The sequence below is a fragment of the Dermacentor silvarum genome, chromosome 3, assembly GCF_013339745.2.
Source record: "Dermacentor silvarum isolate Dsil-2018 chromosome 3, BIME_Dsil_1.4, whole genome shotgun sequence".
Classification (NCBI taxonomy): domain Eukaryota; kingdom Metazoa; phylum Arthropoda; class Arachnida; order Ixodida; family Ixodidae; genus Dermacentor; species Dermacentor silvarum.
The window spans coordinates 97,862,969-98,151,326 of NC_051156.1; the positions used below are offsets into that span (position 1 = coordinate 97,862,969).

At 48.4% G+C, this 288,358-nt stretch overlaps 2 protein-coding genes across 4 annotated transcripts; one reads left to right on the plus strand and one right to left on the minus strand.

Moving 5' to 3' along the window:
- The first annotated feature begins 868 nt into the window (after positions 1 to 868).
- LOC119445605 (lysosomal alpha-mannosidase-like) lies at positions 869 to 63,046 on the plus strand. 2 transcript variants are annotated; one of them, XM_037709866.2, is made up of 26 exons: positions 869 to 1,014; positions 1,100 to 1,279; positions 3,602 to 3,704; positions 10,048 to 10,221; positions 14,838 to 15,031; positions 18,151 to 18,256; positions 19,345 to 19,442; positions 29,312 to 29,383; positions 31,227 to 31,343; positions 32,788 to 32,988; positions 35,036 to 35,102; positions 37,647 to 37,686; positions 38,536 to 38,605; positions 38,702 to 38,824; positions 40,537 to 40,653; positions 43,014 to 43,173; positions 45,461 to 45,531; positions 48,432 to 48,647; positions 50,832 to 50,956; positions 52,380 to 52,481; positions 53,270 to 53,357; positions 55,237 to 55,323; positions 56,426 to 56,656; positions 60,471 to 60,626; positions 61,494 to 61,620; positions 62,794 to 63,046. In XM_037709866.2, the coding sequence occupies exons 2-26, from the start codon at positions 1,175 to 1,177 to the stop codon at positions 62,925 to 62,927; spliced, it is 3,084 nt and encodes a 1,027-aa protein (XP_037565794.1). In that variant the 5' UTR covers positions 869 to 1,014; positions 1,100 to 1,174; the 3' UTR covers positions 62,928 to 63,046. The 2 variants fall into 2 exon arrangements, with proteins under 2 accessions (XP_037565794.1, XP_037565793.1); XM_037709865.2 differs by having other exon boundaries at positions 912 to 1,279.
- A 44,948-nt stretch (positions 63,047 to 107,994) lies between these two features.
- On the minus strand, positions 107,995 to 239,767 carry LOC119445606 (uncharacterized). 2 transcript variants are annotated; one of them, XM_037709867.2, is made up of 5 exons: positions 239,456 to 239,767; positions 199,963 to 200,005; positions 145,823 to 145,871; positions 111,846 to 112,241; positions 107,995 to 110,251 (listed from the first exon to the last, which is right to left on the minus strand). In XM_037709867.2, exons 4-5 carry the CDS (start codon positions 112,011 to 112,013, stop codon positions 109,109 to 109,111), a joined length of 1,311 nt encoding a protein of 436 aa, XP_037565795.1. In that variant the 5' UTR covers positions 112,014 to 112,241; positions 145,823 to 145,871; positions 199,963 to 200,005; positions 239,456 to 239,767; the 3' UTR covers positions 107,995 to 109,108. The 2 variants fall into 2 exon arrangements, with proteins under 2 accessions (XP_037565795.1, XP_049519406.1); XM_049663449.1 differs by lacking the exon at positions 199,963 to 200,005.
- Positions 239,768 to 288,358: the final 48,591 nt, after the last annotated feature.

The window sequence follows — 288,358 nt, forward strand, 5'->3', positions numbered from 1 at the left end:
AAAGGAACAAAAAAAAAAAAAAGAGAGAACAGCACAGCACGTGAAATCGCCGACCGCAGTCACGCGGTAACATCACTATCGCCTCTCCAATGTATGATAACGTACACGGCCTCTCCCCACACCCCCTTTCCCTGGCTGAAAGGGCAGCGCCGATCGACATCGCGCATATCTCTCTTACGCACGCTTTCGTTCTCAGTCTATACCGCGGGAAACAATAGAGAGGGGTCCGATATTGCCGGACACAGCGGTCATCGGCTGACTGTTGCCGGCGTTTATTCATCCTCAGAAGGGAACACCGCTAAAGACACGGGCACAGGTGAAGGCATATAGAAAAGGACCCGTTGTGCTGGAAAACGTAAAGATAAGGAAAAAAATGAAATAAAACAGAAACATAGAAAACGTAGAAAGCGCGAAAAACATAGAAAACATAAAAAAATAAGAAAAAAACTATAGAATATGAAACATAGCCCATTGGCTCGTTTTATATGTGTTTTCCATGTGCCTTCTCCTGTGTCTGTGTCTTCAGCGCTGTGCCCGCCTGGATATGAATACCCAACTATAGCCGATGCTTTCGCGTTTTTTGATCGCCGTTGCGATAACAGCTTCGCCGGTAACTTGCCGGCTTTTTCTGCCGATTGTCTGAAGGAGGCGGCAAAGTTCCCTCACCCATTCTCCTCTCTCCACACACACACACACACACGCACCCGCCATTGTGACAGGGGCAACTTGCTGTCGCCTTCTCCCGACTGTCTAAAGGAGGCGCTACATTCCCTCCTTGCCTCCCCCACTCCAACACGCACACACACACCCTGTGCGTTCTCCCTCTCCGCAATAGAGCACGTGAACTCCCCAGACATCCACCCCTTATCGGCCAGATCTGATAACGAGTTAGAAACTTGAAGCCACGGCCGCGGTCTCTTCGCGGGTCGGGTGTGAGTTCACTGTCGCCAGCGGCGCCTTCGTTCCTGCCAGCGCTGATTACGCGCGCTGCGCGTACTTTCTTGGCAACGCCTGGTGCGTCGAGGTCTCCTGCTGCTGGTCCTTGTTTGTCCCTCTTTGTTTTTCGGCAGCGACGGCTGCATGCCTGGCTTTGTTGCAGGTGACTTAAGTAAGCGAAGCGAGACAGCCCTTCTGGGTGCTCACGTGCTCCGACGCTGAGAAGAAAGGGTCAGCCATGAAGACTGCAGTGCAAACCGTCGCGCTGTCAGCGGCCTTTCTGGTAGCCATAGTATCCTCGGCGCCTTCTACGAGACCAAGGAACGAGAAATGTGGATACGAGGTGAGTACGTGCGATTCGTTGTAGGTCAGTAGCCAACCAGTTGTCAGGTCTCGGACTGTGCTTGCTGTAGAGCAACGCACAAAACGAAGCAAGATAGGATGTCGTCTTGAGCAGTGGAGTAAGGTTCGAGACGATGTCCTGGAGCATTCCTATAGTCTGTGGCGACTCGTTTCCGGGAGCGTCCCTTGCGTGTAGTTAGAAATGAAATTGCTGCGAAATAAATTGGAGCCGAGGAGGAAACACGCAGGTGAAAATGATGTGATTGAGATGGAGTGCAGGTGCGTCATGCTTGCACATATATCGCAGCCCATATCCTCGCCGACGATTGTTCAGCGTAAGTGAATAGCTGAGCGCCGCGAGAAAGCTATTCCTTTAATTACAGGAATGGTGCGCTTGTAGACAAATATTTGTTGATGCGAGGATAATTAGGTAGCGTTTGTTGGTTGATTGCGTAATGCCGTAGAGAACAGAGCCAAATAAATTTTAAAGGCGTGTTCCCGACTCATGCCCATGAATACATGACTTCTGGCGGGCCACCCTGTGTTTGTGAAGTCAGAGACTACACCACAACTTCGCCCAGAAACAATGAAGCTGGCTCCTATTTCTACGAGGCGATGACCGACAATCATCGTTTTGGCAGACGTGATAACCAGTGCTTCTCTTGGTCTTGCCGCAACACAAGGCGTTGAGCTTGCGCACGTCGTCAGCTACCTCGCGCGGTGGAGGCTGGTCAAATGCAAACGGCGATCCTTCAGCGCTCATAATGTCGTTGAAATCGCCACTGAAATCGCCGCTGTCAAGTTCGAAGGAGCTGTAATACTCCCCGCGTCGTCAGGAGACATAATCGGCTTTGCTTTTTTGGCGTTAGCGCCACGTGTGCTGTGTGTTTAGCACGCCTTCTGCGTGTTTACATTACGGTAGTGTAGGTTCTGACGCCATCGACTCGTTGTGACGTCAGAACCGGTTTCGGTATTTTGTTTATCGGTTATTTAAAGTTGTTGATGAGTTTCTAAGCAAACTGGACCACCCTACCGGTGACATGACTGTCAATGCAATTTGAAAATGAGAATATATCCTAATATGGTTAAAAAAAAACGCCGGACTTGCCCTTTAAAATGTGTTCATCCGCACGTCGTCGTGCGCTTGTGTCTGCTTGCCATCCTGTCTATCAATACATGCTCCAAAGGTGGTGTACTGACGCAACAAATGTTTTGGCGTTGTAACCACAAGCTGCGTTCACATGAACGCGACAGCGGAGCTTAGCTTTATATGCAAGCTTTCTCAGTAGTTCCTTGCAGCCTCCTTAGCCATCAGTAAGAGCGAAAGCGCTTTTAAATTTTCACTTGAGCCGCACAGTCTCCTCGACGTCTGTTTGGCGTTTTCTCGCCACCATCATCGTGTACCATACTAGAGTGGGGTAGTAAATTAATGGTGAGGTGAACAATTAAGCCTTTATAGTGTTCCGCATCGTCACCGCATCACCAGTGCTAATGCTGTCACACCATCTGCTAACTGCAAATCAAACCACTTTTATGCCTCAACGCCGTTTAGTCGCATCAAAATACACAGCTAATCTAAATAACAATGGCACAACGTACCTTGTGTTTTGCCCTCAGCATGAGACGAGACTAAGCGATGACGGATTTTTCCATTTATTTCTTGCTGTCACGGCGGAAAGCCCATAACAAGCGCGAATTCGGATCGAAGCGGGTGCTCTGGGCTTTATGGATGCTGACATGTTGTACACAATCATGGTTACGGTGGCTGTTACAGTCACCAGCGGTGACTTCCACAGTAATTCGCGGTACACGACGTACATGCACAAAAGGCCTGACATGTCACATATCGCTGTAACGTACCATGTACCAAGCAAAAATAAAACTGCCTAATACCGCCAATAATGAGACAGTTACGCCTAAACTATATTCCGCTGTGCAAAGATGTTGTCTGTGTACTCCTCGCACCTTCGGCAGAGTTGCAAGGTACTAATGCGATAGAGTATAGAAGAGTGCACGAGACTGACGTCGGTAAGGTGCCACTCATGACTTCAGAGTGTTCGTCACCTCGATGAAGGCACGTGGGGTGCCACAACAAAATGTGCTTCAACGTTTTTTTTTTTTTTTCAACTTGTTCTCCGCGTGACTATCCTTACTAACCGAGGTCATGAAACATCGCCCTGCTGAAACAGGAACTAGGACACTGTGCCGACCTACGTTCGAGTATCCTTATTTTGCACCCTTGCGAGGGATACACACCTCCTTATTTGCACCTTGCGAAATATACGAGTAGTGTCCACTGCCAATGGTATATTTTCTTACTCAGAGCTGTCCAGCGACCAGACCGGGCATGTTGAACGTCCACTTGCTGGCCCACACACACATGGATCTGGGATGGCTAAAGACGGTTGACCAGTACTTCTATGGAAGTGAGTGCAATTTTATCTGCCTTCTTGCGCTGGTTCTGCATTTTTTACGAGCAGATATATATATATATATATATATATATATATATATATATATATATATATATATATATATATCACACATTTTCGTCTTAGACACCTAACATAAACTCGATACTCCAAAAACACCATAAACAATTACTACAAAGCGACAAAATGCGACAAGTCATTCCGAAACCTACTCGGGTTGGTTATAGTCGGGCCACGGACATTACGGACGTAATGTCGTCTAAAATGAGGCGGGAGACCTTCAAAAGCTGCGCGTCCTGCAATACACCAAAATTAAGTCCATAAGTGAACACGATCTCATTCGCAAGAAGCAGCGGGTCTTCTTTCTGTTTCAAAATATGAGGGTGCCTCTGACTGCGGCAGTTGAAATGTTCTCTATCTGCTCAAGTGCACAGGTTGTAGTATGCAGTACATTCGAGAGACAGACACTCATTTCTGAATCATCATCATCATCATCATCAGCCTATATTTTATGTCCACTGCAGGACGAAGGCCTCTCCCTGCGATCTCCAATTACCCCTGTCTTGCGCTAGCGTATTCCAACTTGCGCCTGCAAATTTCCTAACTTCATCATCCCATCTGGTTTTCTGCCGACCTCAACTGCGCTTCCCTTCTCTTGGTATCCATTCTGTAACCATAATGGTCCACCGGTTATCCATCCTACACATTACATGGCCTGCCCAGCTTCATTTCTTCCGCTTAATGTCAACTAGAATATCGGCTATCCCCGTTTGTTCTCTGATCCACACCGCTCTCTTCCTGTCTCTTAACGTTAGTCCTAAGAATTTTCGTTCCATCGCTCTTTGTGCGGTCCTTAACTTGTTCTCGTGCTTCTTTGTTAACCTCCAAGTTTCTGCCCAATATGTTAGCACCGGTAAAAATGCATGATTGAACACTTTTCTTTTCAACGACACTGTTATGCTCCCATTCATGATTTGGCCATGCCTGCCGTATGCACTCCAACCCAATTTTATTCTTCTGTGAATTTCTTTCTCGTGATCAGGGTCCCCTGTGAGTAATTGACCTAGATAAACGTACTCCTTTACAGACTCTAGAGGCTAACTGGCGATCCTGAATTCTTGTTCCCTTGCCAGGCTATTGAACATTGTCTTGTCTTCTGCATAATCATCTGCAACCCAATTCTTACACTTTCTCGATTAAGGTCCTCAATCATTTGTTGTAATTCGTCTCCACTGTTTCTGAATAGGACAATGTCATCTGCAAACCGAAGGTTGCTGAGATATTCGCCGTTGATCCTCACTCCTAAGCCTTCCCAGTCTAAGAGCTTGAATATACTTCTTCTAAGCATGCAGTGAATAGCATTGGAGAGATTGTGTCTCCTTGCCTCACCCCTTTCTTGATAGGTATCTTTCTACTTTTCTTGTGGAGAACCAAGGTAGCTGTGGAATCCTTGTAGATGTTTGCTAAGATATTCACGTATGCCTCTTGTACTCCTTGATGCCGCAATGCCTCTATGACTGCTGGTATCTCTACTGAATCAAATCCCTTTTCATAATCTATGAAAGCATGTAGAGAGGTTGATTGTACTCCGCAGATTTCTCGATTACCTGATTTATGACATGGATATGATCCATCGTAGAATATCCCTTCCTGAAGCCAGCCTGTTCTCTTGGTTGGCTGAAGTCAAGTGTTGCCCTGATTCTATTAGAAATTATCTTTGGTGAATATTTTATACAATACTGAAAGCAAGCTAATGGGTCTATAATTCTTCAGTTCTTTAACGTCTCCCTTCTTATGGATTAGTATAATGTTGGCGTTCTTCCAGCGTTTTAATACGTTTTAATAATCACAAAGCGCATGTAAGCTCCATCCCGTAACTCTCGCTTTAAAGCACATAAGCACACGTGGGTACAGCCTTGAGCACTCTACGGTCTGGATTTCAAACCCACTACAACATCGAATCCTTGTGGGCCATACCTAATTCATAATTTCAACACACTTTCGAGGGGCATCCCCGAAAACAATGGCAGACTCACATTTATCTCCGAATAATTTAGTCACAGTCCCCAAAGGGCGCAATTAGGAGAGCAAAGATACTATTTTCTCCTGCCCCTCTCGGTTCACGTATTCGATACGCACACAGTATGAATTACTGGTAAACATCTATCCACACCCTACCACTGTTTACGCCCGGCTTGGCTGCAGGAAGCGTGTGGTTCGTTCACCAGCGCGACACCCACCGGTTTATAAGACGGGTGTATACGCAGGCCTCCGGCCTGGCGTCCGGCTTTACAGAGGTGTGTTACGTGGCAGAGGTTCGCACATACCGCTATGCTTGCAGTGCAAGAACCAAGACAAAGAAAACAAACAGTCTGGTGGTTCCAACACCGCCAGCTTCCAAATAGGTGGGTGTCCTTCCAAGCGTCTGGAACTCCCGCAGTCGCCGAGCACCAAGCCGGGAGCTGGTCTTGTACCTCCCAGCAGCGGCGGACGTTCGGCTATTTCACCAAAGCTGGGGTGGGGACAAAGGGTGCCAGAGACTCTCGCAAATCTTTATAGGGCCATCTTTAGAGATGAGAACCCATATAAACAATCGAGCGCCAAGTCGTGGCACATCTCTACCCCTTAGAAGAAAAGAAAAAACGGTGGGTATCTGGCTGCACGGGGATTCGAATCCAGTACCTCATGCGTTGACAGTGTTAAGAAGCATTCATTCGTATGCACAACGGTGTAAGAAAACAAGAACTATCCTGACACCACGGTACACAGCCTACTTCAGTATACGAAATTGACAATTTTTTGTCAGTCAAACCCAGGATATATCGAATCTGAAGAGGACCACAACAAAGTACGATGTACATAGGTAGTTCGATATATAAAATAAAAATATTACACAAAACTTTTCAAGGCGTTTTTACTGCTGTCCGTTATACACAATAATTCGCCATATATGGGTTCGATATATTCGGGTTCATCTGTATATTTTTTCTCCGGCTCCAGGCTACGCTCTGGGAGTCCTAGATTCGTTTTCCGACCATTGTATGTCTGCTTGCTGTAAAATTCCACGGCAGACGCCGAAAGTACGATAAAGATGAGCAGGCCCCATGGATCCGCGACGCAATTGCGTGTAGCTGCTGTCGATCCATTGTTCTGGCCACGCCGCGCTATTCTATCCGCTAAGTGGCTGCAGATTACGGCGCAACCGGAGGAAGCTCGTAACTGTCTAATCGCGGAGAGTGCGCAAAAGCTGCAGTGCACTGCAGCAAACAGATATAGGAGACAAGGACTTGTGGCGTGTAATTTGCGGCTTTTCAAGGTCATGCTCATAACCGCCGATAGAGCAATAGAGCAATAGCGTAATACAGCCAATTTACGTATTTCTCGCAAAGCACAAGAAGCTTGTCTCTTCGCCGGAGTACAATAAATCATTCCCCATGTACTCCTCTTCAACTTGCTATTAAAGCTGTAGCGAAATCTGTGGTTCTGTAGGTACACGTGGAGGACGCAAGTTGACACTGACGAACGCGTCGTTTCCCACCCCACTTCCTGGCCCATTCCGTCACTTCTTAACCTATTTCTTCAGTTCTCTCCTCTGTTAGAAATAAATATGAAGATGCGCCTTGTCGTGCTGCAAGATCACTTGCCGCGCAATTCGTAGTGGAGATACCGCAGTATTTTATTTTCCAGTAACGTAAGCTATTATTCATCTTTCGAACTGCTCTGCGCCCTGTCTCAAGCATTCTCGCGATTTCGTCAATGGATCTCTTCTTTTTCGTAAACAGCGTGACGTCATAAGCCGCGCGAAGAGCGAAGTGCGAGACGTGTGCAAAGAGCTGGTGAGCGAAATATTTCCCCTCGCGCCACTGCTTTCAAAGCATCTGTTGCGATGGATTTGTCCGAGTTCAATGCCAGAAGCTGCGCGCCAGCGGCATGTCGAGAAGCTCCTCGCCTACGGCGAGCATTACTTCAATATTTTCCTTATAGATGGCAGAAAAAAATATCAGAAGTGTCGGCCGAACGTGTTATTTGTCAACATGAACGTGTTATTTGTTGACATTGTCCTATTCAGCAATAATGGGGATGAATTACAGCAAATGATTGAGGACCTTAACCGAGAATGTGTAAGAGTGGGGTTGAAGATTAATGTGCAGAAGACAAAAATAATGTTCAATAGCCTCGCAAGGGAACAAGAATTCAGGATCGCCAGTCAGGCTCTAGAGTCTGTAAAGCAGTACGTTTATCTAGATGAATTACTCACAGGGGACCCTGATCATGAGAAAGAAATTTACAGGAGAATAAAATTGGGTTGGAGTGCATACGGCAGGCATGGCTAAATCATGAATGGGAGCTTAACAGTGTCATTAAAAAAGTTGTCGCAGTTTCACCTGAAAGGCGAAGCATCAATTGCGATAGCAAACTTGTAGAGAGCTATACGGAGTAATGATATTAGCTTTATCAGCTGTATAAACTTGGACATGCAGCAGCATCGGCAACACGCAGAACTGTTGTCAACGCCATCGGCCTTTTGCCCGCGTTCGCTCAAAATGCGTGCGGCGTTGGTGACTGTTGCCGGAGCCTCTGATATAAATAGGCACTGCGTGCCGCAGCTAAACGTCGCCTCCCTTCCCTCCCCCTCCCCCATGACCTCTCGCTCGTCGGAAGAAGGCGCGTTGGCTCTACATACATGGTGATTGTGAAGGAGAACAGAGACGCCTACTTCTGCAGCCCTTAAGCGAGCACGGCGCAGAACGCGCGTTTGTTCTCCGCCGTGCATTCACTCCCCGTGAAAGACGCGCCCCTCGCGCCCTTTCACTCGCACATACAGCGTTCGGCGCGCGGCGATAAGTGGTTCTTGAGGTAAAGGGAAAGGTTGGCGCTATCTTCTGCAGCCCTTGAGGGAGCACAGCTCAGCGCCAAACGATTTCTTCTTCAAATGACGTCATACGGAACCTCACGGCGACGGCGACGCCGACGGCAGAAATCTGCTTTTGAGTGTCCATATAATTGCGATCGCAATAAAAGAAAAAAAGTCGCAGTTTCACCTGAAAGGCGAAGCATCAATTGCGATAGCAAAATTGTAGAGAGCTATACGGAGTAATGACATTAGCTTTATCAGCTGCATAAACTTGGGCATGCAGCAGTACCGGCAACACGCCGAACTGTTGTCGACGCCGTCGGCGTTTTGCCCGCGTTCGCTAAAAATGCGTGCGGCGTTGGTGACTGTTGCCGGAGCCTCTGATATAAATAGGCACTTAGTGCCGCAGCTAAACGTCGCCTCCCTTCTCTCCCCTTCTCCCCCCTCCCCCACGGCCTCTCGTGCGTCGGAAGAAGGCGCGTTTGCTCTACATATATGGTGATTGTAAAGGAGGAAAGAGACGCCTACTTCTGCAACCCTTAAGCTAGCACGGCGCAGAACGCGCGTTTATTCTCCGCCGTGCGTTCACTTCCCATGAAATCGCGCGCCCCTCGCGCCCTTTCACTCACACATACAGCGTTCGGCGCGCGGCGACGATTTCATCTCCATTGACGTCATACGGAACCTCACGGCGACGGCGACGCCGACGGCAGAAATCTGCTTTTGAGTGTCCATATAATTGCTATCGCAATAAAATGTACAATCATAGCATTCTTCCGGTGCTAACATATGGGGCAGAAACTTGGAGGTTAACAAAGAAGCTCGAGAACAAGCTAAAGACCACACAAAGAGCGATGGAACGGAAAGTGTTAGGCCCTTCTTGCGAAGCGAAGCGGTTATAGCGAACACTCCTGGACATTCATGACCATGGTTGCTGCTGCTGTCTTGCCCAAAGAGGCACGTGCCTCACATTGCGTATAGCGTGCGCGCGAGATCACGTTCGCACGAGAGCATGCGCACTAGCACCAGTTTCTACTAGGTCATGGACGCAGGAATGAAACGTGGAAATTAAGTCAACCTTACCCTTGCGCCCTACTTCTCCCATCGTACATCTGTCCTCACCATTCTTCCCTCGACAGACATCACTATCGTCCTCGTGACGTCACTGTGACGTTGACGTCTCAGAGTGTGCATTCTCACGAACTTGCTTTTTTTTGCATCTTGGCTTAATTTGTGAACGGTGTAGCGCATAAAGATAACTGCGGCATCACATTAAAGCTGACTGGTACGGTGCACAAACGTAAACATTGCATGTAATTACACGTTACATAGATGACACTAAAGACAACTGTGAGCATTGCAGTTACGTTTATAGCATTTAATTACCCGTTTCACCAAAGCTTCCCTCCATACAGATTCCAACATGGCCATTGGATGCGCATAATGTTTTAACGCTGTTGTTATTTGTTATTTTTTTCGCAGCCAAAAATGATAACGCCAACGTTGGCGTGCGCTATATCTTCGAGAGTGTGCTGGATGAACTGGAGCAAGATCCGAGCAGGCGGTTCATCTTCGTGGAGACAGGCTTCTTCAACCTCTGGTGGAAGAGGCTCAACGAGACCAAGAAGGAGCGGTTCAACGCGCTCGTGCAGTCCGGTAACGTTTCAGTAAATGGCGTATGTCTCTCCCGTCACGTGATGGCAGAGGAGAGCGGACAACGTTCTCTTGCAATGAAGCGAAATATATACGGGGGGCGGAGCTTCTGATCACGTGTTACGGGGCCAAGTAGTCCGGCACAGTCTGACAGCGCTTTCGCTAAATTTCTTTGAATATCTTGGAAGTTTAACGCACGTCCTCTGCATTCCTTGTTTTTTTTTTTGCGCCGTAATTTTTTACTTCTTGAAAAAGACGATGAATCAGCGCAGCTTCTACGTGTTGCGGTTTCGCATTTGCACGAAAGCTGAAGGGAAAAGCTGAAATATAACTCAAACGTAACAGCTGCAGCACCCAACTAGCATAGCTCAAGCCACCAATTAGCCCGCCTCACCGCATTGATTGCAAAATTAACACTCAACTATTGCATTTTTGCGTTTTATTTTAATATACAGGGTAATCAAAGTTACGTCGACGGTTTCTTTTTTTTATTAGGTGCTGAGACGTACGTGAAGATCACCTCTACAGTAGGGCTATCTGGTGAGGGGGACACAAAGTGTGATGATAATTGTCGCTGTTAGCACTGCAATTACCAAAAATTGAATAATTAACTTTTGACTGGCTACAGTTAGCAGGCACGTTTGCATTGAAAAGTTAGAGGCAGTCGTGTTTCTACACAGTTCCACTTGGCAGAATTCTTCTAGCGTATCCGTGCTTTGAGATACCGAACTACGAAGTTTAATTGCCGTTCGCATGATTACGCATGCAAGACAGTGACGACCGGCGCAAAGCTCCTTCCTTATCTCGGTATAACAGGAGCTACCATCGTTACAGGCTGCGCGGTTCCGTCTTTTCATAGCGGTTCCGACTTCTGCGCTTCGCGATTACGCCAGCCGAGAGTGAAAGGGGGACAGTAATCACTTTTGCCGATGCCTCCTCCCCTTGTCAGATTAAACACCGTACGCAGAAGGCGCGTAACATAAGGGAGGAGCTTTGCGCCGGTCGTCACCGTCTTGCATGCGTAAGCATGCTAACGGCGGTTAAACTTCGTAGTTCGATATCTCAAAGCACGAATACGCTAGAAGAATTCTGCCAAGTGGAACTGGGTAGAAGCACGACTGCCTCTAATTTTTTCAATGCAAACGGGCCTGCTTACTGCAGCCAGACAAAAGTTAATTATTCAATTTTATTAATTGCACTGCTAACAGCGATAATTATTATCTTACTTTGTGTCCCCCTCGCCAGATAACTCTACTGTAGAGGTGGTCTTCACGTACGTTTAAGCGCATTATTAAAAATATAAAGAATCTGTCATCTTAATTTTGATCACCTTGCATAAGCGACGTAGCAAGTAAGATGCTTGTTTTCTGATCCCCAGATTAAACCAATCCAAATCGGAATCCGGGAACTTTTTTCAGGAGCGCTCTTACTCGGACGCGCTTTTCCTCCGTAGCTTAATTTGCCCTCGTTTCTGCAGATGTTGCCTGCGAATACATTTATGCAGGGGCACCACGAAGTGGTACTTGCTGAGGAGCTAGGCCCTTTCACCTCGCCCGCCCAACTTACACTAAGGTCGTAATGAAACAGTACAGTTTTCCACTTTACGAAGCCTCACGGCATGTTACCCAAATGGGGAAGCACTTCCCTTTCCCTGAGCTTATGTGCTGCTGTTGCTTCTTGTACCTTTCTTTTTAGTTGCTTTAAAGAAACGAAGAGTTGAATCTGAATTCAACTGGACTGTCCTGTGTTGATTGCCGCTTTTCATAGAGTGAAACAAGAGCGACTAACGACCACGACAAAGCTATAATAGACGGTTTTAGTTTGAAGTACGCAGAAGCTTTGCGCACGCAAACATGTAATACGCTAATGTTCGTCGAGCTCTCATGTTTGCGTGCGCAAAGCTTCTGCGTATGCCAAACTAAAACTGTCTATTTGCTAGAAAGAGAGATAGACGAAGAGGGGGGGAGAGGTTGGGAAGGGAACCAAGGTCGTACCCTGGGCCTGGTGGGCACCCTACACTTGGGGAAGGGGAAAAGATAGACGATACAAAACAGAGATAAGATAAATAATAAAGAGGTAGGTGTAAACACACTCGCTGAAAGGTTCGCTAACAGTAACAAGTGTACAGTCCAGTCGCCGCCAAGAAGCCCAATATGGCTCTGTGGCCTTGTGCATGCCAGGGTGCTTAGGCCGAGGTCCAAGGATCTTTTTCTTTGCGAGTGGTGTGTCGTCCAAGTGGCTTAGACTATGGCTCGTAAGGGCCCATCGTTCACCGCCAAAGTTGGACCATGGCACAGAAGGTGCTCTATTGTCTCGTGATACCCCACAAAAATTGGACGCGGAACGGCTGGTCAAAATTGCTAGGCAAGTTTGGTTTTATTTGTGGGCTCGTAAAATGGGGCGTCGACATATAAAAGAATGTGCCACCGCAAGACGAGTGTTCGTATCGTAAACAGATCTCGGGCTCTGTTTGCAACCATAGCCTGCTCGAAACGACTTTGTTTAATAGCCCTAATATAACCACACTTGTACAGCTGCAGCGCAATAAAATTAGCACAAGTGACCAATGACCGGAGCAGGGAAATTGCGGGACGCGGCGCTCTTGTTCCCGTGAACACTGGTATCTAAAGTGCCATATTCATGTGTCAAAGAGGGAGTGTCTGGAACTCTCGTTTTAGGCATGCAAGGGAGCAACAGCGTCGCGTACCGCAATTTATCTGCTCGAGAGATTGGTCACATGTGCTTATCTTTTTCCGCTGCAGCTGTACATGCCACAGAAAATTAAGTAGCTGATTGCAATTATAGTTAGTTCGCTCAAAATTGTAATTGATTACAGTGACCAATTACTGTCCGAGTGAAGTAATTGAGCAAGTGCTAAAAATTCATCGGTTACATTGCCTTACTCTCATCACAACCTTTATCAACATTGCAAAAATGCGGTAAATAAAACGAGTCGGACTGGCTCTCTCATTAAGTCCTCTGCAGCTCTTACACGCTGTTTCTATTCCCTAACAATTGCTTTTCAAAATTTCGCCCAGTCATCTTCTCTCGTTTCCTGTGAAAAGAGCAGCAGCTACACTTAAAGCTCGCTCGATGTGCTCGCTTGAGGCGGTGCTGTAAGGTACGGAAGCATTGCGCACAAGACTGTGGTGACGCATAGCCACGATGCTCGCGCCGGAGTCCTATATGAAGCGCAGTGCTTCGTTGTAGGTAGGGGAAGGCGCTGCTAATCGTGCCAGTGAATAATTGAAGAATTGCCCGTAGCTTATTTCCTGGCACTCAGCGTTCTAAGTGGCCATTGCTGTCGCGCCATAGAATCGGCGTTTCAATTTCTCGGCCCACACCGGAGGATTGACCTCCTCTCATCGCCCTTCACTCGTTCACCATTTAGACTTAAACGGTAATGGTTCACGTTCACGTTCCTAGAAAAGGTGGCTGCATCTGCAGTGTATATTAAAATAAACCTGCATATTCATAATCCCCCTGTCATATGTCCATTGCAGGACGAAAGCATCTACCAGCAATCTCCAATTACTTCTGTCTTGCGCTAGCTTATTCCAAGTTATGGCTGCAAACTTCCTAATTTCGTCATTACACCTAATTCTTTGTCGTCCTTGGCTGCGCTTCCCTTTCTTTGGCATCCATTTTGTAACTCTGTATGTTCTGTAGGTTCTGTTCTGTTCTGTTCTGCATATTATTCAGCCCTAAAAATGCTGTGTGTGCGTTAGAATTTAAGAACCAGGGGCCAGATTAACAAAGCTTTTCTTTTGTAAGTGCTCTTTGCCATTGGCCGGCCACCTCAGATAATAATATGCCTTGCACCCGGATTGGCTGAAATTGTTTCTTGCGAAACTTCTAGCGTAAGAAGTACTTGTGAATTCGGGGCCCAGGTGTATATATATAAGCCACGTATCAGACAGATGAAAACACATATACGTTTGATGGCCGAAAACTTCTGTCTGTATCAGAGATGTCATAGGCCACACTAAGCGAAGAATCGAGCAGCAGCTCTTACCGCCTATGAAGGCCAGTCAAATGAGCTTTCAAAACAAAGCGAGAAATTTATTACGAGAGAAAAGCTCAGATGTCGTAGGTGTGCAAATCTACAATCCTGCCGTGTTCAGGTGTTCTAGGCGCAGCAGCAGAACGCTGATGTGTGAAGGAGGTAAACCAATGTGCATGTTTTATCCCCCTTCCTGTCCCACATAAAATGCATTCGAGCCATCCCTTAATATATACATTTTTATCATCGTCATGATCACCATCATCACCCTTTCGCGAATGTCAATAGCAGGCCACGGACACTCTACTTTAGTTCCCGCCAAGTGTAAGTGCTCAAAGCCTTGCCACCTGTTAGAGCTTGTTTCATAAAAAAATATAACATGGTTACATGTAATTGGTTAGTGAAAACAAGTAATTTTATTACACTGAGCGTTACTGAGTTAAAAAAGTAATCGTTATATTATGACATTACCAACAAGTAATTGATTACAAGTAATTCATTACAACAAACGTGTTACGTCAAGTTTGCTAAAAACCTTGCATGACTGAAAAATACGTGATATAGTTTCGTGAAGGCATGCCGTCTCATAAAGCCCGCGCATCGCCGCATCCTGCAGGTCGCATGGAGTTCATCAGCGGTGGCTGGGTGATGAACGACGAGGCTGCCGTCTACTACGCCAACACAATCGATCAGATGACCTACGGCATACGCAAGCTCAAGGACACTTTCGGCAAATGCGGCGTGCCTCGAATAGGATGGCAGATTGATCCGTTCGGTCACTCCAGGGAATACGCCTCCCTCCTAGCGCAGGTAAGAAAGATGTGGTCAGTTAGTCAGGTCGAAGAGGTCATATTTGGGCGGTCGTTTCAGAGCGCTCCGGCAGCGTTGCAGAGTTCATGTAAAAGAGCAACTAATTGTGTTACTGCTAGCATAAGTAGACTCAACTGATGACAAGGAAACCGGATCATCACTTACATGACTAGTTGTTCTCGTAATACATCTGTAAGTTTGTTTTTTACCACCTATGCAGCTCAGGACCACCCGAATATGCCATTAGATTCCATCAAAAGTTTCCACCAGCAAAAAGTTTGTTGTTCTCGCAAACCTATTTGAAAACGAAGCTTTCTTTGCCAACACGTGATCGCTCCTGCGCATGGCGGACTCGGCCCAGTGTGTTTGGTTCCTGGTAGGCTTTAGTTGATGCGCACTTGGTGGGGTGCTTCACCAAACATTTTTTTAAGACGTGATATGTAGGAGATGTTGGCGCCTGTAGGCTGTACCAACCGCTCCTTTCCTCGTAGAACAAATATGTACTAAATATGAGACATAACAAGCCGACACTTCACAAAAGAAAAGTAACAACGAAATAGTCAGACAGTCAGGAGACGTAATTGCACTAAAACAGTTCACTACACAAATCACTTCGAAAACATATTTGATCATGAAGTCACTTCACATACATGTAGAAGACACAACTCGCTACACATTAGAACGGAAAGTCAGTTCACATAAAATAAATGCAAATCACGACAGATGTCGTATAAGACATCCTAGGACGAGAAATCAGCTGCCATATGCTGAATACACTTAATACAGAAAACGCGAAGTCAGGTCACAACAATTCGAATGGCTATGGGCACACGAAGGAATAGAAACTGCTATCAATAATTTCCAACAATAATTCTTTCTCCCAAAAATCTTTGGTGGGCTACTAGCGCTCGACTTTGTAGTGTATACGTCGGCCATGGGCCTAGAATCTTTGTAATGGTTATGAGCCTGGTGGTATATTGCTATTAAGGTGCTTATCAGATGGATTCTTTCAGTGTCATATCGTGGACATTCCAGCAATAGATGTTCTTTGCCTTCATCCACTTGGCCACAAATCCACTGTGGACTATCAGTGCGCCAAATTTTATGTAGAAAATGTTTTGTAAACGCGGTAAGAAATCTTAAGCGGTTAACTAGTATTTCAAAAGATCTGCTAGTATTTCATCTGCGTGGTATATGAAAATGAACGAAAGGGTCAATGGTAAATAATACCGAAGATCGCGTTGTCGGAATACAGCGTTGTCGGGTGCGTTTTTTTTTTTTTGTGCTCGCGTCTGTAATTGCTGGAACAGATACGGTCGTATCAATCTCTTCCCTGCTTTTTTTTTGCCACCAAAACTCACAATGTGTCTTGCTTATCGCGACTGCTGTCCGTTTGATGCTTCTGTCCACGTTGAATCGACCGCATAAACTTTACAAGGCACCGCCAGATTGGACTGCTACATTGGTACATGCCAATTATTCTCCCCCCCCCTCCCCCCCGGGGGGGGGGGGGGGGGGCGCTGAACCTACATAGTCCATATAGGTATGTGTAATACTGAACATGCGAGTTTGGCTCCCAGCGGCGGCAATTTGTACTTTCGTCCACTGTAATTTTGGATGCTGCCCTGCCTAGACTTACGAAATGCACCAACTGGTCTAAATATATTTTTTGCCCTTTTCCTATTCCCCAATGTGGAAAAGCATTCCATTTAAATACAACAGTAGATTTCACCTGCGCTTTTCTTGACTTCATTTATGTTCCTTTCGTGGGGCTATAATTAACAAGAATCGAAGGCCTCAGTTCCCGTTTTTTTTTTCCTTTTCCTTTTACTGCACTATCTGACTTCATCAAGCGACTTTTTCAACTTTACTTAGTTGAGACTACAGAACTGGTAAAATGATTCTTTTACGTTTTTTGCGGCCATTGATATGCAAAGACGAACAATGTTTATTCCTTTCTCAGTGACGTTTTTTGTCATCGTTTAACGCTATATAGCTTCGTTATTGACTGCTGTTCTGCTGTTCCGAACACAATTGCACCCTGTTGTTATAGGGCGCACCACGCAAGTTTTACTCGCGTGCTTTGCTGTTATCCGCGCGTCATGAACATGATTGCTTTGCATCTGCAATTCAGCGAGTAAAAGAATTCTTTGTAAGCACAACCTTCTAAACTCTAGCTATCCTTCACGCTGCGAATATTTTTTTACGGTAAAGACTCAGTGATTTAAATAAGTTATCACAATTGCGAAAACAATTAAGTGAATGTTTACTCCTACGGATACTGCTCGAAAGTGTTTGTCAGTACTGCGCGTAACAATACGCTTCTGTCAATGCTACAACAGAAAAAGTAATGCAACTCGAGGGTTATATATATATATATATATATATATATATATATATATATATGACTGGCCAACGCCACACTCTGCAACTGATCTATGAACCTCCAGCGATCTGAAAGAATTCAAAATGAAGCCAGGGGTTAGACGCGACAGATGACTGGCATTACAGAGTTCTACTGGACTTCCCGGACGATGTAGGGTTGCAGACATTTCTATCCGTTTTTTTTTGTTTGTTTTTGCTATGCTCTAAAGAAGCCCTCCTCGAAATAATAATAATAACAAGTGAAAAGCAGGACAGCAGGGAATCATCACCGGGTATAGCACCACCAACACAAGCGATCACAGTTCGTACTAAATACAGGTGTCATTGACTAAAGCTTTATTCCATCTGCAAAGGACGATCGGCTGGCGCGCTGCTGCAAATGTTTACTCTAACCGGTATAGCGCAAAACAGTGCAAAACTTACTCCGCATAATGTGGCGTTAGCTATCGCGTGACTGCTGCGCATTCCGGGCGATACCGTGAATTTCGTGATGACTCCATTGTAGCGCAGCTGAAACAGACACAAAACGAACCGTACACCACGGCGGTCTTGTGTTTTTTTTGTGTGTGTCTTTTTTATTAGCGCTGCAATGCCTTCACCTATTGTCAACCAACTTGCCCGAGAACAAATTATTTTGCAAAACTCTCTCCTTGTGTGAGCTGCGTTATGGGTCTTACTCGAAAAACTTAGACCCGCCGAGCCGTGAGCTGCAGGTTCCTCTTTTTTTTTTTCAGATGGGAATGGATGGATACTTCTTCGGGCGGATCGACTACCAAGATTTCAGGGCACGCAAGAAAGATCACCGGCTGGAGTTCATTTGGAGCGCCAGTGATAACCTCGGTAAGTATTCCGGTGTGCGTACGGCAGCGCCTGGGAAATGAAACAAAATAAGAAAGTGACAGCGCATATGAAGTTGTAGAACATCTACATTTATAATGCCACAAACACTACGAATAAAACTTCAACAAATCGTTCAGGCTTTATCGCGAACCCGTGAGTCTATGGAACCTGTACGTCCAACAGCTACTCTTCGGAAACACGCGCTTGCCACTCTCACAAAGCTTTTGAAGGTCACACATATTATGGATAAAAACTAGATACTAGGAACACTACGCAGAAGTGAATGGACTATTTTTCCTGGTGAAAATGACATTCTCTTCATCTGCACTGTATAAAAACGTAGCACGCTTGTTGCCAATGGCATTGTATGTATAAGAAAAGTATAGATGTATGTGTGGTAAAACTGCAGCACGCACTAAATACGAAAGACGCAGGTAGTCTACATACAAGTGCTAATAATTACGAACTCGCATAGCTTTTAATTCTTTTGCTATATCATTATGGCATCGCATGCACATTTAAGTGTGATGAAACCTCGTGCTTTGAGGATTTCCCGTAATGTAATTTTATAATGTCTCTTTTCGTACTTTTGCGGCGTTGTGCGAGATGTGGTGCATTGGCATGTTTCTCATCTGCAAGGAGTAGGCGGCACAATTTTTTAGTGCCAATACCTCCTTTTTGATTCTTATCAATTAAAAAAAATAAAAATAAACTAGGGATAGTCACGATTTATGCTTTGCAAACACGACTTCACTAATGCTCACCTTCAGTATCGCAATTGCAACGTCTGCCCTAAAGTTAATACTTAAAAGTTTAATTTGTCTATCTTTTTAACTAGCTACCTGAACACTTAAGAATTATCACGCAGGTAATTTCTGCCTCTTCGATAAGTGCACTCGAAAAGCTGCAACAACGCTGTCGCAAGCACTTTAAAGGAATATGCTCGAACATGTTGTACATGGTATAATATGACTGTAATTTACCGCTAATAATTTTACTGGACTACATTTTAACTGTTTCGTGCCCTGTACTCCGAATTTACATACTTAAAGAGAAGTTCCGTGGTGCTTGTTCTGTACTTTGCACAGGAAAGGCAGCCAACATCTTTACGGGTGTCCTCCCGAATGTGTACAGCCCCCCGAAGGGATTTTGCTTCGATATCTACTGTTCCGACGATGCCGTAGTGGTAGGTATCATTTTCTTTCGCCTGTGTGTGTGTTAACATTTACGAGCTTAGATTCTTCGGACAAACTATGTATAGCTTGACCTTCAATTATTATACTACGATTGATTATGCACTTAATTAAGCTTGTGAAGCGTACGGGCTCCCATATGTTAAAGCTGGTGCATAATTTTGAAACTTGCATGCATCACTACATGCAATCATGTATGGCCTTGGGAAAACTTCCGTGAATTAAATGAAACAACTGTAAAAATGTTTTATGGTGCCAGCAGTAAGGAATTATCTATGGGGAAAATGTGTGATAGCAGAACTATCTTCCATGCTGTGTTTGTCATTTCGAGAGGCGAGACTTATTGGTCAAGTTTCCCATTAACAATCACTGCTTTTAATACGCTTATTTTCGAATTGGGCGAATCTGAAGTGTAGGCAGGGAAACACAAAAGGATAGTTTTTCTGTAACTTCGCCTGCACTAAGGTATCGATTTGAATTGCACGGTCCATTTCAAACAACCTTTTAATGAAAAACACTGACGTCTTCGTTCCTTTCGCTTCTTTTTGTTACATGCATAATCTACACTAGTTACCGATTTATTCATTACGCTAATCGAAGAAACATGTCGAACAATCATGTTACAACACTTACATGGACGCCCACCTTTAGTGTTCATGCCACCTTGCGTGATCAGCAACAATGCTCGATGAAGTCTGTTAGGTTAAAATAAACCCCTTTTATATATCGGCATCGTCGGGGTAGGCCTAACAGCGTCAAAACAAAGAGCTCATCTCAATAAGAACGCCAAAACATACCTAATGTCATGCCCTCAGCATGAGGTGAGACTAAGCGATGGCTCATTTCATCTTGAATTTCTTGCCGTCGGAGTGGAGAGTAAGTAACGAACGTGAACTTGGATCGAAGCGTGCGCAATACGAGGGAACATGCGAGACGCCATGACTAGTGGTGTAAAATACAACTTGCACAGTGTTGACAAGTTATACTGCACATATTATGCTTCCTTATATAATATACTTTCTACTGGAAACTAAATGAAAGCTTGCTCTGTGTGTGAAATAATGCTTGTATGAAAGAAGTAGTTATAGTTGATTAGAAAGTAAATAACAAGTGTTCCTATTTTTCAGTATGGCTTGATTAGATTTGAACTTTCTTGGGGATGCTTCCGTACAGTGATGGAGAGGAGGTTAGAGCAGGAAAAGAGAAGTGGGGCTTCTTTGGAAACTTGTTTGATCTAGGGACCTTAACGATTACAGCACCAGAGTTCCTTAATGTAATTGTTGTAGGGAACCCTATGGCCTGCAAAGCGGGAGCAATAAAGCCTACCGCGCACTCTTATGTGACGATCACGTGCTCGACCGACACGATCGACGTCAATCGTGTCGCGCCATGTTCCCTCCAATTCCTTACCTTCCTCCATGTCCGGGACACTGTAACGGTGCTAATCCATCGCTATTCCTTTTCACGCTTCGTCAATGGTCCGAGAGGCACTGCGCCCGCGTTCTCACCGGCATCGGCAGGCCCTGAACGGTTACTTGCTAGAAAGGAATGGAATCGAGCGATAGGAGCCCTTGCACAACACTGACTCACTTCACTCGGTCAGCTCGTGTCCACAAAAGCAATTATATCACGCCATTAATAGTGGCGATCAATACATCACGTTCGGCGGCCGTAGGATAGAGTGACACTGCCCCAGTGCGTCTACATTTGTTACAAGCGATAACTTTCTTTCGCTCTATCGCGGGATTTCGTGGTCGCTCGCCTTCTAACCGCCCACGCAAGATTCTCCTTGGATGAAGGATGGGGAGAGGGCGACGCAATGTGAAGACGGTGTTACGGAGCGGCTGGAGTTAAAGGAGGAAAGTGTTTAAAACGAAGCTTTAAACAATGAATTCTGGGAATTTACATGCAAAACCCATGGTCTGGTTATGAGGAGTGCCGTACGCGGGCACTCGCGAATAGTTTTGATCACATGACTTCTTTTAACGTGCACCTAAATCTAAGTACACGAGGGCTCTACCATTTCACCCGCACTGGAATGCAGCCGCCACGTCCTGTACCGAACCCTCGACCTCGAGTTTAGCAGCGCAACGACAAAGCCACGGGGCTATACCGCAGCGGGTCCAAAGACGAATATTTCTTAGCCAAACGACACGTAACTTCTGCGATGAAAGAAGAACGTAAACAGTTCCTTCCATTCACTTTAGCATAAGTTCACACGCGCCATGTATCTTTTTGCATAGCATTTATTTGAGATATTTCTTTACCTGGTTAACCTATCTGCCTTTCACCTCGTATTTTCCTTCCTTCCTTCCTTCAAGAAAGCGTCTCATAACTTTGATACCAACAAGTGCGCTATATGTGCCGTAATATTTTTATGTACGCGTTGTCGTGCAATTGAGAGCGTTAGGTGGTGCTCGGTTAGAATGGTAAATTAAATGCAGTTGCAATCCAAGCGCGCGTACAGAGCTTGGGTTTGATAACAGGTACGCGTGCCCAGGTACGCATGCTATTCACTGCATGCTTAGAAGAAGTATTGAAGCTCTTAGACTGGGAAGGCTTAGGAGTGAGGATCAACGGCGAATATCTCAGCAACCCTCGGTTTGCAGATGACATTGTCCTATTCAGCAACAATGGAGACGAATTACAACAAATGATTGAGGACCTTAATCGAGAAAGTGTAAGACTTGGGTTGAAGATGAATATGCAGAAGACAAAGATAATGTTCAATAGCCTGGCAAGGGAACAAGAATTCAGGATCGCCAGTCAGCCTCTAGAGTCTGTAAAGGAGTACGTTTATCTAGGTCAATTACTCACAAGGGACCCTGATCACGAGAAAGAAATTTACAGAAGAATAAAATTGGGTTGGAGTGCATACGGCAGGCATTAACCAAATCCTGACTGGTAGCTTACCACTGTTGTTGAAAAGAAAAGTGTACAGTCATTCCATTCTACCGGTGCTAACACATGGGGCAGAAACTTGGAGGTTAACAAAGAAGCTCGAGAACAAGTTAAGGACCGCACAAAGAGTGATGGAACGAAAAATGTTAGGCCTAACGTTGGGAGACAGGCAGAGAGTGGTGTGGATCAGACAACAAATGGGGATAGCCGATATTCTAGTTGACATTAAGTGGAAGAAATGGAGCTTGGCAGGCCATGTAATGCGTATGATGGATAACCCGTGGACCATTAGGGTTACAGAATGGATACCAAGAGAAGGGAAGCGCAGTCGAGGTCGGCAGAAAACCAGATGGGATGATGAAGTTAGGAAATTTGCAGGCGCAAGTTGGAATACGCTAGCGCAAGACAGGGGTAATTGGAGATCGCAGGGACAGGCCTTCGTCCTGCAGTGGACATAAAATATAGGCTGCTGCTGATGGTGATGGTGATGGCGCGTGCCCGAATCATAACTGAAGGTATGCACAGTGCACGCCGCCGGCCACTCATCATCAGAGACAGGCGAGCACATTCAGTTTCGTACTGTGCGAGGATGCTCGCTCTACTGCCAAGGTTTTGCTTCGGTTTTCTTCGATCTTATTTTATTTGACAGTGATAAAACGACAACAATAGAAAACACGAGCAAAACTATCGCACTACAGTGCAAACATCCTCGCACATTGCGGCCAAACCGGAGTTGCACGCCTGTTTCTGGTGATGACTGGTCGACGGTGTGCACTGTACAGCGGGGACCACTGTTAATGGGAACACTTGAGTGCAAGAGCATGTCCATGTTTTTCTCTCGCAAAAGAGTGCAATCGCCTAGATTTGCAGCAGATAACTTGTGGTTGGTAACACTGACTTCATTCGACATACCTGTGCAGTGCACACTGGCACTGCTTCCACAGCCACTTGCAGCTATGACGCCAGCGAAGTGACAGCCGCACATTTGAGTGTTCCCTTTAACAGTGGACGGTACTGTACCTTCAGTTATGCTTCGTGCACGCGTTCGCGCTTTTCTGTTACCACATTTGAGGTATGTACAATGAGAGACATGCCTGTCTAGCTGTCAAAGCGGCAACAACGTTCACGGAATTTCGGATATGAATGAATTGTTGGGTTTCACGTATCAAAACCACAATTTCATTATGAGGCACGCCGGTTTTGAATACAGTAAGTAGACATGACAAAGAGACGCGCGGCTGTGCGAGAGCTTCGTCAACTTCATCACAAACGTGCATCGAGCTTTTGTCGTGTATAGCATAGTGTTGCGCAACGCGCAACATGGGTCAATTTTGAAGCTATAATGCACTGGGAAAGCGGGGCCATGCGCGGTGACACGCAGCAGGCAGCTGCGCCTCGCTAATCTTCAAGGAACGAATGTGGAGGGACGACGACGAAGTGTCTTCTTGATACAACACTTGTCTCTGTGCTCTCTGAATTTTTGGGGAAATCTTCGCCTTTCGAGGTGCCTCGCCTCCCCGTCTTGCGGCCATGGACGCGGAGCACTCCAGAGCCCCCCTGGCCAGCAGTCATCACGGCCGTCAACCGCAAGGAAGCGAGTTGGCTCCCCCAGCGACACCGAAGACACCGAGCTGTACTCTATGTCGGAAGACGACTCATCCGACGACAGCTTCATACCCGTCCGGAGCAAGAGGGCGAAGAGAAAGATCGTCAACACATCGCCGTCAACTCCTGCGAGTACAACGACTATGAAGTCAAGGCCTGCGCGCTGGCCACACGTCATCATCTTTATGCCGGAAGAACCCTCAAGCAACCTACGACTACTGAACAGGCAAGCCCTATCCATTTTTCTGGAATGTGCGGTGCCAGATCAAATTAAGGACATCAGAATAAATCCACGGAAGAATATACTCGCCATAGACGTGTACAACGTGAGTGCGCTTGGAAAACTTCAAGCAATCACGGAGCTAGGCGGCATCAAAATGCGCCCCTTTATCCCGACCGACGATACATCCATAGCCGGTGTAATTTATGACATCGACATTGCCATTCCCAATGATGACTTGCCTAGCCTCATCAAGCCGGCAAACGAGGGCACTATCATTACGCAAGTGCGCCGCCTTGGGAATACGCGCTGCGTAAAAGTAATCTTCAAGGGGGATTGTACACCATCCCACGTTAAAGTTGGACATTTCCGTCATCCGGTTCGACCATTCATCCAGAAGCCGCTTCAATGTCATCAGTGTTTCCGGCTAGGACACGTCAAGGGCGTGTGTCCCAACCCGCTACTGTGCCCCCGTTGTGCTGAACCTCACGCAGAAGAGACCTGCGGTGCCACGGTTCTGAAGTGCGCCAACTGTAATGGCCCTCACGCTGCCTCTTCGAAAGACTGCCCCCGCATCAAGACGGAGCGCGCGGTCCTCAAGCAAATGTCCAGAGACAATTCGACACACAGGGAGGCAGCCGAAGTAGTCCGGCGTCGGCGTCGACGTCGGCACCGTCGTACGTCTTCAAAGAAGGCGCATGCTCGAAGTGATAGCGCCCACTCCACTGCGGCACCACTTAGTCGCGCCGCGAAAAGGCCCACCACTTCCACGAAGGAAGCGGATAAAACTCTTTCTTTAGAGGAATGGCCTGCGCTACCGAGCCGCTCCCTTGCCAAGGAACCTCAGAAGGTCGTCGTCCAACCGGAGCCTTCTCCAGTCATGGATGATGCACCTAAAACAGATCGTCAAGTCATTTCGGTTCTGCGTTCCCTCATGGACGCCATCCGAGCACTTTTAGTCGACATGGGGACAACATCTGCTCGAAGCGCACTTAAAGTGCTGGACGCCTTAAGCCCAGTGCTTGAATCCCTCAACTAGAAAGATGGCTACCCATACCCCATCCTTCCGAAAAGAAGTCAAGGCAGCGTCCGTCATCCAGTGGAACGCCAGAAAGCTAAAATCACGCCTTTCAGATTTTCGTCAGTTTGTGTACACCAATGCGTTTCCACTCATCGTCATTTGTGAGCCCAACCTGTCGAAACCAATGAGACTGTCAGGGTACGAATTTATTAGGTCTTCAACAAATGGTGCATGCAGCAAAATCATCGTTTTTGTTCGTCGTGAACTTACCTATGTTTTGCAACCAATTCCGCCTCACGACGACAATCAATATATATGCATCACAGTTAAAAAGAACAAACTATTGCTTACTCTCATAGGCGTGTATATATCGCCTTCAAGCAATTTTGAAACGAAAAGATTAGCAGATATCTTGAGTGTGTGTACTGCCCCATGGGTCATCATAGGAGATTTCAATGCACACCATCCGGCATGGGGAAGTACAAGAACCAATGCAAAAGGACGAAGATTAGCAAGCATCGCCTACAACTATGACCTTACTCTCCTGAACGATGGTAGCCCCACCTTTCTTCGAGGCGTCACATACGGCAGCTGCCTCGACCTTGCTTTCGTCTCCAACTCTCTCGCCAAATGTGTGAAGTGGTTTCCAGACATTGAGACGCATGGGAGTGATCACATTCCCACTTATCTTAACATCAAAGGCTTGTCGTCTAGATCTGGTCCACGGAAGACCATTCGGACCATTCAATGGGCCACCTTCAAATCTGATATGGAAGATGCTTGCCGCGAGGGCCTACCATCCGGATTAGAGCAAACAATTAAAAGTACGATGCAAAACGCCACCCACATGATGACGATCTCTTCCAAGCGAAACGACTTCGACATAGAATTAGAGCGCCTACGAGCACTTCGTCGCCGGGCGGAACGTCGATATCGGCGTACGAAATCAATCCATGACCTTAGGGCGGCCAGGAGGATGCAAAAGAAGATCCAACGTCGCATGGATAGATTAGCATCGGAACGTTGGGCAACGTTTTGCCATATACTAGACCCCCGCAAGCCACTGTCTCACATTTGGAAAACGGTGCAAGGTCTGCGTTGCCTTCCGGAACAGCGTTTTCCATTCAAGGCGCTTGCGCTCTTCCAAGGGCGGCAAGACATCGATGTCGCAGAGGACTTTTGTGCTATGATCGCCGACCAAGCGACTCGTCCAGATCCTCCAGCCCGAGGTGACGTCCCCCATTCCCGGGATTGCCGCATGGACCTTCCATTTACAATGGAGGAGATCGAGGCGGCACTAGCTCTCTGCAGGCGCTCTTCATCTCCGGGTCCAGATGGTATATCATACCGAGCCTTGTGCTATCTTGGAGAATCTGCACGGAGAGAATTGTTGAGCCTTTACAACTCCTCATGGCAGGAGGGAAACGTTCCTGACGAATGGAAAGTAAGCCGCCTGGTGCCACTCTTGAAGCAGGGCAAATCCCAACTCGAGCTCACCTCTTACCGCCCAATAGCGCTGGCCAGCTGTGTAGGCAAGGTAATGGAACGGATGCTCCTTGGCCGTCTAGAATGGTACCTTGAACACTACACGATTTATCCGAATTCTATGGCTGGTTTCCGACGTGACCGCTCTTCCATCGACAATGTAGTTGATCTCGTTTCGTATGTTCAGCACGAAAGGTCCCGTAAGCGTTTATCTGCAGCTTTATCTTAGATGTGAAAGGCGCATACGATAACGTATTACATGAGTCCATTCTCGATGCTCTTGCGACGGTTGGCCTAGGTGGTCGAGTCTTCTTGTGGATTGCAAGTTACCTATCTGCAAGATCATTCTTTGTGTTAACTGACGATGGCCCGACTACGCGACGCTATACGAGCAGAGGCGTTCCTCAAGGCGGTGCTCTCAGCCCGATGCTATTCAACCTCGCTCTTCTTGGACTTGCTGAATACTTACCAACTACCATCAAGATTTCAATATACGCAGACGACATCTGTGTCTGGACTAAGGCAGTCACACGTCCTCAGATACGTGCGCGGCTTCAAAGAGCAGCAACTTTGACAGCGAGCTACTTGTGTAAACAAGGTCTCAGCATATCACCAGTAAAATGCGCACTAGAGGCATTTACTCACAAACCAATGACGCCTTATGTCATCTCAATCAGTGGGCGGACCATTTCCTATGTCAGAACCCACAGGTTTCTTGGCGTAATCATTGACCGAGACCTCTGTTGGAGCCCATACGTGGCCTACATGAAACGGCGCCTGACAGCAACTTCCCAGTTGTTTAAATACTTGACAAGAAAGACATGGGGGATGTCAGTAGACGCAATGCTGAAACTCTACAGAGCTCTCTTTCTCGGGTTTTTAAGATATAGTCTACCTGTACTGAACAACACTTGCAAGACAAATATTCGTGTTCTGCAGGCAGAACAAGCTCAAGCACTCAGAGTTTGCCTTGGTTTACCCCGATGCACGTCAACAGAGGCAACTATTGCGATTTCTCGGGACCATCCGATGCAAACTCACATTACGGTGGAAGCCCTGAGAATGCACATCAGACATTTTGCACGTGCCCCCTTTCACCACCTTGCAACACTACCTTCGGACCGGCGCCAAGCATCGTTCTCTAAAACTACCATCAAGTACAACGACAAACTTCCCTCGGGCTTCACCGCTGCATCTAAACCATCGATACCCCCTTGGTGTCTTATTAGCCCCACAGTACATCTCAGTGTACCAGGAATCAAGAAGAAATCTGAGCTGTCGTCACCTGTGCTGAAACAACTGTCTCTGCTTCTTCTACACGTATGCGGACAGTGTACATATTTATACTGATGGTTCCACAAACCTCCAGTGTTCGTCCGGTGCTGTGGTTGTCCCAGCAAGAGCTATTACCATTAGCTTCAGGACTGACCACCCAACGGCATCGACATCTGCGGAACTAGCTGCTCTTCGTGCGGCACTTCGTTTCGTCAATCGGGAGTCACCTCGACAATGGTCAATCTTCAGTGACTCAAAGGCAGCCCTACAATATGTGCTATCAGCTCTGCGTCGCGGGCCATACGAACAGCTCGTATTCGATATTAGATACTTACTCCATACATCACAGGAGAAAGGACACCACGTGACGTTTCAGTGGCTTCCAAGTCACTGCGGCGTCATAGGGAATGAAAACGCCGATAATGCCGCTCGGGCAGCTCTTGACGACTCACAGGAAGAGGCCATACCGCTCTCATGGTCCGACGCAGCCAGCAGACTTCGAGTGCTTGCACAGGAGATCACGCTCTCTCTATGGTGCACACCAAGCAGCCAGACCAACCGGAGCAATCTTCACTACCACCTGCCCTCTTTGATGCATCTCTGTATGCCAACTGGACTCCGCCGAAAAGAGGCCACTATGCTTTATCGCTTATGGCTAGGGGTGGCATTCACGAAATCTTATTCATTCCTCATTGGAATGGCCGACAACCCTTTTTGCAATGCCTGTCTTTGCGAGGAGACGCTAGAACATATTCTATGCGACTGTCCTGAATATAATGTTCCGAGACAGTCCCTGGCGTCCGTTCTAGCACACCTGGACAATCGACCACTGTCAATTGAAACCATTCTCGCGTGTCGTCGACAGAAGACATCGCAGCTGAAAGCAACGAAGGGACTGCTTAGGTTTTTAAAGGAAACGGGCTTGGACAAGCGGCTATGACAGTGATGTCACGCATCACGCAAGAGTGACGGACTGTGACTGACGATGTGTGTGCTGTGTACGTTATGTGCTCTCTCTCTCTCCTCCCCATCTTTCATTCCCCCTCACCCCGCTCCCATGTGTAGGGTAGCAAACCGGTTGTCCTGAACTGGTTAACCTCCCTGCCTTTCCTTCTCCACTCTTTCCTTCCTTCCTTTCCTTCAAGGAACACTTAACGACAGCATCCACGCGAATCACGGGATAGCGAGCACAGAAAGCGTGGCGCGTCAAATGTAAAACACCGTGAGTGTGCGTGGCAGTATGCTTTGCGAGTTGCGGCCTGCAATTCCGATGTGGCGTTTATCGAGCAAACAGTTGGCAGCATGTGTAGGCGAATGGAAATTGCTCAATATGCTTGCTGTCTTCTCTCTTGCAGGACGACCCTGACAGTGATGAGTACAATGTCCAAGATAGGGTGGACGACTTCCTCAACTACACGAGGGAAACCGTATGTATACCACGCTATGAAAGCTCCAATGTTCGTGATGGGCACTAGTGTAGTGTGTGCTGTCACCTATGTTCGTGTGGCGGTATAGGCACCTCGCACTGAGGGGGGGGGGATTGCGACGCTTTCATTTATCACGACAGCGTCGCCGAGAGTGGTTCTAAGCATGAGATGAAAATGGGACAGCAGCCTGAGATTCATCACCCGTCTGAGTGTTATGCACCGAGCTTTACCGGGTTCAACTTCACGAACGTTCGCGCTTCTGTTCTTGATCACAAGCATATCCAATGAAGTGCAGGACAAGGCACTTCAATATTACTTTCATATCTCGGAAAGTCTTTGCTCGTGGTAATAGCGGTAAGTGATGTCACAGTGACTGTTTATCACGTACATACCGTTTTGCTTCCACTGCTCGCTAGGCTGCTTGTTACGGCTCGGCTGTCAGCTGTCGAAAGTTTCAACGCAAGCTGCCTATACCATAGCTCAGTGCTTCTCCAACTTCGCGGGCCTGCACAACTCATCGAGAAATGTCATGCGATTCCGCATTGCCTCTCCAGAGTTAAACTTTCTGCGAGCATTATTCGTCTTACGAAGAAGTAATTTTCGCCGGTCTGTTTGTCTGCTAATTCATTGACGTACAGTCACCCACAATATTTTACGGAGCACGAGATCTGAGTTAAAGCTGAATATCTGCGCAGCCTCAAAACGCAGTCTCGTATTCGCATTCACCGCCTGTACCAGTACATGTGAACAACATTGTGACGTTCGATTTTACTGACTAGTGTTACAGGCTGCTCGGAAATTGAACTTCTTCTGACGTCCCGTGGTCCGTAAACTTTTGTGGTTCACTCTACAAACGCAACACAAGGGCTATGAGAAAAGCCATAGTGCGGGATTCCGGATCAGTTTCGAGCACCTGTGGTTTCTTGAATCGGCCCCCAATTCAAGATAGGCCAGCGTTTTTCGCATTCTCGCCCGATTGAATTGCGAGCGCCGAGGCCGGGAACCGAACCTGCGACCTCGTGCTCAGCTGCGCGGCACCGTAGCCACTGAGCGACCGCAGTGAGTCTGTGTCGCCCAGAGCTGTACGTGTTGCGCAGCTTCATCGATGCTGAACAAGATCGGGTGGATGTGAGCGCTTTTTTCGGCGGCTGTGCCCTATAACTAGACTGTGAACAGCTGCGCCATTATCACTTAATGTATTTAAGCTCGTTTGCGGTGTGTGCTGAACGGAGCATTTCCACCTTCATTGGAGAAGGCATGAAGGGCGAGGGGCGCGTAAAGAAAGAGGACATGGTCACCGCCGAGTTCAGCAAAGATAACTGTGCAATAAGAAACAGAGTTGACGTTGGAATTGTCTGGCGCCTTCGCCCCATTTTTCCGCATTGACGGCACGCTATGAGGGGCGCGAGAAGAGCAGAAATACAATGCCCAGAGTTGCAAATATCTGACTTTATGATCATTCTGACCACTATACGTGTCTTTTCTTGTGTATACGTTTTCACTGTAAAAAAAAAGACAGTGCACGCATGAGGCTCTAGCTAAGTGACGCGCGATCTGTTCAAGGGGTCATTGGCGGCTAAAAGTTTGAGGACTGCTGCTCCGTCTTCTTGCTGTGTTACACTTACTGAAGCATACATACCCCTGAAGGAGGGGGAGCAGAACAGTGTGCTAGAGCAGATCACGCATAAATCCTTTCATTATTTAACCAAGCTGTTTTAATATAGCTGCTTAAAGCTGACACACAACTTTGAAATAATGTTGGCCGCACTGCGCCGTGTGGGTATCTGTTGCATTTTTATTCACTGAAATTCTTTCTCGTCTATTTTAAAACCTGATATCGCAGGCAAACTTCTACAAGACGAACAACATCCCAGTTACTATGGGCAATGACTTCAACTACCAGAGCGCCGGTCATTGGTTTACCAACTTGGACAAGCTCATTCATCATGCTAACCTCAGGGTAAGAAGCGTGCTAACCTCAGGGTGTATGCGAAAAACATGTACAACACGCATTGGTTGTATTCGCATTGCTATCTTAAACGAATAAAAAGAAAAGTGCACGCAGGCAGGTCTCTGGCCACATGGTAATTTCTTGTTCTTGTGTTTAATGCAAAAGACGACAGGACAACCGGTATCATGAGCGATAGAATCTTGAGAAGGCGTACTTCTCCCTGTACTTTGTTCACACTGCAGCCATGTACAATCTTACAGTAGTCTCCTCTCCTAGCTATCAGCCTGCATCGCCGAGCTATTAGCGATGCCGCCAAATTGCCACGCCGGCGTTCACAGTGGCACAATGCGCTATGTATATAGATCAAGATGATATGGAGAGCAAGTGACAAAGGACAGGCATAGTTGAAGGGTTATCGGAGTCTGCTTAAGACACAAGACTAGCACCGCTTTAGACATATCCATCCTGAAAATGTGCTACGAGATACATTGGCATTCCACTTAGGAGTTTTCCAAAAGCGACCCTATATAGCGGTTCGGGATAATCTTAACCTGAAAGTCAATGCACCTGCGAGCAAATTTTGAAAACGGATATTTCGAAAGATGTAACGCCCGGAACAGGCCTAATAGTGTTTTAGCTCTCACTAAATTTTCAAGAAGTATGTTCGAATTTAAAAACGAAAGAAAGAAAGAAAGAAAAGAAATTCACAAAGAAGATGTTAAAAAAAAACTAAACACCCTGTATATTATTATAGGGCTATAGGGCGGGCGGCAAGCGCACATCGTGGAACATGCATACGCGTGTCCGCGCCTTGTGGTAAAGGGAGAAAGCAACGCAAGCGTCTCGCACTATACTCGTATAACTGCTTAGAGGCAGTTGCGCGTTGCGCACCGTCACTCGCGTGGAACTCACGCTTGAAGATTGCAACGCAATCCTTGGGACCCTTGTCGACTTCATATTTAGCGAGAGCATAGATGAGCACATCCAAAGCACCAGCCTCCCTTTCAAATCAACTTTCCCTACCCCGTTTCCTCTGCCTCCAGATTGCTATAGGGACAAGAGTACGACACCTTATCCCATCCCGAAATGTTCAACTCTGTATTGCCCAACGTGTCAGTTACGCTATATCAAGTTTCATACCTCAACGTTCTGACTCAAGCACGGGAAACTTAACTCAGAGTTTCAGAATAGGCATTTTTGATACACTGGCGCGAAATTTTAGTTACCGGTAGTTTATAAAAAAAAGACACGCAATTGCTTATAATTCCCTTACTAATAAGCTTTTACTCAAACAAAATTTTACAGCTGCTTTTCCTGCACAAATGCACTCTCCGTCACCAGCAATGGAGGTCAACAGGCCGTTTTGACTTTCATTGATGCGGAACTTTGCTAGGGCATTAGAGTGCTAATAAAAGCATGTTTCCTATCTCTTTCTCTCCCTCTCTCGTTTCAGTCGGAAGACACCAAGGTGCACCTGCTGTACTCGACGCCTTCTTGCTACCTGAAGGCCCTGCACGAATCGGGCGTCGGCTGGCCCACCGAGACGCAAGACTTCTTCCCGTACGCCAGCGACCCCCACGCCTACTGGACCGGATACTTCACCAGCCGGCCGGCCTTCAAGTTCCTCGACCGATACGCCAACAACCAGCTACAGGTGCGCGCAAACTTCACCGAGTCAGACCATGGCCTCCGAAATCACAACGGCGCGCCGCAGGGGTCTCAGAGGCCACGGTCCGACCATCGAGTTTCTGACAAAAATCATTAGAGGAAACTCCGGCACTAATGTTTACCAGAGTTGCAAACTAGACGGTTCAATCAACATGGGATTGAATGATGGCTAGCACATGGATTTGCCTAAACTTAGTCTTTCTGGCTTCAAAGGATTTTGACACTTTGCAAATTCATAAAGATACAGTCGAACTCGGATATATCGAATCTGATGGGGTTTACACAAAAGATCAATATATAGGCAATTCGATATATAAAATAAATTTTTTATACAAAGCTTTCGAGGGGATTTTACAGCTGCTCGTTATACACAATAATTTCTTATATATAGGTTCGATATATGCAGGTTTGACTGTATTGCGTTGTAAATGCGAACATTTGCAATGATTACACATGTGGGCAGAGACTAAATGGCTTGCTGTGTTTAGGAAACAAAAAAAATTGTGGTACATTTCAGAGAAGTGTATAACGCAACATATTTGCTTGGATGTCTCAGTAAGTGTGGTTTACAAAATTGATATCACTCTTGCCATTCTCGGCTTACAGAATAGTAAGAATCATGTTTAGGTTTTCTTAGGTGTTGCAATTTTCATGATTTTTTTAGATTTCATAGCCCAAATAAACATATCTGCTGACTACAGTTGGCAGATGTTCGCGTTTTCCATTTAATGCCAGAAAACCAATCAAAATAGGCGCAGTAGCTTTCCGTTTCTCCATTGCTCTGTAAATGAACAAGACCTGATGAGACAAAGAAGCTTTAGCAGGGTAGCTCCTTTCCAAATATGTGGAAACAGAGAAATCGCTTTTCTTTGCAACTACTGAGTCGATTTTGATGGGATTATTTAATTTAAAAGAAAGAGTTAAGAGCCAGCGACTGCAGGAAGCCGATTTTTTTATTCACAAGGTCTTGTTTTTGAAAACTGCAACATTTGAGAAATCTCAAATATCAAGTTTACCAATTTTCAAGTCTACTTGAAAAAGGATACAGCAAATTAGTAAATTGCCCGTAGTAATACATGTCTGGTGCACAAAACTGAAGTATTATACACCGATCTGAATTATACCAACAATTTGTTCATAGCATTTTTGCAAAACACTTGTAAACATTGCAACACTCTCACGTAAGCTTACAGAATTGCTATATTTGTATTTGGTGCAGAGTTACGAATATGTAAACTTTTTGCTTCTATTTATTTAAAACTTACTAATTTTTGGGAATTTTCGTGAAATGCTCTGAGCTGTAAAGTCATTGCTTGATATAGTTAATAGATTTTAAATTTCTCTCTCAAATGCATCAAACTTCATTTAAATCGGTCCAGCGGTTGTCTGACAAATCCATTTCTGCGTCGTACGCGTACGTGAATGTGCAAATCGGAGTTGAGCCCGAGATAAAGCTTGAAGTTGAAATGGCACGAAATATGTGAATGAGGAAATGGTCAAACAGTTCCAATTGAACGTCTTTCAAGTAAAAGAGAGATGGAGCTAAAGTAAAACGGTTGACAATAGGCGAGAATTTTGCACCCGCATCATGGGGAAATGCGTGTATAGTGAACGCAGTCGACCGAGAGGGGGCGCATAACACTGAGCGTAACTAAAAACGCTGCATCTGTAACTGTCTGAGTTCGAAACCGTTGTTTTTTTTATTTCTTATGATCTTGTGGCCTGCGAAATGCCATGACAACAAAGGGGATATACATATATATATAACCGACGCAAATTACAACAACCATAACTTGTTTCATCCTCCTCCTCCTCTTTAATAAGGTAATTGTTTTCTCTTCTCTAGGAAACAAAACATTGGATCTGTCCAGTCCTCACTTGAATCCAGCCTCAAAAATTGGCATGCGCCTTAAAAAATCAATTAGATATATAAAAAAGAAGTGATATGATCATTGCAGTCATTGCTGTTCAATCCTGCCCTAATTATAATTTTTTGTAAAGAAGCGAATTACACTAACGAACAAATATTTCAGGCAGCCAAGCAACTGGGTGTTCTCGCTGGCCCCAGGGAAGTCACGGAGGCATCTCTTGACGTATTACGTAAGTACTTTTTTAGCGTGCTTACTAGTGTACTTGGGGATACTTTCACTCATCCTGCTGACCCTAAGCTGTTTGTAATCAGAAAGAGGTGAATGTATATATTGTGTAACGTTATGTACTTGTGTAAAAATAACAGTAACTGATAAAGAGATTCTCAGGTTTGAGATAGCACTTTTGTGTTCACGTCAATCCCTTCACTACGTAATGACCAATCTGAGTAATCATTCCTTGGGTAATGAAATAAATGAAAAAAAATATCACCAGCCCTTCCCCTATCGAGAAAATGGGGCTAAGCGAAGCTTATGGCAAAACGACGCTGTCGCAGACGTTCTGCTTCGTTTGCCCTAAACTCAGTGTCAGCGGCTCTTCGCTGACGTTTGGCCTCAACATCGCGCTCTCCCAACTCGGGGTCCGCGGCCCTTCGCTGATGTTTCGCCTGGCCTTTGGACGCCCTCACGCCAGAATCGGCACATCGACGACGAGCCCTTTACCGAGCAAGTTCGTGGCGCCGTTGCTCAAACGCAGCCTGCACCTCGGCGGAACGCACCACGCGAAGCCTTCCCATCCGGACGCCGAAACTGATCTGAGACGACGGAAGCCCGGCGGAGCGCGCGCCAACCCCCTTTTCTTCCCTTTCCCTCCCCGCGACACACCAAATGACCCTGATTGGTCGCGCGCGTCACGTGATCCGGCGCCCGGCGCATCCCATGCACCCCGTACAGATGGTAAACCAGCGGAGCTGAAATGTGCAACCCCGGTATGAGCCACACGTGATTTTTTGTTTCCTTCTCTCTTTCGTTCCTTTCTTCCTTCCTTGTTTTCTTTCTTTCCTTCCTTCTTTCTTTATTTCTTGTCCCTGGCTCATACCCGCATATCTGATGCGGGTATGCGCCACACATGATTTTATTATTGTTGATCGTGACGTAACTGACGAGCATGTGATGTTATTGATGTCATGACCTAACAGTCATATTAGTCACACATTAATCGTACCCTTCCATGCCAATTTTGGTATATACCAAGTGAACTAGAGGCGAGTTTTCGACAGGTTTTCGATAGAGTTTTAGCATGACACCACCCCCACCACCGCCGACACTTCTGAGGCAATACAAGCTTCACTTGAAAAGTCGCAGTTTCGCCCGGAAGGCGAAGCATCGATTGCGATAGCAAATTGTAGTGGACAGCTATACGAAGTAAGGATAGTAGTTTTATCGGCCGTTAAACTTGTAAACTCAGGCATGCTAACCAAATTAACAAGCATGATGTCGCACAGGCACAAGCAAACATGAACACATCTCACTCGATGAACGCGGAAACTCGCTGTCAAAACGCTGGAGTGATGAAACGCGGCGGGAGTAGCGAGCAAATTGACCTCGCGCTGCGTCTCGCATCAACGCGAACTAAGCCGTGGAAACTCAGCGCACGGCGGACTTAGTCCCTGTCGCAGATAGCTTTCAAGATGCAGCGGCCCGGGTGGGCGCGCGCCGGAGTAACGCAGCCCCCTCCCTCAGTACCGTCCCCTCGTAGCGTTGCACGCGACGGAAGACGGCGCGCTTCCTTTCCACTTTCCTCCCTTGCGTGCGCGAGATTGAGCCGCGATCGCCAGCTCACCGTGCCTCGCACAGTTTCACCCGCACTTACGGCATACGGCGCGCGGCACCAATTTTATCTTCCTTGGACTTCATAAGGAACTAATTAGTGAGTAGAAATTTTGCAAATCCCTCAAGCGTTGCAACAACTTCATGTAAGCTGTTAACTCATATATCAAATTTGTTCGCTCTAGATGCTCAAAGAGATGCAGTTTACAGAACTGCGATATCTATTTTCGGGCCACAGTTACAAATTTGTAAAATTCGAGTGTAAACTTTCCTGAAACTCACCCATCCTTGGCAAAATTTGTAAAGATCTACAAGGCCCTAATCCAAAATTCCTGCTTCCTACAGCTGCTGGAATTTAACTTTCTCTCTCAAGTGCAAATAATTTCATTCGATTTGATCCGGTTGTTGTCACACGCAAGAATTTATGCATCTTACTTGTATTCTAATGTATTCAAAAGTGTAGCCGTTGCCCCTCCCCACCCCCCACCCATTCTCGCTCGCCTTCCGCCAAGAACTTCGATGACCTCTCAGATGTATCCTTTGAGGTTGCTCACTGAGGCGGTAGGTGTGCTTCATGAAAACCTTTGAAAGTGCTCTTGCGATTGCTCGAGTCTGTCGCGGCGACATAGACGAGGTCACCGCGGACAGTCGCCAGAGGGGCTTTAGCGCAGTTCTGATTGCGCCTGTTGGCCCGCTTCAAGTATACATTTATTTTGCTGTGGCAGGTGCAGTCGGTCTGCGTGAGCATAAATGTATTTTATCTAAATCGTAGTGTTCTGCCAAGTCTATCGTAAATAAAGTAAACGTTGACTGTTAGCTAAAAAGGAAATTGAGCCTGTTCGTGATGTCCTCACACCGTACACAAACACCCATTTCATCCTCCTCAAGTACTACCATGCTTGTTCCGAAAAAGACAAGTCAAAAGCATGCTTCTGCTTTGTTGCAGGCGAAACGTTGGCTGTCGGTCAGCACCATGACGCAATAACGTAAGTACGAACTTTCATTTCAGTGGGTCTCTACAAGCTGCCAAAATTTCGTGTTCACGAACCAAATCGTGCGGTTGAGCGATTCGGCCTCACTTGCACCTGCAGTGGATGAGCTGGACTTGAAACGTGCCGGCGTCTCATCCCGCCCGATCCCATAGTTACCGTGTTTCACGAGTCCACTGCGCATGCTCCGTGTCATTATAGCCCCGCAGCGTCGCTGTAGAGCTAGCATGGAGGAAGGAAAAAGTTAGGAGAGAGCATTACGCCACGCAGCCAGCCTTGGCAAGCGAACCCTCCGTGATGTCAGGCCTTTGCGTAGTGTCGGTCCAACACGCGACCTCTTAGGTCGACATCACGGATGAAGAATCGAGATTTGCCGAGACTTTTGGTGCCAGGTGGTTTTTTTAATCAATGCGCACTTGGGGTTCGGGGGTCCTGCCGCAGCGCTGCATGCAGAGTGGGAGACCTAAAGATTACCGTGCGTTAAACGTGACTATCACGTGTTGGGCCGACACGCTTGGCTTCAATCGGGTTGCGCGATGCTCCCTCCTAACTTTTTCCTTCCTCTATGAGAGCTCGCATCTCAACTAATCAACGGCCGCATTGCACCGGCGCCCATAGGTGCCTTTGGCATTGATTCGTCGATGCTAGTCCATGCCAGCATGACATCGCACCAGTATTTAGTTAAACAGCTTTTGATAACATAAAGCTTGTACTCCTGCTTATGCGCTTCAAGTGTACATTGGGCGTCGTTTGTGCCAGTGTTAACTTCCTCTCTTGCTCGTTCCGTTCATTTAACCCACTTTGCGTGGTGTTGCTGTTTCTTTCAATTTGTAAAATTTATTTTAGGGGTACCGCCAAGCAGGCCGTAGCCAATGACTACGTAAAGCACATTTCGATCGGTCTCGAGGCGAGTGACGTAAGTTAGCATTTTTTGCACGTGTTTACAATTTAGCTGGGAAATGGATGTGAATTAGGTGTCGGTACCCGTTCTCGTTTTCTTTTTCTCTTTCAGAAATACACGAACTACGCTTTCGAGAAACTCTTGGGCCTGCACCCACAGTCGGAGGTCCCGGAGCTCGTTCGCTGCCACACTTTGAATATTAGCGCCTGTGAAGTCACTGAAACGTCTGGGCAGGTCAGTACATGTGTGTGACGCGACTTCGTCGCACTTGTACTTCACAGTTGTCTGACACCTGCGCAGACGTAGGCGCACGTGAAGGCATTCAAGAAGTTTCGTTGGCACACAGCACTTGCTTGGTGTTCTTACTGTGAACAGAATAAACTAATCAGCTTTGCCGGGCGGCCCATTTTTGACTCTCCCGGTGGCTTACTTGAAGGGTTGGTCATTGCTATCTCAGCAGATCGTGATGTTCGAGAAGATAATAAATAGGCTTCCACTATAATCGCCATTTTCTAATTGATTGCATTTATGCACGTGTTGGAAAGTCGAAGCCCGATAGCGATGAGCTCGCTGTCATTTGACGTTATTTTTTAAGACTAAGCCGGACTTTCAAGTTATCTGCACCCTGAATGTGCAACGAAATACATAAATGTCTTACGTATCGTTTCCCCTAAAAAGCCTTGATCACGCATTGCCGATAAAAACCAATAGAAAAGAAATCGTGTACTTCGTAGCAAGTCTTGGGGATGGAGATCTCCAAGTCGGTGCTATATGACATTTTAGTTTCGTGGATATGACTCCGTCGCAGCCAATCCTAAATTCTGCGACATATGCTGTTTTTTTAACTTATTTAAATGCAACTTTGCGATTGGTGGTTTGAATATTGACCGCCTCATCAAATACTCTTCCTGCAGAGGAGGAATTTAAAACAACGGAATTCATAACAACTCTTCGCCAAATGAACGCCGCAGGCTGCAGCATGACTGGAGATGAACAGGGAATAATCCGCAGACTGCTGCAGTTATTTGCTTTCGAGAGGTGGTAAATTTAGCAACCAGGTTCACAAAGTCATCCTCGCCTAATAATAGTTCGTTTGTAAATTTGAGCATCAGGGCTCGTGCGCCGAAAGCCATTCGTACGTGCTAAAGATTCGTTTTAAACAATGTCACCGGTCAGTCCTAACAGTGGTTTCTTTTACTGTGGACGCGTTGGATGCCTAAAAACAGCTTCTACGAAGCAAACGATTTCTGACGCATGTGTTTAGGGCTCCCGGCTCCAAACTAACGCAGTGTTTTTTGGGGCGCATTTTAGAAACTGCCCTCATTTTAACGCTTACTTCACGCTTACTCACGGTGCAACATTTATTGCGGTAACAGTTATAAAGACAGCACTCACGCGTTTTAACCGTCGCCGTCGGCGCTGCCGTGCTGTTCCGGGCGCGAGGCGCATGCGCGGCTCAGCCCTTCACCCCCGCCCGTCACGTGACCTGCGGTGGTGCGAGGGCAAGCATGCTAGGCCGATCAGCGACAACTGTTAGCTTCGTGTTGATGCTGTCTTCCCGCGTGCCCAGCGTTACACGTCACGTGATCGGCTGCTCTTGGCGACGCGGCGCAGTTGGAATGGTAAAGGGAGCGGTAGCGTGGAACGTTCGCTTTGAGACGCGCGCTCCCCTCTGCCATCGCCCACCACATCAGCGTTGTGACATTGAATGTTCGTGGTCATCGAGTGAACTCTCTTCGTTTGCGTCTTCGGGCGCGAGGCACCACCCTTGTTTAGTTAGTAAGCGAAAGTTCACTACAATCTACAATGTCCATAGAACTACTAGCCTTACTTCGCGTTAGCCTAATACGTTGCTATCGTTATCAATGCGAGTAAAAATTCAAGTAAAACTGCAACTTCTTCTCTGCCCACTCTAACATTTGTAGTTTTCTTTTCTTGTTTGCCAGCTTTCCGTCGTAGCGTACAACCAGCAAGCGATGCCCTTCCACGGCCATCTCAGAATACCAGTAAGCGGCAATCGTTGGCGTGTCCTCGACGGCAATGGCTCGGAGGTGCCTGCGGAGGTACGTTGAGCACGCCTTGAGCGCACTTCGGCGTAACTTTTTGTGTGCCCTTTCGTAGCATTTGCGGACTGTTTGTGATCAAACTGTGATCTGGCGCAATGGGGCATCTTCATCTCAGGTGCCCCTTGTAGAAGAAATAGTACACTAACATGTAATGATTGTGTTACTTGCTGTTTGTGCGTGAACGCGACGGCGATGCAGTCGCGTCTTGCACCGCGACGAATACGAGGTTGACAAGCAAGTGCTGCGTGAGGTGCCGGTCGGCCATAATTTTTTTTTTTGGACAGCCCTGTATATCGATTGCAAATACACTCTTTTATGCCACGCGTTATCTCCGTCACAAGATTATCAGGTGCTGCGCAAAATACTCATGGGGGAGAAGTTTATCGACAGGGATGCTGCCCGTCGTCATGGCTGAAAGCAGCAATGCGACGAGAAGCTCACTATATCAACGGTGTCGCACGCGGTAGTGCGCTGAATTGTCATTCTCAGCAGGTCCAGCACCAGCGAAAGAAGTGAGTTGGTGATCACCTGCCGTAATTGTTTGAAGACCCGAATGTCACGAAATAGCGTGGGATGGTAGGGAGGTCGCTTAACGCTATTTAGGAACACTATAGAGAGTATCATCGGCACGGTTCTGCCATCATTAAGTGAAAGTCGTTGCTCGTTGGGATGAAGAATACGACGGAAAGATTTGAGGACAGACTGTCCGCCATCTTGACTATTTTCTAGAGTAACTCTGTAAATAGTTCGTAAAACATTTTCATTTATTTCTCTACCCGTAACAATATTACCGTGAGCGGGGGTGCACATTTGCAATTCGACAACGTCGGTCTTGTGATCAATGGAGTGTTTGTATGCCAGAAAAGAGGCAAGAAAGAAAGACGGGCGTTGACGCTGCCTTGAAGCTTCCGGACGAGTGTCCCCGTGACGACTTGAACTTTGGTAGCGTCTGGTTTGGTTTAGCTGCTGGTCGATAAAGGAGCATTACATTGCATTTTTATGAGGCTAAAGACAGCTACCCGGTTTTCAGAACTGTTTCTCAACACCAACTGGCCAAGGTACGCGATGTATGATTCAGTGCCGCAGTTAGGGCTCAGAATATCAAAATGAGTAGTTTGGCCTGTTATATATCTGCTTATAGTAATCAACCCATTTCTACAAATGAGTGAGGAGTCCTAAAATTATTTAGAGTTACTTTCTAATGTGCCTTTAAACTAATACACCAAATCGAGGAGGCTCGTTTTGCATTACTATGTGAGGCTAATTCTGTCAGGCTCGTTATACGTGATGCCAACATTCGCAGCTGGCCGAGGGAGATTACTGTAGTGGTGAAATCCGCATTACTTTGAGAAATCCTGGCGTTCTTCAACGTCCATCCTCCACTCTGTACACGAACGTTTCTGCATTCTGCCTCGAATGGAATGCGGCTCCACTGCGAACGGGAATCGAACCCGAGTCCTTGTGTTCAGGAGTAGCCCGTCTGACGCACCGCGGCGAGGACCCGCCGCTCATCCACCGCGGCCTGCCAAATTAATCTATGTGAAAGATTGTAAAAGCAAACAACTACTGTTCACTGTTATTATTCAATGATGCGCGAAAGGCCATTTGGCTACGGCAAGCACAACATCAAGGCCTTCGTGACTCGGATTGCGTCGCCACTTCTGTTCCAGTGCCCAGGGAAATCACCAGTCTGTATCGATAATCGCATCGAAGTAAACTTTTTGCTGCTAACCACGTATGAGGCGTAGCGGCGGCAGCGATACTGCAGGTATTTGATGTCACCAGGTAGCTTGCGCTCGGAGCACAGCGGCAAACTGTGTTGCCCAATCTTTTTTTTTTTTAAAAAAAGCACTGCTGGTGGAAGCCGCCCAACGTCTCAAGCGATGCTATGCTTCACGTTCGTCAGAACTTATAGACATTCTTTGACCTATTCGTCAGTCATCTAGGCTTGATTAGTTTGTTTATTCCTAGTTTTTTTTTTTATTCTCCTCATCTGAAGTAGCAAGTCCTACGTATAGCAGAGCTAAAATCTTCAGCTCTGAATAAACACCTTCCCCTCTCTCTTTTCTTTTTGGCTGTGGTGCCTCGAATGCTACAGAAGAGAGAAAACGACATTGGCGCGGAAACATCGAAACAATTATTGTCAAGATCTTGCTTAAAGAACGAACATAAGACGCAGGACGAGAAAATTTCATGCTTGTTTGTATTGTTTTGCTCCTCGATTCTGGATTCTCACAGTGTGGGCTATAAGCATGAGGACTTCGTCGCCTTTTAGAATACAACTTGCTTTGGAAGAGCCATGCACGATAACTCGAAGTGCCTTCTAAACTACAACTTATTTTTACCTCTGTTTATAGATCACAAAAATACCAACGGGCGTGACAACCCTGCCGGAAAGATTCAGCAGGGCCGACCACGAAGTCGTCTTTGCGGCCGATCTCGCGGCTCTGGGCTTCACGACCTACTTCATCGAATCCGACACCGTCTCCGAAGAGCCACCCAGGGATCAGAACGAAGGTAACCATATGGACCAATATGCGCTTTTTTTCCCCTGTCTTATTTTGTCGGGACGGTACACTAAACAGTTGACAACCTTTGTGGCGTATCTTAGTTCCCGAACATTAATCGCCATCGGTCTTGCTTCCATTAATCTTCCTTATTTGAAAACCGCGCTCGCCCCTTTCCAGTTAACGCGCATGAAGTTGGTGAACTGGAAGTACCGGGCGCGCAGCGTTAAATAAAGGAGACACAAGATGGCGATGATTATTGGGGCGGGACACAGACAGGCCACAAAGCATTAAGCTGTTTTTAGCGTGTAGGTTTGTTTATAATGCTTACTATAATCAAAGAACAAAAAAAAGAAAGAAACGATGGTTCTTGAATCAATGTGCGGTTCTTAAGATCTCTCTCTGTTTTTTTTTTTCTTTCGAGCACTGAGTGGTTATTAGGGTTGGTAACATCGATGAACAATTAATCGATTAATCATTTAAAGGTATCCCGCAGAACGATTATTCTTCATCGACGTCTACCTTTCAATTAATCGACTTAATCGATTAGACACGATCGAATAGTCGTTTTATAGAGTTAGACAGGAGTGGCGCGAAAATTTTGGAATCGTACTAAAATGGCGGCGCACGAGCGGTGACTGTGCTGCTGTGCGTAGAGCGACTGTCGACTGTTTTTGTGAGCCCTTGAGTGATGTCGAGCCGAGCGCTTCCCCTCTCTTCGCCCACGACGCATATGCCTACCAAGGCCGAACGCTTGAAATGCCCTCGTAATTCAAGGCACACACACCAGTCGTTGATCGTCGTGTCCCTCCCAGTTCACTAAAGGCGTGGCACAGCATGCGCGCCGCTTTGGAGCATGTATTTCACATAGCGATGGAGTTCATGCCGATTCCAGCAAATATATAGCGTCCGAGCGTCTATTCTCGCATGCCGGTTGCGTGGCCATTCAAAGAAGGTGTCAGTTTCACCCGAACATCCCAGCCAATTGACATTCCTTCGCTCTGTAGAAAAGAGCATGTGGTTTAAAATCCTAAACCAGTAATTTTCTTTTTCCCTGTGCATATTGCAATTTCTTGCATATTTGAGTTGGACAATATTTCTCACTTTTCCATATTTCTTATTTCTTGTTTAACTGTACTGCACAAGTATTCAGTAGTGCTGTGTGCCTTCTTTAATTCCACTCTAAGGACCATTTTTTAAAATATGTAGTTTATCTTTTCAAAGGCCACTAGTGCCAATTGTACTTAGTATTAAAGATTATTCTTTATCTAACTTTATAAACTTGTATTTCTAACTTGCTTTCACCTCTGAAACATTAAAATGGGACCCTGCAAAAGCACGTAACTGTGTTTCAGCCTTTTTAGTGTGCCCGACAAAAATTACGGTTAAACAATTAATCGATGAAAAGCTGGCATCGAAAGCGAATAGTCGATTAAAGGCTAAAACGATGAATGATTAATCGTTATTCGAACAAAAAAAATTTATCGACCATCACTAGTGGTTACGTGCATGGTATGACCCTTTGAATGCAGAGAATGTCGAACACTGTAGATGAGACCAGAACGCTAGCGGAGTGTCCCGTGGGGCATCTTCATGGCTCTGGATGGATCCAGACAAAGCATGACAAGAAGTCATGTCTTCTTCTTCGCGGACTGCTCCACCTCGTCTTACTCATCCTCGCTTCCATCGCCCTCTGCGAGGTCGCGGGATCGAATCCCGGCCACGGCGGCCGCATTTCGATGGGTGCGAAATGCGAAAATACCCGTGTACTTAGATTTAAGTGCACGTTAAAGAACCCCAGGTGATGGAAATTTCCGGAGTCCCCCACTACGGCGTGCCTCATAATCAGATCGTGGTTTTGGCACGTAAAACCCCATAATTAATTATCGCCCTCTACGTAACTAAGAGCATTCTTTCACGGCAGATGTCTCGTAGGAAGAGACGCTCGCACGCTAACCTTCCGGCTGACAATAATCGCTTGTCACTTTGCACCTTAAGTATAAATAGGACCGGTCTTAATTAAAAAGAAGATGGGGATTCCTTTTTTTACTTAATTACCTTTTACACTTTGAAGGGAAGAACAGTGAGATGTGTCCGCCCTGCACAAAAAAATAAACATATGTGCTAATGTGGCCAGTCAATTTCTGCAAAATATACAAAGATAGAAGCTTTAAGCATTCCGTATTATTCTTGCGAGTCCGCTTAGCCAACCCACCTCGGCTACCGCGCCTGTGCGCGATCAGTTCTTAATGCTTTGGAAATTTCATTTACTTGCTGCCCTCTACTTCGCCCTCCAGAGCTTCCGAGGGGCGACACTACGGCGACGTGCTACGATCCCGCCACCAAGGAAATGGTCCTGGAAGGAAAGGTACGACTTGAAACCGGACATAGTTGTCCTGGTCTATTGAAATTATGGGTTGATCGCGGCCGCGATTGTGCACCAATTCTGTGCCCTCTGTATTTCTTTATGCATCTGCATTATTAATGTAATCGGCCTGTTATGAGCTATGGCACGTACTGAGCTGCCTAATAGTATCAAGATAAATGAATTCACTGTAAAAAATCCCCAGGTGTCCTTAGCTGTCGCCTATGAGACGCGAAGGCGAAAGCCGTGTAAAGTCTGCTGAAATTCACCTTAATGACCTTAGTCCTCCCTAATCCACCCTAGTCCCCCTTAATACTCCTTCATCTATCTCAATCGACCTTAATACACCCTAATCCACTTTAAGCGACCTTAATCTACCTTACTCCACCTTATAGTCCATAGTAATCCTCCTCAATTCATTTTAATCCACTCTAATGCACCTTAATCCTCCTTCATCTTTAATCGACCTCAATCCACCTTAATTCAATCACTAATCAATCATTAATTAACTTTGCTAATCATTCATCTCTTATACACGGCCGGACATGCTTTGGTTCGTTTCTGACCTTCCTTTGGTCAGGTGACTTTCTTTACCTCGCAACACGACATTCAAACATAGGGATCTAAGGCTTTCTCCTTAAAAATCAGACGCACTTTGCGGCTCTCTTTCCGAACGTCTCACCGCCACGCCGAAATGTAGGCGCTAGCATCACATACGCTGTTGCGTCATGGCTGGCCAGGTACACGCGATAGCATTCAAAGATCCCTGACTTCTCACGCTTCCCGGCAACTGCAGCTTGTGTAACCGCAACGTTTACCAGGAAACGCTGGCGGCGAACGCTATGCACGAAGGCGAGCTTTCTAGTAGAAACACGGCCTCTTGCGTGGGCCGATCCCGGAGGTAGTGCACAGCCGCGTCAATAAAATTACATAATTTTCAGGTTTCCCTTATCGTTTAGCACTTTTAATTTTTTCGTCTGCGAGCACTTAACATAAAAGGCGTGCGCTGTCGGTGTTTTGTTTGATGACGTTTGTGGGCTGACATTCTGAAAATTCCGAGGAATAACTTTGTCAAGAATGTAAAACTAGGCATCAGCAACCTTAGTGGCATAATGGTGCGGCAATATAACCCGCATATACCGCATGCCACATAGCAATGCGTGGCATATACTCGTACATATACCTAAATATATAGGGAAATTTTCGCTCACGGACAACTCTACCGACGCCGACACCGACACGGGGCCCTTAACGCTATCGCGCTTAAATTGGAAAGATGTGTATCCACACAGAAGTACGACATATACCTTAATATATTTAAGCCTACTATCCTGCGTGTCAAAGTTGCACTTACCCATTCTCGGGGATTCGTAAGGAATGAACGCAAAGCCAGTGGCTCAAGTTGTTTACTCGGCAAGACAGGAGCCAGCAGTACCCGCAAAGTGGAGGGAAAAACCGAAGGAAGGATCGCTTTTGGAAAGTGCACTTAAACAGTTACAAGCCATGGCCGCTGGATAAAAAAAAGAAAAAAAAAAAGGGTGTCCAGCGGCCGTGTACAAGCTATCTCACGTGGTTTAAGGTTGGCTTTCTCCCATACCTATGGTGCCATGCAGTCGAGCAAGGCGCTCAGGGGAATATATCAAGTTCGCAGCGTCTAGTTTATCCATAGTACGGAGTTTAGTTAGTTAGTTAGTTAGTTAGTTAGTTAGTTAGTTCGTTACTTAGTTACTTAGTTAGTTAGTTTGTTCGCTTGTTTGCCTGTTTCTTGTTCTGTCATTTCCTTTTTACAAGTAGCACTGCGTCTGGCGAACTCGCCCATCTGAATACTTCAGTTTGTTTTAGTGTGATAGTCACGGCATATGTCGTGGCCTGTAAGGCGACGCCTAGCGCATGGTAAAACGAGCAACGGTTAAAATTTAACGCGAACTGCTGAGATGACTAGGGAAGCAAGCCACGCAGGAAACAAATAAAAAAAAAGCTAGTAGCGAGTGCTGCGGGACAAATTGTAGTCATAAAGTTTAAAAGGAGGAATCATGGACAAATCCCCCAAGTGCGTGATTGCGAGAGTTCGTTTCTAGTGACCCGGCGCGGCTGCGGTTGGACTCGTCGTCTGCTTAATTGTCTGTTGCGTCACTCGGAAGTTCTAACTCGCGGCTAATCGTACGAACGCTGCGGAGCTACTGTCGCAGTTGCCACTGCAACAGTGTTTCTAGGAATGGAGGCCTTGATCTAAAGGCATCAAATGCTGCGACCAGAGAGCGAGCGGCACGGGCCGGAGAAAGCAAAAGACATCACCGGCGGCCATGGCAGCACATGAGTCTATTACAAACCAAGCCGCGTACGGCGTGGCTGTTCGAAGGATCAGCACGCGATGGGCGCATTTTCAATTATTCCCTAAGTGAAATGAAAGAGAGAATGACCAATTGCCCGGCGACATGTTCCCTCTACATAGTTTCTTTCTTTTTTCTACGGAGGAAGCACTTATGTTGTCGTGGCCAGGGAGCGCTCTGCGACTGGCGAGGCGCAGTTGCCAGTTTTGAAAATGGAGTGTCAGGGCAGTCCCGACTCCTTGAAGCATTTAAAGAAATGCACGGAAGCAATTATCAAGCGAAAGTGAAACAGCAGAGTGCGCTATGAGTGTTTGCTCCTCCAAATCTGGGCCCGCGTTCGCAAAGCAGTTCAGGCGGTTTAGCGGATCCTGCTAGCCAATCTACCATTAGCAAAGACCGATCGGCCAATGTCAAACCGTTCGTACGAATGAAAACATTTGTGAATTTGGCGCTTGAATCAGTGCCAGTTGCTACGAAAATCTGGGTTTCCGAGTGTTTTGCTGGGCGGGAGAGTGGGGGGAGCTGGACCTTCGAATAACCGTGACCACGCAAGAACACATTTCTTCCGTCCAGGTTACAAGAGCGTACATCGACTGCGAGAGTGGCCTCCTCAGCGCCATCTGGTGGAAGGGGACGACCATACGTGTGAATCAGTCCTTCTACTGGTACCATGGCCATCCGGGTAACAACACACGGTTCCAGTACCGTGCTTCCGGTGCCTACATCTTCCGGCCCGAGGAAGAGGAACCTTTACCGGTGGCGGATAAAGCCGAGCTGGTCCGCATTGAGGTAAGTTTCTTCGGTCCATAAAAAACAGAGAATGAAGATATATATGTGTGAAGATCTGACTTTGGTAGCGTGTGGCTCTTAGGTAAAACAAAAAATTATCTCTAATTGATAACATTGATAACATTGATAAAACAGAGGATGACATTTTCTGCCATATTTGTGACCAATTGTACAAGCCTTGCTCAATGTGTTCACGTTGTAGCGACTGTGAAGGTGGAGACGGTGGGCCTCTTCGATTATCCGTTCCTGACAGTCCCGGACTGCCCGAGACAGTGCTTTCAGCCAATGAGCGTTGCGTATGCAGTTTTTCGGACAGTCCGGGACTGTCAGAGACGGATAATCGAAGAGGCCCAGTGTGAAACTGTAAGTTACGAGCCTAACTCTTTATTGGGCAAGCATGTACCCAGAAAAACAAGTAGCTGTCGAAGCACGACGACAGCGGTCAGCACCACGGAGTAAAAAAGCTGTGCTACAGTTGGTGCAGCGGCGAGTACAGTGGTCGGTCGTCCAAATCTGATCTGTGGGTCAGGTGCGTCGGCTGTTTATATATGACGTATCGCACATTCCAGCGTAATTGCAGGTGCTCGCATGCACGTTCCAGAATGTACACCACTAGTTGCTTCGCGCGGTCAATCTGATTAGACAAGATATTAGACACGATTGTTTCGCTACAGAATCGACGACTACATTCGAGAAAGTTGCGATACACGAAGGCGCGTCTTTCGCTGAGTGATAACATTGTAACAGTGTTTAGCCGGTGAAAAACGTTCTCACGGAAAATAGAAACGATCTAGGCGATGCTAATCAATTTAAGCGCTGTTAATCGGACATAGTGGGGACGTAAGATGAAACAAATTTATCTTGAAAATGGCGAAAGTTCCATCTCACATAGGCCTGATTGCCGCATCTCCTGAGGTTAAAAAAATGACATATCTAACGCTCGTCCATCCGAAACTAGAATTTGCGTCTTCCAGTTGTAGCCCATCACAGGATTAGTTAATCGCACACCTAGAATCTATCCAAAATCGAGCCCCTTGCTTGATCATTTCTCAATACTCGACTTATGCAAGTATTGCATCACTCACTGTCCCTGTATTTTTCTGTTTCTAGTCTTGTTTATTAGATTTTATGTAACCACTCCTGCTTGGGCCCGAATAGGACCTGCAGTATTTGTAAGTAAATAAATAAATAAATAAATAAATAAATAAATAAATAAATAAATAAATAAATAAATAAATAAATAAATAAATAAATAAATAAATAAATAAATAACAATTACTCGGCCTGCTTTCACTAGAGTCGCGATGCCTCCGCCTGCTTCATTCTTTTTCCGTCAGCCTGAATCACGCCATGTGCTGTTAAATCCATAATATCGAGTATTTCTTTGCATTAACCATAACCCAAAAATAGCTCGTGTAAGCAGTCGCACGTCATCTATGAGCACTTTGTTTTTCCCCAGCACAATAGTGCTGTGGAATGCCCCCCCGATCACATAGTTTCATGCACCGACCGAAAAAAAAATTCCCGATAAGTTATCTATTCACTTCGCATAACTTCCAACGCCTTACTCGTGAACAGATGCATCACACACACCTTGAAAACATGTCTAATGCTGCATTCTTGAATATTTTGATTATTTCGTTGTACTATAATTATTTGTTTTTTATAATGCGACGTGTGTGCTTTAACTTTCGTCACCAATTGTTGTTTACTCTGCATCTATCTTGAATTTAGATTTACGTTAGTTTAAAACTTTCTTTGTTTGGTTTGGTTTTCTGTTGTAATCCCATATTTGTGTCAAATTTTCTACTCTGTAATTATCTAATGTTTACATTCCTCTGTGTCACCCCCTTATTGAACGCCGTTAGGCGATTAAGAAGGGAATAAATGAAATGAAAGGGATGACAAATAAATGCAACTGACACAAAAGTCCGCGCGTTTTCAATTTTCGTTAACTTTAGAATGTGCTTTCGTTGAGATTTGAGCTCGGCTGTTTTCTTGAGAATATATTTTGTTATCCTGCAAACATCCTCATAAGGGATACGTACTGAAAGGTTACTGCTGTTGCTGCCGAGGAACTGCACAGTATCACTGGTTAACTTAGAACGTATGAATAGATGGCTTCCGGTGCTTGTAAGGAAACTAAGTATCTCAGAGTCATCTGCGACTTCATTTTCTTCCCAGAAAAACGGCACAATCGTCCAGGAAGTTCACCAGAAGTTCTCCGACTGGCTGACGCAAGTGATACGAGTCTACGAAGACGCAGATTTTGTCGAATTTATCTGGGTGGTCGGCTCCATTCCTGTGGCGTAAGTATAACCGCGCAGTGCATAAACGCAGCTTGTTATGTACATTGTGTTCCAGCTAAATTTAGCCAATTGAGGAGAGGGTTGTCGCTGAGGCTGATACGGCGGACAGAAAGTAGGTTACGAAAGGGAACGGCGCCGCTGTCTCCGCCCCTCGCTCCTTGGTTGGTCGGAGAGGCACAGACGTCATGCCAAACGTTGGTGAATATTGAGGGTCGGCAAAGGGGGGCGGAGTTCCAGTGTGGTGCTGCGATGACTGTGGCAGGAAAGGAACTCAGGTTGGAATTTAGCGACACGAGGCTCGACGTCAACGGGAGGCCGCCGCCTTGACCACAGAGGAACGAGAATAAACGTGGCACTCACGACTTTCACATATAATTTAGCAGATTCAGAAAGCTATTCGCTTACTTTGGCAGATATCTTCGAACGTTCCTGCATGACTTTTTGTTGGATCAATGGTCTCTTATTCGAGACTTTCTTTCAACATCATGCGCCGTCACTTTAGTTAATTTGAATCAGTGAAAGAAAATTTAGCTTTGTGCACGTCGGTTGCCGGGAAGACTCCCCCACTCGTCTCGCTCGTTCTTTCAACAGACCTACAACGGTAGATGCTCGTCAGTAGCGATTCTTTAGAACGGAGCCCACGGGCTTCGTAAAAATCTCTCGGGGAATCATAGGGTACCGCTGACCGCCGTTCGAGAAACAAAGTTGGTTGTGGAACGAGGGCTGTCATTCTTACTTCGATCGCAGCTATAAAAGTTGCCGAGCAGGAAGGTTGCCTGAAAACATCTCATCGATTCTGTAGATTCTGCCGCGATTAAAATTTTAGACATAATTTTTTTTCTCGGCAGTATAGAAAGCTGCAGTAGTCTAAAATCAGTTAAATCGTGCCGTCCTCATCCACTGGAGATAGGGAATGCCTCGCAGAAAACTGTAGTTTACTACTCATTAAATATTACGAGCAGTTGAGGGCCCGCCACTATATATGCACGTACGCCTTCTGGTTAAGTAAAATCATCATTAGCAAGACTTATCCCGACAGAATATACGTTTCGGAATGTCGGCAATTTATAATGGATAGAACAACGCACACAGAATGATGAGGATAGATGAGACAGCATGAAGCCCTGTACACAAGATACACAACATAAGCGCTTAGTCCTGCCTATACCCGTCATTATGTTGGCGCTGTTCTGTTCATATAATCACTTTGATAATGATTCAGGGCCTATATAATCAACACGCACACTGACGTTTTAGCTTATATGTCCCGATCCCGATAGGTCATTGTGTGTTCGTGACATTGGTTAGTGACTTGGTTTACTAAAGATTAAACGTAGAGCGGTTTTATCTTTCTTGCTACACCATTTGTTGTTCCCTGCTTTTCTAGCTTGTGACCGTATCCTTGTTCTCTCTTTCTCTGCAGCGATCACAAAGGAAAAGAAATCATCACGCGGTTCGACACTGAGCTTAAGAATGACGGCGTTTTTTACACCGATTCAAATGGAAGGGAAATTCTTCAGCGACGGTGAGAATCCGCAACACGTATCTTTCTTCCCTCCATTCCCTCTTTTGTTCTTGCTTTTTAACCTTCACCTTCAAGTAAGGCGTGGAGACAAGTAATATTTAAGTGTGACCTGTCTCTCTGCTTGCTGGAGAAAACCATGAGGTATGGTTTGCGGAGTTTAATAAATTACTGCATGCTACTTTCGTACAATCCATCTTTCCCCGGAAAATTCGATCAATCGCCACCCATGAGACTTCATCTGCTGTTTAATGTAATTTAAAGGATGTAACGAGTTAAAGATGCAGCCCCGCTCCGCATTCATAATAACGAATAAATAAATAAATAAATAAATAAATAAATAAATAAATAAATAAATAAATAAATAAATAATCGATTGATTAATTAATTAATTAATTAATTAAGAGAGGAGACCGACAGAGTTCAACAAGAAGAAGCCATGTTCGAGGGCTTATAACTATTAAAATATGCTGCGTCCCTACCTTAATGATGCCGTCGATTTCGGCGTTGATTTTAAGTATACAAGCATTACAACTAGTCCAGCTTTCCACCTTACCAGTAGGTTACGCGCTAATATCACCGCATCGTCAATGTTCGGGAAGCTTACTATGTCTCATCTTTTTTTATACGCACTCGACAACCAGCGGGTCTTTTGAAAGTGCAATCTGTACATCATCATATTTAATGCAGTCGCATTTCTACGAAAGCACGTTCTTCTTTTTTCGACAGCACAGTCTTGTTTTGCATCCTCACTGATGAGCTGTACCCATCCCCCTCTTTCACACTTCCAGCCTAAATTACAGGCCGACGTGGCAGGTTGAGATAAAGGAGCCAGTGGCTGGAAACTATTACCCCGTCAACAGCAGGATCTTCATCAAGGTAAGATCGTTGTTCTAACTATCAGCAGCGCGATTAAACAGATTTACGCTCATGTCGCTATGAACACGGCTTCGCGTAAAGAGGCAAAAAAAAAAAAAGGATGAGAGTTGTTAGAACATTTTTTTTTGAAGGCAACCTCAAATATAGGCACTCGGCCCGTCCTTTATGTCAGTGTATATTGTGTCGTGCCACTCTTAAGTTTGAGCAAACATTTTCCTGTACTTCTTGTTTGCAGGCATATGACACGCAGATTACCGCAGATTCGATCAAATTGAATCTTCACTTCTTCTTGAGTACAGTTCAAGAAGTGTGCAGAAGATAAAAGCCTCACAAATACTTCTGACCTCGCGGCATGCCGTATACTTGGTATGCATCCTTTTGAATAATGACAGATTGTTGGCAGCTAGCCAATAAGGCGTTAAGTATTACGACACACTTTATGTGCCTTAGACAAAAATAATAGTGGGCTCTTTTGCTTGGAATATCCAGTAGTGTTGGGTTGCGCATGCGTAATATTTTTGTTTTGTTTTAATGCGCGATACGCCTGAAATTAAATTTTCAATTGTCAGTCAGCGCTGGCGTAATGTCCCCTCCCTTCGTGTACCGACTGATTTAATTGTTCGCGCTTTAGGTAAACATGTCGCTAGCGAGAGCCCTTTCACCAGGATTCAGGCTGGGTACCGACAGAGTAACATCACCGGGAAATTCGGCAACTCGAAGTACATTAGCGAGCGAAGATTCACCTCGTTAAATACCGTTGTCAAGATTTTACAATAACTTTTTGATCAGAAAACATCAATCAGGGCTACCTCTTAGGACCACCTTCGAAGCCGTCCTAACTTGGTTCGGAAAAAAAATGGTGGAAGACGCCCGCTAGGCGCTAAGCGCGTCCTGCAGAACCTAAATAATGTTTTTCCAGTCCAGCCCAGTCCAGTCAGGGTCCAGATTACTCCGAACTGAAACCCGACCCCGAACGGAAACCCAAGGGGACCCCAAATTTTTATCAGCAATACGAAAGCTGGTGGTGCTGTCAAGGAAGGCATCCCGAAATAGTGGCTGCACAAAAAGAAGAAGAAAAAAAGCGCAACTTGACCACAACGAAGGAACGGCTCAGCCGCAGCCAGTGAGCTAGCTGCCGTTCCCGATATACATATATATATATACTGGCCAAGCCGGACATCAATCATGTCCTGCGGTGTTGTCCGGGTCTTGAAGGACAACGCCGAAGACATAAGCCGGGGCAGTTCCAGTCAGCTAAATGACTGAGTTTGCTCGCCAGCACGCCTGAACTCTGAAGCCGTTGCCGGCTTCCTCTGAGAGTTCATTAAGGCTGCGATCCTTTAGGACAGATACTAATCTCTTTACCCATGTAGGTTCATGCGCCAGCCCTTAATGATGATGATTTTAGCTCAGTAAGCAGCGGCGGCTGTTTTTAACGTGCACTGTGTGCTTCACTTTTCGAGAATACGATGCCGGAAGTGCGCGGGTGCCGTTAAATATTTTCTGTCTGGCCCGGTTTACTTAGTGCACTCTAGTACAGGGAACACTGGGGAATCACGGTCGTGCATCTCCTAAGCTGCTGCGCGCTCTCGTGCGGCTTAAGTAACCTTCGTGGGGCCTGCAACACGTTTCAAATCGAAGCAGCCTTACGTACTCAGCCAGTCAAAAAACTCGTGGCTCTTCTTTTTTTCTCGACGATGCGACTCTGAACATATTCTAACGTTGTCGCTACGGCCAGCGGCTATGGCAATTTTGTGCGAGATACAACTTCTCGTGGCGCTTTATATATGCTTTGTATTGCAACTGTTTTTATTTCTGCTTGTTTCTTGACCCCGAACGTTTTCTTCGTGTATGTGTCTCGTTTTCGTTTCTTTCCCAGGACGACGCAAAGAAAGTTCAATTCACCGTGCTCACCGATCGCTCTCAGGGAGGCAGCAGTCTGCGAGAAGGCTCCGTGGAACTGATGGTAAGCGTAGACTCATTTGCAAACGCTTCTCAATCTAGAACTGCCCACAACTGCACGATGACACACAAGGCCAACGACAACGAAAAAGACAAACTCAGCAGCCACGAGCCAATGAGTGCGCTAAGCAGCTCCACTGTAATGCACCCCTTGACACGACCTAGCAATCCAAGTCATACAACCAAGCGAATGTTTGCGTAAGAAATTCGAAAGATTGGACTTCACTTTAACGTCACTGTTCACTACTTATTAACCATTGCCTCATTCTGTCCCTGTAAGGGGGTTAATCCACCCTAGCGCCATAAAAGATCTCATATGACACATGTGTCACAAATGCAATATTGTCATAGAATCGTATGAGAACACACACGAAACATGTGTTCATATGAGATTATTGAACAAGTGGGATACGTGTCCTGTGAGGTTTCTTTAAGGGAAGTGGCGATACGAGTTATCGGTGACATGGTCAAGTTTGTAGTCATCCGGTCCGTCGGATACACGAGTAAGCAAACAACTTTACCAGTGACGTACATCTAGACATGGGAACATACAGCAGGGATTATGACGATCGCGGTTTTTTGTGCACGGAGTGCTGAGCGTAGGCATATGGCATGCGTAGGCTTCAGGTACGTGAGAGAGAGAGAGAGAAATCACTTTATTCTGCTATTAAAAAATGCATCGACGCCCTCAGTCCAGGGCGTCGCTTGCGGCGTGCTTCAGCGCTAGGCCGATGAAGTCCGCAAGGAATCGTTGGTCGTGAAGGGTGGTTGCGGCGGTCAGCCACTCGGAGGAAGGGATAGGTGGGAGGGATGAAGGTTTTCGTTGGGGGCGGGTAGTTTTGGATGGCACGAGCTTCAGGTACGTGAGAAGTCGGATCACAGCATCGAAGCCAACCTATATGACGACATCGGGAAACTCGAAAGCCATGGGAAGCCTTACGCTTTTCTCCACTTCTCACTTGATGATGCAGCACGTTCGCTCATTTCTCAAAACTTTCACTTTGAACTAATGGACACTGACCTAATCTACATGGTAACGTAAACAAGCCACTACGCGTTTGCGTGAAGTTCTTGCCTCAAAGGTGGCGCGGCATGGATGCGTGCAGGTTCACCGGCGGCTACTGTACGACGATGCGTTTGGCGTCGACGAGGCTCTCAACGAGACGTACTACAAAGGCCGTGGTCTCGTTGTGCGTGGAATGCACCGGGTCACCGTGACGCCTTTCGCCCACGCCGCGGAAGTCCACCGACCGCTGGCAGTAGCGACGTACTCGGCCCCAGCCCTCTACTTTGCGCCCGTCGGCAGCAAAGAATACACGGCTGAGTGCAAAACCAACGTAAGTGCATGTTCGTCGATCGCTCTCGGAGGGCTGCTGAACAACCGCAGGGTATACCGCAGTACATCCCCAGTTATGGTGAAGGCACGTGATTCTGATGTGGTGCATCCTCCTGTATTGTAGAATAGTATGTTGCTGGGCCTGTTGTTACATAATTGTAGAAACGATGGAACCCAGCCTTCAAGACGCAAACACCAGGAGAGAAGTAGCCGGACACAAGCTGGGACTAGCAACAAGTTTAATGAAAACAACTACACAGAAGTTCGCATGCGCGCTCTGGCTTCCCTGCGAACTTCTGTGTGGTTGTTTTCATTAAACTTGTTGCTAGTCCCAGCGTGTGTCCGGCTACTTCTCTCCTGGTGTTTGCGTCTTGAAGGCTGGGTTCCATCGTTTCTACTCCTCTATTGATTATAATTGGTCTGAGCCACCTCTCATTGGTTTCTTTTTCTCGGTTTCATTGTTTTGGTTCAGTTCACTTATTTTTTTAATGGCTCCAGAGAAGCCCATTTGGGGTGGTGACGCTGAGGCGAGCAAAACTTGCCACACCACGTATTTCAGCAGCAACAGTTAACCTGGTCGACCATCCAAAGCACGGCGTATGACTTAGAGCAGCAGCAAATCGCCTTCGCCTCACCGAAGTGCTTCACGACGGGATGCGGGAGTTTGGATGCCTAGGTGGAGCGCCTTTGAGGCGTGTGCCTTGCTCTTTCTGACATGGGACTTCTTTCTGAGTTAACCCCATTAGCATCCTTTTATCTATGTCGCAAATGAAGTCTGATTTCATCTGCGAACAAAAAGAAGAAAACTCAGGTGAAGCATACTGACACAATTAAAGGACTTATTTCTTGGAACTTGCTTTGCCACCAATGTGTTAGCTGTGTTGCATGTTCATGTCCTAAGGCGTGCACCTTGTAGTTAATTGATGTAATTTTTGGTTCTACCCACCGTGGTATCATAACTGCTATAGCGTTCCGCTGCCAAGCACCAGGTCGGGAGATCAAGATCCGGTGGTGGCGGTCGTATTTTACATAGGGCCCAAATGCAATAACGCCCGTGTAACGTGCACTGGGTGCCCGTTCAAGAAACCCAAGTGGTCGAAATTAATCCGGAATCCTCGACTACGGCGTGCCTCATAATCAGATTGTGATTTAAGCGAGTGAAACGCTAAAATGTAAGAAAATAATAATTTTAGGTTCTTTTCTAGTGTCCGCTGAAGCGAATAAAAGATAGATGACATTCCTTTAGAGGCAAGTTTTTCTTCAAGTCCTTTTTATTAGGGGGGGAAATTACATGGGAAGTTTGGTTGCAGAAAGTGCCGGGCTATGCTAAAATCTAAGCTAGAAAAGTACAAAAAATGCGATGAAATTACAGAACACTGTTAAAACTGCATAACAAATTAACAAAACACTAACATAGTAACTCCACGGATCATATATAAAATGGAGAATAGAAAAAACAAAACAGAAAAAAAAACTTCGCATATGAACCCAACCTGCGCAACTGATTAGGGGTATGCGAATAGTGATTTTTGAGACCGAATCCAATACCAATCGAATAGTGCTAGCAACGAATTGAATCGAATATCGTGTACTTTTCTAATAGTTTTCGAATAATGAACTGCGGCTATCACAAATGATATAAAACGATGTTCACACCCCAGTATTCTTAAAGTTGGCAAGTTTCTGTCATTACGTAGTGCGTTATGAAGCGTTGTTAATTAAAAGCGCGAATGGAGCCTTAGAAGCAAGACAAGTAGATTCTTCGCATGCATAGGGTTTTTCAGAGAGTGCGAATTATCGCTGTATAGTCTGTAAAGTGTAGGATCTAAGTGACGTAGCCTGATTCACTACACAAGTTCTCATGTTTTATATTGATGGTATGCCCGCGGGGTGATAATTTACCATGCTTTTGCTCCAGATTTATGTTCATTTGGGTGCCGTTCACGTTGTGAAATATTCGAAAAATATTCGAAAAAAAATCGAATTTAGAATACTGACTATTCCAATTCGAAGACCAAATTGAATGGGACATTGATTCATTATTCGAAAGTTCTGAATCTTCCCACACCACTACACCTGATACATCATCGACAACGAAGCGGTATATGCCGTTTTACTCTTTTTTTAATTTTTTCCTTTTGTTTTCCTCGTGGTCGCCGCCATGTGTGTACGCAGTGGTTCCATATATTGGAAGTCGACATGCTGGCTATAGGGCGAGCGCTCCGCATTGTGAGCCTACTATCAGCCTCGGTGATCAGGTTTGTGTGCCTGAAAAATTCGTTTTAACAATATGACCGTACTTCAGCATTCTCACTGTAGTGCTAAGCTGTGGAGCAGCAGCAATCAGTAGTTCTGAATCATAAGACGATCACAACAGCGTGGGTACTGTTCGGCTACGGAATAAGTTGGGCTGTTTGACAAAGTTTGAAATTATTATCTGTAGATACATGTCGCGACTACCTCGTTTGTTGGACGAGGTTTCCGCCCGCGATTAAAATGGCTTTGGTCACTAATAGAAGCATACCGTAAAGTGTGAATCACACTTGATGAGTGATCTAGCGTCCAGCTGCGTTCTGCGCGAGCGTCTGAAGCAGTGGTAGATCATCATCATCATCATCATCATCATCATTATCATCATCATCATCAGCCTATATCTCTGTCCACTGCAGGACGAAGGCCTCTCCCTGCGATCTCCAGCTACCCCTGTCTTGCGCTAGCTGATTCCAACTTGCGCCTGCAAATTTCCTAAATTCATCACTCCACCTAGTTTTCTGCCGTCCTCGACTACGCTTCCCGTCTCTTGGTATCCATTCTGCAACTCTAATGGTCCACCGTTTATCCATCCTACGCATTACATGGCCTGCCCAGCTCCACTTTTTTCTCTTAATGTCAATTAGAATATCGGCTATCCCCGTTTGCTCTCTGATTCATACCGCTCTCTTCATATCCCTTATTGATGCGAACAGCGCAAAAAATAGACACGAAATACGAAAAGAGGCGATCTTTCAACGTTATGCCTACATTTTTTGTTCCATCGCTCTTTGTGCGGTCCTTAACTTGTTCTCGAGCTTTTTTGTTAACCTCCAAGTTTATGCCCCATATGTTAGCACTGGTAGAATGCAATGATTGTGCACTTTTCTTTTCAACGACTGTGGTACGTTCCCAGTCAGGATTTGGCGATGCCTGCCGCATGCACTCCAACCCAATTTTATTCTTCTGAAAATTTTCTTCTCGTGATCAGGGTCCCCTGTGAGTAATTGAACTAGATAAACGTACTTCTTTACAGACTCTAGAGGCTTACTGGCGATCGTGATGCGGTAGATGCTGAGTGCTTTTTGTGCTTCATAGTGCATGGTCCTAGTATGCGGCATGACCCTTTGAGGTCTCATTCCAGCGTTAGCCAGTGTGGAGTTCCGTATTTTTTCGTGTTTTTTTTTTCGGAAGAAGAGAGTTAAAACCAATTTCACTGTTGTTTATTGCGTCGTCCCGTCGTCTGCGACACACTCACCCCTTTTGCGGAAATTGTGCCGTAGCTCACAAATAGCCGTCGGATGCGTTTGATGCGGTCCGCTTTAGATATTGCTGCTTTACAGGGCCAAAAGGCAATGCCGAAGCACCAAACAGTATATGTATCATGCTGGTTTACTGACCGCAGTGATCGCTGTGTTGGGCAACGCCATCACCATGAAGGGCTCCTATCTAAGGTTGTCGCTCTTAGATTGCAGCACAAAGTAATTCTTGAATGTGGTCATATATTGACGCCGCTTCTCGAACTTCATCGTTTAGTGTCTCACCAACGAGCGATCTGCATGCAGTGCTCGGCTCTTGCGAGGTCACTGCCCCGAAACGTGCAACTGCTGACCCTCGAGCACTGGAACAAGGAGGACCAGGTGCTCCTGCGGCTGGAGCACTTCTTCGAGGAGAAAGACGAAGCGGGAGAACTCTCGAAGCCGGCCAACTTTAGCTTACAGGTGAGAGATCACGCTGGCCACATCTTCGGTTGTAAGCGATCTTTACGTAATACTTCTTTACCGGCCGGACTAACAGGCGCATTTGCTGGGAGATGGTTTACATTGGCTATTTTAACAGCAATAGTGTTTTGCTGTTGCATCATAGTGCTTATATTCATTGCTATCTATATCATCATCATTGATTTTCACTCTTCGATGTTCAGTACACTGAACACTGTATGCCACCTAAAAGAAACAGGAAGTATGAATGTTTTTTTTTTCTTTCTCCGGGGAAGGAAGCAATTGCGTGCTTTTTTTTTTATCGCTCTTCAGTTGTCGTCTGGATGTAAAGCCTTCTTTTCTTCTTCTTCTTCTTCTTCTCTTTAGTCTAGACAGCATGTGCGCCTTGTAAATCGCGGCACTGCACAGGTCCAACTGCAAGAAAATAAAATAACAATGATAACATAAATAAATGAACAAATAAATAAATAAAAGAAATTCTAATATTCGACATACAGTAGTATTCGCACACATTTTTGTATAGTGACAACCCAGCTTCTCTGCCGAAATAATAAAAAAAGAACATCCAATTCAGCAATGTCGAAAATTCCGCCTCATCAACCTTGTTGTGTTTTGCCACTTCCCCTACAAGACCGCGTTTTCCGAAAGCAAAATCCTCCAACCCACCCTCCATGTCTTTTTTCCGGTCTCTCTTCCACTGTTACCGATGTGCAACTGGGTGCGATAATTGGCAAAGTCCGAGTCACAAGTATTATTTTGAGAAGGATTTAAAAACGATTAATTTCAAAGTCACGACTACACCGCGAGGGTTCCCGAGAGGACGTAGCAATTACGAGCTTGCTTTTTTTTTCCCCGTCTACATTGCAGGCTGCTTTTGTGCGCACGATAACGCACATGACGGAGGTGAACCTCGCTGCCACGGAAACAAAAGCCAGGACCACGCGTCTCCAATTCGAGGCCGGGGAGAACCACGAAATTCAACGCAGCATGTCAGGTATGACACATGTTCATTGTCCACTGCGTTTACCGTTTTCACATAAATGTCCTCGCTGAGCGCCGCTTACATTCGCAATCAATCAATGATTGATTGATTGATTGATTGATTGATTGATTGATTGATTGATTGATTGCGAAAGAAACGCTTCGGCGCACCACGCGAGCTCTCATATCTCCGTGCGGTTCTGACCTTCCGGGTCGCTTCACGCTCCAAGAGGAGGCTTCGCGCCGAAGAGTTCGCGTGAGTGCGGCTGCCATTGACCCCTACTCGTCGAGCTGCCCGTTGTGTGTGCGTCAGTACAGTATACGCAGACCCGCATCACCTTCTGTGGACATTTCGCGGGCTGCAAACCAGCCGTCTACGTCGCCTGCACCGTGTGGTCTATATAGACCGGAGGGTATTCATCGCAACCGGCCGATGTAGACTCGCCCAACTTGATTTGTGGACCATATTTCCGCTGATATACGAACAAGTTGCAGAACCTGACGTCACGATGACGGTCGTGGCACTGCCGTCGGTTCATGGGGCCAGTCAAGAGAGAGAGATGTGGCCGTCAGAGTGACGCGCATACGTGAGTGATCTAGTCGGCTTAATACTGGCGCCGTTAATTTTGAAGAAAACTCTCCCCTGGCGTGATTTCTCCCGATAGAGAGACCACGCTAACCGTGTAATGCCCAGCGTATTGTTTATGCTATTTTGATTGTGCTACTCCAACGTTCTGATTTAAGCACGGCAAACGCAATTCATAGCCTACAGTGGCGAATTTAGGACGATAGACACAGTTTTCAGTGGTGAATAGATCAGCAAACTGTACTAATTAGGTTTTTTAATCAAATAAGAATTGCCTGGTCTTTTTTCACTAATGTACTCTCCTTGACTAGAAGTAAAGATTTCTTTAGTTTTTCGTGATGTGAAACAGTGTTCGGGCATTGCAGAATTAATACTCTAGAATTTTTTTAATGTTTGTCAAGATATTTGGCTGAAACGTCTAGTCACTGTGTTTTCCTGAACTCTGGAACTTACTGGTTTAATATATTTATGCCAAGTAAGTATAACTACACCGTGCCTTCCGAAATAAGCTTGTACAGGCTTGATAAACTTGACTCGACACGAGTCTCCAGTGCGGAATAAATTAGCAAATAATGTTAAAAAAAGGACATTTGCTCGCAGGCGAAGACGACGACGGATCGCTGCTTGTGTATGGTCCAGAATACTACGTGTACCTGACGCCGATGCAGATCAGGACCTTCTTGGTGACTTTCTCTTCGGAAGACGAGAAACGCATGGTGTGTTCTACCGACTAAAAGCGGGAAGAGCGGGCAACACGCTGACGCATACGATGCTCCCATTGCGCGTCGTGTCTTCATGCCGACGCTTGACTCGCCTGTATTCGAGCACAAATAAAGTTTCTACAAATGCTGAACGCTTTCCAGGCCTCTGTTGAGAACTGCTTTTATATGAGAAGTCCAACTTTTTCTATAATCTCGAAACACATTATTAACAACTTAATAAGAGAAAGATGTTTTTATCCTGCGAAACGCGTGAAGGGGAATTGCGCTATAAGAATTAATGGCTTTTATGTGTTGCCTAAAGAGTAAGTTAACATTAGTCGTCAGTTTTCGTCGGCGCGGTCATTCCCACAGATAGTGCCAGTGTCCCAGAAGCCCTTCAATAAGTTTGTTATGTCCATTGTCATGGCAGTGGTGATAACTTTGTCGAGTATACGAGCGAATTCATTCATTTGATTCCGCACGCGTTGCGTTTTGCCTGCTTTGGATGGCTTCCTTGCAGTCGCAGAGTACTGTCCATCGTATAGGGGTGGTTCCCGACCAACGAATGCAAGTGCAGCAAGTTCTGTACCCGGCGATGTAGTCACACGAGATCTCTTCAACTTGATTTCTATGGGCAGGGTTGACAAGTGCTGCCGCAAAACTGCGTATCTTCATTGAAGCATCGGGGTGTAAGTACATTTTGCCGGGTTTCCAAGTGTATCCGGTGTATACATGTGTATAAAAAACATTATGGGGTTTTACGTGCCAAAACCACGATCTAATTACGAGGCACGCCGTAGTGGGGGACTCTGGAATAATTTGGACCAACTGGGGATCTTTAACATGCACCTAAATCTAAGTGCACGGGTGTTTTCGAATTTCGCCCCCATCGAAATGCGGCCGACGCGCGGCTCATATACAACACATGGGCTGATAGTCGTGCAGCAGACGCGAATTACGCGGGAAATGAGGTTGGATGTTTCCTCTTGTTTCGCCTGATCGGCACACGAGAGCGGTCGCTGCGATGTGATTCCGCTTTCGCGAAATAATGCCGCAGCTGGACTACGCTCGATGTACAGGAATTGTGCGTATAGGCTCGAACGTATTCACCGTGGCCCGTTTACGTTCGCTATTCTTGCATCGTCAACTACGTCTACCGCCTGTTCAAACCACGACGTAAACAGACCATGTTGTACCTTGTTGTAGCGTCGCATTTACCAACGCCTATGCCTTCCTCACTTTCCGGGTATGACTAATGCCCTCTGCGACGAGACATCCGCAGACTTTCTTAGCGTCTGCTCGCGCTATTTAGAGCCGTGAGGCGAGTGATGGGCGCAGTTATGATGCCTCGATGCGTGCGCCCCCGCTAGGGCGCGTGCATCGAGGCACCATATATATACCGCAGTGCTTGATAGACTGAACAATCATCCACTACGACAACAGAAGGTTCAAGGCCAGTGCTCCTAAACTGTGCTGCTCATGTTCTTGAGGTCTACATTGAGAGAGCTGCTGATTGTGTGCGCGCCTTAAGTACTTTGTTCCTGCTCCTTTCTCTCTTTCGATCTCCTTACCATTCGCCTATCCGCGCAAAGTAGGCAAGCTGAACTGCATACGTACGGTTAAACTCTCTGCCTTCATATACATCCTTTCTCTTTAGACATCATGCTAGGGTATCTTTTAATACTTTGCCATCAATATAAACACAAGACTGCTGCGCTTGAGAACAATACTGGGGGAAACACATGCGAACACATACATACATCATCGTCGCTTTGTTTTCCAGTGTTATTTGTTTTCATTTATCGGATATTCGAGTCCTGCAGTTTCGTTACCATGACAGAATCCTGCGTAAGAGTAGCCAGGAGTGACAAAGATCAAATAATGTTTTTATAAGACTTCATTTGACCCAAGAATGTATTGATCCTGGACCTCCACGCCCGTCTGCGTTTTAGCTGACAGCGCTACAACGGTAGGCATTGTTTTTTTTTCTTTCTTTTTACTTTTTTGGCAGTTTCACAGTAGATCTCAAGTTCTCTGTAACTAATGAGTGCTCCTTAAATCAAACAACCCAATTCACTCGTTTTGAGTAGGTTATGTTCTGCGTAATTATTTTCTCAGCGCCTTAATTTTAGCGCACAAAGTTAAAAAAAATACCGTGTGATTGCGTGACCGCGTGCCGCGACACCAGCTGTCCTAGACGTGATATGAAGGAACTAACTCCGTCCATTAATTGCCTGACTCGGCAAGCACCTGGATGTGGAAAGCTGTCGATGTTGGCCTTGGCTTAAGCTGATAGTGCGCTGCCTTTCCCACATGATGAGCCGCGCCTACACCCAATGACCAACCGGTGTTGTTTGGAGATGCTAAACTTACTCTCACTCACTTACTCGCTCACTGACTCAATCGTTCTCTCAGTCAGTTGCTCACTCATTCACTCGCACGCACGCACGCACGCACGCACGCACGCACGCACGCACGCATCGCTCGCTCGCTCGCTCGCTCGCTCACTCGCTCACTCACTCACTCACTCACTCACTCACTCACTCACTCACTCACTCACTCGCTCATTCACTCACTCACTCACCCCCTCGCTCACACACTCACTCACTCACTCGCTCGCTATCTCAATCACTCAATCAATCCCTCGTCTCATAAAATGTGGCTCCACGCGGTCACGAAGTAGTAATCATTTTCGATTTCCGGTTTTCTGTAGCGAGAAAAAGGCGACGCGGACGAAAGAGTAAATTAATCATTTTATTCCACCCTGCGTTTTTGTCGCTTCTTCAACGTAGTGCCTCGGGCGCCAATGAATTCCTCCTTGCTGCAGTGACGGCAAAACTCGGCAAGCAGGTCACCGCAGTATTCCCTCTTAGCGAAGAAGCGACCGAACCAGTTTCGTCTTATCCGCAAATACGCGTCGCCGATTAAGGCCGGAATGCGCTCCACGACGCATAAGCGAGCGTCGGCTCTTACCTTCCCCGAACATCCACGGCCACGTCGTGCACGCCAATTAAATCGCTCCGCTATGCGGTCGCTGCGGGGCGTGCGACACCAGACGCATGGCCGCTGTCACAATAGATGGCTGATTGCCACTAAATGTAAACGGTTTCTGTAAACGGCTATAGAAGGCTCCGAGTATCTGTTCTTTATTTATGAACACTAAAAGGGTCACGCTTTTGCTTGAGGTCGACTGTGATTCTGTCGTGCGCTACTGCTACGCGTTAATCCATGGGCCAAAGGGCCACTGTAACTGTGGTATTCAAATTAAGAATCGCTGCATATCACTGCGCCAGTCATCTGTACATGTTCTATCATGAGCTGACTGTGTGTCTTCAAGCTGTCACTACTACGGGTTAACATTACTTTCGCACGTTTGCATATGTCACAGAAACGCAGCGCAGATCGTTCATATACGTGAAAAAAACTATGTGTGTGTGTGTGTACGTGTGTTTGTGTGCGTGTGCGTGTGTGTGTGTGTGTGTGTGTGTGTGTGTGTGTGTGCGTGCGTGCGTGCGTGCGTGCGTGCGTGCGTGTGTGTGTGTGTGTGTGTGTGTGTGTGTGTGTGTGTGTGTGTGTGTGTGTGTGTGTGTGTGTGTGTGTGTGTGTGTGTGTGTGTGTTTGTAATGAACAAAATTTCAATACTTAAGTTTTTAACTAATGATATTACGTCACTTATTTACAATTTCTGATATGTAGCCGGTGAGTTCGTTCGCAAGGCGCATCCTGTTGGTACGAATTCTCAGGATGACATCGGCTTCAAGACATTCATAGCCAAAGTATGCGGCGAAACACGACGGCGTTCTCGTTACTTTTTGCTTCTTTGAATAAACAGGCGCTTGGTTAAAAAAGTAAGTGAAACAACAATGTGTTTTCACCGATCGTTTGATGACGCATATCTCGAAACCGGTGTCTTCCATCAAATTTGTTCCAAGTGGATGTGCGTGTCTTGCAAACTCACCGGCTTGCAATATGTGCTGTAATGTAAATAGTTAAAAATTTATTTAACAGACGAGAACGCCTACTGCTGTGAAGCTTACCGAGAATGCGTCCTTAGCAGTTTTAGAGACTGACTATCTTTGAGTATGCGCAGCATTTACTGAGTCCACAAATTCGGTCATTCTGTGAGTGTGATGTTCAGTAGTTTCTACTAAGCTTAAGCAAGATCGATTACGTTGGTTCCCGAGTACCCATGGATAAATGAAATAGAGAATTCACTCATGCACGAGCAACGCTCGTTGCACTGTGATCTTCGTTTTGCAGAATTCGGCTTGTGTTGCTACGTCTAAATATAGCAGAAATTTTCTCCAACTCTCACGATTGGGCAAAGTCCTTGTCCATACTATGTATACATATAATCATTCGACCCCATTAGGGAAATCGAGTAGTGGCATTGCAAGAACTCTGAACTGAGGTGAAGGAACGTGACTGCTATGATTTTATATACTCGTAATTGTTTGCGAAGCAAACTTCGGAATCACCGGTGCAATTTATCTCCTGCGGTCCTCACGAGAAGTTGAAAGCTCTGGGCGCTAAGCACGAGGTGTTCCTCTCACATGTCCCAGTTACTTAAGAACTGTGACCAACACACGGGACTCGGCCACTCACTATATATAGCCTAGCTCGGAGAGATCACTTGCTCAAACACCGGGAAGACTCTCTGCTTCCGGCGAAGGCTTCACAAATAGCTGACGTCGCCAGTTGGCCCCATATCTTTTCACACTCTACTCAATTCCTTCCCAGCAGAGCCAAGCCTAATTAATAGACTTCCCTCGTTACCCCGAAGGTCGCGATTCGAGCCAAACATTTTTGAAATGCTCATTGCATTTCAACGCTCTACTTCAACCTTACGATAGTCCGCATCACACCTGGCGCAGATATTATTAACGGACCACGAGCATCCGCGAAACCAACTTCCGCCGGCGCCGCGCCTCCTCCGTTTGGAGGGTGCGAGATTGATCACGGCGCAGTACGGCACGTCTTGCTCATAGAGATCAAGTTCGCCGGCTCAATTGTGTACCCCGGCGGTGGCGCCAGCCACGGACCGTATTGCAGCCAGCAAGCAGCTGCAGCAACAACTCGCATTCGCGTCACGGACAACAATGCCCGTACCGCCAGACTGGACTCACAATACCGCATAAGCGCTAAAGCTGCCGGGGACGCCGGACTCGGCAATAGCGCGTATACTGTATACATACGGCGCGGCTATCTAGCCGTCTCATCTCGAGAAAAGCTCTTAGCGCGGCTCGCGGAGGGCTTATTCGTCGCTCGGCAAAAAGCCTATACCGCTCGCGGTGGGCCTTCGAGTATAATGAGCGAGCGAGCGCGCCCCTGTGGATTCTCCGGGTCTCGCTGCGTTGATGGCGCCAGGCTTTGCGGCATATGGTGCATTACCGCGCCGCTACCGGGAGGCCTTGCGCATATTGGGCTATGGCGGGGCGGAAGTGGTCGCTCTTGTTGCTCCGTGCTAGGAAGGAGAGGAGGAAAGGAGAGAAAGAGGCGAAATAAATGACACCCAGCCTAGTGGTTGGTTTCTCGGTGTGTGGTATAGTTTCGAGGATAAGGAAAGAGAATGTAGTCAGTCCAGTCAGGCGAAGTGCTGGTTGGGTAAGGTTATGGACAGGGTTCCCGGCATGCAGAGAGGTTGGTCGTCGAGTCCTCAAAAAAAATCAACAACGGAGGTTCGAAGAAATGCTCTGCTTAACTCGCGGGCCGCGGGAGGAAGCCGGAACGTGACTCTTCTTCGAGGAAAGTGAGAACTACAAGGGCGCCTTTGATGTATGAAAGCAAGAAATAAGAAAAGACCGAATAGAAAGAAAAATGAAACCTGAGGGAAGATATGCGCTAGTGGAAATGAGAAGGCCACCAGAAAAGGGTACTGAAAACGGGGGCTATAGACCGTTATATGTGGACGCGCATCCGTCAGCATACTGTGAAGCATGAAGAACTGAATCCGCGTGTTTTAACGTGCTTGACTGCAACTGGACATTGATTCGAAGGCCAGCACCCACCTATCTTCTGTCACAAGGTTTTCTTTATTACGAACGTTATTATCACTTACGCTGATGTAGGATTGCAACGTTAAAAAAGAAAAAGCTGGAGGTGGCCCTAATCCTTGACTTAGGTGTCTGGTAGTGGCACTCGCACATCGGCGCTGGTGTGCCCTGGTGTGCCTTTGGTTAACTTTGTGTTATTAAAGTTACGCACGACAGAGACACAGCAATAGCGAACGCGACGAGCGAACCGCATTGGAAGGAGCGAGCGAACGAACAGTCTTTCCCCTACGAAGCACAGCGCGCGCCTTTACATGCGGGCAAGGGAGCGAAGGAGGGCGAGGAGGCAGCGGCGCGTAGCCCCTTCGAGCTAAGCGCAAACGCGCGGAGCGCCCGCAAGAGCTGCGCGCGAGCGAGCGCATGCGAAGGGAATAGTGGAGAGAGGGTAGAGGAAGAGGAGTATGGTACGTCAGCCCTCCGCTCCGCAAGACACGTGTTCACTCAATATCAGACAGACGTTGCCCCCCCCCCCCCTCTTACCAGTAATTAGCCCCTTACCTGCCCTGTCTGTGCCCTGTCTGTGTGTGACGTCACTGACGTCACTTCCGGTTGCGCATGACACAGCAAATTTGGGCTAACTTGTACTAGAATAACTGGTATCTAAACCGTAAGATTATGACATTTTGTGTGCGGCAATTAGTGATTTATAATTATTTTATGATCATTCCTGTCAGTTAACTAATTCACTTTGTAACAAAACTTATGCTGTGATGTCATATATATCAGCAACATTAAGTAGAACTATCGATTTCGTACAGTTTTTATTTTGAATGATTTATTTTTAATTTAGAAATTGGTTTCTAAATTTCGCGGGAACTTTTTTTTTTTTTGCTAGATGGTGTCAACTTTGAGGGCGAATACAGCAGGCAACCGCCGGGCCGAATGCGGTCACGTACGTACTCACGTGATGAAAACAGCCACGACACGCAGGCAGTTCTCTACTTGGCACATGGTATTAGATTATTGTGAACTATGCGAACAGCAGTTGCTTACTGTAGCGAACAGGTATTTAAACCTCCTGTCGCATCGATTGTTGCCCCTTTCACACGGGTACTTTCGGCCGCGGTTTAGCCAGATGCGGGAAGAGTTTAGCCAGATGCGTGTAGCTGTATACGGCTACACAGGCATTTCGTATCACCATTTTGCTCAATCCGTATCCATTCAATCGGGATCGAACTTCTTGATGGCGATCGCAGATGTCGATCGCCTGCACTCTCAATGCTCAGTGAGGTCAACGAAATGTCCGCACATTTCCCTCCATGGCAACGCTGTACGTCTTGAGCAAGGATTCACACGACGGACCAAATTCCGCGGACGATCATGACGTCGCTGATACGCAGCCAATTGCGCCGCCCGCAGGATATTTGTTTGGTACTTGTGTGCGGCGTGATAGGGTGGCATCGAACCACGTAATGCTCCTCTACGGAGTTCGGTCAATAGTGGGAACGCAGCGTAAGTGAGCGCTACCATTTCACTGCTACTGTACAGTATGTAAATTCGCGCGGTAAACGTATATGTCACCAAATCGCACGTTCGGCCAACACTTCACATTGCTTTTTCAGACATCTATGAGGAAAATATCAGGGTACTGCTCCGCTGCAGGCGAAAAGCTTCTCGACGTATTACCACTGACGGGCAGCTTCTGGAAGCGAGTTCGCGTACTCGGACAAGTCCATCGCAGCAGATAACGTGGTAGCCATGGCGCGAAGGAAATGTTCTGCCCACCAGCTCTTTGCAGACGTCTCGCACTTCTCTTTGCGCATGGTCCGTGACGTCACACTGTTTGCGAAAACAATAGGCCCATTTAAACACCATCTTTTACACTTGGAAACATCGTCGTACCATGTAGATTAGACAATCACTTAACCTTCACACGCATACACGGTAATGCTGACGCATTTAATTCATCAGCGCTTCCACGGGCCATACGTCTGTGGAATAACCTACCCGAAAGCATAGTCGCAGAAACTAACCAAGAAATGTTTCAGCAGTCACTTGATGTCATCAGTTAACCCTCGCTATCATTTCTTTAATTGTTTATTTTGTTTTCCTGGTTTCGCAATGTTTCATGCGTTAAAGTACTTCGTGAAATGAGGTTTATTGATGCAAGCGTAGATGTAGATCCTTCGGATATACTGACACAGAACCACAGAACGGGTGGCTAAACAGTTACGTCGGGCAGCGCTCTTAGCGGTCACTTCGGCGTCGTCTTTTGCGGAGCGATCACGATGCTGCTACTGCTGGTGGGGTGCATCATCTGCAGAGCATGTTGCACGTCTTCTTCATCACAATCACCCCCGGGAGAAAAAGCAGCCATCCTGGCGGCTCAAACAGTAGTGATCACGAGCGGCTCATGGTAAAGCTTAAGGCGATCGACGTGAACAATGTCACGTCCGCGACAACGGAGGTCAGAGGGGGGTGTCAGTGGTTCAATTAGGTAATTCACCGCAGACGTGCGCTCAACAATGCGATAAGGTCCATCGAAGCGGGGAAGAAATTTTGAAGAGAGGCCAGGAGCATGCGCAGGTACTGACAGCCAGACGAGGTCGCCGGGAGAGAAGACAGGTTGCTCACAGTGAGCGTCATGGAGCCTTTTCTGGCGCTGTTGCTCAGCGGTGGTGAAGTGGCGCGCTAACTTGCGACACTCCTCGGCATGACGTGCTGCAGTCGAAACGGGCACACACTCAGAAGCATCGGGCTGGTAGGGTAGCAGGTTGTCCATGGTGTGGGATGGATGACGGCCGTAGAGCAAAAAGTAGGGAGAAAATCCAGTGGTAGTCTGGGTTGCAGTGTTGTAGGCGAACGTAACAAATTGTAGGATAAGGTCCCAATTTGTGTGGTCAGATGCGACGTACATGGCCAGCATGTCACCCAGGGTGCGGTTGAAACGTTCCGCGAGTCCATTCGTCTGGGGGTGGTAGGCGGTGGTTGTCCTATGAATAACGTGGCACTGAGCCAGAAGAGCTTCGACAACCTCAGACAAAAAGAGGTTGAAATGAGGTTTATTCATGCAAGCGTAGATGTAGATCCTTCGGATATACTGACACAGAACCACAGAACGGGTGGCTAAACAGTTACGTCGGGCAGCGCTCGATAATGATGATGATAATGATATCCTCAGCACATGGCTCGTACCCACTCCGGGGGATTGGCCAAGAATTGGGCACCTGAACTTTTAGGTACGGTTTTTGAAACTACTGTTACAGTGCAATTTAGTAATCAGAACAGACAGAATAATTTTCCTATACTGCACTTTTTATAATATAAATGTCATGCTATATCTCTAGGTGTGAAAGTATGTATTTAAAATTTTATTCGTTTAGTAGATTGAATGAAATTACAAACGGCATCAAACACGTCCCTGTGGCTAAAGCCGAATACCGAGGCACCGAAAGAGAGTACTATTTCTGATGTTAAATTTACCCCTAATTTAGCGAGCGGAATTTCAAGAAGTCTTTTTCTTTGTAATTTATACCGGCGACATATTAAAAAGTAGTGTTCTATGGTTTCTATTTCTAGACAGAATGGACACAGTGGCGATATCGCCAGACCAGCCCTGTGTAAATATAGGTTTAATGGTGGGACACGGCAGCGTAATTTTGTGATTATTACTTCCGATTGTCTTGATGGACACCAATGTATTTTCCACGGAAATTTTAGGTGTTGAAATTCAGTCCATGATGTTATTGTTTCAATTATGTCTCTACGAATTGAAAAATTCCGATATCTGATCGCGGTTATTTGTGCCACCACTGGAAGGACCGATATTATTGGTCCATTCAGGGATGCTCGCGCTAATGAATCGGCCATTTCATTTAAATGTAATCCGCAGTGTCCTGGTACCCATAATAATTTTACAAGATTCAGCTGGGGGGGAACTAATGTTAGAAACGTCTTTAGAGCCGGCGAATTTGTTGAAGCTGTAAGCGCAGAGCAGACAGAAAGGGAATCTGTTATAATTACCGCGCTGGATTCATGTAAAGGGAGTTTACGCAGTGCAAGAATCATTGCTAAGAGCTCAGCTTCAAATAAAACGACTAATAAATAAAACGACGAAATAAATAAAATAAAGTGACGCTCTTAGCGGTCACTTCGGCGTCGTCTTTTGCGGAGCGATCACGATGCTGCTACTGCTGGTGGGGTGCATCATCTGCAGAGCATGTTGCACGTCTTCTTCATCACATTCGTATTTTCTCCACCTTATCATACGTATATGCTTATTGAATTGTGGTTTCTATGTTACTTTTGCATTTCTTTGGTTGCCTGGCAAGTGACTAGCGCTTTGAGTCAGATTAGTAATTCTCTTCAAATGCGAAAACAGAAACTATAGGTGCTATAACCTTGATTTCAAAGCGAGAGGTCACGTCGTGCTCAGTCATGGCAGAAAACCGGTTTTCTATTGCCTGTTCTTAGCACACTAAAGATATCCGGCAGTCTCACAATGCACGAAATAGATTGACCGAACTGCACTATCGTTAATTCAGATGAGCCGGGTGTAGAATAAAGTCCCTAGACGAAACTTCTTGTTTATTTTTTATTTTATTTTTTGGCAGACAGCGTTGGTTATTTAGGCTTGTTCTGTGTGGGCTACCAGCTTAATGGCCAGAATGAACCTGTTATGTGGATGTATAAAGGAATCACCTGCCGCGTACGTGACATCCAACACATGTACTAATGTGCATGCTTGCAAACTCGTGCATGTCTTGCCCGTTTACTGCGACCTGCGATCATGGGTGCCTTCTCAATTATGGATCAGAAGGTGAGCGTATTTACGAGTACACTTTGCCGCGAACGAAAGCCCAAATGAGAAATTCAGCTGAGAATCGAAATATCACAAGTATCGGGCCCGCGTTACGTGCCCCCCCCCCCCCCCCGCCCCCATATTAGTACGGCTCATTTAAAATTCAGCCTGTGATAGGCTATCATTCCCTGGGATCATTGGCTGTAACAAACTTGGCGCATTGGTCAACGTCTTCCATAAACGATACGTATTCTCTGCCTCTCCGTGTGTGTGTTTGTGTGAACTTGTGCGAGTCAGCCGGTGAGAGAAATCGAGCCAGATGGATAGATAGTACGTATGTGCGTGTGTGTGTGCGTGCGTGCGTGCGAGCCCGTGCGTGCGTGCAGGTTACACAAGCCGCAGGCTTCATAGGCCCCCCGCGGCCGGCGCTGCGATATGTCGGGCCCCCCGCCTGTCCGCATGGCGGAGCACGCCTGCTGCTCGGCGGCCGAATCGAGGCATCTTCGGCTTCTTCCTCGTCGTCGGTGTGGCGCCACGGCAGTCGAATACCGCACGCACGCGCCCCGATGCCATCCCGTCTCCAGGATTGCAGAATCGTCCCAGTTTGTATAGCGTGTGTCATGGCGTTGGCAACGCAGTTTGTATCTATAGCCTCGAATCCCGCTGTGACATCTCTCCGTTGTCCGTTTATTTGCCACACTAAAATAGGAAAGAAAGAACGAACGAACGACCGAACGAACGAACTAACGAAAGAAAGAAAGAGAGAGAGAAAGAAAGGAAGAAAAAGAAATACATCTTAGGAAATGAACTGTGCCGTGGCGCCCGACTGGTGTTCGGTGACGCTCGCGTAAGTGCTGATGTCCTCACCGCAGTTATCATAAACGTGACGCGACACTCTATAGATTGAGGGGAGTGCTTTACGCGAGAGCAAGTGCGGGGCGTAACCGCGCACCAATACCAGTGGTAAGTGAGATTAGAGTGACCTAGAACAGTTGCGAACATTTCTGCATCTCCGCAGTTCTAGATCACCTCTGGGTTACCGCTATAGAGCATATGTCTTCTTTCTTTTCCTGTTAGCTTAGGCACGTCGCTGATGGCGCTTGTAAGTAGCTTCGGTCCTTCCACTTTGCAAGTAAAGCGAGAGAAAGAAATAAAAAATGCAGATAGCCCAAAGCACCAGTTGAAAACGAGTCGAGATCAACTTCATGGGTAGAGCAGTACGGCTGGCTGGACGCCGCAAAGCTCGATCGTGTGTAAGTGGAGGTCAGTCGGTCGCTTGCGAATCTCACGGGTAGTCAGAGATAATTTACTTTTCCTTTAAATCGCAGCGCATGCTCTGATTGAAGATTCATTGGGGAACAATAGCCTCTTTTGCTGATTTGTGCTCCTTGATCATTCGCAGAGTAGACATTTCATCTACGGTGTTCAAAATATTCCTCAGACATTTTATTTCAATACAACTCTGATTGGTTCATCCGAACTAACTCTAACAGAACTGCCAGCATAAGTAGCATACAATCTAGGGCGCTATAACGTAAAGCTATTCCAAACTGTTTTTATTCCTATCTACTGACGTCAAATTTACGTAACCACCGACGCAAGCATCGGGTGGTGACCCGCATCGTTGTCTGAACAACCTAATCAAACACTCTCCTCGTCACCTGTGTTCGGTTTCAAAGCGAATAATATTGCCTACACTGGGTAGTTTTTCTTATCTAATTGGCTGACAACAGGCGAGGAGCATGCTATAGTGGAGAGGGTTTCGATGTGGCCGAGCCAGCACAGTGAAAATAGATAACCGCATGAAGAGGGTGGTGCCAGCTTCTCCGATTGGTCCACTTCGCCTTACTTAGCTTGCGGTGGCTGATCGAAAATTGCGGCGGCGTGCAACGGAAGGATAAGAATGCCGCAAAAACGGATCCTCAGCAAAGAAGAGTTGGCAGAACGATATATGCATGCCGAAAGGGCTCCATAACGTTTTACGGCCACGCAAAAAGGTTTATCATGCGCAAATAAATACATGCTCACCGGCAGGTGCGAGTAGCGAGGGCCTGAGCGATCGGCGGGCAGCCATCTTCTATTCCTTTCGGAACGGGGCAGTCTCTGGCTATTCATAAAAATGTTCAGTTTTGTTTGGCATATTAATGACTTTTTTTCGCGTACACGTCACTTTGACGCGGTGAGTTCTCGCGGTTTTGTGAGGTCGCGTGACAGGCAGGCGAAGTGGGCGCAGCCCGAAAACATTGGACCAATAGCAGTGGGTTAATGGTGAAAAGGCGTCGAATCAGGAATAATTATTTTTCTTTTGTGCGGTTTAATCATGCATAATAAGTGCGTACACGTTATATCAGATGGGGAGCTGTCGCGGTTTTCGTGACGTCGCGTGACAGACAGGCGAAGTTGGGAGCGGCCCGAAAATGTTTTGACCAATCGTGGTGGGCTGATTGCACAATTGGAATAGAAAAGTTTGGAATAGCTTTAAGTTATAGCGCCCCTAGTCCTGTACTGCCGTTATTACAACACCGACCTAAAGTCGCCCTTATGTCTATTCTTCAAAACGAGTTTTGTTAGCGCAAGAACCACAAGGACACAAGGAGGACACACATGCATAGGAATGCGGTTGCCATCCACACTTCAAAATTAAATTACGGAGTAATACGTGCCAAAACCTCGATCTAATTATGAGGCACGCCGTAGTGAGGGACTCCGGAATAATTTGGTCCGCCTGGGGTTCTTTAACGGGCACCTATATCTAAGTACACGGGTGCTTTCGCATTTCGCCCCCATCGAAATGCGGCCGCTGTGGCCGGGATTCGATCCCGCGACCTCCTGCTTAGCAGCCCAACACCATAGCCACTAAGCAACCACGGCGGGTGCCATCCACAATTTAATAGCAATGTTGTTTTGGGCGGGAACAGGTGTGAGTAGACTTGTGTAATCATGGAGGCCGAACATATCGTGACTTTTAGGGAAGCATGCATTAAGAAGCGTTCCGTAAGACTGTTTAATGAAGGATTACAGTTCCTGCATATGCAGTGACGTTTCCGATACAACTAAGCTAGGTGTTTCAGTTTCATTTGTTATGTGTTTTTAATGTGTTTTTTGTGTTTTTTATGTCTGTGTGTTCTCTTTTGTTTAACTACGTGTGCAACGTTTGTGACGTAGATGGCGAATGCTATTTTGGTTCGAATGCAACTACAGCGGGTGCAACGAATGGAACTACAGCGTCGAAGAGCTGGATCTGCAGTCATACGGCCATGTTTTCGCGTCCAGAAAAATATTGGAAAGCACACACACACACACACACACACACACACACACACACACACACACACACACACACACACACACACACACACACACACACACACACACACACACACACACACACACACACAAACACACACACACACACACACACACACACACACACACACACACACACACACACACACACACACACACACACACACACACACACACACACACACACACACACACACACACACGCGCGCGCGCGCGCGCGCGCGCGCGCATGCACACAAATGAAATGATGAGCTCGACGCGACAAATTATCCACCGAAATAAGGCAGGGATAGTTCATCTGTAAAAATATGTTCGCCGAAGAAAACCAAGTTTTTGGTGTAAATAAAACCAAAATAAGCCCGGTGTCATCGGAAAGCAAAAACAAAAACGCTGAACGCTACCGAAAGGTTTAAAAAAGCACGAATTATGAAAAATAATCTACGAAAGGAAATCATGTGAAATTACGCGGTGAAGTAACCTGATTACTAGGTGAAATTCTGCTACTAGGAATATCTCGAACACAGGGGTTCCACAAGGTTCGGTCCTCACTCCCCTTCTTTTCAATTGGATTTTATTCCCCTGGAATGGAGTCTATACAAGTCACCCCATAGATCAAATTTAAATATATGCTGACGACGTTGACCATATGGTCTTGCAAAAGACGTCAACGTGCAGCAACGCAGCCTACAGCAAGCCTTGCACGTCCTCGACGCTGTTGTGAAGTTGGGGGTCCGAGCGGCCACGAAGGTTCCATGGCTGGTGCTGTGCCAGGTGCCGGGATGATGAGAGGCCCCGAGAGACTTCTAAGATATGAGAAAAAGGATTCCATATACAAATTTACATGATAGTTTAGAAGAGCTGCATGATTTTTGGAGCCAAATAAATGCTAAAACGTCTTTGCATGTCCGAGCCTCCTCACAACAATCATGCTCAGCTTTTTAGCAGTTCATTTCCCTCTGACACTCGTCGAGGGAATTCACTTTGGTTCTGCTCGGCCAATCAAAATCGTTGAACCGTTGAAAAAATATCGCCCATGACGTTGCAACTGTAAAAAGAAACCCATGCCTAAAGAACCTCTGCACATTGATGTTCCATTGGACTAATACATGTATATTTTGTACACAGAAACTTCTATTACACGTGGCGGTGGAGGCGCAGCATGGATCAGTCCTAGTCATAGCCCTCTGGAAAGAAAAAAAGGAATCTACGATCAATGTCTGTGTCTTTACTCTGCTTGTACTCCAGGCCACCCATTACGCCATTGAGGCAGCCTTATTATTATCAGGCATCACCAAAGCACACATACACACCGATTCCTTCATCGTCATTAAGCCACTGAAGCGAGTCACTAAAGCTACATTACTTTGGCAGAAGGAATATAAGCTTCCCAACAACTCGCCCTTCAATGTTCACCTACACTGGATATAAGGACACAGATCTGACCCTTTCAATGCCATGGAAGTAACAAAACACACGATAGCACGAAAAACATGCATCCACTGGCGACACTTCTTGAGCAATACTCAGCAAAAAAAAAAAGAAAGGTTCCGTACAATGCTGACACACTCGCCTTTGCGAAACACTCCGTGGTTGGTCCACTGTTTTTAGAGGTCGACGCAATTCATCGATGGATTTTAGAGGTGCAAGGCAAGTTGAGTCCAGCTACGCTTAATCCTAAGTATCTGTGAAACACTTTTTACAATAAAACGAGCGGAACAACAATGCATATCCCTCCAAGTATGGCTGCGCTTGTCTCAAAATTGGTGCAGGTTTCAAGATTACTTTCAAGTGAACGTGCCTGGCGCACCTCACCTGCTTCATATTATCAATGACAACATGTGCCAATTAGTATAAGAGATTATAGAAGAAATAGCTTCCGTTTCATAAAGTAGTCGCTCCTTCCTTCTCCTTTCTGGGGTTTTACGTGCCAAAACCAGTTCTGATTATGAGGCACGCCGTAGTGGAGGGCTCCGGAGTAATTTTGACCACCTGGGGTTCTTTAACGTGCACTACAACGCAATCACACGAGCGTTTTTGCATTCCGCCTCCATCGAAATGCGGCCGCCGCGGCCGGGATTCGATCCCGCAACCTCGCGCTCAGCAGCGCAACGCCTTAGCTAACTGAGCAACCACGGCGGGTATAAAGTAGTCGATCTAGAAGCAGAATTTGGCGATCTGCCACAGGCGATTGTTATACAAATTTATCTTAAGATTATAAAACAAAGCACCTGGGATATTTATTCTACAAGGAATACCTCTTAAAAACGAGTACAGATCTGGTACATGCATTCTTTCAATCAAATAGTCAGTAAGCCTTTTAAACACTTTCGACCAAGTTGTGGCCTTTATTTGCTCTTCCGGAAGGTTTTCCGCTGCTTCGCTTAAATTCGCCTATGCTCACTGCCACGCGAATGTGCAACTGAGCACGTGGCTTTTGCTCCTCGATCGATCCTGTTGCGTCGCAAATATTTACTTATACTTTCTTGGTAACATGTGCAATCCCTTGTATAATCACGTAAATTATAGAGCTAATGGTGTTGTTTGTAGGTATTGTCTTTGCGCTATTTGTAATGAATTGTGATGTTTTTTGTGACCCACCTGCCGTCTAAAGTGTTCCCCAGCCCAGTCAAGCTATTTATATTAATTACTACTGTTTAGGTGAATTACTCCTAAGTATTTTTTTCATTAAAATAAAATTAAATTATCGATCGGCGTGTTTTTCCCGTGCATAAAATAGTAGCGGAGAAAAAAACGTATTATCGGCCATGCAAATGGTATGGACCCCGATGAATGCAATATACATGTGACTTCAAAACACGTGATGCACGTCTACCCGCGGTCTGTTGTTGAAAGACAATCGCCGGCAGAGCCCTTTTGTCGAAGTTAATCAGTCAACCTTTGACGAAAAGGTTCTCTCGGGAACTCGGTCGGATTCTTCTCGTTGGCCTGATGTTCTAAAGGTTCGCACCAAATTCCTGCAAGAGAGTGCCCTGGAGTTTAGACTTTTAAGAGTCTTCGCTGTTGACGTGCATTCTCGGTCATTTTCGTCGACATCGTGTTGTTCCTGTCCCCCTTCCCCAATGCTGAAGAGCAGGTCAGAATTTTGATTCAGGCAAACCTCTCAGCTGTTCTGCGATTTTAAACGCACCTCTCTCACTCTCTCTACACACACACACACTTGCATGCAAATGAGCGCAGAGAGAAGCCGGCTCTTCGCTGCCGCGACGCCGTTTGTGCAGGGCTGCACGAAGGATTGTGCTCGGGACCACCGGTTTGTTACGGCCGGTACTAAAGGAGTTCCGTTCGGTCACCTGGCCACTTTGCTGCAGTGGTCCAGATTTCTTACTTTCTTGGCCTTGCGTTGTGCTTCCTCGGTCAACTTAGATAACATTTTAGCGCTGGCGAACAAGGTAATCGCCCTAGTTCTACAGCACTAAAATGCCATCCAAGTTCGAATACCGACATGCGCAACATGCAGCATTCTTTTGGGAGTATGGGTGAAAACACAGATACGTATCTAATTCTGTCTGTCGATGATTGCTACTTTTAACGACGAACCACGCCGGTGTCTTGTGCTCTTTCTCTATACAAGTTCTTCACCGCTGCCGTTTGCTCTTCAGCACCAGCTGCGTCCACATCACCTCCCCCCCCCCCCCTCCCTCAGCAGTGAATGGAAAGCAATCCCGCAGGCCATAATCTGCCTTACAACAGACCTCGGAATCGACCAGGTAATCATAGTTGCCTAGTTTTAGACCTCAGTCACTGCCAAGGGCCCAAACAAAGGCCACTTCGTATGCTTTTTTGACAAACCAGTTATAAATGCCAAGCATTATATTGAACGTGCTGGACTACAGAATGCGATGTTGTCATGAAATTTGAGTAATATCAAAGCAGCGGTAAGCGTAAAATCTTGCTGTGTTTAGTTTTTAAGGGAAAAACGCAGGTCACTGCACAAGTCCCAGCCCTTTACTGTAATGACAATGAACGAAGCAACCACTCGATACCGCACTGCGAGACTCGGCGGACCCTTTCGAGGTCAATTGAACGTCACGGCTCGTCATGGACGTAGCGTCAGATTAGGGCTAGCTGGTCAGTGTGAGTGTTATTTGCTCTTGCCCTTCACTTCAATAAAACTCAGTCGAAACAAGCAAACAAACAAGTAAGCCCACTGTAGTCCACGTGCAGCACCGTGACGTTGTACGGTAGAAGGCGTTTTCTTTGTGCGCCGGTGCGAACACCTACCGACGCCCGCTCGACCGGTCTCATCGTCTCTAAACGAGGGCGCGCGCGCGCTCGAGACGAGAAAGAAACGGCCCTGCTTCTCGAGACAACGCGTACAACAGTTGCCTGACAGGGTCGTCGGCGCCTATATCCTCCTCAAAGCGGCGTCTTCGTCGATAGGTATACAACGACCGCGAGCGGGTGCCAATTAGGGTTACGCGACGACCTTTAGAAGCTGTCGGTGGCCTCTGCCGTTCTGCGAAGACAGTTCGTTAGTACTACTGGTCTCGCAGTCTTGCACTGACGAAGACCAGGGGCCACATCTTGACGCCTCACTCGCGCTCCATCCTGCCGTGACGCCGCAGGTGCCAAAGGTCACCATTATAAATAGCATGTGTGCGACAAAGGGCTCGGTACCCCGCACGGACGCACAATGTGAAAGGTCGCACGAGTTCGGCGCTTGTTCGGTTAGAACGTGACCTTGCTGGCACCGTGATGCCCGTGTCGAGCCAGGCATTTGCGGATATTCCGCCGCCACACATACTATAGGAAGGTATAGATCGTGAGATCACGCGATACAGCTCCGCAGCAAAGCCCTTTGACACCTGTAGAACGTACACGGCGGATGAGCAAGAAAGAAAAGAATGAGTTCGTGGGTCTGCCATATGATTTGTGTCAGGAATGCATGCTGAACCGTCAGTCGTCTCATCCCTGGAAGAACGGCTCAGAAGCTGCGGCTTTCAGCACAGGCCTTGCAAGATAAATGTGGTCATTTCAGTCATGCAATTGAGTCCACTGTAAACCAGCAGAGAATTTGTTCCGAGGTTCCTTTGACAAAAGTTTTGGAGGCTTTTGCGCGGCTGTGTGAATCCCTGACCAGCACGTTCTTAACGGACTCCACGAAGGAAAGGTAGCCCTCTGACACCTATTTGGAGGAGCACAGTCAAGCTGGCTTGACGTGCGGACACATTGTTTTAGATAAACCCACAGCGGCCTGACAGCCGCTTCATCTGCCGCAGAACGGCTAAGAAATGCCAGCTTTTAAAAGTAAGACCAAGCAAAGATACCGCAAGGACTCAAAGGAACCGTTTCATCCACCGCACAACGGCTCAGAAATTACGGCTTTTAGAAGCGAAACCCAAGACAAAGCTACCACATGGGCTCAAACGACGGGCATATCGCAGACCATATCTGTGTCTCGCTCGAGGCATCGCTCATCTCGCGCTGCACTCGGCCATTCTCGCCGACGTGCCCCGTATACTTTCCGATTGTTCTGCGCGCCGCGAAGAAAGGTCGCAAAACGAGCGGGCTCTCAAAAGTGGTCTCACCCTATCATAGGTTCCCGCGCTTCACCTCTTCACGGACCCCTGTGTGGTCTCTCATTACGCGGAGGAACCCGTCGCTTCTACTGCGCACTTTGGAGTCGGACACCTCCCCCAGTGTCCCTTTCTAGCGTCGTATTTTCTCTCACGAGACGAAAAATGCAAGAACGAGAGAAAGACCTTTGACCCCTGAAACAATCCCACCCTGCCCTCACCCTCCGAGAGTCATTCCGGAGCCGTTTAAGGTAGCGCCTCGCAGATGGTCTCGGAGCCGCTTCCGCTGCGCATGCGTACAACATGCCTTGAGCGCGAAGCAGGGACGGAGGCAGAAGAGGTGCCCTCCGAAGCTTGATCGCCTCTGTAATCGCCGCCGCTGGCGTATGCCGTTTGCGCTCATGCAACGCGCTGGCTGCGCACCGTTGTGTCCGCACATGCGTGGGGAGGGGCGAATGAATCGCATGGCTGCACAAGATGATGGGATACTCTTTTTATTCGTTCTTAAATATACCTTTTCTTCGTCTTCTTCTTCTTTTTCTTGTTTTTTGAATGCCAGCCTACCTGGTATGACCGATGGTGTCAGCTATTACGAACGCATATCTGTCTGTATTGTGCAACCCCCCCCCCCCCCCTCTATCTCTCTCCCTAAACTTGTGTGCTTTCTTTATATCCTTCTCGGGCTGGCAATTTCTCACGTTTTGCTATGTGGCATGATATGTATAGAAGAAAGGACCTTCTTCGGGTCTGCCTCTGCAAAAGCGAGCAATCTTGTTTCTTTTTCAAGGTATCAGTCTGATATGGAAACGAGCAGGAAAGCAGTGAAGAGAAGCGATACCTTCCCGGTCGCCCAGACGCAACGGTTTTTATCGACGCTTCTGCTTTTCTTTTTTTTTTTTTCCTTACGCCACTATTCTGCTCACTCGGAGGATGGAATCCCGAGTGGTCTCACCGCATGCCAGGATCTGTCGAGCGGAACAACCGCCGGCCATTATGTACACTTGCGAGTCCCCATATACCGGCAGCGGTTTCTATTCTTGCTTTAGCTCCCTTCTCGACATTAGCTCCGCCTGCCGTCTCTTGACCAACTCCCTTCCCACGACTTCGAGTTCCTTTCGTTTCGTAGCCACGCTACACAGACGGAGGCAGTGCATTCCAGCTGCCTGTTTTCTTTCGCCCGTTTTCTGCATGCCTACACTGCCGTTCCTCCGCTTTCCGTGCGCCGGTATCGTTGCCCTTTCTTCACGCTTCGTGCCACACGAACACAAGGAGCGGCCGCGCGCGTGTGACGGTCGTTGCGTCATCGGAGACAACGGTAACAAAGACGACGGGCGCCGGCCATTTTCGAAACTTCGGTATGTGATGCTTCGCCATCGCGTGCGTTCGGACGTCCTTGGGGCGTCGTTCGCGGTGAGTGCGTCTTCCTGGCTAAAGCTGCTCGAAGAACGCTGGAATGGACCGTGGAAAGAAACGGACGGACATTACGGTGTACCCGAGACTTACAAGAGGTCACAAGGGGTACGCGGCGCACTGATCGTGCCCGGCAGACGGCGCGCTTCTTGCAGCCGTCTGTTGTTGTTGCGCCACGTAGTACGTAGTGTGCCGCATAAACGCGTCGTCTGGCTCCGCGCACTATCCTGCCCTGATTGTCTTCTGGCCTTTCGACAGCGCTTAGCCTGACTTAGCGGCGCACCACGCACGCGGAAGCGGGCAATATCGCAAGACTCGCGCGCAACTTCAGCCGGTCGAGTGGTATAATGGCTCATTGTGAACGTATTAGGCCCGCTGTGGGCTTAGCTTCGCTTAGAGACAATCCTCTTAATTAAACCTGACAAGATCGGGGACACAAAGATCGTGGAGCCATTTCCAAAGCGTTCTCTGTCCTTCGCACTCGTGCGTGCGCACTTCCTTCTTACCGTGTCTTCTGCTCGTCATTCCTTTTGTGCATATGGACTATGGCATGGCATAGTAAGTCCCCTAACTCCCAAGGCGGCAAAGGGGTGGTTGGCCGGAGCCACTATGCGACATGTAAAGTTTACCAGAAAAAAATGCATGTACAATACATATGTAAAATATACGCATTCAGGAAGAGGCCGAAAAGTAAAAGCTGTCAGAAGACCTCCTATCACAACATTAGAATGTTCAACCAAACTGGTGGAGCTTCAACCACCTTCGTCAATGAGCAAGATAGCCGAAGTGAGCACAAGCGGCATGTTCGGAAGTGCGCATGGCATCGCTAAGGCCCGGGGTAAGGAGCGCCAAAGCGAGCACCGGAGTCTCAGGCAGTGACGTGCAGAGTTCAGAGAAGCAGGACGAGCTGCGGAGGAGGCAATGAATTTTATTTTCCTAAAAGAAAAGAACGCAAGCCGGCTTCTGGCTTCTGCTTGCGCCACGGGGCAGAGATCCTCAGTCCAGGACTCCTGCGGCATGGGCTGCCTCCCGGGCCCGGCACACCAGCTGTCACCAGCTGACACACAGCCCGCTTCTCTTTCCGGTGTGGAGTGTAGTACTGAAGTGGCCCCTGTCACAAGCGAACACATTTTGAAGGCGAGTCGTAACAACGCTTTTGTGAAACGGGGAATCAACCGCTGCTCGTGTGTCTCACATTTTATTGATTTGGGTAACTTAGCCAATCAGTGCCTTACCCTATACGGCAAGGGAGCCTTCAATATCGGCAGGCAGCAGCAAAATGAAGGCGGTCTCCTATCAACGCGCGTCAAGAATCATTCATCGCCCTTACTGTCGTTGTTGGAGGCGATAAATGCAAGTGTCCTTGGACTACCCATCCTGCTAGGAAACACAAAGCCACTATCGAACCAGTGGTGCCTCCGATAGAAGGATCAAACTTGCACATGAACCCACCGCGTCCATAAAGTAACATATACAAGGATAAGAGAGGACACTTCCATAGGCACCTGTGGCTGAATCGGGTTCGCAACGCACCTACCGGTTGTGTGGAATGTACACAGACTCAGTGATTGGGACCGCAGGGAAATTAATCTCAGAGGCTATTTCCCGGCGATCAGAAAAATGACACGGCCTCCAAGATCGCTTCCGTGTGAGTGCTCGTCCCGGACGCTATATTTTGATTTTTTTTTTTCTTTTAACGCGTTGCTTGCATGCTTCGAATAGCTTCGTGTAAGCCACAGCAGCAAGCACACGATGCCACTGTGTGTTTATGCAGACATTTTAAATAATTATGACCAGTGTTAGAAGAGACGAAACTTTATTTTCAAGTCATATTCTCAGTAAGCACATGCACACTTTTTTTTCGAAACGTTCGATGAACGCAAGCACAAAAAGATGGGTGCACTGCACAATGCAAGACATGCCAATACAGCTGCCATATGTCGAGAATAAATTTCACAAAAGGAATAAACAGGCGATATTATGAAGAACACCACAAACCAGCAAAACTGCAGAAGACGGCATTAGCATTAAAGAGGAAAACAACGCTCGTCTTTTGAAGCCTAACCTGTCTTACTTATTAAGTAGCAGTTTCGGGCTGCGTAGCAAACAAGGAATGAAGGCTACAGTTGTCAGCGAAGCACGCACAGCTATGCATGCAATGCATGACGCAAGTGTGGTAAGGGTTCGGAGGATCGAGTGGTGCCTCTCTGCAGCCCCCTACTATGTGCCTGAGGGATCCGGGCTCTGCGCAGAAGCGGCATTGCGGAGAGATTGTGTAGGGGCTATGAGGTGATTTCTGGTTGGGTGGGGGAATGTGTTAACCTGTAGAGCTCGGAGGAATCGCTCCTGCTCTCTAGGTAGTGACTTGTGTGGGGATGCATATGTTCCGCGGGTTAGCTTGTAGTGTTGTGTGATGTCTTGGTATGAGACTAGAGGGTGCTTGCGCTCGGGTTCAGATTCCTCGGCGTCGGCTCGGTGGGTCAAATCTCGAGCCATGTGGTTGGCGACCTCGTTGCCAGGAATGCCGTGATGAGCTGGCGCCCAGATGATTATGACTGATCTGGTTGGCGGCTTTTGGTTTATTATCTTGAGCGTAGTGGCATGAATTCTGCCGCTAGCGAAGTTGCGGCACGCCTGTTGGGAGTCGGTCACTATGACTTCAACCTGTGTTTAAGCATACTTTGATAGTTAGCTGATGACAACTACAACTTCGAAATTACATCTTGGAAAGCTCTAAAGGGCTACCGGTCGTCTCGCGGAAAACTGAAGAACGTATAGTACCACGCTCTCTCCATGTCCCGCCGTTGTTACTGCACCACGCAACACAACAGTAATTCCCGTAGTACTTGACTCCGGACGTCATGATCTGAAAAAAAAAAGTGTTGGTTATGTCTACTCTCCCGCCTTCGCACAAATTTTCACCTACGCACTTCACATCGCCCTTTCGCGAAAAGCGTCACGTGCAATTGCCGCAGCTAAAAAAATCAACCTTCGGTGCCATGGATGCGCTACTGAGGCAGGAGTGTTTATTCAGAATACGTCGTAGCCACAGCTTATAAAGATTCTTCGCAATTCGCAAGTTCTCTCTAATTGCGCTCGTAACAAAGGCTTCAAGCAATCTGCGAACGCCACGAACCCTAAGCATAACTGCATTCTTTCACACAATTGCACACACATGCATTGAATTCAGACTACGTATACCGGCGCTTGCCGACTCGGTTTCTCGCGCCAAGAAACGATTTTCTCGCAAACGCGCTGCGCAGCATTCCAAATTACTGTTTCTTACTTAATGCGAAGCAATCCACGAACATCATGCGCGAAGTGAAGAACACAAAAAAAAGCTCTCTGCGCCGAACAGCACAATGCGACAAATGTCAACTTACGGCTGAAGTGACAAATACATAAGCAATTTGCAAAGTAATGAAGGGAATAAAGAACGTAATGAAGGCGTTCTTACCAAGCAGTAGCCAAGCAGACAGACGTTCAGGCAGACGAACCCAGCAAAGACAACGGAGACGTTATGGCACATCTTTTATAGCGTCGCCTTGCCTGATCACACCATGTTCATGATCCCGCCATCCCGCCATCGACGCCATGCTGACCTTATATGGTCATGGCAGCCCTACTGATCGAAGATTTCGAACTGCCCAATCGCAGACGATAAAGACGGATTTAGAGCCGCACTGCGAGCCAATGAAAGCCACGTCTACAGCCACATAGACAAGTAGACGTATAGTGCACTAGAAAAGTTACTACAGTAGATAACTAGTACGCGCGTTCCCTTGGAGACAGGGAGTGTTGTATTGCCCTCTAGCGGGCGGAATGAAGCAGCTTAGCTCCGCCGCTTTTAGGCTGGAATGTCCACTCCTGTAATTCGTATGTTACTATATGCCGCGTCTACCAGTGCACTTAGACGCCGGTGACGGGGGCCATGCACTACCAAAAGTGTACACAAGCTCTCGAAAGTGAAGCATTGTCGTTGGAAGCGTACCGTACGCTTATAATAGGCGATAACCTTAACGCGCTGCCCTTCTCTGCTGTAGGCAGCACGAAGTGGTGCCTGCAGCAGAATTCCTCTTTTCATTATGAATGTATATTTCATCGCTTTCTGTAAATATATATCCCTTCCTCACGTGTCGTCTGCGTGAAAGTCATATATTGATTGCTGAGGGTAATCTATCGATGCGGATAGGACGTCCCAAGAAAACCAACAGGCTTTTACAGGTTCCTTAGGGAAATCTGGAGGCTTTTACAGGTTCCTTAGCGGAATCTCCAGATAACATTCTACCACCTCGCGATTTGTGAAGTTTAAGTGCTTATTCTCAGCGTATTGGAACGGCCGACCGTTCGACGTGTGGCGACTCCTGTAGGCGCAGGCAAACCACGCATCCAGCGCTTGTTGTGCACCTGTTCTTCGTGCGACGTTCAACGCCTCTCTCTCTCAAGACAACTTTGATTTTCCGAGTCATAGATACTGGGACCGTGTTCCCATCCGTCGCTGGCGCAAAAAACCCATTCGAGCACTAGTGCAGTCACTGAACTACACCGACCTTTGCGTCCGTTTATAGAGGGTATGCAGCATCGAGGTCATGAAGGCCACCATATTGATGTACAGCCAGTACGGTGACAAGCTGTACTTGATCTCTATCCGCTTATCTCCAACAGCACAGTGGAAGCTGTGAATAGGATATCCGTACTCCGTACGTGAAGCCACGTGAATACTCGCTGTATAGTCTTTGCCTGCACCTTCCGTTGAACGCGCAGTGCTCACTCTCTCCCTATTTTCCTATTTCCGTTCCTCATTTCTCTTACCCCCAGTGTAGGGTAGAAAACGGTACGCTCATGTACTGGCCCTCCCTACCTTTCCTATTCTCATTTACGTTCTCTCCCAGTGCAAGAGCCTTGTTGCTCGTGCATCGTCAAAGACAGATAATGTAAAGATATTATAAGGTAAGGAGGTTAACTAGAAAAACGTCCAATTGGCTAACTCGGCGCAGCGGATACGTACGGGAAATAAAGAAGAAAGAACAAAATGATGATAGAGAAAACGCTTGACTTACTATAGGAAGGATACCACTCTATCGGAAAAGGAAAATGGGCGCGAATTGTGCGCAGAAGCCCCACGCTTGCGGCGGCGGCCCAGCAGCGCCCAGTTACGGCGGCATAAACTTCTCGGCGCTTTAACGAATCGCTCAGCCGGAGCAGTGTTCCGTTACGCACGATCGGTCCAGTGGTCAACGATGGCGACAGAGTCGTTAAAGGATAAGCATGGTCAAGTGGAACTTCGCGATAGCGGAGAAACACAGTGGAAAAACACTGAAACAGAAAAGAACAAGCAGAAACAGACAGATTGGAGAGAGAGAGAGAAGAGCGTGGACCGCGCAACAACGGGAAAGGACCAGCGCCACCGTTTTTTTAGGCGCGGCCCTAATCCTTGCAGCGGAGCCGAACAATGGGATGTGAGTTGTAAGAAGTGGAGAAAAAGCGAAGTACATATCGGGGTGACTGATCGATTCGCCGCGGCTGATGACTTCCTTTCCCATCGAGGCCACAGGCCGCCGTCTCGAACGGTGACGACGCGAGCTCGTACACGCTGGCATGGGCGCGGAGATAGGCTGCACCACTCACCCGGGGTGGAGCAGTTGAGAGTGGGAAGGCATTATAGAATAAAAAAAGAAGGTGGCGCATAGCGCATTTACCTCCGTGTAAGTCGACCTGGAAGGCTAGTTGAGCGACATGCCCCCTGCGTTTCCGACTTAGATGAGAAGTAAATGAGTGCAATTGCATTCGTTGCATGCATTGATAATCGCCCCTTTGCAACATGCATGCGTGATATAGGCATCGTAAATCTTGGAGTGGGTCATATGTAACGGCGCTAAAAGGATTCACACTTTACTGGCTGTTCCACGCTTAACAGATGTCTTAGATAGAGTCTTGGAGAAGAAGGAATCGCTTTTAAGACGAATAGCTCTCCCTTCATTCGCCGGTGATAGCAGCTCGCCGTACAGTTTCTCAAATCTGCGTTGCATTCGAGGCAAAAATACGCACGTAATTTCTACTCAAGTGACCCAAGCCGCCTGCATAGTGATTATGATTTCGTTGGTGATGATCTTTTTCTCGATCAAGATTCTTCTTCAGCTTCTTTTTAACCCCCATGCGAAGAAGACTGGATGCTTGTCAGCCGAAGTTACGGCTGGAATCGTAAAATTCCGATTTCAGAGCCAAGTACGCGGACAGGCCGATCGAGTTGTGCGCGAGCAAATGCGTTATACAGCAGCGCATTGCGTGTGGACAGGCAGACGGATAGATGGAGAGGAAACCACTTCCTGCTTTTTCTCTGCCACTGCTGGGCTCGATAGCTTTTAGCCCGTTTTACGAGAGCGCCACCGCCCTTCTGCAGTAGTGCCTCCGCGAGTACAGCCAGCCAGTGCATGTCCGTGCACTGCGAACGAGACTACTCGGCGTCCGAGTGATTTCGTTTCCGATGGAGGTTGTTACGTGCGCCTCGCGCTCGTCACGTAAGGGGCCGCGTAGAACGCGTATATCTGCTCGTTGAGCCGAACGAGGTTAAGGGATTGTCTGTTGGTTTCGATATCCACCCCCCGCCCCTCTCCCATCTTATCGTTTCCTCGCTCTTGTTCTAGGTAGGGTTAACATGGGGTGTCAGGTGGAGAGGATGCAAGCCCACGCTTCCGGCTACTTCGTTGCGCTTCTATTACAGGCTGTCGTACTATTAGTGATAAAAATTATATCAAATAAAATTTTAAAAATTGGCGGGCGCTTAAGCTACGCCTTTAAGAGTGGAACGCGATAGCATTCAACGATCCCTGACTGCTTCTCACGCTTCCCGGCAACTGCAGCTTTATATAACCGCAATGTTTACCGGGAAACGCTGACGGCGAACGCTATGCACGAAGGTGAGCTTTCTGGTAGAAACGCGGCCTCTTGCGTGAGCCGGTCCCGGAGGTAGTGCACAGCCGCGACAATAAATATTGCATCATTTTCAGGTTTCTGTGATTGTTTCGAACCTTTAATATTTCAATCTAAGAAGATTTACCATAAAAGGCATGCACTGCCGGTGTTTTGTTTCATGACATTTGTTTAGGTGCTGTCATTCTCAAACTACCCAGGAATAAATTTGTCAAGAATGTAAGAGAAAGTGTGAGCAACCTTAGTAATATAATGATGTGCGTATAACCCGCATATACCGCATGCCATATAGCAAGGCGTGGCATATACATATCCCTAAATATATGCGCCAATTTTCGCTCACAAGACGCCAACGCCGGCGCCGACACTGATACCGGATTTCCTGCGACACGCGGCACTTAATAAAATTAAGTGTAAAATAAACTTAAAGAATAACACGAAAAAAGGATGACAATACAGTGGAGGACGTATAGTCACCCAATAGGCCGAAATGCCGAGAAATATGCAGAGACAGCGAGAAAGCTTAGCTCAAACGCATGCAAGTTGTCAGAACTTTGAAGCTATAGGTAGCACGCTAATAAAGAAGTCCGCGCAATGCGTGATACTGTTATTTGGAATGTCTACAGCACCGTATACGAGAATAGCTTTTTTTTTATTTACTCATACTGTTGGCCTGTCGGCCCTTACAGGGTGGGGTCAAAAGCAGCACTTCAACAATTAGTACAATACATGAAAATTCCAACATTACATAGAGCAAAAAAAAAAAAAACAGGTCAATAGCAGCATTTCGGCAATTAGTACAGTACACGAATAAGGCAGTGCATGAATAAGCGAACATAAGTGAACAAAAAAGGTAAAGAAGAAAAAACATAAGCGTACATAAGCAAAATATTCTGCACATGCTCCAATCAATAATACAAGACTATAAATGCAGTGTTGACAAACGAGCGCATGTACACAAACACACACACGCACACACACACACAAAAAAAAGCGGTAAGTACATATACATGCGTACATCGTTCAATGTAGCTTTAAGTTTTTCTCAAATTGTTCTGCACTGGTACTTTCTCGCGTTAACACCGGTAATTCATTCCATTCTTTAATGGATCTTGGAAAGAAAGAAAATGCGTAAGCGTTAATGTGCATCTGAGGTATTTGAAAAGTGTTATCTTTGCTTTTCCGCAGTGTTCTACCTTGTCGTGCTATCAGATACTGTTTACTATTGATGTTAAAAGTGTTTTTAATGAGAAGAAGAAAGAACTTTAATCTAGCTATGTGCCTGCGTTCAGCGAGCGTAGGCAAGTTCAGCAAACTGAGCATTTCGGAGACAGAATCTGTGCGAGAATAACGTGATAAGATAAACCTTGCTGCCCGACGTTGAACTCTTTCCAGTCTCTGAATTAACCATGACTGATAAGGGTCCCAGATTATGCTGGCATATTCTAGCGTGGGCCGAACGTACGGTAAATAAGCTGTTAGTTTTACTGACTGTGAGGCTAACTGCAATTTCCGTCGCAAGAACCAAAGCTTCTTTTCCGCGGTTTCGCATATTTTTATAACATGACTTGCTCAGCTTAAATTCGCGGATATATGTGTGCCTAAGTATTTCAGCAAGTCAACCGTGGAAAGCACCGAAGAATTCACAGTGTAATTAAAATCGAAAATATGATTTATTTTATTCGTTATGCGCAATACTACCGTTTTACTCTCATTTATTTTCATTTTACATTTGTCACACCATTTTTCTATAGCCCTAAGAGCATCACTGAGTAATTGCTGATCTTCCGTGCTATTAATTTCTTTGTATAATAAGCAATCATCGGCGAAAAGTCGCGCAGGACGAAAAATAGTACAGGACCTAACACAGACCCCTGCGGTACACCTGACGTCACCTCCAAGGGATTTGATTTAATGTGTTCCACTTCTACGTATTGGGTTCTGCCCCGGAACTACGTGGTTATCCATTTTACTACTTTCCCGTTTATTCTCATATATATATCAGTCAGTTTTACGATCAATTTTGCATGTATACCACTCTGTCGAATGCTTTCGACAGATCAAGACAGATGGCATATATCTGTTTCTTATTCTTTAATGTGCTGGCAAAGTCATGGATTGTTTTAAGAAGCTGTGTTGTTCTGGAAATGCGTTGTCGGAATCCGTGTTGGTTGGGAAAAAATGAGTTTGCATTTTCGATATACGTGTAAATTGAGTTGGATACAACATGCTCTAGGAGCTTGCAGCAAACGCAGGTCAGCGATATTGGGCAATGATTTTCAATTATCTGTCTATCTCCAGACGTGTGCACAGGTATAACATTTGCCGTAAGCCAGTCATCAGGGACTCGGCCTTCTGCTAGTAACGCGTCAAATATAATTTTTAAGTAATGCGCAACCCATTCCGCATACCTGCGCAGAAATGCGTTCGGTATGTCATTAGAACCAACCGATTTTTTGACGTCAATGTTCAGTAGAAGAACTACAATTCCTTCATACGAGACTTCAACGTCCGGCATCTCTTCCGAGCGAACCAATGGAGGGATTATGGATTCAGTACTGGACTGTGACGGAACAGAAAACACCGACTCAAAGAACTCGTTGTAAGAAGAAGCAATCACTGCAGGATCAGTGACTACAATGTTATTTACTACAATGCTATGCGACTCGTTGTCCTTTTTCGACATGTGACGCCAAAATTTATCGGGAGACGACCTCATGACATCTGTCAATGTTTCTTGGTAATATCTATTTTTGGCTTCAGTAATCTAAGAAAGCATACAATTTTGCAGCCCTTTAAGGCTTGATGCGTAGTTCTCGCTTCGGCTGGACAAAAAGCGGAAAATTTAGGAGCATACATCGCGAGATGCGCTCAACGCAAGCACGCGACGATCTTGGTCTTGTTTTCCGGGTGCCGGCGAAACTTGCCCCAGGGAACTCTGAAAATGACGCGCCAGTTATAACGTGAATCCATCGCTGATGCCCTGCACTCCGTGAAGCCACGTGCAAGAACGCCCACGGGCTGCTCTAGAGATGATTACATTTGCTTCAAGAATTCGCTATCTTGAACAATCATGCAGCCTTGCATTGTGAGCTTCTTTTAAATTCTAATTTAGTGTGTCTGAGTAAGCGCCGAGAAATAAAGGAGTATTTATTTGTAGATATGGAGGTCAACGGTTGCAATGCTAGCTGATGGCTACTCAGAAACCGTTACGCCTTGAGTGCAAAAAACATTTTGCGCAGAAAAAGACTGATCAGTGATTGATGTATTGCAGGAATAAGAACCCTTATTCATTTTTCTCAGGCACGTCATTTCCAGAGCGCTTATGTGTCGGGAAATTCAGGTTCCAAAAAGCGTAAGCACTAAATGTTTCCCGATATACTCAATCCCGTCAATCGACGAGCCTTTATTCATTATCAGGAAAAAATTCCCAACAAAGAAGACAACATTCCTGAGACAATATTTATAAATTCGCACGACTTTTCTCGCTACTTCAGACACCTTTGCCGAACAACAAAAGGTAGCTCTCTTTTTACTTTTCTACTTTATTCCGATTTCATTTTCTGCGAGAAAGAGAGAGAGAGAACAAAGGGGGAGAGACAGAGAGTTTACCCAGAAGAAAATCCCGGTTTACTACCCTACACTGGGGAAAGTGGAGTGGGAGTTAGACAGATGAGAAATGTAAGAATGTAGAGAGAGACCGTGACTACGGACATAGGATCACAGCCGGTCACTATCCCCGCAGACTATCACTGAACATGATCACCTGTATAGCACAAGGCTACAACAGACTGTGCAGGTCTGTTGCGCGAGGTAGCTGTCGGAATTCCTGGGTAGTTATTAAAGACGATAGTCTTTCTTGGGAACTTAAACGCTGAAAAGTTGTTCTGTCTGTCTGTCTGTCTGTCTGTCTGTCTGTCTGTCTGTCTGTCTGTTCTGTCTGTCTGTCTGTCTGTCTGTCTGTCTGTCTGTCTGTCTGTCTGTCTGTCTGTCTGTCTGTCTGTCTGTCTGTCTGTCTGTCTGTCTGTCTGTCTGTCTGTCTGTCTGTCTGTCTGTCTGTCTGTCTGTCTGTCTGTCTGTCTGTCTGTCTGTCTGTCTGTCTGTCTGTCTGTCTGTCTGTCTGTCTGTCTGTCTGTCTGTCTGTCTGTCTGTCTGTCTGTCTGTCTGTCTGTCTGTCTGTCTGTCTGTCTGTCTGTCTGTCTGTCTGTCTGTCTGTCTGTCTGTCTGTCTGTCTGTCTGTCTGTCTGTCTGTCTGTCTGTCTGTCTGTCTGTCTGTCTGTCTGTCTGTCTGTCTGTCTGTCTGTCTGTCTGTCTGTCTGTCTGTCTGTCTGTCTGTCTGTCTGTCTGTCTGTCTGTCTGTCTGTCTGTCTGTCTGTCTGTCTGTCTGTCTGTCTGTCTGTCTGTCTGTCTGTCTGTCTGTCTGTCTGTCTGTCTGCTGTCTGTCTGTTTGTCTGTCTGTCACTCGATTCAGCCACCCGGCCAAAGTTGGACCACTTGCTTACCGCCCACACTACTTAAACTGGTACGGCTGTTCATATTTGTGAACGTTATCGATCACAAAGTAAATATTACGCATATCTGGGGCGCAACATCACTAGGTAAGTGTTAGGAGGTGTGTTCCTTTAATAGAAAATACATAGATACGTAACTCTAAATACCCTAGTTTCTTAAGCTGCGCTGAAAATGCCATGCTATGCGCGCCGACGAACGACGTTCCCCGAATGCGCGCCGACGAGCGCCCTCTGCCATGGAGGAAGGAAACCCTCTGCACAAGCTCATGTTTCCCGATGTATTGCCAGCTTGCGTCCATGTCTCACGCAGCGCCTCCTCAATTTTATCAATGCCAGCCAGATGCGGCCGATTCAACATAAAGGAAGCGCTGTCTGAGGCAGGGCAAAACATAAATGGCCGCTTGATGAAATAATGCGGTAAAATGAAATCTGTTCAAACAAACCTCCATTGCATTTATCATGCCAGGACGGAAATGGTACGAGAACAGCATCACGGGTGGCCGCGGATCAGACCAGCACTCATGTAGTACGGCCGGCAGAAGACTATCGTCTTTCGACGACATTTGCAGCGAAGCACGCAGATACGCGGCAATTTTTAGGGGCGAAGCTCCTTATAGCGGCACCCGTTCGTCCCCGTCGTCGTAGTAGTAGTGTGTAACCAGTCTGAGAAAAATGAGAAAAAAATTCCGGAGTTGTGTCCGTAGCGCGGAATCGAACCAGGGACCCCTCGCTTCCGAGCGCGCGGCGTTAGCCCACTACGCCACGAAGCTGACATGGACACACGCACCACGATGGCAATAAATACCCAACATTAACGAAAGGCCGCGTTTCTAGCGCGTTTCTAACGCGTTTGTGCTAGCGCGTTACGACCCGTGTAAGAAGCTGGTGTAAGACGCTGTGGCCTCTCCGCCTTACCTTCAACGCGTTTCGAACGCGCTGCCCAAAGCGGTGGCAAGTCAAGTTCAAGTCGAGGAGCGTTTATGAATACGGGGGGTATACTCTCTCAGCAGTCATGTGATGGCGTCGGCAAACGCGGTGCACGTTCCGGCATGTGTAAATGGCTGCGTAAGACGCTGTGGCCGCTCCCCCTTACTAGAGAGTACTGCACGTTTCTAACGCGTTTGTGCTAGGTCCCCTTAAGCGGGAGATCCGATGATTCCCTCCGGAGCTTCGCCCACTCATCATCATTCACCCCGTGGATATGCTGTGATTTTTTTTCCGTTATGTGTCGCATCGCTCCGCTCTGTGAACCATTTCCACAGTGGCTACAGAGTAACGCAGATAAGTCAGCAAGTAGTAAAGCGGCACTTCATTGTTCTCATGTATATTCGTATCGTTTACGCGCTTACACGTGCGAGCGGTCTGCGCCTCCTGAATTTCAAGAGGTACGTAAGGGGTTGGTGAACCTAAGTGGGGCAGTATTACATTTGCTTTTGGGCTGCGAATAGTCAGATCGACTTCAACTGGGTGGAACGTGAATTTTCATTCGCGAGGCAAGTATTATGGTGACGGTGTTGCATGTTTTTCATAACATTACTATTAACAACGGAGCTGTTTAAGCCGGCCGTAATGTGTGCCGCCGGCCACTGCGTTTCCTAACAACCACCTCGCGAAGCGTCGCGCGCTATGCTCGGTAGAATGAATGAATGAATGAACCTTTATTTGAAGCAGTGATTGGCAATCGAGGTGGGAGTATATAAAAAAATGAGAGTGAGAGAGAGTGCGCGCGTCACGCGCTATGCTCGGGAGAGAGAAAGAGAAAATGAGAGCGAGAGAGAAAAAAGTTGCAGTGGCTTAGCTCGGCTATGCCAGGATATACGTAGCGTTAGCAAAGGTTCAGCTGATTATTCTTAGCTTTCCCGGTTGTCTCCTACGCTCAACCGCTAATTGCCAGGCAACTACTTCGGGATCCGATGAGTCAAGCTTCTCCGTTCTTCTGCGCTGTTGAGCAGCATTTGCGCTCTCCTTCTACATGGCTATACCACACTGGCAAACGCCAGTCAGAAGCGCAGCGGCTCCAGCGCAGTGTCAGACGGCGACTGCACAGCGAGCGCGCGCCGGCGCCAGTGCGTCTACCACGGCTACGACGTCACTCCTCTGGAATGCGCAGACCGGCGGCGGTGAGTCGCGCGCGGCGGCGGCGGCGGAGTGCGCGAGAGGTGCCGGCTCCGGTGGCTCCGGTGCGCAAGCCGTGTGACATCACTGATCCTTGCGCATGCGCAGCACGGCTCTTGATGTGCCGCGCGAAACGGGCTTGGCTAGGCCAGTGTAGCTAACGCTACAAAAAAGTTGTCGCAGTTTCACCTGAAAGGCGAAGCATCACTTGCGATAGCAAATTTGTAGAGAGCTATACGGAGTAATGATAGTAGCTTTATCAGGTGTATACCCTTGGACCTGCAGCAGCACCGGCAACACGCAGAACTGTTGTCGACGCCGTCGGCGTTTTCCCGCGTTCGCACAAAATGCGTACGGCGTTGGTGACTGTTGCCGGAGCCTCTGATATAAATAGGCACTTGATGCCGCAGCTAAACATCGCCTCCCTTCCCTCCCCCTCCCCCCCCCTCCCCGCCACGGCCTTTCGCGCGTCGGAAGAAGGCGCGTTTGTTCTACATATATGGTGATTGTAAAGGAGGAAAGAGACGCCTACTTCTGCAGCCCTTCAGGGAGCACGGCGCAGAACGCGCGTTTTTTCTTCGCCGTGCGTTCACTCCCCGTGAAAGCGCGCGTCCCTCGCGCCCTTTCACTCGCACATACAGCGTTCGGCGCGCGGCGACGATTTCATCTCCACTGACGTCATACGGAACCTCACGGCAACGGCGACGGTGACGGCGATGGCGACGACAACGGCGACGCCGACGGCAGAAATCTGCTTTGGAGTGTCCATATAATTGCTATCGCAATAAAAACAAAATGCGTAGCAGCCCCAACGAGGCAACGCGCTAAGGCATGCTGTCGACACCATCTGGGCGTCTCCGTTTCCCCGCATTAGCGCCGAACGCTCGCGGTGTCCGTGACTGCAGCAGGAGCGTCTGGCGGCGGCTTGGCCGAGCTCCCACAAGGTGAGCGCTACTAGCGCTACTACGCATACGCCGTGACGTCTGCTGCGCGCCGCCCGTACACTGCATAGCTTTCGCCATAGCTTTCGCTTTCGCCACTTGCAGTCCGACGTGTGGTCGGACTGCAAGTGCTAGCTTCGCGAGGCGTTCCCCGATGTTACCGACCACGAGGAAATGCTTATACACTTCGTATAACTTAGCATCACTATGGAATTATTTCGTATAACTTAGCATCACTTCGTATAGCCAGGACCAGCTAGGAACCGATCAGCTCCGCTGTGTCTTTAGCCTTGCGCCACTAGTGCAAGCTACCTTGGTTATTATTGCGATAGCAATTATATGGACACTCAAAAGCAGATTTCTGCCGTCGGCGTCGCCGTCGCCGTGAGGTTCCGTATGACGTCATTTGGAGAAGAAATCGTCGCCGCACGCCGAACGCTGTATGTGCGAGTGAAAGGGCGCGAGGGGCGCATCTTTCACGGGGAGTGAACGCACGGCGGAGAACAAACGCGCGTTCTGCGCCGTGCTCGCTTAAGGGCTGCAGAAGTAGGCGTCTCTGTTCTCCTTCACAATCACCACATATGTAGAGCAAACGCGCCTTCTTCCGACGCGCGAGAGGCCGTGGGGGAGGGGGAGGGAAGGGAGGCGACGTTTAGCTGTGGCACCAAGTGCCTATTTATATCAGAGGCTCCGGCCAAAATTATTAATGCGACGCTTAATTTGTCTATTTTCCCGGGTTTCGCGTAACTGTCTGGCTGGTGGTTGCTGTTTTGGTAGGTCGGTCGCCTTGTCGGCAGATATATTTGTGCAGATACGAAGGCTCTATGAAACTACCAGTGAAGTGGCTTATAGAATCCTTGCAGATATATTTGTGCAGATACGAAGGCTCTATGAAACTACCAGTGAAGTGGCTTATAGAATCCTTGCATGCCATCCAAGTATTCAGATAATAATAATATGAATTATTGTATTCACTTTCCACATATAACCCGAACATATAATGTTGACTCACAGGCATCTGTAAAGCACACCGATTTATATATGGAATGGTGAATTACATTTAACGAATTAATTTATTTACTTTATTTCTTTTAGTTTTTTTAGCTATTCAATATGTGTCACTCGAATTCACAGATGCCCGCTGCAGACTGAAGCCCTGCTGGTCTCAGAACTTGTTCTCTCGGGCTGTTGAACTACAAGTTCACATTGACTGCGCTGACCCGACTTGTATACGTTACATAAAAAAAAAGTTGCCAATTGCAATTGCAATTACTTCATCCAAAAATGTATTTGGCTACCATAACCAATTATTGTCTCACGAAAGTAACTGCGGCATTACTAAAAAGTAATAGATTACTTCTACGTTATTTTCCTCCCAACCTTCTTTTACCATAGCACAAAAACAGTACAGTCGAACGTCCCTACAGTGAACGCCTCTTCAACGAAATGACCTGTGCAGCGAACGAATAATTCTGTCCCGGTTCTATTGTGAGCTGCGGACTGCGCGACCTTTACAACGAAGTGGCCTCTAGAAGAAGAACGATAACTTTATTTATAATCCGGCGAGTTATTCGGGGATTTGGGCGAATACCCCGGCCTAGGTGTCGGCCACGAGCCCTTGAGCTCTGGCGGCTTCCTCGGCCCGCTGGACGTCCCAGAGTTGGTCTTCGAGGGCGGAGCTGAGCAGCGTAGTGGCCTCTATAACGAATAATTTTGGAGGCCCCAAGCACTTCGTTATAAAGGCGTTAGACTGTACATGGAACAAGCTCACCAGGCGCTTTCAGTGCGTTCTCTGCAGTCCTTCACGCATGCGTGCTGTTTATCATGACTAAGAACTGATTTAGAAAGTGTTCTTCGGTTTTCTACCCCGAGTGTCTTGGGAAGAGATCAGCAGGGACCCTGAAAACTCTCTCGTTGTGCACGCTGCAGGGAACGGTGCTGTTGTAACATGCGAACACCTTGCGAGCGAGATTCTGCTTCTGGATTGCATGTCTGTGGAGCGCAACTCTTCAGTTGTTGCTGGGATTCGCAGAAGGCGCTCACGGTTAAGTTAATGATAAATGCGAAAAAAAACTTGTTCGTAGGTGATTTCTTGGCATCAACGCTGTGACCATCGCTGTGGAGCCATAGCAGCGAAGGTTCAATTGGTCGGCCAAAGTCTGGTGCAGCATTAGGATGAGGAAACGAATACTGAGCGCCTAGGTCTGTGTGTCTGAACATGCGCGTCTGCATGACTGCTGCGTGGCATGGACGCGGATGTTCTACTCTAGTCACTGGAAATTTCAAGTGCTCAAAGCTGCGTCGCCTGTTACAGCCCGTGTCGTCAATAAAGTAGCTGGTTAAACGCAATTTTCTACTGAATAATGTAATTGAATTACAGTGAGCGTTACCGAGTAAAAACATAATCGATCAATCACAAAACTGCCAAATTATGTAATTGATTACGAGTAAATAATTACTTTTAATTCATTACGTGATAATTTGGCGCTCATGGGGCGACAAGAGGAGCTTGTGGATACCTCTCTTTCAAAAAGAAATATTGTGTCGCGATGAGCTTACGTTGTACCATTAGAGCCGCTTAATTTTGGAGCAGTGGCAAAAGCACATTCACAATTTTGCTTCCTTATGCGAATTCCGCGTACCACGTGATATTGATGCGTAAGACGCGTACCACGTGGATACGCGTCTTCCCCCTGTTCACCGTACTGCCAAGCTAGCGCAAAGTTGTTCGGAAGAAAGAATCAGGCCTGTACCTTCTACTAATCTTTTCTCCTCCTCCCATACAAAAAGACAGTAGCAAAGATCGACATTGCACTCTCCGGTGCTGCGTGTCATCTACGGGAAGTGCTTCATACCACATGGCTGGAGATTCGTCAAGCTGCGGTACTATCGACCCAAAAAGTTTACGGACCACGGGACCTCAGAAAACGCTAAATATACGAGCAGCCTTTAAAAGTAGCCAGTCAAACCGTACATCACAATTCCGTAAGCATATACCAGTAGAGGCTGGAAATGGGAATACCGGGCTGCGTTTTGAGGCTGCAGAGATACGTATTCAGCTCTCTCTCAGATCCCTTGGTCCGTAAACTTTCTTGGTCGATAGTACCACCTATTTTCGCTGTATGCTGTACGCATGAAGCGAAAATGAAGAAAAATGATTGATTGATTGATTGATTGATTGATTGATTGATTGATTGAAATACAGCAGTTTATACCGAACGGCCAAGCATCGAAAGCGATAGCAAGGTGTATCGTTGCGCCGAAGCTCCTCAGACGGCATTCTAAGAATACGAAGGGCGGCATCTTAGCTCATCACAGCACGGAAGGTAACTGCTGGTACGCTGCAGAAACAGCGCCCTGGAACTTGCCAGGCGTCTCAAAACGCTGGTGGGATGAGGAGTGCCGGCGTAATTACAGGCCTCGCACCTCAATTGTGCACTAAATGAGGCCAACAAAGAGTGTCAGCACTTGTAGTTTAATGCGTACTCTGCGATCTCATCAGAGCAATGTGCGCACCTCTGTGCGGTATGCACGACGCTCCACAGCAGGAACACAAATCTATTGCATAAAACAAGGATGAGGAAATATAAGTCAGTAAGGCAACTTGCAACTACAAAGGCAAGACTAGTTACGGCTAGTATATAAGTGCAAACTGGTAGAGTTCGTATATGTTGTACAAGGTTGTACAGACTGGGCGAGTATAGGCATGTTTCTTACATGTTAAAAACAGCGCCAACAACACAAGACAGTGACACAGACAGGCTCTCTCTGTTTTCACTGCCGGTGCATTCGGTTGCTCGCGGTGTTTTTTGCCATGTAAAATGGTTACGAGCACAAATAAAACTGTGAATAACAGGTTACCAAATACCAAAAGAATACCGCAGACTCCCTTCCGGTCTAGTTCTAACGGTCCCGCTTCGCAATGGCATAGCATCTTGTCCACTTCCGACTTGATCGCTGACACTCAAGAAAAAAAAATGTAGCAATACTAGTGGAATGAGTCGGTCGTAACCCTGTCGAAGCGATAAAGTCACTATCACACGTCGAGAGACACACGCAGGAGATTCGCGTGCGAATCAATAACCGCTCGACTTACCCCCCAAGTTCGCGAGGTCGTGGCCCCCGCCGCGAACCGCTTTGCATGACGGCGCGCCCGTTGCGCGGCAGTTACACCGAAGAATGCGCGCGACCTCCAGTTTTAAACTTGGGCCTCGAGACGGAAGTTGCAGGCGTCCGCGCGAGACTGTACACCGTCCAAGCGTGACCGTGGGTATCGCATGCAGTACGCGAGATGCGAATCACTTCGTCTTCGAAGCGCGCGCGCTCGAGCACTCGGTCTCGCTCGAGCGGCTCTCGCATCGGCGCCCCGAGATAGCCATGTTTACAGCCGCCGATAGTTTCGATGTTCCGTCGGCCGTGGCGAGGCCGTCCTCATCCGACCACGCCAGCTTGGCTGAAGGTTCCCGAGATCGTGAAGCTGTGCCGCAGATGGAGAGGGAGGATTGCGCCTGTGCTTTCGCATTAAAGGGGAGAGGAAGGGGGCGGGGGAGCGGTTTCAGCGCGGGCAGCGACCCGAGCTAGCGATTAAACTCCTCGAGTAGGGTCGTTCGGTTCGAATCACGCAACAATTCATCCGGCGCTATATAACCGCTCGGCCGCTGTAGGCGTTCGACTCTGATCGACAGTGCTTTACATCGGGCTGCCGCGCGGGAACGGCAGAATGTCACGCAATTCTTGCCGCGTTTTCGTTTAACACGCTCTGGGGTGAAGCCAGGTGTGGCTCTGCGTACAGTGCATGGTAGTATGAATACTTGCGTGTGCGCAGATGCGGTCGCGTACCTTCCTGGGTTATCTGAAAGCCTGTTCGGGAACGGCGTCGATGATTCACGTCCATTGTTGGAGGAAGTATATGCGCTAGCGACCTTCGATGAATGCCGCGGGCCCGTATTCAACAAAAGCTTCTTACGTTAGAGTTGTTCGTCAGAGAAAGGTTTAGCCTATTTTGATGCTGGACGTATTATTAGCAAAGGTGGCTGCCCAAAGGCAAAGAGCGCATACGAACGAGAAGCTTTGTGAATTTGGCCAAGCGTTCTGCGTTGCGTACAGGATGGGCGCTTTTGACTTTCGTTCACGAAAATGACCCTGGGTTTTAGGATTCATGCTAAGCAGACTTGACTTCACTACTATTCAGCCTCAATTTCTTAATTGGGAGACGTGCCCTAAAGTCAACAATGAAAAGGTGATTAGTGGATATTTTCAATTAGCCGCCGTGGAATTGCGATTTGTGGCGTAATTAACGCCCGTTGTTCAGTAATCCACTACCACAGGGCATATTGCGCTATGTATTTTTTTATTGTCGTTCCAACTAACACACACACACACACGCGCGATGTTCTAGGTTACAAACATACTCCTAGCAGGAGCACGAGCGAACACGTATACATACAGCTCATCAGGTATGCGAGTGTTCCGCATATTACAGAAGCGACTTTTTGTCGTTGTTGTTTGAACTGAACTTCAATGTTGGCATGTACTGTATATGCTTACGTGCGTCGAAGCCTAATACTTAATCTAGCCTAGAGTTGAGCACTGCAGTCCGAACGTGACCGCACGAACACTGCACTGCAGTTTTTGCTTTCTTTGTATGGCCAAGGTACGGATCAGATTCTTTTCTCACGGGGAACCTAAGATCTCCTATACTTTTGCTATCGCGTATATGTTTCAGTCGGGTTGCCTACGTCAATGTCTGCGCGCGACGTCTCTATAATAGCTCCATGCAGATACACTATTTCCATTGTTTTTTGGGGTTTTTCTCCTCGTCTTCCGCAATCAATAATGCGTCACCTTGGACGGAGGCGCCTCACTCTTCCATGGGCACCTGCTTACCTTTGCATCAATCATCCTGATAAATATGATTTTGTTGTTGGGTGATTGCAAACCTTTAAATTCTCTCACCCGTCACTCCTGAAGCCGTCGATTATATCACCGAAGAAGCGCGCAGACAGCCAACGACATGGCAGTGGACAATAGTTACGCCAAGTACTATTGCTTCAATAATGTGAACTTTAGGATGTGCTACGTTTTTCACTGCCTGTCACGTCTAACTACATTATCGCTCCAGTTTTGCTACGTTTGCTTGCCTTGCGTGTCTGCCTCGCGATATGCTATTGTGTTTTCGTTTCAGTTATTTTATGCTGTGAAGCACATTTTGCACATAAAGACGGCATTGCAGTTCTGAAGTACTTCCTTTCAATCTGTTTCGTACGAAAAAATAAAAGGGAAGACCACTGTAATTAAACTGCGGATAAATCCACATCTCCGCAATTGAGCTCGCCAGCCTTATTGCGACGAACGTGCAAGGTTGCAGGGTATTACCTAACAGTTGAAAAAAGAAAAAAAAATCATCGACGTGCTTTCTGGTGTTGCGACCTCGTTACCTCCACGGGCCTGTCTCAGGGTAATTCCCGAAGGTGTCCTGCGCAGCCCGACGTGACTGCGTTGTTTCGTCGACAGTGTGCGAGAGCGTCACAACTGAAGCAACCCTATAAGCAACCGAGGTCTCGTTGGGCGCCACGCGTTGTAGTGCTATCGGGCCGTTGTTGCAGTTGTTGTCCGCAGTTGCTACATCGAGGATTTTCTCTGGAGAAGTGCACACAATGTTCTGTATGCCTTTTAAAGAGCTTCGCAGTCTGGTGTTTACTATAAAGCTTCAATGGCTGCCCTTGCATTCATGTAGGCGTTGCGATCAACGAGGTGGCTGATCATACATTTCGTCATGTTTGTTAAATATTTTCTCAAAGATTAATGAATATCTAACCCACGTGAGCCGCCGTGGTTGCTCAGTGGCTATGGTGTTGGGCTGCTGAGCACGAGGTCGCTGGATCAAATCCCGGCCACGGCGGCCGCATTTCAATGGGGGCGAAATGCGAAAACACCCGTGTGCTTAGATTTAGGTGCACGTTAAAGAACCCCAGGTGGTCGATGTTTCCGGAGAACCCCACTACGGCGTGCCTCGTAATCAGATCGTGGTTTTGGCACGTTAAACCCCATAATTTTTTTATCTAACCCACGTGCATGTAACTCTATCCACATTACCGCGGGTGATATAGAGCTTGCACATTTCTAGTTTATAGTTTAGTTATGACTAGAATTTGTATAAATGATTTGCTGATCAGTGCATTGTTCTTTAATGGTGGTTGTATTCGCGGCTGTTCCATCGGTGTAGTTATGCTTTTCTTAGCTCTGCGCTTCCAGCGTTTCTTCTATGTTGACGACATGTTACTACAATATTTACCGTTTTTATGTACGTACGGCAAAATGCTCAAGTTTTCGCAAGGTGGCCGACCGTTGGTCAAGCCCTCGTAGACGTTCTTTGTCTGCGCCACGAACATCGCGGTTATGTCAAATAATTTTCACTTATTTCACAGACTTGCCCGCGTAGCCAACAACGAAGGTTCCTAGAGACACTCAACGTCCTCGAAACCAAGCTATCGCCACTCATTTTCAGTATATTTATGGTGGCAACCTTGCCAGTCCTGTGTGACCAAACAGATTGTGTAGGAGACAGGTGTGCTCAGTTGCAGAAGGCGGGCCGGCGTGGCATCATGCACTGCATGGTTCACAATGCGCCGGGTACAACATCGCTGTTTGCCGGGTCTTGATAGCCCATCAAAGATGCACCTTGATTGAATGATGGCGTACAGAACGGCACACCTACCGTATAGCTTTCGGGATTCTCAATCTCGGCTGAAGCAATTAAGCTTGGTGGAGCAATTCCCTGCAATCTCAGCGAGGGGTGTTATTCTTTACGTCGTCAAATTCCGCCATACTGTCTAATTTTGCCCTGGCGACTGTTTGAGCCAATCAGAGAGGCCGTAGCAACCCATTGACGAATCGGACCTGACAACATTTGGCAATTCAGTGGAATTTGACGATGTCGAAGATAGCACCAGAGGATAGATGTGCCGGTGGCCAATAAGATCCTCCTGATGTCCTTTGGGTAACTTCTTACCCCGTTAGCTGACCTCAGGTATTGTTAAACGCCCACTTGTTCTGCAGTATGTGGTATGGTCCAGATTTTTCGCTTAACATCGCTAGACGCCACTGCAGTACAACATTCTCAAGCTTTAGAAACGAACGCATTCTAATTACAGTAAACCATTAGGACAGCTGCCAATTGCAAATGTACCGACCACCATGCGAATCATAGTCTCAGACCAGTTCCCTCCCCAAGGCCCGTATTCCCAAAAACGTATCGCGCTAGAATGATTCATGAGAGTATATTTCAGCCAATCATGAGTCTGGACTGGGCTTGACAAACAGCACTTACGAACAAAGAGCTTTGTGAATTCCTCCCCAGTGTCATTAGGAAGCGCGTCGGCTCAGAAAAAAACACACGATAATTTATTTTTTTAATGCGATTAGCATTCTTAGCCTACTACCCCACACTTTGCGGTTTGTATCGTGTGTCTAGCCTCTTTGCTCCGGCAATCGTTCTAATCAAAACAATGACTAGAAAAACTTCGGTACTAGTCAGCATCGAACCTGGGTCGCCGATGAACAGCAGCCCGGTGCTGTAACCGCTAGGACACGCTCGGGCCTTGGAGAACACGGATTAATTCTCAAAGTTAGCAATATCAGAGGCCACGCAAAAGCAGAGCAACTTCGGGCGCGCGCTGCTAGATGGCGCCGCGTGTCCAGAGGAAAGCGTGAGAGAGGAGCCCGTTTCCAGTACACGGCTCATACATGACGCCGTGTTTCGGCGGCGGCTCTTTCCGTTCTCTCTTTTGACCTTAAAACCAGATCACACGGCGAGAAAACAATGGCGGTAGCTTGTGAAGTGACATTTCTGAACACGAACATTTCTCAAAAGAATCCTTCTTTCACCTCTAGTTACGTGTGTCCTCATCACCTGCACATATGTAATGAATATTGCGCCTCTCACCATTCTTACAACATAACGAGTTTCATAATTGCTGAACATTAAACGAATCTTTACCAATCCTCTCAGTATAATGAATCACCCGCCACCAAATTACGTGTGCACCATCACTTGAATGCGAATCGCATTAACGACGATAAATGACCCCAAAGGATGAGTTCTGCCTCAATTTTTCTTTTACAAATTCAAGAGTTCTGACGTGGATGTCGTGAAAACCTACATGTACAGCTGCAGCGGAAAATATAAGCACCAGTGGCCGATGACCGGAGCAGGGAAATTGCGGTACGCGGTGCTCTTGTTTCCGTGCACAATGCTACTTAAAGTGCCACACGATTCATGTTTCAAAGACGGGGTGCCTGGCACTCTCGTTTTCGGCGTGCTAGGGAAAGACAGCGTCGCGTTCCACAATTTATCTGATCGAGGGATCAGTCACTTGGGCTAATCTTTTTCCGCTGCAGCTGTACATGCTTTCTTTCTTTCCCCTGTATATCAACTTCCTTCGCTGCCCTGAAACACAAATGGTCACCGTCGTAATACAAAGAACCAACGTTTCCCCCCTCCAAGCTTCTATTCTGCAGTCGCATTTCAAGGCAATCTAACACACATTGAGTCAATGAAAAGTCTCTCGCCTTAGTTTTATTTTATTACTAGCGTCATTTGAAGAAGTTGAAAAACAAGTCCACAAGCGCGCCGCCGCAGCAAAGTGCAGCTTCTTTTAGTCAAAATATTTTTTTTTTAAGAAACAGCATCGTCATCGCGAACGATGCTCCTGGAGACGCGGTTCAAGCTTGTGTAGTTGCTTCCAGTGGTCGTTAGCTGTTGGCAGTGGCGGCGTTGGAAGGTCCGGTCTACCGTATTCACCCGGTGTTACACGATTTGCTATCCCACGCCTTATCGGAGGCCTGTTAATCAGTTGTGTGTATTCAATGAATCAGGGCGCTGCTGGGGACTTGACGCACACTACAAAGTTCAGCTCGCTGGCTGAGCCACAAATCGTATACAGCAGCGTAGAGTGGCACTCGTTCGAAACAATCCCTCGTCCAAAAAAACACCGGTCTTGCGAGATCTTGAGCATGCCCAAGACGCGTAGCCTCGGCCACGGCAGACGTACGCGCACTGCGGTGAAGTGCCCGTTTTCAAAAAAAGAAACTCACATTAGCGACACACACTTCGTTGATCGTTGCAAAGTCGCACGCTTTGCAAGTCGTCACCGGCTTTCTTGAAGTCTCAGGGTGCGGTTCTGTTTCACCTTCCACGCTCAGTTCCTTAACTATAAACCCTACGCGGATCTTCCCTGGAGTCACCAGAAATATTTCGGGAGCGCCTGGATCGAATCCACACTGGCGCTCAAGGACTGCCGGCGTAAAAGCTGGCGCACTCGCGCACTCTTGAAGAGGAAGCCTCAGTACTTCACAAGTCCTCTGTCCACTGTGAAGATGAACCTCGGCGCCCTGAAAGTCATTTCCGGCAACCTGACTCCACATATCCTTGGATGCCACGTCACGCAGGGTTCGTCCGGAGGCACGCCGCTCTGCACGACTCGTACAAATGTGAAGTTGTACAGCTGAGAGCGGCGTATAGGACTGCGCGGCGACGCCAAGCTGGCCTCGTCCGTGTAAACGTCGTCTCTTGAGCGGTTGGCATCCGTGTATAGACTGGCTTCGCTTTACGCCTCGAACAGACGAGGGTTGCGAATCGTCGCCTCGTAATATATATATATATTTTTCCTTTCTTACAGAGGCAAGGGCCTACGCGTCGACGGCTCCACGAAGCTGTGCCTGTAGTCCCTGCTTCTCTTCTGGTTGTGCTGCCTTAAAGGCTCTGGCTGTGGCTGCTGCTGTTGCTGATGATGCTGCGGGTACGCCCTGGACTCGGGCACAACCATCTGCCTGGACGACGCCGACTGTCGGTGGCTCGGCGGGTGTTGTTGCTGCTGCGAGAACGGTCTCTGCTGCTGTGGCACTTGTCCGTTGCGGTATGGCTGCGGCGTCTGGATCTGGCGGTGCGGCGGATGCGGCTGGCGCTGCTTCTGCTGCGGTGCGCCGAAGACCGTGGCAGCGGCGGCGGCGGCCGCCGGAAAGGAGACCGGTCGGCGGTTCCTGCGCTGCTCCCGCTTCTGATGCTGGTGGTGGGCGGGCCACTCTTCGTCGGAAGACGAGTCCAGCTCGCGGGGCAGGAGCTCGTCGGAGCCGATGCCGCTGCTCGACTTGGAGCCTCCCTCGGGCCTCGCCGATGACCTCTTGCACACGGTTCCGTAGTCCTTGGGAGGCAGCAGGAGAGGGCCGCGCTCCGGGTTGCTCAGCTTCTCGCGTAGCTCGGCAGCCAGGGACGCGTACAGGCTGGCCATGCGGTCGCTAGACGTGGCCGAGCCGACCGAGGCCGCGCCGCGGACCGGAGCAGGAAGAACCGCGGCGGGCCTTCGGGGCGGAGACGTGGCCAGACCCTCTTCCTCTTCCTCGGAGACGTCGCTGCGGTCTTCGGAGCCGTCCTCGGTCCTGCCGTCGGAGGGCATCCGCGGCGGACCCGGGTGGTGGTGATGGTGGTGGTTGTGGAAGGAGTGCTCGCGCAGCAGGCCCTTGGCTGCCAGCCGGTGTTCGATCTCGCGGAACTTGGTCTGGTTGTCGGGCCGCTCGACGAGCTGCTGCAGTTGCTGGCGCAGCATGGTGGCCGTCTCGGACGAGTCGCAGCGGTAGACGTGCACGTGCACGGGGCACCTGGTGACCGGGTTGTAGAGCAGCAGGATGCAGCACACCAGGTCGCCGTCCTGGTGCACGCACGTGACCGCGTGCTGGGGGATCAGGTGCTTCACCTGCTCCATCTTGCCCCGAACGCCGCGGGCGATGTTCTGAACCATCTTGATGCCCTTGCCGCTGACCTGCAGTGAAACAAAAAATAAAGGACACACACGTATAAGTAACACTGGTCATGTTACGGTATGCGATCATCGCAAGGAATGGCGGTTTACGTCTTGCACTACACATCGAGAAGTATAGCAAGTTTAAAAATATAACATGCGACAGGTTTACCTGAACGAAATTCAGCAGTATATATTTCATCAACTGTGTACTATATTTCAATATATTGCACGGCGGGGGGGGGGGGGGGGGGCTTGGGTTCCCTGTCTTCACTCGTATTTATGTTTGCAGGACTACAAGTATGCGCCCCCATGTTAACAGCTTAAAAGAAAGCTCTTTCAACTAACCACTGCTTTTTCGTAACAGAGATAACACAAAATAAGGCCGCATTCTGCGGCTCACATGGTTAAATAATGCACATGGAATTTTTGTTTGCCAGCTTTATTCAGACAATTGATTAGAAGGAAAAATTGTTGCGGGCATTTGTCGACCTCGAAGGGACGAGCACTCAATGCTATACGGCACACAAAAGGCCGGACAAAACAGGCAAACAGTGACTGCAGGTGCTTTTTTTTTTTTTGAACAAGCAGAAAAAAATACAATATTGTCTTGAAATTTGAGTAAGGAGAGCAGCTGAGAGCGCTATCTTGTTTCAAGTTGTTACAACAAAAACGCGGGTCACTGCATTACCACACAAGTGCAGAAGGTATAAGGACAAGCTTGCCGCATTCTGCAAATTTTTGGAGCTTATACTGGCAGCGAAAACTTCCGACAGAGTGCAAGACGTCAGAGTCCGAGTGCTCACCGCCATGCCTGCTTTGACGCTCGTTCGCTATTCCTGACACGTAAACAAAACAGCATCGTTCCTCTTAAAGATCGCAGACGCCCCTATTTGAACCAAAGTTCATGACTGCCCATGACATTCCTCATCGAGCACTTTTTCTCTGCTTTTTCTCTTCCCCCTTTTCCCATCTCCCCGCGTGGACGCTCTTCCAGCTAGCATCCCTGTTTTCTCCCTTTCTTTCCTCCTCCTCCTCCTTGATCGAGGAGAATTGATCGGTGAAGTCTATTAAGGTCTTTCGAACTGCGACTAACCGCTACGCAGGGCATCCGCCGAGTGTTACAGTAAATTTGGATAGTAGGACGGTATTTTTTGTCGATGGGGCTATTTGTATGTAGGATCTCTGGCGTTATCGCTGATCAACAAACAAGGCGCCCACATGCGTTTCAGTCATGTCATAAACGAGAAGGGGAATCGAGGGGCCCGATTTTTGTTAGTAACAACTTTATGAAGCCAACAGTTAATGAAGCCCGGGAATTAAAGCATAGGGGAAAGTATTTGTTGTTTTAATTGAAGCGTAGAAATGTTCAGGTATAAAGGGAAATGAAAGAGGATGGGAACACACCTTACCGCCCTATAGGGAGTCGTAGCCAGACCTTCGGCTACACGTAACTCGCTATACACGTAAGTTAACAATGATAATTTGCCGGCATCAAATAGGCATTTTTTTTGCGTGCCTACAATTGCAAATGAACTCAATGCAGGCAGAGCACTCCTACACTTAGTTTTCAAGCACGCTTGGCTTGAGCTCGGACGAAGAAACGTGGCCTCACCTGGAGGGTGACCTTGGGCGGCTCAACTTCCCGCTCCCGTTCCAGCAGGAACCGCAGCACGGGCCCGATGTACTCGAGGCCCCGGAGACCGCGGGACTCCTTGGCGCCCAGGAACCACACGTAGTACGACTGCTTCTTCATCTCCTTGGCGCCCCGTCGGAACGCCATGGCACCGACCGGCCGTGGACCGCTGTGTATATACGTAGCCTTCGCGCGCAGAGACGAGCCACCTCACAGAGAGAAGCCCGTCAGGGCTTCATGTTCGTATCCACACCGATGCCGCGATGCGAAGCCACGGTACCAGGCAGTCAAGTCACTGGCGTGAGCTTTCCGGATGGTCGTTCGCTCACGCCTGGACGAGTGTCCGGAGGCGCGATTCGATCGCCGCGGCTCAACCTGCAATCAGAGGAGAAGAGAGGAATCCTATTGTAGGCCAGCGGGTTGATGCCAGCGTGCTAAGAAAGAAAAACAAGTGGCTAAACGCCCTTAAGAAGACGCTGCCAGCCCCTTTTCGCCACGCTTCACGAACTGGAGATACAAATTATAGACACACGTATCTGGGATGGCGTCAAGGGTCGAAAGGCTGCGACATAGAGGAAGGGGTCAATCCGAATAGTTCACCCATTTTATTTTTTCTGGGGCCGGCCGAAGTGCGACGCCTTGGTGTGAATCGGGCACTCTGTATAGGGTTCGACGTCAGCGACGTGTCTGACAGCCGCGGGGTTCGGGCGTGCGCGAACATTGAAAGACAGAATGTGATACATTGACGCGTCGGACGGACCCCACGATGATAAGGCGCGCGGACAGAGAGGGCACGCATCACGAGAATGTGGGACAAGTCTCACGAGCGCCGAACCTAGTCATTCGGTGGTCACACCTCCCAGACGGAAACCGTCACGTGTCTCTCGCAAGACGGAACATTGCCGGAAAAAAAGTATGCCGTCTGCGAGGAACGCTCGCCTGGAGAGACACGCTGAGTGAGAAGCTGCGGGGCCGTCTGATCGGCTAGCATGCAACTCAAGGCGAGAGAGAGAGAAAGCTAGAAACAAAGGAAAGAAGGGTGGTTCACCAGACGCACGTCTGGTTTACTATCCTGCACTGGGAGAGGGGGGTGTAGTGACGAATGAAGAAGGAAGAAGGCGAGAGAAAGAGCACCAGTTGCGAGCACACTTGGAGTTGCGAACAAGACTTTCGACTAGAGGTGCTCGACAGATTGTGATCACAGCACCTAAATTATGCAAATTTGCGATCAGACAAACACACAAGCGGCGCATACACTGCACCGACGCGCAAATATACTTGTTACAAATTCTGATTAAGACCTGGAAGTATATATATATATATATATATATACAGGGTGTTTCAGCGAACACTTTCAAAATTTATTTAAGGTTGCCTGTGGCAGATAGCCCAATTCTAGTTAATGAGCTGGTCTACTCGAAGAGGCGGATATTACTTGCACAAAAAATTGATATGCATAATCGACTAATCAACAAAAATTCACTAAGTTTTTAACTAATTACATGATTATCCATATTGCAATTTAGAAATTGTATCCGTGCAGTTCGCAAGGCGGATCCACTTGAAACGAATTCTCGAGATCACACCAGTTTCGAGATATTAATTCCCGAACTTTGCCGAGAAATGCATTGGTGTTCCAGTTCACTTTGTGCACCAATGCATAAAGCGACGTTTTTTAAGAAACTAACTGGAACGTCAATGCATTTCTCCGCAAAGCTCGGGAATTAATATCTCGAAACTGGTGTGATCTCGAGAATTCGTTTCAAGTGGATCCGCCTTGCGAACTCCACGGCTACAATTTGTAAATTGCAATATGGGCCATCAGGTAATTAGTTAAAACTTAATTAGTAAATTTATGTTAATTATTCGATTATGCATTTTAATTTCTTGTGCTAATAATGTCCGCCTCTTCGAGTAGACCAGCTCATGAACGAGAATTGTGCTATCTGCCACAGGCAGCCTTTAAGAATTTTTGAAAGTGTTTGCTGAAACACCCTGTATATATAAAGCTTTACTCGGTGATTACCTAAGAACGAAGTGCTTGTGAAATGCACTGTTGTCCAACTCAAAGCAAATTTATACAGATTTGCGCCAGTCAGTTACGTTCACTCATTTCCGTGACGTCATCGCGGGGGCGAATCAACTTTTTTTCATCACCGGCCGTTGTCGGGAACTACGTTTTGGAGCGGTGGAAACGCAGTGAGCGGGTGTACTGCGGTTTTGCGGGCGGAGCTTGTACAACACTCTTAGTTTCTCACCGAGTGTATAGAAGCGCGTAGGTTACGGGTAACTCCCAGGTGCTGTTTTTAAGCACGCGCCACAAAGTGGACCAACGTATACATCGACGGTCAGCCCACTAAAGATGGTGCTCCAGGAGATGAACCGCTGCATCCCTAGATTTTACACACTACGAGGGAGGCGCATTTAGGAAGAACAATAAGAAGAAAAAGAGGCGTTATCAGTGGCCGACCCGTTCACCGAATCTCGTTCGACTCCGCGGCATTGAGGCACGCAGGCGTGTCCGCGTACGCACCGGCCCGCGCAGACTATATACCGTAGAATCAGCGCCGTGCCAGACGGGGTATCGTTCCAGTGAGCTGCCGCGCGCTCACCGCGCCGGACCCAAAAGCATCCGGCCACGCAAGCTGGCGGCAGCATCTGGAATCCGGCTCACCGTTATCGGAGCGAAGGCCGCCGTGTCTCCTTTTTTTTTTCTTGCTCGATTCTTTCTCTCTCTCTCTTTTGTTTGCCTTTTGTGCCGTCTCGGTATGCCGGCAGTCCAGCAGGAAAATGGGGCCTTCCGATCCAGCCCCCTCTGTGCTACACGGCTTGTGGGCATGCCTGCATTGCGAGGTCCGCTTCGTTACGCTAGTAGCGCCACGGCGCCCTGCCCCGTCGCAAAAAGTCGAGCAAGACGGCTGCGATAGGGCGTGCATCATTGCTCTTCGGTGGTCACGCCCGGATGCACCCACTTCTGGTGTCCTCCGGACGACGCGATGTGGACCCGTCCTCGAAACGTCCCATACGCGTATACGATACAGCCACGCAAGTCGATAACACCGTTCTCGTGACTCGGATACCGGAGGGGGCAGGCGCGAAATGAGCTTAGAGAAGAATTGGTGCGATATATAAGTGGCACGCAGAAGAATGGCACCCCTATAGGATAGACCTGTTTCGAGGGGGGGAACTCCTTGGTGACATAGTGGAGCAAATCTGTCATTACGCAAGTCGACTGGTGTCTAGCTGCGAGCTCTCTTAGACTTAGTTAGTGCCTTCAAGTGTGCGCTAAAGCGGTGTTCTCTCTAGCTATTCCCTTCTTTGGCTGCGTTCCAATACTGAACGTAGACGGCTAAATAGACAGCAAAGCGGGCAGCAGCCATGTCCAATTCTGACGAAGCCGGCAAAAGAGACTTCACGAAGGCAGCATCCATGTAAGAAACGATGCAGGGTACCTTGCTGTCCAAACAAAATGGCGGCTGAGCAGAATGCTTGGAAACTCGAAGGGAAGATCGTCTGCTCACAGGAAAACGTATCTGCACTTTCTTGCACGCTTAGCGTAAGCACATTGTATGTGTGTTTTTTTTTTCATAGGTTCGCACACACAAAGTGTTAAAATACAGTACTAATATGTGCTTTTCTCAGCCTTTACTTGTCAAGGCAAGGTCACCTGCCATCGCAAAGACGTCTTCCAGACCTGTTCCAGGTGGCTTCCGTTACTTGGGGCCCAAAGATGTCCTCTTAGCTGCCAACGTAGACCGTCTCCCATCTTGACCAGAATTGGAACACACCCTTTCTCTCTTTTCACTGGATTATCCCCTTTCCCCAGTACAGGGTAGCGAACCGGAGGAACGTCTGGTTCCTGATTTCTTCGTTTTCTCTCTCTCTCTCTCTCTCTCTCTATATATATATATATATATATATATATATATATATATATCATTACGCTATGTTGTTCTGAAATGTGCTACGAGTAAGCGCAAGCGAATGTTTTCGACGCATCCGTCTGCCTAATGGAGCGCAAAGCTGCACTAGGTATATATGCTAATCAAGTGAAGTCTGTTTGTCTGGGAAGAAAATAGGGCTCGCGTCTTTTATTTCTTAACTTCTAACTCATAGGTCGCGGAGATGGCAACCACCGGCACGGCGAAGAGAAGTTCATGTTTAGTACAGGAGAACATAAGCATTCTGAGGAACGAATGAAAATCAGCGGCGCCGCATCTTCTTCTTCGTTTCCTACTGATACAAATGTAAGCCGAAAGAGAGAGGGATTTGATTGCAGAAAGGCAGAAAGATCGGCATGAGCTATGGATTACTATAACCCGCTGCTCTGTACTGAAACTGGGTGATGAATGAATACGACAAGGACCACCATATTGCAGTATATTGAAGTCCAATAAAAATATGTATTTACCGCTCATCGAAAACAGCCTAATCGCTATAACAAAGCATAAAAATAAAGATTAACAGAAAAAGAAGCATCTGGTTCTACGTTTATAAAGGAGCATCCGTCTAGTGGAAGGAGAGGGGCTGCGGATTCATTCAGACCACCTGGGTTTAAAACTGCTCCCCTATAAGAACGCGGCCGTGGGGATGGAGAGAGAATCCGCGACCACTGATAAGCGGGACATCTGCATCAATTAAGTCACAAAGTGAGGTATTTACATCATGGTGTATACACCTATATACAATACACAAATACCTATATATCGGGAAGGGTTTATGTGGCGAAGCATATAGGTCCGTGATGATTCGTGCCGTGCAAATTGTGTCCAGCTGTGATTTGTACGTAAGAGGGAGCGCGGCTTTGATGACACTGTTGTTCTGACAGTTCTTTTTTATATTGTGTAGAATGTTTTTTTTTAATTGTGCTTTTTTGCATGTAGAAAAATCACTTGTTATACATATACAGTATATAGTATGTATGCAATATATCATGTAATATAGCATGTACACCATGTTATATGTGGTACGTTACGTAATATGCACGGTATGGTACATGAATACGTTACATTCGCAATAGTATCAGATACATGTATAACGGTGTGTGTAACAGCCCCTGTTTAAATCAACTTCTTCGCAATAGAAGGAGTTGCAGACGCTCCATTCGTGCGCCAACCTCTCCTTTTTATCGCGTAACAAAATGTATTCGTCATTTTTTTTTATGTATCACGGCTGCCTGCCATCTTTCCTCACATTTCCATGCATACAGGAGCACTTGTCGTTCCTGTACGCTGGCTTTGTCGCGCAAGCGATTCACCACCGTAATCGGCTTTCCGTCCTTGCGCATCCACTCTGTGGCAAAGCTGCAGCTGAGGTAACGCAGCTTTACAGCGCTCGGCAATCGCGCGGCAGGAGCATCCGGATCGCGCGGCCGGCGCTTTCTCCAGGGTCAACCAGCGCGGAGGCGGCTTTGTCGCCTAAAGAAAAGCGCACCGCACTCTATACAGCGATCGACTCTGGTGAAGGCTTACTTAAGGCACGAAAAAAAAATTAGGAAAACCAAGTCCGGCGATGTCGGCAGGCAGCGGAATCGACGTGCGCGCATAGAGAAAACGGGTCGCAAGGCCTTCTTACATATACGCAATAGTTGGAGCAAGGATACGACCAACGCTAGCTTAGCGAGCGCGCGGCCGGAGAATCGTGATGTTTTACGTCCTTTCTCATCCTTTCTTTTGATATATGCGGGGCTTCTTGTTCATTACCACTCGGGGAGAGCCGCTCTTTCCTGCGGAGGTCGTGAAAGAATTCTCGCATCGGATTAACAGAACCGTCGCGAGCTTGCCGAGCGCTGGTGGAGTTGAGAGAATCTTTTACCGAGGCCGGGGAACGAAGCTTTTTTTTTTTCCATCTGTAATATTTATTTCCTTTTCCTCCACGAACGTGCGTTTTCTTTTTTTATCTCCGACGGTCGCCCGCATCTTAAGAAGGTTTATATACGAACATGCACAGAACGCGTGGAGTTCGCAGGATCTGTGTGTGAAACGCCTTTTTTTCTGGGTACACACACACACATAGTATGTACTACGTGAGCGATAGTCGTCAATTTAGGAACACACACTCGCGCACTCACGTAAGCACTCAACACGGGCACGCTTGCAGACACGCACACACTCGAATGCGGGTCTCGTAAATCCCAGCGAATACGCTTTCGTCTCCTGATCACCCAGTCACGCCGAAACATTCGCCAGCCTACAGACACGTCAAGCATAAAAATGAGCGGCTCCCCGACCTTTCATTCCTCTCTCGCTATTCCGTGGGTCCCGTTGAATTGACTCGATCGCTTATGTTGCGTGCCCTATCTCGCACGCGCACACACATAAACACATACAACACACACGCACACACTCCGAGTTCCCACGTTCGTATTACGCTGTCTTTCTCCGACTTGTTTACGGCCGCGATGACAACCTTTCTCGGACTTTCGTCACCAGCTTTTCCCGCCACTTGCTTGTTGTTTTTTTGTGCGACATCGCGGCTTTCCGTGTTTCTTGTGCTATCGAAGATTCCACTCGTGCCCATCGAAGAATGCCAATATATTGAACAATCATTTCTAGACGACGTGGGTGAAATTTCACTCGAGCGACGAACACAACACGACGTGAAAAGACGCGTGTGACTGTGTGCTTTCTCTAGTTGCGCGTGTCTCGAATTCAAAAACGAAAAAAAAATGAAGAAGGTCATCCACAAAGCAGGTGAAGCGTAAGCACAAAATAATTCAACGCGTTTTAACATTCGGGCGGGTTGGTACGAATCCGTCGTAGAATGCGGGTGGCACGACAAACGAGAAACCGCCTGTGATGCATTCGTTTCTTCGTTCTTTTCCGACATTTGTTGCCTTCACGAAGGCTTACAGTGCACTAATTGGAATGACTGACAGTGCTGCGTGCGATGTCTGCAGCCCCAAAAGAAGAACACCGAGCATTTATTGCAGCCCTGTCCTCGATTTGAATCCCAAAGGCGAACGCTATCCAACACATTGCGACGAATGGATGATGAGTTCGGCATTGCTTCAACATCACCCGCACCGCTCTTCGGCCCACGATGCTGTGAAGGCACTTTCGTACATTTTGAGGTTGACTGACTGGCCAATGTGAATGCCTTTGACTGCGTTGACTGCGTTGACTGCTGTTGCAAAGCGAGCCCGTCGTTCTGTCCTTCACTCGTCGTGCTATTGTTGCTATCGTTATACGGTTGCACTGAGTAATAAATTATATCGGATGCATTCTACGCCCATCTACTACGTTCATCCTATACTCCCGCAACTTCAAGCGCCCGTTCAAATCCCAACGCTTGCTAAAACACGCGGATGGCTTTAGGTGAAAGATATTTTTCTAAAACAAAAAAGAACTTTGACCTTTCATTTCTCCGATATAGTAACCAAATTTTTTTTCCTCCGAAGAAATGATAGTCCAGGTTTAACAGTGCTTCGGCAATCTGAATCTGAATTAGACCTCCTCATCGGGGCGCCCCTTCAAAGCGAATTATCGGGCATACCCTCCTTCCTTGATTATACTTAACGGCATTTGGTGGCGCCACCTACTCCTCTCCTCCTACACGACGATTGTGTTCAAAGCGGCGGTCGTAACAAAAGCGACGATTACAAGAAATGACAAAATAAAAAAAAAAGATACAGTGACATATCATTGCTAAAGTTCACGCGCACACAATAAAAATCTTCTTAGGATAACGTTAATGAAGGTCCTCTTGAAGCAAGTTAATTGCGCGATTTCAGACGGACGAGAGTAACAAGATCAAGAATATTTAAAAGACAAAAGGCAAACATTATCAGATCTAGTGAACTTCCTCGTGTTCCCGATTCCTCCCAAAACTGTACTATACTGCGCCGGAGGCAAAGTATTACTTTTTTTTCTAGTCACCATAGGCACTCCTTCCCTCGTCTTAGAAGATACAGGGCTCACACCAATCTGCATACACAGACCGACTTCCCCGGCGAACGCTTACATTGAAATCGGTTCGTTCGGCTTTGTCGTCGTTCACGCAACGGGGCCGAAAAACTCGGAAAAGAAAAAAGAAATCAAGAAACAAGAAAAAAAAAAAGAAACTGGGTCGCGCCTCTGCTGCGGCAACGCGCCAAGTGCTGCTTGCTGCTGGTTCGGCAATTAAGCGATGGGGGACGCGCATGCAAATGTGAGATTAGCAGCCTCCGCTTTCCCGCGCATAATCTGGGGAAATGCGCGCGTCCCGAAGCACGCGACGACAGGAAGGAAGGCGAACAGTTGGGATCAGCTTGGCGATAGCGCAGCTGGGTATACGCGCCGCGTTTGACGTGGACGAAAAAGAAGAGTTCGAGGAAGGAAAAAAAGTGGTCTCAGGGCCGCGGCTTTTTTTAAGGGCTTTCTATGCCGAACCCGGGGGATTTAGTGTATAACTATATATACGAAGTTGCGTTGGTTGCCGAATGTACGACCTATATATATATATATATATATATATATATATATATATATATATATATAGCGCTGAATGTTGGTCATCTGTAGGCATCCCTAACCACCTAGTGGCGTATAGGGCGTGATGTTTAATAGTTTCTTTGATATTTCTAGTTTTTTTGTGGGTGTTTCGTCTCTCACTATCTTGGCCAACAAGATACGTGTCACTGGAGGCTGGGGCTTACATAGTGCTAAATTTTGACCGAGCAAAGCAGGACGCCAAATTCGTGGGGGCCCTTCATTACTTCGGGAGCTTTGGGCGGTACGTTTAAGAAAGGATATATATATATATATATATATATATATATATATATATATATACAGGGTCCGCCAGCTATCATGCACCAATATTTAAAACACATGCAAATGCCACGTAGCTGGTCAACTAGAACCAAGGTAATGTTGTTTGCCGGCGCTTGCAGATAGTCAGATAATGTTTTGCATTCCGCCTAATTACATAATTAGTCTTAATTAATGAACTTCTCGAATATTATACTTAGATTACAAGAGTCAATGAGAAAATTGTGCAGCAACATGACAACTTCCCGATACAGCTACTGTTGCTCAATACCTGCTACATAAAGGTGTTTTTCCGAGCGTGAACGAAGCCCGCGAATACACGCAAAATGGCCGCGCGACCGGCCGCTCGAGCCACTTTGCGTGTATTCGCGGGCTTCTTGCACGCTCACAAAAAAAAGAAAACAATATTAGCGGTTCAACGAGCATTCCAATACTGAATCAAGAAATAGTCGCGTACTATCGCGTAAACCTTCATAAACCGGCGCGCCATCACCGGATGCTGGTACGAACACCCAGCCCGCTAAAAGCCGCTAATATTTGTACCACAGCGAGCCCATGCACTGTATATAGTATACCCTGGCCGGAACATCAATCAAGTCCGTTATATGTTGCCGATGTGCTTCTATTCTTTGAACTATTTTTGTGCTGGCTCGTGTGATGCTTTGCTTCGCTGTATATTAGGCCCTATATATAATTTGTCCGCGGCACTGCCTTCAACCAGCACGAACATGATCCCTGCTCCGCGCGTGCTTCTATTCACATCTTCCATAACCACGGGTACGCTCATTCATGGACACAGCTTTAAAAGAGTTAATTGGGCCACTTCGCCTATGTCTTTAGCAGCAGGTGGCGCTTAAACACTGATCGCCCAGGAAGGAAAGAAGGTTGCCCAATGTACCGTTGACTGTATGCCAAGCTTCTGACGACGCGACCCCTTTAAAAAACGGGGCGGCCTAATAGGACGCCGAGTATATATGGGAGCTCCGGAGGGCTCCATGCAAATCCGTGGGGGTTTGCGCATGCGTATACATGCAAATGAAGTCGTTACACGAGGCTCCCGCGGTGACGGCGCCACCGCCGCCGACGAAGCCGGCCAAATTAGTTGGACAACGGAAGCATTAATTAGGAAAACCAGTCCGCGCGTTTTGACTCCGGTGAACAAGCAATTACTGGGCTTCGTTCAACTCGCAGCGGATCTCGTCATTGCGGTGTGTGTGTGCGTGCGCGCGAGGCCCGTTTCGAACGGCTTGATGGCGGCCGCCGGCTGGGATAGCGGGGACGTGTTGCGGACACGCTCGAACGGCGATCGTGTCCGGCTGTCCGGCTCGGTTATCGCCGAGTGTGTACACCGGCCACCCGTCGGCTGGGCCTCACGTTTCCTGCACCTTTCTTTATTGTTTCGGCGCCGCTGACTTTAGCATTTGAAACGCGGCGATTTTCCCTCTTTCTTTTATTGCTTTTTGTAATTATTCAAGCCTTCTTCCGTTGCGGAGTCCTGGCGCTATACAAATTGGGCTAATTGCTCAACTCCTTCGTTTCTCGCCAATTTGTATTCCTTTTTCCTATACCACGCGCTCGCCTGGCGTACGCTTACGCTTATTATTTTACTGTTTATGCCCTGATTGTGGTTGCAAAGGAGTGTTATTAAAGAGTTCTCGCGTACGCCAACCGTTTTTTTTTTTCTTAATCACGTTACCAGCGCGAAATCGACTGGTACACAAAGGAGAGATACAATCACAACCCGTTTAGAGTGAAATGAACACCCTACATACAAAGTGGATTGACATAGATTTGCGAGTAAATGCATATCGTGAGTAATGCAGAATCAACGCATGAGCTGTGACAAGCCACTCCTGATGAAACGGTTCACTCCGTAGCAAAACGCATGAGAAGTAACCTAACGCGGAAAAGTTTTCAAGACACTACACTGAGACGAAAGAAAAGAAGATCACAACAAAGCATACGCGTATAAAGTGTCGACGGCACAGGAACGTCATAACATTACCGCGTGATAAAAATTACATTGCACAAATAGAAGGATTCACAGGGAACTGATGACTGCGTCCCTGCGCTCCGATGACACTCCACAGTGATTCCTGAGTCAATTTTATTTCGTAGTTGGGCGCTCACCGCGATCATATAGATCGTGCCTCGTCATATACAAATAACCGAGGAGCATTTCTGGAGCGCAATGGTTTTTCAGCCGAGTTATGACGTTTTACTCAGTGCATTCGAGGTAGAGTGTAGACTAGTTTGAGAATACGGGAAGACGACAGCCTCGTTCTTTAGCAAACGCTACAAATCACGGTATTGCCGTCACAACCCTGTCAAAAAAAATCAATTGACTCCAAGTGGGAATTTTCCTAATGGTACCAATTGGAAAATTTTCAATCGTAAATTAGTACATAACTGGACCAACTGAACCAACTGGAACGTGATCAATTGGTTTTTGTTGGAGTGACCAATTATACCCGATGGGTGACAATTGGTTTGAAACCAATTGGTTGGAATGACAAATTGCACCAATGGGCAATACCTATACACATATATATACCCCACGAAGAAAACCTAAATTGGATTCCAGCTGTCAGAAAGAGGTTTGCTATAGCCTTAGTACTGCATGCATATATATATATATATATATATATATATATATATATACAACTCATTCCAGTTTCCTTGAATGGGTTACGTTCTAGCTAGTTTATTCCTATTGGTAGTCCAATAAGACTCAGTTGGGAATGTAAGGTGGGCCTAGCTGGTTAAACTGGCAAGTTCAATTGGACTCAATTGATTGCATCCCTGACTCAATCGTAACCAATTGGAGGTAAGGATTTCCCAAATGGGCCCAGTTGATTCCAATTGGCAAGTCCAATCGGACTCAATTGGTTTCACTTTGACTCAATCGTAACCAGTTGGAACTAGGGATTTTCCGATCGCTTCCAATTGCGTACAGTTCAGTTTTAATTGGCAACTCCGATTGGTTTCGCCTCTGACCCAATCGTAACTGGTTGGAAGTAAAGATTTTTCAATTGGTTCCTATTGGTCCCAGTTGATTCCTATGGGAAAAGATAATTGGAGTCAATAGTTTTCTTTCTTTTTTTGACTGGGTAGAGGAGCACGTCGCATGCCTTTGATAGTAACGTCACTTCCAATCACCGGCATACTGGTGATGCCAGCTAGCGCCATCTGACGTCTCTTTTACACGATGCTATTTCCGCAAATGCGAACTATGCATTGCCGTTTCACAAGTATACCGATCACGGTGGCTGCCATGTTCGCATCTTGGAACACCTATAGCTGAATAGTTCATTATTCGTGGCACAGGATTATTCGGCGGGCATCGATGAAAACAAAGCAAAGTGCAGGGACGTGTCTAGCTATATCCGTGATGTTACTGGTTCCACGTCCATGACGCTTGTGAGAATTTTCAGGGAAGTTCAGAAGCTCCGAACATCAAAAACATCGCACGCACACAGGGGCCGACAGCACATTCGCCACACCTGCAAAATCGCGAACAAAATCGCACTATATGTGAACCAGCTCTTAAGGCGTGACCGATAAACGAAATCTAACGTTTCCGGGGCTATACTTCCGCGCAATAAGGCCCACGATGAAGATCTTGCAGTTCGAAAAAGCGTTTCCGTATAGTTGGTGATACAGTTGGCCAGCGGGTCAAACGGAAGTCTCTGTTGCCGGTATAGTGCTTTATCTTCCTGTATGTTTTCGCACGCCCTTAAGAAGGGACACATGCTGTTTCCACTTATCTGCGCGCGCATTACCCGCGAACAGCGCGAACACCGAGAGGTCACGTGAGTATTTGTAGCACGCACAGGTGGACCCACGACAGACGCTGCCGATTCTGCTCGAGATTAAGCGTAAAGAACGGCTGGGGCGGAAACGAGGCCATCGGGCGGAGAGATGAGCACATGCGGCTCAAGAAAGGGCGGCGGAAGTGGCAGTCTGTCGCTTCATTTCGTCTTTCAATTTTTTTTTAAGAATGAACAACAAAAAGAGAGAAGTCCAGGAACTATAGGAGCGACACCAAAAAGAAGCGACGCAGTATTTAGCGAATCGCTACTAGAAAACACACCGACCGACTATATAGAACCGAATCTGTGCGCTACACACGCCGGCTCAGAGCGCGAATCTTTGGCATGGTCTTCCAGGTTCCAACAAGCGGCCAACTAACGCGGCATGCAGCGCACTCGCGGGATGGCGTCGTTTATATACGTATATATGTATATATAAACTATATATATAAATATATATACAACGCGCGTATCTGCGGAAGCAACCGGAAAAGGGGCGCAATCGACCCGCATTTTAACTATATACACGACAAGGAGGGCACATATAGAAGCAGGTCGCAGTGTAGGTGCGAAAGAACAGCTCGGCGAGACATGGGGCGCTCGGTAGCGCCACTTTCCCAGAGCATCGCTTATAACGTACGGGAGCGAGCGGCCCGGTGAACCCGGATGTGTTACGTAGCGGCAAGCAATGCGGAGGGTCTCGTTTATTATTATTATACGCGGCACGGGTGGCAGACGGGGCATGGCACGAAGAAGGCGCGCGCTGGCGGAGCACGCATATAGGCCTCCGGTATATCGCGTGCGAACCGTATCAAAGTGAACGCGCTCCGCTTTTTTCTTTATCGTCTTCTTTTTTTTCTTAATGCAGGTTACGCTTCCAGCTACTTGACGGCTAAGCCATTGCGTTTGTTACCGGCTATCTGTTGTTCATTGCGTTGTTTGCCGGTATACGCGATGACGGCCTAACCATTCAGTACAAACTCTGCACGCCAAACCGTAATGCACCTGCCTTATGTGCCTTGGCGCTCCGAAGCGTAGTTCCCGAAGACGGAGGGAAAGGGGGAGAGACCAGTGTTGAAAAAAAAAAGTACCTCCCCGTCCACCGTGATGCTATGGAAACAAGACTACGTCAATTGCTGGCGCCATTTATACAAAGTCAGTGAGTTATAGACAGCGATATACAGTGCACTCGCAGGGGCGATATATAATGTAAAGCTATTCCAATGTGTTTGTATTCTATTTTACCATTAAGCCCCTACGATTGATCAACACATTTCGGACCATGTCCACTTGCGAAAACTCCCCATGTATGCCATACGAAAATTACCCTTCTGATGTGACCAGTGCATACTGATTATGCATGATTATACCGAACAAAAGGACAAGAAGTCGTTTCCGATTCTACTCCTTTTTAACCATTAGCGCAACGCTGTTGCTCAAAATGTTTTCGGGATATACGACTACTTCGCTATCGTAGCACGCGATGGCACAAAACAGCAATACCTCGCGTTGTCAAAGTGGCGTGTACGCACTAAAGATGTATTATTATGCAGAACAAAACTGAAAACATTTTTTTTTCTAATAGCCGCAGAGTGACCCCATTTCGAACGCAATAGAAGACGTCTGTCCGCCGATGGCTCTTGCACTGGGTATACTATTGGGCGCTGGGGGCGAGACTGGATTTTGTTGCCTATAATCAAAATTTTTGCGCGGCGGTATAACGTTGTCGTGCTCTTTCGGCACGTCTACGACATCGCTCTGCCACCACTTCTTCGCTGAGGACTCGTATTAGCGACATTTGTAAGTTTCCGTTGCACGCCGCAGCGATTTTCGACCAGCCACCGCAAGCTATACGCAAGGGGAAGCGGACCAATCGCAGAAGCTGGCAGATCTCTCCTCACCGGTTTTCTACTTTCACTGCGCTAGCCAACGCCTCCTAGATAACACAGGGCCTATGCACTTCGATCCATAACGTCATGCTATACCTTGCCCAATTGCCATAGAATCTAATGGGGATGCTCCCGAGTAAGCCGCGGTCATACTGACGTCGCCGCTTTCATCCCGCCATGCTTGCCAGTGGAAATTTCGGTCCATGCAAGTAGCATGACGTCATAAAGCAGAGGACACAGACCTGCTATTTAGGGGGCGTTGTTGCGCTAGCTCGGCCCCAGCGAATCCCCATCTCCACTTCCGAGTGCGCCACTCCTCTTGTCAGCCAATTAGATAGGAAAGACGTCTCAAGGGATAGACAATGTTATTCGCTTTGACAGCAAACAAAAGTGATCTCCCATAAACTAGGAGGGCATTTAATTGCGCTGTTCAAACAACGTCGGCGGTTGCGTAAGCTTGACGTCAGGAAATCAGAATAAAATCAGAATGGAATAGCTTTACGTTTCGAATAGCCCCAGGTTTTCACCTATTATAGTGAAGAACGGTTACGCTCTATAGTTACGGTCAAACACATATGAACTTAATTTACAGCACCCCTGCTTGTTGACGAACGGGCGGCCACGGATAGAGTCCAAAGATGGTAACATAACGAAGGTGCACATTTTAATGTTTGCCTATATAGGTAAACGGAACCCCGAAAGAGCAAATAACGACAATAGACACGTAGGATTGAATGATCGCGTTATTTCTCGCTGGGTTTGAGGATTGCAGCAATGTTAATCGAAGCCTGCAGAAGCAATACGCACCAGACTTCAGCGTCAATGTTCATGCAGAACCGGTTCTGTAAGTTCCTGTAAATTTTACTTCGATTAGCGCAACCGCTAGGCCACACATTAATTTAGGCTTAACATTAGCTTTATTTGGGGCAATTAAATCAACATTATTTAGTGCGTATTACAATTATTGGGGCAAAGTGTAGCCGGTATTCTTGTAAAATTTGAAAATAAGCTACATTACATCAGTTACCATATTCACAGTGCATACATACTTCTATAACGGTCACATTTAGTGTGACACATATTTTATACACTTCCATGAGGGTTCGTTTTGTGCGTACTGTCCATGTTCTTTGTTTTTTTTTTGTTTTTTTTCTAGATAGCAGTGTCTTGTGCATACTGTTCAGGGGCGAGACCAAAAATTTACGAACGGACAAGACAACAGACTCCTGTCTAGTGGGTTACCCGCCTTCACGCTGAAAAAAACAAAACATGTAAGTGTCACACGACCTAACCTAATTAACAGCATCTATTTCAGTGACAACTTATCTGCTTTTCCCCTGCTCTATCCTATAGTTGAAATCGAATCCCGGCCGCGGCAGCCGGATTTCAATGGAGGCGAAATGCAAAAACGCCCGTGTGCTTGCGTTGTAGTGCACGTTAAAGAACCCCAGGTGGTCAAAATTAATCCGGAGCCCCTCCACTACGGCATGCCTCATAATCAGAACTGGTTTTGGCTTGATCGCCAGGCTAAACCCGCCTGTTGCTACAATCCACCACCACCACCACCACCTGGTTTTGGCACGTAAAACCCCAGAAAGAAGAAGAAGAACACTACATCAAAATGTCGAACCAACTAGTCCAGTAATGTATACCATTCTGATCTCCAACTTCTTATTCAAGCCAGCGCATCTCTCGCGTATTTCGGTGAAAATCGCGGTCCGCGTACCCGGATGTGGCCCCAGTTTGTCCAGAAAACGGTCGCCGCACAGCTCGCTGGCCTGCACGCTCGGCATGATGTATTCGCGACCGTGGCGCGTACACGATTCGTGGTCGGTTATACACTCGCATAACCAGTCGAGCTAGATCACGCTGCTCTCGTATGAGCACGGACAGCGAATACGTATCTCGGTCTCTCCCGAAAGGAGACGAACGGCACAAGGCAACGCCGGTGGGCCGCGATGCCGGCAGGTTTTTGTCGAGAGCAGCGCACAGAGGAAGCGCGAGACCCCCACGTGACCCGGCAAAATATAGCATCGTCCATTTTCGCGCCGAGTTAGTTACGCCACGGCCCGAGATAGCCGTCGCGAGCGCTTCCTGTCCATAATGTTGGGGACTTTATTGCTGGCCCGCGAGATGGAGGATCGCGTAAGAACGTCCGCCGCGGCCGTTGTATGGTCTATAAGTCGTCTCCGTCCGGCTTTCGCGATGCCGGCTTTGAAACGACGCTCTCGTGTTTCCTTATAAGCGGCTTGCGAAACGCAACGTTCGTGAAAAAAACACCTGCGGCCGCTACCACCGCAGCCACCGAAGAGAAACGTCTTCCTCTTCTTCTTGGCGGCAAGTTCCGCATGTATACGCAGAAATATGCTGGGAATAAAGTGCATTATGCCGCCTTTTCATCCGTATACGGGTCTGCGATATATATCTCCCACGCACTCGCGTGAGTACACACGTGACGACAGATGAAGGACGGCTCTCGGATGCGCATACATATGCATGGTCGCTTTATTTAGGTACATACGTCACCAAGGAAATGCAAACGTTAGCAAAACACACACACACATACACCAGATACACGCACCAGCATTCGCGCGGCTGATTCCATGCGCTGTTGATGCGAAAATACGCGGCTTTCCGACCAGGCTTGTTGTGCGCCTCACATTTTGACGAGTCTTGTAGCATCAATTCCTTCAGCAATGTTTAGGGAACCACTTATAATTGTGTTGTCTCCTTATTATTTTTCTAGACGGATGCGTCGAATCTGTCAATTCTTCCGCGGCACGCAACGTGCCAAACTGTATAGGGAAACGGTTACCAACAATATGTATATTTCAACGGCAAAACACTTGGCAGGGCAACGATAGAGCACCCCAAATCTGGACCGCCAGATCGCCATCACGGTTACACCCGTGGTACCTGACTTGAAGCATAAGCAACCTGCATTATGTCGAGCGGGTAAGCACGCTTTTTGCGCAGAGTTTTACCCCGTATATACACAGCTAGGCGTCCACCAGTGTCAAGCCCTTTTATATAAAACAGCGCTGTCTTTGGGGACGGGAATGATCTGCGTTTCACGCGTTTAGGAAGAACTAGTCTTTCAGCGCCCAGTAAACGGAATTATTAGTCATGCGAGGTCACGCTGCATATAGCGCGAACTGGAGACACGGGGTGCGCGCGAAGGATTGTCATATCTATATAAAGAAAATAAAAAGGACGTCATTCAACGCCAAGAGACGCAGGAGGTGGGAGGACGGGCTGTCCTCTTTTTTCTCGCGCCTCGTGTCCACCTCTTGACACCGTGCAGCTGCGTGTCCCCAATGGACCGCATGCTCAAAGCGGCAACGAAACATGCGTGGGCCCGTCCTTTCCGCGACGGACCATCAGCGGCGGCTTGCACGCACCGTGAAGATGAATGAATACACGCCGGGTGAAGTAGTTGTATATACATGTACACACTTCTTCTTTTGCGACCTTCCTCCCTTTTGTCACTCTAGCATCTTTTATCACTTCTCTGCCCTTCTCTAGCTGCCCGCTTCTTCGCGTCAGTATTTCACGCGACACAAAGAACAAGAAAGACAGTATGGAAAGAAAAAATGAGAGAAAGAAGGGAAAGAAGGAAGGAAGGAAGGAAGGAAGGAAGGAAGGAAGGAAGGAAGAAGAAGAACGAACGAACGAACGAACGAACGAAGAAGGAGGTAAGGCGAGAGAGAGAGAGAAGAGGAGGGACAAGATGCTGACGGTGGCTGGCTGTTCTAAATACGACAAAGACATAAAAATGGGGCCGACTTTCTTTCATTCTTTTTTTTTTCCTTTTATCTCTCCTTCCTTCCTTCTTTCTTTCTTTGCTCCCTTGCACCGGCACCCAGCCATTGTTTGGACTCCTTGCTTCCTTCCGGATGCCGTGGTCGTGAGGGGGGGAGGCAGGTGCGTGTGTGAAAGCTGCACTATATGCGGATCGCACGAGGTGTACACACACCCAACCGGCGCTGACCAACACCAAACCTCGCCGCCGCAAACTTACGCAAGCCGCCGCCGCCGCCGCCGCCGCGTATGCGTTACACTACGGCTCACGCACCTCACACAGGCTATTCGCGGAGCGTTGTTGCGCTCGTGCGGGCGTGTGTGTGCGTTTCGCGCTCGGGGTGGCCGCTCGCAGCCCTTTTTTTTCCCGGCCATTGTGTCGGAAACCGCTCGCCCGATTCGAGACGCTGTGAGAAGGCTGGGGGCGGAATGGGTTGAGAAGGAGGAGGGCGAAAGGCTGTGCAGTGCGCGAGAGACGTGGTGCGAGTGTAGCGCGGTAGTGTGTAATGACGCGTCTGGAATGCGAAATGCACATTTGTACCGGCACTGTCCCCAGGATGCGGAAAGAGACCTGGGGCCGCATTCCGAAACGATCCACTTCGGCGATACTATCGCCTCGGCGACAATATCGCCGTGAGGCGCGCGCTGATTGGCTGGCTGAGCAAAATTGGATGACGTCGTGCTCAACCAGCCAATCGGCTCATCAAATTTAGCTAAAACAGCTAATCAGCGCGCGCCGTTGGCCAAGGCGACAGTATGGCCGAAGTGGATCGTTTCAGAATACGGCCCCTGGGTATACTGACCGACGGCGGTGGAACAAGAGACTGTCCCTGGGGCCAGTGTTTCGACGAGCGGATCTTGCATATCGGCAGGGCAGCAAGACGTTTTACTGTGAAGCAGGAGTTTCGCCTGACGAAGACAGGCCTTCCTGTTTAAACGCTGACTCCAAGAGATGCCTCTCGCTCCACCACTTTCGGCCATTTCAAGTCTACCTTTCCTTCTATGAATACCTGCCTTGTTTGGATACGTACGCTGATATTCGGTGCTACTTAAGACCGAAATTCCGTGGTCACATATACTTCCGCATGTGGGATAGATCGACGATTCTCGTCAGCGCGTAGTGCTTACGTAGCGCGGAAGTACCGACGTCCGCAGTATACATAGTTTGCACGTGCGTCACTTCCGCACCGGTCCGCGAGCCTGTCCGCCATCTTTAGGCACCTGCGGGCCTGCGGAAGCGTGCTGGGGCAGGCTGCGCGCGCTGACGCGTTGTTGATCCGAAGTTCTTTCTCGCGTCGTGATCATGCCAATCTGCGCGATTTTCGGTTGCCGCACAAGAGGTACCACTGCCGCGAAGCCGAGCTACGCAGAACCGGGCGTAGGTCCACACCAAACGTAATAACATGGCAGTGCGAACGCACAAGAATGCTGTCGGAGAAACGTCGGTGCCTGTGGCTTTCCCGGATAAATCGGAAGGACCTGAACAACGTGCGTGTCGTCACTTTGTTTCGGGCGAGTATATAACACGCCAAAACACTGCACATCACGCATGATCGTAAAAGGGCGGCAGCGAAAGCCCCGTACTGGTTGGTGACCGCCCGCTCCCACACGCATAGTCGCCTTTACCGCTCTGAAAAACGCCCGTGTACTTGTGTTGTAGTGCACGTTAAAGAACTCTGGGCGGTCAAAATTATCTCGGAACCCTCCACTGCCGCGTGTTTCACAATTAGATCGTGGTTTTAGCACGGAAAACCCCAATTTTTTTAACGGCCTACAAACTGCTTCGCATCGTCATTTCTTGGTATGTGTGCTTCACTTAGCGATATGCTAAGCAATATTTGAATGTCTGCATGCTTTCAATATAGTGGGCTACTTCTATTTAACGCAACAAAATTCACATGCACGGACATGCACCGAACTCTAAACGAAAACTCGCAGAAAGAAACGAACACACGTTTTGAAGCTTGGGGAAAAAGTGCATATAGGTGAACCATTGTGGCAAGAAAGCTTTCCCTGAACGAAGCAGCACAAAAAATACTGAGCCAGTTTTCTCTGCCGCGCGCCAAGGAACAGATGCTTTCATTGACTCACCTCGCCGAGGACGATGGTAAGACCCGACGACAGGCGCTTCGCTGCAACCTTCCTCATCCAACCGCTCGTGAAGTAATTGTGCGCCTTCAGCGATTTGTAAGCCTTTATTTCGTTCAGCGTGACGTAGCTCGTGGACGGGACAAGATAATTAATAATATCCACGTACGTCGTGGCCGGGTGTGTTATCCACGCCAACGTGCAGCTAGTATGGGTCCACGCCGTCGCACATTCCGACCGTTTCTTTGTAGCGAGCCCGCGTCGGTCCTACAAGCTCGTCCATGTAGAAAGGGCAAAATTCAGGGCTCCTGACTTTTGCCATCGCAAAGCTTTCACGAAAGCAAACACGCGGCGCTAACACGTAGAAACGAACGCCGAACACAAACGCAGCGGGCCAGCGGCTAGTACCGAGGTGCCTAGCGATGGCGGACGGTCGGGGCAGGCGGCGGATATGACGTCACGTGCAAACTATGTATACTGTCAATACAGCGCTAGCGGTTCGCCTCATCTTGGACAGTCCCACTCGTGCTTAGTCCGCGAGAGTTACCTTGTGGGCTACGCACCCGACCTGTATAGTATACCAGCTCCGGGCCTGTGACCGGGCAGGGGATTACGCCAACGAATGGAACACAGTGAACTCCATAGATTGACGATGACGATGGCTAAGCAGAACACAGAGATACTCAGCTCTGAAATATCGTGAACGGTGCGAGTGAGACGGAATCCGGTAAAAGAAACACATTGTTTCATAACATGTGCGTCCAAACGCGCGAAGATTGTGTCGTGGCACTGTCAGTTTTTGCGGTGCGGCTTAGGTTGCAAGTGGTAAATACCGCATATATAGTCCTGTAAGAGCCGAACGTCTTTCTTTTCGCAATATTGACGAGGTGCGACCCTTAAACGGGGATCCACTCTTGCGGTCTAAGTTTCTGGCCATGTGCAATATTGTTGATTTGATTGTGCAAAAAAAAAGAAGCAATAACGCAGTTGTTTTCATAACGCATGCGCGCCACGCAGCCGGTGCCCGTCTGTAATGCTCAGTACGGTCACCGTCACCGCTATTCAGATTCGGTTCGGTAACACATTCATGGACACAGTCATCCTCAGTGCCCTCCATATAGCGTTAGATATGACTCTGAAGTGAAAGCTTCTCACAACCATGTCCGAAGACCGCGCGTGCCAGTCGCTCAGAATCCTGAGAGCATGCACACGAGCTGCGACGCTCTCTTCAGTGTTCGAATTCTTTTTTTTTATGGAAGTTTGGGCTGCCAAGTTCGGCGCACGGCTCTTCCACGAGTGAGGCCCTTAGTCGAGTATGTACGGTAGTTATTAAGTTAGTTTCACTTCTAAGGATCAATAAATTGCAATGGCTGGCGGAAGAATCAAAATTATGTGGAAGAGGTCGATGTAAATCGCGCATTTCCAAAAAAGTCAAATCAAGACATTGAGTACATGACTCTAAATGCAACAAGAACGCACATCGCACATCTCAAGGTGCTCCTGATAAAGTGCTTCAAAAATGAACGAGTCAAGGTGTTACCTTCATAGCTCAGGCAAACTTATTACTTCGGTTGTGTGAGGCTTGCAAAATCGAGATTCGCAATAGAGCGCCACCTTCTATAGACATCTTTAACGAGAGCTCCCTGGGCGTCACCATAATGCCTCCTGGACTGCCGTGAACCCACGGGAGCACTTGTTCAGAGGAGCTATGGGAACAACAGCATCCACGCGCAACGATCCAGCGAGCCGGAGCTTCTTGGTCATATTTGGCCCTTGCACCAATAAACGCCACACATCATCATCAGAGAGGAAGCGTTCTCGCTGCCCCGTGGCGAAATCTATCGAACCAAGTGCGATGCATCAATTTTGTGGCATTTTCTTGGAGCTCCACGTATACTCCTATATACTGTTATACTAAAACCGCTATTGGGCGCCAGTTAGAGCTACCGCTATCAAAAGACTATATATATGATTCCATCATCAGGTTTCCTCGCGCGTCTAACTTGCCGCAACCAAAATGGCCGCCCTCCTACTGCTATACTAGCGCTGTTGAAACTTCGATGGTGCGAAGAACGGAGGACGTTAGAAAAGATGGCGCCTTGTTTACATTGTAGCCCAAAGAAGTCCGCCATCTTGCTTAGGTCGGACGAGTTGTGTGGAGAAGCGCACGGTAGCGAAATTTTGCATATCGCTAACTCCTGCCTTGCTGTGCGTGTCTCCGTGCAACGCCGTCGTCGAGATGTGATTCATGCGGCGTTGTTTTTCCATTTTGGGGTGCTGCGCTCACGAGTACCCGTCCGTCCGTCCGTCCGTCCGTCCGTCCGTCCGTCCGTCCGTCCGTCCGTCCGTCCGTCCGTCCGTCCGTCCGTCCGTCCGTCCGTCCGTCCGTCCGTCCGTCTGTCCGTCTGTCCGTCTGTCCGTCTGTCTGTCTGTCTGTCTGTCTGTCTGTCTGTCTGTCTGTCTGTCTGTCTGTCTGTCTGTCTGTCTGTCTGTCTGTCTGTCTGTCTGTCTACTTGGTACATCCGCCTCTTTAGGTATTATTTCTCTATCCATCCATCTATGCACTTGTCTATTGGGTCCGTCTACCCATAGAACCTCCGTCTGTGTATATGGGTATGCATCAAATTATTCTGCTATTTATCAATGTCTGTCTGTACCCAACTGCAAGCTATATATGTCCCTATAATCTATCTATAATCTAACCCTCCCAACTAGCGGCATTCTCTCTTTTCCCCCACACTCTCACTCCGGGCACGAATTCCCCCCACAACGGAAGGAACACAGAAAGAAAACTGCCTCCCTCCTGCGCTCCACGCTCGATGCCGCAGCGAGAAGAGAAAACCGTCTCGGTGGTGGGTACCCGTTGGCTCACGCTCGTCGTGCCCCAACTCGGCACGCGCGCGGGTGGTTGGTATTAAGCGCCGCAACAGCCGCCGCTTGGGGGTGCGCAAAAAGCAACACTGCGCAGACGCCGTATATACGCCACGGCTTGGAAAAGGGGTTTCCGCATTTCTTCCGCATCCCACGCCCCCCCCCCCCCCCCCCCCTTCGTTGCAAACGTCTTCATCGGCTGCGGCTGCCCCCTACGCTTCTGCCTACGCAAGGTGTAGCGGCAGGGACGGAGAGGAGGGGGTCCGTTACAGTGACACCCAGGGAGCTGTCGTTAAGAATGTCTATAGAAGGTATACCGCTCTCTTGCAAATCTCGATTTTGAAAACCTCACGTAACGGATGTAACGGTTCTGCCTATGCCTTAAGACAAGACACTGTCGCACAAGTCCGAGAGCACAGTCCCGGTCGCAAGTCGTGTAGTAGTCGCGGCTGTTCCGCGTGCTTACTGCTACTACGATACGGTAACTCCAAGGGACCCGCGGTTACAGCTTCGCCGTCGCCTAGAGTTAAACTGAGCCAGCTGCGCAGTCCCTCTCTTTCGGCCCTCCCCATCTCGCCTGGAGTAGCAGGCCAACCTTGCCGCTATAGCTAACCTCTCCCAGATGCCATTACACTTTCGCTCTCGGCACTGCGTTGCAAATAGGTCGAAAATGGGTCCCGTGCGGCTGAACGCGTGAAGAAAATGTTGCCGAGTTGCCGAGTGCTCCGAGCAATGAGATACAGTTACTCTGAAACTACGCCTTTGTGAAACAAGCCGTTCAATATCTCGGCACCTCTGAGGCCTTGAGGTAACATACGCGAGGGCCTATTGGCCGGTTTCCTGCTCCTAAATTCACGCGCGAAGAGAGACAATGTTCACGCAATGTTGACGCAGTGTTTCACATCCACGTGGGTTGGGATAGGCGGGAGTGGAACGGACAACGCTGTGACGTCTAGGTTTATACTATACTGTAAACGTACGCATAGTACAGACACTATCTATAATAAATAAACCGCCGCCACAGTTTAATTCGTAGTGCACCACCCCTTTAATGCACCGGGTTGTGGGTTCGGCTACCACAGGCAACAAAGTTGTCTCCTGGTTCATTTTCCTTTTCGTTGTAATTTTTACGTATCAGTTGAAAAAAAGAAGAAAATGTAGCTGCCTCCTTAACTTTTCTTGGCATCATTGTCTGTGTGACCTTCGTTTCACTGTTACAACAAATTGAGTCTCTCGGTACCACCCATGATTCTTCGAGCCTCACATTATACTGCGACGTCCAGTCAGGCAGGGAATGCAACTGAAATGGCGAGTGGGAATGCCGTGCCATTATAATTAGTGAAACGGCAGCAGCAGCCAAATGAGTTTTCGGGCACTATCACGATAAGCCACTTCCACGCGGCTATTCTACAGATAATTGCCATTTTGCCTAGCGGACGTTTTTCTTTGAAGTAAGCCGCAGTGTAGGCCTCTATTTCTATCTTTTAATTATATCTGCTGATATTTAATGTTGTCCCCTATGCACTCCTCGTGAAATGACCTGACGCAAGACAGTTGTGACTTCGACACGCCGCGTCGAGAGCTCCTTTCTACTTTCTAAACGGACATGGCTTGGCTCACTGGTTCATTTTGGCGAGTTTTCAGGAACTGACTTTTGTTGTTCCAATGGAACTCGCAAGTTGGAAGTTTAAATGAACATATCTTGAGTGTGTGTGCACGCGTGTGCGTGCCGTGCTTTTCATACGCATCATTCTTCCTTTAGTTGCTCTTGTTTCCTTTGAGTTGTTCCGTGAATATAGCAATGCCTTCGCCAGCATGTATCGTGCGTACTCCATTACACTTCTGTACTCTTTCCGTCAAGCAGTTCATACAGCCTTCATTGCCGACTTCATTTTCGCGAAAACAAACAAACAAGAAATAATATTTCATTCTTGAAATACCCCAGTCTCGTAATGTGTGTCCATGCTGCTAAAATAATGCATGTGGTGAGTTCATTTGAGTCAACTAGGCAGTGGACCGCCCGCATGTTACGAATTCGCTGATCTTCCGTCCACGGGCCACGTCCCAATACTAGCCCTATGTGTGAGAATTTTCGAGCGCTGTCGTATACAATTCAGTGTAGTCCTTTATCTACTTTAGCTCGGCATACGCATGTAAAGTAAATGTCACGTCAGTGGTGAATGGGTCAACTATCTATAAGTAATTTGGGTATGTGACCAGTAGCCTTTCCTTCTTCTTTTTCTTTTTTTTTTAGTATGGACAACTTGCCCTGCGGCATACATGTGCACTTAAACGAAAGTGTGGAGGCCCTCCTTATGTAGAAATTGTAGCAACAATCTTAGACAACTTGTCGTTCGTGAGCCAGCGCCTATATAAACTGTTTGTCCGTAGGAATAGGTAACTCTTAAAGATTCTTTCTCGCGTAGCTATCATACCTACGTAGAGCCGCAACACGCGGTGAATGCGCGCTGTATAGATGCTGGAGCGGAACGTTTAGTCCCTCTTTATTTCGTCATATATCGCGTCCAACACGAAGCTACGAGACTCGAAATTAAGAAACGCCATAAGAAGAAACTTATCTCACAACCAACTAGCCTAAACATTCGCGTATGCTCGCGGTTAGTTCCGCAAATGGAGGCCGTCACCAATTTATCTCTGTTAGATTACAGAGCCAAAATTCACATCTACCCAACGTCCACGGCGTTGCCACGTCCGCGGTGCTGCGCCTCTGCAGGTTTCACGTTTCCAAGAAGCACACATCCCGAGAGGAACGCGTTGAGGAAAACGCCGTACTCGCGCCGGCCAAGTGAACGCGCGCTGTCCCCGATGGAGAAGACGCGACCGCCGTATATATAGAGAGCAAGAAGAGAAGCACGAATTAAGGGGGAGGCGGGTATGTCTCGTTTTTGCTGTCCTCTCTTCTTCGGAGCGCGCGACCAGGCAGGAGAAGCGAGCCTGGGACAAGCGCGGGTGTGCCTGTACAAGAAACGGCACTCTTCTTCTTCTTCTAAGCCCCCTTATCGCGTTTCTCCGCCTGCACAGTTGGCGCCGCTGCTATAGGCGTGCGTTATTTTGCGGACAAAAACAATAAGCGGGTCGTCGACGGTCGCCTACGGGGGTGGGTTGGTGTAGACAGTGGGCTTGCTGCATGGCCTGGGCGCGCTCGCGCGCGTGCGTCGACTGCCAAAATTCGATAGGAACGAACACGGCCGATGGAGTGTTGCGCACGCGCGATTGCGCGGGATGCGGTTTAGGAGTGTCGGGTGGGAGGCGCGGGGGGGGGGGGGGATGAGAGAGATAGTAGGGAACGTCGTTTTGTGGTCGCTGTCTCTCGGAAGACAACGACGGCTTCTTTTTTTGAAGGGATCGTGTTTGCCTTGCGGAGAATGTATGCTAGCAAATAAGGAAAAAAAAGACAAAGAATGAAAGGCAGAGACGCACCACGTGGGTAGGCGGTATCGCGCTCACGCCCCGAACTCGGCAGCGGTAAGATGCTACGCGCTTAGAGACTATATATAAGTGGCGTATGCTGTTTTTATTCTTTATATATATATATATATATATATATATATATATATATACGTCTATGTTTATCTCACTGTGTATATGTTCTGTCTCATGTGTATTTTCTCTCTCTCTCTCACTTTTTGCCAGCGAAGCAAGACTCATAATTGTCGGCCCCTTCTTTACAGCGAAGCTGTATACCTCTTATAGGTCGGACAATTTCGTGGCGTAAACACAAAACGCCAGGTTAACAATTGAAGGCAAACGGCCTATCTTACTTTGCAATATATATATATATATATATATATATATATATATATATATAGTGACGCGTCACCACGCTTTCGGAAATAAAAGGGAGACCCGTCTAGCAACTCATTCAGTTCGTTCTGCCATGGGTAGACCACGGAAATTAAGGACACCAAAAGAACAGCGTGAATACAAAGCTCGACCATGTGTGGTGTTTGATACAGCTTCGCTAGACATTCACGATCGCAGGGCGAGATGGCTGCCAATTTTTTTCTTGCATCTATACAGCGCGCACGTATTCGGGACTGCTAAGACCCAACCGTCTTATTTTATTTTTATCTCTTGTGTTTGTGACCTGCGAAGTGTCGAGTTTAGCCTGCTCACGTGCGTGTGCATTTTGCAATATTCTCGATTCTCAAACGCTAACTAGTTTTGAAAATAGCCTGCAGCACGTAGAAATCCAAACATACATCAGAGGTTGGAGGCTTTCCACATTAAGAAAAGGGGCAGGAATCGCATAAGCGATACGTATATATACGTTCATCTCTTCGAAACGATGTCCAACTGTTTGATACAATGCTGTGTCTTCTCTAACGTGAATGCTGCACGCACGCGCAGCAGGTGTTTCATGCTGTGACTTCGTACTATACGAATAAACAGTTGAAGTTCAGCGCTGACTGTGCTCTTTCCTACTAAGTCTTTGTTTCCACGTCGTGCTAATATTTACCCCCATGGCAGAGGTACATAAGACGGTGGAGACTTGGCGCGATGAACATTGGTTTGGCGTGAGGCGTCCTGCCTCACGCCAAAGCTAACGTGGCGACAATTGGACTTGTGTTCGTCAGGCTCTGACGAAGACAAGTCCAACTGTCGCAACGTTGGCTTCACCGTGAGGCATCGCTTGTTCAGCCACTGTTCATCACGGTAGCATGTAGGAAACTTGTTGACCGGTGAAAATTCAATAGTCGCAGGGGTCGTCAAAACTATGTGCTTGAGTTGTGACATTGAAATGTTACCTGCTTGACATAGTAGTCGACTGGTCGAGTACTGTGTCATAAGTCTCTCAGAAATCGTACTGTTGCCATAAGTCTGTCGTCCTTATTTTTTTTATTACATACTCATGGTGCTCTCAAGGCATTACAGTGGGGAGGGCTGACACAAATATACAGCAATAACGTTCTTTTCAGGTATGCAGACTACTTACATCGAAGCGACCGGCGTCGCTAACGCTTGTAGGAAGATTAAAACAGGCGCAACGCCGTCTCGCACGTATAGCGCAGCTCGCGCAGCGATACGAACACGCATTACTGCGCGCCCGTGCACGAGAAAACACACGTGCGTTGCTTGTCCGCTTAAGTCGAGACGAATAAGGAATAGTCGCCACTACATAGCAATACGAAGGCGGTCAGTCGAGTGCAATAAGCTCCGGCCAGTCGTGCAAGAAATCCCTCCCCGAAGCGCGCAACGGTCACTTGTTTTCTCCACGAAACTGACGGCGCATAAGGCCACCAGTCGAGACAAATGTGCTTTCGGTTCTTTATTTGTCGTTCCCATTTTTTTTTGCCCCCAGAAGGCAACCGAAGCTACAAAGGAAAGATCGCGAGCTCTGGCGGAGAACAACTGTCCGTGATGTGACCGGCTAGGGTATAATGATCGCCTCCCGATCGCAACGCCGGCCTGCCCGCCCGTAGAGAATGCACGCGCTGTCGCGTACACATAGTGTACGTACGTGTCTTTCACTTGTTTCGGGAGCCACGGAGCGAACGGACAAGCGCTGCGCCTCTTGTATTAGCAAGAAGCTTGCGTGCATGCAGAGCGGCACGCGCTGGCCTCGATAGTCCGCGGACGACGTCCTCTGGCGGTCCGTCCTTCTTAAGTATAGCTATTGCGCGTCTACGAGGAAATGAACCCCTACAATAAGGAGAGCGGCTAAAAAAAAAAAGAAAACTTGCGGGAAAGGAGTCGCTATAAAGAAATGAGGGCCACGCAGAGATTTGACCAAGAGCTGCGATTCGGGGATGTTTCTTTTCGCGAGCACTTTTAGCGAGTCATTTTTTTTTTCTAACGCTTCGATACGAAACTATACGCCCGCCGCTGTACTGCACGCAAAACAATGTGCGTGTACGCCAATCTAAAGGCTTCTGCGTTCTCTTATTCTGTTTCCTTTATAAATGCTTGGTTGACAGTGTATCGCCGCTCCTTTCGTAATTTGCCTTAAAACGCGTAGGAACTACACCTCTCTCTCTAAATTGCGCGGAGGTACAGCGGACAAAAAAAAAGAGCGTGATTATAGAAGATCGCTGTAGGCACTCCGTTAAACCTGCGCACAACAAAAGATAGATCGAAGCCGCCGCAGACTCTCCATACTCGAACGTAACGGATCTTGTTCGGTTCATTACCTTCAACGTGGATGCCGCGGTAGTTTCGACCTACTCGATTACTCGCAGAGCCCCGGGACATGCATGCACTGTTGCACTTTAATGACGCACTATAAAGGTATATTTAAAGACGAATAAGATCAATAGCAGCAACAATACGCAGAGCATGGAGCCGGTTATGCACCATTGCGTTTTTATGACGCCATATAAAGACTGTACAAAGAAGATGTACAAGATGATCACTCCGTCCCCCGCTGAGCGTAAGTGGAAACCTTTGAAGGATCATCATCCTCCTCATCGTCATCATCACTATAAGAACAATAATGGCAGCCGTGGTCGCGAGCTTATTCAGCTTCGGCGGCCAACGGGGCCGCTATTAAAGTCTTTCCAACTGGTCTCTTTAAACGCAATTACCAAAAACGCCGGATGCGTCGGCCACGCATTTCCGCTGCGAACACGACTCAAGAAAATTGCGTAAGGAAGGAGGAGGTTGAGCGGAAAGAAAAAAAAAAAAGAAGGCGCGCATTTCATGTGCTCCACATCGTCATCGTGGCATGCCGTTTTCCTGGACGCCGCGTTTCCGGGCGCCGCACCACCGAGTGCGCCCGTGTCAGCCTGCCGCTGGCATCTGAGTGAAGGATTGCGGCCGATCCCGAAGAGTGACTGCACCGCCGCGTGCCCGCCGAAAAAAAAAAAAAACACGGAAATTGCCTCCTGGTCGCGTGTGACGGCATACACGCTTACTATACGCGTCTCCACCTAATTGTCCTTTTCGATATTTCTTATCGATTCGAGAAGCCCCCTCCGTGACGAACTGGCGATGTATTCTGACGAGGTGTAACTCAGAATCACTGTCATCCACTGTCGTTAAGCGGGAGGTATTTCGCCGCAGACGCTCACGGGGCGAAAGCGTGAGGTGAAATTTTGATTTCGGACGCGAGAGTCAGGGGGCCACTTAGATTGAAACGAATGTTTTTTTTTGTTTTTTTTCGTTGACTTCGCAAACAATGTTGCGTGTCCGCTAAGGCGGAACTGAATATTCGACGAGTGACGACTCAACTGCTCTCTCCGTTCCCGTCTTCGTGCATGGTCCAACGCAAGTTGAACGAAAGCTGCGACGTTGTGGTTGTGCAGCTGTGCGTAGTTGCCATCTGAACCTGAACTACGCGCACACACAGCAGAAAAGTTCTGGCATCAAATAAAAAAAATGCATGGTCGCGCTTTTACTCATCGCGGTGCGGCTGGCCCTATACCATGTACGCTTTGACAAGTACGCTGTGTCACTGTACTGCATAACGATCCTCGGAGGCTTCTCAGCTATAGTTTCGTTATCAAGCGCACTGTCTAAATCTTCCTGAATGTACTGGAAGAGAGAAGCGTTTTTCGACCGACTCCGCGTGGATGAGGAGCGTCACCGAAACGCGCTCCGCGACTTCTCCTACTCGGAGAGTTGACGCGCATTTTTTGAGGAGATGCTTTAGACATTACACGCTCGGAAAGTCAACATAGTCGCATTGTTGTATTCCTGAGGAGAACATAGTAAATTGTGCAAGTTGGTGATGGTTCGCAATTATCAACGGCGCTATATAAACAGAGAAACAGAAATTAGGTATTATTGAGTCAGACGCTCAGAAATTGTCTACGGCCACGTATTGCTACCAGCCATGGAGGCTCAGTGGCAATGGCGTTCTGTTGTTTACAGCGATGTCGTGGGTTCATTCTCCGACCGCGGCGACCGAATTTCAATGGGGGCAAAATACAAGAACGCTCCTGTAACTTAGGCGCACGTCAGGTGTTCAAAATTATTCCGGAGTCCCCACTACGGCGTTTTTCACAGCCACAGTCTTGCTTTGCTACGTCGAATGTCAGCACTCAACGAATTTCTTGCCTACCGCGCAATCGAGAGCGAATAGCAGCAACACGGGGGCCAATGGGGCCACATGACGTTTTCGACGCCTATACTTGCCTTGTCAATGTGTTCCCAAAGTGCAACTTTAAAATCATGATTAGCGGCAGTGTCGTCTTTCGACAAAAGAAACGCGACGTTTGACAACAGCGAGAATTGGGCCGCCTGTGAATGAAACGACGTCCGGAAACGTGTAGCCTCAAGCGTATTAGTCGTGCCATTTATTTCCTCGGCGAAGCGTACAGACCCTTATCGCATCCTTACCTCTTTATCGATAAGAGTTTTGATATAAGAGTTGCGCGTGAAACGCTTGGTTCTGCGATTATTGCCACGCAAGGACGCAGTGAGCCGTGAAGGGAGAGAAATCGGGAATTGATGGGTTCCACGCCTGCCGAGATCCGATTGCTTAGGTATATTCGCGATCCCGCGATATTCCGGTGGTGCGCGGGCATTTCTGATTATCAAGAGAGATTTGCTTCAGATGGGCGCAGATCGTAAGTCTCTTCAAAGGCCGCCAAAACCAAAAAGCGAGACACCGCGTTAACGACCGACACGGGTGGCTGGCTACAGAGGAGGAGGGGGAACAGGACGTGGCAATTTAGCAACGATCACGATTTAAAAAAAAAGAAGAAAAACAGAAAAGGGGGATGGTGACTGCGTGCTGCTGAAGGAGCAGACTCTAAGCCGTATAGGCGAAGCTGTTCTTATTTTTTTTTTTAAACAAGGCGGGCGCTAGCTACACAGGCGTTGCGGCCCATTTCGCCGATTGTGACAGCAGAGACCTTGCTCGCGGCAGTGATCGCGATATGCACAACGCACAGTTTTGGAAACGATCACCGTGTCTCGGTCTAAAGCGTGCGTGCTTTTTTTTTTTCCTCTCATTTTTCGGCCGCGCAATTCAGCGATGTTTCTGCCAGATCGCATGATCGCATAGAGGCCGTGGGCGCCTCGAAGTATACCGAGCGAGCCGAACGCCCAACGGCGGTGTATAAGTATCCCGTGCGACGGTGCAGATTTGGTGCGGAGAAAGTTGCGCGATACATCGCCAACTTGTAAACGGCTCGCTGATATCGCGACGCATAAGTACCTTCGTGGGCCGCGCAGGGCCGTGTCGTTCTTCGATATGGCAGGTATACGGTATAGCAGCAGCACGCACACACACGCACGTTTCGTTGCATTCCAATATAAAAGCGAACGCAGGCGGGCAAAGAGCTTTAGCGCCGTAGGCGCCTTTAGCCACACAATCTAAGCGGATAGGTGAGCTTCGCTTTACGCGCGGATTAAAAACAAATTGAGACCTTCTGAAGTTTTCTGTTCCCCAACGTTCGAAATTTTGCGCGAACCGTGTCGGAATCGCGAGGTCGTGGGAATCTCCAGGAAGCCCCCGCGGTCGTGAAATGGTGCTGCCCGTGGCTGCGTTCTTTCGCACGGATAAATCTCTAATAAACGTCGTACCCAGAGCAAGTACAGTTCGGCGCAATCCCGCCATTTACGCTTGCCTGCAGTTCTTCGAGCCTATCGCTTTCCATCGTCGTTCGGCGCTCCCCATACGTTTCCATTCCCCACTCATTTTCAGATGATCGTAGTATAGTGGTCGTGTCACAATTGCGCCGTTTATAACTATACCGCCTGGCTATTTTTGCGAAGAAAAACTCCAATTAAGCTATAACCGCTATAATGCTTCCGCTAGAGAAGGTTATATATACACGTTGCATTAAAACAGAGAGAGGTAAAATATTTACATATTCCGATACTGAGACCGCATCACGGCTGAAACGCTTAAGCTTCACTTGAGAAAGAAAAAGCGCGGAAGACAGTAAGGAAAGACCAGTAGAGAGAGAGGGGGGGGAGGGGGCTCTTCGGTAGAAAATGGAGGAAACGTCGTCGATAGCCTGCGACTCCTAGTCGTGGTGCAAGGGCAAATGGGTGACGAAGCAGTAGTACAATGTACTGTGCTACGTTGCCCGATACGCGCTATGGGCACTGTACACCCAATACACGTAAAAGTAATAAGTCCACAGAAAACGCGCTCGTGCAAACACATTTCGCGCATTCACATTCACGTCACACCTGTGGTAGAGCCGAGCGTTCAAGCTTCTCTCATTCCGGTGAAACTCCCAAGAGAGGTATTAGGACGCATGATCAACGAAACCAAAGAAAATCTGGGCAGCCTAGACCGTTCGAACTGGAGCAGCTGAGTGCTTAGGAATCAACAAAACTTGCCGGTAGGCTGAAGCTTTAAGCCATGTGTATACTGCCTGCACATCCGACTGGTTCCTACAGCGCTCAAACTCAGTTTTCAGCGATGTCGAGCCCTTTCGCGATAACAGCCAAAGAAAGAATGCCCCATTTGAACGTTCGGCTGCTCCCAGGGCAATCGAAGGAGCCACGTGATCGGGGTTCTGTCGGACCTCTGACGTGAGGCTTTTTTCTGAAAGCGCCTCCGCGCACTCTGAGATGAACCGCGGTGCTTTGAATGAACCAAGCGAATGTAATCTGAATGATAGGTTTCGGCCAGCCGAAACCGAGCCTTCGAAATGGAAACCGCTACGCGAGAGCGCTCTGTCGCGCTAGAGAGCGACCAGTCGAATGTACCATTAAATGTGGCATATGTGGTTACTTATTGCGCATATATATATATATATATATATATATATATATATATATATATATATATACGCATAAAAATGCATCAAAGGCAATCTTACCACCTACACCAGCACTCCGCCTAGTCCATGAGGGCAACCCGGATGTCACCTGTAAAGAACAATCTGTATTAGTGTTTGTGTAAATATTGAAGTGTTATAGTATATGCGCCCATGCACAATGGTTGAACGCGGGTACCAAGCACACTTATGATCATAATTGGATCAAACAAAATGGCATTGAACAGCTCCGCACCACACTTCCAACATACCTACGCTTTATTTTTTTTTTTCAATTCATTGCACTATGAAAACACCTCCCAATAATGTACATTTCTCAAAGCCAACTGTTTGTTCATTCGACATATCCCTTACTAAGGAGCAGAGCTGCCCTCTGAGGAGATAAAATTCATCGTAAGGCCTCAAATGGTTGCACGCGCACACGCACACAATTACGAGGCCGAAATCGCCGAAAAAAAACATGTTAATTGGCTATTGGTGTTTGTCTATAGACTACCAACTCTAGCGCACGCAAAAAGGACACCGACGATCGTGAAGGTAGGCAGGCACTCACACATATTCGCATGAGCTGCGAAAGAAAGTACTGACGACAGCGCAATTGGTCACGTGCACATATATTTGCCAACAGAACGGGTGCCAAGAGAAAGGAAGCGCAATCTAGGATGGCAGATAATTATGTTGCACGATGATATTAGGAAACTTGCGAGCATAGGATAAGAGACACTTAACACAAGAAATTGGTCATCGGAGATCGCCCGCAAACGCCTTCGTTGTGCGAGTGGACACAAATTCAGCTGCTGCTGATGAATAATATCGCATTCAAGCATGTCGCAACTGCTTGCATGAAACTGCATCCCTGCGCATATTGCGTCGCTTTGTATCACGTGCTCATCTCTTGGTCACAGTTGGTCAACACCGGTGGCAGTGCATCGAGTTACTCCACGTGCGAAATACTGTTTTCAGCTACCGGTGAATATGTTGCTGTGAAGCTTCGAGCAATATAAAACAGCATTAAGCGAGAAGAACAAATGGATCCGAGGGGTTCCGTTTCTTTGTTAGTGAAAACCATACGAGGTATAACAGACAGCGAAACAAGAGAAAGCATGGGAAAATTAATTATTATGCTTAATCGAAATCTTGAAATAATAAGGTAAATGCAAATGAAAGTGAACGAAAAGGCAACTTGCAGCAGGTACGTGAGAGGCAAGCCCACTCTCTCCGCACTGCGCCTGCTTTGATTAACCGATTAAGCTATAGGTTGGCGGCCATCGAAGCTCCCACCAACTTTATTTGGTACTTGTGCGTGCGTACGCAAGATTATAACCTCGGGAGTGTTAGCCAGAGCCGCTCCCGGCTAAGGTGCTGGATATGAAACAGCCTCTTAAGCGCCGGCACCTAAAATAGTATCAGCTCAACCACCGCAAGCACCGCATTCAAGAGTATTCGCGGGCCACAGCCCCCTCGAAAGACAACGCGCATAGTTCGACTCTGACTTCAGCGGTTCAAATAACGTTTACTATCTCTCTCTCTCTCTCTCACACACACAAGCACCTGAACACATGGCTGGCATACAGAGCCGTTATGGCCGAGCATGCAGCCAACAAATTCGACGTCCTTGGTTCTAAAAGCTCGCGCTGTTTATTGAGCCTTCGCAGGTCCATGGCTATAATATAGACGACAGCAAAGACGGGTGCTGCGTGCACGGCTGCCACTGCCTCGGGTCAGGTGTTTAATCGGAGGTTGTATCACCGGCCATTTTCTCTGTTTCGCGCCGACAAGCTCGCAATCGAGTGTGCCTCCATTCTTGGACATGCATGCGCGCGTGCGTGCTCGCGCCAGGCCGCGACTTGGCAACGCACCCCATCGCTCGTTTTGCACAACGGGAATGGCGAACGGCACGCGTGCTCGCTCGCTCGCATAAATTTACGAACCCGTACCACTTATACTTCTTGGCTTTCGATCCACGGGACGCGCGTGCATATGTCATCGATGCTTTAGGCTGTGCCGATCCTTCGTTCGAGTTCGTACAATCGGGTATAAATGTACGAGCAGGTGCGCGCGAGGACGGGTGATTAGGTGAGACTCGATTATGCGCTGCGTTCTGTCACTGGGGGCGTGTTGGTGCGAGTACGCCATTAATGACTGGAGGCAAGCAATGTGATCCGTCGCTGCATACTTCCCCTAGCAACATAGGTGTCAACGGGCAGGTTTCAACGTATCAGTCGTGAACAAAAGTACGAAGACCACAAACATTCGTGGCTTTCAAAAACATTTGCAAGTAGAAATCAACCGGTACAAGCTAATTGCGCCTCTCCGACAAATCTAATGCACTGAGACAATTCCACGTTGCACATCGGTTGCTAGAAAAAAAAATTAAACGTCTTGAAGCGATGGCCTGTAGACTTTACCTTGCTAACGTATACGCATACGAGACGCGACTTCATAAGCGTTGCTTTAGCGGTCGTCTGCCAAGCTAGTATATAACAGAGTTGATGCACGGATGCGAGCAAGGAAGGCTGCCAACATCGACGCCTTCCTTTGGCATCGTCGCTTGGTACTTGGCGGGAATCGAATGAGTGCCTGCCACTGACGTCACGGTTATGTCAGCCTGTCAAGTTGCCTCGTGTTTATGTCATTCGAATAGACAGCAACTTATTTTGCGCGGCTTTTGTCTAATCAGTATTACGTAATTTCTTTGTTTCTTTGTTTCTCACGCCTCGTTATACATGGCTCCGTGTTGCAAATCAGCTATAGTAGTTGATACGGCCGCGGCGGTGAACGTCGATGCCGTGGAATGCGCGGTGCATGCAGCCAGCCTTTAACGCCGCCTGCATGCGGCTTTCCACATCCTCGAAGACGCCGAGCTGTATCCCTATATACAAGTTGTCGAGCATGTGCAAAAAGTGCAGTTTTGGTATAATAATGCCATTTCCCTCGTCCTTACTCAAACTAAACCGTTCCATACCTATTTATGATACGCGACATTCTGTACAATGGTGTCAACCATTTTTTTTTATTTGTCGCGCCAGATATCGCAAGCAGTCGCCATCATGCGTTTCACCGAGGTACCTTCATTTTCTAAAGAAAATAATATTTCTGCTAAACATATCTCAAAAGAGACACTGGTTAACCAGCTTCAATTATTTGAAAATGTTTAATAATTATATTGTGGCCTCTTTCACTAGGTAATGTTATGTATATGAATGCTTGTATAATTAGCTTACCGAAGCCAGTGCGTTTCTGTAGAAGTGTCTAAGATACATAATTGTTTTATATGTTGTTTACTCTGCTTGCGTTTTGAGCGATGAAAGCAAATTGAATTCACCGAACTTCAATCACTGTCTTCAAACAATCGTAAGTGTTGCTACTATGCATTTTGCTCATAGAATGCGTCTGTCCGAATGACGTGTGACCGACGGGCGCCGGGCGGTTTTCAAGCTGCAGAAAGCAGCTTTTAGCCCCAGCGCCCGCTTTTCGTGATTTGCAACTCTGCATCACAAAGACAAATATATCTGTATCGTAGTTGTATGTGACTTTGATGGTACATGTGTGAACTAAAAAAAAAACTGTCAGCCCTTCCACTGGGGTGGAGATGGAAGACCAGCGAAGCTGTACTATGGTGGGAATTATGCATTTACAATTATGACTGTAAGATGTGCTCGTGTAAAAGGTTATTTGAACTATTAAAGAATGAAAAATATATATGATCCAGTGGTTTTCATTTATTTAGTGACCACAGGGACCATGGCCGCTATGGTTATGGTCGCTACGGTACACCGCCATAGGATGCACGTCAAAGGTTGGCACGTTCTTCATAAAGTCGTCACCAACGCCGCGCGCATTGGTGCGAACGCGGGCAAAACGCCGCCGCCGTCGCGACAACAGTTCTGCGCGTTGTTTGTGTGACCGCACACAACCGCTGTCAAAACGCTGGCGTGAGCAAGCGTGCCAGCAGCAGCGAGCGAAGGTTCATGCGGTCTATCGCTTCAACGGAAACTGAGGGGCGAAAGCACAGCCCATACAAAGGTAGGAGCCGCGTTGCAGATCGCTTTCAAGATACGGTGCGCGCGACCGCCCGGCGCCGCACAAAGTACAAGTTGCTCGCAGAGCAGAAGCCGCAACGCCTCCCTCACGCATTGCCTTCCGGCTGTCCTCCTTTCGCGTGGGAGATTGAGCCGCCAGTTCCCCTTGCGCCAGGTCGCAAGATACGCATTTGGTGCCGCAGCTAAACGTCGCCTCCCCTCCCTCCCTCCCTCCCTCCCGTCCCCCCACGGCCTTTCGCGCGGCGGCAGAGGTGGCGTTTGCTCTCCGCCGTGCGTTCGCTCCCTGTGAAAGCGCGCGTCCTGCGCGCGCTTTCACTTGCACCTACAGCATACGGCCAAGGAGAGTTTTTTTCTACATCCTGACGCGACCATCGAAGAATGAGCCCTTAACAGCTTCGCTGTAAAGAATTTTTTTGTTGCGACAGAGAGAGAGGCGGGGGGTATTTGAAGGAAGGTTGGCCTGAGCTAGCGTGCTATACAGCCTGCTATACTCTGCACAGGGGGAAGGGGAAGTAAAGGTGGGACAAGGGATGATGATGACGACATAAAGAGGGATGCACTACGGTGAATACAAGTTCATCATTCTGTTTATTATCGAGAAAGTCCAAAAATCACCAACCGTTCAGTGCCTGTCGAGAAAATGGGGGTAAGCGAAGCTTGTAGTGTGTGTATCTGACCTTCGTGATGATTTTCTTTATTTTTCTCTCTCGCTTTCTCTCTTTCTTTCTTTCTCACTCTTTCTTTCTTTCTCTGACCTTCGTGTTGACTTTCTTTCTCTTTTTCTTTCTCTTTCCCTCTATCTTTCCTTCTTTCTATTTTTTTCTTTCTCTCTCTCACGAGCACCGGCAGACCAACATGATAGTGTCCCGAAAAGATACGCCGATATCCTGAGTCATTACAGACTGGGCAGGAGGATCAACCCACCCCCGCATCCCAAGCTAACAAGAGAAGAGGCAGTGATCTTCCGCAAACTACAGACCGGCACATTCCCACACGGCACCCTGCTACACGCCATGTATCCTACGAGCTATACTCACAAATGCGCCTTCTGCTCTGCGCCCCATACGCTCTACCACATGATATGGGAATGTCAACAAAACCCATCGACACCACCCATCACCGGACCAACCGTCGAGCAGTGAGGGGGCCCAGCTGACAAGCCCGAGCCCTGAAGACCAGCATCGCCTGGTGAGCAGGGCCAAGCTATCGGCTCAGGCCCACGGCATCCTGGACTAGGGACGCCGCCCACCTCGGACGATTTTAGCGTCTGCTCATTTTATAAAGAAAGTTTATTCCTCCTCCTCCTCTCTCTCTTTCTCTCTTTCTTTCTCTGACCTCCATAGTGACTTTCTTTCTCTCTATCCTTCATTCTCTCTCTCTCTATACTTCTCTCTCTAATTATATCTTTCCCTCTCTCCTTATTTCTTTCTCTCTCTTCCCTCGTTCTTTCTTTCTTTCTCTCTCTCTGTTTCTTTTTTTGTCCCTGCATGGTATGTGCCATTGAGCTTGGACCTTTCCTGCACAATCACCAGTATCGGTCCACTTTTCAGCGTGACACCACCGCCGACACGTGTGACCCTATAAAGCTTCGCTTTAAAAACGTCCTCCAGAAATGTCATCCAAGAAGCCATTGCAGATTGCACATGACTATACACAACTCCCCCTAAAAATTGAAAGTAAATAAGGGGAAATTCTTTAATAAACCATGCTCGTGGGTTGCTATACTGCCGGTCATTAAACCAAGCCGACAAGGAAATTTATTTATTCGTAGGCACGCAAGCTGACAAGGAAATTTATTTACCCGTAGGCACGCTTACAACTGTTGTATGAACGTATACAATGCAATATAACGTACCACACATGCAATACATCGTACTTCATATAAACAGAACAGATGAGCAAACAAAACAGTCAATTGCGTCTGCTTGACATTAACTTTGCCACACATCACAAACACTACGACAGTGTACATGCAAAATCATAAATGTCAGCCTCGGATTCATGAATGACACCCGAAGCACAGACAGGTACAGTTTCTACTCAAGCAAACAAAGTTTGGGCATTATTCTGGCTGTAGCAAAACTTTGCCTCGAGACACGGTTAGCTAGCCATGCAACAAATCGAGAAGGGGCGTAAAGAATTCGCCAGCGTGCGGGCTTCTTGTGAACTTCTCATCGTGCATGACCTTGGCAATGGCTATGAGTAGGCGCGTGACTTGTTGACGAATACTTCTTTGATAATTTGTCCTAATTTTCAGGGAATTAAAAGAAGTCGATATTTTCTTCGCTCACGGAATGTGTCTTTTAGCTTTAAGCCAAGAAACTGCGGACCTGAAAGATGGGATTCGTTACAATTGTTAGTCGCAGGAGCCGTGCAAATGATGTGCCCCCCCCCCAAAAAAAAATCTCGCGTGCGAGCTTCTCCACACTTGCTCTTCGACGCGCTTGAAATGGCCACTCTTTCGCTTCATACTCTTCCTCTTCACAACCACAATCTCTCTCTCTCTCGCTTCAGACGACGAAAGAAGCAAACGCCTGTTCAGGCGCAGTGAGTTCTGCTACTGCTGCGTACGAGGTCGTGGGTTCGCCTTCTTGCAGCGGTAGCCACGTACCAAGAGGGGCGACGCACATAAGAACGTTCTTTGGCGATTCAGTGGTGGTGATCACAATGATGATGAAACTGGCTTCGGTGGTGGTGTTGCTCTACTATGTCACGCGTCTACAAAGAGAAAGAAACGTGGGCATCTTGCACTAGTGCTGCAAGGCTGGAGTAAACATTGGAGCTGGTGATCTACATAGCCTCTTCCAGGTTTTACTAGGCTTGGCTAAGTTTTGCTAGTAAATGCTAAGTGCTGATAGGCACCGTATTCCGAATCTGCTCGCCGGTGACGCTCGCATTCTCGCTTGGCCGCGCGACGCGCTTCAAGATGAGCGGCTTCTTCTTCGGGTGTCCGGATCTTCTTTGGTCGTCCCATGTCAAGGCAACATGTACTCGCCACAGAGCCAACGAGAGCTCGGCCGCCGTCGCGGCGGAGGAGGAGGAATAAACTTTATTTTTGTACAGCAGATTTGTAGGACCTAGGCCTCTCTACCTAGATGACGGCCTCGACTACAAGCTTTATCTCCCCGGTGACGCCACGGCCAAGCTGCGCCACCACACTTGCCTAGCCGCGGCTGGTCGAAACCTGCCGAGCCGCCGCCAGAGGCGCCGGCTGCAGTCACGGACACCGCGCGCTTTCGGCGCGTACGTGCGGAAACGCGGACGGCGTCGGCAGCAGCTCTGCCCGTTTCCCCGCAAGTGCTGCTACAATTTATTTCTCTCTCACTCATTCGCTCTCATTTTCTCTTTCTCTCTTTATTTCCTTTAGGGGTTTTGGGCGGTGGTTGGGTCCAGGGCTCCACTGGTCGCTGCAGTTCGCTGGGGTTGCTCGAAAAGAGCTCTCTGGCTCTCTAGATCTTCGCTAGCAAGCCAAACCGCCCATTGCTTGTTACTCGGCATTTGTACCATAAGGGGCGAATCGGAACTTGGAGGCCGTACTTTAGACGTCCATCTTACGTGGGCAAGGGTTGGCCGCTTCCCGCATCATTGACAGGCATCCCCACAGAGTGCAGGGTGTATCTTGTTAAGTATTTGGAGGTGTGTCTGGAGTGTCTGAAGAGAAACGCAACAATAAAAAAGAAAAAGACTAGAATAGTGCCCGCGTGGTTGGCCGGTCGAACTAAGTGAAACAAAATTATGACGTACAGCTGTATTCAAGAACAAGAGATAAAAGACGACAATCAATAATAATGTAATGAATAAATTCATTTCATTCAAATGATCATTAAACAGAGAAGCAAGAGAGAAGGTGGAGAAGGAGAGAGAAAAAAGGAGAACTAGGGAAAATATAAATTAACCCGGTAGTAGTTTTGATCGGCCCAAAACATATACCACGGCAAAAAAAAGAAAAAAAAACATTAGTATGGTTAAAGCTTATAGTGTTGAGGCCCCAGCTAATGGTATGACAGGTATACATGATCCCGCAGTCAAACCTGACAGAGTGATATCGTCTATCTAGGAAATGAGGTCTTCTACCTCTTCGTCTTCTGTTTCTCCTGCTGACAAAGTGATAACGTCCATCTCAGAAAAGAAGTCTTCTAACTCTTCGTCTTCTGTTTCTTTTTCTGACAAAGTGATATCGCCTATCTATGAACAGAAGTATTCTACCTCTTTGTGTTCTGTTTCTCCTTCTGACGAAGTGATATCGTCTATCTCGTAAACAGAAGTCCTCTACCTCTTCGTCTTCTGTTTCTCCTTCTGACAGAGTGGTATAATCTATCTAGGAACAGAAGACCTCTACCTCTTCGTGTTCTGTTTCTCCTTCTGACAAAGTGATATCATCTATCTAGTAAACAGAAGTCTTCTACCTGTTCTTTTTCTTATTATTCTCCTACTTCTTCTTCGTCTTCTCCTTCCTTGACCCACTTTAATGGCCACATTTCCGCCACTTGCACGTCTGCGCTCCTTCGGCTGCTTCGGAGCCTGACCGCCCGCCGTCCCGTTCACCTTGCCCCCATGCGGCGCGCTTGACAGCGCTCGACTGTACAGTGCTCAGGCACGCGCCACCTCTTGCGAAACTCTGCTCGTGGCTGCAGCGCAGTTGTAATAAGAAACGTGCCACGTGGTGTCGTCTCGGGTGGCCTCCTTTCTTTTAGAAACAGGTAAAGTCTTCGAAGCGATAACGTTTCGGGCTGCAGCGACGTCTACTGGCGCGCATCTGAGGCTTTCTTTATAGTATACACACCAACCGCTGATCTCCAAATGTTTAAGAAATACCAACCTCGAAGCTGCACTGAAACGGGGGCGGAAACACCGCACGAAAGTGCGCGTGCTTTCGAGCCGTCGACGCCTCCTTCTGTATTTCCAAAAATACTCGCGGGGTTAAAGACCAACGGCAAGAAAATTTCGCTTTGACTGAATTGGTTGTAAACGAGTAGCGATCTTGGTGAAGCTGCAAAGCTGGCACTTGCCTAATTTTCTAATTAGCAGCCATTGAATAGCGCCTAAGCGGACGACGCGTACACTTGGGCCCGTATTCAACGACCTGATTACGAGGCGCACCGTAGTGGGGGACTCGGGATTAATTTCGACTACATACAGTTCTTACAGGTTCACCTTAATCTAAATGTACACGAGTGTTTATTTTCTTCATTTTGTTTTCTATCATTACTCTTCTTAAATGTTATTAGCATTTTTAGGGTAAATCACACACGTTTCGTGGGCGGACCATCTATCTATGTCTCTAACCGTTTTCCCGTCAACCTCGGTCAGGGGTAGACCATGATCGAATGGGTAGCGCATCGGGCTCCTGTGTGGAGGGAACGGGGTTCGAACCCAACCATGGGACCAACTTGGGTCACTGAGTAAGTGGCAATGTGAACACACGTACCGCACTTCAACGAACCTCTTTGACGCCGGCACGGTTCCCTGGTGATGCGACGCTCAAATTCATACGGGGTGATCTTTTGTAGCGAGAGCTACATTGGCCGCATTCTCGCCGTTTCGCTGTGGCCGGTGGCCGCACCGCGAGCTGAGCCGTTGCCTAGCAACCGCCGCAGCTGGCAGAGCCGCTCGCCGCGCCATCTGGCGTCGTCTGCTCGAGTTACCACGGCGCGGCAACGCGCCGCCGTCGCCGCAGTTGTGTTGCAAGCGTTCGCCGCTTGCATCTGGAATGACGTCAGAGGAGGAGCCGGTGAAACCGCGTTGCAACAGAGGAGGAGCCCGCGTTGCATCGTATATATAGAAGGGGCGGCTCGGTGGGATTCGTCGGCAGATATGGAAAGTGAGTCGGAGAGACTGAAAGAAGCCAGGCTTCGTCGCCGGAACGAAACCAAGAGGAGGCAGCGAGCCAAGGAGACGGAGGAAGAACGAGCCGCACGCCTTGAGAAGCGTCGTAAGTACGAAGCGGCCAGGCGAGTGGATGCAGATGAGGATAGCACCCGAAACGTGTTGAAGTCACTGGACGACAACCCCTTATCCTCCCGCCAGCACCGACTATCGGGCCGTCTTTGTGGCAATTGAGAAACAACAAGAAGAAGACTTTCAAAATAAATGCGTTACACTTTAAAAATGTCTAGTCTTTAATGTAACCATAACTTAACGAGAGGCAACAACCAAACCTAAACACTCAGACGTACGAAGCTAAACAATAAAGATGTAACCGTAGAGAGAACCAAGCTAAACAATAAGATTAACCGTACCTCTCGCTACGCACACCCAGGCATAACTGAGTTAGTCCACAGCCAATTTTTTAAGTTTTCCGGAATTTTTGAAAATCACCTGTGGCAGATAGCAGAATTGCTGTCCTGGAGCTGGATTATTCGAAGAGGCGGACATTACTAGCACGAGAAATCAAAACACATATTCAACCAATTCACAAAAATCACTAATTAACTCTTAATTTAATTATTTTACGGCCCACATTGCAATTTACAAATTGTAGCCGGTAAGTTTGCAAGATGTATGCACTTAAAATGAATCCTTAGGATGACGCCAGTTTGGAGTCCGACCAGTCTTCTTTCGTCGGGACAGATCGGATGGCTATTTATTTTCCGAAGTGTGGGATGAATTACGTATATAGGCGATCTAGATTCAATGCTTAAAGGAGCGTTTTGCTAAAAAGCAAGTGGAACATCACTGCATTTTTACGGCGATAGCGCGTATCTCCAAATTGGCATCGTTCTGGAAATTCATTCCAAATGGACGCGCCTTCCAAACTCACGTTGCACGAGTTTGTGGCACGGAGTATCTATCACTCTTCAATGAACCTTTTCGACGCCGACTATAGGAGCAATCGGCATGTGAGCAATTGGTAATGAACCTTTTCAATACCACCTTAATTGGGTCACAGGGTATGTGCCAGTATAGTAGGTGTAAGCCGGTCTTCGATGAACGTATTTGACGCCAAATTGGGTAGCCGGTTGGGTGGCATTGAGCAAGTGCCGCTCTATAACGACAAAAATTACCCTTTAAGTGTATCTAATGCTCCGCGGAATCGACGCCGGGCCACGCGCGGTAATTACGGGGACGCCGCTGGGTGGCGCCGCGTGTGCAGTAAATGTACGCGCAAGAGAGGGGATCCGGGCTGCATACAGGTTTCGGCGTTGGCAATGCGGTGCGTGACTGCATTGTTTCAATGCGAATCGCATTAACGGCGTCATTCTACGTCAGATGGTTTCTGCGGGAACGTATTCCTTTTTTTTTTGTATTTGTCCCTCATTGAAACGCAGCAGCGCCGAACGGTGTTAGAACCAGCGACGTCGTGTTTAGCAGAACAACGCCATAACCAGAGAGTAAATCACGGCGCGCGTAGCATCCAACGAATGTCGTCACGTTTACGACAGGTCCGGACAGTCCGACCAGTCTTCTTTCGTCGGGACAGATCGGATGGCTCAGACGCACATGAGTCGAGCAATTTTGAAGGTACACTAGAAAGAAATGTTTAATCAGGTTCGCCTGATTGAGAGTTCTGCCAAACTCTATCTTCGTTAATTTCGCGGTCGTAGGTTGATTATTAAAAGAAGGAAAATGAAGGTCAAAGTTAAATTTTGTTCCAATTTCGCGCCGAAACCCCAGCGCTGGTACGTCAGTGTGACGTCATGTATTTCAACGTATTTTGACGTTGCGGCTCAGTAAAAGTTCTCGAAACTTGCTAAGTTCATTTATTGGCTTTTTCTTAAGAATACAGTGCAGTCCATGCTTCCCGATGAGAAATTAGCTAGGCTCGAGCACAGGCGTCAAAATCTGTGACGTCACGGAGATATAGTGAGACTGGGCGTCGACAGCCATCTTTCGCTTTTGCGTCTTTTCTCGCTTACCAAATAATTTATCACGGCAGGAGGGGATTTTATGTTGTTGTACAAAGGTAAGTACTCATTTTTCAATACAGCTCGATTTATTTTTATCTCTTAAGGGCTCCGTTCGTATTCCGTTCTTGACAGACCACCGCACAGGAGGACAGCGAATGGGTCGCTCCGCGAACCAGTGGACAACCGTTGCGCTGTTCCGGCCTTGGTCACGTGCCCTCGTGGACGCCGCATATGGCGACAAACATCCGAAAAAAGTACGAATTTCATTAAGGACTCCGAACCGTCACACGTACGTTATGACGTACTCCCGCAGTTTACGTGCAACTCGCTCAATCCTACACGCCCTGCAAGGGAGCTTCACCGCAGCTCGCGGCTGTCGTACGTCCTGCATCCTTACAGGAAACACTCACCCGCTTGTGTTTGTCAACCTGTCAGGTCCGTTACGTATGCACTTCGATTCCGTCACAGTCAACGGCGAGGAGCGTATATGTGGCTCTGTATAGTCGTGCGTCCGCGCCGAAGCCACGGTGCTGATGGCGAAACAATGCACTAACAAGTGAAAATTTAAATAACCACGCACCCCATTCCGCGTACATAGTTAACGGAAGGTTCGCGACAGTATGCATGTACTGCAAGCTTCACAATCCTTAGCCAGGTACTCCTGGCAGCAAAAGTTCTCCATGCCCAGAAGCGAAAAAAAAAAAAACTACATTTTGCCGCACATTTGCCACTAAACCTGAAATTTGAAGTGCTGTTCGAATGGTGATGGTCCAACTAAACATTTCGGCTTCCCGGGAGGCGACGTTACCAGCAACAAATAATTTTTTTCTCGAATACCAAGATTTAAAAAAAATCTTTTGCGATTGAAGGCACGTTTTTGTTGAGCTGGGGCTGTTAAGCTAAACGCAAGTATAAACGAGCGCGTCGCGCCACCCAGCGGGACATCCCTGCACCCACGCTGACCGATTCATGGTTTCGCTGGTTTCGCTAATTCGCTTAGCGCGCACGCTTACATGTGGAGAACCCAAACACTCCTCAATTATTTGAAATGAACTGTTCTTCCTATTGAGCTGTTCGTACCTTCTCCTCGGCAGAGTAAGTGCATATTCACTCTCTACTCATTGACGAATATTTTAATAGGGTATGTACTGAATCAAACGCATGTGCACACACTCGGAACTCACTCACGTTACTACTGACGCCAACTCATACTCACACTCACGCGCGTTCATAGTCACTCGCGTTCAAAGCGGCACACGCACTCATACTCGCGTGTCCTCCCACTCACCGGCACTCACTCACGTGTATATTTACGTCCACATCACCGTTACTAATTTGTGTTCGTACTCACATCAACCGGCATTACCATTTGTTCATAACTCCCATATCCATTCACACCCTTTCTCACTTACTAAAGCTCTATCTCGCTACTATTAGCCTATGCACTCGTGAGCGACTATGCTGACCTATGCCTGGCGCAGGGTAGCTAACCGGACAGCTATTCTGGTTAACTGCCCTTTCTTTCATGTCCCGTTCCTATCTACCTCTCTCTTTAGGTGCTTCTGCGAGCGCCGTCTGGTCCTCGGCTTCTACAAAACTCCTTAATGAAAGAAAGGCTGTAAAGTGCCGGAGGGAGTTCGGGAACAGTTATCATTGGTACTCCTCAAGGCAAGCCTTATATAATGCTCCAACGACCCACAACATTACCGATTCGTCGTGTCGCAACCGTGACGATCGCGGACGCGATCACTCCGATCTTTTGTTTTTCTTCAACCGAATTGGTCAGCTCGACAGTGCCGCCCGGTGCCTTCGCCCGAAAGTGCCACCGAATCACGATCGTCTTGACGGCGGGCCAGTTCGCGCGCGAGCCGTAAATTACACCGCGGGGTCCCCGAGAATAACGGGTCCTCGCGAGCCTCTCTCTCTTCGCTACAAGAAACGGCGGCGCGAATTTCGACGAGGAGGCGGCCGTGTGCGCAAACAGCAACTGCGGGGCAGCAGCTAGCAACACACGTTGTTGGAATGGCGGCGGTGGCCCACTTCCGCGGGAAACCGGTCCGCACGCCGGAGACGAGACAAGACAAGACCGGACAGATTGGGCCGCCCCTAGGATGCCAAGTATACACACATATACACACACACTAAACTACGCTCCGCACGGTGTCTCGTCTTGAGCGGCCTTCCCTCTCTCTCTCTCTTCTTTCTCTCTCACTCTCTCGAACGACCTGCTCTGTAGCCGTATATCCTTTCTTTGCCGCAGCCTCTGTTATTCTCTCTTTTCTTCTCCGAGTGTCAAGCCGGTGTCAGACGGTGACAGCCGCGCGTAGATACCGCTCTCGGCTTTGCGGGCCTTGCAAGCAGGTCGTCGAAGAACAAAGGAAAGCGCGGCTACCGCATCGGGCTGGCTCAGTGATCTCGGAGGTGCGACTATACAAAGACAACAAACGTCGAGACAGATTGCGTCTGCTCGACTTGGCTATGGCGGATCAATTGCACTCATTTTGTGTATACACACTCGTGGCAACGAGAGACGTGGAGAACGGAAACGAGCGGGACACGGATTTCTGAGAATGACGCGCTCCGGATTCGCTCGTTGTATGCGCATACCGTATACCATATGCCGCCGCAGTGGGGTCATTGTGAACCGCACACGTCGTCCTGAGAGGACGCCATTCCGGTGGTGATATCTCTATATCAAAACGTGTCCCGTATAGAAGGCTATTTGGGACAACGCACGGCATTCCTGTTTCGCAGAGAAAAAGGAAAAGCCGAACTGTATAGCTGTATCTTTTCTTCTCCCCCCCCCCCCCCCCCTGCGTGTGTGAAATTGGCGGCTGTCCATCACGACGGTAGCGTTCCCGTTGCAGCACGGTGCCGGCTGGGGCGTCCAGAAGCGTCCTCTACTTCCTCCCCTCCCACCCCCCAACCGCTACCTCCATCATTATCATGTTTGTTATTGTCATTACAGGGCCCGAAAGCTAGGGCTTATTCAATCTTGTTGCCGCAATTCGGAAGCGCCGAAGATTGCGCTTGCTGACGGGAAAAGATAGCGACGAAAAAAGAAAAGACGGCCATAGCTGAGACGGAACCGACTGCAGAGATGCGCTGAACGACGTTGCCACCGATAAAGGCGTTCCGGTGACGAGTTCCGCGCCTTGAATACCACGCCTAAAAGCAGTTTGATGAGTGATGTTGCACGATAGTCCGGCGTCGACCAAACGGGACCTGACAGGTGCAGCGAACTTGTACGATGTACGTGTCTCTCTTTTAAAGGTTTGCGAAACGCTGGCGCCAAGCTGACGCGTACCTGCAGCCGGCCTATAGGATTGAGGTGCCTTTATGGAGCCAAGGACGACGAAGCGATTGGCCTTTGCTCTTCACGCTTCCGCAGGGAAGGCCTATTTTCGATGCCTCCTCGGAAGAGATTCTATATAAGTAGAATTGTGGGTGCGCGAAATCGGCGTGCCTCTTCGCATTCGACTTGCCGGAAAGCGAGTTACGGTTGAAAGCCGTTGAAGAAGCGCGCGACGACTACGTAAACTTAGGAACAGTCATTGAATAAGTCGTATATCGGCAGCGTCCATATATACCGGCGCGGACGGAACGTTCGAAAGAGACGAAGACCGGAACGTAAAAACGGGTACGAAGCTCCGGTTCATGTCATACTCGTCCTCTGTGTTGTCATCTTTTTTTTTTTTTTTTCGCGCTGCTTCTCTGCTCCATCAAAATGAACCTACTCGCTTAAGTCTAACTGTCGCTGCGTATACAGAAACTTCGTTCCCATGGCAACGATGTACCGCAGCTGCCTTTCATGCAGCGACCATGGCAGTACAGCCTGCTGCAAATTCCGATGGCTTGCACGCGTATGTACGAGCTTCTATAGAGCGAGTTGTCTTCATTTACAAAGACGGCCAAAGCTTAGCCATGTAGTTTTACAATGGCGTGCGTTTTATTCTAACCGAACGAAAACAAATAGCGCTTACCGCTGCTTTGTTTCACGCCGTGATGGCTCTGCGGCTATGGTATTAAGCTGCTATGCACGAGGTCGGTGGTTCAATCTCCCCTGCGGCGGCCGCATTTCGATGAGGGCAAAATGCGAGATCGTTCGTGTACTTGTATACGTGTGCGCCTTAGAAGAACCCCAGGTGGTCAATATTAATCTGGCGCCCTTCGCTATATACGGCGGCCGTCATAAAACCACTGCGCAGTTTAGGGATGTTGAAACCCCCTAGTTTCAACCCTCAAATTGTACCCCAAGATCAGATATCTTGGTCCCCATCTTTGACCAAAACCTTTCAACAAAACACCAACTTTCTGTACTCGGCTTCTGCACGCCGCGAAAACTAATAAAAAGTTTAAATGTGATAAAAAATATTGAGATCCCACAATAAGGTATAGGCAGCGGCGCCTGTTGTACATGTACGCTCATGGACGCGTGTACGATCGTCTCTTGGAATCGTGCGCATCACTGCACATGCCTTGCATCGAACTCCGCCCAGAAGCACAGAACGGGTCTTCATCTCCACCGCGATATGCGTCAGCGAAGCGAGGCGTTATTCGGTGTTGTAACGTTTAAAAAACACTGTATCGAGTTCACGCAGCACGTCTGTATACGCGTGTAATGAACCATGGCCGCGTATGCTATCGGGCGGCGATCGCCGATTCGTTGCATGGAGAAGCCACCGCGCGCGCCAAATTCTCGTAAACCGGCTCCCTTTGACGAGACTCGCTTTTGGTGTACCGGCTGGTCCCACGAAAGAATGGGCGACGTCGATATCGCGAGTCTTACAGAAGCCTCGAATTACGGTATACGTGAAAGGCAAGCTAGCAATCGCAGGCATTATCGACAGGCACAACATTCGATGAGGCATCGGTTCTGCCCTTCGCTTCCTTGGGGGGGGGGGGGGGGGGGCGTGTGCATCTACAGTCCTGTATGCAGCTACGGACGAAACTGTAATCGAAACACTGGCACCTCTCCTACATGCATGTGACCGCAGAGGCGCGTGCCGTTTGCGCAACTTAGTAGGCCTATATATACTACGTGCCGAGTCTGCAGGTCGTCAGCGAGGTGCCAGAGTGGTGCCAAAGTCCACCGTCTCCGACACGGCGGCAAGCGACCACGGAACTATGCTGTTATGATGGCGATAATGATGACGAATTCCTCTTTAAAATGGGGCTGAGACGCATGTGCCGCCACCACTACTTCAGCGTATATACCATTTAAGTTCGTACGCAACTTTGGTATCATTAGATGAGGTCTAACTCCTACTCCTTTTTTGCTTCGAGTCTGCGGCCTCCAAGTCCTTATCTTTGAGTATATAGTCGAAACAGTCGGGTTATGCAGCGTTCGTGCACGTCCCACTTCTCATCGAAGTGTATAACCAAGATGCCGGCCGCCGTGTCTCTTTCTCCTTCCCTTTCACCTATATACCCCGACTTTTTTTTTTTTCTCGCTTACGTATACACGAGTGTTTATACCGCGGCGTATATAGGTCTGTTCGATGAAACAGAAAGAAGAAAAGAGAGAGAGAGAGAGAAATAGCGGATAACAGCTCCGCCCGCGTTCCGTTATTCCTGGCCTCAATGCTTCGCGCGCGCTCGCTTCGAAGGTCGCCGGCACTGCATATTCCGGAGGGAAGCTGCAGCTCTCGGCTCCGGACGTTAGACAATCGGGGCCAACCTACTTTCTTTATCTTTGGCTTTCTTTTTTGTTATTTTTTTTCCTACCTGGTGCGGGTGCAGGCTGGCGGCAGCGGCGCGTCCGAAAACCGCTCACCCACTTGCGTCCACGAGCGCATACTAGTATACTGCATAGACAAGAGGCTCAACCATTGTGTGGAGAGTATAAACGGAGCTATACAGCCTATACGCGTACACGGAGGGAAGTGGGCGGCATACCTACTTGTGCGCGCGCGCTTCGGAAACGAAAGACGTGGGCGTCCCAATATCCTTGGCCCCCTGTATGCTTGGTGGCCGCGCCGGACAAGTTTGCAAACACGACCTCGTGCCGGACGTCCCGCAGGGCGAGGTATTATAGACGCCCCTTCGAACTCGCCTCCTCCCGAGCACCTTCCAGCCCCGTTTTAGAACGTGTCTCGGGTATGCGGAGTCCAGCTATATATTTAGTTGGCAAGTTGATGGTCTTCGTTGACGGTCTGCACGGTGGTGGGGGAGGAGGTAAATGTGTTGACCTTTCTTTGTTGTATGTTATTGGAGTGGACGTCTGATAGTAAGAACGTGAGACGGGCTCTAATACTGACGTCACAGCTAAAGAAATAAAGAAAGACCAAGTGAAACATGGCATAACGCTGGCGCGATCAGTATGAAACCCATTTTTTTGCTAACTTGTGAACCTGCCTCGTCTGCAATCGTACGGTCGCCCGAGGTGTGGCTGGTCTTAAATTGATTATTGCTGTGAAACTCCCTCCTCATGAACACCTTCGTGCACTCCTGCCCATCGTGTCTAACGCGCAAGATCAAGAACAATGCACACGCTCGTATAATAATATAAATAACACCGTTTTTTCCACCGTATACGAGGCGGAGAATGCTTCGCAATAAATATTATGCGTATCCTACGCACTACGAAAAATCGGTGAGCGCGAAGCTCCTATGCGGCTTAGGCTACACTCTCAATACCGAAACGCGCTGTTGGTCTGAGGGTGCAGGTGAAAGCGCAGTTACAAGGACTTGCACTGAGGAGTACGAAACGTGACGCTTGACGGTAAACGCGTCTATACGCCCCTCGCAAAGACGCGATCGATTCCACCTTGCAATCTTGACTTCGGCCAACGCCCTTTGGAGTTGGATCGAACCACAAACACCATATGTGACGTACAAACCAGCGACACTACCATAGTGCTTCCTCTCCGAACTCCTCCAAGCTAACGTCACAGCTCTTCTTTGTACTCACCCTCTTCGGGCCTCTGCTGTGTGAGAGAAGGACTACCCTGCGTCTTCTCAGGACCTAAATAAAGTTATTTCACTCACTCACCCTACTCTACCCTACCCCTACTCCCCATTACGCGTACTACCGCTACTTCCCAACCCCCCTACTACCCCTACTAAGACAACCCCTACTCTCCACTTCTCTGATCGCACTGCCTCCAATATCGGCACACGTTACAAACCGCATTGAAACCCTCGCTGGAACACGTATTATGTACAGTACTGTCGGGATGAGGTCACCAAGTCGTAACCTGTGATTACATCGTCTCCGGAACATCAGTGTACGCGGCGAGGCAGCTGACACGCCAAATTCTGTGGAGCTAGGTGGGGAAATGCTTTGTCCCGCTCTGGCGTACAAGCTCTCTGTCCCCGTAGGTGACATCAAGTCACACGACGCAGATGCGCGGAAGCTGTTTAGAAGGTCTTGAGCAAACCCTCTTGGCCTGGCAATGGTGCACTATTGAGCCACTCCGCAAATTGGAAAGTAATTATATTCTAGTATAAATCGGATACCTTCGTAACTGCGCTGGCGATATATTTTGGCCCTATACCGCAGGCAACGATGGGCGATCGCGAACATTGGGCCTGGTTCCGAACTTCCGTACAGTGTACAGTGCAGTGTACAATGTACAAAGTCTGGACAAGCTCCGGCAGCAACATTGCAAGCTTAACAACGCTGGTTGAAAGCATCGTCGTCACCAGTGCGAATTTTGTCGTCGTTGGTCGGTCGGTCAGTTGGTTGGTTGGTTATGTCCGTCGGTCGGCTCGCTTGCTTGCTTGCTTGCTTGCTGAACGGGGCAGTGTCTGCCTATTCCGAAAAAAAATTCGGTTTTGTTCAGCATATTAATGCATCTTTAACGCGTACACGTCAGTTTGACGCGGTGCATTTTGGCGGTTTTATGGCGTCGCATGACCAACAGGCGAAGTGGGCGCAGCCCGAAAACTTTTGACCAATAGCAGATGGCTAATGGCAAAAAGGCGTCGAATCCGGAATAATAATTTTTATTTCCTTCGATTTAATCATACATAATCAGTGTGTAGACGTCATATCACATGGGTAGCTATCGCGGTTTTCGTGACGTCGCGTGACCAACAGGCAAAGTTTGGGGTGGCCCGAAATGTTTTTGAGCAATCGTGGAGGGCTGCTTGCAGAATTGTAATAGAAAAGTTTGGTATAGCTTTACGTTATAGTGCCCCAGGAGCGCCCAGTGATCGAAAGCGGTGCATGAGTAAGATAGAGAGAGAGGGCCCGCTACACCGACACTGTTAATCATCTTCGCGAGCAGCCAACCGGGTCAGAGCGGGGCCTCCTCACGCCTTCGCCTGTAAGCGCGCCGCAATGCCGGCCGCTTTGTTTCACTTGCGCAAAGCTTCGGCGCTCTGCAGGTCTGCCGAGGGCACGAAGCCGTCGGTGCAGCGAACGCAGCCCGGCTGCAACCCATAACGGTTGCCGATCTTTCTTTTCTTTCTGTGTGTGCGCGTGCGCGCGCTCGCGCGTATGGTCACCCACCTCAAGCAGAGAATGCGCGACTCCACGCGTTGTCTCACAGAGCGATCAGCGCAGGGCGACATCTTGCGCAAGCTGCTGCAGCTTATACTCGCTATAGCGAAGCAGCTACAGGTATACATAGGCTCTGCTGGGAGCCTCGCTCGCTCGGAGCCCGTCGTGCGCGAGAGGCGTTAAAGAGTTTTTCGGTCGTTGTAATTAGCGCCGCGGCACTGGATGCCCAGCGCCACGTGATCTTCGTCATGCATGTCTTGTATGCTTGTCGTTTCTTTCTCTGCGACGTTTAGTGAAACCGAGGCGCTTCCACCCACCGCCTGCTAAATGTGCAACGATACCGCAGACCTTGCCTTTATTTCCTTAAATAGCGTATATATACGGGATATGTTTGTTCCGAAAATCTGTTTGGTCAGGCCTACTGACTTTTTTTTTTCTGTATCGCCTTTTCCCGCCTGTATTTATCAGTGCGAATGAATGAAGTAAATTATATTTCGGGGTTTTACGTGCAAACAAAAAACTATCCGATTATGAGGCACGTTGTACCATGGGACTGCCGAATAAATTTAACTCCTCGGTTCCTTAAGAAGTTTTCCACCTAAAGTAAGCACATGAGCATGTTTTTCATTTCGCCTGCCATCGGAATGCGACCGCCGCGGCCGGGACCGGAACCACGGCCTCGAGCTAAGCAGCTCAACACCATAGCCAGCAACCATGACGGGTTTCTTTCTTCCTGCTTCTTTTTTTTTCCTTTTTCTTTATAAGCTACTCGTTTTCTTTGACTGTGTCCTCCGTTTTCATGGCTGGTCGGTGGTCGTACTCGGCAAGGAAAACGTCGTTCGTTCGTTCGTTCGTTCGTTCATTCGTTCGTTCGTTCGTTCGTTCATTTCGTTCGTTCGTTCGTTCGTTCGTTCGTTCGTTCGTTCGTTCGTTCGTTCGTTCGTTCGTTCGTTCGTTCGTTCGTTCGTTCGCTCGCTCGCTCGTTCGTTCGTTAGTTCGTTCGTTCGCTCATTCGTTCGTTCGTTCGTTCGTTCTATTCGCTTAATTAGCAATCATTGTCGATGGTTTCAGCGCAATTTTCTTTTTTTCTGTATGAAAGAATGTGCTTTGAGTACACGCTTTACTATTAGATGCGCGCAATGCCTATCGCATGCTCGCTTCCGGTGCACACAGCTCATTCGACGCGTTATACCGTGTCCGTGACTCCGTTACCCCGCGTGCGATCGTTGTCTTCACGGAACACGGGTTGCAACAACAACTCGAGCGCGAAACACATCGCCGCGTACATCGCTCGGGCTTGCGCACCGCGCCGTCCTTGGACTCGTCTTCCTCGGCGCCCACGCGATCGACGCCTGCGCTTTCGCGCTCCTCGAGTGCGCTGCGCTTTCTCGCATGCAAATCGAAAGCGAGAGTTGCGAAAGTGGTACGTGCGAAGGCATGCATATATCTATAGCGTGAGCGCTCGCGACGATGTGCCATAAAAATTAGGCAAATTGCGGAGCTATACGCCCAAGTAGACGGCCTCTCTTGTGAGTTGTCCTTACTGCGCAACCATGTGGCCTAACTAGTATATACGTTCCAATGTGTTCTATAGGTCATCTCGTTTGTGAGCCGCGTTTATTGCATTTATATTTCCTGACTTTTTCCTCCTTGCTACCTTCTTTTTTTGGTGCAGTGCCGGGTCATCATTTCATATTTAGTATATAAAAGCGCGTTCTATTATGCGAAAAAGTGTAGCCGACCTCGCTTAAAGACGCCAACATATCCCAAATATCACATAATAAAGAAAAGGCAATAAATAATTCTTTTTAAATCGCAGGCGGGCCAGAGAGAAAATCATATCGAACATTCACAAACTTTACTGACGTCAATTTTCTCAGAATGCCGGATTAACAAACGCGACCATATCCATTAAAACAAAAACGGAAAGAAAAATCGAAATGTTCAAAGCGGTGAAAGTTGAAGAAGAACGCGAGCTAGTGCCAAAGTATATAGCCGTCCACTCTATTCGCATCCACCATGCGCGGTTGCTTAGAACCATGCCAGTCCTCTGGGCAGCGCTGTAGTTAATCTAAACTTACTTCTATACTGTAGGAGAGGGCTGCACGTTTCCGTTTCCCGGCCGCGTAAGGAGAAACGATTCCATAAACGTCCTTCTTCACTGCCGATGGGACACAAGGGCTTTTGCGATAACAGGCATCTAACCGGTACTCGTATGGCTATGAAATTGTACACGTCGGGTATGCACGCGCTCCGTTATGAGCTCCCTGGACGACGGTACTTAGCGGTCCACGCAGCAGCGTTAATCTCCACCGCGACTTCGCGGCAGCGCCTCCCGCTCCTCCTCCTCCCCCTCTGGCGGTCGGTTAATGACCTTCCCCTTCTCATTCATCCACTCGCGGGACGCTGGAGGCTATATGAGACCACACACAGAAAGGCGCCGTCCGAACCTGTTCACGGCGTGTGCTGAGGAAAAGGCCGCGACGCGACGCAGCGCGCGACCGACTTCGTTTGCGTGTATAGCCGAGCCGCCATCTCGGTGTGCATGTAGTCCTCCCGCGATATCGAGTCAGGTCTCGACCTATAGGAGACTGCTGGAAGTTCCCTCGCAGTAAATGTCAGGGAGAGTCCACACTCGCGCGTCGTTTCAGCTGTCAGAGTGAGGCAGAAGGGTTCAGACTGACTGCAAGTTTATGAACTGGTTGGTGTGCAGAGGGGGGAGTAAGGATGAAGGGAGGAGTGATTTAGAAGGTAATAGCGCAAGAAAGATACGTATTTACAATGGGAAAGCAAAAGCGGAAACACTATCGCATAGTGGTTCTCCTAAGCAATTTGTAAATAAAGTTGATCTATTTATCTACGTTGCGAAAGCTCACTTTGGTAGAGTTTTCGCCATAAATATGTGTCTGCAGGTTCATGACGTCACGGCTCTGGAGCCTGAGCCTTTCTATATATGCAGGCTGGCCAGTTATAACATTTCTCTTGATTCTTATCCTCAATGGAGCCAAGAAGCGGGGTATAAAGGCTGTGTTCCAATAATCGCCGTATAGCCGGCAAAGCATAGACGGCTAAGCGGACAGTGGCCATCTTAAGTCTGGTTCCGACTCTCACGAAGACGTCAAAGTAGACAGCTTCGCGAAGACAGCATCGAGGTCAAAAACGATGCAGGCTACTTTCCTGTCCAAACAAGATGGTGGATGAGCAGGACGCTTGGAAATTCGACGGGAAGGTCGTCTGCGCACAAGAAAACGTAGACACGCTTTCCTACGCACTTAATGTAAGTCACATCGTGTCTTTCATAGGTCGGCAGGCGCAAGGACTTAACATACAGAAGCGCTGCGTGATTTCCTCAACATTTGGTTTTCGCCGCGAGGTGACGTCACGTCGCAGAGGCGTCTTCCAGACGACTCGAAACGCAACGCGTTCCATCACTTGGGCTCGAAGCTGTCTCGGCTGTCTCCTCAGCTGTCTACGTAGACTGTCTCTGATGCTGGCCAGAATTGGAACACACCCAGAGGCCACTTATCGACCTCATATATGCGGCACGTGACAGAAGCCAAACAGCGCTCCTTCGGCGAAGACGTGGTGCAGCGTAAAATCAGACGTTCTCCTCGCTCTGATTCTCAACGACACTCGAGCGCGATTCTCGGAGCCGTTTCAGTTTCGATAGCTTTCCTATTAGGCACGCTGCTTCGTGCACTTCAAGAGCAGCGACACGTGACCAATGGATACGCGTACGTGTACGATCCACTGTATCGCTCTCTGACCCCCGTATTCTCACGCCATCCTCGACTCGGAGCTCTTCCACCACTCCCCCCCCCCCCCCCCCCCCCGAGTTGAGCAAAGCGCCGCCCCCTCGACTGTAGAAGGTAATACGCCTCTTAAAGGGACTGCCAAACGATTTTTAAAGGACCGATTTTTAAAGGCGCAACGAAAAGCTTACCCTCGGTAGTGTTTACACCTGCAGAGGTTACTTCCAAAAGCGCGTGGATATTTTGTAAGGAGAATATTTTGTATCTGAGCAGCCTCTAAAAAAGAGTCTAAAAGATCAACTTCGAGAAGTGAGAGTGATGCCGATAGCCCGCCTCGTAAAGTGTGAAAGCCGCCCATCGTCATGCTTTCACAGGAGTGAGTGCAACTGCGATTAACCGTCTGTATTTTGACCTTTTCAACCACTTTTGAAAAAAAGAAAAAAAAACTGGTATAATAAGTTTGCGTTGTCGTACAGACCTATCTTATATTTGTACCGCGTTTTTCCCCAAGTACACGCCTACGCCGTGGCTGGCTGGCCCTAGTCGTCACTATTCTGTCGATAGACGAGCCAAGCCAAGTCATCGAAAACGAAGGCGAAGGCAGCGCCACTTTTCTACTAGCTACAAAGGAAGGCCCATCTGCACATTGTAAGTTAGAAAAAGCTTATAACCACGAAAAGTGTACTGATTTTCAATACAAATAAAAAGACCAGGAACCACGTACACTAATAGAAGGTCACGTGGTACACTTCTTATGCGCCTTCATGTTTTTTTTTCTTGGGGGGGGGGGGGGGGGGGTTGCTGCGTGGGGCGCCAAAGGTCATTTTTGGCGACATTTAGTGAAGAATTAAAACTATAAATTCATGTTAATGAGTAAAGATGCCGGCTGAGCAGGCAATCTTTCCATCAACGGGGTTATCTCGCTTCATCTTGGGAGCGGTTGTCTGTCCCTTTAAGAATCACCGTGAAGTGCCAGTGAAGCGCAGCGACCATTTCTACCGACGGTCGGCACCGCCAGCTACTTTCTTTAACCGAGGTTGAGATTGAATGGAGGGACGTTCTAAAAAACGGGAATCAAACTTACTCGACAGCAAGTAAACGAACGTAGTACAGGAGCACGTATTAAAGTGGCGGCTCCGTCGACCTCAGAAGCTCGGGGGAAAACGTTAATAAATAAACAAGCACACGATAATAAAAAATAAAAAAGGGGGTGTGCTTGCACGAGGCACTTGCCGCCTTCGGCACTGGCTAAAGGCAGCCGTGCGCTAAAAAGCCAGCTGCATGTCGCTGATTGTTTCTTTCCGGCATCGCGAGATCTGCATGGTAAGAAATGGAAGAAGGGCGCTGCACTTATCGCCAGCAACAGGGCGCGATATTTTGCTGGGGCATCGCGGAGCCCGCGTTGATTGCTGGGGTTGAGCCTGAACCGTGACGCCCGGTCTGCGCACGTGTAAGGTCGGCCCAGGACATGACCTCGGAGACTACGCGCTTCGCGGCCAGCAATCTCGAAGGTCATGCTCTCTCGGGCATAGACCTTCCTTCAAGAATTACAATAGGGAAAATGTAGCGCTAGTGTCTACGGGAGCTGAAAGTATGGCGGTTCAGGCAGCATTGGATTGATTGATTGATTGATATTGATTGATTGATTATTGATTGATTGATTGTGTTTAACGTACCAAAACGGCTCTGGGGCTATGAGACAGGCGGTAGTGGAGGGCTCCGGATTAATGTTGACCACCTATGGCTATTTAATGTGCACCTCAATCTGATACACTAATGTATTTCGGCTTTCGCCACCATCGAAATGCTGCCGCAGCTGCCGGGAAACGAACTCGCGACATCGTGTTAAGCAGCAAACCGCCATATATGCAACGAAGGATATATACCGCGGTGGTCGGTAGTACATAAGTAAGGCTAAACTTCGCCCTGGCTTCAAGCTACGGTGTGGCTTCGCAAATTGGTAATTTTTTGCAACAAGATATTGCTCTATAAATTGCGCAACAGTTCGCCATGATTACGCCTGTGCGCGGAGACTTCGAAAAACAAACCGTAATGCAAAACGCCACAGGTAGGCCTGAAACCACAATAACGAAGATGATACGAGCCACGTACTATGTGCCCATCAGTTCTATGATATAGATAAAACGATTGCAGCACCAGGATTCCCTGCGGCACTTTTTTTGCGGGAAGCTCTACGTGCCAGGGCGCAAGTACACGATTTGCGACCGACGGCGTCGCGGAGAAACATCGGCAGCGACCGTGAAGCGAAGAGGCCACGGAGTCAGCCGATAAAGAAGGCTGCCCAAGCGCATCGATCTCTCGCGTCCTAGTGAAATTGGGCGCGCAGTTTCCCGGTGTATATGAGGTCGCCTGTACGAACAAGCGCCCGTTGCGTCCGTGCCTTCTTCTTCTCGAGGTCCTGCGATTAGCGCTTTCCGTCCTCAATGCGGTTCAGCGACTGACCCGAAAGAGAGCCCTCCTAATGAGATCCGGCGTTAGTGTGGCATTATAGTTGACATATATGCGGCCTGAACGTGCAGTTATACGTGTTCCGAATGAACGAGAAGTGCGTATGCAAATGACATGGAGGAAAGAAAAAGCAATCTTGAATCGTAGTTGTAAAAAAAGCATCAAAAGGATGAATCACGGGAAAAGCACTCAAGCACGTGATGTCAAGCGGTAATTTGTACCATGGAGTTTGCTACAAAAGTTACTTAACCAGGTTTAACCCTGCGCTGCGATCGCTTAGCTAGCATGGGATTAATGCTTAGTACATGAATTTGTCTGATATATGTCTTTAGAGGTTATTGTGGCTTTGTCTATTTCGCTTTATGTGCCTTTGTTGGCCTAAATTTTGAGACAATCCTCATTTTATAAACGCAGCCGGCAGTATAGCACTCTGCGCCACATGCAGAATTTTGACGTATTGTTGCACCTATTACGATACATTGATGTTGAAAAATATGGGTATGCAATGTCACAAAGCCGTTTGAAGCCAGAAGGATAGAAATGCTTATAAGCAAACCCATGTATACTAAACATCATTCCGATGGTGCAGGTTAAACCTCCGTGACAAGGAGGTTTAACTAAAGAAAGACAAGGAGGCTATAGCCAGTGCAAGTACCGGCTGGCTACCCTGTGCTGGGGAAAAATGTAAAGGGAATAAGAGGGGATGTGATCGTCTGGCAAAGTGCACGTGTGGGCAGATGTGTGCCTCGCCTTTCATATGTATGTATATGTATATATATATATACATTTTGTCATAGAATGAGAATGCGCGTCAAGTCCAGAAGTCCAGAGCGACCCAGTGTGTCTCGATTGCTTCCATGAGACTAGACTGTCGCACTGCGGTCAGCATGTAATTGTCTTACTTTTCTTCTATTCACGTCATGCAAAAAAAAAAAAGAAAAAGAAGGCAACAAGAAGTGAGACACCAATAACTACGGCTACTAGAGGCCGCTCGTAAGACTGTTGTACCGGAAAGTGCAAGTGAGGGTGCGATTTACGTTTTGCTACAATATTTTACATTTCATGTCCGCGCATTATAGGGTCGCACCATAAGAAACTAAGCTTCCGTCTATTAACTTCTACGCCTTTAATGCATTACATGAGTTCCTCTGATGACGCACTCGACATTTAATCAAAAAATTACGTCGCATAACGCACACCGGAAACAAGCCCATAAATGGCGGTAAGCGCGCGGGTATACAGCTGCCAATAGCTGAAAAAAAATCATTGCATAAAACTGAACGCGCACAGCTCATACCGTCGTTATATCAGTTCGAGCGTGCAACTAAAATACACTGCAGCCGTCCGATGCGGAGGCTACGAAAATGTCACAATTAACATTTGTACAGCATAACAGACGCACGCCTGTATCGACGTCTTCTTCAGCCCGATAGGTCCGGCCAAGCTCGGTCCGTGGCAATGCTCGTTGCTAGGAGCGCATGCGCTCCTACGCTATAGCACGCCCCCGGTACCCATGTATAGAGTTTCCTATAAAACATTACTAGACATAACTCTGGCGCCGCGATCACTCGGCCAGCATTAGAATGACGGTTATGGTACATGCATCTCTCATCTTGGCGATTGCGGCTTCGGACGTTCTTGTAGCTTCGTTGCTATCTGGTTAATCCACCTTCCTTGACCTAAATTTAGAAGCAATGCGGACGTGCACACACAGCGTTCACTCTCCCGCCTTTTTCTTCTGTCTATTCCCCCTTTCCCTTACCCCCAGTGTAGGGTAGCAAACCGGACGCTCGTCCGGTTGACCTGCCTGCCTTTCTTCTCCTTGCTTTCTCTTTCTCTCTCTCTCTCTCTAGAATCAATCCTACCTTTCTAAACAACGAAGGCAATAGGGCTTCCACCTATGCATAATCGCTGCGAATAGTGGCGTTTATAACGCACCATTCTGCTATGAAAGTTGCGCGGTTGCAAAGTCACAATGTCGTTTGAATCCACGAGGACGAAGTTCATGGGCAAATCCATGCACTAAACATCATTCACTTGCCGACTGTATTACCGCTACATGCAGCTCTAGTGCACTATAGCTCTGGTGTCTACGTGATTATTATTATTATTATTATTATTATTATTATTATTATTATTATTATTATTATTATTATTATTATTATTATTATTATTATTATTATTATTATTATTATTATTATCGCTGTTGTTGTAATCTCGTAGACACCAGGGCTATAGTGTACCAGCACCAGAGCAGTAATTTTTGTAGAAAACTCTTGCTTACGGCGCCGCTGTTCGCACGCGAAGTTCGTGCAGCGCTTGTTGCCCCGCACCGCCGCCGCATATACAGCGCAGAGAGTAATGAACTTCATACAGCGGAAGCCGGCAGCCGAGATGGACGTCGAGCATCGTGAACGGTCGTGGTGCCGCCATATACCCAACGGCGCCGGTCGTGGGATCGACTCACGGCGCCGGTCACGTATACGCGTCGGCCTTGACGGCCGCCGTCCGAGTGCAATCGCGTCAGGAAGGCATATAGAGTGCAATCGGCGGCAGCGTGCGTGTCAGACCCCCTCATCACTACGAGTTGGCCGACTGGCATATATATATATATATATATATATATATATATATATATATATATATATATATACGCAAAAAGTGTGCAAACCCACTCTCGGACGTACACACCAAGAATCGGGTAGTAGTATACAGAAAAAACGCAAAACATCAATGAAATCCGAAATACCGTCCTCAAATAATTTGTAAAAGATGATCGAACAAATGTGAATGTCCCTCAGCGGCTCAGTGCATGGCTACGGCACTCTGATGCTGATCACGAGGTCGCGGATTCGAGACCCGCCCACGACAGCAGCATTTCGAGGGCATGGCCTTTTCTCTGACTGCAGGTGAATAAGATACAAACGCACGTTAAGTGGACTGTGCGTTCTCGTACGCTGTGCTCAGGACGCCGTGGCTGTGTCCAATAGAGCACCCTTCTAGTATACCGCCTTCTATGGCGTTATAGGGAGGCGTGATGTGACGGCTGGAGACACGTACAGCCTAGATCAGTGATGGGGGCCAGAAATCAAGTTGTATATACGTTGCATAAGCGCTGTCACGCGGCTGTCTCTCTGGCGCAGTCGTTAGCACGGCAATGTTCCATTCCGTCATCTGCAATCATCACAGCGGCGCGCCGGCCTGCCCATTCAGCCGCTCGCGGCGTCGCGGTTAGTCGCGGTGGGTTCACAACGCCCCCCCCCCCCCCCCCCCCCCCTGCGACGAGTGAGGCAGCTTCGAATCAAAGACGAAAAAAAAAAAAAGATGGCGGAACCCCCTCCCACTGCTGGCGGGAGGAAGGAATGCGGACGACGGCATCTGGTGGCGGACGAGATCGGCCGGCGTCGTCCTTAGCCTCTTTGTAGCTTCCCGCCCTAAAGCCTCTGCCTGACACGTCTTATACCGCGGCGCACTGAAGGGAGTGCGCGGTGACCGTGCAAGAATGGAGTCAGCGGGAGACGACGAACATATCGCGGGATGATCGGCGTAGGCCGGATAGCGCACCGGGGAGCCTACGGGACGGAGACCGCGACGTGGCTTGCCACGTCTCCGGCCGGTTTGTAACTGGAGTTGTGTGCGGCGAGGTCGAGACGGCGTCGGTTCCGCGTGTGATTCGCGTAGGTGCGCTTCTGGTTCGTCGCCGTATCGCTTTTGAACGTCGTTATATATATATACCTTGGGTACGTTGTTGTGCTTGCGTATACTTTATACTTTCTTGCGGTGACTATTAACGCCGTTAATCTGGTCTCTACCAGTTGTAAACGCGAGAGCCGGCAAATGTTCCAGGAGCCTTGTCTCACAGCTCACTAGCCCAGAAAGCCACACGCGCGATCAGTATAGCCAAAGGCGATACGGTATAGGCTATAGGCGACTGGCTCAAGTGAGACACGTGGCGCCTTGTATGGTGCACGTTATTAGATTCAACTCTTGCTGTATCTCTCTCTCTCTCTGACTCTCTCTCTGACTCTCTCTCTCTTTCACTCTTCCCTACCCGTTTCCACGTGTAGGGTAGCAAACAGGACAAAAGCTACTCAACTTTCCTACCACCCCTTCTTTCTGAACATAATCTCTCTTTAGCCGCACTTACATGAATGCGACCGCGTAGCGCATGGCATTTATTAGCGCATCGCGCGAACTCTTACATGCTACAGCGATTAAATGTAGCGCGACCACTTTCGTCCGAACAAAACCAGGGGCGCAATCTTGTACGCGTTCCAAAATGGAACGGAGGCGGTCCGTTCCATCGAGCCGCACACGATTGGTCACTTTGATCGTCACGGTTCAAATTGACCAATCGTGTGCGGCTCACGGTTCAAATTGACCAATCGTGTGCGGCTCGATGGAACGGACCGCCTCCGTTCCATTTTGGAACGCGTACAAGATTGCGCCCCAGAACTCGGGAGCGGAATTCCACAATGCTTTGCAATTGTTAGTGCTTTGCAACTGGCCGGCCGTCTTCGGTAATATGATGTCCGACATCCCGATTGGTGCACACTTGCTCTTTGAAACAGTTTTAGCATAATAACGTTTTTGTGAAAGCGGATCCTGTTTAATTCCGTCAATTTGAGTTCCGCCAGTGAGTGGAGGAAAGTACAGCCCGGAAGCAGTCTCACTTCTCTCCCTCGACTCGACACGCCAGCGTTTGCATGCACTGCACCACGTGTGGCGACTTAACCCCGCCGCGAACTATACCGTCTCCTGTCGCGTCAATGCGATTCGCTTTCCCAACCTCTTTCCTGTCGTTTACATTAATGCGATGCGATGCGTCGCTTGCAGCATTCGTGTGAACTTCGCTTCCCATATTATATAGTCTGCTTCTTGACCCGCCGCGGTAGCTTAGCGGCAATGGCGTTGCGCTGCTCAGCTCGAGGTCGATGGTTCGATTCCGGCCGTGTTGGACCCGCATTTCGATGGGGACGCGACATGCCAAAAGCGCTCGTGTACCTATAGCTGCACGTTAATGAACGCCAGGTTGCGAAAATTAATCCGGAGTTCACTGCTACGGCGTGCCTCATAATCAAATAGTGGTTATGGCACGAAAAACCCAGGAATATTTAGAACGCAGCTGTTAGGCGCCCGTTCCTGTTGCAAGCGTCGGCGTCGTCCCTGGGCGTGCCTCGTAACCGAGCGAACGAGCACAGCCAAGGATGAAAGAGCGATCGCGGAGCGCGGATGAAAGACGGCGATAGCGAAGAGAGCGCGAGTAAGAAAGTGGAGGAGGAGGGTATGGCGAAAGCACGAGAAAAGCGTAATGCCGCGAAAGACGGGCTCTGCGGCGGTGATGGCTGCGAGATGGCGCCAGAGTAGCCGTGTGTGTGGAAACAAAGCGCTGCATGAGCGGAGGTCTGTCAGCGGCTGCTGCTGCGAATCGCAATTACGCGTCACCCACGCGCTGCCTCTCTCGATATCCCGATTAGCGAGGCAGTCGCGCCGCACTTCGCTCCGTTTGCGACGTGCCGCACGAAACAGATGGTCCGCGCCAGCCAATATATATCGCGAAATCATAACACAGCTGCGCTCAAATTTCGCATTAGGGAGAATCATAATCGTCGCTGAATTCCTTCCTTCTCTTCCTTCTGCTACAGTACGCTTTAGCTGTACACCGCTCTAACTATAGCCGCTTTCTTACTACATGCTTCGCCCTCTTTGTTTAGAAACACGCAGACCGTTTTTCGCGAGGCATAGTCACTGCACCCAACTCACGACGCATACTCCGCAGCGAGGCGTAGGCGACTGGAATCCCGCGTGCGATTTCGCTTTCAGAGGATCGTGACGGGCGCCGGCGGCGGCGGGGCTAGGCGCCGTCGTGCGCGCGCCCAACAGCCGACCAACCACGTAGGCTTGGCTGGCGGCACGAAGGCGTTGTTATTTGTTGCCGCTTCTGCCGTTTGTCGAGGTGACGTTGTTGTAAAAAGAGCGCGCGCACGCGCCCACCGGACCGCCGCCCGCGCGTTGCATGCATATATACTATACGCGTACACCACGCGCAACGCCCGCCGCTGCATGCCGAGCCTCCGTTTTATTAAACAAACAAAACCTCGTTCGTTGCGCGCACTCGCCGCGGCGTGATCGGCGTGCATCACGCGCCCGCATACCGACTCCGCGGGATCCGTTGCACGTTACAAGACGCGCACGCCTCGCACGTACAGTACGTGTTCGACCACAGTTCAGTTTAGCGACGCGGTTGGGTTCCCCTTTATTTCTCTCGGCATTGCGTTCCGTTGCAAATGTAGGTTACGCCTCATGGAGTATTGAGTTGCGCGGTTTCAGGTGCTTTATACCGCTAAATTATATGCGATTGAGCACAACGTTTCGGGTCACCCGTGGTTAGCGCATGGCATGGTGCGATTACGATATCTTGCTTTTGGCTGCAGGCGCCACAGGTTGAGTTGAAAGAAACGCGGCGATAATGGGTATGACCTGTTATAACTACAGCGGTAAGGCGTTCCGTAGCTGTTACTTTGGGATGCGTACGTTCTCAGTTTAACTGCAACTGTAGCGCTGTCGAGTTCCCGCACATATCTAAACCGTTAGTATTATGTTATTTTTCGTGCGGCCTTGTACACGTGTCCAATCGCAAGCACTGCTCTCCAGGAAGGGACGGCCTTGGCTTGAAGCGGCTTCTGCCAAGCCCCCTCGAATACATTGCAAGGCCCGTGCGGGCATCGGTAGACCATAATTTTGCTTGTACTAGTACTGTTGCAGCAGCCGTCATGTCACTGCGATCGCTGGAAGTGTGCTTTGAACATAGTAAACGAGGACACCGTATGTGGAGGACATCGATTACGTAGCCGACCGCTAGCAAGTGCCCCCGGGTCACACAATTTTGACAAGCGCAATTACTGGGCGTCAGGGTTTGAAAACAGAGATCCTAACTGTACAACCCTCACATAAAGTATTTTGACGCATCTGCGACCAGCAGCATCTTTGGATACTGTCTATTCCTAAACGACGTGCATGCAACACCTCGACTTAGACATCATCTGTCGGATTACGCATCTCTCACGGACGCAAGCATCTCCTATACAGAGCCTAAACGTGTGAATTTGAACGCGTAATTACGGAAGTAATTCGCAGCAATAACGGAAGTTACACATGACGTCGACGCAGCGACTCGGCCAACGTTTTGTCACAAAATACGGCGGCGTCACTCGACGGAACACACCTTCGTTTCACCGTAGCATAGACTCGAGTACCTAGGCCCGCCACCGAGGTAACGGGGCTTTTCAGGCCTTGACGACGACGAAGGGCCGAGATGTCACGGACACGCCTTGCGCATACGACGGTGTAATGATGACCGACTGCTCGGTCAGGGCGAGTCGACGCATGACCTGCGAATTCATCATGCGCAGTTCCTTCCGCGACTCAAGGTCGCGTGTCCGCCATTTGCGAGGTAACCAGAATGAAGAAAAAAAAAAGAAAACAAGCATGGGTAGACGAAGAGGGAGGGAAGTAAATGGGCGTGGAAGCGAACTGTAATGGCTAGACGGGCGACAGCATATGCGATTCCCGCCCATTTTGAAACAACGGAAACCCGCGAAGCAACCAGCCTCCACTCCTTCCGTTTGATGGCTGGGGGAGAAGACGAGAAGGAGCAAATAAGAAGACACTCAAGAGGAGGGGGGGGGGGGGGGGAACTGAGCGAATCCAAAGCGCAGCGTTGCCGACGACGCGATGGCTTTCGCAGACGACGGTCGTTTCGGAATACGGCGTATACACACGCGAAGACGACTTCGCAGACAGTGCTTCGCAGACGACGTAATATCGTGAGCAGACGTTAGCAGCAGCAGACGACAACGAAGTCGACGACGATCCAGGGGCACGGTCGTCAAGCAAGCAAGCGATCTGACCAGGAAGAGAGTTTAAAACGGGGGGTACGGGGATGGCGGCGAACTATGCGACCTCGACGTTCTTTATACGCTCGGCCGTGTTGTACTTGCGGGCCCACGCCCTCTCTCGGTCGTGCACTGACTGCCGTGCCAGGAAGTGAAACGGCACGGTGCGCGCTAGGAAGGGAAAGGGCAAAAGGTATCTGCCTAGTGGCGGAGATGGAGGGGAGGGTAGAGGATGGGTGACCAGAAAGAAAGCAAAGAGAGAAGAAACATCGACGCAACCCTAAACAGAGAAGAGCTGTGATGACGATGATGATGTTGGCGGCCGCTCGGCAACGATGAGAGATGGCGTGCGGCGAGAAAGGAGGTGGTTACGCGCGACCCGCCGCGATGGCGTCACGCTCGCCGTGACCCAAGAGCCCCCTCGGCGAAGAAGAAGGCGCACTAGACACGCCAGACGGAAGAGGTCGCCGTGCACGAACACGAGGCTCTTTACACAGGTGTCCTCCGCTGTACGGCTATAGGGTGGGCGCCAACTCCTGTCTTTCGCGCCCGTTTAGAGACCGCTATACACACGAAGTCGTCTGCAAGGCAAGGCCGACGACGGTGAAGATGTAGCTCGTGCAATGTTCTGCGCCGACGGCAATTGAGATTCGGATCCGACTCATTCCGCACCTCCGGAGACACGGGGAGCTCGGCCGAAAAGCAAGCGCGAACGTTGGCTTGAAGAGGACCACGCCCATGTCACTTAGCGCCCATATACTTGCATGCGGTTGTTGATAGTAATAGCTTACTGGTGCGAAGGTGCGCGTAAAAAAGCGAGGTGTGACCAGACTGTACGCCGTGGATACCAGCCCGTCTGCTGCTTAAAAGGAGTAACTGTAATAATTCGAACAGTTATTCATGGAGACTAGAACGACGGCTATTGGGGATAGCGATGACCACGATGGGGGCTCTCCTTAAATATACACTAACTTCTCCTTTTTTCCAGTATGTCATATTAATTTATTTTATCGTTGCCATGACGATATAACGATGAAAGTTTGTTGGACCTTTTCGTTTTTCTTCCCCCTCTGTTCGCACAGCGCATTGACGGACACAAGAGCCGAAAGCAAGGATTAATGGCAACTCTGCAAAAGAAGTAACACCAATATATTACTTGAAATAATACGGCAATACTAATAGTTTTAATATAATAAAACATTAAGAAAACAAACACAAAATTAATCCCGTCAGCGCATAAAGTAACGATATCGACGGCTCACTGCAGACTGCATTTAGACTGATCAGACTGCAACAACGCATTATTAGATGCGTGACATACTGCTTTGCTTCGGCACATATATCATTCGCAGGCGCAAGGGAATCAGCTAGCGCAAGACAGGGCTGATTGGAGATCGCAGGGAGAGGCCTTCGTCCTGCAGTGGACATAAATATAGGCTGACGATGATGATATATCATTCGCTGGAAGAAAAAAAGTATACAGCCTTTAAAATTAAGGCATGCATCGATATCGAGAGAACTGCTGCATCAAGGTCGTAACAACTACTATGTTACTGAGAACTACTACCTCTCTCTCAGTCTCTCCCCGCTCGACCTTTCTTCGTCTACAGCAACGTTTCCTAAGCGTCTTATTGTCCGATATTCTTTCTTTTTTATTTCTTAGGCAACAAACTGAATCGAATAATCGCCAGAGAAAGAAGCGAGAAACCTGTCCCTGTGGCGAAATGTACACGCCGTGGGCGACGGTGCCAAGTGTGGAGGTAAGGGGCGTACTTTATAATATACTAAAGAAGAAAGCATGCAATGGCGAGCCTGCGTTTAATCTCTGCGCTCATATATATATATATATATATATATATATATATATATATATATAACCGGTGTCGCTTTCCGTATTCAGCGCCCGCGAAACGACCCTGAATAATGCTACGAGAGAGATCTGAATCCAGCGCTGAGTACAATAATAATTAAGTAGAGGACCGCCGACCGTCGCCGCTTTCATTTCTGAAACACAAGAAAACGCAGGCACATGGACCGCGTCGCTGCAAGCGACACGGTCTCACGACGAGTGCAGGCAGAATTTAAACGCGCCCTCGCGCTGCACATTAAACAACAAGATAGAAAGCAGGAAAGAAAGAAAGAAAGAAAGAAAGAAAGAAAGAAAGAAAGAAAGAAAGAAAGAAAGAAAGAAAGAAAGAAAGGGGAGAAATCGTTCCTGGCTTCGGGGACTGCACTCCGCGTGCAACAATGCGCGCACGATGCCGCTTTCGCATGAAAGCTGCAACCGGACGTCGTGAGAAAGGAAATCTCTGGCGGTGCGCTTGCTTGGCCGTCGTCTCTGCGAGATAAGGTCTCATGCCGTGCGACTCGATTCTGCGCGTGTATGCGTTTCCGTAGTATAGACGCGCAGCATTCAGTGTAAACGGGCAGTCACTGTGCTGGCTATAAGAACGAGGCCGTCGGCTGATCTGCTTGTGGAGTTAGCGACGGTTTTAGAACGGGAGCCAGCACGTGAACCGGAACCAGACACATGAGTATGACTTGTCCCAGCCAGGTGGCACGTAACGAGTCCTAGTCCTTTGCACACGATTGTTCCCCTGTTTTCTCGACTGAAGCATTTAGCTTTAGGTCACTGAGCACTACAATTAAACATCTGGTTGCAATATACCGGATGGGGACTGGACAATCAAAAGCGCCAACAGGCCACGCCATTCGCACCGTCACAAGTTGCACCAACATTACAAGATGAACAATGAACATCCTGACGTTAGCGCGCTTATACTGTTACTGCTACTGCCTCGATCAGGAGCCGCAATGTACGCACTAAAGCAGCTATTGACCCTTTTAGCGGAGCAGTTTGTTTTAGACAAACGAGATGGCGCTTACGGCGGCGCGCCATACGTCGCCTCAGCGACCGCGCACGAATACGAAACCATTGCCGCTTCTACCTTGCTTCTGTGCGATCAGCTGTCGGAAATGCAACTGAGTTTTCGCTAACACAATGTGCTCCAATCATGCTAGATTGAATCATGTGCATTGAAGACGTGTGCAGTAGTTGGCTGCAAAAATAGTGACTGGAATGTTAAGGAATGGAATGAATATGTGTGGCCAAGTTCGCGGACCGCTGCTGCAACCATAGTGTCGGAACGGAACGAAAAACGGAAACGAAAAACGAAAAAAAAAACGATATTTTTGACCCGAACGAGAACGTAACCGGAACGTTATTTATTATTTTGTTCCGGAGCAAAAACTAAATATTTCTTATCGTTTTTCGGTTCACGGGAAAACTTTGCGATCAGGAACAACCGAGGTCATGCAACGTGAGCAATAATGCATAACTCAGGGTTCAGCGTCAGCTCGCATCTCGGGCAGGTATTTCAAAGGAAAGATCAGCACCGAAAACTTGTAGAAGTGTATTCCTGCGAGTATTTGGTCCTTTTCGAGCAGCCAACTACGCAGCAGTTGTTTCTCGACGCCGCTGAAGGCTTACACAATCGTAAAACTGCGATAGAAAAACGCAACTATCACAGAAACTACAGTAATCAAAATATCGAGCGAGAATGCATCTGTGCAAAACCTGGAAGCGTATTACAGGCCTTCAGCAGAACCAGTGTAGCAGCTGCATTCCAGAGAGCACCGCTGCGCCAACTTCAGAGGAACCAGAAGATGCCCTTGAGGCGTTTCTGAAAACGAAGGAAGCTGAGGCTGGCGCCCAATCGCATTTGACAAGTGAGCCAGGATCAACGGACATCGCCCTCTTACTGGAAATGCTGGACAAGGAGCCACGCCTTCCAAGAAGCACGAATGTGTTGAAATTTTGGGACGAGCGCAGAGAGCGGCAACCGGAGCTGTACATGTTAGCACAAGTGACCCTTGGTGTGCGAGCCACACAAGTCAGCGTTGAGATGGCATTTTCGGCACTCAAGTTCGTTTTGTCAGAGCAGCGGTCTCGCTTATCGGCGAGTACACTTGATGACCTGCTGCTTCTGAAATCGTGTGCCCCCCCCCCCCCCCTTGACGAAAATTCGGGATTCAAACTTAAGGAAAAATAAATACCAAGTTTTTGTTGTGTCCTTGCTTCGAAACTTTTTGCGACTTCCCTCATAGTCACATCGTGGCTTTGGGACGTAAAACCCCAACAATTATTATTGCATTATTATGCATTAGTTCAGTATTTTTGCTGTTTTTAAAAGATACTTTTAATATTAAGTATTGTGTTCGTTTTTCTTATTGAAAATGAAAACGTTATGAACCGTTACGCAACATTATTTTTTGTTCCGGAACGAAAACGGAACGGAACTTTTTTCTGTGGAACGAAACGAAAACCGGAACGAAAAACATTTCGTTCCGACACCCTGGCTGCAACTGTCCGAACGTGTTTACCGGCACTTCGAGATGTACGGCTTTCCTCGAGGATGCAGAAATTTGCTCATCCGCCAGCATTGTAACGCTAACCTTCAAAGAAAGCGCTTCATCCCCAGAACGTCGGCAAGAGTGAGTACCACTCGTTAAACATTTACAAAGGGAGTAGCGCCGCTTCCTATTATAATAAGTTTCGCGCACGTTATCTATACACATCTATCCCAAATGGCAGCAAAACTTACGGCCACTCTATCGCCGACGTATCAAGAACAAGTGAATGGGCGCACACTTGAATATATGTGCACTATATACGCACAATATACATGACGGACTACACCGATGACGCACGAATGGTCGAAGCTGACTGTTTCGTGACGGCTCACAAGAGTAAGCGAGTTACTAGCGGTAATATATATTTGCTACAAGGTATTACAATGTACAAAACAGCTAAGTTCCAAGCCTTGCGTGCAGCAAGAACAATTCTATCAGAACTGAGCACACCCGGGAGCGATTAGGCAGAAAATAATCAGATAGTAGCCACACCGAGGAACTTAACTGAGTCAGAAATTGACAAGCCGCTGCTTCAAAATGTTTTGCCAAATAAAGAACAAAGAGCAAAACACACTAATCCTGATTCAATTCATGAGCGGAATGTCCGGATAGCTTGGCATACATATTTAGCCCCGCTTTTAGAAAGCACCATATACGCTGCTTGCGCCGTTTGGCTATAGCTTAATCAGCTCCGAAAGCGCTTTTGCATGTTCTCTGAAGCTGTGATTAAAAAGCTTCGTGTCGTCCACCCAGTCACCGTCTACGATATGTCCCTAAACAGACGTTTTCTAAGTCGTGCCGGCGTCATACACTTCCATTGTAAACAAGGAGGCAACGGAGGCAGTTGAGGCAAGCAATGGACGCGTCACCACGTGATCAAACATGGCAGCGCCCACGGGATCGCCGCGAAAAGGGTCAATAGCCGCGCCACGACGTTCCGCGCATGCGCAGGTGTGCCCTAGCCGCCGTAGCAACGGCAATGGTATAGCGGTAAAGCTAGTCCAAAACGCACCGCATTAGCTCGGTGCATTCCTGCACCGAAATCCAACTAGCCGGGTGCGGGTAAATCTTTCAGACTATAGTAAGGCAGCAGGTCACGAGGTATCGGATTATCGTATTATCCGTATATACGAATGAAGCGATACCCCGGCGTCGCAGGCGCTAAAACAGGCCCAATCGTGGCAAACCAACGCCGTCGCGGGCAGCTCGATCTGCCGATTCCATGCGGGACGCGCGATAACGCCAGGGTTCGCCGCGACAGTACGCCACAAAAGAAGTCTATACCGCCACGTACGGAAAGAAGTACGGGAGAAAGGCGGGGTAACGGTGGCATGGTGGAACCCGCACCCACGTCTTTTGTCGCAGTATATGCGTTGGCCCTCGTCGGTGTCCGTTGTTGTCTCGCGGCGTATTTATAGCAGCTGACCGCGGGGCGAGGTTTCACGCTGGGTCCGCAGATCGCCGTTCGCTGCTCCACATTCGCGATTTCCGCGAGACCTCCACCCCCCCCCCCCACCCCCCCTATTCGAGCGGCTACGGAGCGAAGTACGTGCGCCGCATGCGTACACCGACGAGTCCCGAACCGCTAGTGCTACCGGCCCGAGCACACGAAGGTTTCTGCCGCGCCTAGGGAACTGCGAAATAAGCTTCTCGCGTTATGATTCGTACTGATTACAGCGCGTACTTAACGTTTTCGGTTTCTTTCGTACCCCTAGAAGGAGTGACATCGATCTTCCGGCGAAATTAGACTTTGCTCTGCCTGTGCACGAGTTAAGATGTGCCAAGGGTCAATGTGCCCGATCAATCGAAGCATCGGTAGTTTTGCGGTAAACTCGGCCGGGCGGACAGCCCGAATTGTGAGGAATGTGGTATTCCTGAGACGATACAACACCGCTTGTGCATCTGCCCGCGATTTGATGTACCGAGAAAATCGCTGACAGACATCTTGTCCGAGTTTTTCGTTGCACCACTGACTGAAAAGGTTCTATTGGGACCTTCGCCTGATCCTCGTCATCTGCCCGATAGTCTGAAGGCTCTCAACAAATTTTTGCATGAGAGGGGCACTGGGCAGGAGACTTTGAAAAGTCTTGGACCGTGCAAGTTTTTCACCGCCATCTTCATCCTCATAATCAACGTCTTCTCTATTCTTTCTTTCTACGCCAATTCCCCTTCCCCCAACGCCGAGTAGCAGGTCGGAACATTGATTGAGGCCGACCTCTCAGCTTTTCTCTCATAATATATATATATATATATATATATATATATATATATATATATATGGGTACGAATCCTAACCAACTCACCCAGCGTTCCAGCTTGCTGTAGCTCGCATGGCAGCTACCCTGCACGCATCCTTTTTATTAGTCATCATCATCATCATCATCATTATCATCAGCCTATTTTATGTCCACTGCAGGACGAAGGCCTCTCCCTGCGATCTCCAATTGCCCTGTCTTGCGCTAGCGTATTCCAACTTGCGCCTGCAAATTTCCTAACTTCATCATCCCATCTGGTTTTCTGCCGACCTCGACTGCGCTTCCCTTCTCTTGGTATCCATTCTGTAACCCTAATGGTCCACCGGTTATCCATTCTACGCATTACATGGCCTGCCCAGCTCCATTTCTTCCGCTTAATGTCAACTATATAGAATATCGGCTATGTCCGTTTCTTCTCTCATCCACACCGCTCTCTTCCTGTTTCTTAACGTTAGTCCTAAGATTTTTCGTTCCATCGCTCTTTGTGCGGTTCTTAACTTGTTCTCGAGCTTCTTTGTTAACCTCCAAGTTTCTGCCCCATATGTTGGCACCGGTATAATTTTTGATCGTAATAATAATTTATTGCGCGCGTTCAAAGAGAGAAAGGAAGGAAGAAGGAAACAAACAAACAAGCTAACTATCTAACCCACTAATCATCTAATTAACTAACCGGCTATATAACTAACCCGCAGCGGTAGCTTAGTGGCTTTCGCGTCGCTCTGCTTTAAGCTCGAGTTCACGGGTTCAGATTCCGGCCCCGGAGGCTACACGTCTGTGGGGGCGAAATGCAATAACACCCGTGTACTCTGCCATGGATTCACGATACAGAACCCTAGGTAACCCAAATTAATGCGGTGTCCTACACTACGACGTGCGTCATAATCAGATCGTGGTTGTGACACTTAAAGTCCCATGGATGTAACTAAGTAAAAAAGAAAAAGAAAGTGTCCATGACTAAGAAACTACCGAGTACTGACACCTACTTTAAATATTATAGAAACTTCACCACTCGCTTCTGGCAACTCAAAACTCACACTTATCAAATAAGAAAGTTAGGGAGCACGTATAAAATGTTGTAATTTGATACTAAAAAGTTGGCCTCGAGATGCCGGAACTGGACGTCATCGCAATATTACCGTAACATATAATTTCGCAAAGTAAAAATTTGCTGACGTCCAGCAGATACAGACACAGTTTTGAATGAATGCCAATTCGCGGTCTTCGAACAGATTCTGCTGTTTCTTCGTAGTGTACCTTCCGTTTCAATAAACGACGCAGCGTTAGGCTGTCCGAATCTTACACAAGTGCTCAGGCTTACGGCGCGATTTTCGGGCGTTATACGCGCTGCGAGTTGCATGTGTCGCACGAACAACTCGCTGCCAACGGGGTGACGCATATTTTGAATTTGCACATGCACTTAATTTAGAGTCAGCGACAGTATCGCCCTGCCATCGACGAAGACACACACATCGTCCTGACACCCGAACACAACTATGGGATAGAATCGTTCTTCAAGGTGGTTTTATTGTCTAGTGTTATGCTATCAACTTGAAAAACTATTTTTTTATTTACATACAACGGTTACATGCTAAAAAACTGCGTCTCCGTTTAAGTGAAAAAACAATTATCTCCATCATCTCCTCATGTTTGCTACGGTAAAAGCTGCACTTCATTGCTTAAACCGCAGAGATGAAGATGGAAGTACGTGTAGTACATTGCCATGTTGCTACCGCGCCCGGTATGTTCACGCAATCTCGGTGATTTCGAAGCACACCTCAAGGTTACTTTTAGCCATCTGGGACGACGCAGAGGTCTAGATCAATTTAGTGTCACATTACTCGAAATCGGATGACATGAGTAAACCAATTTTTTACGGTTACACATGCACCGTACTTCATACCCATAGCGTGAATATACTGCGTAATCACTTCCCGCTGAATTTAGAAAGTCTTGAAGAAAATGTGCAATTTATTGTAAACAAAGGGTCTAAGGGGAATATAACAGGCTCTATATAAGCGCTGTCACGTATACCCATGGGAACACCGGTGCTCGTGGAAATAGCATAGCGTGCCGGGGCTGCGTTATTGTCGCTGCCAGTGAAATGCCGTTATACGTGAACCATACGCTGATCTATAACCACGCGTTGATTTAGAACTGGAAAGTGTGCGCTTGACTACGGAATCCCGTTTAGGCTCTATAGGTCACGCCGTTTCCGGTCACGCCTCGCTAACACGCGCATGCCCACGCGAAGACTACGAGGTTACGAACTTCCGCTATCGCTTTTCCCCGCAGAACACCTACACATTATAAGTGGCAAGTGAGGATGCAAGTCGGGTCTCGCTGCATTGGTCAATTTTGTCCGTAGGGTGACAAACACCTTCGTTAAGCGCCGGAGTTGCGAGATTGGCTAAAGAACCGAACTTTCCGCGGACGACAGTATATAGGTGCGCTCGTCTGCTTGCTCTTCGTTTCGTTTTCTCTCTCTCTCTCTCTCTCTTTGGTGTTCGCTAGAGGGTGGTCCGCAGTAATATAAATTAGGGAGCCTACATGCAACGCTGTTAGGGTTGCATGTAGGCTCCCTAATATAAATGGTGTACGGAGGGTCACGGAATGTGCAAGTCAGTCGTTGGGCCACTGAGGCCAAGGCCGGTGGCCTTGCGGCAGCCCGTTGCCGATGCGGAGGGCAGGCAGCCAGCGATGACCATCGAAGCTGCACCGAGTCCTGCTGCATGAAACTCGATATTGCGAAACGGGGACGGGTCGGCCAGGGAGCCACGCGCCATAAATTTCGGTCGCGACTGGCCGGCTCCGAACTTGGTTTCTATCATTTTCTTTATAGCTCGCCACCACAGAGTCTTTCAAAGTACTGAATGAGTCTGGCCACCAACCGGACAATCGCTTAAACAAAGTTCGCGGGCATTGAGAAGCCGCCAGATACGTGGCCGACGGTCGACAGTTGCACTGCGTTGGTCTACATGGGGATCAAGGTCTCGCAGAAGTAGTTCTTCAGGTCGTTAACATATGGAGGGTCGCGAAGAAGAGATGCAAATGAAGAATAAAATGTTGGAACAGATGCGCTATCCCGTGACGCAACAAAAACCGCGTGTTGTTCTGTGTCACAGTGCAGGGCGCGCCAGACATGGCGGCGGCACTGCGCATTCCAGTTAAGCCGTCTGGAGAACATACCGAAGCCGTCTGGCAAAAAAAAAAAAAAATGAAGTATTTATACACACTGCTCATGGTAGGCTGCATATGTATACGCATCACTTGTCGAGGGACATTCCCGAGTGCTACAGTTCTGCTCTCAATGGCGGAAACTTGGCTCTCGAACCATTAAACGCCCAGATATCATCGTCTACCAGAGCTCCATATACCTGCGTACAGAATGGTCTATCTGCTTCTTACTTTTGGCTCCGTGGACCGCAAGAATGCAGTCGCTCGCGACTTCCATACATAACGACGACTCCGCAATCTTGCACCGTACGCAGGTCTATACGCAAACGTGCATCGCTTCGTATAGCTTCCGTGTGCGATCGTGCTTGCAGGTATAACGCGAGGACTGAAGACCACTGCCACCGTTGCTGCCACCCCCCTTCTCCTGCCTACCCTGCGAACTGCCCTCCGCGCGTAGCCTCCACAGCCATCATTATTTTCTGAGCCGTGCACTCCGTAGCAGACGGCATTCAGCGAGCACCTCCCTCCGCAGACGTACACACACACGCAAGCGCGCAAAGCAAACAAACGCACAAACAAGCAAAAACACAAATAGTACTTCTAGAAGCACGCGTGCGGGGGCGTTGGTGAAAGCTGCCGCCATATACTGCGCGGAGGATGGACGCCATTTCCTCCTCCAGGCGTCACGAGCGGCGCCGGAGCAGACGACAGAGAAGAGCCGAGAAATAAGAAAAAAACTGTGAAGACGGCCATCACGATCTGCCGACCGCCTACCGCCATTCTTTCAAGCTGCAGTCAGGCTGGGTACACAAACGGGCGATGCAGCACGCAGAATGGGTCCCTCTGATGCGAGAATGTTTCGCGCGCCATAGAGTATATGCCGACGCTTCTCCGTTCGACCTCGTTCATGCGCAAGGCCGCTGAGAATGAAAAAGGTAATACGCTTCGGAGTCCGTATATAGGGCGATTATCCCGCGCTATTTGGTTTACAGCGAGCTATCTCGGTCGTCTCCGTTTTTCCTCGCCTATATGCTGGCTCAAGTATATGAGACTGCCCCGTCAGTTTCTCCGAGCCAGTGCATCTTCCATGGCGCTTGGAGATTGCGGTGACTCTGAACAGACCACGTTATGCAAATCACGAGTGATGTTCAACGGCGAGGTCACTTAAGCGAGACATTTAATCAGACAGGCAGACCCGATTCTACCTATGCGCGTGTGTGTGTGTGTGTGTGTGTGTGTGTGTGTGTGTGTGTGTGTGTGTGTGTGTGTGTGTGTGTGTGTGTGCGTGCGTGCGTGCGTGCGTGCGTGCGTGCGTGCGTGCGTGCGTGCGTGCGCGAGTGTAATTGTGTTTTGGGAAAATCGGTTAACCAGACCCGTAAGACAGACAGGATCTATATACAGTAACACACCAAGCTTGGCTTGCGATGGTTTCTTTTTATTATGGGACGCCGCGAACGACGCACTGTGGTAGGGGCAAGTCAAGTACATGTAGTACAAGAGAAAGGGTTTATTTTCGTTTAAAATAATCAATTTAAAAATCCACACAGCCGTTAGAATCCTTAAGGTCGATGTTTAGGAAGATCCGTGAGCTCTCCATTCCGGACGCGGTCGAATTCCGCCATGTTTTCGAACTCTCTAATGTCGACATTCTGAGCCAATTACGGAAGCCGTAGCATCCCTACGGGCCAATCATAGCTGAAAAGATGAGCGCAATCGACAATATGGCGGAACCTCGCAATTTATGAGCCGCCACACCTGCAGCGCCCACAGACGATGGTTATGACGACGACGACGATGATGACGATGATGATGATGATGATGATGATGATGAATTGTGGCTGATCCCTTTGTAATGGGCGGACTGGTTTAAAGCACCCTGGCCGGAGAAAAAACACAGCAAGTAGCGCAAGAGTGCCCTCTAGTCATTTTTGGGCAGGAAAACTGAATGGTCCAGGCTCGGCATGCCCCGCGCACCTATATGAACTGCAGCTGTCCTTACTGCCAAGTCGGCTGACTGGTTCAGCGATCAGAGCACAGCGGTCGCACGCGCCCGCCCCACCGTTTTGAAATAGAAACCCCGCTGCGCGTGCTATGGAACGAGAAGGGGTCACTGGCGCCCCGGCCAACGAGGGAAAAAAAAAAAAAAAAAGCCGGAGCTGTCACTCGGGCCAGCTGGCGGGCACCGACCGAGTCAACGTATAGTGCGCGTCGTCGACGGTTTACCGCCCCCGGATTGTGTACGGAGCGCGTCAAACTTGTCCAAAGTGCTCGAGCGCGCTGCAGCAGATCGAGAAAGAGAAATCTGACAACGTGCAAAACGTCTGCCGCGGGTACACGGGGCTTCAGTTCTACGAGGCTGACATTTCTGTACTACCTGAGCCACACGTCTGTACGTGGCTGCTCTATGCTAAAAGTCGTTTTCTCCTAAACGCGGCATCTACACGGTGTCATTTGATAACTTCTTTTTTTTTTATCTAAGCGCTCTTTCTTCTGTTTTAACGCGATTATCATTCTTAGGATGCTTGATGCACTTTCGGGTGTCAATCTATCTATCTGCCGATCTATCAGACTGTGTCTCTAACTTTTTCCTCAACTTGGGTCCCCGGGTAGTCCATGGTCTAATAAGGTAAGAGGCTGCTGGGTCGTGGAAACCGGCTATATATATATATATATATATATATATATATATATATATATATCTTCAGGTACTTCCTGAATATTTATTCAGACAGGCGCTACGCGAGGACTTCGCGGCGCCGTCGCCAGATGGCGCTGCTTGCCTAGAGGCAAGAGTGAGAGAGAAGCCCGGCTGCGTACCCGCCTCATAAACAGGACGCGCCTCTTTACTGGCGATCGAATATGCACATTGCTTCAATGCTAATCGTATTAGCGTTGACATTCATAGTGAGATGGGGTCTGCCGATTAATTTCTTCCATTGCCAACTCAGCATAAACATCCTGTGGTTACACTGCCGAATTCCGCCATGTTGTCAGCTGCAGATGGCTCGCATGGTGGCTGCAGCCTCTGACTGGCTGAAATAACTTGTGCGCTAGGGAATTTCGCGCGCGTGCGCATGTTTGCGTGCGTCTCGTAATCTCACCTGGAGTAACATAGCAGGCCTGTCGCTAAACAAACCTCTGGAAATACGATTAAAGCAACCCCCCCCCCTCCCTTCTTCTTTTCTCTGATTGGCTGAAAGAGCGAACATGACGGAAAATAGCAAATAAGTCGGGGCCGAACTAAGAAGGCTTCTCTTTTGTAAGCAATCTCTGCCAATGGCCGATCCGCTTCGCAAATTACGTGCCAAGCATGGCGATTGGCTGGAATTCACTCTTAAGTACCATTGCGGCGTAAGAGCTTCTTGCGAATACGGGCCTAGACTGTAACGCAATACAAAGGGCCACAATAGGAATACCCACGTAGAAAGGACATGCGCTGTCTTGTACGTTGTCGTCTGTTTGTCCTTTGCAGATCGTCTCTTCCTCCAATAATCTACTGATTTACTGTCACCCACCTACAGACCCAGCAACATGGCGAAATTCGGCAATACAGCGAAGCGCTCATGTCGCGCTTTCATGTTAACACTGTAGCAGCGATGGTCTCTTTAGGGGCGAAGCTCCTTAGGGTGTGGGTCTGTCCCTCCTCTGTAGTATGTAGTAGTAGTAGTAGTAGTCGTCGTCGTAGTAGGTAGCCACGTCTACTTTTATGATAAAAAAAATTCCGAAAGTTGTGTCCGTAGCGCGGAATCGAACCAGGGAACCCTCGCTTCCGAACGCGCGGCGCTAACCACTACGCCACAAAGCGCACATGGACACACGCACCACGATGACAATAAATACCCAACATTAACGAAAGACTGCGCGTTTCTAACGCGTTTGTGATAGCGCGTTACGGCCCGTGTAAGAAGCTGGTGTAAGACGCTGTGGCCTCTCCGCCTTACCCCCGTATTCATAAACGCTGATGGCGTCGGCAAACGCGGTGCACGTTCCGGCATGTGTAAACGGCTGCGTAAGACGCTGTGGCCTCTTCCCCTTAGAGTACTGCACGTTTCTAACGCGTTTGTGCTAGCGTCCCCTTAAGCGGGAGATGGTGCAATTATAATGAAGGGCGCTGTTATAAAATAGAAATGACGTCACATGCGGCGCGTGTCATTGGTGGAAGTCAATCGTTCGATTTAGTCGGTGAGACTGGGCGAATTACACGGAAGATTCACGGTTTACCGATGATTCCCTCCGGAGCTTCGCCCACTCATCATCATTCACTCCGTGAATATGCGGTGTTTTTAGGGGCGAAACTGCTTAGGGTGTGGGTCTGTCCCTCCTCTGTAGTAGTAGTAGTAGTAGTAGTAGGTAGCCACGTCTACTTTTATGAGAAAAAATTCCGAAAGTTGTGTCCGTAGCGCGGAATCGAACCAGGGACCCCTCGCTTCTGAACGCGTGGCGCTAACCACTACGCCACGAAGCGCACATGGACAGACGCACCACGATGGCAATAAATACCCAACATTAACGAAAGACTGCGCGTTTCTAACGCGTTTGTGCTAGCTAGCGCGTTACGGCCCGTGTAAGAAGCTGGTGTAAGACGCTGTGGCCTCTCCGCCTTACCCCCGTATTCATAAACGCTGATGGCGTCGGCAAACGCGGTGCACGTTCCGGCATGTGTAAACGGCTGCGTAAGACGCTGTGGCCTCTTCCCCTTAGAGTACTGCACGTTTCTAACGCGTTTGTGCTAGCGTCCCCTTAAGCGGGAGATGGTGCAATTATAATGAAGGGCGCTGTTATAAAATAGGAATGACGTCACATATGGCGCGTGTCATTGGTGGAAGTCAATCGTTCGATTTAGTGCGGCGAGACTGGGCGAATTACACGGAAGATTCACGGCTTACCGATGATTCCCTCCGGAGCTTCGCCCACTCATCATCATCATTCACCCCGTGGATATGCGGTGTTTTTTTTTTATAGTAGGTAACGTCCTTGCGCGTAAAAGTTTGTTTTGAAGCTATGAATTCGTAACAGTGCAGGAAAAATAAAGGGTGCACGCTAAAGGCCAAGCGCTAAAGGGGACGTCCTTAATTAATATTCAGATATACATTGCGCCTCTCGCAGTTCTGATGAAATATTCGCGTGAAAGCTGCAACGAGAACTTGACCAACAACGACGAGTGATTGTGTTCAGTTGAGTAAGACGCCAATTCGGCGGCAGCTTGCGGTATAATGTTGGTATGTCTGACGTGACTCAACAAAAGTTATCTCACTCCATAAATCTGATAGAATTGACTCCGTTTCATGCATCATGTGCAACGCCGTGGAAGCTACGCAAGAAAAGTATAAGTCTCCAAAATTTATCACTCCGCGCGTTCCGCCTATGCTACGCCGCGCGCCAATGGCGTTTGCTCGCGCGAGCTTGCACGTGAGGCTGCTGCGTCGGGCTGCAAATAATAAAAAAAGCAAATTGATCTAAAACAACGTGTTAGCAGCCGTATGAGTACATGGTTGGTTTGTTTCTTTCTAAGGGTAAATTTATTTTTCTTTTTTCATTCAGAACTGCGCTTATATTAAGAGCATTTTCACAAAGCTCGATCAAAAACAGCGAACTATTTATAAGTGGGAACGCAGTCACTGCAAAAAAATTGTCGCAGTTTCACCTCAAAGGCGAAGCATCAGTTGCGATAGCAAATTTGTAGAGAGCTATACGGAGTAATGATATTAGCTTTATCAGCTGTATAAACTTGGACATGCAGCAGCACCGGCAACACGCAGAACTGTTGTCGACGGCGTCGGCGTTTTGCCCGCGTTCGCTCAAAATGCGTGCGGAGTTGGTGACTGTTGCCGGAGCCTCTGATATAAATAGGCACTTGGTGCCGCAGCTAAACGTCGCCTCCCTTCCCTCCCCCTCCCCCCCTCCCCTCCCCACGGCCTCTCGCGCGTCGGAAGAAGGCGCGTTTGCTCTACATATACATGTACGTGCGAGTGAGTCCTCGCTGTTTGACGTCATACGGAACCTCACGGCGACGGCGACGCCGACGGCAGAAATCCGCTTTGAGTGTCCATATAATTGCTATCGCAATAAAATATCTCTACCCTCCACAGCGTTGCACCTGACGTATGAAACGGAGTATATTAGTCTTCATGGGTTGAGATGCATTCGGAAAACGTCCATGCATGTGTGACTACTCGTTTAGTGTCAATGTGTTCGTTGGTCTAACGCCAACTCTCAATAGATATAGTGCCTAGTTGCCTGTATGGTATCGTCCTGGTTGTATCGTGTTGCCGTCGTGCCTTGTATAAATGCAGCAAATTATTGAAATAAAGTTTGTCCGGTGGCATCGTGTCGTCATCGTGACTTGCAAAGTTGGTGTAGCCATTTGATGAGAATGATTTTTTTTCTTCTAAATAGTGAACAACCGCGGCGCTGCTTAGCATTTCTGGCGTTTAATTCGCGTGACAAGGTTAACGTACTATGCATGCCGCAGAGAAAGCGTCATGATCGCTTCGTATTTGGCAAAGAGAGTGATGATTCCGATGTGCATAGTGCACGGTACGTTTCAGGAGACTGTAATGTATGATGTTCCCTACCGCAGAAAAATGCGCAGAGCAAGTCAATTTTAACAAAAGTAGAACTTTCTGCCGGTTCAGTTCGTTCGTTGTCACAATATTATAAGTTGATGCAGAAGCATAATCGGTAACTGCTTTTTCTTTCTGTAAATCAACCAGTACTTATTTCCCCAAACGTCCTCATCATTGTGGAAAAGTAGGACGGCGAAAAGCTGCAAATAATCCCGCTTGACAAAACGTCATCCACCTAGAATGAGCATTGACATCGTAAACATTACTAAATAAGTAAACACAAGTAAAAACTGTTAATCACTGACACATATTAAAGCCACAAAAGGTAACTTGCATTGTATTTCCACGCAAACTGAAAAGAAGTGTACAAAGCATAGAACACCATAGACAGCATTCGAGATTACAAAAACATTCTGTTACACTGGGAGTGTTTAGTGTTTCGATTTGGGTGCCTTGTTGCAGCATATGTATTAAGCGTGCTTGGTAATGTGTGGTTTTTTTTTTTTTTGTTGTTCCTTAATTCTTCCCAGACGCCAGCGCTTATTTATTAAACTACAGCTTTAAATTACTTCCTGCGGTGTGCGAGTCGGCGGCCGGAACGAGAAGAGGGAGAACAACTCCCGAATTTCTAAAACGTCATCAGAGCTCGAGATTATGTTTTGCCCAAATAAGTGGCTTTGATGCAGCCAGATGGCTCTCACTTACGAACTATTCGATGCGTCTTTAGAAATAGAGAGCAATAGAGGCCAATAATATCCCCCTTTTGGATAAAACGGACGCTATAGGCATTGAACTTAGCCAAAGTCCATTGAGGGATTTTACCCCGGCAATTTACAGGCTACTTACTTCAATAAAACGTCATAAAGAAAATTAACTCGCAAAGACTCCAACAAAAACAAAGTTTTTGTTAAAGGGTTTCACTAAACAGAAGAAAAATTCTGAATAACCAAACCCCGTTGCTATCCAAGAATACTTTTGGCGTGCTTTTATTATTTGCGGCACTACGTTGCACTGTGTGTTACGGGTGTCTCTCCCCCCTAACCACCGTGCCCTCACCAGCACACAGTAGCCAAATGGTGGGAACCCCGCGCCCCGTCTGCGACCACAGGCGGAGAGTCTCCAAACGGTAGCTCCTGTCGTTCGATATTCGATTGGAAAATTCGATATTCGATTCGACATTCAATTCAATTCGGAGCTAGTTTTTTCTAGAATATTAGTATGCCATTTGATTCAATGGAACTTGCCATTATAACAGCCCTAGCTTTTCGATTTTTCTCGATTTAATTAAGAAACAAGTCAGGATTCCTCACCAAATTGATTCAGAGGCAGGTATACCTTTCCTCTATACAGAAAGAAGCTCCGCTCGTTTTCCCCGAACTATACGTTTTTTTTTTTTGTTTTTTTTTACACTAAAGGGAATTGCATACGCATCAAACATCAATGAATACGTGGATTGCCTCAATGCGAGCCTGTGAGCACGCATCGCAGATAACGAAAGAGACCAGATAACGAAAGATATGCAGAGGAGCTTATTCGCATTGCATTGATGGGCCGTGCTGGAATTTCGACGCGAGTGCGCATGCGTAAGCCCACGTGTCAATGTGAGAGGAATTTGTAGGAAAGTACTTTTAAGAGGAAGTTGTACTGCGGGGGCTCTTATTTAAATACGTGGGAAAGGAGGAATCCTTCTCTTCGGCGTCCGCTACACTGAGTTACATGAACTTTATTTCAGTAAAAAGGGAACGTTAAAATCGAACGCGTCGAGACAGCGGATTAATTTTAGTCCATCAACTTTTCTTTAACTAAAATTGTTGGAAAAACGGAATATTAAGACAGGAACTATAAAGCGTCAAGCTTAAAGCTTGTTTTTAACCTTTTAAGATATCACAATTTTCTAAACTGCATCCATTGGTACATCTGAAGCGGGCGAACCAGCTATATTTACACCGCTACGAATTATCACACAAATTACTTATAAGTTCGCGTAAGCTGTAAATTAATACATCATATTCGCGCACTTCAGACAATCTAGCAGACATATATAGTTCGATATATAGGTACTTCGATATATCAAATAAAATTGTATACAAAGCTTTTCAAGGGGATTTTACTGCTGTTCGTTATACGCAATAATTCTTTATATGTGGGTTCGTTATATCCGGATCCGACTGTACTATAGTATAACACGATGCAACCAACATGCGCTCATGCGCACATGCGGCTTTTCGAGGCGTTGGTGCGGCTCGCGCCTGGCCGCCAGCGAGAAGACAACATTGAGCATATTGACGTCAACATGAGCGATGGAGAGCGAGAGAAGTCATAAGAAAAGAAGAGAGGTTAACCAGGTTGAGCCCGGTAGGCAAGACTGCACTGGGGAAAGAGGATTTGAAAGACGAGAAGGAAGAGATAAGTTCTCACTTTGCACACGTACACACACTATCAAGCGTTCATCGCTGAGTCAATCACAAGCGGTCATTTATAGGCTGGTGCACTTCAAGAAACGCAGGAGCACTTTTTGTGGCTTTGCACGTAGTCGACGATCGAGGCCATGGTGCCAGGATCTTCTCTTCTGTGAAGCATTCCTCCGAGGGCATTGGCATCTATCAGAACCCCTTTAGGCGCTTAGTGGAATTCAGAACCCCGTGCAAACACGCAGCTGGCAAAATTCTTGCCAAAGTAATAAAACACCTTGGCGAGAGCAACCAGTCCATCTTGAATATAAGATGAAAGTAGCGCGATTGATACGAGGCTATATATGCAAGGAGATGCGTGCGCAGCAAAAGCAAGCGCTGAATGCCGAACTAAATTTTTATCCAAAGAACGCCAACCTTTTTCTCGTTCGCATGCTTGTTCTCGGCAGGCTATAAAAGGCTGGCGTTCCTTGAATGAAAAATTCACTCGACAGGTCAGCGTTTGCACCGTAGTGCGTGTTTTATCTAATTGTGCTTTGGGGTGGTCTATACTAGCTGGTAACCGAGCTTTCCGCGTTCTCCCGTATGTAACGCAGCAGTAGCTGTTGGTACAGCCTCATTTTCGTCGCAATACGAGAGTGCATTCGAACATCCCCACTCGTTTGATCAGTTCTAAAATCACAGGCCGGAAAAGATGCTCCGGTGCGGCCGTTCTTTTTTTGGTCCTTCCTTCGCCAGTATAGTCACGGGTGCACTGCAAACCTTCAAAGCCAAGTGTAGTAAAATGTGCCCCTTAAGATTTATCCAGCTCGAAGCGCGGGGGCATTGCGAGTAATGCGTTCAATTATCTCGACGCAGTGCTCTTCAACACGACTGAAGTACAAGGGACTTCCGTAACAGCGACTCACCTCACAAGCGGGGGCAGGCGCAGAGGACAATTCGCCGAGTTATCTGCGGAAGAAACGAAGGAAAGTTGATTTAGCGCATGCAGAACGCAACTATATAAAGTCAAATAATTCAATTCAGACACAAAAGGAACAACAATACGCGTCGTCTCTTCGCGGTCAAAATAACGGAGGCCGGCAGCGCGAAACCCTCCTTCACTGCTACTATTTTGGGACATTTCGACTGATGCCATGTAGGTTGCAGACAACGCGCGCTTTACATAAGTGTGGCATCTGTGACGGAAAGTTGCCTATAGAACGTATCGTTGTTTACGTGCGGCGGTTAGGACGTGGCCTTGTCGCGAAAGTGCACCAGATGGCATTAGCCTTCGCCGAAAAGCAGAGCGATACAGGCAGACTATACTGTTCGACACCCAGCGTGGGAAAATGCCTGTACACTTCAGGCTTTTTTGCATTCAGGCATCATCATCGTCATTATGCAGGACGAAAACATCCGCTTGTCCTGCGTCACCAGACTCCATTATAATGCCTGCCGCTTTCCTAATATCATCACCGAACCATCAGCCACCCAAGACTGCGTTTCGCTCTCCTTAGCACCAAATGTATTAATTACCCTAATAGACTAGGAGTTACCTGCATTGCGAATCACCTGACGTGGCCGGTCCCAAAGCCACATCATTTTTGTATTTCCAGTTTCCTTTATATATATATATATATATATATATATATTTAATTCGCTTGGGTTGCCAAGCGGCATAACTTCAGTGCGAAATTAAGAGTAAAGATGCAGGCCCGTTTCATGCAAATACTGCAACAGTGATTTATAGAAAGTGTTGTCTTTAATACGTCGTTCGTAGGCATCAGGTTGGTCACTGTTCAATTTCACACATCTAAGTGCACTTCCGCGAATAGGCTTTGTCCCAGGGCACGTCCAAAGTAAATTATTGGCATCCTCTGCAGACTCAGGAGCTGGCGTAATTGACTAATGGCTGGCGTAAGGGTCGCCCTGGTCCGAAGTCTCCGGGGGCAGAACTTCCTCCGCCCGAGAAGCATTGTGGGGAAGGGAGCAGACAGGCAGGTGGACGAGGGCACGCGTGTCACCCCGGAGGACAGTATACGTCATCGTATGCGTACGCGCCAATGTATGACATTACGCCATGAGGGTGTCCTTCAAGCGTGTTTCTTAAGACGCGAACGACAGGCGTGACTGAAAAATAGAAACTGATAGGTGTAACGTTGAGAAACAGCTAGAAAAACAGCGGTGTGCATTCGAGAACAAAGGGGCGTTGACGTTAATTACGAGGCAGAAATGAAGTTGGGCAGGCCGTGCAATGCGTAGGGCAAACAACCGGTGGTCTATTAGAGTTGCAGAATTCGTTCCAAGGGAAGGAAAGTGCAGTCGAGGACGGCAATAAATTAGGTGGCCCGACGAAATGAGAAAATATACGGACATCATATGAGGTGCGCTGGCGCAAGACGAGGGTAATTGGTGACCATTGGGAGAGCTGCCTTCCTCCTGGAGTGATTATTACAATGCTGCCGAACATACGCTACAAAAACTAAGGACAAGCAGCGAGTCTCGGAAGCAATCTTAATCACGCAGCTCGATAAAAAAAAATTTTACGCCGCCAAAGGCCACTAGATTATGTCGTAGACGGGAAGTGAAAGTGACTGACGAGAAGAACAAGGCGAGAACGGTAAACACAAACGCCTTTCGCACTACATGTCAAGCCTTCTAAACACTTCGGTGCATCGAGACATGTCCAGACATGCGATATACAGCGACCGAAGCTTGTCACCGCCTCGTAACAGAAGTCCATAACAACGCTTCCGCCGTAGCTCCTCCAACTGCTTCCTCTCGAACGACACGGAAAAAAGGACACGCACTCCCAGTTGAACGGTAAATCGCGTGAGCCACCGACTTCTCGACATGAAAAGACAGAGCGCGCGCGCCACTTGAGCTGATGAACAGCCTCGGCGTCGGACCTTCTCGAAGAGGAAAGAGGAGTAAAGAAGAAGAAGAAAGAAGTTGGCGCAACAGGAAGATAAAGACGTCGATCTAAACGTCTGCACGGCGTTCCGCCGCGTGGAACACGCCTGGCTGTTCGGGCCGCTCGCCTCGCGCGGTGGTCACGACGCCGTGCTTCGCGCCTGTTTCGCGAATTTCCGCGTGTATATGCAGCCAGAAGGAGAGAGATCGAGCAGCTCTTTTAACTAAAGATCAACACGAAGAGCAAACGCCGCTCAGCCAGCTGCAGAAGCAAAAACATGCCTACGCATGGAAGCACGCGCGCACAGATGCAACCCGCCCTACTACACCACACGAAGAGTCTCCTGGTGAGAAGGAAAGAAGACGGCTTCTTCCTCCCCCAACATCACTTCGCTCGTACGCAGGCACACACGTACACACTCCAATTATGGTTATAGGTGGGGCTCATAGCTACACGCCGAAGAAGGCACGCGGTAGTGGCTCGACCACGAGCGTGTAGCTTGACCATGAGCGTATATATGCAAGTGCGTGGAGTGGAATCGAATGTTGCGTGCGCGCGAAGGCACGCGAGGCGAGAGATTCAGAAGGCGGCAGTGAGGGCGTCTCAGTGTTCGTCCAAGCGCGGCCGTCGCAAAGAAAGCGACATCATAAAGGGGGAAAAAATAAAGAAAGAAAGGCGTGACAGAGCAAGAATGCGCGCGCTCCTCTAGCATCGACGACAGCCCAGCGAGCTGCACGCAAAGAGGCGACGAACTCGGAGCTGCATGCGTACGGCGCTCCTTTCTGCTTTCGCCTGCTGTCCGTTGTTACGTTCTTGCTTTTTTTATTTTGCGCTCGGAGAAGCGAAAGGAACGTAATCGCAACAAGAAGAGACGGAAAAGGGTGAAGAAGGGGCGTCGAACGGCGACTGCGACGACACGCTTGGCGTACGCGCACACACGGCGCGTATGTATGCATGTGCTCGGCACCTCGCTCGCCGGCTACCTCCTCGGTCCGCTGGTTCGCAATCAAAGTGGCCGGAGATCAAAGCCGAGCGCGGACTCACTTGTAGCTCGGCCGCGCACTGCGCCACCGCCCTTCACCCTCTCCCTCTCTCCTTTCACCTTGATCAAAGCTCGGACGGGGGCCGACGAACCCGTTCGCATCACGTGCCGCGGACTTACGCACAACAAAGTGCACCGCTGCGAAGAAAGTTGTCTGGGAAGGTCCGGGGGGACAGGCACTGAACAAATGGGTGTACACGCTTCATGCAAGAAGGGACGTGTTGGGGCAGGGGCATGCTCGCACGTATACAGTCACGCTTCCTTAATGCGAGCGCCTAGATCTGCACCGTGCGGGAGTCCGAATAAAACCAACCCCGTCACAGATTCGAAGAGAGTCACAGATTTATGCTGCAGACTGAGACGGCGACGTCCACCCTCCCAGTTGGCTCGCCTCACCACCAGGGCAGTGTATATAAACCAGAGGCTCAGAAAACGCAAAACACAAGGTAGCCTCACGGCGAGGATGGTCCTTTAGCCCACCATTCCAGGCGCTGCGGTTGTATTCACGTATTTAGCTCTGTAACAAGTCTCGGCCGCACCACACCGCGAATTGCCGTAGAAATTCTTGAAGACTTCCAGATTAAGAAGCAAAATGACATAATGAAGCATTTGTACTGTCACTCGCCTTAACTGAAAAGGGCCGTTTTTACATAGAACCATGAATGTCATCGTAAGCTTGAGTGATGATATATATACGTGCAACATGTAGTGGTTGTAGTGTTACTCTGTGCTGGCGCACGGCACTTGGTGAGACCCTGCGGGTTTATGTCAACAACAAAATTCAATTCACACCTCCAGCATTCGACCTGTGTGATCCGAATTTTTTTGCGTATGCGTTGCTTTAACAGGTTTTCATTTTGCTCACCTGCGGCGCATCGTGTATATATATCGCTGATAAATTTCGTCGCCGATATCTCAATGGCGGATAACTTTGGAACTTATGTTACCCTCTCCTTCTCACGGCAAACCTGAACCCGGCTTTCTCTGAAACCATTATTTTCACTAAACAATGCGGGGACAAAAACAGTTATGATTCATGTACTGCGTGCGTGCAACAGACGTCAACTAATGTTACAGAGAAACTGGCACATCACATTTGATGTCCCATTTCGTGCACTGCCTTGCATCGCAAAATAAATAAATAAATAAATAAATAAATAAATAAATAAATAAATAAATAAATAAATAAATAAATAATGGGAGCGAAACACTTGACATGCCGGACTCTTCCTGCGTCATCGAACCGACCGGGAGATGTCTTAATAACAATTAAGCTGAGCGAGGGCATCAATCATGCGCAAGTTCAGACGATATATCAGGGTCTGGACATCTTGCAAACCATTGCAAGAGATGCCGATGCGCGCCACAGTTTGACAGCAGACGTGTATTGGGCAGATTTAAGGCTACAAATAAAAGTGCAGATGGACAGGCGAGGCACCTTTTGCATACGAGAAGCCGATAACTGCGTTGGCGCACCTTAATTCTTGCGGGATCTCGATTAAAGGAAATTGATTACTCGGGCGTGATGGGTGATTAGGAAGATACGACATGTAAACTCTCAAATTATGCCGCGAGTGTGCCTCTATTGCACGTTAGCATCGGTGCAGCAAAGCTAATTCCTGTGCAGCTCGTGGAGCTCCTTTCCTGTGTAACTCGTGGCAAGAGGCATGTAAACACGTTCTATTCGTTCTGGGTCAGCTCGACTTCTGACTCAACCTGCCCGCTTCCAGTTCCCATGAACGAAGCTATATAGTGTAAGAGCACAAACACAAGCGAATTTGTGCGCTTGAGTCAAGGAAAGACTACAAACATGCACAGTTCCCTGAACAATCAAATGCATACTAAAGAGGGTCCGAGAACAGGCACAGAAGTTCACAGTTTTTGTAGACGAGTGGAAAGTAATTTTCCGGGAAATATGGAGAGAGTGAAGATACGGCACGAGGAAATGGGCAAGTTTTGCTGTAGCTGCAAGCAAACGTGGTTATGATATAGACTTCATTACGATACCTGCTGCAGACGGCGCGGAACCTGGACGAAGTTCCCTCAACAGCTTTCTCATTAATACTGCAGCCTGTTGTACCTGGACAGCTTTCCGGAACACAACTATAGTGAACCGCTGTCAATGCAAAGGACAGCTGGCCGAGAAGGAAGCGCCAGAAAATGCCGAGTTTGATGCCGAAAATGCCGAGTTTGTGCATGCCAGAACGACCGGTGCAGAGCGACCACTCTAACGTTTATGGCAGGCGCTGAACGCCCTTACCTTTTTTTCAGGGCATTCGCCGCAGTGACTCTAAAGATCACTGCACGGAGAAATATTTCAGTTGGCACGTGAACGAATTCTCTCTCGTGTTTCCCTTCACCTCGTATAGGCATTCCGCAGCGTATTCTCTCCTGACATTCAATACAGATTCCTGCGAAGGGTTTCAATAGAACCTTTGTAGGGTCACCAAAGCTTTCCCAAACTATACCATCTACCATCTTCGGCTTCCCAATTTAACTGAGCCTTAAATATTAAAGAACGCAATCACTTTTTTGCCGGTTGTGCTCCTGCTGTTCTTGTCGTCGAGCGCAGTTACTGTACGCCACATCAGGTGTACAATATCAAACGCTCTGGCTGATTCAACGTGGGAATTTATCGTACCACGTTAGATGTACAACTTAAAGAACGTGTCACAGCCCCGCGGCGTGCAGTCGCATGTTTCGCAGGACGAAATTCAAAGACGTTCGTGTGTAATAAGATTTAGGTGCACGGTAAACAATCCCATTACGGCGTCTATCATTGCCTCAGTGTTGCATCGGGACGTTCAACTAAATCAGTCAATCAATCCTCCTCCCCTTCAAGCTCACAAGAAAGCCACGTACTGCGGTCCGCGAAGAGGCATATATACGCCAGTATTGCCAGAGTGTTGAGTCCCGTGGTCTATGCAGTACACAGGCAGATACTTAAAAAAATAAAAAAAAAGGAAATGCACAACACACCGAGATGGGGTTTTGGTCAGCGCTTGTGTCGTGTGGCCTGCTCGTGTGCGTTTTGCACTCAAGTTTGAGCGTGAATGCCAACTTGTTTAGTTTACCCTTATTCTATAAGCTCGAATAAGAAACCGCCGTCGGCTTTGGTGTCTTCTTTAACGGGTTATAAATACCAGATAATACCATATAGGGCAGGAAATATTACAAGAACAAATTCGTGCATTACGGATTTCGGAAACGCTAGCTCGATCAGGCATTCAGGACTTAGCAGTTGTATTCGGAACGCACGTAGCACCCGGGCGACCTTGCAGACGACGATGTACCAGGAAGCATGTAGTGCAGAAGTGCGCTTCCTGGTACACCGCCGTCTGCAAGGAGCACCGCGTATTACGACGCGGTCGTCTGCTCCGCGGCCAAGTCGGCGTCATCCATCCGAAGCGAGGCCATTAACGACGCTGTCACGATAGAAACCACGATAAAACACCCCGCCACATCTGTGTATACATCAACAAAAGCAACAAAACGCGCGTTCGCGCAGACTGGCGCAACGTGTCTCGTCTCCACCGGCCACCGAGGGGGGGGGGTCGCTTTCATGACTCTGAGCGGTTGTTTGTGGGTGTATGCATATGCTACACCTGCCGCTAGCAGTGCGGTGTGTAGCGCGCCCTTGCGCAAAGGTGCCACATGCGTTGCGCGTGTGTGTGCGTACTCGACAGGTACACACGTGTGTTTCGTGAGAATGGAAGGCGTGAACGAGTCGCTCGCCCCCGGGCAAGCTGGTACACGCCCTGTACACGCCGCTCTCCAGGAACGAAACGTGCGAAGCTGCGCCGCCGGCAAAGCTGGCATCATCTGGCGCCATTAGGGAATCTCAGCTGCTTAGACGCGAGCGCGCTTCGCCACGACTCCATTCGGACTTCTTTCCTTTTCTTTCTTTCTTCCCTTCTTTCTTTCTTTCTTTCTCTTTTCCTTTCCTTCTTTCTTCCTTCCTTCGCTTTCTATCCTGCATTCGATTCGCCATTCTTTCTTTATTTCGATGGCTTTCATCGTTGGCGTTTCTGCGCTTTCCCTGTTCTTTCTGTTTTGTTTTGATTCACCCGTTCTTCCTCGCCGCCGTGTGTTTTTGTTTTTTCTTTGTATATATACTTTCCCCGTTTCTTCCTCTTGGCCCACAGCGGGTGTTGAGAAGACGCGTGCGCGCCCCCTCGCGAGATGTCGTGACTTCTCGTGGCCGGGTGGGCGTGGGCGCGAGGCGTTGCAGTGCCGCTAGCCGCTTCGATGTAAGCGCCGTATATACCGACCGAAAACCGGCCGCACCACAGGGATTAACGAACTTGATTGGTGCCACGCATACGCGGTTGCGAGCGAGCGCAGCACGGAGCCGTTTGCGCGCGTGTCGGCATCGTTTACGTCGGGAGGGTTTAAATATAATTAGAAAACCTCCTTGGTTCTGCGCGAACCGTGTTCCGCGAGCACGCACACGCGCGCTTTGCGAAAAACGCGGATGAGGTCTTCCTGGAATGCACTGCTGAAAGTCTCTATAGCAATGCATTTGGGCCTAGATTGCCCGGTCTTGCTATCTTTGCGCAAATGTGACTGCATTAGAGACGTCGTAGTGACCAAACGTTTCACAGCCTTCCTGCTTGCTAGTGAAGTTAGCACACCAACTTGATCGTCAAGTCAAGATTAGCAACAACTGCAGAGCTACGACACACATTAGCCGAGGGCTTCGAATGAACTCTAAGCACCCGAAATCCTTTAACGTGTAATGAAACATGTCTACGGGCGCTTTAGTATCCAGCCTCCATCGGAATGCGGCCTCCACGTGCGGGAATCGCACCCGCAACCTTGTGTTCAGTTCCACGGTCCGCCATTTTTTGCGAGTACTTGGCCAACATTCGAAGTATACGATTGCCTCCGAGAAGATCGCGCAGCGTGAGGAGTGCGGGATCTCGGGGGCTATTATATGCTTCAGCCTAGTCCCGTACTGAGGAAACATTGCTTGTGGGACGCCCAATGTGAAGTTATTCCCAAGTTAAGTTTAGGATTTTCTCGCGAGCTAGTATGTATACTGTGTGTTCCGGTGTCAGAAATGAGCAGGGGTCCTTCGTGTATCACCGCTGCAGCCACGACATTCATTAAGCACTCAAAGAACGAGGTGGCGCAACTCGCGACGGAGTCCGTATGTCTGCGTAGGAGGCACTGGGCGTAATCAGACTAAAAATCTCAAGCAGAACGCGGACGCGGGACACACTTTGGCGAACGCTGACAAACAGCGGTGTGATCATTTGCGTTGCCGACACGCCTTCTTCCTTCTTTTTTTCGTTCTTTTTTTTACGTTTCTTTCTCTTATTTTCTTATGGGCGGACGCAGCAGAGCGCTACAATTTCGCCGCGCTCGGCTGAAGTCCCCACAGGGTATAGACCAAATGTACAGGGTGTACACACTACAACTCCGAACGATAACGTGCACGCGTGCACGCTCAAATTTCCCAACAATCAAAGCGCAGCAGTAATTAGACAATACGCGTAGGTCGTCGGGCGGCAGCGCGAACTAACTTGTAAGAAAGCCTTCTCGGCTGACTCACAGTGCTCGCGCAACTCGGGGACACGCCTCATGGGTCCACCCACGTATACATAGGCTGACGCTGGGTGGCGCTGCAGACAAAGCGTTGTCGCGCGGATCCCGGCCGGCCCTCTTGAAACTCGGAGATGCGCACAAAGTGCTGCCGTCAAATGAGACGTGTACAAGGTGTGTACACGGAGGCGTGTGCTACGCGTACGTGTATACGCCACGGCCCGCTCGTGCCGCCTTCTCTTTTCTCAAACGCCAACGACACTGTGGGATGCCCGAGAATTAGGCCTAATGGGGGCGTGCGGCAACCACGCGTGCGCATGGGAGCGGCAATGGTGGCGTTTTTTTTTTTTTTTTTTTGCATGCGGGTGCGTGCTATTTGGACGCCCACAACTGGGCGCGCTATTTAGTGAATCATCTATATCCTATATCAGTATCTATATACGTATAGTGGAGCATATAACTTGAATGTAGTGTAGTGCAGGACATCCTACACCTGCTTCGTCTATAGTGTCGGAGAGTTTGTAGAGAAGGATGACGCCCGTTTAACGTAGCGGCGTGTTTATCCCCATACACGTTATAGAAGGATTCACTCGGGCCGAGCAGAATTTGCTGGAATGCCTTGGCGAGGCCGCATCCGCGTGCAGCTAAAACCGCCCTCTTGCTGCCTTATATAATTTGCGCCGTACAAATTATTGTTCGCTATCTTTGAGATGCTTTATATCGCACCGCTCTCTATCTCTCACTCACTGCGCCCTCCACGGCACACTTTCCTTACGCAGCTCACCCGACTAAGTTCTCCTCAGACTCCACCTTATGCAGTCGACGAAACTTTACGAACCCCTGACGTTGTTCGGCATGCTTCACGAAAGGATCAGCAGCCTGAGCCCGCCGAGAAGATGTCGCCAGTTGGTTCAAAGCCGCCGTCCACTTACACTTAGTCGAATACACTGAGGATAATGACTACAGCCAGACATGTTTCCTTCCTGGAATAGAATAGCCAAAAGTCACGCCAACGTCACGGCAGGCCCACCAAAACCTTCTGCTTCCGTTTCGTGTAAAGGCGACGCACTTTCGTCATAGGTCACGTTGAACAAGAAGAGACAGAGGCACCCATCTGCATCGCCGTTCCCACGTATAACCGAGCGGTATACTCAGGACCACCAATGGGATGGCGACTTTGACGGCGGAAGCATTCGTGTAAGAAAAACGCGGATACCGGGCTAGCCACGGAACGGCCATCACGCAACGTCTCGTCCCATGGAACGGCGACCGGTCCAGGGGTGCCCGCCGTAGTCAGGGGCGGCGTATAGCAGCGCGAGCGCGACCGTTATACTACGATGCGGCGGACAGATGGTGCCCGTATAGCGGCCCGCCATGCGCGGACTGCTCCGCCGTTTCCTGCTCGCGCGGCATCGCCACCGTCATTAGCGGCCAAGACAAAAGGAGACCCGATGACCTCCCCCCCACGCAACGCCGCCCCACCGCCGGAGTGCGTGCGTGCATTGCTAAGGCGCCCACTGCGTTTCGCTCGAAGCCGGCAAGCATGTGGCTCCCGCGAAGCGTGCCGGCGATGCCTGCAGGCCGCACTCCTCCTGTCCGTGGTTCCGCATCGCCGCCGAGGATGCGAGCGCTGCTGCGCTGGTGCCCCGCGAGAACCAGCAGCGCGTCGGCGGCGCCGGAGCATTTCTTCCGCATGCTGAGGAACGCGCCGGTGGTATCGCTGCGCGGTACGCGAAGAGGGGGAGAGATATATAGGTATACGCGTATATAGGATCCCCCCCAGAGCTCTCTCGGTACGGATTCGATTACTCGCCACGATGCGCCCGGTGCATATCGACGACGCCCGCTTTGGACGGCCATCCGTGTTCGCTTACACCGCACGGGGTGAGGCTGATATCAAGTGGGCCGTGAAACAGCGCCAGCGGAGCTCTCGAAGTGAAACGCGCTCAGTGAAACACGAGGGGTGGCCTGGCTCGCTCGCGTGCATGGCGGGTGTGACGAAAAAGAAAGAGCAGCCCCGCGATGAAAGTGGGCGGTCCGCAGTCGTGGCTACGCTGTTGGGTTAAAGAACGGCTGCTCCGTCACGACGCCACTGCCGGGTTCTGTGTTCTAAGTGTTGGTCTGCGATAAGGAGAAGCAGGGTGCCGAACCGAACCGGTACTGATGCGAAAGCCGGAGCTGAGCCGTTACTTTCTGCTGAACCGGCACCGAACCGAACCGATATTTTTTCCGCCATCTTGGAACTGCTTGAACCGGTTCGACCGCAGGTTCTGTCCAAGGTTGTGTTGTAATTCCACGACAGGAGGCAATATTTCTTGCGCCTGTACGGCACAGCGGGAGGTGTACTGCATGCCTATAGGACCCACTCTCCTATTACACTCTATAGTGCTGACCGGAAACAGTCATGTGGCTCTTCACAGTGATCGTATATTACTGTACTCATCGATTGTCTAAACAGTTGACTGTGCGCAGAGTCAGCGACGGAATGCCTACACAAAGCGTCGCCGACGCGTCGTCGTCGTCGTGGAGGACACTGCTTGTTTTGCTGTTTATCCGCCTACTCCCTCCCCCGTGCAGGGTAGCCAACCGAAACTACCTCTGGTTAACCTCCCATGCTTTTCTATGCACCCTTTCTCTCTCTCTCCTCCTTTTCCTTCTCTCACCTCACAGTGTGGTATCCGTGGTGGTGCAATGTCTACACAACACGCGAGTTCGCGTTTATCCCTATTGGTACTGCACGGTACTCCGATATCGCATAGTGTCGGAAAGTACTCTTTTTTTTTTTTCAAGAGTACCACGGTACAGTTTGCTTTATATGTGTAATATATGTTAATCTATACTGTCGATAGAGCTAGCACAAGCTCATTCCCATTTTGCGAAGATTCGGGCATTCGGCTGCGTGTGCATGCACTCAGAAGGCGTCGGAGCCGGCAGCGCCATCTATTTGGCGCTCCGCAAGCTGCCCGCTGCAACCGGTCTATATGTCGCCGCATCCAAAATACAACAGTGCGACTTGAAAGAAGTATAAAAACCGAAGAGCAGACAAAGAAGACACGCAGCTCTGTTGCAGCCCAATGAGTCTTCGTAAACGGGAGCACCACCATACGCGTCGTCAGACTGATCGTGGGGGAAAAGATTTCGCTCTGAAAGCTCGACCCGATTATAGTCAGCACACACTGCGGACGGAATAGTGCTACTTCTCACGGCTACCCAATCTACGCGAACCACTTATGCAAAATAGTGAAGTGTGCGAATTGGCTACAGCGGAAGCATAAAAATCAAAAAGGGCTGCGTGGATGGGAAGGGCACTATCTGTTGCTGAAACGCCGTGAGTGCGCACTTATAGTCTTCCAAGCACAAGCCGAATCTTCGGGGTGTGTGTGCACCGGCTGGTCACATTGGCGCCACTAACGAATGTCTATAGACGGGACACTTCCTCCTATGCCTATTCCATCTTCAGTCATACACCCTGTCGACCAGTTTCTTTCTCAGCGCTGCCGGCGTAATACGCATCTACATTCCAAGGGCAACTGGGCAACTGTGCAACGGCCAGATATCAAGACTCGAGGTGCCGCAAGGAACACGGTTTGTGGCGACGAATACAGGTAGGTAGGTAGGTAGTCGCTCGACACGCAAGGCGAGGCTATAATTTACCCGTTTGCTTTCTATTGCGGCTCGCGTCAAACGCGCAACCACCGTTACGTTTCCCACGCCACGAGTGGGACAGGCAGGGGGACTTATACGGCGGTCTCCAGCAGTCGACGGAGCGCGAATTATTATAGGCACCACGGAGTAGCGCCTATCGAGGTGCCATTAATTGTTACCGTGTGCCCGAACGACCGGCGCACGCAACTCAAAACTAAAAATAAAGCCTGTTTTGCCTCTTCGAGGTCGTGCGTGGCGGCTTTCTGTTGTGCTTTTTACGCGGCGACCATCCAAAAGACGACCCCCTCCCCCTCCCTTTAAGGCGACAAGGCCTAGTCGTACGAACTACGTGCGTGCCAATGTGCGTATGTATAAAAGCATGTGGTACAGTCGGGTCACATACACCGCACTGAGTGAAACACAAGGCGAGCGATACGTTTTCTTTTTTTTTTCCCCTCGCTCTTACGCAGAGAGGTCAGACGCGACGAGGCGGAAAGCGAATAGCGTGTTAATTAAGGATAGCGGTGTTAACATGTAGATCAGCCGATACGGTAATAGCGGGGCGTGGTCTAATTGCTAAGAGGGGGGGGGGGGGGCGAAATACTTGAAAGCTACTGCCGAAGCAGTAGTCACCATGCCAGTATCTGCTCACTCGCGAAACGTGTGAAGCGGAAGGCACGGTAATCTGCAGGCTCACGTTGAAAAAAAAAAAAAGAAAAGAAAGCAAAAAGAAAAAAAAAAGGCACAGTCGAGCATGCGCAAGGTGTCGCTTAATAGTCGCTGACCTTAAGTAAGCGCACGCCTATATATCCGTTACACTACATTGTCTCACTGGCCGTTGTGGCTCATGACTAGTGGCGTAGTGCTGCAGCACACGAGGTCGTGGGTTTGACTACCAACCACGGCAGCCGCATTCTGATTAGGGCTGTTCGCAAATAAGCCTCTGTGATGAGCTTTTGAGTGAACGTAGATAGATAGATAGATAGATAGATAGATAGATAGATAGATAGATAGATAGATAGATAGATAGATAGATAGATAGATAGATAGATAGATAGATAGATAGATAGATAGATCCAAGGAGGTCATAATGTGACAGCAAAGCACGACGCTGATACGCTGTCCATGGAGCTGTGCCTCCTCTCCCTTATCCTCTGAGAAATCGGGGAAAGGGGAAGTGGTCGGGGAGGGTCAGGGGCACGTTCGGTCCCCCTGAAAACGTTCTCCGGGACCTCACTGCTGGTAAAAGTCAAAGCCTTTTAAAAATAAGTCTGCACCCCTATTCGTATACAAAGAGAGTCCGCGCTGTTTCTTTCTTTTTTTTTTGCTTTTTTTTTCTATTTCCTTTAGTCACTTCTATACTTTGCGGCAGTTGGTGTCGCGGTTAGAACAGCGCGCGCTACGCGGTCGCCGCCACTGTTCGGTCCACATACACAGGACTCCCGCGCGCGTGCGTATTCGACGCCGTCTATTGTCTTGCCGAACGAGGCGAGCAGCCTCTCGGTCGCGTGCAGCCACTGCAAAAATGGTTTCGGAGACGAAGAGAGAATGCTTCGGCCCCGTTCTGCCGGAGGCAAAGCTTTATCTGAGAACCGTGCCACAGCCGGCCCCTGCGGCCTGCCGACGCGAAGAAACAAGGAACCCGCATTTGGCAGCGTCAGACGTTTAACGAGTTCCTTGTGCAGACAGTGATGACGACGCCATTTAGCCCACTGTCGACCGCCTTTTAAATTCCTCCGAACCGAATTAGCTCTTATCTATCTTGCTATATGTACTGTTCCTGAGGAGACAGCTTTGCAAGGAACGGGGAAAAAGTGTCAGCAGTCTTTAGCGATTCCTGAGGCAGCAGCAGCCTGCCGCAGCAGACACTGCCATCTTGCTCCTTGTTTTCCAAGAATGACTGATACCCACTCTTGGGGATTGGCCAGGAAGCGGTCGGTTCTTTAACAAATATTTTATGGCGCTAGCACCTATTGCGACATTATGTTTCTCAAGGAGCACACGGGAAGTCGGCCTCAGGCAAACGGAAGTTGAGGTGTTTCCGAAACCGTGAGGATAATAAAAACCCATCTAAAAGGAAGTAATGGTTCAAGTTAAGAGTTGTATAGGATATATATGATACGGGAGCATACGTTTAGTTAAGAAAAGGGCCAATTAACCGTCAGGTCTTTCTCATCACCATCATCATCATGATTAACTATCATCATCAGCAATGGCTCGAACGTCGTCGTATTCTTCCACAGCTGACTGCGTCACCGCTCATCATTCCGTGGAATTTCACTTCTCTTCTGTCGTCGTAATGGGGAGGCCGCGTTTACGGGGTATGAGCCATTGCTTAAGGGGGTATGAGCCATGCATTGTTCGTGCCCTAACGCGCTCCATGCCGGCGCGTTAGGACACTTCGTCAGTTGCTCCTCTGGGTGAGGTAGAAGAAGAACGCGCGTTAACCTAAGGTCTAGGAGCTAGCGCCATTTAGGACACTTAAGGGGAACATTAAAGTAACCTAAAGTTTTTTTTTTCATTGCTCTCACTGACGGACGACAGATTGAGATGAAGGGAAGGGGTCGAAACGCCACAATCTAAGTGTGCTGTCGCATGCTGTACTCAATTCTCGCCTAAAGTTTTCCCAAGTAAATTGCATGCCGACCTCGGTATCACAAACGTTATTTCGGCATTCATCAGTAGCAAACATTTCAGCAGCAACGCTAGCTTAAAGGATCTGAAAGAAGCTTAAAGAATCTTTTCGTTAGGTCTTTAAGTTTCGGTCACTCATAATGCTAATTGGATATGAGAACGAAATGTTCGGGCTAACCAGAGCTAGCTTGGAGGCCTTTCAATATAGGAAATATTAGAAACTACATAATGAATTTGGCTCCAATGACAATATGCAAGCGGAGACCGTTGGGATATATATAAATGTTTTCACGTTTTTGTTTTTAAAGCAACTAAATCATTCATGACGTTTATATTTTGAGAATATGTTGAATATGGTAGGATTATATGAAATCAAGTTAACGCTGCGCATATTATTTAGGGGCTAAATTAAAATTGCTAAACACTCGTTTCGAGCCTATCCATATATAACATTTATATAATTTCCACGCTTACCTTTGAGGACCAAGCACGGCAGCAATTTGATGCCAAAAGGAAATGTGGGCCACGATATAGGGGATGTGTGCGGAAAGTTAGAAGTGTGTAGGTGAATTATGTGCTAATAACAAGTCTGCGGGTCATCCCATTTCTGCACTAGCAGAATTGATAAGTGACAGCCCCATTTTATGGCGCTAGCACCTGGCGACATTATATTTCTCAAGGAGCACACTGGAAGTCGGCCTCAGGCAACCGGAAGTTAGGTGTCTCCGAAACCACGGGAATAATAAAAACCCATCTAAAAGGAGGTAATGGTTCAAGTTAAGAGTTGTATGGGATAGATATGATTCCGGAGCATACGTTTAGTTAAGAAAAAGGCAAATTAAGCGTCAGGTCTTTCTCATCACCATCATCATCATGATTAACTATCATCATCAGCAATGGCTCGAACGTCGTCGTATTCTTCCTCAGCTGGCTGCGTCACCGCTCATCATTCCGTAGAATTTCACTTCTCTTCTGTCGTCGTAATGGGGAGGCCGCGTTTACGGGGTATTATGATGATGATAAATGGATTTTATTGGCGCAAGGGCCAGATATGGCCAAAGAGCGCCAAGGTTTACGGGGTATGAGCCATTGCTTAAGGGGGTATGAGCCATTCATTGTTCGTGTCCTAACACGCACTCCGCCGGCGCGTTAGGACACTTCGTCAGTTGCTCCTCTGGGTGAGGTAGAAGAAGAACTTCGCGTTAACCTAAGGTCTTGGAGCTAGAGCCATTTAAGACATTTAAAGGGAACATTAAAGTCAGCTAAAGTTTTTTTTTTCATTGCTCTTATTACAAACGCACTCGTATCCCAGCCACGATATATAGTCGTTTCGCGGAGGTCTCCCCTTCGTGTCCCGACTTCGGCGGATACAGCGATTTTAACCATATGCTCTGGGAGTGCCCCTCTTTACAGCACCACACGGACCAAGGGATCTCGCAAGACACATTTTATTCACTGATCAGGAGTCATGACTGGTACCATCAACTCAAGGCAGTCCAGAAGGCCCACGATGTGGCGGTGAGGCTTGGCCTTTCCGTCCCGATGTGGGAGCGGCCCGCGGTCCTCCCTCCATGAAAACGGGGGGTGACTACTTCAGGACCTCAATAAAGTTTACTACCTACCTACCTACCTCTCACTGACGGACGACAGATTGAGATGAAGGGGGGGGGGGGGGGGGTAAGGGTTCAAAACGCCACAATCTAAGTGTGCTGTCACATGCTGTACTCAATGCTCGCCTAAAGTTTTCCCAAGTAAATTGCGTGCCGACCTCGATATCACAAACGTTATTTCGGCATTCATCAGTAGCAAACATTTCAGCAGCAACGTTTCACGTATATAGTTACCTTGCTATCAGATACGCTAGCTTAAAGGATGTGAAAGAAGCTTAAAGAATCTTTTCGTTAGGTCTTTAAGTTTCGGTCACTCATAATGCTAATTGGATATGAGAACGAAATGTTCAGGCTAACCAGAGCTAGCTTGGAGGCTTTTCAATATAGGAAATGTTAGAAGTGACATAATGAATTTGGCTCCAATGACGATAAGTAAAACGGGACCGTTAGTATATGAATGTTTTCACTTTTATTGCGATAGCAATTATATGGACACTCAAAAGCAGATTTCTGCCGTCGGCGTCGCCGTCGCCGTGAGGTTCCGTATGACGTCATTTGGAGAAGAAATCGTCGCCGCGCGCCGAACGCTGTATGTGCGAGTGAAAGGGCGCGAGGGGCGCGTCTTTCACGGGGAGTGAACGCACGGCGGAGAACAAACGCGCGTTCTGCACCGTGCTCGCTTAAGGGCTGCAGAAGTAGGCGTCTCTTTTCTCCTTTACAATCACCATATATGTAGAGCAAACGCGCCTTCTTCCGATGCGCGAGAGGCCGTGGGGGAGGGGGAGGGAAGGGAGGCGACGTTTAGCTGCGGCACGAAGTGCCTATTTATATCAGAGGCTCCGGCAACAGTCACCAACGCCGCACGCATTTTGAGCGAACGCGGGCAAAACGCCGATGGCGTCGACAACAGTTCTGCGTGTTGCCGATGCTGCTGCATGTACAAGTTTATACAGCTGATAAAGCTAATATCATTACTCCGTATAGCTCTCTACAAGTTTGCTATCGCAATTGATGCTTCGCCTTTCAGGTGAAACTGCGACAACTTTTTTTTCCTTTTGAAAGCAACTAAATCATTCATGACGTTTATATTTTGAGAAATGGTAGGATTATATGCAATCAAGTAAACGTTTTTGCTGCGCAGATTGTTTGGGGGCTAAATTAAAATTGGTAAACACTCGTTTCGAGCCTATTTAGAGGCTCCATATATAACATTTATATAGTTTCCACGCTTACCTTTGAGGACCAATTTGATGCCAAAAGAAAATGTGAGCCATGATATAGGGGATGTGTACGGAAAGTTAGAAGTGTGTAGGTGAATTATGTGCTAATCACAAGGTTGCGGCCTATCCCATTTCTGCACTAGCAGAATTGATAAGTTACAGCCCCATTTTATGGCGCTAGCACCTAGCGACATTTAGGGAGCCTACATGCAACACCGTTTTAGGGTGGTGACAACACCAACATGTTGACCGCTATTTACCGCCAAATTTGGTGGGTAGCCATTTTTGTCCCCAGTCATTCTGCCTTTTTTTTTGTCACACACTGATGTACTCATGTTGGCACGCCATCTATTAAATTTTTTCAGTTTAGTTTTGCGCCAATGCGCACAAGAAACCTGCATACATCTTTAATATACTAGTTGCCTTTTCCTCTTATTTTAACACGTCAAACTTACTTTTCTATTGCACGTCATGCGACACATATAAAGCAACAAGTTATAAGGCACGATGGCGTGCTCGTGGTAGGATTATTTCACCCCAAGAATGTGAACTGCATTAAGCATTGTCGTTGCCTTCCAGTTGTACATAATATATAAAGGGTGCTTTTCGAAGTGTGCTGTAATAAAGACTGTCCTTACTAGTCTGTTTAACTAAAACGTAGACGTTCCGTGTACGGCGCTTAGACGCGCCATTTGTCTCTGACTGCTGAGGCCAAAGTTTATTAAAAGAAGTTAATTGATTTCACGTCACCAACGGTTGCGGGAAAGGTGGTCTGTCGGCTGGTCTTTCGCCATTTTGTGCCCCGGATTTAACCCGCCAATTTAGCCGGCGGCGGCAAGTACCCTTACAAAGGCTGTCACCATTCTAAAACGGCGTTGCATGTAGGCTCCCTAGCGACATTATGTTTCTCAAGGAGCACACCGGAAGTCGGCCTCAGGCAACCGGAAGTTGAGGTGTCTCCGAAACCGTGAGAATAATAAAAACCCATCTAAAAGGAGGTAATCATTCAAGTCAAGAGTTTATAGGATAGATATGATACAGGAGCATAAGTTTAGTTAAGGAAAGGGCCAATTCACCGTCAGGTCTTTCTCATCATTATGATGATTGACTATCATCATTATCAATTGCTCGAGCGTCGTAGTCCTCTTCCAAAGCTGGCTCGTTGGCGCCCCTCGATGGAACCGCGCGAACGCTCTCGTGCCACTGCTCCCGCGTTCGTCGTCGTCTTCTTCCACAGCTGGCTCCGTTGCCGCTCAACATTCCAGCGTAGAATTTCACTTCTCTTCTGTTGTCGTAATGGGGAGGCCGCGTTTACGGGGGTATGAGCCATTGCTTAAGGGGGTATGAGCCATTCATTATTTCAGGTGAAGGACAGATTTAGTTTTGAAGCAACTTAATTTCGATGTATCGCAAGCGGCAGTGGCGGTCGAATGCTGCTAACCACGCCGCCGAGCAAACTTGAGACATCGAACGCAAGCGACAACAGCGACGAGCAGAGAATCGTACAACGCAACGGAAGGGAAAGTTGCATGAAAGGGAACGAAAAGTAGAAGGAAAAGGAAGGACAAGTAGTACGAAATGGAAGGACAAGTAGTTGGAAAGGGAAGGATAAGTAGTAGGAAAGGGAAGGGTCAGGTGCACACACGACAGGCTTCGCTTACCCCTATTTTCTCGACAGGGGAAGGGCGGGTAATTGTTCTAATAGGATGGTGAGCTAAATAAAACTTAGAATATTAGAACGTGGGTGAGAGAGAAAGGGAGAGAGGGAGAGGAAAAATTGCAACTCAGAAGAAAGTTTTTCTAGATTGGTTGGTCAATCCTAATTGATATCGCTCAACCCAGTACGGGGGATAGGCCAAAAAACAAACAAACCAAAAAGGTATTTCGTAAATAAATGGAGCATCCCGAATGGGTATTGACAGCATATATTGATGAATGATCATAGTGAAGCTGCCTAGTTCTCTATTATGAATTTTAAGGAATGTATTGCAGAATGTCTGCTATTAATATTCTTCGTCATTTTGGGTCGAAAGGCCAATTTCTTCCTTGGGATACAACACGACGTCGTCTTTGTACGCTATAGAAGTATTGCGTGCTTATATAATGACCAGCAGCACCTCAATCTAGATTTATCGATATATTCGTGCCGTTTAACGCGCCGAAGCGACAATCAGGCTATTTAGAGACACCCTAGTGGAGGGCTCGAGATTTATCGTGACCAACTGGGGTTCTTTAACGTCAGCCTAAATATAGGTACACTAGAGTTATTTTGCGTGTCGCCACCATTGAAACGCGGCCGTGCGCGGGTGGGATTCGAACCCGAGACGTCGTGCTCAGCGGCGCCGCACCCCAGCCACTGGTCAACCACGCCGGGTCCTCGATAAGAGTAACAGAATGGGTGCCAAGGGTCATTGCACTCAAGGTCGGCAGGAAATTAGGTAATGTGATGAAATTAGGAAATGTGCACGCATATCATGGAGTCAACGGTGTTTTTTCTAGCTCGCTGGGAGGGGCTCCCGCCGTGTACGGTGTACATAAAATGATAATGATAACGACGACGATGATGATGATGATTACATTTGTACAACCGAAGTTCAGGCAATCAAATCTATCCTGCAGAATAATTGAAAAGCTGGCGAGCGTGTTGGCCGAGCTGTATTCTTTCTCGTGTTTCGTTTTTACGTGCGCTGCCCCGAGAATGAATCAAATGTAATTGTTAGTTTTCACGAGAACAAATGCGTACCAGATAGATAATTGAAGTCCTACTCGAAATGTGTGCCTCAGAGCAATTGAAAGAAGCATGCGCACTTTGATCAAGTTACAAAAGCCACGCCACGCCTTCGCATTCACCGCGCGTTCGCATGCTGTCTATAAAATGTCACAAATTACCTGCCTATTACGAAACTATATTGCGCATATATTGCGGTACCTGCCAAGCATGAGTCTTTATTTATCATAGTGTTTGGAGGCATTTGTTATATTTCTTTCTGCATCGGCTATGGAGAAAAAAAATTTAATAAATGGAAATTAGGCACGTGGAATAACTTGAAGGGAAACCCGTTCTCCAGTCGCAATCAAGGACCGCCAAATGAAAGTCAATGAAAAACCGTTACAGCGAGTGATACGCCTCCGCGTCTATATAGTTAATGCTATACTAAGAAAGCAAAGACACCGCACGTCGCTATAAAGGCAAATCGAGCTCGTATAAACACTGCGACCCAACAACCACAAAAAGAAAATGAATAAAAAAGAAAGGAATACAAAACTCGCGCAGGCGTAGCTAAGCGACTCTGTCTCGGCCTAATTACCGCTCGTATGGTCGGCGGGCAAATGACCTTCGGACGCCGAATCGCGATTAGTCCCTTCTCCGCAGGACGAGGCCAAGGACGACAGTTTCTTTACTTCTTTTTCCCGCTCATTTGCCACAGCCCCCCCCCCCCCCCCCCCTCCTGCGTTTAGCTTAATCCGCCAAGCCGACCCGACCGACCGGTCCCGTTGCGTAATTATTTCCAACGACGCCAAACGCCACCACGGAGGAACGAGGTTACACGGCTGGCACTGCTCTGCGGAGAACCAAAAAATGGCGCCTGCATGCGAGGAATGTCGCGTAGGCACTTAAACGGAAGCGGCAGCTCGGGCGTGATGAATCACTGCTGGAGCACTAAAGCAGTGATTCTCAAATTGCCGTTCGCGGGTGCGGGTACCCAGGGCGCCATGCACTGCACACATGTTATATACCCACGAGGATACCCAGGAATGGTACACATTGTGCTCCATGAACACAGGGCGCACACATAGGTGCGCAAGGGACGCCGGTGGTGCAATCTGTGCACCTATAGAGCATCCACAGAACCCAAGGAGTGCACCATTGGTACACCTGTAACAATCTAAAAGTGCACATAGGACACGTCAACAGCGGTTTCGTCGGAGCTAGTTGGTTCGTGATTACCGTATAGAGTACAGCTTAAATTTAGAGACAAAACACAAAGGAGGCAACTCGGCACACGGTCGATCCGTGTGTTGCGTTGCATTTTTCGTGTCCTGCTTGTAAATTTAGGCTGTTTTATGAGCAGGAATGCTCATAGGACACGGCGTAAGTGAAATGGAAGTGCAGGTCATTGCACCCAGGATATCCCTTATCATAGGGGCCGATGGTATAGTCACGGCGCTGAGCGCACAGAGAGCACGCAATAAGCACAGGGTGTGCAACATAGTGCAGCCCAGGCTACCCGGGGCGCTGTAATAAGGCGAGTGTGCCCTAAGAACCTATGGCACTCACTGCACACAGGGTATACCCGTAAGCCTACCAAAGTACAGGGAACAATGTGCGCCCAGGGCACCTAAGCGCTCATCGCACTTGGGGTATCCAGCAGCAACTGCACCCAAGGCACGCTGGCTACTACTCGAAAGAAGTCGATAAGGTGCGTTAAGATGCACAGTGTGCGATAAGGGGCACACTACTGAACAGCATCGTCTACTACTTCTATCAATAAATGGGAAGAGATCTCTGGTAAAGCATCCTCGGCCATGTTCTCCTTGTTACGCTCGTACTCCATAATCACAGTGAAAACGCGAAACGCGTTGCTGTTGAGCCACATTTTGGCGACTTCGAAATCTTTGCTTGTAATGTATGCACAGTGGCCTTTTGTCTTTCATCTCATGAAAGTTTGGTTGTCCCTTTTTCTCCTGCCGCGTGTAGTTCCCCGCAAACACGTCCCCGAACAAAGCCACTTCGTAGAAACCAACTCCCGAATGCAGCAAAAGATATCGACGGGAAACAGCTGGAAGCGATAAACTATGATCACTGGATTCGAAAGAAGATAACGATATCGGACGCGCAGGCGCAATGATATCGGTACACAATGGCGCAGTGCAGCGCGCCGTTCGCAGACTGCGCTTCAATTCCTAAACGATATAGTTAGGCACCTCTTTTAGAGAACAAGCATGGGCGTACATTGAACGTGTTTCAGCGATCGATGCACAGTCACCCGACCATCATCCGTTCGACAAGTTGCTAGCCCTGCAGTCCCGCGCACGAACAATGATGGCAATGCGTGAATGATTGATTGATTGATTGATTGATTGATTGATTGATTGATTGATTGTAGGGGGTTCATTTCCCAATGCTGAAGACTCAGGCTCGGACCAGAGACTCAGGAACACGCCGTACTACATGCCGCGATCAATTTCGAGACATCGTTACACGTTCCCAGTTCCCGCTGCCGGGAATCCTAGCCAGCGACGTCTCAGCATCCGCTAAGGTGCATCTTTTAGGGTCCTCAGCACATTAACGGCTATAACAACAGCGCAGCCACCGGGGAGATGCGAAAGCAGGAATGGCAGTACATTAGGGGCCACGCTCGCTGACACTCGTGGCACGTACGGAAGCTCATTCGCACCGCGATGGAGACCGGCGTCCCGTGCACGGTGAGTCGGTGACCCGACGGATGCGATACCGCGCCACGCTGGGCTGTTACGGTACTCTTCTTCTTCTCGTTCTTCCCCTCCCTCCTCCTCCGTGCCGGGCCACGCTCGCTCGGTGCCCTTTGCCATTTTCTTTCCGTGGGAAGCGCTCCGTCACGAACGAGACAGCGCCGTTCCTCCTACTTTCTTCACGCAACTGTTTCTCTCTCTCTCTTCCTGTGGACGCAGCAATGCCGAACGATGCGCGTTGCTGCAATACGGAAGCTCTGCCGCCAGCGCAGCGGGCGCCCGTTTACGGCCAATTTCTCGCGGCGAAGAAAAAAAAAAAAAAAAAAAAAGGTCAGGTGGCCGAACGGAAAGGTCGCTCGGCAGCTCAAACGACCGCGGAGCCTCGCCGCAATCAACGATGGTTCCAGGCTCCCGTGCATAATTCAATTAAAACAACGAAGAAGATGCTGCAGAGAGTTTAATGAAAGCTGAAGCCGTCAGACCTGCTACGTGCAATACTTGCACATAATATGAACGACTCCTTGACAGCCGATGCCTACGAGCATCCCGGTACTCTCGACACGTGCAGGGTACTGCTGATGAGAAGGCGCCAGTTGCGCATTGGCAAGTTATATCCCTACTGGACTCGATAATCATGTATGTTATCCGCGTGCTTTTAAACAACCAGCACAGTACATCGGCTCAAAGCGCAATAAATGCACTCGAACACAAGAGCGGAGTGCCGGAAAACCTCGAGTATGCTCCACAAGGCTAACATCGTTTCGTGTGCAGAATATTGGAGCAGCGGCCGTGATTGGAGCCACGAAAGCGGCTAAATAACGAATATTTGACGAGCTGCTTTTTGAACAGCTGACCTGTACGAATCACTGCAACATGTGTTTTGCCATTTTTTTTCCTTCTGTTCATTTGTGTTGTGTTCGCGCCGATGGGGTACTTTATCTCTTCTTTTATATTTTATCGAAAAATTTTCCCCCTTCGGTAGTGTAAGGTAGCAAATCACATATGCACATCACATATGCATCTCGTAGCAATCACATATGCATCTGGTCCAAGCAGGTTCTGCTTGGAATCCTGATCGCGCCAGTCGTGCCAGTTCAAGAACACTTTTCCGACCATTTCATTTTTCTAAATGTCGAAACCCCCATTCATTGTAGATGCGGCGATCAGAGAAATGTCCTGTCACCTGTGCGTTGCGATGGAGTCCCCTTCAGTTGTTAGCGTCAGAGCAATACCATGTATACACTTGGGTGCACGTGCCTAGCATATGTAAATTTCTGAGGAGGCGGACGGCCTTTGACTGTGTTATGCATTTATTTAGATTTTGTTTCTTCTTCAAAAAGCATGTCCTGTGCAGAAAAATTCCGCAATGAACAAGTAGGTCTTGCTACATGGCAGTCTGAGCAATGGGCCTTGATTCGTCCATTGTGTTTTTCTTCGTTTTTTTTTTTCTTTATTTTTTTTGTTCAAAGAGTGGGAAAGATACCTGTAAGAACTGACCCAAATTGCAATGCACATGAGAAGGTATAGCTCCAGGCAAAACATTTACATGGACTGCTTACGCATACCGTTTCATTTTCATACAACCCTTTCTCACGCCGCGAAAGAGCATGTACGCACGCATCGATAATGCGATGCACCCCACAGACGACAGTAAATGCGTCCACCTTATCAGACGTCTCCCCTCTCCATCATTTTCGTTCAAATGGTCAGCATCCCTTCAATCTGTACAGTATGATCCACTATTAAATAAAACAAGCACTATACTAACTGTACCATCGATTATCACCGCTAAATATTGCATTAACGCCCCGAAGAGGCTAATGTTCCGCGTATAAACCTACAAGTTAAATATATCAGCCGCTTTTTGATAAAGGCGAGAAACACTCCTTGACGCCTCCATTTCAGTTATATGAACTTTATTAGTGGTTAGGTAGTACCTTTAACAGCGAACCATAGTATATACAACGTCACAATTAACCTCCTGGTAACTGCTAAACTGTATATAGTCCCTCCCCCCAATCTCCCGTGCGCGACGTCACAATGAAGACGGCGAGAAACCAAGCAGCGGACCAACTACACGCTCACCAGCAGAGTGCCACGTATAAACTAAACGGCCAACTGCAGCGCGTTGGCGTTTGCAGATTACACGCGAGCTCGTAGCCCACATTTAGCACCAACGCCTTCTCTCCATATAACGCCACTTCACGCCCGCAGCTGCAACGTATAGCTGAATGGCGCAGTGGGACAGAGTTGACGAGCAGCGAAGAGGCCCTGCCGATCTCGTACGGAGACGGGCACTGTGGAGAGGGGGGAAAGGGTAGGACTGCCGGCCTAGCCCTCCGGGTTGACTTGTTACACGGCGAGTACCGCGTTCCGATAACCTGTCCCGTGACCCTCAACCGCTCGTCTCTCGCGTACTTCTTCGCTCTAGACAAGAAGCGCGGGCCGCCACGGCGTCGTCTTCCCGTTTGTTGGCCGGCCCAAGTCGTAACTTGCCGCCGGACCGACTGCCCTCCTTCTTCGCCTTTAATTTTTCTCCCTTCTCTCTGCCATAACTCCCTGGACGCAGGTCAGCCAGAGACTCTGCGCGGCGAGGCTCTGGGGATTTATATTTGATGCTTAGTGTCAGGACAGCTGGGGTTGGCGGGTACAAACAGCGGCGCTTACATATTCGTCATCTTGTATGAATGTCTTGATGGCCCGCGCAGTGTACTATATAGACCTGCTCCAGGCCATTGATGTCATACAGGGAGCTGCCTACCATTGCCTACTGCTGGTTCTGGCTGGAGGCGTCATTCTAATGGTCCTGCTCCTTTTAGCGTTGTACCGGAAAACAAGCTAAGCCGTCCACTTCTGCAGCCACGGATTGAAGTGGCTCCACAAGAAGTAGTAAAACGGGTTTCTTCCTTAGTGCACCCGTTCGTGTGCGCGCTAGCGAAGTCATATATATGTTTATTGTTTACAAACATGAAGCTTGTCTAACAGTCGCACGATAGACGCCGAGCCTCAACAGCGTCGCGCAGGATGTCCCGCGCAGACTGAACGTTAAATACATTCATAGTGCGACACGCGCTCAGCCCTTGCAGTTCAGGTGGGAGGTATCCGGCACACATACATGTGACCCGCTCGCATTGCCACTAGAGCGAGAGCGTCCGGCTCCCTCTATAGTTTCAGCCTCTTCCTCGGAGCCGTGAGTATGCGGCTATTACAGAGAGCATACAGTATCACCATGCACCCCATCGCCAACGGCATCAGCCGCAGGTTAATGCAGCGGTTGTATCTCGATGTTGCTGAAGTGGCTTTGAACACCAGGCTTTCGAAAAAAGCTTGCCAATCTTCGATCTGAGCCCACCAACTGAGCGCTATACATTATAATGGAGGCGTCAAGGAGTGTTTCTCATCAGTCGTCACCTGTAGGACACGTCTGCCAAGTTGATATCATGCATTGTCATACGGACAAACCACAAAGACATTGACAGCGCCTTAGTATTGAAGTAGCACGCGTATAGTCCATCACGTCAGTAAAACCTCCTCGAGTGTTCAAACCGTGTCCGGCGCCACACCTTTCCGACAGAGCCCCACCGGTAACAAACTTTCCTTCGCAATTCTTTGGAGCTGCCTTTGTCCTGCGGTCCCAATCCTTGTCGACAATATACAATGGAACGTCAGCTTCGACGACCCCGGTCAAACGGCTTCGTTCGGTTTCCGTACGCTGACCCGTACGGTCCCGGTCGATGCTCGACCCTGGGAACGGCGTCGAAGGGCTTGCTCCGGGCGCAATGGAAGCAGCAGCAAACGCCAGACAGCGCGAACAAGAACAGAAAGCCTCGGCAGCAACCTGCAGCAACAGCGATACCACGACGACTAGCAAGAGTGCTCGAAGACTTCGCACACACTCATTACACGCACTGCGTCGGGCAACGCCACGCGGCAGCAACGAAGCCTCGTGTCGCAACGCGTGGTGCTCGCTGAGTGCGCGCACGTACAGAAGTGCGCACGCGCGATTGAAACGGTTAAAGCCGCGCACGTTAGCCACCGCCTAAAGCTTGGCTCGGCCCACGACACGCGGGGTGCGTAGCACAAAAGAATTCGCGACAAACAGAACACGCGGCTATTCGACTTGCGCGCGCACACACACGCACACGGAGATACTACGGCGGTGGGCGGACGGGCCTGCGGGCATCGCAGACACGTTGCAGCACAACGGCAATGCCGCAGTGCACGCATGCAGCGCAACAAAGCGACGTCCTCGACCGCATGGAACGCACGCTCGCGGACATGCGTATACGCGTACTACAAGCGCAGCAAAACACAAAAAGAGGGGAGCGCGCTGGAAAACCGATTTCGTCGTGGGCAGTGACTTTCGCAAGGGAACCGCGCTGAGCGAGGGGAAGCCGGAGGCGTTGTTGTTATTGCTGCTGCGCCGCTGTCGTCGTCGTCTCTTCGTTGTTGTTGTTGTTGTTGCAGGCCGACTCACGTGACGAGAATGCCGGAGAACGAAAGAAAGGCCTAGCTGGGACTCTTCGACAACTGAAGAAAGGCACCTGCAGCGCGCGATCGCCACATGTCCACCGCAGACTGACGTAGAAACGCATAGGGTCGCCGCTCGCAGTGGTTCGTATTTCGTCAGGGTCCGCCTCTCTGTGGCGGAGATCGTTTTCGAGCACGCGTGTTATACCTCTGGAGGATGTACTGAGCGGAAGCACTGAGAATGCTTATTCTTCATCAATCCTTCAGAGTGGGTATGTGCCACATAATTCTATGTGCCGCACACCTCTCAGCAACATTCTTCCCTCGAGAAACATCATACTTCGTTTTCGTTCAATAGTGACGTCGCTGCGTGCGTCGACGTCTTAGTGTCTCTCCACCATATTTCATTTATTGCACCTTAACGGCCCACAAGGCGGGCGTACATCGAGTTTCCAAATACAATACAATAAAAAGCAACTGGTATCAAAATTAACAAAAGAAATAGAGCAAAAGAAGTAGCATACGAAAGCAAGCTACCAACACACTATGGTGGGTGTGCTTCGTCTGAGAGCAGGATCGGGACCTTTACGGCATCTTGTATTTCATCCGGGACTTAAAAGCCGCTCCAGAATTTTCAGTTAGCCCTGACGCAACTACGAAAAGCCCGAACATGGCAAAACATGAGGTCCGAGGTCCCTTGTAGTCTTTTGGTATACAATAAGGCCACCAGTCAACTAGTGCATAAACTCCGTGTCATGGCATGTACCATCCGCGCTTTACCTATACCAACCCCCGACATATGGGACCAAAGGAATACTTACAGACGCAATACTAAAGATTCGACTTCGCTTTAACGCCAGTGTGCACTGCTTAGTGAGTGTTATCAATTTGTGCCTCTGCAAACAGGCAAATTCATCCACCAAGTGGTGATTCGGGTTATCAGCGGCATGGTGAAATACGAAGTTCTTCGGTGCGTTAGACGCATGAATCAGAAGCAGCCACTCCAAAGACGTAAGCCTCGGCAACGCCACATACATGAAGGATTGCGACGGCCCCAGCTCTTCGACCGAGCACCCCTGCTTGAACGAAGACATTCTGTATACTACATGCACAGTGCAGGTATACGCGGGATGTCGCCGCGCCGAAGCACCGATACACTATAAAGCGCGGCGTCGTCAGAGGCCATGAAATTGGGTTATACTCTTCGGCACGCTCCGCTTGATGCCACTAATCTAGGATGTCACGGAACACGCCCGCGTTCGCCTGGTGATGCCTAAACCACAACCGTATCATGCTCCGTTCATTTAACAGTACTTTTCGGGGATAACTCAAGTAACAAAGGAAAGGGTTTCATACCTTCTGATGCTACCTTTATTGGGCCACGTTAAAACGTTTGATGAACTATTAGGTGAGTGAGAAACGAGTAGAAGTGGAACCGAGGGGGACCGATTTCTGTTATTCGCAACCATACGAAGCTAACAGATAACGAAGCCAAGGAAAGCACCGAGAAAATTATTTCTAGTTTAAATTGAAGTGTACGAAAGATTGCTTAAAGGGAAATTAAAGTGGACAAGAAAAAAAGACAAGAAAACTTACCGCCGGTGAAAGCTGAACCCACAGGAGAGTAAGGTCACTTATGATGCAACTTTCCTGACGGCCAATGCAGTTCGGTTTCGAAGTAGGGGCGAACTGCTTGTATCACAGGCGTGGGGTTCGAACCCAACTAATGACGTTATTTTGTTTTCCTTATTTTATATGCTTTGCCGAGGCGCTCGAGCCTGATGTTACAGAGATAGCCGCGGGTTCCGAGGTCATGACATGCTCAGAGCACTAAAATCCGCTGAGCGGAGCATGCGCCGACTGTGCTCCCCTACAAGAAAAGGACCACTCGAAGCCAACAACTTGGTACGGAGAACGCATCCGCGTTTTCCAGCCTTCTCCTTCAAAAGCTGCGGAGGAAATGTCGCAAGGCTGCACCTTTACAAAAACGTCACTTGCGGTTGTCATTACATGCGCCAGCGAGAAGATGAGACGCAAGGGACAGCCTTTCTACCCTGAGCGTAAAGCTATAGCACAGAATATACGCAATAATCGTGCGACTCCGCGCAGATATTACAAAATCCAAGCGCAAATCTCGTGACCCTGCCAGGGGTGTGCTATTTTCTGTTGAACTTTCCTTCCCGCTGGATTTCCAGACTCGGCTTCGAATTAGTAGGTTCGTGTCAGAAGGTTCCTGGAAAATATGGCCCGCATACACGATATATACCAGTAGCGTTACGGGGCAACAATTGCGCGCATTGTACAACGACAATGTGAACCTTTGCGCAATGCGAAGGCACATGATGCGGACAGTGGGACATTTTCCTCCTCTTACCCTTTTCTTTTCTTTCCCTCTTTCGTTCTTTTCTTCGTCTAAACGCCATTTCAAACTCACCGTCAAAAACCCGAGCGGTTTTTCTGGCGGTAAATAGCGTGTCCCGCGCTGGGCTAGATAGCTAACCACACCCCTATAATATACCGTCGCTCAAATGGGAACCCGCGCTTCCGTCTTCGAAACCGCGGCGAAAATTGCACAGCCCCCACCGCCGTCAACGATGAATGGCTGTCAAGCTTCTTTCTTTTCTTTCTTTCTCTTCCGTCTCGTGAAGGTATTTATCCTATCCGGGAAAAAAAAAAAAGAATAAAACGGGGAAAGCAGACTACAGCGACGGCGAAGTCTACATTTGGTTACGAAACGCACTTATCCTGTACACTGCATACGCGGACGTTGCCTTATTGCTGAGTCCCGAAATAGGAGCGAGTTTAGAATGGCAGCCGGCTTCTCCAAGACCGGCCGTCCAGTCAAGCCTAGTCAAGCCGTCTGCGTGCCGCTTCAGTCCCTGTCGTCTGCTACGCTTTTATGCGCGCCAGGCGGACGCGCGTTTAAACTGCGCTGCGCGCCGTACGCATGCAGACCGGTCCTGCAGGGCTGTTTAAAGAATGGAAAAAGCAGACGGCTGGTGGCTGCAGCATGCAGACGGGTCTGGGAAATTACGCGCGAAAGCACGCGAGATTGTTGTCTCTTATATCCTCGCGCGGACGACGCTGATGATGGCGGTGCCGCGGCTTCGTATCTCTTTATTTTTTTTTTTTCCTGTTCTCGAGAGGAGACGCACGTGGACACGTGAAAACGCGCGCGCGCGGTGGACTAAATTTGTATATGCCGTATACGCAGAGCCACTGACGAGGACGACGTTCCAACTCGTACGCGCTGGCAATCGTGTTATCTCGTTTGTCTTTTTCTTGGTTTCTTCTTTTCTCAGCGTATGGACACTACGTGGCCAAGTGGGGCATTGAAATTAGCCGGGATTTTTCACGTTCTATGGGGATCGCATATGAGAGTCCGTATCAAGGCCGAAGAAAAAGCGAAGAGACTGAAATGGAGGTCGATGAAGGGCGCAGAAACTTGCGTTCGTTCACTATATATATATATAGACCGTCTCAATGGCCTTGCGACGTCATTGCTGCCATAGACCTGCATGTCCACCCGGGAAGGATTGAGGGGAAAGAAGAAGACACACGAGGACTATTGACGAGTGTTCGCTTCCGACAGTTTTCGTCGTTAAAGGGCTCACTGATCGCTCGCCCTATATTCGGTCGGTTTCCAGCATTTAAGTGACAATTAATTGACACGCGGAAAAATGCCTTTCTTGTCAGTGTGAGGTGGAGTTGACCAGCTTCCAGTGTAGAATCCCATCCATTTTTTTTTCTTTTTTACATTTACTGGTCCGGATTTCCCATCTTTGCCTTTGTTTTTCTTTTGCGTTTCATATTTGGTGGGTGAATGGAAACAAACGACCACATTTTTTTTCTGCCGCTGCCGCTTCACCTCCTTGCGTAAAATGTTTCTCAGGCTCCCTCTATGCCGTCTTGCATTTTCCATGCGTGTTCACAATTTACTTTTCGTTTCGAGCTGTTCAGTTTGGCAGCCGCCAGAGGGCAGTTTGCGCTGCATTCCACACTCAGAATTACTCAAACAACCACCAAGATAATCTGAAAATAAAGGGGAAGCGGAATGCAGCGATAATGAAACACGGAGCACTGTGGGGCCACAATAAGTATGAGGTGGTGCGTGGAATCTGGAAAGGAGTAATGGGCCAGCGCTAACATTCGCAAATGCCATTATATGACTTAAAATCGGATATATTGGCGGGTTTGGAAGTTAACCAAAGATCAGTAGGCCGGTTGGCTTTGGGAGCACACGGTAATACGACAAATGAGGCAGTGCAGGGTGACATGGGTTGGGCCTCTTTTGAAGTCAGAGAAGCACAGAGCAAAATTAGTTTTGAAGAAAGGCTCAGGAACATGGATGAAAATAAATGGGCGGCTAAAGTGCACAAGTATCTCTACATGAAAAGCGTAGACACAGAATGGAGGAAGAGGTCAAGGAAGTTGGCAACCAAGTACAGGATAATCGAAACTGCAAATAGACAACCAGGAGTCATCAGAAAGAAAGTGAGAGAAATAGAGACCGTGAATTGGATGCAAAGAATGGAAACAAAAAGGACAATGGAGATTTACAAGAATGAGAAGAAAGAAAATAGAAGGTAAAATCTGTACGATAACACAAAGGGCAGTGCCTTGCTATTTGAGGCTCGAGCCGGTTGCCTAAGGACGAAAACATATCGGAACAAATATTCGGAACTAGATGAGACATGTGCATGCTGCAGTAAAGATCCAGGAACCACTCAGCACATCCTGATGGAATGCGACGGGATCCACCCAGCGAGAACCGTAGGTAAAGTGCAACTCCCAGAAGCGCTTGGTTTCAAAGTGGAAGGAAACATAAACAGATCAGCCGTAGAGATCAGCAAGAGACGATTGGAGTACTGGTGGAAAAAAGCAGGGAAAAGATGGATACGACCTGATCTCTTAAAATCATAGGCAGCGGCACAAGGTAGATTTTTGAAAAAGAATATTAATGAGAGGTATACAAAAATGCTAGATAAAGAACATGTATAGTATACCTGATTAAATCAAGCAGGCTAGGTGACTATTTGTCGCCGCCCCGTTTCAAAGGGGATGCCAATAAATCATCATCATCATCATCACACACTAATCTAAGATTATACTGTTGTTTCTGCTATGCGAAACGGAGCAGCCCTCACCATTATATAGGATGCCTACATCTATTTCATTTATTTTCATTTCAATAAAAATACGCATAAATAAGGTTCCATGGCATAGTTACGCTGCTTACGGTGCGGTCTCGGCTGTAATATTTTTTTAATGTGTAGGCATTCTTCGGCGAGCACCCCAGCAAAATCTGTCCGTCACGCGAAAAGTGCAATGCCTTGTATCTGCACAAAAGTCCGTTTTTCGCGAAGTTAAGAAATTTCATCGTTATAGTAGTCTAAGTGTAGATGATTGGTAGCTTTATAATTAATAAAGAAGAGTTGAAACCAAAACAAAGATTGATCAGAGAGAATACCCATAGGGATACACATGGCTCCATAGAAAATGCACGACGAAGTCTGTAGTAGCGGTGAGCCAACTGGAAATTTGGGGGTACACGCTTACGCATACATCGACAACCGCAGCGGCGTTCCAGCATACTTTTTATGTATCTTTCTTTTTTTTGCCACGCGTTCTTTAGTGAACTATAATTTCCTCAGCTTTTCTTCAGGTTTCATCTCCTTCCTCTTCAGCCTTTGTCCCGTTCGGTTGCGGCGTCGGCTCTTCTGGCTCTTGAGTCACCATTTTTTTGTTCAGTCGCGAGCCTTATCTGTGTGAAGTCTCGAGGCATCGAGACCGGCGTGGAGCGTGTCTGTCCAGCGCTGTTGCGCCCAACGCTTTCCGGACACTTCGATACTGTAGCCGATGTGCGCGTACCAGCCGGCCTCTAAGCCGAGTACGTGGCCCTAAAATCGGAGACAGACTTCGCGCATTTTCTCAGTAATCGAGACGACGACGCAGCGCCGACGTTTTGTGTCGTTTGGTATACATGGTCGAAATGAGTGACGCCACTGATCCAGCCCAACATTTATCACCTCCATGACGGCAATGCGGTGCCCGATCTCCCTGCAGGGTGGCGCACGTCAGAATTCTGGTCTTTCCGTTGTTTTCTTTCTCCTGTTTTATTTCCGTACATTGCGTCGTTAGTGTCTAGTTAATTTAATTTCTGGTCGTGTGGCCAATCCTCTTCGTGCGCATCTGCCATATACCGCCTAGGAGTTTTTTTTTTTTTTTTGTACGCCTTTCTTTTATTTTTTGTAACTTGTTTTTATTATATGATTATGTATGACATCAGTGTACCTATTGCGTATTTCTTCTGACCATTAAAATTTTTCACCTATGTATTGGGAGGCTTGCTTTATTTCTTGATTTACAATTCATCCGGCAGTTGTTTTTTTTTTTTTTTTTTTTTTGCTTCGGGATCCTTTATACAACTGTTTCTGTACTAATTTACTTATCAATAAAATCGAATGGAATTCATTGATTGACTCCACATCAACTACCAATGAAGCACGCATGCGTACCAGGCGCCTTTTCAAGCGATGGGAGAGCTAGCTCGCGACTTTGATTAATAACCATGATCGGCGAATTCCGAGTGAGTTCGCCCTCCACACGCCTTCACTGTGATCGCGTTTCATCCTCAGCCGGCGCCAAGCCCCTTTCCACGCCAAAGCGGCTAAACGGAGACCGCGCAGTAGGCACACGTGATGATGCCTGCGTCCCATTAATCTCGTTCGACTCTTTGCCGAAGCGCCTACATATATACGGCACCTGAGCCATAAACCACCAACGCGGCCACACATTCTCGGGCCTCGATGCGTGTCCTCCAGTGGTTGTGGGTGTCGACAGTCGCGTCACATTTATAACAAACGACGCGCCACCAGCGAAGGCTGCCGCGGGAAGGCGGGGAGGGTGTGACAGAGGAGGGAGAGAATGAAAGAGAGATAGCTTTTCCAAATCGTGCGCATTCTCCGAAGGGCACAGCCGTGCAACGCACTCCCGTTATTTATGGCACACGCCGATGACCGCGCTTATTAAGGTGGCGGTCCCACTCCGGCGGCACGAGCCCGCCCGTTTTCAGTACTTTTGGAGCAACCGTGGCGGCTCTTCTACTTAGGATATAAAGGTGTCGTAAATACCATAGAAAGCTAAATCCTTGTAGCTATCCAACTATATATAATATAAAGAAATTGATTCATGTGATTTAGAAATAAATGTTCGAGAACAAGCATGAGATACATGATTTTTGCGAACTGTATCTCAATTGTGACCATATTTAGAAGAAACTACCGCATTTACTGCATTGCGGCTTGCTCTGTAGCTTTAGGACATAGTTATCTAATTCCTAGACGCAGCAAAATAATTTTAAGGTTTTACTTTTTGGATAATTTGCTTTTAAAGATTGCCAAATATCGCAATCTTCTGTTGTAAACATCCCGGCAACTACACGCTCAAGGAAGCTAAATTTTGGATAAGTTAGAGCTCAAGGAATTTCCATCTAGGATACAAATTTCATTCACGTACCTTTATTAGTTTTAAACCGCAGCTTCGTAGCTTTAGTACCTTCCCGCTAAAATGGGCAAAAGTAAAACCAGAATTCTAAATATTGCTTAATTTCGGCCGCATTATTAGGAAAACCAATAAAGGTACATGAATTAAATTTTGCGCGCTAGATGGAAATTCCTTGAACTCTAACTTATCCAAAATTTAGCTTCCTTGAGCGTGTAGTTGCCGGGCTGTTTACCACAGAAGTTTGCGATGTTTGGCAATCTTCAAAAGCAAATTATCCAAAAAGTAAAAACTCAAAATTATTTTGCCGCGTCTAGGAAATAGATAAATGTGTCCTAAAGCTACAGTGCAAGCCTCAAAGCAGTAAATGCGGTAGTTTCTTCTAAATATGGTCACAACTGAGACACAGTTCGCAAAAATCATGTATCTCATGCTTGTTCTCGAACATTTATTTCTAAATCACAATAATCAATTTCTTTATAATATATATAGTTGGAATCTTCAAGGTTTAAGCTTTTTTATGGTATATACCACCACTTCATATCTTAACTAGAAAAGACGCCATGGTTGCTCAAAAGGACTGAAAACGGGGGGCGCGTGCCCCGCCGGAGTGGGACCGCCACCTTAATTGTCCCGTTCCTGATGCATCGCGGGTGTCCACCGTGCGGTCATTCACGCTGCTTTCGAGTGAGCGAAAAAGCCGCACTCTTCTGAGAGATGCCTCGAGAAGCGTTTTCGCGATCTTGTCCTGTCGCCGTTAACGTCATGCGTGGCTTACATTGATATGCCCTACACCTTCACAAGCTATGCCAATATTGCGAGCAGGAGCTCATGCGAATGCACTGCGTGCATTGTCGCGAGTACGAAGGCGATGTTCACTGTTTAATTCGCCTTATTCCTGCGTCTTCTCGTTGGGAGCTCTGCCCGCAACGCCGCCTCCTCGGCTCGCCATTGTCGCATGCGTTCGATATCTCGACTTAGCTCGACGTCGTGGTTAGCAGCATCCGCCCGCCATTGGCGCTTGCGTTCCACTAGAAACACAAACATGTAACCAATAATTGAGAATCGCTTCAATACAGCGTCGGGACTAACCCACTGCTAAACACCGGGGCCGCATGTTTCAGCTTCACTGGTTAACCATCTGTACGGAGATGCTTGGGCGGTGTTTTCTTTTTTTTGCTTAGACCGACACGAAACTTGCCTTGACTGGTGGAGGTATACAGCTTCACTGTAAAAAATACGGCCAGTTCCACGAAGTGAATTCTGTCGAAACAGCGGATCTGCGGACGTTCTGTTTCTGCGATTGTGGCGGAGGTTTCTTTTTCGTCGCTTAGCCAACATTCCTTAACTAATTCCAACCAGCAAGGCCGAATGACGAAAGTCTTATTGTTATTCCACAACAATGCGTAGCGTGAACAGTACTTAACTGTACTGAAAGCTCTCAAACGCGACAACGCACTTCGGACACGTTATCCAGCCGAGCCATCGTTGTTGCTGAACTTTCCTGCTGGCAATTTTTGTCAGAATAAATTTATTCTAACGAGCAACGATAACTGTGATGCACGTAGCATTTCCTCTAGGCGCGGGCGTCTTTTTATCCAATTTTTGATAATCAGTTAATTGGGTACCGCAGAACATGCACGCTTTCGTGCGCAGAACTGACAATGCTATTCGAGGTTTGTCTCGAATGGTGCGGTGCTAATGCCAACTGCGCCAGCGCGGCCTCGATAGTTACGTCGTTGCTACAGGAAATCAACCCACCCCTTCCCTCTCTCTATCCCTCCCCCCTTCCCTTCATTGTAGACCTGTTAAGCTGCGCTGCTCAACTCGCACCTAGACTGCCTAGACGAGCGGAATCGGAGCAGCCCAAGGCAGCATCGGCCAGCTACCGTATAGGCCAGCACTGCAGCCTTAGACTAGGGGTTTGTGTTTGCGTTTCCTCGTAACAGAATTATGTTTTCTCGTACATTCAAATTACAATCCGACGCTATGATCTCTGTAGGTTGGAGTGAAGTCGTACTTCACAATTTTTCTGACAGATTTTACTTTGAGAAATTCAATTTTCTTCCCTAACGCCTCTGCGCCACGTGGAGGCCCTGCGTGGTCGGGGAGGCTTGGGATGATTTTCTCCACCACTGACGCCGGCGCTTACGCCGACACCGACGCCGGATTTTCTGCGACACGGGGCCCTTAACGCTATCGCGTTAGTCTACAAAGCTGCAGTTGCCGGGAAGCCTGACAAGCATTCAAGGATCTTTGAATGTTATCGCGTTCCACTCTTAAAGGCGAAGCTTAAGCGTCCTCTAATTTTTATTTTCTCCACCCTCCCTTCCCGTTTGTAATAAAAATGTAAAAATGTATGTCACTATCATCAGTCACCACTGCGGCCGTTGCCCGGCACGCGCGTTTGCATGGCGGCGTTCGCAGAACAGGACTGAAATCGAGCCGGCGACGTCGCCGATTGTTCCAGACGTATACGGTCACACTGTACGCATGCGCAATGCACTGGCCGCTCCCTGTATACTTTCTGGGATGCCTGGGTCGACGGCCTGCGACATTGTGTTCGCTTGGCTGTCTCTGGGCCCAGGTTCTCTCCTTCGGCAACGCGTTTAGGCTTCACCGACTTCCATCACACGGCGACAGTATGACAGCGGCCGAAAGGAAAACTAAAATTGTAGCCCTGTTCATCAGCGTGACAGGAGGATTCCACGTCCGTAAGCAGCAAAGTGCCAGGTCTGCTATGTTTTTCGGCAGCGGAGTGGGTCGAAAGGAGGGTGGAAACCTGCCGATTCTAGGTGTAAAACCCCACCAGAAATGTTAAATCTGCCGTGAGAATGGATGTACCATGGGCATAAATTAAAACGCGAGCCGGAAAAAGAAAAGAAAAACTAATCGAAATAGTCGTATTGTAATCACAATCGAGTTGTAGTCTGTCTTTAAGAATGCAGGCGAAGCTGGAAACGAAACGACACAGCAAAATCGCTTTTGAATTGTTCGGGTTTGAATTTCCGCTGATAGTACATTGAGTGACTGCCCTTAAGAACATTAAGATAATATTTTGCACTTACCGAAGCTTTGTTCTCAGACAAATTCAGCGTGCACAAGGTTGATCCCGCTTTAATATTAGTAGTAATTTTTTGCCAGAGTCGCTCCGTTAAAACTTGGCATCATTGCCTGTTTAATGCGGACATTGGACTGCTGGCAAATAAGAAGTGCACGTGATTTATAATTGGACTATGCGCACCGCAATATGCGCAATGTCATTGAAAAGTTGACAGACGAATTCAGCTGCAAGCGCATTTCTACAAAGTTGTTAGAAAAAACGCAGACCATCGTAGGCACTGGATGTCGGGAAAGGGTTATATAAAACTGCTTTCGTGAGAAAATGGTGGCTAGGCCACTGAAAGTATAGGCCTCTAAAAGCGGCGCCCAAGATCTAGATTTTCGTAAAGCCCACGCTCTTGCCGGTGGCCTTCTTTTTCAACTTTTGAGGGAAACGCCAGCAGCACCACCGACGCTCAATAGAACCATTGCTGTGTGCCACTACAGACTGTAGCAGTCTCCGCAAACCATCATCTCACGTGACAGCAGGAAACAAGAGACGTCTATGCACTGGGTTCTTACTACTCGTCAAGAACAGTCACAACACCTGTAAGAACGAATATTGTCCACGGGCCGAATAAACCCCCTCACATACGGCTACGAAGGTCAAAGCAAACTTAAATTTGAAGCAAAGAAATGACTCCTCAGAGTCGAAGAAAGAAATACTTTTTTTTTTTCTACAGAGCAAGTCAGTATAATTAAACCGTCCAAATTCGCCCGGAACGTAAGATAATAATAGCGTCGTCAATGATCCTTACAGCCTTCCCCATAATAAGTTATAAAACGGTAACTCACTGGCACTTCCGCCTGACAGTGTGCGGATACTCGACATTGGTGCTACTGGATAACATACCGTAATACCGTCAGATCTGCTTACTCGATACTGCATTTTTTTAATGATTTCGACAGCACATGGGCTGGAAGGTCGGCTATTCAATGTTCGAACACTAGGAGGACGATTCCATTCGTGTACTTTTCTCTATCTCTCTTTCTTGTTTTAAGAGGGTGGGGTGGAATGGTCCTAGAATTCGAAAGACTACAGATGTAAACTTCTTGCACGAGGCGGTGCCTCCATTCAAAGAAACCGCTCGACTTGCGAGAGTACAGCTGAGGTCCGATGAACAGGACATAAAAGAGGCAGCGTTTCATTATTTCTATTTCATTAATATGAAGATAATGTACTGCACACTTGTTTGACGACACAACTACGTTTCTCACTGGCTGTCAATACCCTCCGAGTAGACGAATCAACGTTGTACACAGCGCGGACCGGCACTGCCGCAATACTTCTTCACTCACCCGTAATCCGAGCGCTGGCGGTTAAAAATCCGAGGAGCAGCCGCTGGCCGTTGGGCTAAGGAAAAATCCAGGCTCGATGGTAAATCACGCACAGACAACAACCAATAGCGACAAACAAACACAGTCGTTAATCCCCACTTCGAGAAGTCAACAGAGGCACCAGCGATTACGTCGACGACTGCGTAATCCGGAGAGCGACGGATGGTGTGTCGCACTGACAGCAGTTCGTCTCGTCGTAGGAACTGCAACAGGCGAGGCGGCAGCACTACCCGCGCTGCTTTGAAGCCACACACCGAATGCCGGGCAACACTCTCCGGTTCGAGCAGAGCGAGCAGCAAGTGTGTGCGTTCTCTCTTTCTCATCCTTACTCTTCTCTTTCCCAGCCACCAGTAACACACACCTGTTCGCCGAGAGAGTCTACGAGGTGAGGAGGCCCTACGCGTGGTGAAGCAGCGGAACTTGCGTAGACTCGATTCGCATGCCTTAGTGCAGCCACTCGGGAAGGAGAGTCGAGCGGCACATAGCGGGAGACGCCGTGGAGGGGCGCTGCGGTCGGACGTCCAGGTGATCAGACTCTCAGAGGAGCGGGGATTTCCGGTGAACGCTACCACGTAGAGGTAATATAACCAACTCTACGAATGCAACGGCCGCGATGCAACTGTGGACGCTCTAGTTGTAGCTTCAATTAAGAAGTAAGTATATTTATTAATGTGGTGGACGGCGGCACAGTAGACGCGCTCCTTATCGCTCACAGAACCTTTTCGATTCGTATTTTTAATTGTTTTCCCCTTCCCTCTGTAATGTGTAAACCCTGAGAGTATGGTAAATAAATAAATAAATAAATAAATAAATAAATAAATAAATAAATAAATAAATAAATAAATAAATAAATAAATAAATAAATAAATAAAACTGTACAGACTGTAATAGTGCCTTTTTGTTTCTCTACATTTACGGTCAGAGGTCGGGACACTGTTCGTTGCTCACTCGAATAAAAGGGGAAGGCCCACAATCATTGTCATCACCATCATAATCGTCATTATTCTCACCAGTTTCTCCGCCACATCAAAGGCGTCGATCAAAGCCGGAAATGAAATTTACACACAGCAACACACAACGGAAGAGATGTCGGAAGTTTTGGTGGCACGCGATATAATGTCCCTACCCTAGGATGTCCACAGTAGTGTACAAACGTTTTCTCGGAAAACATTACGGGCCTCAAAACTAATATTGCGAACTTCGGCATTTCAACTTGAAGCGCTGTTGAGGAAAAGTAATTTCAAACCCTTTTGAACGACAAGTGTGTGCTATCTTTCTTCTTCTTCTTTTTTTTTTCGTGCGTGCCAGAAAGGCATACATACGGTACAAGGTTACGCGAGTTTTGCAAAGGAATAGTTGGAAGACGATTCAACCTATAGTTGAAGTCGATCAAAGACAAACACTTCCTTAACGAGTTGGTTAGTGAGAATGAGGTGTGGTCATAGTGCATTGAACTCTATTACTCCTCGCGTGACGGAGCGTCGAGCACGTTAACTTTTTTTTTTTTACTGCACTACCTTCGGGATCGGCCCCCATATTTAGAGTGCACTACCTACGGGAGCGGCACAAATCTTTAGACTACGCATACCCATGAGAATGGCGAATATTTTTAGACTACACTACCGTCGGATCTGCCCACATTTTTAGACTGCTATCTCCGGGATCGGCCCACTTAGAAGGCTACAAACACAAACCCGTAACGGAAAAATTTGGGGTAACCCGCCAAAAAATACGTCCTTAGTAAAGGCACAGTTTCGACCTCTTGCGAATCAGTTATGCATATATCGGGAGCAATCACTTTACTACGCGCAACAGTAAGGTGCACTGTCACGGTCTGTATCAGCTTCAGAAAAATAAACAGTGTCGAGCATTATGCTAACGAAAAGGACAGCTTTTGCGTCCTTTTATGATGCATTTCTGATGTTTAAATTTCTGTTGCAGTCTTAGTGGTCGTGTAAACGCCTTTACTAAAACACTTGCTTCAGGGCTTGACTTCAGCCTTATCTCCTACGTCATTGCATACAAACCAGACTTCTTGATGTAAGAGAGGAAGGCGTTATCAGCTATATCTGGGCCTATTAGACAGCCTGGATCGCGGAAAACGGCACCAGAGTACACAAGGGACAAGCAAGAAGACCGGGACGATCACAAGGCGATCATCTAGGTCTCCTAGCTTTTCTCTCGCGTTGGTTCATTAGGGGCCATTTGTTGCCTTTAAAGCACGTTTTTACCAGCCTAGATCAGTCGACGCGTGTCGTCTCCTGACAGTAATCACTACATGTTGCACAAAACATCAACGCCTCTGTTAGAAACTTTTAGAAATAGGCCTGCCCGGTTTATTTTTTATTTTTAGTCACTACCACTAAGGAAATCCTCTTTAACATCTATAACTACAGCTGATTTTCTGTTCTGCTTATGCATTTTGAGCCCGAAATACAGTGCCTGCGTATGCTCACATACACGGACACTACCCGAACGAACGAACGAACGAACGAACGAACGAACGAACGAACGAACGAACGAACGAACGAACGAACGAACGAACGAACGAACGAACGAACGAACGAACGAACGGATCGATAGACGGTTGGGTGGACGGATGGATATGATGAATGTCCCATTTAATACGGAGTAGTTGCTAATGCTATCGAGCTCGTTATTTTTACTTCCCATCCGCCCTTATTATCACGCCTTAAGACCCGTCGATCGTAGCAAAAACACAATCGAACCTGATAGAACTTGATCTGCATTATAGCAGGTTACGTTTTTTCATCGTAGCAAAAAAAAAAAAAACAATGAAACCAGATGGAACTTCACCTCCATTATAGCAGGTTACCGTTTTTTTTTTTTTTTTTTTTTCATCTGAAAGTTCCCTGCATTTACGCCACCGGATATGCGACTGGACCGCCGCCTGGTGAGCGCGCTGAGGGAAAGAGCGGCGCAGCCGCCGGAGTCCGCCGGCACTTCGCCAGTGGCAGTGCTTAGCCCGTTTCATGGACACAGAGCCTCGCGCCGTTGGGCCGAGAAGGGAGAACAGCTGAACGGTCCGGACGGACCCGTCCGGCCTGAGCGGGTCCGGTGGCAGCGGCGGCAGGAAGTGGGCCTTGGCCGCAAAGCTCGGTGGCGGAGGAGCGAAAAAAAAATGATATTAATAAAAGAAATAAGGAAATGAAGAAACAGACGGTGGCGTGCGCGCAGAGAGACCGAACGAGATTCCACTGGTGCACTACGCGCTGCCTCGCCGACCAGGCGGAGTCGTGCTGTGAGCGGTGAGGTCGTTGTTATTTCGGTGTCGGTGCCGCAGGCTGCGGCTTTGTTTTCACGGTGGGCGGGCGCAACACTCCGGACATACAACACCGGTCGCCTGTGCACGTTCGACCGAGCAACTCCCCCCTTATTGCCGGCGGTCCTATTAAGCTATGCCACTATATGGTCACGCGGAATAACTCACTCCTTAAGCGCTGTCCGATACATATGCACTGACACGCTGTGCCAATATGCATAGCCAGTACGGCAGTGCGCTCTTGCGCCTGTTGAAGCGGACAGGCGGTGTTAGGCGAGAGTGAATTCAGCGGGGGTGATAGGGGCGTTGCGGTTTCTCTTTTACTATCGTCATCATTACGTGTTCTTCTTGTAGGTAGAATGACCGGGGGAAAATGATATATCGACGACATTGCGAAGAAACATCGCAATTTATTTATTTACACACACTGCTGTCTTGATATCGCAAGAGATTACACGGTGGGTATATTGTACAAATTTGTACAAGCATCCATATCTATATTTCCCAGTATGTATATCAAACATCGGTAAACTAAAGAAAGTTAAATACAGGGTGGAGGTTTCTTTTTTTCAGATAATACAAGAGTTTTTAGCCGCATAATTGCGTTGCGGATTAAGACGGAGTCTCACGATATAGTGCAATGACTTTGTCGTTGGCTGACCACAAATTAGGCACTAACACTGAGGTGTAATATGAGCATTAAGAAGTTCTCTTCAGCTCCTACTTTCTGACTAATGAGCCGACTGTGTTTGCATATAGGGCCGGATCCAGTTCCACGGGGTCACCACTGAATCTCAATTTTTTTTACAACAGCATGGACACCTGCATAAATAAAGTTTCATATTTTTCACGCACTGCACGCAGGTGCCCAGGACTTTTTATCAAGCTTTTAAATCATGAACACAGGCGTATGTTATCATTCAATAAAGAGGGGTGAAGACCGACGAAATGCTCTTGAACACGTATGTGATTTCTATCGCGCTGCATAATGCCGGTTTCCTACAGTCAACTTCGCCGCAATGCAATAACGCTACGCGGTCAAGCACGCGCAATATATTGTGGTGAAGCATACGAAGAGTGGAAAGGGCCACTGTCACAGGGTATAGTGTGACACAGACGCGCACCTGCCGTCACGTCTGCTGTCACAGTAAATGTACAGAGACGCCTAATAAATGTGCTGGCAGGCCTCCAGAGCTTTTTCGGGCGTGGCCTGTGGCGATTTGAGCCCTTGTTTAGCAGCCAGCGCACCCCGTGTCCGAGATCATCACGGAGATTAAGTACGCGTTTTATCACTACGAATCTGTACCACGTAGTCGATCAGTGTTTGTGTACAGCTTTCACGAGGGTCTATGGCTATGGAATTGCATGACAAAGTTCACTTTTCTTAATTTACATACAGCTTTCGAAGTGTGTTTCAATTGATCGAAGCGTTTTCGCAGACATCGGCACTGCGCAATGCTTTGCCTGTGTTGCTGTACAGCTCTCACAACGACCTGCAGCTATGAAATTGCATGGCGGCGTTCAGTTTCCTTACATTTAAGTTACAAATGCAGACAGTTCGATCTACAAACTGTTTCCGTTCCCGCGGATCTCCTGAAGGGTTCGGTATGCTCAACTGCACTAAAAAGCAAAGCATCGGCATGGCGATTAATGTGCCAATGTGCCAGGAAGACACATCAGTTACAATAGTATGCCCCTGCGTGTATCAGAGATCCTAATGTGCAACTGTCGAAATAAGATACAACTCACCTCGGGCGTGACTTCTTCGCCGCGCCAGTCGCGCATTCTAGCTGTACTGCCAGCTCGGCAAGGGACGAACTGGCAGTTCTCCTCCGTAGGTGGCTAGTCGATACCCACATTTTCTTGCCATTATATAAGGTCCGCGGAGTAGGTGCCCTTGCACATTTTATTATTGAATGCATCTCAAGGGGCGCAACTCGCATTAACAATTATGCTTTTCAATGCGCTGCAAAAAAGATTTCGGTTTACCACAACTGAAAAAAAGACGGCAGATCCCACGCCCTGCATGTGGGAATCGATGTTATGCGAAGCAGTGTGTGGGGAGCCTAACAAGTTAATGTAACGTTAAAGACGTAGGCGGCTCTTTCATGACCTACATGACACGCATGTCATGACATTCATGTCATGAGTCCTCCGGAGGCCCTTTAGCTATACCTAGAGACCTTAAGGCGAAAGTCATGACTATGACTTCGACCATCAACCTTTAGCCTTTTCCTTCATCATCATCATCATCAGCCTATATTTAAGTCCACTGCAGGACGAAGGCCTCTCCCTGCGATCTCCAATTACTCATGTCTTGTGCTAGCGTATTCCAAGTTGCGCCTGCAAATTTCCTAACTTCATCATCCCATCTGGTTTTCTGCCGTCCTCGACTGCACTTCCCTTCTCTTGGTATCCATTCTGTAACCCTAATGGTCCGCCGGTTATCCATCCTACACATTACATGGTCTGCCCAGCTCCATTTCTTCCGCTTATTGTCAACTAGAATATCGGCTATCCCCGTTTGTTCTCTGATCCACACTGCTCTCTTCCTGTCTCTGCTTAGAAGAAGTATTCAAACTCTTAGTCTGGGAAGGCTTAGGAGTGAGGATCAACGGCGAATATCTAAGAAACCTTCGGTTTGCAGATGACATTGTCCTATTCAGCAACAATGGAGACGAATTACAACAAATGATTGAGGACCTTAATCGAGAAAGTGTAAGAATTGGGTTGAAGATGAGCATGCAGAAGACAAAGATAATGTTCAATAGCCTGGCAAGGGAACAAGAGTTCAGGATCGCCAGTCAGCCTCTAGAGTCTGTAAAGGAGTACGTTTATCTAGGTCAATTACTCACAGGGGACCCTGATCATGAGGAAGAAATTTGCAGAAGAATAAAATTGGGTTGGAGTGCATACGGCAGGCATTGCCAAATCCTAACTGGGAGCTTACCAATGTCGTTTAAAAGAAAAGTGTACAATCATTGCATTCTACCGGTGCTAACATATGGCCGGGGCAGAAACTTAGAGGTTAACAAAGAAGCTCGAGAACAAGTTAAGAACTGCACAAAGAGCGATGGAACGAAAAATCTTAGGAGTAACGTTAAGAGACATGAAGAGAGCCTTTTCCTTCACTTAGTACGATAATCCGAGCCCATTTCAGTGGCTTTTGAGTGTTAATCTTTTTCCCCTGAGTCATTGACGTTTTTACTGAGACATGCTTATGACTAAGACTTCTACCAACATCCTTTAGTGTTTCATTCATTCAGTGCCCACGTCCGAACCCATTCCAGTGGTTTTTGAGTGTTAATCTTCTTTCGTGGAGTGATTGTCATTTTAAATGCGAAGCTTTCCTGGCGAACATTTGCTACTTTGACAGTATCTATCTATCTATCTATCTATCTATCTATCTATCTATCTATCTATCTATCTATCTATCTATCTATCTATCTATCTATCTATCTATCTAGCCGCCTACGATTTTGCGCTCTCATGGTCGTTTCGTTAACTTGGTATGTACCAAAATTGACATACTATTATAACAGTATGTGACGAACATAAATGATACGTTCATATCATTCATGTTTTGATGCATGTCATAAAATGAATGTCATGACATGCGTGTCATGCAGGTCATGAAACGGCTGCCTACATATTGGTGCTCTCATGGTCGTTTCGTTAACTTGGTAGGTACCAAATTTGACATATTATGACAGGAGTGTATGACTAACATAAGTGATAGGTCATGACATAAATATCATGATATGCGTGTCATGTAGGTCATGAGAATGGCCCAGCGAAAAATATTAACACTCAAAAACCACTGAACTGATTTTGGACATAGGTACTAAGTGAGGAAACACTAAAGGATTATAATAGAAGTCATAGTCATGAGCATGACTCGGCAAAAATGAAATAACTCATCGAAAAAAGAGTACCACTGAAAAACCGATGAGATGGGCTTTGACGTGGGTACTAAGTGAAGGAAACACTACAGGATGATGGTAAAAATCATAGTCATGACCATGACTCAACAAAAATGACAATGACTCCGCGAAAAAAGATTAACACTCAAAAACCACTCAAATGGGTTCTGACGTAGGTACTAAGTGGAAGAAACAATAAAGCATGATTGTAGAAGTCATAGTCATGAGCATGACTCAGCAAAAACGTCAATGACCCAGCGAAAAAAAATTAACACTCAAAAACCACTGAAATGGGTTTGGACGTGGGTACTTAGTGAAGGAAACACTAAAGGATGGTGGTAGAAGTCATAGTCAGAAGTATGACTAAGGCGTTCAACCTAAGGTCTAACGTATAGTTGGTTACTGAGAACTAAGCGCAACAATTTGCTTGCTGCTAATAGAAAAAGTTCTAAATTGTAATTAAATGCAAAAAGAAGAAAATCTAAATTATTTCTCTTATCATAAAATGGTATATTTTATTTTCATATTTATAACAGCTTTTGTTTGACGCCGTAGTGACGCTGCAAGGGCAACACGCTATCCGCAAACGCAAAACGCCTATTCTAAAACTCTTCACTCCTGCATGCCCCAACGCTAACACCCGCAAAGCTCTGTGGGGCCCCACTAAAGCTTTATAAGCACATCAACATGGTTTGCTTTTTGGCAGTAACCGGTTTTCACAGCATAACCACTGTTATCAATTTGTTGTTTACCTTTGCTCTTCGTGCGCCGTCGCGGCTTTTACCATTTCGAGCGAGTTAGTTCGGGACGTGCTCTTCGCCGAATACGACTGCGCGCTTCTTACACTGGTGTGCCGCTTTGCTCAGTAATCTTTTAAAACTTCGTTTACACCAATTCCGACAGCGAGTGGCATCTGTTGTCTGTCACTTTATTTTAACGAATGTTCTTGCCGTGCTAGACACCTAAGATGGCGGCCAGGCTGATGTAAATGGACAGTATATAGAACATGTACCAGCTAACCCGGGACAAGCTAACTAAAAAAAATGAGAAAACAAGATAGGATGATGACACAAATAACAAAAGGCATCATAGCGCGAAAAACTTGTTTTAGCTCATAAAAAAAGAAGCCGTGAGCACGTCGCAGATCGCTGGACAACTGAACTTCTACGCCGTAGGCAGAGATGACGTGAGAGATCGATGATGCTAAACATTATTTTGCCTTCACGACAGCTAAAAAGCAGCGTTTGTAGTTAATATTACTGTAAAAACTAAAAATAATAACTTAGTACTATCTGTCATAAAATAAAAGCACTGATTTCACCCTCTGCAGCGATTCGCTGGAACTTAAGAACTTCGGGCCCAACCAAAAAGTGTTCTGTGCAAGCATGATGTCGCTGTTTTTGATGTCAAGGGCCGGCCGTCACGGCCGCACGGACATTTTGTTATGACGGGTTGTGCAAAAAAGGATTGCCGTAGTCGAATATGAAAACGTATACACAAATAAAAGTGCAAATGAAAATGGCAATATTCGGCTACGAAATTTTTTTTACTTTTTTGTGTTTGGCTACATTTGGGCTACAACTACTCTAAATTTTCGCTACGCCGCCTCGTCGGACCTGGCAACACTGGCTCGCGCGCGAGCAGCACGCTTCTTCAGGGTTCAACAGACGAGAGCAACGCCCAGGATCCAAGCTCTCCAGACCCAAACCCAACAAGCCACCCGTCTCATTCGGCGCGTCGCACACAGGCGCACGGGTTTACGAGAGCGGAATACTCTCCGCCTCACCCAAGCCTACATCACGAGCCGCACGGCGCACGCACTTCCATACCTCCCCCTAAAGCAGAAGGAGCGGGAGCGCATCAACGTGCTCCTCGGGAGCTGCACGAAAGTACGTCGCCCTCCACCTACCCACCAGCACCTCTACTGCCCGGCTCCTCAACCTCGGCACCCACAATACGTTTGAGGAGCTGGCAGAAGCAACCTTAACAGCACAGCTTACTCGCTTGTTGGGTTCAGCGGCAGGCCTCACTCTACTCTGTCATATAGGCATTGCCCCAATCACACATCCTACCGAGGCGGTCCCCCTATATCTCCAGATCTATATTCCCATCTTGTCATTCCTCCCATCCCGAAGAATATGCACCCCGAGCACGACGGTAAGCGCAGGGCAGCCCGCGCCAAAGCCCTACACAAGCAGTACGGCGACAGTTCTGAGGTAGCCTACGTAGACGTGGCAACGTATTCGTCGGGCTCCCCCATGGTCCTCGCCGTCGCTAACAATCAGGCCCGATTGCTTGCATCAGGCTCCATCATCACAGACTCATCCGAAACAGCAGAGGAGGCAGCCATTGCGCTCACTCTCCATCTCCACCTCCGCTACTAAAATTCTTTCCGACTCAAAATCCGCCCTATCGAATTTCACCAAAGGCCTGGTATCCTGCACCACGGCCCGGTTTCTACGCTTCTGGCACCCCACCCGCCCCGTAACTCTTATATGGAGCCCCGCACACGCAGGCCTCCCGGGTAACGAGGAGGTCCACTCCCTCGCCCAGGGTCTTACTTTCCGGGCCGGAGTCGCACCCCCTCCGCCAACCCTGGAGCGCCTGCTTACTTTCAGATACATTCTTACCCATTACCGAGATACCCGGCGTGTTTACGCACCGCCGGCTCCCTCTCTAACCTTAACCCAAGCCTCCCACGGACGCCGACTGCAGACCCGTACTGCTCCCTACCCTATTCTCCTTCACGCCCGATACCCTGATCAGTTCTTGTCCTCCTGTAAGCTCTGCGGGAAACCAGGTGACTTTCTTCATGTCCTCCTCAAATGCCCTACCTTTTCGCACCCTCCATCCCAAACCACGGCGGAATCATACTGGGAGACTCTCCTGGCCAGCTCCACTGCTACAGACCAGCGGCTGATTATCGCCGCAGCCCTGAAGCGGATAGCCCTCCAAGGGCTCTCCTTTGCTCTGTAAAGGCGACCCGCTAAGGTCTGCCTCGTGCCATATGTAAGGGTTTTTTTCCCCTTTATTCAATCATTTGGCAATAAATGTTTTCACCACCACTACCAGGCGCCGCGCGTCCCGTTGTGGTAGCCAGGGCCACATCTAGCTGTCAAACCCAACCAGGATGGCGTTCCGAGAACCCCCGCCCAAGGCGCACTGCTTCACTTTCAGCGTGCCTACGGGCAGCAGCACCGATGAAATCATCGACGCAATCGAAGAAACCATAGGGCCGGGAGGCCTTGAGACCCTCCAACACCAGGCAGGAGTAAAGTTCAACGCAGCTATCGCGTCCGCAGCAGCCGCCGTAAAACTATCGTCCCGGGGCTCCTTCGCTCTGCACGGTGCCTCGGTCCTAGTCGCTCAAGTAGGACCACAAGTCCTCTACATTTCTGCCTTCCGTGTTCCCCCGTACGGGGAAGACGCCACACTCGCAGCTGCCCTGTCTCCGTATGGAAAAGTTCTCGCATTTCAAAGGAAGACCCACAATCGGTACCGGCGTACGGGCCATTCGCATGGAAGTGGCGAAGCCCGTGCCAAACTTCATGCCCATCATGTTTGACTACCGAGCAATTCGGAAGGTGTGCTCAATGTGTGGAGCGGAGGGCCACCTTGGGAAGACATGCGAAACGCCCCGTTGCGAAAGGTGCGAAGTCTACGGTCACGAAACAGCCAAGTGCACGTCCCCTTGTCGCCGCTGTGCCGGTAACTATGTCACAGCGGACTGTTTTCTGCCAGGTCGTACGCCGCTGCAGCCGCAGGCACCCGCCAGCAGCGAAAACAACGATTGTCAGCTAGACCAAGACGAGCTCTCCAAAGATTTTCTTAACGCTGACCGGGCCCCCGAAGTACAAACGTCGCCAGAAGGCCCACGCAACAGCGATCTCTCCGAAACCTTGTCTCGGTCGGAATCTTCAGACAGCTCTGAAGACGAAGATTTCACACCGTTCCCTTCTTCTGAGAAGAGCACCACTGAAGTCAGTGCATCAGAGGCAAACTCAAGCAAGACGACCTCTCCTCCAGAGCACGGATCGAACCAGGCAGCCGATTACGCAGCGCGCGAAGGCGTCGACGCCAACGAGCCCACTGACAAGCCACGTATTCCGGTTGGACGAGAGCACCGCCCCCAGCCCGAGCAGACGCCGACACCTGGTACCATGCGTGGAACGGGACTCCTCCAAGCCAGCGGATACCATGTGCCTCGAAGAACGGACGCGTCGTTAAAGAACCCAGTAAGTCAAGTAATGGACCCGCTTGCTAAGGCAGAAGCAATGGACACTGATAAGCCCGACATAAAGGGAACACGCGAAACAGAAACGGACTCGAGCGGTTCGCAGAAAGATGGCAAATCCAAGGTCCCGAAAAAACTGCATGCAACGCGTTCCGCCCTGCGCGGAACCCTTTAACTAGGCCTGCAACATGGCGACGCTTTTCGCTTGCATCATGGCGTTGATGCATTTCCTCTCTCTGAATGTTCAGGGGTTTCGGTCCATCGACAAACAGAGAGAGGTGTTGTATTTCGCGCGCGCACGGGGCGTCGACGTGCTTTTCTTGCAAGAGTGTAATTTCCGGACACTCTTCGACGTGTCAAACTTTACGGCCCGGTTTTCTGTCAATGCTTTCTTTTATTTAACAAATGTTGTGTCTTGCGGTGTAGGAGCGGTGTTCTTAAACCCCTATTTTAGAAAGGGAGCCCACTGCACGTACGGTATCGACGGCCGCACGTTAGCAGTCGATTTTTGGCTGCACAGGAGACGGTTCAGGGCACTAGCGATATATGCACCCGCACGCCAATGTGTGTGTGTGTGTGTGTGTGTGTGTGTGTGTGTGTGTGTGTGTGTGTGTGTGTGTGTGTGTGTGTGTGTGTGTGTGTGTGTGTGTGTGTGTGTGTGTGTGTGTGTGTGTGTGTGAGTGTGTGTGTGTGTGTGTGTGTGTGTGTGTGTGTGTGGTGTGTGCGTGCGTGCGTGCGTGCGTGCGTGCGTGCGTGCGTGCGTGTGTGTGTGTGTGTGTGTGTGTGTGTGTGTGTGTGTGTGTGTGTGTGTGTGTGTGTGTGTGTGTGTGTGTGTGTGTGTGCGTGCGTGCGTGCGTGCGTGTGTGTGTGTGTGTGTGTGTGTATGTGTGTGTGTGTGTGTGTGTGTGTGTGTGTGTGTGTGTGTGTGTGTGCGTGTGTGCGTGTGTGCGTGTGTGCGTGTGTGTGTGTGTGTGTGTGTGTGTGTGTGTGTGTGTGTGTGTGTGTGTGTGTGTGTGTGTGTGTGTGTGTGTGTGTGTGTGTGTGTGTGTGTGTTTGCGCTATATCTGAAAGTAACTCATAGCGACTGTTCGTCCGACATAAGTACTGTCTTTACCCAGCACGTAGCCGAGGTACTCACTGCCGAGCAAGGCAGGTGGGACAGGAACGATTGCAGCGATAGACTTAGACAATTCTGTCGAGACCTGCACCCAGGTATCAGAGGACGTCTTACAGTATCTACATAGAGAAAGAATTCAACAAGAGGGGATACTCGGCAAAAACTGGCAACGGGAAACACGTCATCATACTCCGTCACGCTGCATGTAGTATTGATGCCGAACGTTAGCTGCCGCGAACATCGAAAATAAGAAAGTGACATTAAGATAACAGACATTGATTTATTTTTTCAATTCTTTGACGCGAAAGCTAAAACGTTTTGCGTATAAATGAACTTAAACTTTGCGACTTATTTTTCTTGCCTTACCTAGCGACAGGCCAATGACGCGCCAGGTGCCATGCGTCATCCGCCAGACACTCCCCCGAGGCGAGCGAGGGCAGCTGCGGGCGCGTTTGGGCGCTCGCCCGCGGCGACCCGTCTGTCTCTCTTTTTTATTGCGATAGCAATTATATGGACACTCAAAAGCAGATTTCTGCCGTCGGCGTTGCCGTCGCCGTGAGGTTCCGTATGACGTCAATGGAGATGAAATCGTCGCCGCGCGCCGAACGCTGTATGTGCAAGTGAAAGGGCGCGAGGGGCGCGCGCTTTCACGGGGAGTGAACGCACGGCGGACAACAAACGCGCGTTCTGCGCCGTGCTCGCTTAAGGGCTGCAGAAGTAAGCGTCTCTTTCCTCCTTTAAAATCACCATATATGTAGAGCAAACGCGCCTTCTTCCGACGCGCGAGAGGCCGTGGGGGAGGGGGAGGGCGGAGGGGGAGGGAAGGGAGGCGACGTTTAGCTGCGGTACCAAGTGCCTATTTATATCAGAGGCTCCGGCAACAGTCGCCAACGCCCACGCATTTTGAGCGAACGCGGGCAAAACGCCGACGGCGTCGACAATAGTTCTGCGTGTTGCCGGTGATGCTGCATGTCCAAGTTTATACAGCTGATAAAGCTAATATCATTACTCCGTATAGCTCTCTACAAATTTGCTGTCGCAATTGATGCTTCGCGTTTCAGGTGAAACTGCGACAACTTTTTTAAATGTAGCCTGGTTTCTTGGGCTCCCGGTGTATTCTTGCGTTCCGTCTGCACTGGGACAAGACAACACAGTACTATTGGACAACGGCAAGGTGAGAAATGTTGTTTCACAGTCTACGACGCAGTTCGGCTTACGGCATGGGACCGAGACTTAAATTGCAGTTAGCGAAAAACAGCTAGGCCGTCCTGGCGCAGTTAATTTCAGTTAATGAATCGTGCTGGGACATGTTTTCCGACGCTTCCGAGGGGATTATTGTAACTTATTTCGGTTCTGTTGAGGCACACTGGCCGCGCAGCGCGTTGTGACGCAGTTAGCGATAAGCAGCTCGGCCGTGGTGACAAAGTTAGTTTGGCGTGTAATGAATCTTAGAGGGACAAGTTTGTGACGTTTTATTGCGATAGCAATTATATGGACACTTCAAAGCAGATTTCTGCCGTCGGCGTCGCCGTCGCCGTGAGGTTCCGTATGACGTCAATGGAGATGAAATCGTCGCCACGCGCCGAACGCTGTATATGCGAGTGAAAGGGCGCGAGGGACGCGCCCTTTCAAGGGCGCGTCCCTGGGAAGGGAGGCGACGTTTAGCTGCGGCACCAAGTGCCTATTTATATTGTCACAGAGCGACGAAGAAGACGTTTGGTCATGACTTGAAGAAGACGACGCTCTGGACTTCGCGAGCTATGATCTTGTCAGCCGCTGCCATACTTGTAAATACAGTGTAAATATATTTCTTGCTTCTTTTCCCCGTAACATTTTTGGTGGAGGTGCGGGCTCAAGGACAAGACGGATTTACGCAGTGGGCGCTCCTTGGCTGCATCTACCATGCCAGCTCAAGGCGAGGATGCTTCGGGCTCGTCGGCCCCCACGCCCACCGTCATTCTGGCACAACCGCGTGACCCCGGCTCCTTTTCCGGCACTGACAACACGGATGTTGAAGATTGGCTTCAACTTTATGAGCGGGTGAGCAAGAGCAACCACTGGAACCAGACCGCCATGCTGGCTAATTTGATATTTTATCTCGCGGGGACGGCACGCGTCTGGTTTCAGACCCATGAGGAAGAACTTACCACCTGGGACATTTGTAAACAGAAGCTCACGGATTTGTTTGGCAGGCCTGTTGGACGCCAGCGCGCCGCTCAAAAAGACCTCGCTTCGCGTGTCCAGACGTGCACCGAGTCCTACCTCACATACATTCAAGACGTGCTCACTCTGTGCCGCAAAGTGGACCCGATGATGTCCGAAGCTGATAAAGTCGCACATGTCATTAAGGGCATAGCAGATGATGCGTTTCACCTCCTTGTGTTTAAGGATTGTTCTACTGTACAAGCCATCATTACCGAATGCCGGCGATTTGAAGAGGCCAAGAGCCGTCGCATTGCCCACCCATTTCCCCGCCTCCCCAACACGGCTGCTACGTCCACCTGCGAAGACCTCCGCAGTCTGCCTACGCCCAATCGCTCTGATGACATCGTCCACATCATCCGGCGTGAAATCGAAGCCGCATCTCCTATGCCAACCCCAACCCTTGGCTCCGACAATTGCCAGGCCACCGTTTTCCTGATCCAGACCGTCGTACGCCAGGAATTGGCCAACGTTGGCTTGACCAACGTCTGCTCCATTAATCGGCCTGACTACGTTTCGTCCACCTCTGCCATGCGCCCTCGAAACGTGAATGCCTCTCCGCGGTTTCGCAACCCGGCTGACTGGCGCACTCCAGACGACAGGCCAATATGCTTCACTTGTGGCCGTATCGATCATATTTCACGTCACTGCCGCTCTTCATGGAATTCGACCCCTTGGTCCTATCTCCCATCCGACCGTCCTCCTCGTGCTACTTCTCGCTTCCCACCGCACACGCAACCAGTAACTCCTGGCGACACTTCTCGGCCCACCCGTTCTAGCCGCTCTCCTTCGCCACATCGCCGCTTCTCCCGCTCGCCCCCATCGCGTCGGTCACCATCCCCAAGCTCCTTCCGGCGCACGCTTTCGGAAAACTAACGGGTGCAGCACCTAGAGGTGATGCTGCTATACCGACCCGACGCCAAAATCCTCTTCTGACCCTGCCCACACATCGGAACCTCATCAAAGTGAACGTGGATGGTGTACCTGTTACGGCTCTGATTGACACTGGCGCGCATGTATCTGTGATGAGTGCTCAGCTTCGCCATCGTCTCAAGAAAGTCCTCACTCCTGCCCCGTCGCCTGTGCTCCGAGTCGCCGACGGGGGAACGCCGGCCGTTATTGGCATGTGTCCAGCTCGTGTGAGTGTCGCCGATCATCATACCTCTGTTTTATTCTATGTCCTCGAACACTGCCCTCACGACCTAATCCTGGGACTTGACTTTCTCTCAGCCCATTCCGCCTTGATAGACTGTTCTGCTGGTGTTGTGCAACTCGCTCTACCTGTTGCTATTGATCCCCTCGATAGTGCTCCGATCCGGCTATGTTCCACAGAGCATATTCGCCTCCCTCACCTTGCCGTTTCCTACATAGGTGTTTCACCCGTTTCGCCCGTTCCAGACGGTGACTACATCGTAACCCCTAATCCGGATGTCCTGCTCTCGCATAACGTCGCATTTCCTCACACCGTCATTACCATTACGGAGAACACGTCCTGTCTTCCGCTAGTGAACTTTGGACTTTGTGCACAAGTTCTCCCGCGCGGCATATCACTTGCGCAAATCACGCCGGCCCGCGACTACCACATTTCGAGTTTAACTGCTGACGGCTCCTCGTGTGCAAATCTTGCTGTGCCTCCTGCCCCTTCAGACTTGAATGCCCTAACGAAAATGATTGCGCCCGACCTTCCGCCCCAGTGTGCCAATGAACTACGTTGCCTCCTTGCCTCGTACTGGGACTTATTCGACCTTGGAGACCGTCCTCTCGGGCAAACATCTGTTGTCAAACATCGCATTAACACCGGGGATCCATCGGCGACCCTACCGCGTCTCTCCTACTGAGCGAGACATCATCCAACACGAAGTTGATAAGATGCTTTCTCGTAACATCATTGAACCTTTTTGCAGCCCATGGGCATCCCCTGTTGTACTAGTTAAGAAAAAGGACAACAGTTGGCGATTTTGCGTAGATTATCGGCACCTAAATAAGGTAACCAAGAAGGACGTCTATCCGCTACCACGCATTGACGATGCCCTGGATTGCCTCCATGGAGCACAATATTTTTCGTCCATAGACCTTCGCTCCGGGTACTGGCAAATTGCCGTCGATGACATGGACCGTGAGAAAACGGCTTTTATTACTGCCGACGGCCTTTATCAGTTCAAAGTGATGCCTTTCGGTTTATGTAATGCCCCGGCCACATTTGAACGAATGATGGACGCCCTCCTACACGGCTTCAAGTGGTCCATCTGCCTCTGTTACTTGGACGATGTGATCGTTTTTTCCCCGACTTTTGCGACGCACCTCGAACGCCTATCGACGGTCCTATCTGTTTTTCGTCGGGCGGGGCTCCAACTCAATTCGTCCAAATGCCACTTCGGTCGTCGTGAAATTTCTGTGCTCGGACATCTCGTCGATTCCTCTGGTGTACGTCCTGATCAAGATAAAATCCGGGCAGTGAAAGACTTTCCCGTGCCAACGTGCTCCAAGGACGTTCGCAGCTTCTTGGGCCTCTGCTCCTACTTTCGTCGGTTTGTCCGCAATTTTGCGGACGTTGCACGCCCTCTTACTGAGCTCCTCAAGAAAGACGCTGCCTTCATTTGGGGCCGTGAGCAAGCTGCTGCTTTCACTGAGCTGATCCGGCTGCTTACTTCCTCTCCCATTCTCGCTCACTTTGATGCATCAGCTCCAACAGAAGTCCGTACTGGTGCCAGCGGCCACGGTATTGGAGCTATCCTGGCCCAGAAACAACAAGGACAAGAACGTGTTATTGCTTACGCCAGCCGTCTTCTTTCCCCTGCTGAGCGCAAATATTCTATCACTGAGCGCGAGTGTCTGGCTCTCGTTTGGGCAGTGGGAAAATTCCGCCCCTATTTGTACGGCCGGCAATTCACAGTCATCACTGACCACCACGCTCTGTGTTGGCTTTCTTCCCTGAAAGATCCTTCTGGGCGCCTTGGCCGCTGGGCTCTGCGCCTTCAAGAATACAACTTCTCAGTTGAATACAAGACCGGCCGGTTACACCAAGATGCGGACTGCTTGTCGCGCCATCCTGTCGACCCACCTGACGTTTCTATGGCCGAAATTCCTGTCACCGTTCTCTCTTTGAGTGCTTTTGACAATATCGGAGCGGAACAACGGCGGGACGACTTCTTAAAAGACCTTATTCACCGGCTGACTTCAACGACGCCCGATCCTTCCCTTCGAATGTTTGAACTCCACGATGGCATATTGTACCACTGTAACATGCACCCTGACGGCCCTGACCGACTCTTAGTTGTCCCTTCGCATCTGCGCCGGACTGTTCTCGCCCAGCTTCATGATGTGCCGACTTCCGGTCACCTTGGCGTGTCACGGACTTACGACCGCGTTCGTCGGCGCTTTTTTTGGCCTGGTCTTTACCGTGACGTCTGCCGTTACATCGCTGCGTGTGACCTTTGTCAACGACAGAAAAAGCCGACCACACTCCCTGCTGGCCGCCTTCAACCACTTGACGTGCCATCAGAACCATTCTTTCGTGTAGGCATTGATCTTTTAGGCCCCTTTCCTACGTCTGTTTCGGGAAATAAGTGGATTGCTGTCGCAACAGACTACGCCACCCGATACGCAATCACACGGGCTCTTCCGCCAAGCTGTGCAACCGATGTCGCCGATTTCCTGCTAGAAAACGTCATTCTACACCACGGTGCCCCTCGACAGCTCCTTACCGACCGAGGCCGCTGCTTTCTTTCTAAAGTCGTTAATGACATTCTACACTCGTGCGCCACTAAACACAAACTTGCTACTGCTTACCATCCACAAACGAATGGTCTCACCGAGCGTCTCAACCGGACCCTTACTGACATGCTGTCCATGTATGTCTCCGCTGACCATCGCGACTGGGACGTTGCATTACCATTCGTTACCTTTGCCTATAATTCTTCTCGCCACGATACCGCAGGCTTCTCTCCATTCTTCCTCTTGTTCGGCCGCGACCCTACGCTACCTTTCGACACCCTTCTGCCTGATAGCCTGCATTTCACATCAGAGTACGCCCGGGACGCCATACTCCAGGCATAAGAGGCACGCCATATTGCCCGACGTCGACTTGTGGACTCACAGGAAAATCAGCGGCGCTTATATGACACCCGCCATCGTGACGCCCACTACACGCCGGGCGCCCTGGTTCTGCTTTGGTCTCCGTCGCGACGCGTTGGCCTCTCGGAGAAGTTGCTTTCACGCTACTCTGGCCCTTACCGCGTCTTGCGTCAAGTAACCGACGTCACCTACGAAATCGCCCCTCTTGACCCCACCGTGGCTCAGCCTCGTTCCGATGTAGTCCACGTGGCGCGTCTTAAGCCGTATCATTCGACCGCCTCCTAACCTGCACCGGGTCGGTGCTTCAGCCGCCGGGGGTCATGTGACAGAGCGACGAAGAAGACGTTTGGTCATGACTTGAAGAAGACGACCCTCTGGACTTCGCGAGCTATGATCTTGTCAGCCGCTGCCATACTTGTAAATACAGTGTAAATATATTTCTTGCTTCTTTTCCCCGTAACAATATCAGAGGCTCCGGCAACAGTCACCAACGCCGCACGCATTTTGTGCGAACGCGGGCAAAACGCAGACGGCGTCGACAACAGTTCTGTGTGTTGCCGGTGCTGCTGCATGTCCAAGTTTATACAGCAGATAAAGCTACTATCATTACTCCGTATAGCTCTCTACAAATTTGCTATCGCAATTGATGCTTCGCCTTTAAGGTGAAACTGCGACAACTATTTTGTGGCCCCGCAACAACATACACCTTCTTTCGGTACTCACGCCTGTCGAAAACGCGACGGGCGATTGCCAAGAGTGATAACATTGGAGTGTCTTGCTGGCGCCGGCAGAACGCGCGAAAGATGAACGATGGCGCTCAACAACGCCTTAAGCAAACACGTCTCGCTGTGCATTTTTGTGTACTACGTATACAAACACAATTGTTATACGCAGCGTAACGTTTCGCATAAACTCACCACTCTCGTATTGAACTGAACGGTGAACAAGTTACACGTTCACCGCCAACAACACCACTAATTATCGTCAATCAAAGCAAACAGCTCAGAAAGTTTCCCTTACACCGATTCCCACAGTGCGTGGGATCCGCAAATTTTGTTTCCTTTTTTTTCTTTTTCTTGTTTTCTTTTTCTTCTTTTAGGAACCTTGTTTTTAGGCATAATGCAGTCTTTGTGTCTGAGCTAATCTTCACAACCGCAGTTTCTTTTTTTCCCATAGCGTAATTTCTCAGGTTGACTCAACCCACGTGCGTACGCGCTGAAGTGCACTGTCGAGAAACGACGCACAAATCGAAAGACAGCAAAGACTGAGCCACTTTGTAAGGACGGTAGGTATGCGCTGCTGGAGCAGCTTGCACAACATGAAATCGCGACGGGTAAAATGGCAGCAAGCGCGAACAGCGTTAGCGCTCCTCGCGGACAACGTGAAGTGCAAATCCCTACGGTAGCAAAGAGTCAATGAATTTGACTCCTATCGCGAAAGTTGTGGTTAGTACTGTGGGCATTTTCGCGACGGCAAGCGCATTTTCATATTTACCTATACAAGATGTTGTAGCAACACATTCAAACTAGAGATTGCTAAGTTACATGTGCGGGAGGCATTGATGTACCACCATTAAATTTGATGTCAATACCATCATTTCAGCATTAAATAATAATAATAATAATAATAATAATAACACAGGGAGGCACAACGTATTAGCTTCGTATATGTTAAACAAAATTACTTCTTGCAATGGGGTAGCCATGAAATAATTTCACTGTTCGTTAAAAAAATATTCTTCTTTAATATCGTAACCACAATGCTGTATAGCTGACTGGCCTCAAGATCTCCAGTCAAGAAGCCTTCTGTTACAAACGCTTAGCAAGAGAATCGCTCTTTTCTCTATTTTGTGCAAAGCCAAGTGATAATGGACCAGATTTCCTGACATGCCCCCATTTTCCTTTTTTTGTTCGCCTGTCTATATACAACACTTGGTCCTGCATTAAAACTGTGGGTCTCTGGACAGTTTCGGAATGCCATTTGTTAACGCAGGGTGCTTACTTAACTGTTCGCTCGCTTTGGCTGTGCCCAAAACCCGTTCACTTGCCTGTTTTAGTTCTGCTGCTACACTGAGCGCATTCACAGCAGCTCGTGTTCTCCCTGGATACTCCCTTGGTTTTTTGTCATCGAGTCGCACTACTATCATCGAGTCGCGCATAGGACTCGATGATATTAGCTGCAACAGGAGCGTCAAACCTGCGTCTTTCGACATGCTCCCGCGTTTTCCGAGCTACGGCTTATGCAAGGCCATGACGGGACCTGCTCCATGGACCGACCAGTGGAACCCCCGGTTCCACCAGCACACTTTCTCGATGGCCGCTGTCATTCACGCGGGAGCTTCGAAGACCGCCTCGACGCCCAGGTCGCCTTACTTGCCTCCGTCTAGTCAACACCAGCCTGTCGGCATTCCCAGCCATCCTCAGCGCTGGACGACTTCCATGGCAGCCCAGCAGTACAACCAGTACAACCAGTACGTGCTCATTACTGCCACCGACCCGCAACGGTCGCGCAACGGCGCGAGCTACGACTTAGGCCTATACTCTGCTTCAACCTCAGCGACCACGTGGACATGGCACATCGGCTTCGGCAAGCGGGCTCCAGTCGCCGCAGTATTTCCAGCAGCCCGTGACGCACAACCACCACATGTCGAACCCTTTCCACGCATCGGCCGCAATACTGCCGATGACTTCGGGCTACCTCCAGCACGGGCTAGCGCTCCACCAGCCCGGTACGCCGTCCCCCGCAACACGCCGTCCCCCGCAACTCAACAGCAGTACCTTCATAAGTCATCGGTCCAGCATCAGCAGCAGCAGACATACCATGACTCACTGGTCACGTCGTCCCAACACGGTGCCATGTCATTTACCGTCCCCACTCCCATCCCGCCCATTCCGTGGAGTCATCACCAGCCTAACGGCATTCCGAGACAGCATCAATGCTGGCCGATTCCGATGGCAGCCCAGCAGTACGACGGCATGGGTGACCAGACGAGTCGATATCGTCAGCAGAACCAAATTCAGTGGCCCGCGGTGCTGATCGTACAGCAAAACCAGCAGGCGCAGAAGGGCAGTTACGGCAGAATGGTGCAGCAGCACATTCAGTCCACCGAGGCGCAGCGCATGAACCACCAGAGCATCCGGCCTCCGATGTCCAAAAGCTACGATGTGATTGAATTGAATTGACTTTGTTCTGCATGCCATGATCGCATCACGGAAGAAGAATGGAGCTCTGCCATCCAGAGCTCAGACCGGCCACGACAAACTTGGGCTGTCCAGAGAGCCCACGATGCGGCGGTTAGGCTCTGCCTACGCGTCCCCACGTGGGAGCGGCCCGCAGCTCTGCCCTAGGGCAGGGATTCTCAGGACCTATTTAATAAAGTTCTTTGTCTGTCTGTCTGTCTGTCTGTCTGTCTGTCTGTCTGTCTGTCTGTCTGTCTGTCTGTCTGTCTGTCTGTCTGTCTGTCTGTCTGTCTGTCTGTCTGTCTGTCTGTCTGTCTGTCTGTCTGTCTGTCTGTCTGTCTGTCTGTCTGTCTGTCTGTCTGTCTGTCTGTCTGTCTGTCTGTCTGTCTGTCTGTCTGTCTGTCTGTCTGTCTGTCTGTCTGTCTGTCTGTCTGTCTGTCTGTCTGTCTGTCTGTCTGTCTGTCTGTCTGTCTGTCTGTCTGTCTGTCTGTCTGTCTGTCTGTCTGTCTGTCTGTCTGTCTGTCTGTCTGTCTGTCTGTCTGTCTGTCTGTCTGTCTGTCTGTCTGTCTGTCTGTCTGTCTGTCTGTCTGTCTGTCTGTCTGTCTGTCTGTCTGTCTGTCTGTCTGTCTGTCTGTCTGTCTGTCTGTCTGTCTGTCTGTCTGTCTGTCTGTCTGTCTGTCTGTCTGTCTGTCTGTCTGTCTGTCTGTCTGTCTGTCTGTCTGTCTGTCTGTCTGTCTGTCTGTCTGTCTGTCTGTCTGTCTGTCTGTCTGTCTGTCTGTCTGTCTGTCTGTCTGTCTGTCTGTCTGTCTGTCTGTCTGTCTGTCTGTCTGTCTGTCTGTCTGTCTGTCTGTCTGTCTGTCTGTCTGTCTGTCTGTCTGTCTGTCTGTCTGTCTGTCTGTCTGTCTGTCTGTCTGTCTGTCTGTCTGTCTGTCTGTCTGTCTGTCTGTCTGTCTGTCTGTCTGTCTGTCTGTCTGTCTGTCTGTCTGTCTGTCTGTCTGTCTGTCTGTCTGTCTGTCTGTCTGTCTGTCTGTCTGTCTGTCTGTCTGTCTGTCTGTCTGTCTGTCTGTCTGTCTGTCTGTCTGTCTGTCTGTCTGTCTGTCTGTCTGTCTGTCTGTCTGTCTGTCTGTCTGTCTGTCTGTCTGTCTGTCTGTCTGTCTGTCTGTCTGTCTGTCTGTCTGTCTGTCTGTCTGTCTGTCTGTCTGTCTGTCTGTCTGTCTGTCTGTCTGTCTGTCTGTCTGTCTGTCTGTCTGTCTGTCTGTCTGTCTGTCTGTCTGTCTGTCTGTCTGTCTGTCTGTCTGTCTGTCTGTCTGTCTGTCTGTCTGTCTGTCTGTCTGTCTGTCTGTCTGTCTGTCTGTCTGTCTGTCTGTCTGTCTGTCTGTCTGTCTGTCTGTCTGTCTGTCTGTCTGTCTGTCTGTCTGTCTGTCTGTCTGTCTGTATGACATGATCACATGATGGCACCGCAGTCGCACCTGCACATCCAGCCCATCTTTGAGCTATGCAAACACGACCTGGTCGCCGCGGTGCTGGTTGGACAGGTCGACCAAGAGCAGCCGAGGTCCGACGTGTCCGCGAACTCTGTGAACCGGTAGGACGTTGCGCACTTGCAGCAGCAGGCGACGTGGACACCTCCCAAAGGTAACACCGTATGTTCCAATGTCGAGCGGGCCAAGCCCGAGGTCGGCAGCGAGGTAGGAGCCGAGCAGAACGCCAATGAAGACGCAGCTAAGCCTTATGTGGCGGCTGGTTCGGCCACCGAGAAAGGCGAAGACACGCCGAAAAAGAAGGAAGGGTTTGAGAAGAAGCAGGAACATGACATTCCCGCCGACGCAGAGACACGGTTCCAGAGGAGCAACATTCGGTGAGTCCAATATCGAAGAGTTTTTCGAAAGAACGTTTTTATAAATAAAGACGTTCACTTTGCTCCTTGCAATGAAACACATCACATCGCATGTCGCAGCGCGGCATGCCGCTGATTGAATATATATAATGTGCGGTAAAGCGCATGGTCGGAGGTATTTTCCTAAAGTTGCAGAAATAGTGTATTTTGCAGAAGAGCTTAACTGAAATTGAGTTCGTACGTAGCTACAAAGGCGATTACCTAAACTTTATGGTTGCTCTAAATAAAGTTTATTTCTTCTTACAGTTGCTCGCGGAATAACCAATATTTAAGTATTGATATTTAAAATATACATAGCTTTCTATAAATATGACGCGATATACGTACCATTAATCTTTACAGTGCCTTAACACGGCTACTATATATTCACCACATGCATGCACCTAAGCAGTCATGGAAAACGCCTATTTGCTGAAAGCGTTGGCGCGACCGAAAACCGAAACCCCGAGCGAAAGGTTCGGACTACATGGCGCAGTAATACGTGTGCATATATGCTTCGCCCACGTAGCCTTCGCAGCACTGCCACAGAAAGTTATCGCCAAGTTTCTTTTTTTCTGGAACAACACTGCGCGTGCCGTGCTTGCGCAACGAGCACGCGTTGCCCACCTTTATTTTTCTTTTCTTTTGCAGCCAGCACCAAGGCGCCGGCTGAGTGTGCCGACTCAATCCCTCCTAAAAAAATTTGCCGACTATAGGGGATGGTGGGCGCTACAAAGTAATTCATTCTTACTTCTTTTTATTTTTTTGTTTGATTACTTCATCAACCTCAAGTTCATGAAAAACTACTCATCTCCTTGGCCAATTCACCGCTGTGGGCGCCGTATTTTAGGTAGGCCAATAAGAATGAAGTCACGTGAAGGCACATGAGTGCGTGCGCGCGCGCGCCGTGAGAAAGCGAAGAAGACGACGGTTGTTCCAATCTCCTGCTGAGGACTGCGTGTTCGGCTCTGGGGGTTGCGGCCACGAATTGAGTAGTTCCTGACTCTTTTTTGCTTGTTAACTGTTTTTGTAGCATATTTGTTATTTAATAAGTGCTTTTTGGGTAATCAGACCAGACAGATGCCATTTTCGTCACCAGGGCCCGGGGCTTTCCCCTGGTCCGCCTCTATTCCCTCGCAGGATTTACCTGTGGACTTGTTTCTGCGTAACGGCGTCAAATCAGTTCCCGTGGCTATCGTCCCAACCAATGATGGCATCATACGGATGAAGAACCCGAAATCGATTCAGGCGGAACTGCGATCGGCGACAGCCCATTTCCTGAATATTACAGAGGTCCGCCAGTTCGGCAGAGGAGGTATCCTTTTCTCCAGACCAGCCCTGTGTACAAGACCTTCTAAAGTGTTCCACGTTTGCCTCCAATCCGGTAAGGGCATTCATCCCACCTCACTTGGCGTGTGTGAAAGGGCTTGTGCGTGGCGTTGATGTCAACATGTCACCAACAGAAATATTAGAGTTGTTTTCACCAGCAGGTGCTATTTCAATTTATCGGTGTGGACGTGTCGTAGACAAAAACAAAATTCCTACTGAATCGGTCATTGTAACATTTGCAGGGACAGATAGGCCAACAGAAATCAAGGCATGGCCCCTAATCTATCGAGTGGAACCTTTATCCCCTCGTCCTCTTCAATGTGTAAAGTGCTGGCGCTACGGACACACAATGAAAGGATGTAGGTCTGCTCCTAGATGCCGAGTTTGTGGTGAGGAACATAATTCCAGCGAATGCACCAACAAAGAAGAAAAGTGCTGCCTCTGCAGTGAAGGCCACTCTGCTGATTATTTGAATTGCTCAGCAAGGGCACGAGAACTACAGATTCTAGAAATCGTTGAGCGAAGACGTTGTTCTCGTCAAGAAGCCATAGCTGAAATGCAGGCTAGAGCACAGGGGTACGCAGGTGTCACAGCCCGTCATACAATGTCCACGGAAGCGTCTCTTTCAATTTCAATTGCCGATGCTGTCGAAAGGGCAATGGAGAAGGCCATGGAGCGCCTAGCTGGAAACCTTTGTGAGTCCTTGTCACAAATCTTAGCTACCCAGATGGCGCAGATATTCGGCACAACAGCACCTATCACTATAACTTCGCAAACTACTGAGTGTTCACGACCATCAAATGAAGAGGTAGCTCCTAAACTCATGTCCCAAGATGATCAAATTGCTGGTCCATCTGTTGATGCAAACAAAAGTCACAGTGAAAGCATCAATGAGGAGGCACAAAGCTCAGAGGAAATGGACATGGACCCCCGATCGCTAAAACGTTCAAGATCCCCTTTGTCGAAAACAGCCACTACACTTATTCACTCAAAGACCAAAAAATACCTGAAAGAAAACCTTACAAAGAACGATTTCTTAAAAGACAACATTTTAAGCAAGGCAGTTACTGAGTCAATCCTTTCGCAACCATAGGATTCCTCAAAATTCTTCATTGGAATTGCCGATCCATTCACTCTTCCGTAACAGATTTATTGTATTTGGCATCGAAATTCTCCCCGGATATTATTGCACTACAAGAAACATGGCTTTCAACACATCAACCTTTTCATATAAATAACTTCCGATCTTTCCGATTGGACCGTCCTTCGAAAGGCGGCGGCTTAGCCTTCTTCATTAGTAATAGAGTTAGTCTTAAGGTGAAGATTTCATACAAACATATGTCCCCTGAAAGTGAAATTTTTGCCTTAGATGTAACCTTACCGGGCTGCCTACCATTCTCTTTAGTAAATGTATACTTTCCTGCGGGTGTGCAAGACACTCGATCTTTGGATTCCGCGTTGACGTCATGGTGCAAGGATAAAATCCTTGTGGGAGATTTCAACTCCCATCACACGTGTTGGGGTTTTCGGACAGACCAGTGTGGCAAACGCTTGTGGAATTGGTCAACAGATAATAATATGACTTGTCTCAACACTAGAACTCCTACATTTGTTTGTAATCGATCGCGCTCAGCCTTGGATTTAAGTTTCATAAGTTCATCTCTCACTAGTTCATCTTGGGCAGCCTTGGACTGTGCCACCAACAGTGATCACTGTCCAATAATATTTGAAATTGCTTGCCCGTTAATACCATCGTGCTCTCAGGTCCGAGTATTCGTGAACTACAATAAATTTAAAAATGATTTAAAAGCACATTTGGCCCACCATTCTGAAGAGCGCGAAGAATACAAGCCTATGAAAATTTGTGTTGTTATCAAACGATCATACAAAGAGGCTGTATTTATTATTGAGTCTGCCAAGAGAGCCTCTCATAGTCCTTGGTGGAATCCAGACTGTACACGAGACTACAGACGAAGAAAAGCAGCTTGGAAGCAACTACTCTATAACCAGTCCCCCAAAAATTGGGCTGATTACAAATTTTACGCCGCTATATTTAAACGCACAGTCGCTCAATCAAAAGAAGATTATGATAGGAAACACTTTGATTTCCTTTCAAATCCCAAAAACAAAAAAGCGCTGTTTAGATATATGCGAAATCGCAAAATTCTGCCACCACCATTTAATATTGATTATGTAACTCTAACATCTGATGAAATGACAAAATCCCTAGAACAGATTGCGAAAGGCCTTGAGCGTAGATTCACGTCATCTATGTCACAAAACTTGCAAAAACCAGCCCTAACGTCAGACTTTAATGAAGTTACTTTGCCTGAATTAGCTCCAGTAATTCGAAACTTACCCGTGTCAGCTCCAGGTCCTGATGGAATTACAGTGCATATGATAAAAATTTTATTCGAACTATCTCCTTCTGATCTCCTAAGCATTATAAACTATTCTCTAAACAACGCCTGGATACCATACGATTGGAAACTAGCTAAAGTAATCCCGATACCTAAAAAACAAGGATTAGGTTACTCCATAGAAAATATCAGACCTATCTCTCTTACGTCTAATATGGTTAAACTCATAGAGAGGGTTCTACATTACAGAATTACTGTCTGGATGTCGGATAATTTAATATTAAATCCAAATCAAATAGGCTTCAGAGCTGACTGCTCTATATGGTGTGCCCATGCTGATTTAGAGAGCCGCATACAACTCGCTAGAAAAAGAAGACAATATGCCGCTTTAGTGACATTAGACATAGCTAAAGCATATGACTCCGTAGAACATACAGTTCTACTGAATGTACTACGGAATCATAATGTCCCAAATTATATAATTGCGTGGTTGGCAGAATTTTTGAGATCAAGAGAATTTTATTGCTTTAAGGATGGCTGCTTTTCGTCTAAGTTCAAACAGACTCGTGGTGTCCCCCAAGGAGCAGTCCTATCTCCAATATTATTTAACTTATTAATGAGTTCTATTCCAGCCAGTCAGGACGTGCAAGTTTACGTTTATGCAGACGATATTGCATTCTTCGCCGCCGACAACGACTTATATTCTTTATACCAAAAATTGCAGAGATACTTGAGTATGCTTGAGGTATGGCTTCAATCAATTGGCATGTCATTAAACGTAAGTAAAAGCGCAATATTGGTGTTCCCACTTATGCATCCGGTTTCTATATCCATAGTTTACAATCAAGAAAACATTCCGCAGGTTGAGTCTCTTAAATATTTAGGTATCATTTATGACGGAAAACTCAACTGGAGTCCACATATAGAAAACGTGGCATCTAAGGCTCAGCGTGCTTTAGGTTTACTACGCAGACTGAGCAACCGAAAATATGGGCTACGTAGGCAAGCCCTCTTAATGATATACAAAATGTACATGCGTCCAATATTGGAATTCGGCTGTGTATTGTTCTCGGGAAGCCCTGCTTATAAAACTAAGCCTCTGGTTCTATTGGAGCGTGAAGCTCTGCGCCTGTGCCTGGGACTCCCTAGGTTTGTAGCAAACAATGTTCTTTATCAGGAAGCGCGCCTACCAACATTGCCCTGCAGATTCCGCATCTTAACGATACAAACATTTCTCAAATTTTACAGTTCTCCAATTAGACGATGTGAATATGTATTTATAAACGATCCAAACTCCTTCTTTCTTGCTCATTGGCCACGTTTTCACACCCCACAGGTTATTTTTGTACAAAAGCAATTAGACAGTTTGAATGTAAACATTCGAGACGTTATTCCATCATATCATTCAAATCAGAATTTAAATATTGAATTAGATGAAATTTTCCCACAGAACCCTAAGTTTCATTCAGTCCGGTTATTAAATAATATGTTGCAAGATTACCTTGCACACGTACACACAATTAACATAATAGCCACTGACGCTTCCGTGAATGACGAAAAGGCGGGCGTAGGCATTTTCTCGCATTCGCTTGGCTGGTCATTCTCCTTCAGACTACCAGATTTCACTCCTGTATTTGAAGCTGAGCTCCTGGCAATGATTCTGGCTTTGCGGAAACTCCCTTTAAATGAATCCAGCGCGTTAATTCTAACAGATTCCCTTTCTGTCTGTACTGCGCTTACAGCTTCAACAAATTCCCCGGCTCTAAAGACGTTTCTAACATTAGTTCCCCCCAGATGAATCTTATAAAATTATTATGGGTACCAGGACACTGCGGATTACATTTAAATGAAATGGCCGATTCATTAGCGAGAGCATCCCTGAATGGACCGATACTATCGGTCCTTCCAGTGGTGGCACAAATAACAGCGATCAGATATCGGAAATATCCAATTCGTAGAGATATCATGGAAACAATAACATCATGGACTGAATTTCAGCACCTAAAATTTCCGTGGAAAATTCATTGGTGTCCATCAAGACAATCGGAAGTCATCCTTACAAAATTACGTTGCCGTGTCCCACCATTAAATTTATATTTACACAGGGCTGGTCTGGCGATATCGCCGCTGTGCCAATTCTGCCTAGAAATAGAAACCGTAGAACACTATTTTTTAATTTGTCGTCAGTATAAATTACAAAGAAAAAGACTTCTTGAAATACCGCTTGCTAAATTAGGGTTAAATTTAACATCAGAATCAGTACTCACTTTCGGTGCCTCGGTATTGGGCTTTAGCCACAGGGACGTATTTGATGCCGTTTGTGGTTTCATTCAATCAACAAAACGAATAAAATTTTAAATTCCCACTTTTACAATTCTCTGAGAAATATTTCAGTTTTAATTTATGGCATTAGTATTATAAACTATGCAGTTCAGAAAAACTAGTCTGTCTGTTGTTCTGATTACTAAAATGCACATTAACTGTAGTTTCAGAATGCATATGTAAAAGTTCAGATGCTCAATTCTTGGCCAATCCCCCGAAGTGGGTACGAGCCATGTACTGAGGACATCATCATCATCATCATCATCTCCTGCTGAGCGGAATCACGCTCCACGCTCAACGACCTGGACCAATGGCTACGTGGGCCCGAGCACAATCATCCGACGGCAGCGAGCCGACGTTCCGCGGCCCCACCCCCAACCGCGCAGCGACGCACCGATTTATGCACCGCTCCGGCAGTATGGCCGCAGAAGGTACCACAGCGATCGTGGTCGTCCGCACAGTCTACTCCAACATGCACAAGGGCTCGCGTCCCCAGCAGCACATGCAGCGCGGAAAACAGAAGCTAGGCGGCGGGACCACGACCTCGGAGCACTACGAATGGGAGTTTGATCGCATCGGACGCCTGCTGGCCTCAACAGCGGACTACGGCACCGCCTGCCAGGCCTTCTACGCTTTCGTCTGCGACCGGAACCAGGAATACTCGCCGTTCGAGCAGAGCGCCGTGAAGACGTCAAAGCGCATAACCCACAATCAGGAGCGCCACGAACACAACGCGACCGAGAGGGCAGCCGTCTTGTACGCGTCCTGCCTGACCTCACTCGCCTCGCCGAAGGTGCCGGTGAGGAAGAATGCAAAGACCGTTCCGGCTGCCCTCAAGCTGAGGCTGGACGACGCGTTAAAGAAGCTCGACAGGCCCGTCGCGATCCTGGAGGCGCAGGCATTCCTCTCGGGGGAACTCCTTCCGTCTCACCTGACCTTCTGGAGCGACCCCAGCAGAGCTGCAGAGCACTTCTTAGACGTCCGTGGGCCACTGTCCACGTTCCTGCACGGCAAAGCCATCATCGACGTTTTCCTCACTGCCGCCGACATTCTGAACGTGGCCGACGCTAGCGTTAAGCGCCTCACTGCCAGTGACCTCGCGACGATCGACCGAGAGCTGAAGGGGAGATGGGACTCCTCGGGTCACGTCGAAACTATGTCCTTCCAAGACTTGGTTGACATCGAACCGAGAGTGACGGAAGAAGACTGGCAGAGGTTCTTTGGCGGGGCGTCCTCGGCGCGTTCTTACCTAACGTCTCACGTCAAGGTTGGAGGGTTCGACAATCTCAGGCAAGTGCTGACTGCGCTCTTCGAGCGCATGGACCAAATCGCCGTCTACTCGCTCGATCACGTGCTGTTGCTTGAAGAAATGCTCCACGTCTACGCCACCCCAGACAGGACGCCAAGGCGTCCTACTTCTGACTTAGGCCTGCGCGTCTTTCGGAGCGCGTGGTACACTGCCATGACACAAGAAATGACGCCAGAGGCCATTGTCGAAGCGGAGCAAGAGCGGAGATCCGTAGCGAAGGACTTTGCCGCGGTGTTGAAGAGGAGGATCGTCGTGAGCGCGCTCTTCACCGCCTTCGACGAAGTGAGCGCCGCCACTGCTAAGATGAAGAACTTGCAGATGGCGGAGACCAACGCTACGACTTTGTCACCGCCCTCGGTATCGGGCCTGATGACAGAATTCCTACGGAGCAGCCTGGATCCTCACAATCTCTACAAGAACTTGCTAGCGTTCCGGCGTCTAAGCGACGCCGATGGTTCTTCGGCGTACTGGTTCAGCGAATTCGGCGATCCTACGTGGTCGTCGCAGAAAGGCGAGGACTGGGGAATCGGTGGTGGTTTGACCATACAGAGAGCTGCCCTGGCGGCCCCGTTCACTAGCGACGCGACAATCCCACCGCCACTGAGGCTCTCGAAAGGGTCAAAGCGTGGCTGGCCGCTGGTCTGAACTAAGGAGCCTACATGCAACGCCGTCTTTAAAACGGCGTTGCATGTAGGCTCCCTAGTCTGAACGCGTTCGAGTCGCCTGTCCCCCCCCAGTGGCACCCGCGGCCGTAATTTGCACCTGCTCGATGCGCTGCTCCTTTAGACGGCTGCCTTCCAAGTCACCCTGGAGGCCGGCCAGGGTGTCTCGGGGGCAAGACTCTTGTCCAGGGTGTCGCCAGAGATGGAGATGAGGTCCTTGAAGCGGTACTATCACCATCTCTGTGACCGACGGCAGGGCTCCGACAGCTTCTCGTGCGGTAGAGGTGCTGCTCGGTGGGCTCGGCTTCGGTGCAATGCGGCTGTCATGAACTCGCAAATGTTCGGGGCCCTCTTCAAGTGCATGCAGAATCAACAAGTGTTCCCGGCGCGGTGCTCTGTACTATGAACGCGTCATACCTGTTTTATATCGAGCATCAATTTCTTCGTATTTTCCGCCCATAAACAAATGTGAAACGTATGATGTGGAGACAGATTTGCGTTTATTTTTTTGCTCACTTATGGTAATTAAAGAACGAATGCGAAACCAATTATAAGCCATGACATTCAAGCCTCTTTCAGCCTTCTAAAATGTGACCATACGACACGGCATTGCTAAATATTCCTAATACGCACGAGGCGTGTTGCAAGATAAGCGGCCGTAATGCCCGATGGCAATTGGAACCAGTGGCTAAATCCACGGTGCCTTTTTGGTTACCAATTTGGCACCACGTAATCGACGTGATAAATTACGAAAGCGCCATATGATAGTTTTATTCTGCTTGTAAACATATTAGTTTTGGGAGAGTGGCGAATGGAAACTTTTTTTGGGCAAATAAGTTCTGCGGAAACCCGCAAGGTGGGAAAAGTATCATGAAAGGGGGAAACACTAAGAATAAAAAAAAACATTGTCATCCACCCCAATGTAGCCACGAAGTTAAAAGGAAACCCAAACGGGTTTCTCAGAAGAACACTTCGAAGTTGACGAAAAATTCGGGCCAGAAATCATGGACCAGGACAAAATTTTTCCTCAACTGCGAAGCCTTCTTCTAAGAAACCCGTTTGGGTTTCCTTTTAACTTCGTGGCTACATTCGGGTGGAGGACAATTTTTACCTTTCAGGAAACTTTTTTCGTTCTGGTTCCAGTTCAGCGAAAACGTCAAGTTGAGCGAAAGTTGGGCTTCAACCCTTAAGCCCCTCAATGAATAAAATAAGTAACAGTCCGAACCGGTTTATGTTCGTTTGCATAACTCAATAAAAATTACAGAAAAGTATCATAAAAATTTTGTCGCAGTTTCACCCGAAAGGCGAAGCACCAATTGCGATAGCAAATTAGTAGAGAGCTATGCGGAGTAAGGGATAGTAGTTTTATCAGCTGTATAAACTTCGACATGCAGCAGCACCGGCAACGCGCAGAGCTGTTGTCGACGCCGTAGGCGTTTTGCCCGCGTTCGCACCGAACGCGGGCGGCGTTTTTATATAAATACGTATTTGGTGCCGCAGCTAAACGTTGCCTCCCCTCCCTCCCTCCCGTCCCCCCACAGCCTTTCGCGCGACGGAAAAAGTTGCATTTGCTCTCTATATATAGAAAAGAGGAAAGAGACCCTTAATTCTGCAGCCCTTCAGAGAGCACGGCGCAGAACGCGCGTTTGCTCTCAGACGTGCGTTCGCTCCCCGTGAAAGCACGCGTCCCTCGCGCCCTTTCACTCGCACATACAGCATCCGGAGCGCAGCGACGATTTCATCGCCGTTGACGTAATACGGAACCTCACGGCGACGGCGACGACGACGGCAGAAATCTGCTTTAGAGTGTCCATATAATTGCTATCGAAATAAGAATTTTCTACGAAATGATCGCATTTCGTCCAAAGGGCGAAGAATTGACAGTGATGGCAAGGTAATAAAAGACGGAACATTCAACGCACCTGTTGGAAACTAAGTTAAGCGAATTGGTTGACAGAAAAGAGGAAAACCTGCTGACCTCACTGTAATTTATTACCTTCCAATTTACCATCCTGTCATAAAGCGCTAGTTTTCCTGTAAGGAAAGAATAAGTGCATCTAAGGCAAGTTTGTCTAATTAATTCTAAAATTTGAACTTAACCCTCACATATGCGTTTTTTCTCTCAAGTTTTCTCTCCCCCCTTTCCGTTTAACCTCGGGCTTCTTGGCCAATCCCCCGTTACGGTGGTACCCCCGTAGTGGTACTCGCCATAATATAGAGAGCAAGCAAGTAAACTGTCTAACGCGTGTACGATACGATGAACAGCAGTGTGGAGGAGGAGGGAGTAAAAGACAACAAAGACTAGGAGCTGATATCTCAGCTGGCATAAGCTGCTTGTCGAACGCTAAAGGCGCTCAGTAGAACTTTGTGGCAACGCTCGAAACGTATCATGTTCTACACCGCGTTCTATATGCAGCTTATATAGGGTTTCTTTCTTTTTTTTTTTTTAGCTGCTCCAAATTTTGAAGATTGCCTCCTGTAGCAGATGGCGGGATGGCGGCGGTCGCGCCACCTAGCTTGTGCCGTGGTATGAAAACGTCGGGATGGCGGAATTTTTAAACTTCGGGATCGTAGAAACTTGTGCACCACACCGCGCTTTTCGCGGGAACTTGTGTTTGCTTCTTCATTACGTGACGTAGCACACCCTGGCGGCCACGTGAGCGCGTCAGCGCCAGTACGCGCACTGCGATTGGCCGCGTATCTTAAGCGTAAGCGTGCTGCCCGCCAGGACCGCGAGGCGGAAAGAAATGCGAACCGTCCATGTGGCCCCGATTCCTCAAACTTGGAACGTTTCACCGGAGCAATGGTCAATTACCACATATACAGCTTCGCTGGTCATTTACCTTCACAGAGTGGAATGGCACTGAATGTTATTTATATGCACAATGCCATCAAGTGCAATGTCAACTGGTGCCATGTAGCGGTAATCAAAATCGGGTACGTAAGGAATGATAGAGTTGTCTTTGGTGAAAACAGATATGAAAAACGAGTTAAATGCTGTCGGACTGAGCGTTGGAGTATGGGGTGTTAGAATTATGCATTAAAATACACACACGTTTCTGAGCTAGTGTTTTCCAGAACTAACTTGGATTATTCTGCAGTAGTGCAGGAACGTTTTCCGAAAAGTATTTATCTCTTGCGTCAAAGATCAGAACAGTATGATTGAAGGTAGTTTTCATGTTTAACCTAAGGCACGAGGCGTACTCTCGCGCTTTGGCGTTATGCACAGTCTATTTTCTTCCTTCTCAGACGCTGATGCTTTCTTGTAAACCATGAGTTAGTTTCATCATTACATGTTGTGATAAGTGGCACGTGCTTGGATACGAATTCTGTGAGCTTATCTCTAAAAAAAAGTATTTGCATTTCCTGCTGAAGTCCAAAAGTTCCGTCGAAGAAACTGTCCACTTAACACCAAATTCGATGTAACAAATAGATCCAAAACACTGACAGAGCTTGTTGCAGTCGGAGCCCATGTTGGGCGCGCCCGCCTTGCTCAGCCCCTAGCGGCGACTCTGGCTCGGTTAACATATTTGAATACGGCGTTCATCGAGAGATAGCGCTACTCAAGTAGATGTCCTAGAAAACGGTCATTGTTACTCACGTGCGTGTTTTAATTTCTGATAAAGGAAACATTATAGAATATCAAAAAAGCTTGCATATTGATAAAAGAGATTATTTTTCTCCCCTTGGGCAAATATTTTCTATCTTAACAAAACGTCGTTTTATGCACTGAAGCACGAACTTAACTGGGACGCCAATGCATTTCTCAGCAATGTACGCGAATTAATAAAACGAAAGTGGTGTCATCCCGAGAGTTCGTTTCAAGTGGATCCGCTTGCGGACGCCACAGCTAGAATTTGTAAATTGCAATATGGGCCATAAGTGAACTAGTTAAATATTTAATTAGTACATTTTTGTAATAAGTCGACTATGCATTTCAGTTTTTATTGCGATAGCAATTATATGGACCCTCCAAGCGGATTTCTGCGGTCGGCGTCGCCGTGAGGCTCCCTATGGAGTCCAACGGCGATTGAATCGTCGCAGCGCGCCGTATGCTGTGTGTGCGAGTGAAAGCGCGCGAGGGACGCGCGCTTTAACTAGGAAGCCTACATGCAAGCGCAGCGCTCGCATGTAGGCTCCCTAGCTTTAACGGGGAGCGAACGCATGGTGGAGAGCCAACGCGATTTCTTCCGTCGCGCGAAAAGCCGTGGGAGGACGGGAGGGAGGGAGGGAGAGGATGGTGGTGGTGGTGGTGGAGAAACATTTAATCAGAAAATTACAGAGAGTTGCTCTACAGAGGCGACGTTTAGCTGCGGCACCAAATGCGTATTTGTATAAAAACGTTGCGAGGCGAGAAGGTGGGAATGACTTCCGACGATGCTCGACGAGTGTCCCGTTCTGATCTCGTCGAAAACCTCCGAGCCGCCGCCAGAGGCACCGGCAACAGTCATCAACGCCGCGCGCGTTCGGTGCGAACGCGGGCAAAACGCCGACGGCATCGACAACCGTTCTGCGCGTTGCTGGTGCTGCTGCATGTCCAAGTTTATACAGCTGATAAAACTACTATCCTTACTCCGTGTAGCTCTCTACTAATTTACTATCGCAATTGATGCCTCGCCTTTCAGGTGATACTGCGACATTTTTCTTGTGCAACTAATGTCCCCTTCTTCGAGTAGACCAGCTGATGAACTAGGATCGTGCTACCTGCTACAGGCAACATTTAAACGGTTGTGAAAGTGTTCGCTGAAGCACCTGATATCATATATATATATATATATATATATATATATATATATATATATATGCTTTTCTACAAGAAAAGTAGAAAGCTACCTATCAAGAAAGGTGTCAGACAAGGAGGCAATATCTCCAATGCATGCTTTGAAGTATTCAAGCTCTTAGACTGGAAAGGCTTAGGAGTGAGGATCAACGGCGAATACCTCAGCAACCTTCGGTTTGCAGACGACATTGCCCTATTCAGCAATAACGGGGACGAATTACAGCAAATGATTGCGGACCTTAACCGAGAAAGTGCAAGAGTGGGGTTAAAGATTAATATGCAGAAGAAAAACATAATGTTCAATAGCCTGGCAAGTGAACAAGAATTCAGGATCGCCAGTCAGCCTCTAGAGTCTGTAAAGGAGTGCGTTTATTTAGGTCAATTACTCACAGGGGACCCGGATCAGGAGAAAGAAATTTACAGAAGAATAAAAAAATTACACCATCTTCTCGTAGAGGAACCCTGAGTAGTATGCGAAGCAGCCATGGGGTCGACTCAAGTTCCCATTAGTTTTCAGTTCGTCGTTTCCGTTAGGTTGAGGTGCGTACCTATAGGCTTCGCGAGCCTGAAGTTCGGGATCGGCCTGTCGGCGCTGCCGTTTCGTGGCAGCGGCTCGAGCCCTTTTCTTCGCGGCGCTGTCCACGGCGCTGACACTGGCGTTGACGCTGGTGCTGTCCGTGGCACTCATCGCGGCGTTGCGGGAGGAGAATGAGAGGAGCGGACCGCGCGCGCGCGTCATTATACTATAGTGCCTAGAATGTAAGTAAATTCTAGGCACTATAATTATACCCCGAGCTACAGTGGCGCCCCCCAGCGGAGTATGCAGCGCCTACCGTCGCGCCTCTAACCTAAGCTGCTTCGCATTAACGCGCGCGTAGCCGCAGGTGTTGCCATTCGTTGCGCAATCCGGAGAGGAGCGTCGGCGAGGAGGAATGCCGAGAGGAGAGGAGGTGAGACAAGCAGACGAGGGGAGATGAGACAAGGAGAGGAGAGGAGGGGAAGGAGTATGCCCATGCGCAGTAGGGCTGTGGACGCCGCACGGCGGATGGATGAATGGAGGGAGGGAGGGAGTGACATAGCCCCGACCATAAGCTGCTTCGCATCTAAAATTTGTCGAAGTTTCACCCGAAAGGCGAAGCATCAATTGCGATAGCAAATTAGTAGAGAGCTATACGGATTAAGGATAGTAGTTTTATCAGCTGTATAAACTTGGACATGCAGCAGCACCAGCCACGCGCAGAACTCTTATCGACGCCGTCGGCGTTTTGCCCGCGTTCGCACCGAACGCGCGCGGCGTTGGTGATTGTTGCCGGTGCCTCTGGGCGTGGCTCGTAGGTTTTCGACTAGATCAGAATAGAACACTCGTCGAGCAGTGTCGGAAATCTTACCCACCTTCTAGCCTCACAACGCTTTTATATAAATACGCATTTGGTGCCGCAGCTGGACGTCGCCTCCCCTCCCTCCCGTCCCCCCACGGCCTTTAGCGCGACGGAAGAAGTCGCGTTTGCTCTCTAGACGGCGTTGTTTTGGACTGCATTCAACAGGCTGGCCTCATTTTAAACTCTAAGTGTCATTTTGGTGAGCGTCAAGCCCTTGTGCTGGGATATCTCGTCGACAAGGACGGTATACGGCCAGACCCCCAAAAGATTTCTGCTGTTCACAACTTTAGGAAGCCGAAGACAGTGAAAGACCTCAGAAGTTTCCTGGGCCTTTGTTCTTATTTTCGCAGGTTTATTGAAGACTTCGCCCAGCTTGCCTGTCCCCTGACTAACCTGCTTCGCAAGAACACTCCCTACGTATGGTCCACTCAGTGCGAGGCTGCCTTCGAGCAGCTGAAGTTTTTGCTCACCTCTGGGCCACTTCTCCGCCATTTCGATCCGGAGGCGGTCACCGAACTTCATACTGATGCCAGTGGTGTGGGCGTTGGTGCTGTGCTCGTCCAGTTTCACGACGCTCGCCAACACGTCGTTGCCTACGCCAGCCGTACTCTGACGAAAGCAGAGAGACCATACAGCCACGGAACTGGAATGTCTTGCTGTTGTTTTTGCCATCCACAAGTTCAGACCATATTTATACGGCCGCCATTTCAAGATTGTTACCGACCATCATTCTCTCTGCTGGCTCGTTGGACTGCATGACCCAGCTGGCCGGTTGGCTCGGTGGGCCTTGCGGCTCCAAGAATACAACTCTTCCGTTGCATACAAGAGTGGTCGGTGCCACACAGATGCCGACTGCTTATCTCGTCTTCCCGCTCAGAGCAACAGCACTGATGCTGACGATTTCGACGACTACCTAAGTGCCATCTCATCCGACTTTCCTGACTTCGCTGTCTTCCAGAGCGAACAGCGCGACCCTTCACTTAAGCCGATTATTGATGCGACTCGCAGATCCGAACAGCCTACGCCATTTGTGATTCGTGACGGTCTGCTTTACCACAAGAATTATGCTAACAATGGTGCTCCACTGCTCCTCGTCGTCCCAGAATGCTTGCGCCTTGCGGTGCTTCGGGCCATGCACGACGACCTTACTTCCGGGCACCTTGGATTCGCTCGAACGCTCCACCGCCTCCGACAACGTTTTTATTGACCTCAATTGTGGAAGACAACCAAGCAGTACGTTGCCAGCTGCGATGTCTGCCAACGCCACAAACAACCGACTACGGCTCCTGCAGGAACTCTACAACCAGTTAGACCGCCGACTTCGCCTTTTGAGAAAGTGGGTATCGATTTACTCGGTCCCTTCCCCAAGTCTTCCACCGGGTGCCGCTGGATAATCGTGTGTGTGGATTACTTAACACGTTATACTGAAACAATGGCACTCGTCTCAGCTACAGCAGCCGATGTTTCGGGGTTTCTTCTGCGTTCTATTATCCTCCGCCACGGAGCTCCTCGTGTGGTGATAAGTGATCGCGGCCGTCAGTTCACCGCTGACGTCGTGGAAGAGTTAATGCGCCTTTGTGGAACTCAGTATCGCCATTCCACGCCTTATCATCTGCAAACCAATGGCCTAACCGAGCGCTCGAATAGTACCCTCGTCAACATGCTGTCAATGTATGTCTCAGCGGATCAAAAGAACTGGGATACCGTATTACCATTCATCACGTATGCCTTCAACACAGCCAAGCATGATGTAACAGGATACGCACCTTTCTTTCTCCTCTAAGCTCGCCATCCTCAAAGTTTTCTCGACACCATACTTCCTTTTTCACCTAACGAAGATGCTTCTGTCGCGCAGATATTGTGTCGTGCCGAAGAAGCACGTCGACTCGCCCGGCTCAGAACCCTATCGTCGCATGCTCATGCCAAGGCTCGCTACGACGCACAGCATTCGCCCGTCAGATTCGCCACCGGTGACTTCGTGTGGTTGTGGACGCCGGTTCGGAAAAGGGGACTTTCCCAAAAGCTTCTTGCCAAGTATTCGGGCCCGTTCGTCATTCTGCGATGCTTGAGTGAAGTGACCTACGTCATCGCTAAACTGACGGCCGATAACCGCCGTTCACGCAAGACGCAAGTCGTGCACGTCGCACGGCTGAAGCCGTACCATGAACGCGAACTCTGACTCGCTCGGTGAGCTTCGTCTAACCCGGAGGAAAATGTAACGCCGCACAGGAGAAGCGTAGAAGACGAAGTAGAAGCAGCGCGAGGTTTTTGGGCTGATCGGTTGTTTCGGACCACCCCATGTCTTGTCCCCGCTTTTCACTGTAAATAAATCCATCCTTCATCCATAACAATATGGTGATTGTAAAGGAGGAAAAAGACGCTTAATTCTGCAGCCCTTCAGGGAGCAAGGCGCAGAACGCGCGTTTGCTCTCCGACGTGCGTTCGCTCCCCGTGAAATCGCGCGTCCCTCGCACCCTTTCACTCGGAAATACAGCGTCCGGATTGCGGCGACGATTTCATCGCCTTTGACGTCATACGGAACCTCACGGCGACGGCGATTACGACGGCGACGACGACGCCGACGGCAGAAATTCGCTTAGGAGTGTCCATATAATTGCTATCGCAATAAAATTGGGTTGGAGTGCATACGGCAGGCATTGCCAAATCATGACTGGGAGCTTACCACTGTCGTTGAAAAGAAAATTGTCCAATCATTGCATTCTACCGGTGCTAACATATGGGGCAGAAACTTGGAGGTTAACAAAGAAGCCCAAGAACAAGTTAAGGACCACACAAAGCGATGGAACGAAAAAAATGTCACCGTTTCGCCCTAAGGGCGAAGCAATGAATGCGATAGCAACACAGCAATGTCATACGAAGTAAGGTGAGCGGCTTTGGTAGCAATATGAATTGTAGTAAACATGAGCTGATTAAGTAAGCAGGTGTGCTGCGGCGTAAGTAGACCGACATGAAGAGAGACTCGATGACCACGAGAAGGCGCGTGTGAAACGGTAGTGTTGATGAGAAGCGCTTCCCGTGGGCAGCGCGCGTGCGTAGCGCTGCACTGCCGATCCGGGCAGCATTACATCTGTAGCGTGCGCTGGAAAATGTGGCCCGACTATTACTAACTGAATGAACAAGCGTGGTGTGAGCGCCCAGAAACAAACATGAATAGATCACACTGAATGACTGCAGACGACTGACAAAACGCTGGCAGCAAGCCCGTACGCTGCAGCGGGCGAAGGTACGTGCGGTCTATCGCTTCGACAGAAACTGAGAGGCGAATGCACAGTGCATAAAGGCGAGAGCCGTGTGGAGATAAGAGACGGTGCGGCGAGCGGCGAGCGCGGTTGTTGGCAGAGTATAAGTGCCCCCCCGCTCCCTCCGGCGCTGGCTTCCTGCTTCCTTGCTTGCGCGTGGGAGAGATAAGAGACGGCGCGGTCGAGCGACGAGCGCGTTTTTTGGCTGAGTAGAAATGCCCACCCCCCTCCCCCCGCTCCCTCCGGCGCTGGCTTCCCGCTTCGTTGCTTGCGCGAGGGAGATTGAGTGCGTTCGCTCTCCGTGATAGCGCGCGTCCCCGCACGCTTCCCGGAAGCTCGGGCATACGGCGCGCGGTGAAGATTTTATCTATACGGAACCTCACGGCGACGACGACGGCGACGGCTACGGCGACGGCGACGCCGACGGCAGAAATCCGGTTGAAGTGTCCATATAATTGCTATCGCAATAAAATATTAGGCCTAACGTTAAGAGACAGGAAGAGAGCGGTGTGGATCAGAGAACAAACGGAGATGGCCGATATTCTAGTTGACATTAAGCGGTAGAAATGGAGCTAGGCAGCCATGTGATGCGTAGGATGGATAACCGCTGGACCATTAGAGTTACAGAATGGATACCAAGAGAAGGGAAGCGCAGTCGAGGGCAGCAGAAAACTGGGCGGGGTGATGAAATTGGACAGTTTGCAGGCGCAAGTTGGAGTCACATAGCGCAAGACAAGGCTAATTGGAGATCACAGGAAGAGGCCTTCGTCCTGCAATGGACATAAATAGGCTGATGATGATGATATACAGGGTGCCCCACCTATCATGCACCAAGATTTTAAAATATGCAAATACCACGTAGCTAGACAGAACCAAGCTAATGTCTGCTGTCGCTTGGAGATACTCAGGTTATTTTTTGCATTCCGCCTAATTACATAACTAGTCTTAAATAATTATACCGCGAATACACGCAAAATGCCTCGAGCGGCCAGTCGCGCGGCAATAAAGATATTGGGATTTTCTAAACTGCACATATTCAGATATCTAAAGTGGGCAACACGTATGTATAACATACCGCTCTTATTTATACCGACACCATTTTGAGAGTAGCAATTTTAACGCGACAGCGTTATGGTACAGTGTACTAGAATATACACTGTACATTCTACAGTGTACACTGTACACTGTAGCAAATTAGTAGAGAGCTATACGGAGTAAGGATAGTAGTTTTATCAGCTGTATAAACTTGGACCTGCAGCAGCACCAGCAACGCGCAGAACTGTTGTCGACGCCGTCGGCGTTTTGCCCGCGTTCGCACCGAATGCGCGCAAAGTGGAACCGGAACCGGAAGTGGAAGCGGAACGCCATCTAGTCAACACTTCATAAAACTACAGGTGGCTACATACTACATCGGAGGAAGGACAGACCCACGCCCTAAATAGCTTCACCCCTAAAAATCCGCCAAAGAGGTTCCGCCGAGATGCGTAGGGAGCCTAAATGCAACGCCGCTTTAGGGTGGTGACAACACCAAGATTTTGACCGCTATTTGCCGCCAAATTTGGTGGGTAGCCGTTTGGTCCCCAGTGTTACTGCCTTTTTTAGGGGCGAAGCTCCTTATAGCGGCACCCGTTCCGTCCCCGTCGTCGTAGTAGTAGTGTGTAACCAGTAGTGTGTAACCAGTCTGAGAAAAATGAGAAAAAAATTTCCGTAGTTGTGTCCGTAGCGCGAAATCGAACCAGGGACCCCTCGTTTCCGAGCGCGCGGCGTTAGCCCACTACGCCACGAAGCGGACATGGACGCACGCACCACGATGGCAATAAATACCCAACATTAACGAAAGGCCGCTAAACTTATTGAAAACACTATGAGTATGAGAGCTGAAATCCAATGGTTTCCTGCGCATATGGGAGAAGTGGACGAGACCCGGGCTAACCTCAATGAGGTTACTCATAACTTGGCACGAGGACTTGCTGGCCGTGACAGCCACAACCGAGCCGTCCACCACCAGGCCGGGGAATTTAGAGATAAATAATTAACATATAACGAGATTACTAAACACTACTATCTAGGACGCAGACAATTTCCATTGCCACATTCAAAGCTGAACAGGGCTCAGGCAGTTTCAATGAGACTATTACAAACAGGAACTTATCCCACGCCGTACCACCTTGATAAAATGTATCCAGAAAGAGAGGTCAAGAAAGATTGTCATGCGTGTAATGGCATCATTGGGATCAGACACATGCTCGCGGGATGCCCTGCGACTCTCACCAACCCTGAAGAAGAATGGCTCCATTGGAAGATGCTAGAGAGTTCATCTTTTCAAGATCAGCTACGGGCTGTCCAGAGGGCCCACGATGTCACTGAAGGGCTGGGCCTAACGGTGCCATCGTGGGAGCGGCCCGCTTCGACTTGAAATAGTCAAGCCTCAGGACTTTTGTAAATAAAAAGTTTTTACACACACACACACACACACACACACGAAAGGCCGCGTTTCTAGCGCGTTTCTAACGCGTTTGTGCTAGCGCGTTACGGCCCGTGTAAGAAGCTGGTGTAAGACGCTGTGGCCTCTCCGCCTTACCTTCAACGCGTTTCGAACGCGCTGCCCAAAGCGGTAGCAAGTCAAGTTCAAGTCGAGGAGCGTTTATGAATACGGGGGGTATACTCTCTCAGCAGTCATGTGATCACGTTCCGGCATGTGTAAATGGCTGCGTAAGACGCTGTGGCCGCTCCCCCTTACTAGAGAGTACTGCACGTTTCTAACGCGTTTGTGCTAGCGTCCCCTTAAGCGGGAGATCCGATGATTCCCTCCGGAGCTTCGCCCACTGATCATCATTCACCCCGTGGATATGCTGTGATTTTTTGTCACGCTCTGATGTACTCATGTTGGCACGCGATCTATTGAATTTCTTTAGTTTTCCGCCAGTGCGCACAAGAAACCTGCATACATATTTAATATACTAGTTGCCTTTTCCTTTTATTTTAACACATCAAACTTACTCTTCTATTGCATGTCGTGCGACACATCTAAAGCAACCAGTTATAAGGCACGATGGCATGCTCGTGGTAGCGTTATCTCACGCCAAGAATGTGAACTGCAGTAAGCATTGTCGTTGCCTTCCAGTTGTAAATAATACATAAAGGGTGCTTTTCGAAGTGTGCTATAATAAAGACTGTCCGTACTAGTCTGTTTAACTAAAAGGTAGACTTGCCGTGTACGGCGCTCAGACGTGCCATTTGTCTCTGGCTGCTGAGGCCAAAGTTTAATAAAAGAAGTTAATTGATTTCACGTCACCAAGGGGTGCGGAAAATGTGGTCTGTCAGCTGGTCTTTCGCCATTTTGTGCCCCAGATTTAACCCACCAATTTAGCTGGCGGCGGCAAGTGCCCTTATAAAGGCTGTCACCACCCTAAAATGGCGTTGCATGTATAGGCTCCCTAGAGATGCACAGAGGCCCATCTTGTGGTAAAAACGAAAAACCAAAATGCCACGTGACTGCACTCTGATCTCTGATTGGCGGATGCGCACGCGACGCGCCGCGCGAGGCGTTTTTTGTAGCGTTAGCTACACTGGCCTAGCCAAGCCCGTTTCGCGCGGCACATCAAGAGCCGTGCTGCGCATGCGCAAGGATCAGTGATGTCACACGGCTTGCGCACCGGAGCAACCGGAGCCGGCACCTCTCGCGCACTCCGCTGCCGCCGCGCGTGACTCACCGCCGCCGGTCTGCGCATTCCAGAGGAGTGACGTCGTAGCCGTGGAGACGCACTGGCGCCGGCGCGCGCTCGCTGTGCAGTCGCCGTCTGACACTGCGCTGGAGCCGCTGCGCTTCTGACTGGCGTTTGTGTGTGTCATTGGAGCAGCAGTAAGCATGACAATCAAGCTAATCCTTGACAATCTAGACAACCAGGAAAGCTAAGAATAATCAGCTGAACCTTTGCTAACGCTACGTATATCCTGGCATAGCCGAGCTAAGCCACTGCAACATTTTTTTTCTACTCCGAGTAGCAGCGCGCGTCCCACCATCCGCGCCTCAATCGCGCCTGAAATCGCGCCATGCGGTTCCGGCTTCAGACGCGCTGCGGCGTTGCATCGTAGGCATGCGCATGCGCAAGACGGCACCACAATTGTGATTGGCGGACTTGATGAATGTCCGTTCTGCGCATGCGCTAGACTGTGGTTTTGCTATATATATATTCCCGTGTTACGATGTGATGTGAGGTTTTTGGTTGCACGGACGCTGCCAGTACGCAGCCGATGGAGTAAAAACGTTTCTCCAGTATACGTCTCGGCGTCTGTCGCTACAAACTGGCGACGAGGATGGTATACGGCAAGATCCACTGATGATGGCTACGTCGGGCGCTACCCTTGGCTAGCTGCTGGTGTTCGACCGGGACACCGGGCACATTGAAGTCTACCTCGAGCGCCTGGAGTGCTTCATCGCCGCCAACGACATTGCAGGAGAAAAGAAACTGCAGGTCTACTTGACTACCATTTGCGACAAGGCTTACGGGACGCTCAGAAGCTTGCTTCTTCCAAAGACGCCCACGAAGGTGACATTCGAGGACGCCGTTGGTGCACTGAAAAAGCACTACACTCCCAAGAGTTCCGTGGTGACGGAAAAGTATCGCTTCCATCAACGAAAACAAGAGAAGCATGAAAGCGTGTCGAACGTACTTCATCGTGGGTCTCAAGAAATTGGCAGCGACGTGCGTGTTGGGCGCGTTTCTACAGGAAGCTCTGCGGGACCGACTAATCGCCGGCCTTCAAACAGATGCTATTTGCTGCCGACAGCCCGCCAGACGCTGAACTGACCTGGGAACGCACCTGCACCGTCGCTGTGGCTATAGCAGCCGCGACAAAATACACGCAGCAAATGGTATCGACGAGGAGCGAAGTTCTCGCGGCGGCCGTCTTCGATCTTCACTGACAAAGACAGGCAGCAGGCCGTCTACAAGCAAGTGCTGGCAAGAACGGCAGGAGCAGCGGATTCGCGAAGGCTGTAAAGAGAGCGTCGCTAGGGACTAAAGCTTCCTGTCATCGCTGTGCGGGACACCATGCTGTGGGAGTAAGTTGCCCATTCATTAACAGTACTTATTACAAATGTCAGAAAAAATGGCACTTAGGTAAAATGTGTGAAACCAAAGTAGCTAGGCAGCTTGACCATCCTGTCGCAGGAAACGAGTTACAGATGTCACATCGACAGCTGCTCGGGCACAGCTGCTATTACAGTTATGTTCGAACTAAATGGAAAGAAAGTGATCATGGAGTTGGATACGGGTGCTGCTGTGTCGGTTATGTCCGAATCTGAGTGCATGAAATTTTTTCCCTCTGCTAGCTTCGGAGAAGCTAATGTGAACTTAGTCACTTACAATGGTACACCTGTCGAGATCAAAGGCGTGATAGATGTTGAGGCTCGATATTATGATCAATGCTATTCACTGCCGCTGGTCATAACAAAGTATGCCGAAAGACCTAGGATGCCAACATTGCTGGGTCGAAACTGGCTCAGCAAAATAAAATTAGGTGACATGAAGTAGTGAGCATGAAGACTGTGACTAAGGCAGTACCGCTAACTGAAAAGTAGAAAGAAGTGTTTGAACCTGGTTATGGTGTTATCAAGGGCTTCAAAGTCAGGATTTAGTTCAAAGAAGGAGTTACGCCAGTCTTTTGTAAGGCGCGGCCATTGCCATATGCTCTTCGTGAGCAGGTTGAGCAGGAATTGGTGAACAAGAAAAAGGCAGGAGTCGTGTACAGAGCGAGGCACAGTGCTTGGCTGACGCTACTTGTTATCGTGCCTTCGTGCCTAAGAAAGATAAGGGCTGCGTCTGTGCGGTGACTATCGTGTAACTGTCAATCCTCGTCACCAGTTTGTTGTGATGGGCGCCAGGACGTACTTGAGAAAGGTCTTTATTCCATCGGCTGCGTACTGGCTGCGTCCCAGCAGCCAAAGACCTCACGTCACATCGTAAGATTGGAATATATAGCGAAAGAACAGTCTAGCGCATGCGCATGCGTTCGATGCAACGCCACAGGCGTCCGATGCCAACACTCTTTCCCTCTTATTTTATATCTAGGGGGTGTTGTCCCCAATGGTCCTGAGGCCGTCGCTCTCGGTAGCTTCTTCTTGCTGTGATCGGTGGGGAACTGTCAGGGCTGGGTGCTAGTTGTGCTTGTTGCTGTACCAGCGGGGCATTCGGTGGTTCCGCTGAACTGGGCTCAAGCAAATTGATTTCTGTCTGTTCCCAGAAAAAACCTTCGCAAATGATCGGCGTGCACGTATCGCACACGGTTTCCGACAAGGACCAAAAATGAAATACCCAGCTTAATAAGAAAACTTCCAAATGCTATTCCATCATTAAAACATCAGTTCAAAGCGTGTATATAGGATTACCTACTTTTGCTTTTTGCTTTGGATTGCAATTTATGCTGACGTTTATGGTATGGACCCAAAACAAGCCACATATGCTAAGGATCCAGATGATGCTGTCAACCATTTTGTAGTACATTATGCTTGACTAAAGATTTCTTTTATTTAAAAAAAATACGTGCATGACGATTTCACACGTGTCACTTTTACGGGCAACCACTTAACAACTTCACCTCGCACTGAGCGCACCAAAATAGAATCACCGACAGAGAATAACCGCGACACACCCCGCTACTTGTCTGCAGACACTATCACTCTCTTCGCTTTGTCCAGCAGTTCACTACTAACATTTGGCTGAAGCAATGTTAGCCGAGTCCTCAGTTTACGTCGCAGAAACAGTTCAGCGGGTGTTTTATCCGTGAAAGTATGGGGCGTTGTGCGGTAAGAAAACAAGAAGTTGCCGATTCTGTGCTGCAACGATCCGTTTTTCCCTTTCCCTTCATCTTCTAGTAGCTGCTTAAGAAGTGCTTTTTTAGTAGTTTGCACCACTCCTTCGGCCGCACCGTTTGATTGTGGGTGGTACGGTGGCGTGAGCGTGTGTTTCACACTATTCGCTTTCAAGAAAAGTTCAAATTCTGCAGCAACGAACCGAGGGCCGTTATCGGTAACAACCTGAGTTGGAAGCCCATGCGACGCAAACATGGAACGTACAGCTTCCACCGTTTTTGTAGCTGTCGGTTAATGCATAATTTTCACTTCAAGCCACTTCGAATATGCATCCACAGCAATAAAGAACATATGCCCTTCTTTAGTTGCAAAATCTAAGTGCACTCTTTCCCATGGGAAATCGCTCACTCGCCTCTGACACAAAGGTGCTGGCTGCGTCGAAAGGAGTGCAGCTTGACAAATTTTACACTGGCATACCACTTGTTCTACAGCTTTATCTATACCTGGCCACCACACACTTGAGCGTGCCACTGCTTTCATTTTTGTGATTCCCAAATGCTGCTCGTGCAAGAGAGCTAGAACCTGTTTGCCAACTTTCAGGCATTACGACCCTGTTGGTCCAAACAATGCAGCCATTGTCAACTGCAAGTTCCAACCGACGAACCCAAAATGGCTGCAGCTCATTTGGAACAATTTTTGACCAACCGTGCCAGATCATGTGCCGGTACATACTGGTACAGCAACAAGCACAACTAGCACCC

Excerpts from the sequence above, each read along its gene's own strand:
- LOC119445605 (XM_037709866.2), top strand. The coding sequence starts at position 1,175 with ATGAAGACTGCAGTGCAAACCGTCGCGCTGTCAGCGGCCTTTCTGGTA. Across the intron at positions 3,705-10,047 it reads TGACCAGTACTTCTATGGAA|CCAAAAATGATAACGCCAAC; the intron begins GTGAGTGCAATT and ends TTTTTTTCGCAG. Across the intron at positions 45,532-48,431 it reads AAATGGTCCTGGAAGGAAAG|GTTACAAGAGCGTACATCGA; the intron begins GTACGACTTGAA and ends TCTTCCGTCCAG.
- LOC119445606 (XM_049663449.1), bottom strand. The coding sequence starts at position 112,013 with ATGGCGTTCCGACGGGGCGCCAAGGAGATGAAGAAGCAGTCGTACTAC. Across the intron at positions 110,252-111,845 it reads CGCCCAAGGTCACCCTCCAG|GTCAGCGGCAAGGGCATCAA; the intron begins GTGAGGCCACGT and ends GTTTCACTGCAG.